Source organism: Moschus berezovskii, chromosome 5, assembly GCF_049115385.1.
Source record: "Moschus berezovskii isolate FMDL1 chromosome 5, NW_MosBer_1.0, whole genome shotgun sequence".
NCBI classification, from domain to species: Eukaryota; Metazoa; Chordata; class Mammalia; order Artiodactyla; family Moschidae; genus Moschus; species Moschus berezovskii.
Window position 1 is genome coordinate 107130427 of NC_142464.1, and position 288358 is coordinate 107418784.

The following is a 288358-nucleotide window of genomic DNA, read 5'->3' on the forward strand; positions in this document are numbered from 1 at the left end:
CAAAGTCATTTGAGGGGATTCACTAACAATGTTTGCTAAATAAATACTTTAGCAGACCGCTGGAAACATTAATCCGGAGTGCAAAAAACATGTACCACAGTTAAACCAAAGTCTATTTCCTTTTATTTGATTTTATTAGGTTTTTCAAGATCTGTCTCAACAGCTTAAAACCCACACATTCCCTATCTCCTGACAGGGAAGGCAAACAGCTGGAAATTAAGGAATCACACAGCCTGACCCCAGTCAGCTCGTAAGTGCACTGTTCAGCTGAGCCTGAGTGAGTGGTGTGGTCCCCAAAAGCCCCAAGCAGAAAAGATGCTACAGAGGTGTGGAGAGCGACCAAACTGCCAGGAAGCTAATCTGATCACTTTTTCTTTGTAATCTAGTTTGGAGCATTTATATATTAGAGGAAACAGTTGAGATTTTCCCTGAAGACAGTGCCTTTTCACTGGATAATTGGAGATGCCACCTGCCTGTGAGACACCTTTGGCATCTAACCCCCTCTAGATGTGTCAGGGTTGATGGTTGGGAAGGCAGGCAGCTGCCCACCACAGCAGTGGAAAGACAACTGAAATATGGATGTGTGTGCATGTAGGTGTGCGTGTATGTGCTGCACCTTTAGGGAAGTTTCAAATGAAGTCTCCACTATGGCTGAGCAGTCAACAGACGGCCTTGCAGCCATTCTTACACGAACCCAGGTCCGGTTCAGGAAATAAGTGTTTATGAGAAAAGCGTGAACCAGTCACCATTCCTCCCTTTCTCTTTCAGGTAGGGGTTACATGGACAGTGTACACCCGCTTGCCAGGAATCCTACTGTGTCTTTCTGTCCTCCCAGTGTACATGGGAATTTTCTGAATCCAAAGGAATATACAGGCTTGTTGGACTCTGAGCGATCAGGTGCAGAGTGGTTGTTCCCAACTTCTTTCCTGCTGCCCCACTATTCAAATGAACAACTGTCTCCATCAGCCGAGGGGCCCAAGGTACACCCACCCAACCCAGCCCCGAAGGTCAGAAGCAGAGTGGAGGAGAGGAGCAGATGCAAGATAAGAAAGCATGTCCCCAGAGATCTGGTGTCTCCCAGCCAGCACCCACCTTCACACCCCTTTCCTTGTTTGCTTCCTTAAAAGGAAAACAAACTGCTCTTTTCCAATCACCACCTGTTATCTTCATACTTCAGAAACTAAACAGTACTTTGGGCTCAAGTCTTACTTGCATCTGTTTATATGAAACTTCTCCAGGCTTATTAGCCATGTGTAAAAATGTCTCCATGGTGGGGGGGAAAAAAAAATCACAATGCTGTATTGAAAAAGGAGCAATAACAGCTGTTCAGATGTTGGTGGCAAATAGTTTTTTATACTCTCACTTGTGAAATCTTTGGCGCTGGTCAGGGCCCCACTACCACCTACTCCAGTTTCTCATCTTTTGGAACATGCTTTTTTTGTAAAGTCCTGCCAACTGTGCCATTGTCAGGTCAAGGTCATTGGCAGCCATAACACAAATCCTAACTGGAAGGGCAAAACACCAAGACAATTACTAGAGGCCAGTTTGCTGTTCGGATGGGGTCGTGGGCTGATACTGCAGTCGAGGGTCAGGTCTAGAAGGTCAACTTGCCAGTTCGGTGAGTCGTGGGGCTGGCTTAGACCACCAAACTCCCAGGAGGCTGAGGCGAGGGAGCCAATATATCACCCTACTCGTGGGGCTCCTTCCCATACATGCTGTCGAGGTCCTCCGTTTTTAGTTACAAAACTACGCTTATTTTTAAGAGGGGTTTTATGTCGTGAGCAGGAAATCCCAGCAAAGGCAATTAAGAGGGTCCTGCAAACTCACTCCCTTAGGCTGCGAAATGCCTGGTAACTGCGCTTAGTCCTGAGACAGCAACTCTCCCTCCACAGCAGTCACACTCTTACCTTCTAATCTTCCAACTCACTTAGTGAACTGCTTAAACAATGAAAACCATTAGTAACCTGAGTCTCAAGAATCTGTGGGGACCCTTATCTTTTGTCTACCACACTGTTCTTAAGATAGCTTACAATAAAATCATTTGACAGAAAAATTGGATGAAAAAAATGTCTGGCTTTGATTCAGGAAGCTGACAGAAGCTGAGGTTTTGAGGACTTCCCTGGCGGTCCAGTGGCTGAGACTCCGCGCTTCCCGTGCAGAGGGCATGGGTTCCATCCCTGGTTGGGGAACTAGACGAAAACATGCCGAATGGCACGGCCAAAAAAAACAAGTAAAAGTTTTCTTTCTGAACTTAAACCTCAGAGATACAGGTAACTTAAAAAAAAAGATGAATAAATTTCTAAATATAAAATGGAGACAATTAAGTCTAAAATCTCAAACAGAATATTAAAAACATTTATTAATAGAAAAAAGTTCAATGCATTCTACAGAATGAAAATGTTCAATCTTTTCCTATAGATACTTAAAGCCAGTGATCCCACTTTTCATTAGTATTTGCTAAAATCTATGTAGCAGCTTCTTCTAGATTTAGTTATTTGTTCAGGACCAAAGTGAAGCCAAAGACACAAAAAATAAAACTTTAAACTGTGAATAGTTGTTTAAAAAAAAAAAAGACTACATACACATAAATTGGATTACACACTTTAATCTGATCGACATGGAGGAAGTTGGGGGGACATGAAAGAAACTGAGTTTCGGCTCTGCGTTCTGCATAACCAGAGGCTCCTTTTCCAAAGAGCAAACTGAGGTTTCAAAAGCCAGATTTTATCAGAATATTTTGGGAAAGCATACTATGTGTAATCCAGGAAATACATTATTTGCAGAATAGGAAAATCATCACGGGCAATAAAAGATTAAAACAAAAGAAAGCACCAGGGTTTTGAGCAGGTCTAGTAGTAACGTGAATATATCTGCAGAAACAACATAAATGGTTTTGACTGGCTGCTATGGAAACATGCTAATGAGGATTGGTCCATATCGTATCATCGTTTAAAACATGTTTCTTTGGAAAAATGGCAATATTGGCTGAAAGGAAAGCCGTCCTTTAGACACCCAGCTTGTTGGCCTGGGTGAGAACAACTTTCAGAACTGGCATGAAAGCGGAGGTCTCGCTGAAGTTGCTAGTACTAACTATGTGGGTGTGAATAGTCAAGCCTTCTGAGTAGTTTCGGGTCTCGATGCTCCGTGCGATGTTGTGTAAACCGTTGATGATTGTTGGTGAAAGCTGAAATCAAGGTGGAATAGAGAGAGAATTAAAGGAGAATCTTCCATGAGCCCCGCCATAAACATGAAACCCTGGCATGTACTAGGAGTTTGAAATATACATTATTTAAAAAAATGAATAAACTGGTGAGCATTTCTAGAAAGTTTCTCAGACCAAACAACACACAAGTTATAAAATGGAACCACGACACAATGATTTATGTAAGGAATTATTTACAAACTACACACATATGATCAGCCAGGTATTTTCTTACAGAAAAGAAGCCAGATTTCCACCCTTAAGTTGGAAAGTTAATGTCTTTCTCCATTTAACAGCTTTAAATCTTCATTACTTTACATATAGCCTCACACCTCTGACGGTGTTTCCTTTGCACATGAAGAAGTCAGAGAGTCTTAATCATGACATCCTATAATAGGGGCCCAATTTACTATAAGACCTTGTTGACAACAGAAACCCTGTACTCCTGGTCCACTTTCATTAGGAGGGCAACAGTCCTCATTACGGACTCAATTTGCTCATTCTTAACTGCTTTTTATAGTCCTGTCATCTCTTAAAATCCTAAGACCTATAGTTGTTTTTCCTCTCCATATTGTTACCTGGCTTCCATACTTTTCAGAGAAGACTATTTTTTTTGGATCAGTCCATGGGCTACACCCCTTTCCACTGCTACAGTAACTTTCTCTGGTTGGGTTCTCCCGCTAAGTGGTTATTTTTATCTGACGGGACTGATATGGGGGATGGGGAAGAGGAATGCTAAAATGCAAAAGTATGAAAAACTCCAATTTTTTTTTCCTCTCTCAAAGTGTTTTCATTAAAAAAAAAACAAAACAATTCTAGAGAGGCATGGAGAGGCAGTGGGACAGAGAACAGAAGACACAACAGTGTCTGCTCCTTACTGCTGACTGTCTTCACAGCTACACACATTGACCTGCTCAACCGGTGACTACACTTGGCTTTGCCTTTGGGTATCAGCTATTGTAAAAGAAAAGGGTCAGAGTCTTAAAGACTACGAGAAAGATGACAGATTTGGTCTCTGGAAAAACAGAGTATTTGCCCAATCTTTGATTTCTTAATTCAAGGCACATATAAATATGAACAGAAGGCCAGTCACCTTAGAGCCAATGCAGGACAGTTTATATTCTGTTATAAAAAGGCTAAAACTCTCTCTCACACACACACACACACACAGCCCTATGCACTTATCCCCGGCGACTGAAATGTAAGATTTAGACAGAGCAAAGCTCAGTCTGTAGCTGTCATGATCATGCTGCCCCCAAACACACTCCATACTGCATACTACACACTACAGACGATACACCATCTGTGACATGCAAGTGCTGATCAGACACGTATGACTAGCAACCAGGAATAAATGTTTATCATAAACCCTTCTTTTCCCCACGAACTTACCGTCTGTTCCCTAAGTTTATCATACAGAAACTCCAAACGTTTGCTGGCATCATCGAGCTTCCTCTTGGTTTGCTGCAGGAGAGAAAAAACCAGAGATGCTATATTTGAACAATAACTTTTATCCCAAGAACTTACCCCATCTCATTTCACTAAACCTTATAATCATGGTGTTACACAGCTTTATTTTTATAAAGAAATGGCAATACCTTACACCAAGGAACTTGAACAGATGGTTAGAACAGAGAACAGTAATCTATCAAGGCAGGGAGGGCCAGAGGTGTGCACAGTGGGACACTGGCTGGATTTCAGGGGCTCGGTGACACACTGGAGGTGTGGGCGTCCAACAACACTGCATCCACAAGCAGCAGCGAGGGCCACCTGGCGGCAGCAATGAGTCACGCACCACAGAAAAGGGGGTCTAACAGTTGCTGCACATTAAACAAGATGAGTACCAAGGGAGCTGGAAGGCGAACTTACTGGTGAACTGTGGGATCTTTCTGTAACCTCAAGAATACACTCAATCACATTTGGTACATTTAATCCTATCTTATTCTGGGCCTTCAAAACACCAAAAAAAGAAAAAGGAGAAAATTATCTTCTGACGTCTTAAGATTATTAAGAGGGAAGTGTTAAAAAAGAGTTCTTAAATTAAAGGAGTCCTCCTACCCTTCTCCAGTACTCTAAGTACAGTGAGGGAAAACCAGTCTTAAAGTTTAAAATCATACTGTGATTAACTTAATGATCTACATTATGCCTAGAAATGATACTATTTTTCAGTATTTATTGAATGCCTACTGTTTGCCATGCTGGGGATGGTTTTGTGTCTCATGGAGCTCATATTCTATTGGGTGGGAAAAAGATAACTAACTAAACAATACATTGCATGTCAGATGGTGATGAGCAGCATGAAGAGAAGTTCACGGGGTAAGGGTGTCAGCGGTGTTGGCAGTACGAGGTGCTGAGAAAGTCCGGATGGCTAACGGGACACCTGAGCTGACACTGGGAACAAGTGAGCAGGAGCCCTGCTGTTCTTTGGGGAAGAGCCCCAGGCAGAAGGGGCAGGTACAAAATCTCCGATGCTGACGCCCTCTTGCTGTGTTTGAGGAAGGAACGTCCGTATGTCAGAAGAGGAGCAAGGAAAAGATGAAGCCATCAAGGATAGCCTTATAAACCAAGCCGTGCTGTAACGTTACTTTGTGTCGTTTGGACTGAACTGAAGTGAAAATAAGAACAAAGCCATACAATAAACATGATTTCGAGTACTGGATTAAAATGGACTTTTGTGGATAGTTCAAAGTCCTGGGCAGTATCAGAACTTCTTCCCCAAATACTAACAGGAACAGTCTGTCTTTTGTCTTCTGCTTGGTCCTGGGTCACCAGAAAGGAGGTGACAGACACTGTGACCTGGAAGAGGTGAAGCTCAACTCAGGCCTGAAGGAAGACTGAAGCTCTCCCATCAGGACTGCTCCATTCTGCATGATGGTGACCTCTCTGTTCAGAGGTGTGCCCGGGAGACAGTACACACCTACCAGTTTATCAGCTTCCCCTGTTCTCTGCTCCTCGCCTGGTCTTTCCATCACTCCCAGAGTGCCAGGTGCTAAGGTTTTTGTTAACTTTCCGCTGCCTTTGCCCTCCTGACACTGTGCATACAGGGAACTGCTTTTCAAAAGACTAGCAGAAGGCAGCACATATTAATACTCAACGTCTGATGAAACAGCAAATCCCAGAGGCTGTGTTTTTAAGCAGACAACTGGCCAGTGACTAAATAAACACATTCGATGCCTGTTGGCAGAAACTGAAATTTCATCTCGAACAAGACTGGCTTTGTGGAATTTTTGTTGTTGCCAATACACAGACATCCTCTAATAAACTAAGTCACATCAGTCGCTTTGACTATGAATATGATTCCAACATCTAAAACACTGAACTGTTAAGGACTTTGCAAAGTTAAAGACTGTCTATTTTTAAAAGCTTTTTTTTAAAACAAGATGTTTTGATGTGGACCTTATTAAAAGTCTTTATTGAATTTGTTATAATACTGCTTCAGTTTCATGTTCTGGTTCATTTGGCCATGAGGCATGTGTGATCTTAGCTCCCTGACCAGGGATTGAACCTGCATCCCTTGCATTGGAAGGCAAAGTCTGAACCACTAGCCTGCCAGGGAAGTCTCTACTTCTAAAACCTTCACACATACATTCTGAAAGAAACCCCAAGTCTGAGTTTCTCGTATTTTAGCATTCTGCCCTATTCTTGTGCCAGACTTGAGGTCTGCTGATGAAACAGTGCAGCTCAGGGGTTGAGAACATGAATTCTGGAGTCAGACTAGGTCTGAATGCTGGCTCTGCCTGGAGTATATTGTAACTATTTTGTACCTTAACTTCCTCATCTGTAAATAAATATGAAAAAACTACCTCCATGAGGTTGGTTTAAGGATTATATAAAGTCATATGTAAAAAGCGACTGAGTATGCTTATATATGTAAAGCAAACCGTACATAAATGCTAGTAGCTTTACTACTTTTGTAAAAACTTTCAAAATACACCTTGTAAGACTTTAAGCAATAAATATAAAAGAGCCCCATAATGGAATCTTTTAATTAAGCAGAATTAAAAAACACATACAGGATCTGTGGCTGAAGAGAGGCAGCGCTGAATAAGATCCTCGAACGTGGTCTTTAGAATGAGGTGTTCATCTGGAATAGGCTTCTTGGTAATTTTTTCTGTTGGCAAAGACTGCACATGCTGGAAGAAATAATATCATTAAAATGAGCAGAAATGACCAGAAACTACCTGTATACAAAGTCCTGAACCTGTCATAAAGAGAAAGCAACTAATTTGTAGATAGGGTATTCAAAATCAAACAAAAAATGAACATGTGGAATAAACTGGGATAAGCAAACAGAAAAATCAGAGATTCAATAGAAGATACAGGTAGTCTTCCTACAGCTGCTATTTTCAACAACAGGGTTGGGTATAAACTATTTGTTTAATCATGGAACATATGTTGATCATGACTGTATATAACTGATGGGCAAGAGGACCATGCCAGCAGGAAACAGAGAACCAGGCATTTATAAAGCTGGCTGGTGGGAGTGACTGCTTGCTTTGCTTGCTGGCTCCTTGTTTATTCCAACAGTCTTGGAGGTTCATTAACTGGTCTTTTATCAAACTGTGACATTAAATCAAAGGTCAGGATAGAAGAGACCATGATCTAATTGAATGCATAAAGATGGATAAACAAAGAAGGAATGTGTAAGTGCTTAAAGTTTTGATTGATTATATTCATTCATAGAAAACATTAGACAACTATGTACTAGGCACTAATGAATCAATACAGAAATAATCTTATCTCTCAGGGAGTTTAAAGGCTAGCGGAAGGGAAAGTTTAAAAATGTTATAAATGTAAGTAAAACAGCAACTGTGGTTTTAAGTTCACATCACTGGAACCAACAGACAATATAATTGGGATTTAACTGAGGGGAAGGCTCTTTAAGGAACTTTTATCAGAAGGTTAAGTAGGTGTTAAACAGGGGAAAAAGTGCATTCCAGACAGAAGAACAAGTACACGGGAAAGATCATGATACAGGGACTGAAAGGAGGTCAGCTTGGCTGGAACAGAGACAGCAAAGAGGAGTAGGAGCTGAGAGCTTCCAGATAATACAAAAAATGTTGGTCCTTATCCTGAGAACAGTGGGATGTGGTAAGCAACAGTGAGCTAAGACCAGAAAGAGATGGGTCATAGCAGATGCCGGCAGACCAGTGAGAGGCTCCTGCACTGCTGAAGACTGGGGACAAAGGGAGCACTGACCAGACTGGAAATACAGAGAAGGGACGGGAGAGAGACTTTACAGAAATACCAACAAGATGTGGGAACAGGTCTGAAAACAGGTTAAAGGAAAGAGTATAAAGATGCCCAGGTTTCTGGCTGGATTAAATGGAAAGGATTATGGTGGCACTAATTGAAATGAGACACACCAAAAGACAACTAGGTTTGGGAGGAATTGGACTTTGGATATACTAAGCGTGAGGTGCCTCAGAAACATCCAAGTGGACAGGGAGCTGGGTATCAAGGCCTGGCTGAACCACACACATCTATGGCACTCTCCCTCTCACGGTAACTGAAGTTCTGGTCCAGACGAGTGTAGCACGAACTCCCAGGTCCCAACACAAATGAACGGCTTCACAAAGGGCACAGACTTGTAATCATGGAAACTAACAACGCATATTAAGTATATCTTCCTGTGAAAAGCAGCAAGTCCTACCACCTCCATCAGAACACTGGAGTTTATAATGCTACTGTTAATATCTAGGAACTCTCTTAACAGCAAAATATACTCTTGTGATAGACACAATCTTTATAAATTTGACTTCAATGAGTCAAAGACAATGACAGAAGAACTAGTTTCATATACTTGGGCAGGAATTTATTTCATCTGCTTATGTTGAACTCCCTGGTGGCTCAGAGGTTAAAGTGTCTGTCTGCAATGCGGGAGACCCGGGTTTGATCCCTGGATCAGGAAGATCCCCTGGAGAAGGCCATGGCAACCCACTCCAGTACTCTTGCCTGGAGAATCCCATGGATGGAGGAGCCTGGTGGGCTACAGTCCATGGGGTCGGAGAGTCAGACACGACTGAGCGGCTTCACTCACTCACTCACTCACGCTGAACTGTGACCCCACCTCTTTATTTTTCATGAGCAGATCAAGATTACCTCTTATGCCTAAGTCAGTTACATGGAAACCTGATAAGATTTTTTCATTATTGACAGCCCTGCCAAATAGCTGCTTGTATGTGAAAAGCAAGTATGGACTGATATCTCTATCCAAAGATATGGCCATATTATTAGCTCTTACACACACAAGAAAAGATTGAAATCATTCTATTTTTATTTTACATTTTAAAGGAAAAAAACCTTTGGAAACAGCTTCTGCTGAGCAGCCTTGAATGCCAATATGGATTCAACTGATCTTAAATTGTGGCTACTGATCAGATGAAATGAAATACTGCAATTGCCAAATTACTGTTAACATATACTAGTAAATACATGAGCCCTTTCTAGGCTTACGGCCATGTCACTGGAAAATACTGTACATATGTGATCTTAAAAAAAAAGTTCTTTTTTACTTAAGTTGTCTAAATTGAAATCAAACTGAGATAATAATAAAGGTATAACCATAAAAGTTAACAAGCTGAAAAAACACACTGAAATAGAGCCATCTCCCACTTCCACAGATTCACTGTTACCTGCATGGTATTTCCAATGGGAGCCCCAGGGGCACCTTCGATATTGGGCTTTGAAAACGACGGAGGCATGCCTGGTTGACTGAGGGGCTGCTGGATGCCACGGAAGGGCTGGCCACCGGCGAGGTGTGGCTGTGGGAATGAAGCTTGGCTGGACAGTGGTACTGGCGCTGAAGGCTGTTGCTGCAGCATCTGTGACTGGGGGTCACCCAAGGGGTTCATGATTGGTGATGTGATGGGAACAGGAGGCGTAAAGTTCTCGGGCATCTTTTAAAAGATGGACACAAAAGGCATGGAGAGTAAGAAAAAAATGATATAACAACATTTCCTCAGCTTTAAATAAGGAAGTTAGCCATCTGCAGCAACATGAATGTAACTAGAGATTATCATACTGAGTGAAGTAGGTCAAAAAGAGAAAGATGAATACCATATGATATGACACAAATGAACTTATTTATGAAACAGAAACAGAATCATGGACATACAGAACAGACTGGTGGTTACCACGGGGCAGGGGGCTGAGCGAGGGATGGAATGGGAAGTTGGGGTGAGCAGATGTATATAGAATGGATAAATAACAGGGGCCTACTGCACAGCACAGAGAAATATATTCTGTATCTTATGATAAACCATAACGGAAAAGAACATATGTATGTGTAACTGAATTAACTTTGCTATATAGCAGTAATTAACACAACACTGTAAGTCAACTATACTTCAGTTCTAAAAAATAAATAAGGGAGTTATTAGATCATTCTGTGGTTAAAAAATTTAGTAACAGTAAAATACTTTTCAAAATGGATTTTTATGCAGAATCCTAGAGAAAAACCTAAAAGTAAAGCTAATCTGGCTATGAGGGTTGGAGACTCAAACGTGGATCTCTCAGTCTGCCCTTTGCCTTTCACTCATCCCATAATGGGCCAGAACCACGGCGCTGTTGAAAGAGGATGGAGAATTATATTTAGCTATACTGGTATAAGATATGCCAAAAATGTGTGGATGCGGGTGTGTGTGTGTCAAGTGATCAGATAGAATACCCTTTTCCGAGACCAGTAAGTGATACCCACTTAGTGATCAGTCACACTAACAGCAGTAGACTAAGTTTCTGATTATCACTGACATAATTTTGGGGGTCCTGTTCACTTAGTATCTCCCAATTTTATGTTCTGGCCTCTCATTACTGTATCTGGGGGACAGAAATCACTAGGAGTAAAGAAAAAAAAAGGAGAAAATGGCATGGGGTAAAAGAAGGCAAGAAGAATCTTAAGCTATGCTCTAAATGATGCTTAGCTAACAAGGCTATTTCTTTTCATATCATATGTGACAGACGAAAATAGTCCAAAATATAATTACGAATTCATGATTACTGCTGGGACCCAAAACCAAAGTAACTCCTAAAAAAGAAATTCATTTGAGTAACCTGAAATTTTGTTTCCTACTCTTTGAAAGAGATGTTGGGAATTTACATCTTGTCTTCTAAAAGGGGTTTAATTCATACCACTGTACTGTTCTGTATTTTCCTTCCCTTCATGGATTAGAAGATGTAAGTTAAAATACGCATATTAAGTATAGCAGTCAGTAAGCTTTGCCTTTAAAGAACAGTGAAGTGTGGTGTGCTTCAGTGGTTACATGATTAAGAGGACATCTGGGGGCAACTGAAAAGACATCTTTTTCTAGTACCTTCTTCTTCTTGGATCCTCTGTTCAAAGCTGGCGGATCATTCCAACCATTCTGAGGACCTGTAACAGATAACAGAGAGCATTTTCCCTTAGAATCCTGGAAAGGGAAAACTAAATTGTATCCATCACATAATATCTTCAAATTCTACCTTCATCCTGAGATAACTGTCACAAAAGTTTTACCAGCTGAGCTGCTCGGATCACTGTGTAGCCCTGGATTCACAAACTCATTATCGAACCCTCTGGTAATCACAGGGCCCTGGCTTAGAAAGCAGGATATCTTGATATTATTTCTTTTAAAGTGAAATAGCTGTGCTAAATTTAAGGATAGTGAAGCTTTTATGTCTATGCTGGTACATGACTTTCAAAGATCAAACAATTCTCTCCCAAAAAAGAAAAAATAAATCACCTGAATCTGCTAAAAAAAAAAAAAAAAAGCTCCTGATGTATTTAACACACACACAAAAGAATAAAAGTTGCAATCTCCTATTTCCTAAGAAAGCAATTAAACATAAGCAATTCAGCAAATGCAAATCATCTGCATGGTAGAAACACTGTTTAAAAAAACACAAAAAAAACCAGCCCAAATACACAACACCAGTATGTTTTACTACCTTTAAGAATTATCTTAACTCGAAGTAGAAAAGTACATTCAAATATCTGTAGAAAGATTTTTTTTTTCACTGCCACACACACACAAAAATTCCAGGCTGGCAGCAAATGTAAAATTAAACTATCATCTTTGGTAAATTTTCTCCCCCTGCCCCAAATCTCCCAAAACCTGTCATCTCAAAGTGAGACATGAACATCAGTAGCAGAACTCATTAAGGTACTGAATACTTAACTGCCTTTATCTTTAAAGAAAAAAGGAACAAAACATGACAGAAGTAGGATAATTACTAAATCACAATATAATCATTTTATGTTTTATTAAGTTTTGTGTATGTGTATAAGCAAAAAATTATTCTTCTTTAAACAAATTAAAATTCCTTCAGCATTTTATTTTTGCTCAATTGATATCCATAATATTAAATTACAACAAACTTGTTTCGCAAACCAAAGAACATAATGTCACAGAAATTTCTTTTAAAAAACAAGATCTTCTCCTAGCCAGCATGAACTCATTTTGATTTTAAAACAGAATTAATTACTTTTCTATAAGTCGACTAGGAGACGGAATGCCAAATGAGCCTCAAAACACTTAGGAGGCAGTCACAAAATATTAAACCACATGTTACTATCCACTTAACAAATTCTTAAACTTCTGGTTATACACAAACTAATCATTCAAGCCTTTCCCATCACATTCTAACCTTTCTTATATCTAAGACAATCTTGGTATAGCCTTGTCTTTATGTCTACATCCAATATACAACTTTTATAATTCAAGATCATTTGTGTCACTATGTTAATTTCATCAGTTCTAAGATTTGATTCAATTAAGAAGCCAAATTTAAAAAATGATAGTCAGATTTAAAATATCATTGCTTTGAAGTTCACATGCATAATTGTGAATGTCCATTCATTAATTATAGTCAATGATTTGAAGATTTCCAAATATACATTCTATAACTAATTCACCTTCCAATATAGATGCCTGGTCTTGCACAGACTGATTTTCTGTAGACAAAATGCAAAAGTCACTTAAACAGTATTATCATCAAAGACATTCTAAACTCTGCTCATTTTCTAATTGTTTCTGCTCCCTCTGTTAACCTCAGAAAAGAACAAACTATTTTAATGAGGCAAAAAAACTTACTTTCAAATCAAATCACATGAAATTGCTTCTATCTAATTAAGAAAGTCATCAGTTTGTGGGCAAAGCTCATTCATTTAAATGTGTCAGAACCAATCAGCTCTTAAACACTTTTCTCTTATTATGCCAGCTGTCTCTTTAAAAGAGAAAATTTTGTTCCTTTCTATTTAAGATAACATTATTTCCCCAACTGTTTGCATGGATTGTTTTTCTACTGTTTGATCAATGAAGCTCAGTAATATGGTGCAGGGAGAGAGGAGAGCACTGCCTAACATGTTGTAACTGTGTCCATTTTAGCATTATCTAAAGCTTGAATCCAAATCAGTTGAGGACCTTGTAAAAATGAAGATTCTAATTCACTAGGTACAGCATAGGGTCTGACAGTCTACTATTTCGGCTAGCTCCCAGGAAATGCCAATGCTGTGGGCCCAAGCCCTTTTTAAGTAGCAGGGTTTTACAAAGAAATGGGAGGGTTTCTGCCCCATTGTGCAGACTTCAGCACTACACTGCTAAACATAATCAGCACGTTAGACAACCTTAACGAGGGGGTACTACTTTGCTGCTGGATCTGGGAGGCCCCAAAGGCCTGCATTCTGGGGGAACTGTAATTTCTGGGGTCACACCATGAATGTGAACATAAACGGGATCAGGCCCAGTGAGTGTGTAACCGTCTCATATTGTCTTTTCTGTAAGAATACAGATTTGCAGACTGTTTAGGCACAAGTCTTCCTTAAAAGAACTGAAGGTTCTGGCAGTGGACAAGAGGAAAGAAGGCTGGAAACTAACACAGCAACTCCAAAACTGTCAGATATTCAGGGTGGGGCTAGGCCCCAGCCTCCAGTCAAAAGCGTGTGGTGCAGGTACATAACAGGCACATACAAGTCACAGGAATTCAACTGTCTTCCCTTGGAGAAACGGCCCTGATGCACTGCTAGTGCAAACGTATAGTGCCGCCACTATGGGAAACAGTACAGTGGTTCCTCAAAAACCTAAACGCTGAATTACTATCTGAGGCAGCAATTCCACTTCTGGGTATTCACCCGAAAGAACTGCAACCAGGAGCTGAGCAAATATTTGCACACTCCTGCTCACAGCAGCATTATTCAGACAGCCAAAACGCCCGTGCGCAGATTAACAGTGGACACACAAAATGTGTATATACACAGAGTGGAGGTAGCGCAAAGGGCCACCACGTTCCGCAAGTAACGCAGCAGCAGCTCTAAAAGCTCTGAAGATGCAAACTGTTTGGTGATTTGGATTATTATTCAGCTTTAAGAAGGAAATTCTGATACATGTTACAAACATGGATGAATCTTAAAGACAGTGAAACCGCCAGTTACAAGAAGACAAAATTGTCTTTTAAAATGTCCTCTAAAAATGACTGCTTACATGAGGCACATGGAATATATATAGACAGAAAGTAGAACACTGGTGACCAGGGGCTGGGTGGGAAAATGAGGAGTTTTAAAGGCTGCATAATTTCAATGTGGGATGATGAAAAACTTCTGCAGTTAGTAGTGATGATTGTATAACAATGGAAATGCACTGAATGTCACTTAAAAATGATTAAAATGGTAAATTTATAGTCTATTCTACATTAAAAACTTTAATACATGCACACATATACATAACATATGCATATACGTGTATGAAGTGAATAAATGCACCTAAATTATCAGTGGTCATATAAGGGTGGCAGAATTATAATTTTATTTTTATGCTATTTGAGCTCTTTCAAAATCCTACAGTAAAAAATTAATAAAAAATTAACTTAAAAAACTGAGTGTGGCATGTCACTGGATACTGCAGACCCTTGTCCACCTTAGTGCAGGGACCTGTCCTCCACAGGGTCTTTGGGGAACAGAGACCCACTCGGTCTCACAGAGAGAAGTGGAGCTGCTGCCACCCATACCTGAATCCTGCTTCCCACTGGGAACCTTCTCAGGTATAACTAGAAGAACATAATGGCAGGATCTATGCACTGGTTAAGGTATTTTTCAGTGGAAAAAATATGAGTGCCAATGGCATGGAGACTTTTGGCTAGAAGATAATTTGAGACAGAGAGAAAAGAGCATCCTCATTAACCATATACCTCCCCCTTCCCCTGTAAGCTAAGCATGTTGCGTTTTTAAAAAGGGGTAACAAAATTCAGAATTAAAATTTACAAAGAGTATATCCTTGTGGTCATTTCTTAATGACATAAGGTAAAACAGAATTAAGAAAAGGAAGGAAGGCTAATCAAGTCTATGTCAAGTCTAAGTCAAGGCTATGGTTTTTCCAGTGGTCATGTATGGATGTAGGAGTTGGACTGTGAAGAAAGCCGACTGCTGAAGAATTGATGCTTTTGAACTGTGGTGCTGGAGAAGACTCTTGAGAGTCCCTTACTGCAAGGAGATCCAACCAGTCCATTCTAAAGAAGATCAGTCCTGGGTCTTCATTGGAAGGACTGATGCTACAGCTGAAACTACAATACTCTGGCCACCTCATGAGACGAGATGACTCACTGGAAAAGACTGATGCTGGGAGGGATTGGGGGCAGGAGGAGAAGGGGACAACAGAGAATGAGATGGCTGGATGGCATCACCGACTCGATGGACATGAGTTTGGGTGAATTCCGGGAGTTGGTGATGGAGAGGGAGGCCTGGTGTGCTGTGATTCATGGCGTCACAAGGAGTCGGGCATGACTGAGCGACTAAACTGAACTGAACTGAATTGAAGGAAGGCTATCATGCTCCTTTCTGTTGTTGAAAAGGTTAAAAAGCAGGTATCTAAAGTTTCTTGTCTTGAAATGTAATGACTTCCAAAATTTGGCCCAAATACAAATTTTATGCTCCAACTTACAACAAAGCTATGTGCAATTCACTAGAAATGCACATTCTTTTCTGCCTCCCTACCTCTGCCTGGAATAATTCTGATCACAGACTGAAAGGGCATTCATTACGAATTTACTGAATGAGTGTCGTGATGATTGCAACATGAGCTTCTCTGAGTAGCAGGCACATCACCCTGTGGTTCACTAACGGAGGGCTTGAAAATCCTAGTGTCTATCAAGAACAATTACCAGTGGAATTTCCAAGTCCTATAGAAAACCATGATATAATAATCTAAGATATATTGGAACAAAGGTAAAACTTTTAGTGACAATTATCTGTATAACCTAAGCAAAGTTTTTAGGAAATCAAAAAATAAGGTAAAGCTCTGTTAATTAAAACATAGAGACTATTAACATGCAAGAGATAACAAAGCAGCCAGCTTAGTACATACTGAGTATTGCTTCTTCTTCCTATTAGTTACTCTGCTTCTCAGCCAGGTTAGAATAGTTACTTTGCACATAAGCAAATGCTTTATTATATGGGCAAACACACTTCAGCTCAAGGAGGGAAAAAATACCCATGCAAATAGGTAATTTAGATGACGAAGTAACAAATACTTAAAACAGTGATGCTAAATGTTCCTGTAATTCCAGCACTGATAGCTATTTCAGTCTTTTCCATCAGGACTAATGTGTGCTCAGTTGCTCAGTTTTATCTGACTCTTTGAGACTTGATGGACTATACCCTGTTCCTCTGTCCATGGGATTCTCCAGGCAAGAGTACTGGAGTGGGTTGCCATTTCCTACTCCACGGAATCTTCCTGACCCAGGGATTGAACCTGCATCTCTTGCACTGACAGGTGGGTTCTTCATCACTGTGCCACTAGACCATCTGGTAGAGAATGAACATAGGCTCTGGAGGCTGAGACACCTGGGTTTGTGCCTCAACTTGAAGATCATGACCGTGCCATCACGAGAATGTTATAACCCTAGGAAACTCAAGCTTCCTGTCAATTTTTTAAAAAATAATTATTCCTATTTCTCATGGCTTATGAGAACTAAATAAGGAAAAAGATGGCAAGCACTGGTACATGTGCAATGCATGTTCAGTAAATGATAGCTTGATTCCCCACTTCTCGGCACTACTTCCTTCCTTGAGGGTTTACTTGAACCTATCTTTCACTCAAATCTATTATTACTCAACCATTCAGAATGGATACTGTTTTCACTCATCCAGGTTTAAAATTTGTTTTGAACTTTACAACTGAACTGACACTCCTCTCTAAATATCAATCTGAATTTTATGTACTGAAAATTATATAAATTTTATTTGTGCAGTAAAGGGTGATACATATTTTATGATTTTTTGGTAGTTTGAATATATACCAAAAAAGAGAGAAAGAGATAATGTGTATAATTCTGGATCCACAAGACTTCAAGAAAAAAAGTACTTCCTTAATGAATCTTATTATATAATAAGTGTTTTCAGTTATTAAAGCTACTGCTTAGCAGATAAAGAGAGAGAAAATTTATCCTGGACTTCCAGGAGCAACTTTGGTATCCAACAGCAAAACTCACTCCTGTTTTGTCCTAGTTCAAAGCCATCAACTATAATTGGCAAGGGAAACTAATTTCAGTTACCAAAAGGCACAGAGCTCTAATCGTGAGTGAGGTTTTGCGTAATCACAGCTAACCAACTCTGTCTATAAACGTCTATAAACTGTCTATAAACGTTTTCAATGTATTAATGCACTCAATCCTTTTCATAAGCTTATGAGTATGTACTACTCTTATTATGAGGAAACTGAGGTTTAACATTAAGTAACTTATTCAAGATCACGTAATTATTAGAAAAGAGTGAAGCTGGGATACAAACACAGGAAGTCTGACTCCAAAGCCTTCATTCTTTAGTATGTTAGTGGTTCTTAATCCCAATTAACTGATCTCTTTTTTTATAATACATACTTTATAGGCCCCTTTTACAATTCTAATATGAAGATCAGATAATGTTACCTACTTCTGAAAAACGAATATAATGATTTAATTGCAATGTGAGAGATAAAAAAGAATTTGTGTATTTCACTGTAAAAATAATTTAAAATTATGATTTTAATTAGAAAATTTCAGGCAGAACTTGACCGCTAACAACAAGTTAAACTGCCTAGAAATTTCTAAAATGTTCGAGGGTAGAACTGTCCTAATGGAGAATCCCTGTACTGATGTATACTGACTTTCTGCTGTCTGAGAGATTCTCTGTCAAGAGTTGCATTCTTTTGCTTTTTTCCTTTCAGTACACATGTTGAACTCCTTCCTCCCCTTTACAAACAAAATTACACAATGTGTACACCTGCATTAAGACTGCATTATGTAGTTTCTATGAACGAATTTAAGGCACAAATAATTTTAAAAATTGAAAGTTCTGGAAAAGCACAAGAGCACAGGTCTACTCTGGTAAAGAAATTAGTGTCAATTAAATTTAGCTCCAACCACCATGTCTCTTGCCAACTAATTTCTTACCGCTTATTTTAAATTCAACGGCAGATTATATAATCTTTACTCTTTTAAGGCACTCAAGCTTTCCTCGCTTAGCAACTAAAGTTTAGTAAGGGAAAATCACATTTTCAGAAACAGTTATAGAATCTGTTGTAAACTTCAGTCAATACCTCACGTGACCCAGTTTACAGTTAGAAATAATCCCCTCCATCCACCCATGAGATCATGCAATAACAAGGGGGGGAGCCAAACCAAACCCCTTTCAAGCGCAGACCTGTTCTTTGGGATGCAGGCAGCTCACTGGCAGCAGGCAGTGTACCTGTTGTTCCAGAAGGCAGTGCATAAGCTGGAGATGCTGGTGGAGCTCCTGGCCCGCCATGCTGGAAGGAAGCTCCAGAGGAAGGGGGAGGAGGGAAGGAGGTGACAGGGCTGGAGGTAGGTGGAGAGGCCTGGTGCTGCGCTGGGTACAGCTGGGACTGCCCAGAGTAGGAAGAAGCAGAAGGGATGTAAGGGGTGTTAGGGTAAGCGTTTGAGGCGGGAGGACCAACAGGCTGCTGAGGTCGATACACTGCTGACCCCCCTGTTCCGAAGGAATACTGCTGGGCGGGTTGATATGCTACACCAAGGAGAAGAAACAGAAATTTTAATTAGTTACAAATTTAATCTAACAGCCACGGAAAATCCAAGTGAACTCACTCTATGGAAATTTTCAATTCTTCTATAAACAGTAAGTTACAACCAAACACTACCCACTTAAAATAATGTCATGCTTTTGATTGTCCAGCTGCCCTAACTATATCAAAAGTCACTGGACCCAATATTTGAACCTTGCCATTTCCAGATTGCTGCTGGCTATGAAAATCAAAGCAGTGACCTGACCCTTTCCTGGGACTTCCTATTCCTGTGAAAAGACTGCAGTGACATCTACTAGCCACCAGATGGAGCCATGCAGGAATGACACATCCTAAGCACACCTCCCTTTATGGTAAAAGTTAAGGGACCTTGGGGGCCACTCAAGATCTCTCCCTGCATAACAACTGCAGGGTGAGCACTACTGTTGTGAACCGGATACCTGTTCCAACATCTAGTAAAATCATAAGCTACTCAAATTCCGGGCCTGAGCACAGTTCCAGATTAACAGGCAACTCTCGATGATCCCTGACAATTATTATGTTTCTTACAGTATACAAAGCTGGTTAGTAAGGAATCAGGCAGTCAACTAATGCTTTAATACAAAGACCGGAACTCAAGATACCATTACCCTTCTGAGTGACCAGGCCCAGAATGTGAACCTCCACAGAGGGAATCCAACAGAACTGTGCTCAGTCTACTCTGAAGACGGCACTTTCACACTGAGTGAAAAGCTGTATCAAATTTGTATTCATGTTAAGTAAGAACATACATCTTATTAGCACAGAACATGCTCATTAAGATAAGTTTTTGCTAGGCAATATCTTTGTGTTTTATAGTAGTTGGTCATATAATTTTCTCCTTTTGAGATTTTCATTTAAAAAAAAAAAATAGTGATGATGTTTTCCCTTCCAAGTACAAATAGTTTCTTGAAAAAAAGAAATGAAAGCCAATGGAGAAACATCATTCTTTCACTTTTGTGAAAATTGATAGAATATACAAGGCCAAAAGGCAAACTACTACAGTAAACTACCCTGGGCACTAATGCTGTGTCAGCGGAGGCTCACTGGCTGTAACAACGCACCACCGCGGTGCAGGATGTCTGCGGTGGGGGAGGTTGTGCACGGAGGCAGGAGGCATACTGAAACTTTCTGTACTTCCACTCAGTTTTGCTGTGAATCTATAACTGCTCTAAAATATGGTCTATCCCTTAAAAAAACAAATAAACGAAAGGTAACCACACGAAACATCCCTTGGAGCCATTTTTCCAAAAGTGGTTTGCATCATCTTGACTAAAGGGAAAGTATATGTCGCCAAATAATTTCCAAAATTCTATTTTGTTATGCCAAAATCATGGAACGACTGACTCTCCAGCAGGCTCAGGAACGGGGGGGAACCCACTGTTCTGAAGGCAGTGACATGGGCGCTGTTTCCTAGCACATTGGTTCAGAACGCCTCTCAGAGAAACCAAGTTTCTCTACATCAAGGCCTCAAGTGCTACACTGAATGGCTCTTTCTTCACTTGTTAAAACTGGTTTGATCATGGCTCTGGAACTCCAAGGTAGACAGTCACTACACTGGAGAAGACATGCTGCTGTGACAGGGCTTCGGGGTCCCACTACTTACGCTGTGGCTGCGGATAAGGTGGTACCTGGGTGTGCATATGACCTGGAGTTGCGGGAAGCTGAGCGGCGGCAACATTTGGACTAACATTTCCATGCATTACGAAGCCTGGAGGCGGAGGATTTTCTCCCTAGGGAATATGGTAAAAAGGAGCATTTCATTACTTCCGGAACCAAGAATCTTACCAGACGGATTTATAATCTCTGAAATGAAATTTTTAAAAAATTTTATGTAAATAAAGTTACAGTCTACGCATACTGATGTTTTCTGAGCAACACATTCTATGTGATTTACAGATTAGACAGGTCCAAAGCAACAACAGCGATGAACAGCAAGAGGTGCTAACAGCCTCATGAAATAGTATTGATGATATTTACAAAAAGTCACTAGGATTTTCCATCTCTACTAAATTCCATCCATATCTAATGCTTGGGAAAGTAAGTATACATGCCACAAGGGAATTTTTTTTCTTCTTTGTAATGCTAAAAACAGGGGGGAAAAAAAAGAAGAAAAGGAAAGGGAAAAAAATCTTCAGTGAAATTAGATTTAAACCATTGATAGAACCCTGGTTGATGTTTTTCTAGTTCAAGTCAATTTAGAACTGCCAAGGAAGAGGAAAGTGATAAGAAAATAAGTTGTGCTAAAAAAAAAAAAATCCTGTTTCTTGTCTCCCCAAAGCACTAAAATGCAATAAGCAGACAAACAGATGGGGGTGGGGAACTCAAGGGAGGTGGGTAGAAGATACATAACTACATACATATTCAGGTGAGCAGAACTCTGCTCAAAGAGGGATAATGAAGGATATACCTGTGTGTCAGAGGGGGAGGCTGCAGGTGCATGGCTGGGAAGGGCGGTAGGAGTTTTGTTACTCCAGGTAGTGACAGTGGGGGCAATTCTAACCTGAATTGAACAAAGAAATACCAATCACAGGACATAAAAAAATGAAAATGTTAAAAGAAGGAAAAAAAAAAAATCCCTGAAGGCACTAACAGCCAGATGCAAAGCAGAAAAGAGCAGCGAGACAGCAGCACACATTAGTCAGGCAGTTGGTGTCAGGGCAGCTGGGATCCCAAAGAAAAAACACATTCCTAAGAGGACAGGCAGAGGGAGACAGCAGAAAAATCCATATGAAAACTAAATCAAAGCACAAAGAACAATGCCATTCGAGTGTCAGGAATAAGTGGGGAGAGGTAGGTTCTGTAAGTAGGGCAAGAAAGAAGACATTCCGGGGGGTTGGCGGGGTGCAGTTATTGAGAAATAGAGTGATTTCTGAAGCAGTAATTGTATTCATGCTACAATTGTATCTGTGAACATATTGCTTTACGCTTCCCTTTTCAGGACTTCATTAGAGGTACAAAAATCATGTTAGTTTTGTGTGAGGCTTAGAGTCATACAATTGGAGAATATTAAAGATCATCCCATCTAATCCCCACCGTTCACCATGGAGAAAAAAACACGGCCCAGGGAAATGAAGGGGCTGGCTGAGGTCCAGACAACTTGGGGTGATAGAGCTAGAACTGATTCCACACCTCCTGACTCCCAGCCAGTGTTTGCTACACTGCACCGTGTTGCTTATACCCTGGAATCCAGAGGCTTTCAAAATCAATTTTTAAAGCCATCAAAATATTTTTTGTCAACTAAATCTTTGTAGAAACTCAATCACATCAACAATTAATAGCCAAGATGTGCTGGTTGCAGTAAGAATTCCTGATCTGGCTTCCCTTTCATCCTTTTACTCCTGCTTGTAAGCTTGCCTTTAAAACCACAAGTCACTGCCCTCATTCAGCACACCATAAGCTTTAATCAAGAAAAACTACTCTTAGTTTATGATTGAATTTGTTTTCCTTTTCTTAAAGTAGGGGACCACTAGGTCAAAGTATAACAAAAGTCTTCTAAGGTTTCCATGTTTTCCCTGAAAGACAGATAAATTCAAGGACTCGGAGTAAACTTGCCTTCTCCCAAAGAAGAGAATGCCTTAATTTAGTGCCCTGAGAGGTCGAACTCAAGGTGCTGAGCTGAGGAGTTCTAATCTTGTTAACTATTACCTAGCTGACAAATTCATGTCTTAAAATCCTGATTAGTGACTGACTTCTCCACCACCTCTCAGCTTCCCAGGCATCACCTGATGTGCCCTCCCTATGTTATAGGCTTTCTAAGACTAGCAATGAGAGTGGGGAATTTACTGTTTTGCCTACCAATACACCCTCAACAGGGAGAATAGAGGTAGGATCTTAGATCTGTATTTGTCAAATGAATGAAAAAAAATCAAAACAGAGTAGGATAGATAGTTTTAATTATATTCAAAGGTAACCAATCTTGATTAAGTACCAAGCAAAAGCATAATTGACAAAAAAGCATGAATCTTTTTCAGTTTTTACGGTTTTATGCTTACTTTTGCTACAACAAAATGTAAAAATGACTCCATCAATTCTACTAGCAATCTGTTCTATTTTAAAATGGGCAGAGCACCTGCTAACTTTTTTATAAATCAAGACTATTTATTACTTATGAAAATAAATTTTATTTAAGAACATGAAGGTTAACTGGCCTGGAAATACCAGTATCTACATGGAATAGCAAAAGACAATAAGAGGCCCCATTTTATACCACTAACCATTTGCTAATTTTTATTTAATAAATAAATGATTTAATTAATAAACTCTTCACACTGCCCATGACCTACAACTTCATAAACCTTTGGTCATTCACTTTTCTCTTTACAAGTTGTTAAAAAAAAAAACAAACTTGCATTCTGCATACTCTATTGTGCTGATACAGAAGACACAGAAAACCCACCCTAGTGACTCAGAAAATATACCTTAAAAAAAGACCATTTTCTAAAAATGTCTAAAAAAAAAAGTAACCAAGTCATCCACAAAATTGTTCCCACTACTTTACTTACAGTTTGTTAGATGAATCAAACTGTAAAAATTTCAAGAACAGACGTACATGTGCAATATGTTTGGGTGATGGAGAAATAAGAAATCTCCCCAGCTTAAATTAATTATATCTAATGTATCAATTATTTGACTAGATTAGAGGGATAATTTTTAAAAACGGATCACAAATGCTACTTTCAAGGATAGAAAAACTATAACCATTAAAACAGTATGTTGTCTATAGTTTCATCACAGGCCTCTTCCCCAACAAACTAAAACCACCTATGTGACATACATAACTGTTCCTACTTAGTCCGGAGCATATCACTCACATGGGGATAATATTGTTGAGCTGGAACTCTTGGCATCTGTGCGTGGCCAGCAACAGGTCCAGGCCTGCTCTTGGGCACTTGATGCCTTTCATAAGGAATTTTGGGTGATTCCTGTTGTCCTGGTATTGGATCTCCTTGTGCTCTACAAAGTCTGTCTCGAAGCTGCACAATATTTGGCTACAAGAAGCAATGGAAGAAAGCCAAGCAAATTATTAAAGAGTTCACGCAACTATATGTGACATATTGACCTTAAAGCAAGCATGATCATTCATACGATTTTTTTCATAGGCAGTGTATTACACCACAGGCTCTGGCACATTAGGGTTTGACATCGTGGTTTCCAATATTCAAGACTGGCACCAAGGGTCCATTATATACAGTGTGACCTGTCATTTAACTGAGGGAGGCATTTGAACCATGCCCGCCACGTGGCAGTACGCAAGATCGATGGCACTCATCATCACCGCTCATTTGCTGTCTTCCTGCAGTGACAGAGGAGTAACACTCACAAACCACAAAAGTTGAAAAAAACCACAAAACCACAAAAGTTGAAAAAAATACAACTTTGCTTCTCTGTAGGGAAAAAAAGGCTCCAAAAGAGAATCAACTGCTAAAGACAGTGATGGAAGAAAATGGTGATCTACAAAAGAGATGAAAACTAATTAAAAGAGAGATGCTTGAAATAAATCAAGCATCAGATGTTAAATTCAGGGCAGCTCACATGGACCTAGATCTACAGTAAGTATGCGTTGACCACATACATGTTAAAATGTTTCAGCAACGCTTCATTTCAGTATCTATAAAAATTATACATTTCTATAAATTCATTAAAGCTTTAAAGATATCACTTAAACTCTGTGGGTATACTCAGGTAAACTAGTCTTTTATGAAGAAGAACTATACCATAATGATATTACAAAGTCTCAGAAAATATTCTCCAGAAAATACTAAGGGTATACTGATAGTAGGAAGTAACATCAAAATTAAAATTTTTACACAAAGAATGTCCTTTAAAAGCCCAAAGAAAAGCATGAAGAATAATGTATAGAAAATGTATCTGACTATAATAAACAGTATTAAAAATGAAGAGTTTAATTCTCATGCTAGAAGATCTAAAGGTCTTAAGAGAAAGTTAGTCTTAAGATTAAGGGTCTTAGACTTCAATATAATAATGAGACTCTATTAAGTAGAAAATCCTATAAAACTCAAACCAAAGTCATTATAAAGACTTTGTTTCTACTCCACTTTATGTTCTCATTAACAATGAAGAAAGATGTGAGCTGGATCCTACATGTGAGTGTACACAAAACCAACTAGTGTCCCACGTCCACAATCCCAGAACACAGGGAGAAGTATGTTTACTCAATGAAGTGTACTGATATTCCCTAGAACAGACAAAACACTGAAAACAACTAAAAAATCTGTCGAAAACTGAATGAAGCTTAGAATAAAAAGAACAGAAATGAGAAAAGGCTCAACATTAAGCTCTAGCAGATATACAATGCAGAGTCACTTGTGAGTTTGGAAACTCCCGCGGGGAAAGGACTTTGGCACCCTCAATCATCACTACATATTCAGTCACTTGCTGAACTGAAACAAACAATATGAAATGAATAACTGAAATGAACAAATAACAAGGCTGAGTTATTTCACACCAAATAAGGACACTAAATTATGTGTGTAATGTAGTGTTCTCTGCCTTGGATACTTTGAAAATATACTTGCCTGCAGACAGCACCAGACTGAAACAGCGTATAGAATGGACGAATATATCATTACCTGGAGCGTCATTTGTGGGGATTTTAAAACCACAACCCCAATTTGGTCAAGTATTAACATTTATAGCTTTTCAACACAGAAGACACCTACAAAGAATCTTGTGCACAGAATCAACGTTTGGCTTAAGAAATAAAAAACTGGTTCTTTTCTTACTCATTTTCTTCAAATACTATGCCCTTCAGTACAAAGGGAAGAACACTCAATCTCTGACATAGCCTGCGTAAACCTAAAATTAACCTTGAAGACTCGTCAATAACATTCACCAATAGTTAAGTGATAGAAACTCAACTGCTCCAACTAGTACATTTATGTTTAATGCTGTGTGCTATCTACTGAGCTCACCTTACTCACACGTGAAAAGAAGAAAAATGGCCAGTTCAATTACCTGGTTGGTGTTTTCAGGAAGAAAAGCCAAGGCTGCAGCAATACTGCCTTGGGCTGCCAACAAATTGGCATACTGACTCATTTTCTCAGCCAGAAGAACTCCTACAGTATTAGCGTCCATGGCTTGGGTGAGTTGTACAGCTTTTCGCAGGATGACAACTTTCTCAATCAGATCCTGAATGAGAAAAAGAAGGGGGAGTGAAGGAGAATCCGACAATGATACCAAGATGTATACTGAGAGGAAGCAGGAAAAGCTAAGGGCTTACGAAGAGCTCCAAAGCATACTGAAAGCACAGTACTCGTTATCACCAGTAAGTAAAAGGTCTAGAAGAGTGGACGATCATTTAGGTAACTAAAAAAGCAAGGAGGAAGAAGGTCTTCTACACATAGTTAAAGTACAGGTTGCTGCTGCTGCTGCTAAGTCACTTCAGTCGTGTCCGACTCTGTGTGACCCCACAGACAGAAGCCCACCAGGCTCCCCCCGTCCCTGGGATTCTCCAGGCAAGAACACGGGTTACCATCTCCTAAACATCCTTCAACTGCCAGATACTTGTCTTGGGAGTTAAAACAGGCAAGTATCCAAAGTGAAAGTGACAGGCACATGTCTGAAGGCAGAAACTCGGTCCCAGGAGGTAGAAGAGAAAATATTATACTATAAAAATAGTAGTACAATGAGTTGACTTCCAAACGGGCTTAGTATTTCAAACCCAAAGTTTCTCATATTGCTCTCCAATACCCATTTCAACAATGGAGAGCTATGCATCAGGTATAAGAATATCCCATCCGCCCTTCATAAGTACACCAATCCAATCTAGAATTGTGAAAAAAAAAAGTGTTTTCTCTCAGAAGCACTTAAACGGAAAAAACCTTGATTCCTACAAGACTTTTGATTTTAGTAGTTATCTTTAAAGCCACAAGCCTACTGAGAAAAACTCTGCTGAGAGAAAACAGACTGAGATTTCTTGAGACTCTGCTGACTAAATGCTTAGGGGGAAAAAAAATCAAAATATACAGTTACTCAGCACCTGACCACAGTCCCCAGATTTTTTACTTTCTCTCTTGCCGTGTATTAGTGCTACACGGGATTCCATTTATCTCTTACACTCATTTCTCCTGAACCATGAAGACTGCCTGTTGGTATGGAGGACTCCTCCCACTCCTGACCCCATACAGTTTCCTGGCCCAAGGCAGACAGGATCACTGGAGGCAGAGGAGGAGCATGAGGAAAAGAGGGAAACTCTCTGACTGTCCTCGTGCTCTGCCACTTACTTTCCTCACTATCATATTCCAGTTTCGTCCTCATAAACAGCTGCATTCCCAGTTTACTAAGCCATCATCTCAAAGCTTGCCTTTCCAGATTTAGCAGTAAATACACATAATTATCCAGCCAAAGAACTAAAGCGTAATTAAGCAGGGTGAAAGCAATGAACGCCTGGAACAAATCAGTCTCGAGAATATAAGCAGGGTGAAAGACAGCACTGGAGAGGAAGCACCTTTTGTTCAGACACTAACCTGGAGGGACAAAGGACTGCCACCATCTTGAGCTTTAGTCCAACATGCAACTAGTTTCTCTACATTCCCTGCACAAATGTAGCAGAGACACGCCTGAGTCTGCAGAAGGCTATCACCTTCACTTTCAAGTCTGGTTCCCAGAAGATCTGTAGAGGAAAACAAATAAGTTTATACACAAGGCACTCTGTACAAGGTCATGAGCTGCCCAGTAATATTTTCAGAGGTATGGATCAAACTTTATAACCATTGAGTAGCAGGCAGAAATAAAATCACTGTCATGTAAATATTCAGTAAATACTTACTGTTAAATGAGTGGTGTGACAAATTATACATAATAAACAATTTCATAAGATTCTATACCTAGTCATAGAGTAAATTTCTCCTCATTGTGTTAGAAAAATTTAAAAGTGGGAACAATATTTGAACAGAAAAATCCTAATGAACATTTAATTGCATTTTATCTTGTCCAGATACTTTTGTAAGCAGTGGACTAAAATATGGCACATTTGGAATAACTATCAATAAGTAGGACTATGCTGAATTATTTATAATAATAAAGTTAATATCTTATAATTTTTATATTCTCATAATACTTTCAAGGTTATTCATTTTTATATCAGCAGCCTAAAGCTTCTGTTCTTGCATATAATAAACATTATGTCTGAACTATCATAGTCATGGCCTTTAACAGTAATTTCTACTTATTTTATCAAGCTAACACTTATTAACAGAGGACTGATTATGTGCCATTTTATGTATGAATAGACTAAGGCTTAGAAATGAATTTTTCCTAGTTCATACAGTTAGTAAGTAGCAAATGCAAGAGTCTCAGATTGGCCTGTGCGAAATTAAAATCATTAAACGATATTTTAAAAAATGACTAGAAGTTATGGAGAAACAACGCAGTCAATACTTCTGAGAAAAGCATTCAAATGAGAACTTCATTTTCTTATCTGTGATTAGTTTACAAAATGGTTTACAAAAATTTCTAAATAAAATCTGTCACTAATTTTACTTACAATGTATCATGCCATATATGTCATAAAATTCATTTTCTTACCACAAAGGGAGGAAAATTCATCTGGTTTAGCATAAGTCAACACTGCAGCTAACGCCTCTCTCCAATTTTTAAGATCACAAGACTCAACAATCTCTTTCCAGTTCTTCATCACTACTGCAGTGATTAGCTTGGGGAAGGAAAACCAAGGGACAGTCAGAAGCCTTCTGTATACTAATAAAAATTAACTCTGGCTAATCAGTCACATCTTTCAAACTACTATTCACAGTATTTCACGCAAAATAAAGGAGCAGCAAAGTCCATCCTTAAGCCAACTGCCATAAAAAAAAGCCATATGATTTTCTCTCTCAAAAAAAAAAAAAAAAAAAAAAGTCACAGTAGCCGATTTTACAAAAGGCTGAGAAGGAAAACTATATGCAGTGTTAAAAAACATTCCTGGCCAAGAAAGTACTAGGGGCAAAGTCCTGGGAGAGAAAGGGACTCAGGCTGTGTGAGAAACTGAAGGGCAGCCAGTGTGGCAGAAAGGGGACAGGGGAGGGACCGACATAACACAAGCCTGGAGACAAACGGCAACCCGGCTGATGGGACTGAACACTGGGGCAACTTTTATGGGAAGAAATCTAATATCATCGAACAGGTGGATTAAAAATCTACAGACCCTCTGAACCAGAAATTCCCTTCCGAGGACCTCAGCCTCATTAAACAATTAGAAACTGGCACAAATATTTAGGGACAATAAGGATGTTTACCCCTGTCTTAACTATATTAGGAAAATATAAGAAACTACTAAACATCTCAAAATAAGGGAAATGATATATCCCTCCTATAGAATATTACAGGGAATTAAAATTTTTTGTAAGAAGCTTCAATGATATGTGAAAATGATTACAATGTAAGTGACAATGTCTATTAAGTAAAACAACACACACATGTACTTCTAGAATCTTGATTCTGTTTTTAAAAGTTCTACAAACACACAGAGAAATATACAAAAGGTTACGTAGCAATTTGAAGAATCAGGAAGTATTGAAATGTTTAACATTTTCTATGTTCTAATTTTTCTACAGTAAAAATATGAAAAGCATTTTAATTTAAAATATATATAAACAACAAAAACCTGGGACAATCATGCCAAGCTGTTAACAATAACTAATTTCTGGGTTAAAGGATTATGGGTGGTTTTTTGTTCTTCACTGTTTTCTCCATTTGAGTGCTTTGCTTTTTACAAACAAATGCTATTATTTATTATTAAAATAACATACCCTGGTAATTTTGCTTTGGGATTTTGCAAAGTATTTCTTCTGGGTTCGAGCTAAGAGTTCTTGTCCACCTGCTATGGCCAATATAATGGCATCAGCCATGCGGTTATCATGTAAACAAAGGTCAACAGCACTCTCGAAGTTACCCGTTAGCAAAGCCTGAGTAATTAAGCCATCAATATCTGCATAAAGAAATAATACACCCAAGTTAACAAAATTTTTTCTTACAAGAAAAAAAGAAAACACTACATCTATCAATTATTAGTACACATTCAGCAGAGAACACAAAGTTGAATTCTGAATATTACTGGTAGATTAATCTCTATCACAAACTGCTGTTATCTACAGAAACATACTGAGATGCATGTAAATAAAATCAGGTAAAATAACATATTTTTCAGATTGCTTAAATGCAATAATAAAGATCCTTTACAGTTTCTATCACAGAGGTATCAGATCATGCCATCATTTTTAAGGTAATGATTACATGTACTAAATGATAACTGAGTACTTCTTTTCAACCTTTACCACATGTGACAAAATGTTTCTAACTTAAACTCAGGGACTATTTACTTTCAAATGGTTAAAAATTTTGATATCAAAACCAACAGATACTTACCCCCACTGATAGAGATGTTAAATGTTCCTCCAGCTGCTGGTAGAAATTCAGATTCTTGTTTTTCCTCTTTAATTCGCTAAAGAGATGGAAAAGAGCAGCAACTTAGCCAGAATAGAACTACAGTAATTTACCAGCAAAACAAGATTTCAATATGGGTACTTACTGACCAGATGACATGCCACGTTATTCCAGAGAAGCTCTCAGATTCAAGTTTACACTATGATCTACGACATTCTTAAAAATTAACTCTCATCAGATAATCATAAATAAAATCCAAAGTCATCAGAAATAAAGTGAAACAAACTTAAATGTACATAGCCACACTGGTAGCTCAGAAGATACTGAAGGTGAAAATTTTTTTTCTTAGATATCTCAACTAAGAGTAGCCTGAGACACACAAAATATGTTTTAAATTACATTACATTTAGATCTTAAAGCAACTTTGCTTCCATACACCTAAAAGCTTCTGTCCAATAGGTGTAGTTCTAAGAGTCTTTTGGTCGTAACTGACTCAGTTGTAGGGAAAAAAGAAATGCTTGGTGTCCTTATATAAATGCAATGTAAATGAGTTATTTATCAATATACTCAAATTCAACTGGAGATTTTGTGTTCACTTCAACTAATCATACCCGGAACTGCAGGCTAGTCCGGTAAAATTGTACACAGTTCTGTTATAAATTTCTGAAACTAGCTGTAAGACTGAGTAAAAATGAATTCAATATCTTCTTTCTTTAGAAGAAAAGAAATGTAATAGAGGCATACTGCTGGCAAATATTTTAAATGCTTTCTCTTCAATGCGTAAAAGTTCAAAAGAAGACAAAAAATAATATGTACCAGATTATAGAGGATCTAAAAGAAAAAAACACGTCTGTCTTACATGAGATAAAATTTTACCTTCTGTGCTCCTGTTACCTATACATTTGAATCTTAGCACCCAGTATTCAAAGACAGGAGCATTTTTGAATTGGATAATTTTAGTGTAGCACACAGAATAGCAACATCTGTGAATGATGTTAAATTTAGTTAAATTAGTTAAAATTGACTATTACAGGAAAATAACCATAATCTTAACTCCTTCCTTAACAAAAGAGAAGCATTTTAGAATTTAAAAACTGAAATAAACTTTTAAAACTTTATTCATATTGTACTGATGGGCTCAGCTGTGTCTAACTTTGTGACCCCCATGGACTGTAGCCTGCAGGCTCCTCTGTCCATAGAATTTTCCAGGCAAGAATATTGGAGTGGATTGCCATTTCCTCCACCAGGGGATCATCCTGATCCAGAGATTGAACTTGTGTCTCTTGCATCTCCTGCACCAGCAGGCAAATTTTTATACCACTGTACCACCTGGGAAGCACTGAGGAATAAATCAGATACTGATCTGATTATATTCACTTACAAATTTACCCCAAAAATCTTTTTTTTTCTCTTAATGATTTTTCAAATTTGCTTTCAAAAAACAACTAATAAACCCTTATATATGGACTTCTAAAATATACAGAAAGCCAAAACACGCACAATTTATTATGTAATGTGTATCTTTAATGTCTAAACTACTATGTTTTATTTTATATAATTATAGCATCATCAGGATTAAGGAGAAGATATGACCACCTTAAACATTTTTTTCAAATATTCTGAAAGCACATATTGATGACTACTGCTTACTTCCATACAGATTTACCTATTAATTCATGAGTGGATCTCTAAACAATTCTCTATTTGTATAGAAATGGTAAGTCCAGCTGTATACGAATCAAAGTATCTTTCTTGAACATATCCTACAATTCTAGGTAATCCCAATATTAGTTCAAATTTTTAGTAAGATTTTATCCATACCCTTTATTCTTGAGTTAAATAAATGCTTTCCTTTTCTAAGGAAAATATTTATAATAATCATCTTGCAATAGTCTAAATTTAAAGAGGAATTATTTTTATAACTTAGTAAAAGGCTCTAAGAAACTATATAGTCAGGATAGCTCCATATCAAAAAGAACAATGAAAAAGTCAAATATGAGATGAGAAACCAGAATCTGTTGATTAATTTTCCAAGATGAAAGAAATATAATTAGAAAGCAAGAAAAGTAAATTATAGAATTATTTATTAGTGGTTTTAAAATAACCCAGAAAATTAAAAAGGAAAACAATTAATGATACAACTCTGTACTCAAGGACTCTTTTTTTACCTAGTTATAAAAATGGTCACTATAACTCAGGATGCATTTTCTAGTGAGTCAGAACAATCAGATTATTAGTGAAATATTCTTTACTTGGGCTTCCCTGGTAGCTTAGATGGTAAAGCATCCATCTACCCACAATACAGGAGATCAGGGTGGATTCTTTACTTGGACTCAAAATTCAAGATTAATTCAGAGGCCTATGCCACTGATCGTGAGCTCTAAATATTAACAAGCCAAGAAAAAACATTAATGTTGCATGCAATGCAATGTGGATTTCCGAACAAAATCTCTTTTCAGTTTGACATCCTGATATACTCATATCAGTTGTTAATTTTAAACCAGATAATCCAGAAGCTAGGTCAGAGAACTGAAGACTTTAGAGATGGTATGTGCTTAGTCATTCAGTCGTGTCCGACTCTTTGTGACCCTGTGGACTGTAGCCCACCAGGTTCCTCTGTCCACAGGATTCTCGAAACAAGAATACTGGAGTGGGTTGCCATGCCTTCCTTCAGGGGATCTTCCCAACCCAGGGACTGAACCCAGGACTCCTGCATTGCAGGTGGATTCTTCCGTCTGAGCCATCAGGGAAGCCCTTAGAGATGGTACTTCTGTCAAATTAGTAAACAGACTCCTATCTTAAGCATCTCTAAGAAAATATATGCCAGCTTTATGCTGGAACATGCAGCCAAGAAATTTTACATGTTTCACTGTGAGACAAACAAACCACATATTTTCCCCATGTTAAAGATGAGAAAAGTAAGTACCTCTCCCAAGAGCTGCTCTTCAGCAGCAGGGCTCTCCTCCCCGTCACCCTGCGCTACTTGGTCAGAGTCTTTAAGAGCCTTTGGTACACAAAACAGTGACAGAGGGGGTTGAAGAACGTAGCATCAAAAGGTTATTAGGGAACAAGGAAGACAGAAGACCCAACCAACAACATTCAGAGCTAGTTTAATCACAAGAAGTTACACTAAGTAAATTTATTTGAAAAACATCATTAAAGGAAAAGCAAAGAGCCATTATTGCTAAGACCCAACCCCTTTTTCTTGCCAAATGAGAATTATTCATGTATTAAGAATATCTACAATTAGTATTTTTAAATTGTAAAGCAGTAAGACAGACAAAAATTTCCTAAATTATATTTTCTTCTTTATGACCTAGACCAAAATTTTAGAAGGTGGCTATTTTTACAGGCCTTCTCTTACCACATCAGGTCCATCCACTTTGTTCAAGGCCAAAGCAATCTGAAATAAAGACAACAACTCAGCTACCAAAGGGAGTTAACTCTATTTCAAGGCACAGAGCAAATGTTCACCTACTATTCCATTCTCATTGGCAAAAATCAAAAAAAAGTTCAAATCAGGGATAGCATGCTCAAGAACAGAGTAATTCTCAATGATGCTGGTTTCAATTACGTAGCTCTATTGCTCACATGTCATCTTACTCTGCTATTCAGTTGTAAAACTAACCTCAAAATAAGCATGTGTTCTTCTTCTACTCTGTCTTAAATAACCATTAAAAAAAAAATTTCTCCAGATACTCACTATGGAAAGAACATTAAGAGTATTCTGACAATCAAATTTTATCTCCTCGTTTTTTGCTGTCAGGTATGCAGTAAAACTTTCACGTTAATCTCTTGCAAATCAAGCTACAGCATGAAGTTCAGACTAACAATAAAGTTAAATATAAAAAAAATCTAAAGCAGTGAGCAAGAGACACATGGCCAGTAAGCAGGGGGGCTCTAATGTGAGCCCAAGTCACTGATCTTCCAAGTGCTCAGCACTGACTGACTGGAGCGCACGGGAGCCAACCTGCTGCACACGCGCAATAACCCTGCGATGCTATGGAAAACCTGAGTCATTTTCAAAGAATGGCAAAGGGCTAATACAGATTACACAAAGAATCCAAAATATTTCCTTCAAGGTTTCCAAGGTCAGAGTGTTTTAACTGCTGTTAGGCCAACACTGTGGAATAATTATTAAGCTCCTCAGAGAAGAAAACTTAAAAACTGGAATATGACCTCCTGTTTTTAAAAAGCAATCTTTTTTTTTTAATATTAAAATATTAAGCAAAAACAAAAAAAGAAAAAAATATTAAGCAAACTACTTGGGCTTTTTGTTTATTCAGGCTCAGTACAGTAAAACACCTTTGTTCCACAATATTTATTAATACTAGTTACTTGTGAGCTGGACCAACTCAATATACAGTTTGGCAGTTGTGAGCTGAGGGCATAAATAGCTGGGGTGGAAAACAGTACCCTAATTTTTATCACTTAAGCTGTAGACAATGCAGGGAAACAAACTTTTCCCTCTCTTTCCTCCAGAGCCACTAACTACTCATCCTCTTAAAAATCTAAGTGCTATTCCCAGCGTTTGAGGCTCACTGTCTTTTTTGTTTCAAGGCCCAACTGACACAACTCTTTAGATCAAGTTTAAAGATGGTTCTGGCAGCTTCTAAATTAGGGTATTACTGATGAAGAGTTTCAACTTTAACAACATGAATCCAAAACTTTGGCGACCAAGCATAAGTTCTTATTGTTTACTGAATGATTTTACTGAAGTAATCTGTATAGAACTTTAAAAAAAAAAACCAAAAACACCTACACTACATAAATATTTCACTTGTGTAAGCACAGCCTTTAAAACTTTGCCAAAAGTTTACCTTCTTTCCTAGGTCTTCTTTTCTATATCCTAGAAGTTCAAGGTATTTTCCACGAGAATCATCCTCAAAGTTTACCTTAAAAAAAGACATATTCTTGAAATAAAGAACTGCATCTAAAGGCCCAATTTTTAACTAATTGCTCAAATTCCAAGTAGAATTATTTAAAATATCTAAAGTCTACTATATCAACTAGAAGCTTCACTGTAAGAGAATCCAAATATTTTTTTTAAAGAAACTATTTTTTAAGAAATAGTAAGTCTACTAGTAATTAATTAGCCAAGTTGAATAAAGCTTATTTTTAAACTAATATTTGTAAAAACAAACTGAGTCATGTCCAAAGGCTACATGAATGCAAAACTCACATTAGTGTGAAATATTCAATGTCACATCCTAAAACTTTCTTGAAACTAATACCTACAAAATATAAAAATGAATTAGATATTACTGCATTCAAGAGCTCTTTTCTTTACAAAACTCAGACTTGGGAAACAGACATTCCAGTAGAGGCAAAATAACCAAAAAGAAAATTCTATCTGCTATTTTACTGTCATAAACGCAACTCAGTAAAAGGATGAGAAATGCCTACAATCTCTCCCCTCTACACCTAGTCCCTCTTCCCCCATTGTCTTTAATTGGACCTACTACGGAAATTAAACACACTATGTTTTTATTAAACTCAGCTCTATGTTCTAATTTTAAAATAGGTCTGCTGAATGTTATGTCTCTTAAAAACAGTTAAGCACATAAAAACATCTAGCATATTATTTAAAAAGCATTTCATATTAGGCTTTTCAAAGCCAAGAAAGTTGAACTCTTGACATAAAGTATTACTTCACATGCTTTTCATAAGGTTTTCTTTAATTTCATCACGAGATCCCCCAAATCACACTGTCCCTGCTGTTTCTTTGACAGGAAGACAGGTCTACAATCTGATGGGAACAGTTCAGTTCGCAGATAATGAAGTAAAGCTACCTATCACCAACTCTACCTTCAAAAAGGACCACACGTTTTTTTCAAACTCAGTCTGAGAAGCATCGATCTTCTTCTGACAATAACTGACGAATCCCTGTGACTGCACGACCTGCTGCAGCTGGTCCGATCGGCTGAGGAACTCCTTCTCTGTCACCACCTGACTGATGAACACGTGGTGCTGCTGCGGCTGCTGCTCAGCCCCTGGCTGAGGCTGCGTTCTGACATTCGCAAAGGTGACCAGTTTGCCTCCGAACTAGAACAGGATGAGGAAACAAAATCAGCTTGAGACACAAGGCCGTGGCCCCCTAATGTGCTTCTTGTAAACCTGCCAAAGGAAAGAACTGTGACCGACACGTCTCCCTCTGCATGCAATTCGCTGATTCTCTTTCCCATACTCCACGATCTGACCCCAGCCTTCAATTTTTATTCCTCTTCACAACACTCACCTTCTAGATGCAATGTCCTAGTAGCTGCACCCCACAAGTTCTTACCTACTTGCTTTTACTCACTTCCACATACTCAATGCAACTCCTCCTCAAGGCATGGGCAAAGGTCACCTCTGCCACCCCAGATGCCCTCAGTATATTATTTATCTCTCCCTCTTTTGATTCAACTATTAGCCTTTGTATTTGCTTCACCTTCTACTCTAGGCTCTAAGTTTTAAAAGCGGGTGAATATGCTGCTACAAAACATGCCATTTGGCATAAGGGTTATTTTGAGCTGACATGAGTTTGAGGAAGCTCTGAGAGTTGGTGATGGACAGGGAAGCCTGGCATGCTGCAGTCCTTGGGGTTGCAAAGAGTCTGACACAACGGAGCAAGTGAACTGAAAGAATACCGAGAAACAGCAGGAGCAAGAAAGACACTCTGACCTTCTCTTTTCTCTCTGAAAGTAGGAGATGAAACTCCCATGTGAGAGCTGCTCTCCTTACACCAGGAGGAAAAAAACACTCATCTGCAGAGACGGGGAGTCCAGGACAGTAGAACTCTGCACAAACAGAACTTGATAAATAGAAATCATCTCCCTCTATGTATTTTAGTTACTGGTCCACAACTGCCATTCCTTGCTCAACCTAGTCTAGAAGCACTTTTTCTGTGCCACGCCTTTGGGTCTTCATTTCTCTAGGGGGCTCCCACGTACAGGTTTGCTATCATTCTCGTTACAAGCAGGCTCAGAACTCTTCCTCTGGCTCTCACAGTCATTCCTCGGGTTCAGGTATTGATTTCTTCTTAAACCTCTTTCATTTCTTCCTTTTACATTGCTATTTTTCTGCCTAATTCTTTTCACACTGAACTGCTGTATGACTGCATGTCTATTGCTTGTCTTTTCCCCCTCCAATCCATGCTACACACTACCAGTTCAATTGTGCAGTCGTGTCCGACTCTTTGCGACTCCATGGACTGCAGCAAACCAGGCCTCCCCGTCCATCACCAACTCCTAGAGTTTATTCAAACTCATGCCCATTGAGTTGGTGATGCCATCCAACCATCTCATCCTCTGTCGTCCCCTTCTCCCTCCTTCAATCATTCCCAGTATCAGGGTCTTTTCAAATGAGTCAGTTCTTCATACCAGTGGCCAAAGTACTGAAGTTTCAGCTTCAGCATCAGTCCTTCCAATGAATATTCAGGACTGATTTCCTTTAGGATTGACTGGTTGGATCTCCTTGCTGCCCAATTGACTCGCAAGAGTCTTCTCCAACACCACAGTCCAAAAGCATCAGTTCTTCAGCGCTCAGTCTTCTTTATGATCCAACTCTCACATCCATACATGACTACTGGAAAAACCATAGTTTTGACTAGACGGACCTTTGTTGGCAAAGTAATGTCTCTGCTTTTTAATAAACTGTCTAGTTTTGTCATAGCTTTCCTTCCAAGGAGCAAGTATCTTTTAATTTCATGGCTGCAGTCACCATCTGCAGTGATTTTGGAGCCCCCCAAAAATAAAGTCTCTCACTGTTTCCCCATCTATTTGCCATGAAGTGATGGGACCAGATGCCATGATCTTTGTTTTCTGAATGTTGAGTTTTAAGCCAACTTTTTCACTCTCCTCTTTCACTTTCATCAAGAGGCTCTTTAGTTCTTCTTCACTTTCTCCCATAAGGGTGGTGTCATCTGCCTATCTGAGGTTATTGATATTTCTCCCAGCAATCTTGATTCTAGCTTGTGCTTCATCCAGTCCAGCATTTCTCATGATGTACTCTGCATATAAGTTAAATAAGCAGGGTGACAATATACAGCCTTGACGTATTCCTTTCCCGAGTTGGAACCAGTCTGTTGTTCCATGTCCAGTTCTAACTATTGCTTCTTGACCTGCATACACATTTCTCAGGAGGCAGGTCAGGTGATCTGGTATTCCCTTCTCTTTAAGAATTTTCCAGTTTGTTGTGATCCACACAAAGGCTTTGGCATAGTCAATAAAGCAGAAGTAGATGTTTTTCTGGAACTCTCTTGCTTTTTTGATGACCCAGCAAATGTTGGCAATTTGATCTCTGGTTCCTCTGCCTTTTCTAAATCCAGCTTGAACATCTGGAAGTTCACAGTTCATGTACTGTTGAAGCTTGGCTTGGAGAATTTTGAGCATTACTTTGCTTGCATGGGAGATGAGTGCAATTGTGTGGTAGTTTGAGCATTCTTTGGCATTGCCTTTCTTTGGAAAATGAAAACTGACCTTTTCCAGTCCTGTGGCCACTGCTGAATTCTCCAAATTTGCTGGCATATTGAGTCTAGCACTTTCATAGCATCATCTTTTAGGATTTGAAATAGCTTAACTGGAATTCTATCACCTCCACTAGCTTTGTTTGTAGTGATGCTTCCTAAGGCCCACTTGACTTTGCACTCCAGGATGTCTGGCTCTAGGTGAATGATCGCACCATCATGATTATCTGAGTTGTGAAGATCTTTTTGTACAGTTCTTCTATGTATTCTTGCCACCTCTTAATATCTTCTGCTTCTGTTAGGTCCATACCATTTCTGACTTTTATTGAGCCCATCTTTGCATGAAATGTTTCCTTGGTATCTCTAATTTTCTTGAAGAGATCTCTAGTCTTTCCCATTCTATTGTTTTCCTCTATTTCTTTGCACTGATCACTGAGGAACGGTTTCTTATCTCTCTTTGCTATTCTTCGGAACTCTGCATTCAGATGGGTGTATCTTCCCGTTTCTCCTTTGCCTTTCGCTTCTCTTCTTTTCACAGCTGTTTGTAAGGCCTCCTCAGACAACCATTTTGCCTTTTTGCTACATACTGATCTTCCTAAATAACAGACGGTTGATTGCATCACTTGTAAATTCACTCTTGATCTAATTAATCTCTCTTCCCTAGTGCTGGTCTTCTCCACTATCTGCTCTCCTGTCTCTGAATTGTCACTTTCGCTTGTGACTTTCCACTTTACTTACTGAATCCTAACCATCCATCTAGTTAGTTCTCTACTTCCCAAAGTAATTAAAACTTATTATTATAAAATTATGTATGGATAAGGTTTAAAAGAAAACTCAAACTGTACAGAAAAGTCTCCCTGCACCTCAGTACACACTATTTGAGACACAGACTCTAACTGGTTTACAGGTGTGTTTCTGGTGCCTAGGATGGTGCCTGACAGAGGATGTTCACTATATATTTATCTTTGGAATAAAAAGTGAATGTCCGTTCACTAGCACTGAAGTATTATGAAGATAATATCTAACACTCTCTTCTTCCCCACGTGAGTTTGGAACCAAGTATGAGACAGAGAATCAAAGTGTCAGCCTCAGTGCTGCTGTAGGTGCTGCAAAGGTGAGAGGCCATAGATTAGATGTGCAGCCACAGGGGCCTCGCAGCAACCAGAATGCAGTACCCTGCCCCTCAAAAAAGAAAAGAAGGAATGAGGGAAGGAGAGAGAGAGGAGGATGACAAGGACAAGAGTGGGGCAGCAGGAACAGTGAGAGGCTGCAAAACAAGGTGAATGTACTCAATACCACGGAACTGCTGTATTTTAAAATGGTCAATTTTATGTTATGTATATTTTATCACAATTTAAAAGAAAAAAGGGAGTAGGTTCCACTTTTTCTGAGAAGTCTTTCTGAATGACGAAAACTCACAAACACATCTGAAACTCAGCCCTCTTCCATCTGAGCGATCTTATAATCATACTGTGTCCTTGATGTTTATGAACCATAGAAACAAATCCACCTACTGAAAAGGAAGCACCAACAGGCCTTCGGATCCATTTGGGTGGCTTCTTCAGAGGCAACACGATACTATGTGGGGTCGTCTGCTGAGGAATTTGTAGTGGGGGAAGGGGCTGTCCTGTGCCGAAGGGGTCAAGATTCCCAAAAGATGATGAAAGCTAAAAAATAAAGGGGGATTTTCATAACTTATACAAGACTATGTTACACGTTTTCAAGTCATAGCGAATAATTTTTTTTTCACAATTTTCCAAGTAATTGCTATTGCTGATCAGTAAAGTCAATTTCAAAATAATTATACAGTAAGATGATACTTTTCGGGTGTTGCAATAAAAAAACTTTAATATTTCCTATTACCTTGTCAACTTGTTTCTGCCTTAAACCATCTGCACTCCCTCCCATGATAGAATAAACGCTGATACGCCCATCAAAGGAAGCAGCTGATAAGACAGCAGGATTTCTGGGACACCACTGAATATCAAAGCACCACTGTGTGTTGGTGGGAAGTTCATATAACACCTAGACCAAAAAAAAAACATACAGGCACTTTACAGCCAAAATACCTGAATTACTGTGATCAACAAGTACAACTTTAATTAAACATTTACTTTTAGAAAGTGTACAGCCATGAAAAACAATTTAAAAAATTTCTTTAAAGTACAAGAAAAGTTCATTATGACAAAAATGAAAGGTGATCAAAATTTTGACCACATTTGGAATAAGAACATTTTAAAAACTGAGATTTCCCTATTTTTATTGAAATTGTAATAGAAGATGTATTTGAAAGATTAGAATACTGTATTAGGATCAACTTGCTGAACTCTAAAAGGGTCCTATCCAACTGACTTTGCTGGCCAAGATCCAAAGAACCACATTTAAATCATCTGAAGATCAAATTTCAAAACAAACCTTGGGGGGAAGGGGGGGATGGGATGAACTGGGAGATTGGGACTGACATATATACATCACTATGTATAAAACAGATTACTAATTGTGAGAATCTACTGTATAGCACAGGGAACTATACTCAATGCTCTGTGGTGACCTAACTGAGAAGAAAATTTTTTAAAAAGGGGGATATACGTACACGTGTAGCTAATTCACTTTGTTGTATAGCAAACTAACACAACGTTGTAAAGCAACTATACTCCAATAAAAATTAAAAAAAAATTCTTGAGAAGGAAGAATTCACTGAGAAGATTGGCTTCTTTCTTGTCAAGTGAGCAAACATGTACACATCATTCTTACTGCTGCAGAATCAAAACAGAATTTGGCATAAACAGTTTTCTTTAGGAGGAACAGAATATAGAAAAACTATTAAAAATGGCTGACATAAATAATGTAATAATTGTTTACTAACTTTACAATGTAATCAGGTAATAATTGTTGCTAACTCAAAGTGAGTGTGATGCTAACTGATGCTCTTAGGAGCCTCAGTTTTATGGGTTTAAGAAATAAGTCAAATTAGCTTAATTTGGACTTCATGTGACATTTTAAATAATGTTTCACTTTATAAGGAAACAGAATTAAGTAAAAAGGCATTTAGCCTGCTCATTTAGCTTATCCATCTAAATTTCCATAAATAGAACACATGACAAATATTTCATGATAAAGGATTATATTCTTGCTGTACAGTTCAGAAGAGAGATTAAAAATCTACATCCATTGATTTCCAAAAATCAAAGAGGACCTTCAGGACCCAAACCTTGAACACTCCTACTCTGAGGACACTGATTTCCAGAAAACATACTAAATAAATCCAACCAACTATTTCTGAGTCTAGATAAATGCCTTTTATTGGAAATGAGGGGTGGGGGTGGGGTGATTACTAGGTTCAAATACACAATTTTCAATGACTGGTATTTCCAGATGAAAACAGCTGGGTTTAGATAAAGTCTCTGCTAGGTTAACATTTCACACACACCTCCATCTACTTTCACATTCTTAATTTTAATCATGAACTAAAGAATTCATATGGAAATTTTCTTATTCAGCTAGAGTTAAATATTACAATCACTCCAAGTCTGAGAAATATTTCCTCCCCATACCTCTCCTGTGTTTGGGTTGGAGCACAGAATCTTAGCATCCTTCCCACAGCTCAGCAACAATTCAGGATCCGCCATGCTCCAAGCAATTGCCAAAATCCCCCTTAAAAACACAAAGATGAAATTTTTAATCTTGAGAAAATCAAATCGGCAAATTATTTCTATCTAGGCTTTGGAGAGACATACTGCTAACAGAAGTACAATTTCATATAATCTTTCTGGAAAGCAATTTAGCAATGGGTATGCTCTGTGATCATTACAAAGATGCTCAATATAGAATACAGTGTATGATGGCAAAAAAATGAAAACAAATGCCCAACAACATGGTCTACACAGGGTTTTCCTGGTGGCTCAGCAGGTAAAGAATCCACTTGCAATGTGGGAGACCTGGATTTGATCCCTGGGTGGGGAAGATCCCCTGGAGAAGGGAACGGCTACCCACTCCAGTATTCTAGCCTGGAGAATTCCATGGACTGTATAGTCCATGGGGTTGCAAAGAGTCGGACACTACTGAGTGACTAACTTTTACTTTCAAACAAAGTAACATTTTCAGTAAATGTTTTGAAAAATTCAGATTAGCATCCCCTGCAAAAATTTAAAAAATCCTGTATCCTACCATCCAGAAATAAGTACTATATAATATGAATAGTTTGTTTCATGCCTCTGCTATTTAGAGATGAAAGAAAAGTTAACATTACCAGACCATGAAGAAAAATACTAGAAACTAGAATTATGTCTGTGTCTTTCTTAAAACAAAAACATACAAATAGTCCTCAACTACTCTGAAAACATTATAGTAATTCCAAGATAATTTTTTTTTCAATTTCCAAAATACAGGTAAACCTCACCATCAAGGTACATATTACTCTTCTTTTCTCCAAAAGTTGTTTTTAATATTATGCTATTTCTTACAATCTAAGCCCTCTCAGAATCAGAAAAATACACTATAGGAAAAGAACTCAAATTATTTAAGAATGCCTTTGCTTCCAACATTTTATATTTTAAGCATTAAAATCTTTGTAAAAATTATAAGGACAGTGTGATGTACAACCTCATATTTCTCACCTAGATTCATCAATTTGGCCACATTTACTTTAGGTCTTTATATTTCACTCTCTATACATGTGTATATATTGCATCTGTCAAATGCAGATTATTACATGACACCTCTACACTTCTCTCTGGGGATAAGAACCTTCTCCAGTATACAATCTCATACTGAAAATGTTATTTTTATGCAATACTCTAAATAGAGTCCATATTCAACTTTCCCCAACTGTAGCAATGCATGTGTGTGTGCTTAAGTCGCTTCAGTCTTGCTCAACTCTTTCCAACCCTATGGGCTGTAGCCCACCAGAGTCCTCTGTTCATGGGATTCTCCAGGCAAGAATACTGGAGTAGGTTGCCTTGCCCTCCTCCAGGGGATCTTCCCGACCCAGGGACTGAACCCACATCTCTTACATCTCCTCTACTGGTAGGCAGGTTCTTTACCACTAGTGCCACCTGGGAAGTCCATTTAGGAATAATGGACTCTTACTGTCTCCTCTCTTTAGAATCCAATCATGCATGTCAAAAATTTCGAAGCACGTCAAGAATGGCTTTAGATATCAGTATCATATTTAATATCACATCTTAAGGAACATTTAAATTTCTTAGCAAGTATTAAAAAAAAAAACAACACTCAACTACAGAATCGGAAGGACCTTAAAGATCATATAATCCAACTCTTGCATTTACTAGAGGGAGAAAACAGAAATAGAGAGGTTGCTTTGCTCCTGGCAACCCAGTATGGTATTCTGTCTTGCTAAACTGTGACCACTCTGAAAATTGGCAGTAGAATGTAATGTTAAGAGCATAGATATAATAACCAGGATGTTTGAGTTGGAAGTCAGTAGCTGACTAGTTTTGATCTAAACCAAGTTTAGCCTTGCCAAGCTTCAATTTCCAATGTATAAAATGGGGTAATAGCATTTACACTACAGATTTACTATGAGTCTTAATCAAGCTAACATTTGGGAATTAGGGACTGACATGTATACACTGCTATATTTAAAACAGACACCCAACAAGGACCTGTTGTATAGCACAGGGAACTCTGTTCATCACTGGGCAGGGATTTTTGTGGTATTACTGAATCCTAATACACTGGTTGGCATGTGTTCAATAAGCAAATGTTTAATAAATAAAACCTTACCAAACATGGGAAAGATATTAAAACTTCTCAGAATCACCCCTTCTTTACTAAAAAGCTGACTGAAGTATAACATCTAAATAGGATTACATTGTGACCAGATTCTTTTCTCCTTTATAAGAAGCTCAAGGAGAGGTCACAAACTTTAAGACTTCTCAAAGTGTATAATTCCACCACACAGGGGGAAAAAGGAATTCAAAGCTTCAGTTTATATATCCCTAAAAAGGAAAGAAGAAAAAAGCCCAAAGCACTAAAAATACTTTAACACTAAAAGAGATTTGTTTCTTGTTTAAAAACACTGAACAAAACAAACATAAACTCCCAGGGTACCTGAATATAAATGATAGGAAATCTGCACAATTACAAACTAAAAGAACAAAATTCTTCTTTGGCCACTCTGTGCACCGTGTGGATCTTAGCTCCCACGCCCCTTACAGTGGAGACACAGAGCCCTAACCACTGCACTGCCAGGGAATTCCCACAAACTAAAGCTACTGCTACTAAAGTCAACACAAGACAAATCTCATGTTTTTTAGAGCATCCACACATTTATTAAATTGAAGGCAGAATGAACCACTTAATATCTCAAAAACGTTTGCTTTTAAGATAAACTCTCAGAAGTAAAACAAACTTTTCAATTGTTGCTTGACATTAATGTGATGGAAGACTCTTCATAAGTATGATGAATCAAATAAAGATCAAACTGTATAATGTCCCAAAGATCCAAGAGTTGTCCCAAACAGCTACGATTCACTAGAATTTTGATCTATTACCTATTATTTGAACTAATTTGTAGAAAATCCATAAACACATTTTCATGTTTTTGTGATATGATTTGGCTACCATTTTTTGGTACAAAAAATCAGATGACTATCGCTTAAAGTAGAAATGAACTATTTATACTAACTTTTATAAGACAGAGACGGAGGAGATTCCCTAATTTTAAAAAATTATCTGATAATTCAAAGAAGTAAATACATTTTTTACAATTCACAAATCAAGCTTTTTGGAAGAGCAGCAAGATACCTGGCATGGTTTTCCAGGACACGGAGCGGAGAAGAGGCAAAGCGAAGGTCCCACATCTGGACCACTGGTAGCCTGTCATCCTCAGAGGCGAGGACCATCTGAGTAGCAACGTCAGGATGCCACGCCAACCCAGAGCAATGCATCTGCACACAGTCAAGGCTCACATCTTATCAATCACACTACTTTATGAAAAGCCAAAGTGAACACGAGCAATATATGTTTGTTGAAGCAAATAGTAGAAAACATCAGCTCAGGCTTATAAAAAAATATTCTTACTTATACAGTCATTATTTTATTTAAAATTTGTTTTTTAAAAACCTGCTAAGCTATTAAATTCTATTAAACACTCTTAAACAGTGGTCTTAAACAAAAGAGTTTAAATGTTTTCAATTCATCCAACCCTTTGATACACCAAATCATTCCAGGCCAGAGTTAATTCTATACCACAAATGAGTTGTCCTGTCAAAACTGTAATAAGGGGAAAAGTTTTATATAAATTTAAAATTTAATACTTTTAGAGAAATGAAGATGAAAAGATTTTTAAAAAATTAATACCTTTCCTCTACTTTATCATAAAAATCAAGATAAAGTGACTAAAGCAACAATTGCTGTTTAAATTTTCATACGGGATAAATTAACATTACTGCTGAGAAATACTTGGAAGTTCAGATCCTGTTAAGTGTTCTAGAAGGTGACTGAAATGTTTATTGTGTACTTTATTCCACTGAAACTTGTTTTAAAATCCATGACTCACTGACAAACAATACCTTGAGGAAATATTCTTATAAATAGTGTTTTCTCATTGCTATTGTTGTTTTTAAATTATACATGTATTCTCTGACTGAGGCAATCTTGCTTTTTAAGTGTCCAACTAAAAACAGCAATTAAAAACAAATTAATAAGGCAAGCCCTAAAGTGTGTCTAAATTACTTTATAACATATGATGACATAATATTAATGAATCTGTAAGATTAAAATGTAATATGTTATACAACAGCGTCTACTGAGCAAGTGGGAGAAGAATACCAGTTCATTTTCAGTTCAGTTCAGTCGCTCAGTCGTGTCCGACTCTCCGCGACCCCATGAATCACAGCACGCCAGGCCTCCCTGTCCATCACCAACTCCCGGAGTTCACTCAAACTCGTGTCCACAGAGTCGGTGATGCCATCTAGCCATCTCATTCTCTGTCGTCCCCTTCTCCTCCCGCCCCCAACCTTTCCCAGCATCAGAGTCTTTTCCAGTGAGTCAACTCGTCGCATGAGGTGGCCAAAGTATTGCAGTTTCAGCTTCAGCATCAGTCCTTCCAATGAACACCCAGGATTGATCTCCTTTAGAATGGAATGGTTGGATCTCCTTGCAGTACAAGGGACTCTCAAGAGTCTTCTCCAGCACCATAGTTCAAAAGCATCCATTCTTCAGCAATCAGCTTTCTTCACAGTCCAACTCTCACATCCATACATGACCACGGGAAAAACCATAGCCTTGACTAGACAGACCTTGGTTGGCAAAGTAGTGTCTCTGCTTTTCAATATACTATCAAGGTTGGTCATAACTTTCCTTCCAAGGAGTAAGTGTCTTTTAATTTCCTGGCTGCAATCAGCATCTGCAGTGATTTTGGAGCCCCAAAAAATAAAGTCTGACACTGTTTCCACTGTTTTTCCATCTATTTCCCATGAAGTGATGGGACCAGATGCCATGATCTTCGTTTTCTGAATGTTGAGCTTCAAGCCAACCTTTTCACTCTCCTCTTTCACTTTCATCAAGAGGTTTTTGAGTTTCTCTTCACTTTCTGCCATAATGGTAGTTATTGATATTTCTGAGGTTACTGATATTTCTCCCAGCAATCTTGATTCCAGCTTGTGTTTCTTCCAGCCCAGCATTCCTCATGATGTACTCTGCATGTAAGTTAAATAAGCAAGGTGACAATATATAGCCTTGACGTACTCCTTTTCCTATTTGGAACCAGTCTGTTGTTCCATGTACAGTTCTGACTGTTGCTTCCTGACCTGCATACAGGTTTCTCAAGAGGCAGGTCAGGTGGTCTGGTATTCCCATCTCTTTCAGAATTTTCCACAGTTTATTGTGATGCACTGCCTAATCAGAAAAGAGGAACCCAAGAGTCTGGAAACTACAGCTTCATAGTCATAAAATTATTGGAAGGGAAAAATTTTACATTCTAGTTGCTACAATGCTTTGGAACAGCTGGCAAAGCAAAAAAACAAGTATATCATGGAATAACTCCTTTGATTAACCAATCTTTCTCTTCATCATTAATAAATCCAGTGTGGTTTAGTAGGAATTTTATTATTTTCCCCAAAGGGAAAAACAACCTCTCATTCCAACATGATTGGTCCACAAGAAAACAGGATTTGACTTTATAGAAATCTGATTTGTTGCCAACTCTGACAAACAATATAAAAATAGCTATATCAGAAACAAAACATGTTTCTCACAAATCAATCACACACTTACCCTGTTACTATGATCACTGACTTTGATGATAGGTTCGTTTTTTCTAAGATCCCACACAGTAGCCCGACCACTGGGACTGGCTGATGCCAAAATATGCTGAACTTGTCTGTTCCATGCAATGCAGCTGATATCTTCTGGGGGCTGTAAAGAATAAACTACTAAGAACCATTTCTCAACTGTAATCAAGTTTAACTACAAAATCTAATTCTTCTTTTTAGAAAATGGATTACTTAAAAATCTGATCTATTCCTTCTGTAAATTTATTTTTATATTCTTAAGTTCTCAACATATGCAGTTTAAAGCTCAGGTATATACCAATTCAAGAACTTTACCTTGTCTATTCACCAGCCACTTATTAAGCTCCTGTTACAAATCAAGCACTGTTTCTTTACTTCACAACTGCTCCATGGAAGATAATGGACCACAAAGTAGATGCTGGTCAATGTGACAGACATGTAGGCAGAGCAAAAGTTACAGCCTAGACCTAGAAAACCATATACTATCATTACACTACCTCTCAGATTGCCAAAATGTTAGGGCCTGTTATAATAGCCACTCAAATCGAATAGCCAATACAGTGTAAAGAAGGTGGAAATGACTGTTCTTTCTCAACTTATTAGAATTATACAGGAAACAGGTTGTGTTTCTTTTTTTGTTTTAAGTAAGTTTCCTCTCTATGATTTTTATTCTGAGGTTGGATATTGCTAAAATACTATATAATATAGAACACTATACTACATACAATATTATACCTAAGAAAACTATTAAAGACTATTTTATTTACTACCACAAATCTAGTACCTCAAACAGTGACTGGGAGATGGCAAGTACTAAATAAGTATTTACTGTTGAAGGACTTGCTGATACTCTTAGGAAATGTATTTATTAACACCTGATCATGCTAATGAAAAATCAATGACATTTAAACACTGATTTTAAACAGATATATTTTGTGTGAAAAAAACAAATTAGTGCAGAAAAACCGATTTTGGTTCTTTTGATTACTTTGAAATCAATGTAATACCTGCGTTTTGGCTCCTGGTGTCATTGGAGTTGCAAAATTATTTAGATCCCAAATGTAGATTTCAGATTCGTTAGCACCAGAGGCCACCAGATTCGTCTGCAATAAGAAAGAAGTAACAAATAAATAGCACTTACAAATAATGAAGAGAATTGAGAATAACCCAATTTGGAGCTGGAAAGATTTGTACGTTTTCACAGACACTGAGAATACAGGGCTGGTGGGGTAGGAGGGAGAGTGGGCTGTATGGCGAGAGTAGCATGGAAACTTACATTACCGTATGTAAAATATATAGCCAACCAGAATTTGTTGTATGACTCAGGGAACTCAAACCGGCTTGTTAACAGCCTAGAGGGGAGGGGTGGGAAGGGAGGTGGGAGGTACGGTTCAAGTGGAAGGGGACATGGGTAAGCCTATGGCTGAACACAAAACTGTAAAGCAATTATCCTTCAATTAAAAATAATTAATTAAAAAAATCTTTCATTTTTAAGGCATATAATTTTTCTGTTTAATTAAAAAAATCAAAATGCATGAACCCCTAAAAACTATATATAACAATCTGAAATTTAATCAGTTTTCTAAAGAAATATATTGTAAAACTCTATTAAACTAAAAAAGATAATACATCTACTGACATTTCAATACAAGACACTAATAAATAATTAAATGGACAAATTCTTATATGGTGATTATTGCCTGTGGTTTGGATCTCTGCAAGGGGATCTGATTGTGGGAGACAAAAACAGGTCACCCTGTTGGCTTCAAATAGCTGAATGCTAAAATAATGGTGTCGATCCCAGGCACTTCAAAGTCAGCCTCTGGAGCTGGATCAAGACAAGACTAGTAAATTCTCTTGTCTCAAATACTCATGTATTATTTATTAAAAAAAAATTTTAAACTGTAGTTGACTTATTTCAATTAAAAAACTATAGTTTCTCCATGGCTGATTCATGTCAATGTATGGCAAAAACCACTACAAAATTGTAAAGTAATTAGCCTTCAATTAAAATAAATAAAAAAACAAAACTATAGTTTCTGGTGCAAAGTGACTCAGTTATACATATATATATATATGTATATGTATTTCCATTATAGTTTATTGACTATATTACTAGTTCCCTGTGCTATACAGTAGGACCTTGTTGTTTATCCGTTTTACATATAGCAGTTTATATCTGCTAATCCCAAATTCTTAATTTATCCCTCTCCAATCCCCTTTCCCCCTTGGGAACTATAAATTTGTTTTCTGTGTCTGTCCTCACGTATTTATATTTCATGTAAGCTCCATCTTGTGCCAGGTGGTGGTATTTCTAGGTAAACTACGCTGTGTACCTTCTGGATCAAAAAGACCCTGAAATTGTGATATGAAGCCCAGGAAGACAATGAGATTCATATACTTTCATCCTTTACTGTTCACTCTCATTAATCTACTATAACAACTGACATACAACTCTGAAAACAGAGGAATTCCATGGCAGCAGCCACCTATGATATAAGACATGAACCAAAAATCAGCACTTGTTAGAAATTAGCCATCTAAAGAGTAGGCACCACAAAGCGTAGAAAATGAAGAAGTTTGGGTTTCTGTATTTCTATATCTAAAATATCTATTTATAATACAGGAAAAATAACTATCAAACTTTTTAAAGATAATATTTATTTTCTGACTATACTCGAATATCCTATTAACTCAAGATCTTTACTAATGTATACATTTCTACAATTAACATTCAGTAATGTTTAAAATGGCAACAGTATAAAGACTCTTAATTGCCCATTAGATTTATACTATATTTATGTATATTGATAATTGATATAGTAGTAATCTATCTTATTGATAGAGTAGTAATCTCTTTAACATAAATACATTTAGCACGAATAAAACAATAGACTAACCCACACACAACAGCACCAGCCTAATGCTGAACTAGCACAAACTTTTTTTAATTTTTAAAAATATTTTATTTACTTAGTTGTTTGGATGCACCAGGTCTTAGCTGCGGCATGGAGCATCTTTAGTTGTAGCATGTGGGATCTAGTGCTCTGACCAGGGATCAAATCTAGGCCCTCCTGCATAGGGAATGCAGAGTCTTAGCCACTGGACCACCAGGGAAGTATCCTAGACAAACTTTTAAAAGACTAGGTTTTCAACCTCTGCGGTGCCTAATATTTGAAAAATGTCCATAAGATGACATGCCATCTCCAGACTTCTAGAACTAGACCCATCACCCTGATCCCTTCCCTGAGGCTAATGTATTACTCACGCTGAAGCCAACTCTGAACCTTTCATTCTTCAAACAAATACACTCACTCATCAGCCTGCAGAGGCACAGTTTTATCTTTCTCCAAGACTGAGGCACAGCAGATTCATATACTTATTTCAAACAGGCAGCGTGTATCTCAAGAAATATGAATAAACATCAAGAGTCTAACCTGGAAAATGTTCACATCCAATGCTCTCACTGGGCCAGTATGCTTGTCATTCTGGGCAATCACAACTTCCTTATCCCCAGCGATAATTTTAGAAGGATCATAAAGAATAATATTTCCGTTTTCACCACCTGCAATCAGAACTCCAGAGATATTTCCTTTGGAATCCATCTTATGAGGTCCCCAAATCAACTTGTGGTACCTTTAAAAGAAAATGAGCAAATATATACTCTTTTTTGAAGTCAGATAAACTTAGAAAAGAATTTGGAAATTATACATTTAAGCCTTTTCATAAATACACCAAAAACACTGCTTCTCCTCTATTCCTGGTAACCGTACATGGTAAATTGGCATTTTAGTTTTTATTTATACTCATGTTTCATTTTGTAACCTTGAAGGATACAAAAACTCTTTTGTACAGCTAATACAACAAAGTAGACTTGATTTGTGTGTCAGAAGATAAGAGCCTAAGAATGGTTTTACCATTTAAAATCTGTGAGACCCTGAGCCAGTTACTTAATCTCCCTAAGCTGCTTTTGATTCATTTATAAAATAGAGCTAATCAACCACTTCCCCTGATTTTATCTGACTACAGAAGTACTCAGTAACATGTCATCTGTTAAACAGTAAAGCAGTTAAGGGAGTCATCTGAAATTTTCTAAGAAAATAACGTATTCTGACAGTAAAAAGGTGATATGAAAATTATGTCTATTATGACATAATTCTCCACCCACTGGTGGAGAATAAAAGATTACAATTTGGTATGGAGGTGGCATGGAGATATATAACAATGGTACTGAGCAGAAAAACTTCCAGATGAAAGGTATCTGGGGTTCCCAGTACAGTGGGAGGGCTTGAATGATTATAAGCCATCCAACGGGAGATGCCAAGATTTGAACTGTATTATTAGCCAAGGTACAATCTCTTCACCAAAATTTGCCAAGGCATTAGGCTATAAAGCACATTTTACTACTGAAATTAAAGTATCCTTATATATAGCTTGCTGCTAAGTCGCTTCAGTCGTGTCCGACTCTGTGCGACCCCATAGACGGAAGCTGACCAGGCTCCGCTGTCCCTGGGATTCTCCAGGCAAGAACACTGGAGTGGGTTGCCATTTCCTTCTCCAATGTGTGAAAGTGAAAAGTGAAAGTGAAGTTGCTCAGTCGTGTCTGACTAGTAGCGACCCCATGGACTGCAGCCTACCAGGCTCCTCTGTCCATGCGATTTTCTAGGCAAAAGCACTGGAGTGGCTTGCCATTGCCTTCTCCGTATATATAGCTTAGGTACTTGGAAATCTACCTATCTAAATACCTATCATATCAGAAACCATGTCAATAAAATTCTCTGTGAAATGTAATTTGAAATATACATTAGTTCAGTTCAGTTCAGTCGCTCAGTCGTGTCCGACTCTCCGCGACTCCATGAATCACAGCATGCCAGGCCTCCCTGTCCATCACCAAATCCCAGAGTTCACTCAAACTCATGTCCATCGAGTAGTTGATGCCATCCAGCCATCTCATTCTCTGTCGTCCCCTTCTCCTCCCGCCCCCAACCTTTCCCAGCATCAGAGTCTTTTCCAGTGAGTCAACTCGTCGCATGAGGTGGCCAAAGTACTGCAGTTTCAGCTTTAGCATCCTTCCAATGAACACCCAGGACTGACCTCCTTTAGAATGGACTGGTTGGATCTCCTTGCAGTACAAGGGACTCTCAAGAGTCTTCTTCAACACCACAGTTCAAAAGCATCAATTCTTCGGGGATCAGCTTTCTTCACAGTCCAACTCTCACATCCATACATGACCACGGGGAAAACCATAGCCTTGACTAGACGGACCTTGGTTGGCAAAGTAATGTCTCTGCTTTTTAATATACTATCAAGGTTGGTCATAACTTTCCCTCCAAGGAGTAAGTGTCTTTTAATTTCATGGCTGCAATCAGCATCTGCAGTGATTTTGGAGCCCAAAAAATAAAGTCTGACACTGTTTCCACTGTTTTTCCATCTATTTCCCATGAAGTGATGGGACTACATGCCATGATCTTCGTTTTCTGAATGTTGAGCTTCAAGCCAATCTTTTCACTCTCCTCTTTCACTTTCATCAAGAGGCTTTTTAGTTCCTCTTCACTTTCTGCCATAAGGGTGGTGTCAATTGCATATCTGAGGTTATTGATATTTCTCCCAGCAATCTTGATTCCAGCTTGTGCTTCTTCCAGCCCAGCGTTCCTCATGATGTACTCTGCTTATAAGTTAAATAAGCAAGGTGACAATATACAGCCTTGACGTACTCCTTTTCCTATTTGGACCAAGATAGTCACGATAACGTGATCACTGACCTAGAACCAGACATCTTGGAATGTGAAGTCAAGTGGGCCTTAGAAAGCATCACTATGAACAAAGCTAGTGGTGGTGATGGAATTCCAGTTGAGCTATTTCAAATCTTGAAAGATGATGCTGTGAAAGTGCTGCATTCAATATGCCAGCAAATTTGGAAATCTCAGCAATGGCCACAGGACTGGAAAAGGTCAGTCTTCATTCCAATCCCAAAGAAAGGCAATGCCAAAGAATGCTCAAACTACCGCACAATTGCACTCATTTCACACGCTAGTAAAGTCATGCTCAAAATTCTCCAAGCCAGGCTTCAGCAATATGTGAACCGTGAACTCCCAGATGTTCAAGCAGGTTTTAGAAAAGGCAGAGGCACCAGAGATCAAATTGCCAACATCCGCTGGATCATGGAGAAAGAAAGAGAGTTCCAGAAAACCATCTATTTCTGCTTTATTGATTATGCCAAAGCCTTTGACTGTGTGGATCACAATAAACTGTGGAAAATTCTGAAAGAGATGGGAACACCAGACCACCTGACCTGCCTCTTGAGAAACCTGTATGCAGGTCAGGAAGCAACAGTCAGAACTGTACATGGAACAACAGACTGGTTCCAAATAGGAAAAGGAATACGTCAAGGCTGTATACTGTCACCTTGCTTATTTAACTTATATGCAGAGTACATTATATGCAGAATACATTAGTAGATAGGGGAAAAAAGCAACCTCCATTCAGAGAAAATCACTATTAACATTTTAATATTCATCTAAGTACTTTTTCTAGTCATGCCTACCTTTTTCTGTAAAGAGGTAAGATAAAATAAGCAAAAGAAAGTAATTCTACTATATCATGAAGAAAAAAATACTAGAAACTAGAGGCTTTCCTTCCTACACACAATAGTCCATAAAAAAAGAAAATTCAACAGAACACATATAGACACTTTTTAAACTTCTGTCTAAACAACTCATATGTTTTTTCACAAAATATGTCACTAATGGTATTCCTTACAATTTCATAATGGAACACTTACAGACACACCAGGCATCAACTACAACATATAATCAAATAATCATGGAAATTTCAGGTTGAATCTCATACCTGTGAGAAGAAGAGAACGTGGCACAAGATTTCATATCCAAGGATGGATCCGAAAGGTCTAATTCAAATATTTCAAGAGAAGCGCTGGTACTAAATGTTGCATCCAGTTGTTGAGCAGATGTTCCTATAGAAAATATATTCATGGTAACAACACATGCAAAAACAAAAAGACTCAGAGAAAACCATACAAAATAGAAATCAAATGCATGTTTTTCAATGATCTCACTCATGAATGCTGCATTAATGACTGAAATCTCAGCATGTACACCACTGAGCAGATGCTTACATTACTACAGCAGTAAGAGCCTGATGCAAGGCTCAGAGATAATGTTTGTAAGAGCTGGTAGTGCAGACAATTTTTTAAGTCTATAGATAAAATCTCTGAAAGAACAGTTCCATGCTTATAGTCACAAATTATATAACTTCAACTCTGTTTATATAAAAATGGAGCATCAAAACTGTTGTTCATTCATTCAAATTGGTATTTATCAACTTTTTTCATTTTATCTATTGTGCTTTATACTGGAGGAATAAAGATAGAGCACAGTTCTGAAGTGAGGAAGACACTATAAATGTAATAGACCATGATTAACACTATGATGTACAAGCATATAGGAAGGCCACTGAACTCAGCTGACAGGAAGGTTGCACATATCTCGTCAGGAAAGGAGAGGCTTCCTAGAGGAGCTGAAGCTTGACCTGAATCTTAAAGGACAAGTATAAATAAGTTAGATGTGGAATAGAAGAAATTAGGTGACTCATACTATCTTCTTTCTGTTGAACTTACCTGTAGCTAGGTAAATGGGATGATTCTGTGCAGGGCTCCATGCCTGCATGGCGGTACGATCTACTTCCTTTAACTTCATCCTGCTAAAGAGAACATTTCACATAGAAATATAATAAACATGTAAGATGGAACATTTTTTAACACAGAAATATGCTGGACAAACCAATACATTAATAGTAATGCCGCAATGCCAATAAATCAAATCGGTCTAGATATCATTTATTGGGAAATGTTGACCATTTGAAAGAAACTTGTTAAATTATTTTGAGACAAGTATAAGGCTATTCTGTTTACAGATCATCATCCGTCAGTTGAAAAATCAGTCTGGAAGGAAACGTGCAAAAACAGGGATAGCGTGTGGTTAATTAGTCTTGGCATACAGAATGCTTCTCAGTCAAGATAAGACGGGTGGCAGTGTACCAGGGGTAAGAGAAGGCACATAATAAACAAGGTGCGCTTTCCTGGAGCAGGACTGCTCAACAATAAGAGCAGTTTGACAAACGAATTTTAAATTAAAACAGACTAAGACAGAGGTGAATATAGCAAACCCAAAGAATTTGAGAGATAAAGCAGAAAAAAAATTTTAAATGGTCACTCCAAGCTACAATCCCATATGCTATTATTTTATACATTCTATGTGAAAGTTACTTTGGTAGAAAAACTCAGGAGACACTGTGCTACAGCATTAAAAATATCTTTGTTGGACTTTCCTGGGTGGTCCCATGGTTAAGACTCCACATTTCCAATGTAGGTGGTGCGGGTTCAATCCCTAGTCAGGGAACTAAAATCCCACATTCTGCCAACCACCACCACCAAAAACAACTTTGTTATTTTACATAAACGCATTCACATGGCACAGTATTCCACTCTCAGATGTACCCTAACTTAATTACAACACCTGAATTGTTTTTGGAAGCGAAAGTTGCTCAGGAGTGTCTGACTCTGTGACCCCATGGACTCTACAGTCTACATCAGGATACTGGAGTGTGTAGCCTTTCCCTTCCCCAAGGGATCTTCCCGACCCTGGAATTGAACTGGGGTCTCCTGCATTGCAGGTGGATTCTTTACCAGCTGAGTCACAAGGGAAGCCCAAGAATACTGGAGTGGGTAGCCTATCCCTTCTCCAGGGGATCTCCCCGACCCAGGAATTGAACTGAGGTCTCCTGCATGGCAGGCAGATTCTTTATCAGCTGAGCTATTATTCTTACAAACAATGCTGAAATAAATGGCCACACATACATGTTACTTCACTTATGGACAAGGAAAGCTATAGCTTTCCAGAGGTAAAACTGATGGGTTAAAGAATAAAAGTAATTTTAATTCTGATGGATATTGCCACTTGAAATGTATCCTGGTATACAGTGTATTGAATATGTTTACAGTATGTATTTTTTCTTATTACTTCAAAATCATTTATTGAATTTTTTTTTCTTACTAACTTTAGATACCACCTTTATCATGTACTAACTTCCTGTATTTACTTCCAGATTTAATATTTAGGTTTATATTCCTGTACAGATCAGGATATAGGTTAAGGTTTACATTTCAATATTCATTCGCATTTATTCTGTGATTACCATTCCTTATGCGCATGTATTTACATGCTAGGCATGTCACTGCTTTAAATACTGAGGCTTTACATGAGTATGATTTCAACAATCCCCACCCATTTTCCTTGCTATTTTTTGTTTTCTAAATACATAAACAATCAGAAAATTTTTTGTCTAACTCCAGATAAAAAAGAGAATGTCAGTATTTTTTATTGACCCTGTACCAAATTAATAATTTATGGAGAACTGAGAGAATGGTGAATCTTCCTATCAAGAACATGTCTTTAGAGTTAAGCCTTCTTTTTTATCTTTCAGTATTGTTTGAAATTTTTTTTTACATACTTGGTTTGCTTACTCCTAAGTAATTCATCTTTTGGTTTGTTTGTAAATGTGGCTTTTTTTCCTTCCTCTATTATGTCTATGATCTCATTGTTAAATGAAGGCTAATGATTTCGCTACATTAATTTTTAATCCTGCTTTCTTACTGAATTCTGTTTTTGTAGTAGTGTTTCAGTAGATTCTGTTGGGTTTTCCACATATACTCATACCATGTGCCAACAGAGCCAATCTCCTCATTTCATATTGTGACTCCTCTGGTATCTTTCTCTTGTGTGAGCTAGCCAGGACTACAGTATCATACTCAACAGCAGTGATAACAGCAGTACGTCTTGTCTTGTCCTGTTCTGCAGTGGGAAAGCCTACTGTATCACCACTCGGCATGGTTTTGGAATTTGAGATATATATGCTTGTACAGATGTATACAAACAATGGCACCCCACTCCAGTACTCCTGCCTGGAAAATCCCATGGATGGAGGAGCCTGGTAGGCTGCAGTCCATGGAGTCGCGAAGAGTCGGACACGACTGAGTGACTTCACTTTCAGTTTTCCCTTTCATGCACTGGAGAAGGAAATGGCAACCCACTCCAGTATTCTTGCCTGGAGAATCCCATGGATGGAGGAGCCTGGTGGGCTTCTGTCTATGGGGTCGCACAGAGTCAGACACGACTGAAGCAACTTAGCAGCAGCATACAAACATGTATGTGGAAATAGCCACTGATTACTCTTACTGAATGCTATTCATAAAGACTGGGTGTTGCATTTTGTTGAATGTTTTTTCATTAGGTAATTGGAGATGACAATATGATTTTTCTCCTACTAACAAAACAAAGCACTAACAAATTTCCTAATACCGAACCATCTTTTCATACCATGAGTAAACTTCTCTTGACCATGATTCTACTACAGAGCTCCGAGATCTTGTTTAAGAAGAGTTTCATTCCTAGAGTCTTACATGAGATTTAATTGATAGTTTTCCTCTTTTGTACATTCTTTGCCAGGTTTTGGTATCAATGTTATACTTGTTCACAACAAATGTGGGAGGTTTTCTTTTCCCATGCTCTGGAACACTTTGGATAACAACATTGAAATTACTATTTCTTTAAGGACTCATCAGAATTCTCCTATGAGAAATCTGGGTCTGGTGTTTTGAAGGGAAGGTAAGTGGTAATTTTCTCTGTTTCTTCTATGGATATTGATCCATTTGAATATTCTTTATCCAAGGTCATTTTTGTAAATTATATTTTCCCATGATATTCCTTTATTGTTCTCTTTTCTACAATCTTTATTTGTTTAGACTCAAACATAGACTCATGCTTCTTCTAATTTGTGTTGTGTGGTGATTAGTCCTTATAATGTACATGCTTTGTCCTACCCTCCTTTGAAAAATTAGCTTAGCTAAGTGACTTACCTGTTTCACTATTTACAAAGAGTCAAATTTTGAATTTACTTATTAGTTTCACTTTTAAAAAGTTTTTCTTTTTAGTTAAATGCTTCACTTATCCATTTTTACTATTTTTACTATTTCTTTAGGCTTTGAATTTTCTCTGGGCACTGATTTGTTGTAGTCTCTGGTCCTATCTTTGTAACTATAATTTTAAATAATTTCCATTTAATACCATTAATCTTTTATTTCTTTACATAGCTAATTACTATGAGCACTAACAGAATTAGCTTATATAATCTTACTGCCTCTCCTGCAGTACAGTTATAATCACTAGTATTATCTTTCTCAGTGTTTACCTTTGTACTGTTAAATACGCTTATACTTCTACTAACTGATTTGTCAGCTTTAAATGATGTCCTTTGACTCCTAGACATTACAGATTAGGCAATCTACAAATTTATTCTACCTCCAATTTTCTTCCTGCTTCCCAGTTCTCTCAATTTTTAAGTTTTATGACCAATTTCTACAACTTCAGATATGTAACATGTACATTTTATCTTTTCTTCCTTATTCCCACTTTCAGCCTCAGGTCCATAGTAGTTAAATATACTCAATGTTCTTCAACAGCACTCTTGCCAGTTTTCTTACTCATCTCTGGAGGATGAAGTTCATCCTCTAACAGTTTTCTTAAGAGTGCCTTAGACTAAAAATATGTCCTGAGTCTTACACAGTCAAATTGTTTACATTTGAAGAACAGATGATAAAAGGAAGGCACAGAAAGATTAAATAATTTGAACACACAGCAAGGGACAGAGCCAAGATCTGAACTCTTAGCTTGAGAGTCCACCTCTTGTTACAACAAGCTCAAGTATTCAATTTTAATCATAAAAAAAAAATTAAAATTTAGGAAAAATAATGAATGGCAAAGAAACTACAATGCATGATGAAATTAAGGGAAGAAGAAATGAATTTTAGAAACTGGGCGAGGTCAGGCAGGCAAACTGGGTGAATCACACTGCAAAGAGTCCTTGGTCCTTCAGCCTGAACATTGACTCTGCTACTTTCGACACCTTTACACATTATTTGATCTCTCTGAGCCCCAATTTCCACACTTGTAAGATGGTGATAAGTGTGACTACCTCAGGGGATGCTGTGAAGTTCAAATGAGAGAATGTATTTTACAGAGGTCCAAACACAATGCCTAGCACAAAAGTCAAAAAGCATTTTAATACACTAACTACTTTAAAGATTATTATTATCATGAGACTAATCAAGAAAATTGCATATCTAGTTTCCTAAGATTATTGTGAAGGAAAAAAGAAAAAAAAACCCACAATTTTCTAAGAGGTAAAAAAGAGGCTTATTTTCTTTATATGAAATGCCTTCTTTCTCCTCTCAGGCAATAGTCTTTAGTAATAAATTCAAGTCCCATCTCCTTCTTGAAACCTGCTCCACTGATCCAATCGACACTGATCTAACCTCTTTGTATTTGCCTGTATCTCACTTTAAGCAACTCATTTATCTTGGTAAAACTTTATAACATTCTCTTAATACATATTGTTTACATATTTTCCCACTGTCTGTTTTATCAACTTGTTTCATCTTGTTTGGTCATCTTGTTTCACCAAATGGACAAATACTGTCTTGTTTTCAATCAAGTCTTACAACTTTTACCCTTTTTGGATCTAAAACTGTTTAGCACAGGGTGAGATATGCATTGCTTGATTGATTCTGAATGTCTATATTTAGAGGAATACAAAAAGACTGATGCACTAGAAAGACCAATTTTAAGTAAAATATTTAATTTTTAAATTCTTAACTGTTTAAAAGATCTTATTTAAGAAGTGGGAAAGATGGAGAAGGAAATGGCAACCCACTCCAGTATTCTTGCCTAGAGAACCCCATGGACAAAACAGCCTGGGGGTCTATGATCCATGGGGTCACAACTTAGCGACAACACCACAACAACCATAACAACAAACACACAATCAGGCAGGTTATGATTCAGGGAAATACCTTGTCATGAAAATGTGGACTAAAATGGAGAATGAAGAGACCTAGCAATGTGGAATGTAGATTTTTGTAAGAAATTAAAATGTGTGTATAGAATAATAGTTGTTAATATTCAAACAATAAAGTCCGTGGCTAAAGGAAAAAAAAAAAAAAAAAAAGAAGTGGGAAAGTACTGCTTGGGGGAAAAAAAGGTTTCCTAAAATGCCTTTAGAATAATTTCTAATATTGAAAACAAAATAGCTACATATATATATATATATTTTAAAACCCAATTGAATATAATTACAGTATCTCCAGGAGGAAAGGTACAAGGGCCACAGGAACTCAGGAGCACTTAGTTAATGTGTAACATTTACTGAAAGAGAGAGACTAATTTACAAGAACATAAAAGAGTTAAGAGGGAATTCAAAGCATTTATAAAATCTGTTTGTTGGCCTTAGTACTCAATGTGTCATCAGAAGCAGTTCCACTTAATAAACTGTACTGAACATAAGCTTTAAATACCATTGTTTAAAAAAAAAAATCAAATACTATACTGCAACAATGGCCTTGAACTACGTTAAGCGGTTTGAATCTAATTAAACAAAAATATCATAAGCAACAGTCATTCTGAGAACTATTAAGAATACTATGAAAATACAGCTTCATCAGATACATGTGTATTTCCATCTCTTACAATTGATCATTTAGTTGTAACTAGTTTCCTTGAAAATATGAAGAACTCTTAGATTAAACCATGTCAATTTCCCAAGTAAGACTTGCTTTAAAAACTTTCTGTAGTTTTTAATGACATATTTTTATTTCAATTTATTTATCTGGCTGTGCTGCGTGCATTGTGGGACTTTAGTTAATTGATCAGGGATCGATCGAACTTGCATCACCCTGCAGGGAAAGCACAGATTCCCAACCACTGGACTGCCAGGGAATTGTCTATGTAATTTTTTTCAATATTGTATGTGATTAGAATTCACACCACGGAGATTTATTTCATTCAGAACTATTTTGCACAGAACACAATCATTGTGAACATATGAAAAGAAAACTGTGAGGACAATGGTTTGTTCACACATGCCCCCTGTAAGACTGTACCAAAAGAAGAGCAGTTAAAATATGGAGACTGGAGCCAACACTGTCAGTTTAAATCCCAGTTCCACGTGTCCTAGCTCTGACTTTTGGTATGTAATTTTATCTATGTGTGTCCTGGCTAACCATTTGGTAAAATAACTATAATAAAAGCATCAACGCCGTAGGTTTGCTGTGAGAATTCACAGAGAACAGCGCCTGGCACCTGGTAAATAAATGCTTGTAAACGGCAGCTAATACAAAAGTCACCATTTAAAATGTTTACCCCAGTGAATCTTCAAAAGAAAATATCTACTGAAGAAATATACGATCCAGACTACAACTTTTATTTATTCATCCAAGTTTCTCTCCACAACAATTGTGTGCAGTGAAATGAAACTTTTCCCCTGCATTTTCTAAAAGCTGATTTTGTGAAGCAACACTAAAACCCAACAGCACTAACCCCTAAAAAGCTCCAATCTCACAATGTTATCATACATGGAGCACCGAACTAAACCTCAGAAAGTAAAAAGTGAAAGAGGTCGCAGAACTGGAAATTCTGACTCCCAAACCAGAAACACAATACCTGGCTGCCACTGTGTCTAATAAAAATTCACCTGTGTGGGCAAGATACCTCATTAGGATGGGCACATTTGTTCCAGAGAATTTATTTAATGTTACTGATGGCCTAGGCTCATCTCACTCAGCCAAAACCAAATCAAAGATGCAACTGTGCGCTGGTCATTGAACTAAACAGTGTCACACTTATCTGCAGTCTTAATAAAACAAAACTTTTTGAGCTGAAATTAACCCTCTTTTGGGTCACATCACATGGCATATGGGATCCGCAGTTCCCCAACCAGGGAGTCCATCCGTGTCCTCCCCTCCACCCCACCATATAAGTGTGGAGTCCCTATCATTGGACCACCAAGAAAGTCCCTGAAATTAATCTACTTAAGAATTATGACATTTCTAGAAAAACAATAATTTAATAATACCATTTTATAAGAATCTTTAATTAGAAATGTATAAACCTCATGATATTATACAGAAAATCCTGTATGTGTGTATGTGCATGTTTCTAGAAAGATGATCCAGTAGTTTCATCAGATCCTTAAAAGAGAGTGCAGTGATATATATGTCAATGCTATTCTTAAGTTGTGCCCAATTCTTTGGGACCCCATGGACTGCAGCCCGCCAGGCTACCCTGTCCATGGAATTTCCCAGGCAAGAATTCTGGAGTGGTTTGCCATTTCCTTCTCCAGGGGATCTTCCCAGCCCAGGGATCAAACCTGCATCTCCTGTATTGGCAAGCAGATTCTCTACCACTGAGCCACCTCAGAAGCCCACAACGTAATACTTATTAGCCATAAAAAGGAATGAAATAATGCCATTTGCAAAGACATGGATATACCTAGAGACTGTCATACAGAGTGAAGTTAAGTCAGAAAAACAAATGAATAATAACGCTTATATGTGGAATCTAGGAAAATGGTATGGATGAATTTATTTGAAAGCACAAATAGAGACAGAGATCTAGAAAACAAGCTTATAGATACCAAGGTTGGGGGGAGGATGGGATGAATTGGGAGACTAGGATTGACATACATGCACTCTTGATACTCTGGATAAAGCAGATAACTAAGGAGAAAGGAGATCCTACTGTACAGCACAGGGAACTCTACTCAATGCTCTGTGGTGACCTAAATGGGAAGGAAATCAAAGAAGGGGATACATGTATACATATAACTGATTCACTTTGCTGCATAACAGACATTAACACAACAATGTAAAGCAACTATACTCCAATAAAAATTTAGAAACAAATACATATCAAAAGAACATCAGAAAATAAAATAAAATCACAAATACTTCTAGAAAAAAGAGAGAGAGGAATCGCAAAAGATTAAGAATCATTGCTCTTTATAGTTTACAAATTTCTTTCTGTTCTTGCTGGTTTCAGAAAATAACTTGCTTATATAAAATTAAGTTATATAATTGGAAATCCATTTCAAATCTGACATTTCCTAAATAACCTCAGATGTGTGTAACATAAATTTACAACAACAAAAACACTTCAACTTATCCAAAAGTTCGTAAGGGTCTACAAACCATTCCCAGGGCTGTAATTAGGGAGAAATGAGAAAAAAGGAGTACAGAAGAACCACTAATAAAAGGTAAGTAAACTTTAGCCAACCCTAGAACAATCGTTTTGTACAGAAAACATAAGATAGTATGATTCAAGGACGAAGCTCTAACTACTGATTAAACAGTTACAGTTGCCGACAAAAACAATTTCAGTCTTCTGTGGTTAGAAAAGACAGTTTCGCGGGAAGGATTTGTCACAGACCATCACTGAAACTTCAAAATGACCTCGGTAAAATTAGTTCCCCGAGTTACGAAGAAGTTTACAATGCCCACAAGCCCAGGCAACATTTTGATTTATTTTACACCTGCCCCCGTAATTTAACCTCTTATTATAGTAAATCAGTAGCAAAGACATACAACACTGAATGATACTTCCTTCGAGATACAGGCAGCGACCGGCGGCGACTGCCCTTAAAACAATCCCAGTTAAGTGACAGTAGCCCGTAGTTAAAACCTATCAACCTTTAAATCTGGCAACAGCTCAAGTAATAACAAAAAATTCCAAACTAAAGTCAACCAAGGCAATGCTGATGAGGTCTGTTTCCTTTCTCGCCCTTGGGGACCGCACCTCTTTGTGCACCAGGGTCCGAAGGTCTCCTAACCTCAGACGCCAGCTCCGCGCCCCGGCCGGACACCCCGGCGAAAGCCTCAGGGGCGCTTCTGCTCAGCGCAGGAAACGGCGGCGGCGGCGGCGGAGGCGGGCCGGCGCGATCCCCGGAGCAGCCGTGACGCCAGGCGCTGTCCCGCCGGGCCCGAAGCGAAGATCCGGGCGCGCCGCCGCCGGAGACCGGGCCGCAGGCCGGCGGGGACCAGCGGAGACCGAGAGCGGGATCCCGGCGTGGGCCTGGGCGCTCCCCGGAGGCCCCGGGACCCGCAGGGAGGACAGGAGGGCACAGGAGGACGCACCTGGCGGGGACCCCCGGCGACCGGTTCCTGCGTGAGCGCGGCGCCAGTCGGACTCGCCCGGCGCTCGCCGCCGCCCCTCCTCCCGGCCGGGGCCGCCTGCACGCCGCGCTCCGACGTGGCAGCCGCAGCCCCGCCCAGCCGGCCGGCCGCCGCTTCCGGGCGCGACGCCCCGGCCCGCCCACCGGGTACGCGGCCCGCCACGGCACTTCCGGGGCCGGCGCCGGGCCGTGCGGGAACCCGGGAGGGCTCGCCTCCGCGCCGCGCGTGCACGTGTGCGCTCGGGGGGCCGGCGTGCGCTGGCCGCTGATGCGAAGGGGAGTAGTCCCGCTGGGCGTAGCTGTCTGGCAGGCGGCCGGCCCCGGCCAGCAGAAGCGCCACGTGGCGCTGGTCCTGTGAGACGTCAGCGGCCTCCGCCACGCTGCCGACGCGGCCGGCCACGAAACATCGCGCTGCAAGGGCCGTGTTACAAGACTGTTACTGGGTTCTTTCACTTATTTACTTGGTTCTGCGGTATCGCTTATTGAGAATATCTTTAGAACCAAACGATCTGGTCACACCCAAAGGCTGTTGTGGACGTGCTTGATTTGTTACTTTAGAGGCGTGAATGTGAAAGTCGCTCGTCCAGGGCCGACTCTCTGCGACCCCATAGACTGTAGCCCGCCGGGCTCCTCTGTCCATGGGCTTTCCCAGGCAAGAATACTGGAGTGGGTTGCCGTTTTCTTCTCCAGATCTTCCCGACCCAGGAATCGAACCGGGGTCTCCTACATCGCAGGCGGATTCTTTATCAGCTGAGTTACCAGGGAAGCCCCTATAGGTACAGTGGAATGAATAAGGTACTATAGTTGGTATCCTGTTAGTGTCCTGCGATGCTATTTGAGATCTGTTAACATTTGTCACGATGTAACTTGACTGGTTTCGCCAGAGCCTGTACACGTGCAGTTCTCTTCCCAATACAGCAGTCAACGGTCTTTTCTAAACGCCTTCACTGGAAGTAAAGTAAAATATAGCAAACTCTCGTATTTAAGAGAGTAGGCACGTTTTTGTACTCACTATACATTTATGTAGCAAAAACATAAATGTGTGAATGGTCTTAGGCGCATACCAGCCAAACAGGACTGCTAGAGTTAAGCAATCTTGTTTATTCTTTATCTGGTAGACTTGTCCTTCACAAAGATAAACAAAACTAATCACTGATTCTGTATGAATTATACTTTGCATCTGGCATTCTTCTCCCCCTACATTCTCTTGTAGCATTTCAAAAAAGGTCACAGGTTGTTTTAACTTGGGAGATACGACCTGATTGTTGACTTGTGCGATGCCAGCTGTGGCTGTTCTTAAGTTTGCAGAAGAAAAAGCAGGACCTTCATTGGGATACAAAGCCTCTCCCTATTCCCTAAAGGAGGCGATTTTTGAGGTGCTAGCCTACTGTATTCCCTCTTTGCTTGGCAAAGAAATAAAGCCACTATTTCTCTTCCATACTATTTCTGTTCAGCATCAGAGACAAGATTTTGGCATCACTTGTAAAACCATTTAGTGGTGGTGTATGCTTCTGGTTCAGTTTAAAAAGCAAATATAGTTCTGTAAGGCTGAAGTAGACCTACTCAAGAGGCTTAGGATAGTTGTTAATTTCAAGTTCTAAAAAGCCTTCCATTTTCACTTACCATTCCAAGGACTAGTTTACCTACAAAGCTGTCAATAAAAATCCGACTTAAAAGTTGGACCATATTTGGGGGCTCCCCTAGTAGCTCAGCCGGTAAAGCAAGAAACCCAGGTTCACTCCCTGGGTCCGAAAGATCCCCTGGAGAAGGAAATGGCAACCCACCCCAGTATTCTTGGCTGGAGAACTGAACGGACAGAAGAGCCTGATGGAGTCAGAGTTGGACACTAGTGAGTGACTTTCTCTTTCATTCTGTCAGACAGGATTTTGCCTGCAAAGTCCAAATGACTTTGTATAATTTTATTTCAAAGCCTTACTGTAGTAGCATACAATGTGAAAAGTGTCAATAATTGGTTATGATAAAGCTTCTAGTTCTAGACTTGATGCACTTATATCTGATTGAATATAAAAACTCACCTCATTTTAAACGCAGGCAGTTCTGCCTTTGACTACACAAGCTGAAATGGTGCAAAGTCTTAATCTATGGGATTAACAGTAATTGTTAGTATTTAACAATTATTCTGTGACTTGGCAAAACATTAAAAAACCTCGATGTTGATTATAAATGTAATTTATACATTTTTGTGTAATTTTTTAATTTATAAAGTAATATTTGTAGTAACACTACAAACATTGGGAATTCCCTGGCAGTCCAGTTGTTAGAGATTTGTAGCTTTCACTGCTGGGGTTAAGATCAATTCCTGGTTGGGGAACTAAGGTCCCACAAGCCACGTGGTTTAGCCACAAAAAAAAAAAATCAAACCCAACAATAATCTCCCCCACCAAACAAAAAACCCCCAAACAAACCACTAGAGACACTGAAAGTTATGTTTTATTTCTTTATTTAAAAAAATGTATCCAGTAGTTTTGAAATGTGCTTGCTTTCTCATTATAAAACTTATAATATGGAGTGAGATGCCAAGGCATCTTATTTATGCCTTGGCAAACTGTCATACTCATTTCCAAGTTTGAATCAGCTTCCAAAATTTTATCTTTTAACAGTCACTGTCATGATACAGTTCTGCAAGTTCCTTCAACGTGAAGTTGTTCAACAGCATCACTTCTTTTGAGACATATTCATTGTTTACAACTGCTTTCCTAAATAAAACTTCACTAAGTTCTGCCTCCTACATACTTAGAACTGTTTCTTGAATGGCAGCAGTGTCAACACTCTCATGGTCATCTTTATCTTCTAACTCCATTAACATCCCATCCAAATCCTACAGTTTTTCCACAGTACAGTCTGTCACTACTGTACAAAGCAAGGACTGCCTGTAATTCTTGGAATCTGAGTGCACATTTCACAGTAACATCCTTATCTGAGTTTGTAGCTTCACTAGGTAGTTTAACATTAATTTGTGTTGACTTTGAGATGAAACCAGCCTTTACTGGCAGTCAATAGATGTCCTTGTAATTACCATTTCCTTCAATGTAGCAACTAACTTCACTGCCAAACTGATTAGTATTTGTTATTGATTACACTGCAAAGGAGAAGTAAATACTCCATTTCAACCATAAGCGGCTTTCTGTTCTTGGAGAAATTTTACACTAAAGATGCTGAGTCAACTCTACCTTGCTTTTATATTCATCAGACTCTTAAAATGTGGATTGTACTGTAGCTTCATGTAGGTCGTGGTATCGTCCTGTATTTGCTTTGCAGTGGCCATTTTCAAAGCTTCTAACACTAATTTTACCTGCAGTGTTAATCACTTTTCATTTCTTTGTAGTTCAGTCATATTTATTGACCAAGTCCCTCTTCTGATTATCCATTTTTGTATGATGTTCCATGGGTTTATCAATGGGAGACAAGGAGGCAACACAGTTACATGCTTTGCTATGTGTAACTAATAGATGTTCAATGTCCAAGACTTTGAAAGAAGTGATGTAACTGTTACCATTCTTGATGCACACCTTTCCTTTGCATAATGATTCTGAAATAAAGAGCCACAGCCAAGTTTATGCAATAATTCACAGTTAAAACTGTGACAACTAAAAGTTCAGCTGTGTTGTTGAAGGTCAGGTGCTGTTTAACCACCATGTGAAAACTGATTCACGCATGCTGAAATGGCACAAAGGACCTGTAACTAAAAAAGAAAAACCTGGGTTGGTAATTCACAAATAGTCAACTTTTAACCCAATTTAGTTAACTACTAGCCAAGCCAAGTTCTAGATCAAATAAAACTGAACTTTTTCTGAAAAGAATGTTAATTCCAAGACTCTGAAATACTCACTGAAAGAATGTTTGGAGATAATGTTATATAAAATTCTTCAAATAAGGATTTGCAGACAGTCCAAAAACACCCTTTAGAGTGTTTAAATTTCTTGAGAATTTACAGCCCCTCCCCTCATTTCAATAGTCTTAAGGACTGCAAAAGATTAAAGTTCTGGGTAACTGTACTGTTGTCCAGATTGTAAAACTTCCCAGTCACAAGGCACAAGACCATATGTATATAAAATTTATTGAACAGCAGCCAGTACTATGTTTACTTCTGGAAAACAGTAGCATCCAGCCCATTAATGTTTATTTCTGTTTTCGAATGTGTTAATTTCATATATCTTACCACTAAGGGCCATAAAGTTTATATCAAACTTTAAGAAATAGAAAATTAACTTAAATTTGAGAAACACCCAAAGATACCATGCCTAATTCATAGCAGGTTAATCTGGTATTAGGTTTGAGATTCTCAGCTCTGACTACCTGCCTATCTACTTCTTGAACAAAACTCAAGTAAAAGGATGGTAATCCACCAGCAAACCAAAGAATTATTTATAGACTATCCAATAATTCAACCAATTTAAACCAAAGAATATATGACCTCTAAGAATTTCAGGGCCTGAAAGAATTATATCATTATTTTTTTTTAAAAGATGACTATCAAGATTAAAAGTCCTGCCACCCCCCCACCCACCCAGCAGCCTCTCCTGAATCAAATGAAAATTACACTATCTTTGAAATAATGTGTTTTATCTTTGAAAGCTGAATGAGGAAAAATTTTAATTAAATATCCACATTATGCTCAATACATAACGAATACAAAATCCAATTTTTTCTAAAATTACTATCTTAAAAAAAAAGTTTCTAAACTTCTTACCTTATACAAATCTTCAAATTCTTGATAAATCTCACACATTGTGTTCTCTAAGAAAAACACCCTTCAATTTTATTCCTAAAACAAAAAACATTCACAGGCAAGTCAATGTACAAAAACCACATCTTAACTATATGCATCATGATTTTCTTTTCATTATGTCCTCATTCACTTACATTAATCACAACAAATCATGATGTGAACAGCAGCGGAAAAGTTTAATCATTGGACATTTGTACTTATTTTCAACTTAAGCTCTAGTTTTAAGTTTTTATTGTTTCAGTTCAGTTCAATCCCTCAGTCGTGTCGGACTCTTTGCGACCCCATGAATCGCAGCATGCCAGGCCTCCCTATCCACCACCAACTCCTGGAGTTCACTCAAACTCATGTCCATCAAGTCGGTGATGCCATCCAGCCATCTCATCCTCTGTCGTCCCCTTCTCCTGCCCCCAATCCCTCCCAGCATCTTTTTCAATGAGTCAACTCTTCGAATGAGGTGGCCAAAGTATTGGAGTTTCAGCTTTAGCATCAGTCCTTCCAATGAACACCCAGGACTGATCTCCTTTAGAATGGACTGGTTGGATCGCCTTGCAGTCCAAGGGACTCTCAAGAGTCTTCTCCAACACCACAGTTCAAAAGCATCCATTCTTTGGTGCTCAGCTTTCTTCACAGTCCAACCCTCACATCCATACATGACCACTGGAAAAACCATAGCCTTGACTAGATGGACCTTGGCTCCCTTATAGATGCACATTTCTATAGTTTTCAGTTTTCTCACGTAGAACAGATAAGACTTCCAATTTTACTATGACTGGAAAAAACTCATAACAAAGATAATTTCAAGCATGTCATTTACTACTTTGTACAGGTTAGCTTATGCTAACTTGGAGGTGTCTTCTCAACATTAACCCTAATATTGGAAAAGTACCCATACCTTAACACATCCCCAAACTGGTCATGCCTTGCTCTGTGTGTAATGTCTTTGTTATTAGACAAGGTTTCCAATGATCATAAACACTAAAACTTCAAAGGAAAATTGGGAGAGTCATCTCTGCTAACAAAGAACATTCAAGCAGTGATGATGGGAAAAGACTCAAAAGATTATAATTCTCCAGAACTAATTAGAATTCTGCCTATTTGGAAAATTTTACTGCTTGACAAGGTCTATGTTTTGCTCATTAAGAGGGACAAAGTCCAGGGCGGCGGAGAGCAGCAGAAAGAAAAGGACATATACTCACCCTTTGGGGAAAAAGGGCAAACTGCTTTAATTCTGCCGCTGCATATTTGTATTTTTAAGCCATCCTATCTCAAATATTTGTGTAACTGCGTACAAGCAATCAGACTCCTTTCCTTGAAATACTCTAAATAGAAATTTCAACTTTTCCAAGTCATTCTGCACCCCAAGCAAAACAACAAGGCAAAAGATACAAAATTTCTATCTACAGTTTAGTGCTACTGAGCTTCTCTAACCACCTCCACCTAGGAGGAATTAGGAGAGGGGAAATGGGTCCAGCAACAATAATACATAATCAAAGTATTTAATTACAGTCTGGGAGTCAGACTCCAAGAGGGTCTCTGATGACCCTTCACCTCTTGGTAGTCACATCTTTGTATCGTGCCCACCTACACCACACGAAGACCAACAGAACAGGGCAGAAGTGATGTTTTGTCACTTTCAAGCGTATTAAAAAGTATTAAAAGACTAGCTTCCATCTTGGCCTTTCTCTCTTAGACCAGTCCCTCTGGGGAAAGCCAGCTATCATGTGCTAAGAACACTCAGGCAGCCCATGGAGAGGTTCACATGGTGAAGAAGAACTGAAGCCTTCAGCCAGCAGCCATCAGGGAATGGAGGCTTGCAAACTGAAAACAGTTTGGAAGCTGATGTCTGTCTTCTACCTCCTTTCCTTACTGTTTGATCAGTGTTTGTTTTAAACTGCCAAATATTGAGCAATCTGTTACACAGCAATAAACACTAACACAGAAGGTCAGAAGTAAAGCGAAGTGACAGTCGCTCAGTCATGTCCGACTCTTTGCAACCGCATGGACTATACAGTCCATGGAATTCTCTAGGGCAGAATACTGGAGTGGGCAGCATTTCTCTTCTCCAGGGGATCTTCCCAACCCAGGGATTGAACCCAGGTCTCCCGCACTGCAGGAGGATTCCTAACCAACCAAGCCACAAGGGAAGTCCCAGAAGGTCATAATCCATATCCAAAAAAAGTAAAATGTACAACTTATGAATTAGCTGAAAAGGTCTAAAATTCATGGGCAAGGATCTGATTCAAAACTGACTTCATACTCAGTCACCAATAATTTCAAAATCCCAAGGCCTTCTGAAGAACAAAAATCCCCAGATGAAAAAACTCAACAGGATGAAAAATTCAGCGAGAATATGTCAGTTACTAGAAATACATTTTATCATATCAGGATGACAAATGTAAAACTAGCTAAAAATCTGACAAAAAGACAGGTATTCAATAAGGAAGATACCAGTCCTAGAAGGCAAAGCCTCTATTTTTTCTTTCATAGTTGAGAAAAATGTGTTAAAAACAAAAAATATTGCGCATACAAAACATTTAGTACAACTCAATAAGCACTCGCTGTTACTAATTTTTCCCCAAGTAAGCAATTAATGAGATTTTATAACATAAAACAGAAAATAAGATTTCACTCAACCCTTTATAAATATATTTTTTACTTGGACAATCCTCCCCTTCCCACTCACTGCTTTTGTACCAGGAATACTTAATATGCTAAAAAGAGAAAGAAATTATACTACCTTCCCTGCAGTTTTAGTCATTCTCTTCCAAGACCCAGGAATCTTTTTCTGACATCTTTGAATACAACTCCTGAAAAGAGATATTGTATTTCAAATTATTTTTTGCACTGGTCAGTGCTTTCTACAAATAATATCTTTAATACAGCTTACATATCCTCATTCACGTATTCAGTAATCACATAAGTTCATTATGTGAACAGCAGTGAAAACGTTTAATCATTGGATATGAAGCTATCGAAGGAAGCAAAGATATAATCAAATGATTAAATTGAGAACTTCAATGTGACCAGGAAAAAAGTGAAAAACAGCAACAAAAAGTATGTAAAGCTTATTAGCAAATGTAAAAATACATAAATAAAATTCAACATCAATGGTTCCGTTTATAAAGGATTGCATGCTTCCCTATCCAGAAGCATACTAAGAATACCGGGAGCAGCGACCCCCTGTGGCTGTAAAGTAAGTTGGTTACTTTTTAAGTCAATTGTTCCCCAGCATTGCAGTTTTCTGAAACCCATCTGCAACTAATAATTAGATGAATACTGTCAAGACTTTGAGAGCCACATTCTCATGAACTAATTCAGCAGGAAAGAAAAAATCCATTCTCTGTATTCTGATGCTGAACTGGCAGCTCTAGCTTAAGAAAATGAAAAATGAGTGCCTGCAACTGGACTCACTTAGGAGCAGCACCCACCTCCATGCCCAGCTCTCAGCAGGTTAGATTATCCCTGAACCCATCTTAACAGCAGCGCATTCACCCAGGGCTCTACTTCCATTGGAAATGTCCAACACTCACAAGCATTGCTCTTTTAGTACTCAATAATGGTAACTTTAAGTCTCCATTTAAAGTTACCTTTAATGGGTTGAAAGAGCGTAAGCGTACTTCCCTGGTACTAACACTTTTTAGAGATTATCAAATTGCATATATTTTGAGTAGTCAATCCTAATCCTATTTTTCCCATAAGTCTTACATCTTCAAACGTACAACTGTGCTGAGCGTGAGTTTTTCTTTTTTCAGGAACATGTGACATTATAGCAGAAACTCATGTTACCTATTTGTAGGTTAAGGACTGAACAGATAAATTCACTGTAGACATTGTTTCCGACTTGGTGACTGAACGACATTGTCTCTAGACTCTAAAAGCATCCTCTAAAAAATTTCTTACATGTTTGTCCTTAAAAATAAGAGCAACCACCACAATGATAGCACTTCACACCCATGAGAATGTGGAGAAACTGGAACCCTTCATCGCTCATGGGAATGTAAAATGGTACAGCCACTTTGGAAAAAGTCTGGCATTTCCTCAAAAGGATAAACAGAAGAGTAGCAGTATGACCCAGTAATTCCACACTTAGGAATATACTCAAGAAGAATGAAAACACATCCCCCCACTCAAACCTGTACACAATTGTTCATGGCAGCATTATTCATAACAGCCCCTCAAAATGGAAACAACCTAGATGTCCACCAACTGATGAATCGATAAATGTTTTATACCCATACAATGGAATATTTGGGGCGGGCGATAAAAATAAATGAAGGACTGATACTATAACACGAAGGAAACTTAAAAATATTCCAAGTGAATGAAGCCAGTCACAAGACCACAGACTAGTTTTTTATTCCATTTACATGAAAATATCCAGAATAGGTAAACCTATGAGATGGCTGGATGGCATCACCGACTCTGTGGACATGAGTTTGAGTGTACTCCGGGAGTTGGTGATGGACAGGGAGGCCTGGTGTGCTGTGATTCATGGGGTCGCGGAGAGTCGGACACGACTGAGCGACTGAACTGAACTGAACTGAACTGAACACTCAGAGGGTAAAGAATCTGCCTGCAAAGTAGGCGACACAGACTCAATCCCTGGGTCAGGAAGATTCCCTGGTGGAGAAAAATGACAACCCACTCCAGTATTCTTGCCTGAAAAATGTTATGGACAGAGGAGCCTGTCGGGCTACAGTACAAAGGGTGGCAAACAGTTGGACATGACTGAGTGACTAAGCACTCAGGACTAGGACTAGGGGAGGGAAAATATAAGGAATGACTGCTAATGCAAATGGAGTCTCTTTTGGGGGTGATGAAAATGTCCTAAAATTGACTGCGGTGATCACTGCACAACTCATAAATATAAGAAAACCCATCCAATCATGCACTTGAAATGGGTTAATTACATGATATGTGCACTGTACTTCTGCAAAACTTCTGCCAAAAAAAATAAGGCAACCAGTTTTTAATTGAAAACTTAATTATTAGCCTCATTCAGGTCTTAATTGGTTGAGTGCTAGAAAAGTTTCTAGTAGTCTGATCAGTGATAGTGCCTTAAATCCAGGTCCCATACTTTCCACATCTTCAGTTCAGTTCAGTCGCTCAGTTGTGTCCGACTCTCGGCGACCCCATGAATCACAGCACGCCGGGCCTCCCTGGCCTTCACCAACTCTCGGAGTTCACTCAACCTCACCTCCATCGAGTCTGTGATGCCATCCAGCCATCTCATGCTCGGTCGTCCCCTTCTCCTCCTGCCCCCAATCCCTCCTAGCATCAGAGTCTTTTCCAGTGAGTCAACTCTTCGCATGAGGTGGCCAAAGTATATCTTACAGCCAAGTAAAAACACATCCCCCATAGACCAATTTCTCAATTCTTGTATTATCCTTAGGCCTTGTGACTTTTCACAAAACTACATAAGCAAAAGCTATGTTAATCTCATTCTAATACGACACAAGCGTATTATAATGGAAAGCAACTGTGAACAATACCTTGAGATGAATCCTTTCAGCCAGAATCTGGATTAAGTAACAAGGGAGAAAGAACCACCTTGCTTGGAAATGTTGGACTCATCTTGCAGCTAGAGACAGAAATAAAAAAGTTACGAACATCTGTTTTCTTTAATGAGCCTCCAGCGTTAAGCAGGAAAGATGTTACATAATATACTAAGGACCTTTTCAAAGATACAAAATAGAAACCACGCCCCAACTTGGCTCCATTTTGTTTCTTCTGTAAAAACTTAAGTCTCATACCGTTAACATAAAAAACTTAAAAAAAAAAAAAAGACATCATTCTAAGATCTTCTCATCCTGAGAACTACCACGATGCCCCACATCCCAAGAAAAACCGTTTCACTGCCCCCTCTCCTGCCCCTCCTACTGACGAGTCCCCACTAGACCGTGCGCTTGCCCCCAAACCCCCAGGACCTTCTTACCTTATCTCCTTAATCTCCATTGCGGCAAAGGATCTTGCAGGAAAGAGCTAGTTGAATTAAAAATCGACTTATCTTGGTAATAAATTCTCATTCAATCCTGAGGCCACATACCTACCATACCAATAACTCCGTCATTATCTCCGCATCAGAGAACTGCAAAATAAAATGCAAGAAAATGACATGCGTCTCATTAAATAATTTATTTGGGTTCTAATTTTGCCTTCAGTATTTCTAGGGCGCCACGTTCATCCTTTCCTAGCCCTCCCATTACTTTCAGAGCTCGCACCTGGAGACCCATCCGCATGCCTCTGGACTCGCCTCAACTTTTGTCCTGCCTCTCACCCTTCGCATTCTCTGGCCGAGCCTCGTAAGAAGCGCGATGGCCCTGGATTTCACCAGGCCGGACGAAAAAGAGCCCATTGCAACGACAGACACTTAGCACCCTCCAACGAGGAGCGAGAGGAGGCCCAGAGGCTGACTTAATACCCCCGGCCTTTCTGATTGGCTGCTGGGACGTGACGTGCTCTGGGATTGGCCACGGCGCCGAGCGCAGCGCCCGCGGAGAGGTAGGGCGGGAGCCAAGGCGCCTTAAGAGCCCGCCTTTCTCAAACAAATAAAGGTGGTAGCTGCCGAGTCAGCGGGCGGAGCTAACTTGACCGCGACTCATGCTGTCGCGGGAACACCGAAGGTGGAGCCCCACGTAGCAAGAAGATGACCCGAAGTTGCTCGGCGGTGGGCTGCAGCACCCGAGACACCGTGCTGAGCCGGGAGCGCGGCCTCTCTTTCCACCAGTGCGTGAGAACAGCCTCCGCGATAAAGCCCAGCAGGGCCAGGCGGGCTGCAGGCCACGGGGTGGGGGGTGGGGGCGGGGCCGGGTGGTGCGTCACGCCGTCGACGTGACGTGCGTAGCGTGGGGCGGGGGAGGGAATTGGGCAACTTGGAGGGTAACGATCTGATTTGTCATCCTGGGCAGTGTTTTTCTGCGGGGTACTTGTTTTCTCCATGCCTACAGGACCCCAGTAGCTTTTAGCAGGAGTTAAAAGGCTGCCTTTCCGTCGTCATATTGAAGAGGAGACAGGAAGGCAGTTTAGAAGAACTGTTGAAGGCGTGCGCTTTCGTTAGTATGTGTCTTGCTTGGGAGCATGAGTACAGTGGCGTTTGTTACGGAATAGAGCTCGCCTCCCTTCTCCCTCCGGTTGCTGCTGCTAAGTCACTTCAGTCGTGTGAGACTCTGTGCGACCCCAATAGACGGAAGCCCACCAGGCTCCCCCGTCCCTGGGATTCTCCAGGCAAGAACACTGGAGTGGGTTGCCATTTCCTTCTCCAATGTGTGAAAGTGAAAAGTGAAAGTGAAGTCGCTCAGTCGTGTCCGACCCTTAGCGACCCCACGGACTGCAGCCCACCAGGCTCCTCCATCCATGGGATTTTCTAGGCAATAGTACTGGAGTGGCTTAGGAAATCCAATTTACTGATGGTGGGTTGTGGTGAAGGAAAGTCCAGCGCTAACTGCAGGGTGCCAAGCGAGGGGAATGGATAGATGGTGTTGGAAAGTTCTGAGCTCCCTGATGGCTTTTAGGTTTTTTCAAAGCGGCATTTGGGATGAGGGCTGCAGGGTGCGTGACGTTATTCTCATTGAGTAGGGGTAACAGGTTGGTGTTTGGAGAAGCTGAATCATCAGCTTTCTGATTGTGGTTAGACATCTGGTTCCAAACCTGAGGTCTAAGGGCTTGTGATCCGCAGATAGTCACCATTCTCCACCTGGGTGGGGTTTAGTTTTTACAGAACTACCTAAAGATAGCCAAAACCTTGTTATGTGTATCCCTTGAGGAGGAATTGGGACTGCTGTTTTATCACTGAACTGTTTATAGTTCAGGCTATCTGGTTTAGGTGCTACTTTTCTTTTCTGCTTTCCCTGACGTCCCTAATTAGTCATTGCTTTGATCTACTCTTTGGAACTCAGAGACCGCCTGGGAGACTGAATTCCACCCCCGCCCCACAACACCCCACTTTTAAAAATAAGAAAAAGGAGACACAGGGCTTTTGTACCCGGGAGGGTCCCGAAGGGCCTTGTTTTCAGATTTTAACTAGTACTGTGTGTCATTAGCAGTTGTTCAATATCATTAAACCATTTCTACAAGCCACATCCAATTCTGGCTGTATTTGGTCATGGCAAAGAAGTTTCATTTGGCACAAGAGTGGGGTGTATTTTCAGACCGATCAAATTTGAACCCACATCTGTGGGACAGTCTGGTAAAGGTCACTGAAATTAATGCGAGGTAGAAAAGTGAGTAGAACAGATCCTCTCAGAGGGAAAGAAATGTACGGTATTTTTTTTAAGTGGTAGCCTAATAAGGCAGTGCGATGAGGTAGAGAGACAAAAGTAGACAAAGGACTTTTATGAAAAGATCAAAAAGAACTGTATGGGACAAGTGGTATTTGAGTTGGACCTTGAGCCCTATCTAGAATGGAGGGTGGGGTGGATAGAGGATAGCATTTAAATAGAAATAGCATGGGAAAGGGCTTCCCTGGTGGCGCTGATGGTAAAGAATCCGCCTGCAATGCGGGAGGCCTGGGTTTGATCTCAGTTGGGAAGATCCCCTGGAGGAAGAAATGGCAACCCACTCCAGTATTCTTGCCTGGAGAATCCCCATGGACAGAGGAGCCTGGCGGGCTACAGTCCATGAGGTTGCAAACAGTTGGACACACTGAAGGAAGAAGCACAGCACAGAGCACAGCATGGGAAAATAAAAGAATGAAAAGTGAAGATGTAGAAGCCTGGGTAAAGTAGTTTGGAAACAAATTATCTAAAAACATGTCAAGTTAAGGAGTTTCCACTGTGTATGGTAGGCCTTTTGTAGTGTTGCTTATTTTTAAGGAAGGCTGCTTCCTCCACCTAAGCTGCTATAATTGTATCCTTTCTTCTCTGAGATGTGTTTCCATCACTTAGTTCTTGTTCTAGTTTTATTTTAAATTGCTCTCTCTGCTGGTTACTTGTCTAAAAACACTGAGCATGCTTGAATTACTTCCACTTTTAAATACACACAAACTCTTGAACCTTTGTGCACCTCTGCACTACCCTACCACTCTCCTTCCATTTATAACCAAGTTCCTCAAAACAGAAGCCTACACCTACTTCCCTAAGTCCTGCTGATTTAGCAACCTACGGAAGCCAGGTATCTGTCCACACCCACTGACTGAGGGTCATTGGTAATCTTGCCACATCTAAATGACCAATTAATAAGTCTTTCTCTTGACCTCTGTTTAACTTTTAATCATATTGGTCACTACTTGAAACCCTCACCTCCTTTGGCTGTCACTGACATTCTCTCCCTAGTTCTCACCCTTTTCTTTGATTTCTTCTCAATGTTTCCGTTCCGTTCCGTCACTCAGTCGTGTCCAACTCTTTGCGACCCCGTGGACTGTAGCCTACCAGGCTTCTCCGTCCATGGGATTCTCCAGGCAAGAATACTGGAGTGGGTTACCGTTTCCTTCTCCAGGGGATCTTCCCGACCCAGGGATCGAACCCGGGTCTCCCGCGTTGGAGGCAGACGCTTTAACCTCTGAGCCACCAGGGAAGCCCTTCTCAATGTTTGCTGCCCTGTTTTTCCTGTGCCTTTTTCCTAGTTTCTTTAAATGAGGAAGCACTCACTTATTGCTTTTATTTGTTTCATATGTTGAGGACCAAAGCAAGACCTGCTTAATTTAGAAAAAAAAAATTTTTTTGATGCAATTATTACTTCAGTGTGCTTTGACTCTTCCAGCCTGATTTCTTCCCCGTTCATTTCATTTTCTAGATTAGTGAAGTGAAAGTCACTCAGTTGTGTCTGACTCTTTGCAAGCCATGCCAGAATCCTGGAGTAGGTAACCTTTCCCTTCTCCAGGGGATCTTCCCAACCCAGGAATCGAACCGGGGTCTCCTGCATTGCAGCCAGATTCTTTACCAACTGAACTATCAGAAGAGCCCTCATTTTCTAGATTACTGGAAATTATGTTTCTAAAAATGCAAATTTTATCTTGCTCGCTCCCTTAGGGAAGTGTTTTAATCCCTCAGGCTCTTTAGTGCCTGAAAGATAAGAGTCCAAGCTCCTCTGTGTAGCCTTTCCTTTATACCTCTCTTCCAACCTAAATACATTCCCTCTGTACTTTTGTTGATGGTACATGTGTGCAGAATTAAATACAGTCTATGTATGAATGAGAAGGAATTGTCCATCTTCCTGTCAGCCGGAAAGTTGTAAGGAAGACAGGAAAGAATAGAGAGAGGAGAAGGAGTTAGGATACCGTGGTGTAAGTCCTAGTTACATGGTAACACTGGTCTGAAGTAAGGGCTCAGCAAAAAGGTAATATGGGAAGGAGAGAGTTAAAGTTGCCATCTTCAAACTATTTGGTCATGGCACTCTTTCCATAACAAAAATTTTGAATACATGCCTCTGATATTGTGAGAATATTGGTGCTCTGTCAAGCGTGTGAATGACTAAATGCAAAGTGGGACTGGCAAGTTAAAAATTGAAATGACCCTTTGATATATTCTCTTTCTATAGGTATAAAGAAATTAAGAAATTTATTTCATAACCAAGGAAATATATGTATGGTAATCTGGAAGAGTTTTGCCTGAACTGTTGTAATGAATTCTATTTTAAACTTTTATTTATATGTAATAAACATCTGTTTCCCATCACTGAGAATAAGCAGATGGGAACATGTTTGCTTTTTTCTCTTTTTTAGAAGAGACTTAAGCTATAGGTGTAGTTAAAGCCTTGCCTCTCAGTCCTTTCTCCCTCCCTGGATATAACCCCTGTAGAAGAGGTTTTGTTAGCCACTTTTCTGGAAAATATTTGATGTGCAGGGAGCCAGAGGTCAATCCTCACTAACAGTATAAAAAAAGGCATAGTCAACAGGAGGAAGAAAATGGATTCTGTGTTACAGTGTAAGCCAGTTCATTGTTCTGTATATGAGATGGTGATTGGTTTAGAATTTTTCTGGTAAAGAACCCGCCTGCAATGCGGAGACCTGGGTTTGATCACTGGGTTGGAAAGATCCCCTGGAGAAGGGAAAGGCTACCCACTCCAGTATTCTGGCCTGGAGAACTTCATGGACTGTTGTATAGTCCATGGGGTTGCAAAGAGTCGGACACGAATGAGTGACCTTTACTTTCAGAGGTGGCTTTAGACTAGGGACATCTGGATTCCAGTTTTATTTGATTAATTAATCTATTTGCTTTTAAATATTATTTATTTATTTATTTTAAATATTATTTATTTGGTCATAGCTGTGACACACAGGATCTCCTGGTCTTAGTTGCAGCATGTGGGATATTTAGTTATGTCTTTGGAACTCTTAGTTGCGGCATGTGGGATCTAGTTTCCCTGGCCAGGGATGGAACCCAGGCCCCCTACATTGGGAACAGAGAGTCTTAGCCACTGGCCCACCAGGGAAGTTCCTGAATTCCAGTTTTAACTGACTGTTTACTCATGGCTAAACTTGGCTGCTCCAGTCTTGGTTTAACCTTCTGTAAAAGGATGAGATGGCTGGATGGCATCACCGACTCTGTGGACATGAGTTTGAGTGAACTCCGGGAGTTGGTGATGAACAGGGAGGCCTGGCGTGCTGTGATTCATGGGGTCGCGGAGAGTCGGATATGACTTAGCGACTGAACTGAACTGAACTGAACTGAAAAGGATGGAAACTTGTCTTACAGAGCTTTTTTTTTTTTTTTTAAGACTAAAAATGTCTTTAAAACATATGAAACACAAGGTAAATGCTTTAAAAGTATTATCAATTGTTAACACCAATTTATTTTTGTCCAGAACTCAATCATGCTGGTTAGATTACAGTATTTACCAGCCTTTTCCATGACATTTTACACATCAGAAACCTACAAACCTAGAAAGCTGTTTGGGACTGGCTTAATGTAACAACTTCTAGAGCTCCAGGTGGCCCAGGCCCACCCCATGGGCTAAAAGGGTTGATAGCTGTGCTCTCCAGGTGTGCCAGTTGGGAAGCTTTGCATCAGAAAATCAGGCTAATAATGTAACTTGGTAGACCAGCCAACTTTTGATGGTCCCTTACTTGTTAAGAGACTACACTCAATCTGGAAATGTTGCCTCACAAACACGTCCCATCGTTAAGAAAACCCAGTGAAAAGACAGAAATGTGCCTTTCTTTATTGGAAAATAATTCCCTGTACATTCTCTCATGATTGTGTAGCATCATTTTCCTGGAACAATAAGATAAAAAGTCCCCAAAGTGCAATTAGTTGTTCCTAACAAATGTATGGATGTGAGAGTTGGACTGTGAAGAAAGCTGATTGCTGAAGAATTGATGCTTTTGAACTGTGGTGCTGGAGAAGACTCTTGAGAGTCCCTTGGACTGCAAGGAGATCCAACCAGTCCATCCTAAAGGAGATCAATCCTGGGTGTTCATTGGAAGGACTGATGCTAAAGCTGAAACTGCAATACTTTGGCCGCCTCATGCGACGAGTTGACTCACTGGAAAAGACTCTGACGCTGGGAAGGATTGGGAGCGGGAGGAGAAGGGGACGACAGATAATGAGATGGCTGGATGGCATCACCGACTCTGTGGACATGAGTTTGAGTGAACTCTGGGAGTTGGTGATGGACAGGGAGGCCTGGCGTACTGCGATTCATGGGGTCGTGGAGAGTCGGACACGACTGAGCAACTGAACTGAACTGAACAAAAAACAAACTTTAGATGGTACCTTTGCATTTACAGAGTGCTTTTGAACACATCTGTGTCATATACCCTGGAGAAGGAAATGGCAACCCACTCCAGTACTCTTGCCTGGAAAATCCCATGGACATAGAAGCCTAGTAGGCTACATACAGTCCATGGGGGCGCAAATGTGTCATATACTCTTACTGCAGCCCTGGAGGAAGCCGATAGATTGAGAGATGTACCTAATACCACATGGCTGATAAAAGGGAATTGAGGCTTAAATGCAGGTTTTGCAGCTCAGTGTTGTTTCTCAAGGTGATTGAGAGAGTGTCTCAGAATTATGTTTTACCATTTTGACATATCGTTTCCCTAACAAAATTAGCTGAGGAATTGAAACTTTTTTTTTACAAGTTTCAGTTCCTTACAACTGTGTGCTTTAAAGCATGAATTACAATATCAAAGAGTGATACCTGTCGATCTGTTTCCAAGATAAAGAAGGTGCAGAAAAAGCAGTTCTGTGATTTTCATTACATTAATCTCATCAGTTTTTTCCCTCACTCATTTCTGAATATAATAATTTGGCTAGGATTGACAAGTAGAAAAATGCAAGGTAGTTTTTATGTTCAAGGCTAGGAAAAAGTTGTCCTTTCAAAACAAAATAGAAAAACTGAGTGTAGGAAATGTACTTGTGTTTTGTTGTTCAGTTGCTAAGTCGTGTCCAACTCTTTGCGACCCCATGGACTGCAGCACGCCAGGATTCCCTGTCCTTCACCGTCTCCTGGAGTTCCTTCAAACTCATGTCAATAGAGTCGATGATACTGTCCAACTATCTCATCCTCTGTTGTCCCCTTTTCCACTTGCCTTCAGTCTTTCCCAGCATCAGGGTCTTTTCCAATGAGTCAGCTCTTCGCATCAGGTGGCCAAAGTATTGGAGCTTCCCCATCAGTCCTTCTGATGAATATTCAGGGTTGATTTCCTTTACGATTGACTGGTTGGATCTCCTTGAAGTCCAAGGGACTCAAGAGTCTTCTCCAGCACCACAGTTCAAAAGCATCAATTCTTCGGCGCTCAGCTTTCTTCACAGACCAACTCTCACATCCATACATGACCACTGGAAAAACCATAGCCTTGACTAGACGGACCTTTGTTGGCAAAGTAATGTCTCTGCTTTTTAATATGCTATCTAGGTTGGTCATAACTTTCCTTCCAAGGAGTAAGTAAGTGTCTTTTAATTTCATGGCTGCAATCACCATCTGGAGTGATTTTGGAGCCCAGAAAAGTAAAGTCAGCCACTCTTTCCACTGTTTCCCCATCTATTTCCCATGAAGTAATGGGACCAGATGCCATGATCTTAGTTTTCTGAATGTTGAGTTTCAAGTCAACTTTTTCACTCTCCTCTTTCACCTTCAACAAGAGGCTCTTTAGTTCCTCTTCACTTTCTCCCATTAGGGTGGTATCATCTGCATATCTGAGGTTATTGATATTTCTTCCGGCAATCTTGATTCCAGCTTCTGGGTTCATCCAGTCCGTCATTTCACATAATGTACTCTGCATGTAAGTTAAATAAGCAGGGTGACAATATACATACTTGATGTGAACCTTTCCCAATTTTGAACCAGTCTGTTGTTTCTTGTCCAGTTCTGTTACTTCTTGACCTGAATACAGATTTCTCAGGAGGCAGGTCAGGTGGTCTGATAGTCCCATCTCATAAGAATTTCCCAGTTTGTTGTGATCTACACAGTCAAAGGCTTTAGCATAGTTATTGAAGCAGAAGTAGATGTTTTTCTGGTATTCGCTTGCTTTTTCTGTGATCCAGCGGATTTTTCTACTTGTTTTCTACTGTTTAGTAATGAGTTTCCTCCAAATTCATTGGAAGCCATCTGTTTTCTCACAAAATTTCTGAGGGTCGGGAATTGTGGAGTAGATTAACTGGGTGTGACTGGGAGTGTCTCATAAGATTGCAATCAAAATGTTAGCCAAGACTCCAGTCACTTGAAGCCTTGGTTGAGGCTGAAGGCTATCCTTTCAGAAAGGCTCTCTCATGTGACCTTTGACCGGAGAGAACTCAAGTTTCTAACCAAGTGGACGTACTCTCCACAGGGCTGCTTATGATACGGCAGGTAACTTCCCCCAAAGAAAAACCATTCAATAGAACAAGGAAGACAAATCCTTAGTGTTTTTTCCTGATCTACTCTTATAGCCCATTATCACCTCTGCTTTTTTAATATTCTTTAGAAGCAAATCACAAACTCCAGCCCACACTCAAGGGGAGGGAAATAGGCTCCACCCCTTGAAAGGAGGCATACCAAAGAATCTGTGGATATAGTTTAAAATTGCCACAGCAAAGGAAAGACACACATGTTAAATTTGACCAGATTCTGTTAAGTGTAGGCTGTGCAGGTAGGATGTGCAGGATATTAAATGTGAGAATTGTCCACATACAAGTTGAAACAGATGAGATCATTTAGATACTGAGTTTTTGGATTTAAAAAGTCAAAGAACTTTGAAAAATGAAATCAGATCAAGTGAGTTAAACTTTAGCTGGACTTAATGTTTACGTAAAGCTGTTAAATAATAAATGGGTTTGTGTAATAAATAATACTGTAGTATTACTATGATGTTTTCATGTTAATGGAACTTTAATATGATTGCTGTAGATTTCCAACTGATACTATACAGCGCTCAAAATGGATCAGGGCTGTTAATCGTATGGACCCCAGAAGCAAAAAGATTTGGATCCCAGGACCAGGTGCTATGCTATGTTCCAAACATTTTCAAGAAAGTGACTTTGAGTCATATGGCATAAGAAGAAAGCTGAAAAAAGGAGCTGTGCCTTCTGTTTCTCTATACAAGGTACTTAAATCTAGGTGTAAACAAAATTCAACTTTATAGAAACTGAAAATCAAGACTGCTCACATTATAGCTAGGATTTACAGAGATGAAAGCAAAACCAAAAGCCTAGGCCTTAAAAAGTAAATCCAATAATACAAAACTTTTGTTTTTAAAAATATATATGTAATATTTTTAAAATACATATGTATTAATATTAATACTTATGCTTTGGAAGGTGTATATATGCAAATCATGTCTAGAAATATATAAATGTTACTGATGTGATTGCAAAAATCAACTAGTGAATGTAAATAGCCTTAGAATTCAGGGTTTTGTTTAAATATGAGACAGTTTTCTTAATATTGAGTTGACCAAAAAGTTCCTTTACTTTTTAAGTGAAAATAAAAGACACATTTTTCATTTTCACCAAGAACTTCTTTGAACAACATATTAACTGTTTTGTTCTATTACCGTCTGCCATTTTCCAGGCAATTTCATAATTCTGTCTTCCCAAAACTTTCTATGTTTTTGAGCAAAGAACTGTTGCAAGTGTCTTTCACAATATTCCAGGGAATTAATTTTTTTCTGTTAAGATAATTTTGTAAAACTGAAATAATTGGAAATCCAAAGGTGCAATGTCTATTGAATACAGCAGGTGAATCAGAACTTCTCAACAAAGCCATAACAGACTTTGCCTGCTCATTAAAGAAACACGCAGTCTTGCATTAGCCTGATGGAAGATTATGTGTTTTTTATTGAGTAATTCTGGACGCTTTTCATTTGAGAGCTGCTTTCAGTTGGTCTCATTGGGGTTAATCACTTGGTTTTCCAGAAGGAACTCATAATAGAGAACCCCTTTCCAATCCCACCATACATACAATATCACCTTCTTTGGATGAAGTCCAGCCTTTGTGGTTGGTGGTGGTTCATTTCATTTGCATCACAATTTCTTCCATTCCGCATTATTGTCTAGTATCCACTTTTCATTGCCCATCCCAGTTTGTCTTAAAATGGCATGTTTTCATTACATTTCAGTAGAGAATTGTCACATGTAGAAATAAGGTCAAGGTTTTTTAACCTAACTTATGTAGAACCCATACATCAAAGTGATGAACATTACCAGGCTGGTGCAAATGATTTCCAGTGCTTGATTTGGAAGTTTTGAGTATGTTTGCTATCTTCCATATGGTGTAACGTTGATCATTTTCAATGTCTCGATTTGATTGCTCTCAGCTTCAACTGGTCTACCTGACCGTGGAGCATCGTTCACTGAAACCTGCAGCATAAACCTTTGCAAACCACTTTTGATGCATTCAATCCGTCACAGCACCTTCTCCATTCACTGCACAAATCTTCTTTTGCATTTCAGTTGCATTTTTGCCTTTCTTGAAGTATCAGTAATTAAGTATAATATGTTGAAACTGTTGCTTTTCCCTCCACCTTCAATATTAAAATGGTTACACAAAAATTCACCGATTTTGATAGGTTTTTTTTTTAAGTGCATGCTGATATGACAGCTGTCACAAAACAGTCTAACAAAATTGTTTCAAATGAGGTTAAAGACAACTTTTTTTAAGATGGCTCTTTTTTGTTAGAGCCATCTTACAAAAAAAGAATGAACTTGTTGGCCAACCCAATACTTTGAAATTATCTACCCTTTTTTTTTGGCTCTCCCCCAAAATATTATTGATTTTGACCAGAAATGTACCTGATCATTAGCATTGATATGGAAGGAAGTATACAGAAAATAGATTTTCTGTGAGTCAATCACTAGTATTGGTGTCATATATTTATGTTTCTTTTGGTTGTTTTTATGTTATCCTTTTACCCCTTAGCCACACACTCACTCATATATGACTCCGTCACTGTCTGCAGTATTCATATAGTCACCCAACTGTTCTGTCCTGGCTCTGCCCTGACCATCCTCTTATTCACTGGAATCTCTTTTCGATGTTGTTTTATCTCATTCCCTCTTTCAGAGGAATATACTTGGTGTCACATCCAAACTCATAAATTCCAAGAGCTTTTTATTAATTGATTTGTGCGTCTCTAACTGCTCTGAATTCTCTTTTGGAACCACAAATACTTACCTGCTGCGTATATGATAAATTGCCTTGCTTTTATGATTTTGTTTAAAATCAGTAGTAGTTACAATTTATTGAGACCCGCAATAGTCCAGGCAGTGCACTAGGCAATTTATGTAAATTAGCTTATTGTAGCCTCAAGTCAACTCTGTATTGTTATGCACACTTTATACATGAAAAGTTAAGGGATTATTGAGGTTAAGTTACAGCTTGAAGGGAGGGAGCCAGGAGTCTTAATTCCAAGGCCCATGCTCTGTGCTGTGCCTTCCCTTCTGCACAAATAACTTCCCAGTCCCCTTCATTAACCATGTTTTTACTCTTTCAAAGAACAGCTCAGAACCTTCCCAAATTATCACCACCTTTCACTAGTTACTTAAATCATTTCAGAAACTCAGCGTTATGCTACTATTTCTGTGTAGATCCCACCCCTAAGAAACTTGTGTACATTGTCCTGGAGACTATACATTTTTAAAAATCGGAGATTACTACCTTTTCTTTCATACCTAATTCTCCGCAGCAACCAGGTGAGTGCTTTGTATTCAGTGATATTTTAATAGATAATCACTGTGTGATAATTTCTAAAATAAACCTCATTTTCCATTTGTGCCCTAGGTTCTCCAAGGTGTACACCTTAAAGGTAAAGCAAGACAGAAAATACTCAAACAGCCACTTCCTGATAATTCTCAAGAGGTTGCTACTGAAGACCATAACTACAGTTTAAAGAGACCTCTGACAATAGGAGCAGAGAAACTAGCTGAGGTGCAGCAGATGCTGCAAGTGTCCAAAAAAAGACTTGCTTCTGCAAAAAACTACAGGATGATCAAGAAGAGAAAGGGCCTACGACTAATTGACGCACTTATAGAAGAGAAGCTACTTACAGAGGAAACAGAATGTCTGCTACGAGCACAATTTTCTGGTATGTTCCCCAGTGACCTGTAATACTTACTGCACAGCTCCTGATTTTTATGAAATATCATTACATTTTTATTTTGTATTGCCTATGAAAATATGCCTTTAGCCGAAGAGTCTCTAGCATAAATAAGAAAAATGAAAAATAATCACCAAAATCTTGTTACAATTGTCCATTTTTAAAAGTTCTATGTTTATTATAGGAGAAGCAAAGAAATGTGTAAATGATAAAAATAACACATGATCCTATAACCCAGAAATGAGATCATATAGTTTATACCACATTATTGTACTTTTCCCTTTTTACGGTCACATTCTTGTCACTGCAGATTCTTTGTAAGCAGTTTTAACTGCTGCATAATTTATCACTAAAGCCTTTTTTGCAGTGAGTTGAAATAGATAATTTGCAAAATCTCTTTGAGTCTGAAAATTGTGTAAGTCTCCAAAGTTTTTTCTAAAATACTCTGTAGAGTACATATATGTCCATTGAAAGACTGCCTAGTCTTCATGAACCAGGATATTTGAAGAGGGGTGACATAAGAATTGCCAACATACTCTTTGATGAAAGGAGTAGGAATTTTTGGATTTGCATTCTGGAAAAAAAGAAGCATGTCAAAAGGAGTAGATACCTCCAATGGAGGAGCATATTTTGTTTTTCCAGGAGGGGAATATAGGTTATAAATAACGGTCCTCACCAGGAACAGAGAATTTTTTTTTCTCAATGGTAGGAAAGATTTGTCTGTTCATTCTGATTAATACCATATACCATATCCCTCAAAATGTTTCTCGTGTCTAATTTTTACTCTCAAATAAATGGTAACCAAGGAACAAACTAAAACAAATGAATGTCCTCATAATCCAGAGACTTAATTTTACTCATTTATTTCATTTTCTTCCCTGTTCCTCCAAAAAGATCCACATAGGCTGCTGCTGCTGCTAAGTCACTTCAGTCGTGTCCGAGTCTGTGTGACCCCATAGACAGCAGCCCACCAGGCTGCCCTGTCCCTGGGATTCTCCAGGCAAGAACACTGGAGTGGGTTGCCTAGGCTGCTAATGAATAGTAAAACATAATAACTCTAGTTGATACATTTTTCATCCCTCTTTTTAGTGAAATGATCCACAGTGAACAAGATAAATTGATAGTCTCTGAGACTGGATAGTAACCTCTGAACCAACTCAGTTAAAATGTGATTATATTTGAATTTTGGTGCATAGCACATTTTTCAGAGAAGGCAATGGCACCCCACTCCAGTACTCTTGCCTGGAAAATCCCATGGACGGAGGAGCCTGGTAGGCTGCAGTCCATGGGGTCTCAAAGAGTCGGACACTGAGTGACTTCCCTTTCACTTTCCACTTTTATGCATTGGAGAAGGAAATGGCAACCCACTACAGTGTTGTTGCCTGGAGAATCCCAGGGACGGGGGAGCCTGGTAGGCTGCCGTCTATGGGGTCGCACAGAGTCGGACACGACTGAAGTGACTTAGCAGCAGCACATTTTTATATCCAATGATCTATGTCTGAAAATGTTACTGTACACATTTTTCACACGAAGAATAAATTTTCTCTTAACAGATTTTAAGTGGGAGTTGTATAACTGGAGAGAAACAGCTGAGTACTCCTCAGAAATGAAGCAGTTCGCATGTACACTCTACTTGTGCAGTAGCAAAGTCTACGATTATGTAAGAAAGATTCTTAAGCTGCCTCATTCTTCTATCCTCAGAACGTAAGTGAATTACCTTTTCGATGTAAAATAAAACGTACTGTTTTCTCTTGCAGTTTATACACTAACGCTGTGTGTATTCATACTCTTTGTTTCGTCTTTCTCTTTTTAAAAACTTCTAGGTAGTATTTGCATAGTATCACAATCTTGATATTTGATCCGCAGAATGAGGGCATGTAGGCCGACAATATTTTTTTTTTTGCATTTTTCATATGGTAGAGACCCTCTGGGTGGTAAAAACTGAATCTTGAAATAGTGGAATATACTTCAGTAGTTTTATATACTTCATATTCTTCTGTAGTATTAATATGTGACTAATCTAGAAAATCTAGTAGAGTTCTAGACTGATACCATTGGTTTGAGGCAAAGATCGCTGATGCCAGTGCAGTTGTCCAGAGAACAGATTTATGAAAAATAATTTTTTAGGATCTGTGGTCAAAATACATAGATATATTTATTTTCTCTTCTTTTTGTTCAGTCGCTAAATCATGTCTGACTCTGCGACCCCATGGACTGCAGCACACCAGGCTTCCCTATTATTCCCTATTATTTTCTCTTAGTGGGAAGCAAAAAAAAACACAGTGACTGTCATGTCATGCCTTATAAATTTAATACTCACTGTTCACTGTTATTTAAAATCACTGGTTTTACAGATCCCTTTATTTTTGTTTTTTTGGTTCAAATGGCAGCAGTGCATTGCCTCACACTTCTGGAAGCTGGAGGTCCAAAACCAAGATGCTGGCAGGGCTAGTTCCTTCTGAGGATTGTGAGGCGAGGGTCTGTTCCAGGCCTGTCTCCTTGGCTGATAGGTGGTGGTCTTCTCCTGTTTCTTCCCATCATCTTCCATTACCCATGTGTGTTTCTGTGTCCACATTTCCTCCTCTTATGTGGACACAGTCGTGTTGAATTAGGGTGTGCCTTGATGACCTCATTTTAACTTGATGAGTAAAGATCCCCATCTCCAAATAAGAGCACACTCTGAGGAACTGGGGATCTGCATGACAACATATCTTTTTCGTGGCACACAATTCAATTCACACCAGTCACATTCCTGCTGCCTGGGCCTCCCATTACCTGGAGACTGTAGGCTAACTCCTTCCTATGGCTCCAGGAGCCTCTGTGATGAAATGTGGCTCTGCTGGGCTCTGCGGCTCATCTCCTGCCTCCCTCCCTGCCCTCTTAGAGCGCATGTTCTTTCTGTAAGGCATTTCTTGCTGATTCTGGCCTTGATGACTTACTCCTCCATCTGCCTGATATGCCCATTCTCCGTTAGTCCTGGAGGTTAGCCCTCGGCCTTCAGACTCAGATCAGATGTCACATCCTTTCTGAAGCCCAGCCTCCTGTTCTTCCAGTTCTGGCTGAGGTGCCCTCTTGCACATAAAACGTGGAACTGAATCTTAGTACTTAAAACACTGTCTACCTCATGAGACTGTGAGCTGCTCAAGTATGAGGTCTGCATCTGGTTCTCTGTTGCACCTCCTGCCCTGACAGGGTGCCTGGAACACAGGGGTCACTTGATAAATATTTATGGAATGAAAGAATGCCTGGATGGGCATTTAGGATTGTGAACAGATGTAAGGGAAAAGATCTGGAAGAATGTTTTTAAAATATTAAGTGATTTTTTTAAAAAAATCATTTATTTATATTGAAGTATGGGGTTGCAAAGAGTCAGACGCGACTGAACTGAACTGAACTGATAGTTGATTTGGGAAGATCCTTCGGAGGAGGGCATGGCAACCCACTCCAGTATTCTTGCCTGGAGAAGCCAATGGACAGAGAAGCCTGGCAGGCTGCAGTCCATAGGGTCGCACAGAGTCGGACACAACTGAAGCAACTCAGCACACATAGTTGATTTACAGTGAACAGTGTCTCTTGTTTTGGGTGTGCAGCAAAGTGACATAGTTATTTGTGTGTATATATATTCTTTTTCAGAGTCTTCCATTATCGTTTATTGCAAGATTTGGAACGTAGTTCCCTGTGCTGTACAGTAGGCCCTTGTATATCTGTTTTATATAGAGTGGTGTGTATATGTTAATCCCAGAATACTAATTTATCCCTTCTGCCCTTTTGCCTTTGGGATCATACTTTTTTCTTCTATGTCTGTGAGTCTGTTAGTTTTATAAAGTTCACCTGTTAACAGTGATTTTTTTTTTTTTTTTACTTTCCATTTTGTACTTTTTTGTATTGTTTCCTTTATTTTAAGAATATGAAAGTGTCGTTTTATACAATCAGAAAAAAGGTTTTTTTTCACTTTGAGTTGGGAAAAGTTGGTGTGAGAGAGTGATTTCTCTGATTTGTTGCTTCCCTACAACTCTAAAAACCTGGTTTGGGTATTTCTACTCTAAAGTTATAAAAACTTAAAGAAAATGAAGAAGTTCACTTGTCTTTCTGCCGGATATGCTTCAGTCTAGAGTTGTGGACGTTAAGATATCATTCAGATTTCCTTTCAAAAAGCAAGCTCACCAGAACATAAGCTTTGTTAACCTGTTTAAGCTAGAACTCTTACTTGGAAGCATTAAAGAGTTTCATTATATACTTACTGTATGTGTAACACAGTTAGCATCTTTAGAGTTCGAGAATCCTAATGCATAGGAATAAATTTTAAACAATTGGTTAAAATTTGGTGACATGCTTGCAAAGGGTTTTTCACCATACCAGTGAATCGTAGCACCCTGGTCGAGAGCCACTGTATGTTTTCTCATTGTCTTATTTTGCCCTATTTTAAAATATAAACAACTTATTAATATTTTTGCCTCCTAAATAGTTACAGTATGTCTTTTGCATCCTATAATTGTTTTTCAAATCTATTAGTGCATCTTGAAATCAATTTAGTGAGTCAGAATTCACATTAATTTTATATATGCATTTATATGCACATATACATATAGTAAGGATATGGCATATAATAAGGGTAAATTCTGTTATAAAAATTCTGGGTTGCAGCAATCCACCTGCAATGCAGGAGACCTGGGTTTGATCCCTGGGTCAGGAAGATCCCCTGGAGAAGGGAATGGCTGCCCACTCCAGTATTCTTGCCTGGAGAAATCCGTGGACAGAGGAGTCTGGCGGGCTACAGTCCATGGGGCCACAAAGAGTCACACACGACTGAGCAACTAACGCTTTCAGATTGCAGTAAAATATTTGGAAAGCCCTGTCCTGAAATACTTATGGAAACATATTTTAAAATTTCCATTAAATAGAGATCAGCTAGTCTAGGAAGTGATCTTGGCAACCTAGAGTATAGCCCCCAAATCAGAAATTCAACCTAAAAAAAGTCATTTGAGAGTTATAAAAGTAAACTTCAGCAAAGACAGACACTTCATCTACCTCAGAATCCATTTAGTCTTATTTTAGACAATTATTAAACTTGACTCCTTCCCTTCCTGATCTGCAGCAAATTAGAGTAAATTAGAACTGATGAGAAGAATTCTGTCAGTTAGTGACAATCACTAACAGTAATAGGAGAGAATTAGCAGCAGCCTGGAAAGGTCAAGGAAACTGTAAAAGACTTCCCTGGTGGTCCAGTGGTTCAGAATCTGCCTGCCAGTGCAGGGGACATGGATCCGATCGCTGGTCCAGGAAGATCCCACGTGCTGCAGGGTGACTAAGCCCGTGTCCCACAGCCACTGAGCACATGAGCACCCAGAGCCTGTGCTCTGCAACGAGAGAAGCCACTGCAAAGAGAAGCCCATATGGTGCCACAAGGAGCAGCCCCCACTCTGCAACTAGAGAAAGTCCTCGGGTGGCAACAAAGACCCAGTGCAACCTAAGATAAATTTAAAAAAGAAAAACCAAACTCCCAAGATAAACATCATAGTATAGGTACCTTTGTTGGGAGCAAGCAGACACTTAATTGTCCCAAAGGGCATAATTCTTTGACTGTAAAGACAGTCAGGAAAGCACTGAACGAGGGTCTCAGGAAAGCTGAGTTTCCTGTTTGTGCATGACCAGCAACACAGCATGGGCCAGGCATCTTACCCTCTCCCTCTGGGTTCAGTCCCTGGGTTGGGTAGATCCACTGGAGGAGGGCATGGCAACCCACTCCAGTATCTTGCCTGGAGAATCCCTATGGACAGAGGTACCTGGCGGGCCACAGTTCATGGGGTTGCAAAGAGTCGGACACGACTGAGCAACTCAGCACAGCACAGCAGCGGGCTCACTGTTTCCTCATTTGTAAAATGGGGTAGATATACTAGATTTCTCAAAGTTTTCTTCTCCCTCTACAATTTCCTCATTTCAGTGAATATACAGGTAAGGCTGGTTTATGATCTAAATTATAAACACATCAATTAGAACAAACTAGGTAATTGATTTGTACACTTCTTTTAAGTGAGTAAGAAGTTTAAAATTATTTTGTGGTATGTTTGCGTCTTAGAAATGCTATTCTGTTTTAAGTTTCTCTACTGGGGCTTCCCAGGTGGCACAGTGTTAAAGAATCTGCCTGCCAATGCAGGGGATGCAACAGATGCTGGTTCGATCCCTGGGTCGGGAAAATCCCCTGGAGGAAGAAATGGCAACCCACTCCATTCTTCTTGCCTGGAAAATGTCATAGACAGAGGTACCTGTCCATTGGGTTGCAGAGAGTTGGACATGACTGACCAACTGACAGCACACACTCAAGTTTCTCTATTATCTTAGTGTTGTATGGTAACAATAGGACTATATGCTTGAAAGCGTCGGTACAATTTGGCTACTTGACTTTATTTCAACAGGGAGCTGAGGCTACTTTAGAACCATTTCCCCTTTTTTAATGTCTTCATTAGTGGTTTTTTTAAAATCTATTTATTTATTTGGCTGCACCAGGTCTTAGCTGCAGCACGTGGGATCAGTTCCCTGACCAGGGATCGAACCCAGGCCCCCTACACTAGGAGTGGGGAGTCTTAGCCACTGGACCACCAGGAAAGTCCCTCTTCTTCTGTGTTTTATATTTTTCATCTTTTACATTTTCTAGATGGCTGTCCAAATGCAAACCTGGTCCAGGTTTCAACAGCAACATTTTTTCTTTTCTTCAGCAAAAAGTAGAGAATGGAGACCAGCGATATCAGTCTTGTTCACTGATGATTAAAGGTCTGTCTCTCACGCAGCAGCTTCAGTGGGACCCCAGCAGTCACCATCTGCAAGGGTTTATGGACTTCGGTCTTGGCACACTTGATGCTGACGAAATGCCACTTGCCTCAGAAACTATTTTGCTCATGGCAGTGGGTATTTCTGGTCACTGGAGTACACCTCTTGGTTATTTTTTTGTAAACAGGGCCTCTGGATATTTGCAAGCTCAGCTGCTTCGCCTGACGATTGGCAAACTAAGTGACATAGGAATCACAGTGCTGGCTGTCACGTCTGATGCCTCAGCTCACAGTGTTCAGATGGCAAAGGCACTGGGGATACATCTCGACGGAGACAACATGAAGTGTACATTTCAGCATCCTTCATCTTCCAGCCAACAGATTGCCTACTTCTTTGATTCTTGCCACTTGCTTAAATTAATAAGAAACGCATTTCAGAATTTCCAGAGCATTCAGTTTATCAGCGGCACAGCACATTGGCAGCACCTTGTGGAGTTAGCAGCACTAGAGGAACAGGAATTGTCACATATGGAGAGAATCCCAAGAAAACTTGCAAATCTGAAGAACCACATACTGAAAACGAATTGTGCCACCCAAGTCTTCAGTGAGAGCGCGGTCAAGGCACTGGAATGTTTGCTGTCATTAGGCCTGCCTTCTTTTAAGAACTGTGTTGGTACCATCCACTTCTTACGCTTAATTCACAATCTGTTTGACATTTTTAATAGTAGGAACTTTTATGGAAAGGGACTTAAAGGACCTCTATTACCTGAAACTTTTAATAAAATCAACCTTGTGTTAACTGAAGCCAAGACTATTTTTGTTACATTATCTGACACTAGCAATAATCAAATCCTTAAAAGTAAGCGAAAACTGGGATTCCTGGGATTTTTGCTTAATGCCGAGAGCTTAAAATGGCTCTACCAAAATTATGTTTGCCCCAAAGTCATGCCTTTCCCCTATCTCCTGATGTACAAATTCAGTCAGGATCATCTGGAATTATTTCTAAAGATGCTCAGACAGGTATCAGTAACCACTTCTAACCCTACCTGCATGGCATTCCAGAAAGCTTACCATAATTTGGAGACCAGATACAGATTACAAGATGAGGTCTTTCTAAGTGAAGTAAGCAGCCTTGACATTTCAATTGCTCGAAGGACAGACTTGGCCCTCGGGACAGTTCAGCGTGAGTATGGTGTCAGCGTTATAGAGAGTCTTTTTTACAAAGAGGATATTTGCCCAGAGTGGTCTGACTGTTTGCTAAGTGAGGCATTACTAGACCTGTCAGTCCGTAGGCGAAATCTCACCTCTTGCGCTGGTTATATTGCCAATAAGTTATCAGCTCTTTTAACATGCGAGGACTGCCTCAGTGCGCTGTATGCATCGGATCTCAAAGCCTCTAAAATTGGATCCCTGTTATGTGTTAAAAAGGAGAATGGTGTGCATTTCCCTTCTGAAAGTTTATGCCGAGTCATAAATACTTGTGAGCGAGTTGTGAGAACCCATTCAAAACTGACAGTTCATGAACCACTGCTTCCCAAACAGAGGGAATGTTACCTTCAACAGAAAATATTAAATGAGCTTTCTGGGCATATTTATCTTTTTGTAGAGTTAGATGAGCATCTCTTTGATGGAGAAGTATGTGCCATCAATCACTTTGTAAAGTTACTAAAGAATATCATAATCTGTTTCTTAAAGATCAGAGCTAAAGATATAACCCAGTACTCCTTAAAACACCACTCAGAAAGAATTGAGTTGAAAACTTTGTCAAAGAAACACTGGTCATCTTCACAGAATTACAGATGTTCAAGTTTTGCCAATACCAATAAATTCAGGCATTTGCTAAGGAACAACAGATATGAAGGACCTAAAATATATTAACATTTTTATTAAAAATAATTGGTCAACATTTATTTTAAAATTCAACTAACAATATTTTACAAATTCTGCACAGTGGACAAGTTTATGTCTTAGGAATTTCTGTTATGCACGTTATCAGATCTGCATGGAATTTGGTAGGGCTTCTAAAATGTAGAAAGCGGAAGACAGTAAGAACAGACTAGCCAACAGGTGCTGTGTTTGAATTTACCACTATCCAACTGAGTAATTCAACTGGACATACTTTAAAAACAAGTGAGAATGGCAGAAACGAGCACAATATTGTAAAACAATTATCCTCCAATAAAATTTTAAAAATTGAGAATAATGACAAAGGAGTCACTAAAACATTGATTCCTTTTATAAAGACTACATTCCCAGAAAGAGATCTGGTCTACAACTCTTTAAGAATAACACTTGAAAAAAAAAAAAAAAAGACTGTTAACAGAATACCTATCAAACTATGAATATAGTTTACTTACACATTGAAAATTAGGCCAAGTTAAATACCAAACACTACAAAAACCCTTTTGCTGGGGTACCTTTAAAGAGAAATAATTAAACTCTATTAGGCAGAAGGTAAACACACGAGCCATGAAATGGACGATTCCTGGTGCAACAACCAAGCTCAGAACTGTTGTCTGGGGAGTATGCAGGTGATGTGATTCCACAGCCCGTTTGTCCGGACTTCATACTACCACTTTGAATAATAGAGTGGATACTCAACTCCTGTTGGAGGAGCACAGTGCTCATCAGAATGAAAAGAAGCCTTTGTTTCAACTTCTGAAGAGGATAATAAACATTTTCAGTTTGGAATAATGTTGTTTCATATCGTGATAAATCAATGGGGGAAAAAAGGGTCAGTTGGGAGAGTATGAAAAAGTTTGTCTTAATCACATAATGAGGTTTTTCAGAAATGTGGGAGAAGCTTAAATAATCTGAAGATGGAAACATATTAAGAACAATTTTCTCCGTTCTCTCATATCCAGATCTGAAAAGATAAAATAGAAAAACATATAGTTATATGTACTTTCAGAAATGGGGGTATTTTAATGGAAAAAAAATAAAATGAACAAATAACATTATTCACCTGTGTATGTTAAAATATCTCTTATTGTCATTAAGTTAATGTTCATAGACTACAGTTAATATGAAGACAAAGTTGTAAAAGATTAAGGACAGGTAAAACTTCAGTTTTATTCATTGAAATTCCCCATAAATAGTATATTTTGATATATTTCTGCTGGGTCTACCTCAAAGGCTTCGGTTTTGAACTGTAACCCGAATTGTCCTGTATTGCATTTTATAAGGAGATATTACTAAGAAGTCTGAATACTGTGGGTTTTGTTTCATTTACAGTAGAATGAGTTTAGATGCACCAGGATAAATCTTATTTAAAGGAAGCCTGTTTATGTCACCACCTTTAACTTATTGCTTATATAAATTCAAGTTTTGTACTTATTTTTACTTAAAACTAGGTTCATATCTGTAGTGTCATGTTTTTTGCTGTTACATCTGACCCATGTCTTGTCTAATTTATTAAAACAGTGTTTTGCATTTATTTAAGTGCTGGGTATTAACTGGACAAACCCTGAAGACAAGAATCTTTCCATCACTGCCATTAGCACAGTTAACTGTTCTTGCCTTCGTGCAGTGTTCCAAGTCTGATGTCAGATTTACTTGATAGGATATGCTTCACAGGGAACTTTTTGTTCATACTTGATCAGGGTAATTAATAGTTTATAGTTTCTACTCGGCAACCTTGTTCTTTCTCTTCTTCAGAGAAAACAAATATTCAGAAATGTATCCTTCCTACTTTCAACAAACAGTGCTGGAATAACTGAATATACACATGCAAAATGTTAACTCTAAATGCAGCAAAGACACAAAGAGGTAAAACAAGTCTTAGAATAAAATAGTGGAGACCTGGATTCGGCAATAGCTTCTTAGATAGGACACCAAAAGTACAAGCAAAAACTTCATCAAAACTGAAAACTTTGTGCTTTAAAGGACACCCATCAAGAAAGTAAAAGACAAGCCATAGAAACATTTTCCAAATCATGTGTCTGGTAAAGGACTTGTATCTGAGTATACAAAGAACTCAATAATAAAGGATAAAACAACCCAATTTTTTAAATGGGTAAAGAATACAAAGTTATTCTTCAAAGGAGATATACATGAATATGTGCTCAACATCATTAGCCTTCTAGGAAATGCAAATCAAAACCACAATGAGATATCACTTCACACCCACTAGGATGGCTGTAATAACAAAGACAGATAACAGGCGTTGGCAAGAATGTGGAGAAACTGGAACCCTCATATATTGTTGGTAGGAATGCACATACTTTGGAAAACAGTCTAGCAGTTCTTCAGAAAGTTAAACATAGAATTGCCAAATGACCCAGCAGTTCTAGCAACGGGCATATACCCAAGAGAAATGTACAAATTTCATAGCAGCGTTAAAATAGCTAAAAAGTGAAAAAGTCCAAATGTCCAACTGAAGGATACATAAAAAACGTGTTGTATTCATACAGTGGGTCACATGGTATATGTTTTACATTGTAACAAACTATCTTTTGCTGTGATGTATCATGCAGTACATTAACCAGAAATATATGAAAAGTTCTAGTTCCTCTACTTCCTCCCCAACACTTGGTGTTATCAGGGTTCTGTTTTGACTTAGCTGTTCTGATGGGTGTGCCATGATATTTCATTGTGGCTTTCATTTCTTTTTCTAATGACTAATGATGATGAACATCTTTTCATAGGCTTATTTGCCAGTCACTGTTATCTTAGGTGAAATGTCTGTTCAAGTCTTTTGCCTCTATTTTAAGGAAGGTTGATTGTTTTCTTACTGAAAACAGTTAAGAAATAAAAACTAACAGTAAGTTAGTTAAATATTCTGGATAAAAGTACATTATTAGATATATCTTGCAAATACCTTCTCCAAGTCTATGGCTTTTAAAATTTTATTGAGGTAAAGTTGATGTACAGTGTAAGTTGCAAGTGTACAACATAGTGGTTCACAAGTTTTAAAGGTTACAGTGTGGCTTTTACTTTTTTAGTATGTTTTGAAGAACAGACATTAATTTTGCTAAGTCTAATTTATTGATTTTTGTAGGGATCATACTTCTTAGTTTCTTATCTAAGAAATCTTTGTCTAAACCAGTCACAGATTTTTCTATGTTTTCTTGTAGATATTTTCCAGTTTTAGGTTTTGCATTTAGGTTATGATCCATTTTCAGTTGACTTTTGTGTGTGGTAGACGTTCATATTTTTACATACTGATGGTATCCCAGCACCATTTGTTAGAAGGACTGTTCTTTTCCAATAAATTACCTTTGATCCCTTGTCAAAAATTGACCACATAAATATGAATCTATTTCTGGGCTCTGTATTCTGTTGCTTGTTCCATGGGTCTTTCATCAATACCACATTACCTTGATTAGCCTTATATAATTCTTGAAGTCAGGCAGGAGTCTTCCAGTTTTGTTCTTTTATAAAAAATGTTTGGCTATTCTAGTTGTACCTTTCCATGTAAATTTTATAATCAGCTTGTTTTTACAAAAATTCCTTATGGGATTCTGACTGGAGTTATGTTGAATCTATAGGCTGAGGAGAAATGATATCTTAATATTTACTTCCAAACCATGAAAATTATGTATGTATAAAAGATCTTCAATTTTTTAAATCAATGTTTCACATACAGATCTTGTACATATTTTTGTTACATTTCATGTTTTGTGGTGCTGCTATAAATGGTAATTTTAGAATTTCAGTTTATAATGTTCATTGCTACTATGTAGAAATATACTTTCGCATACTAATATTGCTAAATGCAATTGTTAATCCTAGTACCTTTGTATTAAGATCCTTTGACTTTCCTTATATTATGGCCATTTTGTTAAAAAAAAAAGAAAATTTTATTATACATTGACCTCAAACACAACACTGAACAGGAGTGTTTTGTTTCCAGTCTTAGGAGGAAATAGTCTTCACCATTCATGTGATGTTAATTGTAGGCTTTTTGGTTGAGGATCCTTTCTATTCCTAAATTGCTGAAGATTTTTTTTTTTAAACCATAAATGGGTGTTGGAATTTTCTCAGATGATTTTTCTGCATGTTTCTGGGGGAAAATTTTTGAGATCTAATTTACATACCATAGTATTCACCCTTTTAAAGCATGTAATCTAGTAGTAGTTGGTATAGTCAAAAGGTTGTTTTCTGCAGTTTTTGAGATGATTGTTTTTCTTTTGTATGCTGACACACTGAACTACATTGATTTCTTTGAATGTTGGGTCAACCTTTTATTTCTGGGGTAAACCCAACCTGTTCACAATGTACTCTTTTTATTCACTGTCAGATTTTTTTGTTGTTGTTCAGTCGCTAAGTCGTGTCCAACCCATGGACTGCAGCACACCAGGCTTCCTGTCCTTCACCATCTCCCGGAGCTTGTTCAAACTCATGTCCATTGAGTCGGTGATGCCATCGAACCATCTTGTCCTGTCATTCCCTTCTCCTGCCTTGGATCTTTTCCAGCAACAAGGTCTTCTCTAATGAGTCGACTCTTTGCACCAGGGGGCCAAAGTACTGGAGCTTCAACTTCCAATGAGTATTCAGGGTTGATTTCCTTTGGGATTGACTGGTTTGATCTCCTTGCTGTCCAAAGGACTCTCAAGAGTTTTCTCCAGCACCGCAGTTCAAAAGTATCAATTTTTCGGCACTCAGCCTTCTTTATGGTCCAGCTCTCACATCTGTACATGACTACTGGAAAAACCATAGTTTTGACTATACAGAACTTTCTTGGCAAAGTAAGGTCTCTGCTTTTGAATGCACTGTCTAGGTTTGTCATAGCTTTTCTTCCAAGGAGCAAGCGTCTTTTAAATTCATGGCTGCAGTCACCGTCCACAATGATCTTGAAGCCCAAGAAAATAAAATCTGTCACTGTTTCACTGAATTACAGTTACACTAAAGTCTGTGGCCTTATAATAAACATTACCCTGAATATACTTTTTGTTTTTGAATTAAACTAAAAATGCCTTAAATGCTTTTATATAACAATTTTAAAATAAAGAATTAAAGCCTTTAAAACTTAGTATTTTATAAAATTACTTGAATTTCACATTTGGTTTATAGATAAGGGAAAAAATGTGCAGTAAAGAAGCCCTAACAAGAAGAAAAAAATCCTAAGTATTAACATAATGAAAAGTAACTACAGTAATAAAGGCTTCTTAGCTATTGACTTTCCCTCTCCTTTGAGATGCTGATCCAGAATTCCCATATAAAATATTAATACTTAAGGATGCAGTATGATCACAGAGCTGGAGGTCCTGGTTTGAAGTTGCATTTACATAACAAGTATTCATCATCTTAGTTTATTTGTGTTATAAAACAATAAAAATAGAAAACTTTTCTAAAGGTATTTTTATTCAAATTTTACATAAGACTGAGAAAATATCAGTTGTCCATATCAGAAAACGGGGAGGCTAAAGCAGTTGTCTATCCCCCAATGTCAATGCTCTGCTTGTTTTATTACCTGCAACATTAAGTTTCTGTTTTCCCATACAGTCCAGAGGTAAGACCTACAGTTCTTGAGAAAACGAAATTAAGAATTAAGGTGCTCCCCATAAGAACAGCAAACATGAAGAGGAAAGAGAGTGGATTGAGTTTCTACTTAAAAGAACAGTGGAAATAAGATATTCTCATTTCACAGCAATTTATGTTCATGATAACTGGGCAAAAAGATTTATTTTTCAGTTGTGTGCCTTCAGAAGTAATGTCAAGTTTATTTAATATCAGATAATTTTAAAGGTTTCTTGCATGTTCAATAGTTAAAAGTGGTATTATTAAAGAAAAAAATGCAAAACCTTTTTTTTTTACAGAATAGTATAAATGTTTATTTTCTGTATGATTTACTTTGCTGTTCACTGTTTTTACAATATAGAAAAGTGTATTCTTTGAATAGCTCTAGTAAATATAAATTTTATCTTTCTACTTTGGGATGTAAATAGAGCTAAAAAATTATATACCCAACCCTCCCCAAATAGTCTTTTAAAATTGTTGAATTAATGTGGATATTAATCTTGTTCAGCAATTTGATGCAAATGCCTAAATACAAAAATTGTTTAGTAAGTACTACACAGGAAGGAAAAGGCTTAATACTTTAGATAGCTTCTTGAAAATCAGAAAAACTAGTAGCATTTGATTGCACCTTCAAATTTTTACAAGCAAAACATTCTCAAGCAATGCCATCATACATAATCTACAATTGTAATCCAAATTTCACAGACATATTATGCACACTGTATATAAATACACATCACAAAGGTGCAATTAGAATTAAACACAGAATATGTACAAAATGAACACAGTTTAGGTGTAGACCAAAAAGGTATTGTAATCTTTTGAAAAATAACTTGATTAGATATTACTTTATCCTCTTACACTAATTTACATTTATACAAATTTTAATTAAACATACTAGAGTGAGGTGCTAAGAATGTCGGCACTATCTACATTTAAAGTTACTGCACTCTGACTTTATAAACCCAAATTTCAAAAGGAAGCTACTTAATAACGGAATCTTCTTTTGGATCACTTAACTTCTATTGCCTATATCTTGCATGTTCATATGAACATATATACACACTTAATACATACAACTATAGATTCCTTATAGGAAATGTAATAATCATATACTACTAATTACTGAGAATTAAGGTACCTAACAAAATGCCTGAATTCCAACATGTTTTTTTCTCATCATAAAATCCAGAGTCCTATTATAACAGGCTCTTAAATTCATAAAGCTTTTTAATTCTGAATTATTGAAAATGATTTATGTTACTTTAGTAATTATATGAAAACACTCATACTGTAGGCTTACCAAATCACTGGCTAAAAATAATGCCATAATTAAGCTTCCCTTTTAAAAAGAAACCCCACTATAATTCTGAAAGCTTTTGTTAGGAGGCCCCTTTCAGTAAATCAAGTAAGAGCCATACATTGGTTTGAAACCTCTTAGTTCAAAAGTCTATAAAGAGAACTGTATGTATAGATGAAAAATTCTCCTCTAAATTCATCTCTTAGAGCTTCAATACCCTTTATTTCTCCATCCAAGCCAAATTTCATACCTGATAATTATGTAAAGTTCTACTTTATCACTACATAATAATAATATATTTACTTCTATTCATATGCACCGTTCATTTTAATAGTACCCCTTAATCACTGACAATTTATTATTTCAAATACATACCACCTCTCTGAAAGAAAATGGAAACATCTCAGAACCTTTCTTAGTCACTCCTTATTGTAGAAACAAACTGTCCATCTTTTGAGAATTATTTTCTGTCCCTTAACACTTTTATGTTTTTTAAAAAAGCAAAATAACATTTTTAATTTTAAAGTGTGCCTACAAATTATTTCCCCTTCTGACAATTCCCAAAGTTGACAACAGGATATTATTCCAGGATTCACCCTAAAAAGTTGATTTTTCTTAAAAAGATAGTGCTTTTCTAAACACAAAATGTCATTTGAATATGTTTCGTAAGAATTTGTTTATATAGACATTCTATCTGCTAGTACCAAAGAATGACTGGGTAATACCAGTATTTCTTTGGCTTTTTGTACTGGAATAAAGTCATACAATGCCATACATTATAAATTATATAATAGTAATTTATAAATGTTCTTTGTCAATAGAATCAGAAGGATAGAACATCTAGTTCTTAAGAAACCCAAGCAAATTAAAAAGCTATATAATACAATGAAGAAAAATTCAACTTAGAAGGGGCATAAGGAGATTTTAACTAAATGTTTAAATGTACTAATTTCCTCATTTAAAATTTCTTCTCCATCAATATAATTTCAGGTCTCAAGGACTGAATTAACAATACAATAATTGTCAAGCTATTTCCAGAAAAATCAAGTGTCCCTGCACCTTCAATTTTCTGTACAGTTCCATTTAGCAGTTTTTTGTGCAAGAGTTAGCAATTCATGGCACAAGGGTCACTTTTTGCTTTTCCTGCAGAGTTGATGACGCTCATTAAGCATCGCCCAAATTCCTCAAGTATCATCCGTTCAGCAGCTGCCTTTGATTTTCCCTTCTTGTCTGCCTGTTCCGCCTGGGCAAGAAGGCAATTACACGTGGCTTCAGCTACTTCCTTAGTGACAAAAGTAAATGGCAACCTGCAATGATTTTTGAGAAAAAGAGAGATGATGGTGGTGTTGAATATCGGCAGAAGTGGCTAACATTCACCTGGACAACTCTGTCTACATTTTCATGATTCAGCTGGCACAGTGAACATCACAGTTTGTGCCACGAACACAAGCACATCCTAAAGAACATCACACTTTAAAAATATAACATTGATATAAAATACGCTGACCTAGAAAAGATTACCTGGTTAACTGAATGATGTGATTCTACATGCTGGCGGGCTACTGCTACCACAAAAGTCCTCCTGATTCAGGAACGTAAGCTCGAGTGCAGTTTTTGTTTTACTGTTGTTTCTGCACTTCTGAGAGCAGTGCCTGACACGCAAAGACACTCCACGAGTATCTGCTCAATGAATGACATGTGTAATGTTGGAAACTGAAACTGTCATCTCCTGGACAACACAAAAAATAAAGCACTTTCCTACAGTCCCTTATAATGTTTTTGTAAAAAAAAAACCACACCAAAATTTTCCATTATTCCATAACACAAAACAATGGGGACACAGATGCTGTTCTGTACGGGAACTTTCAGTCATAAAGACTTAAAACTATTGAGTATTAACTCAGAGGAATCCATCCTGAGGCTAGCTATATGGAGTCAAGTCTTAAAACCTAAGAGACAAAAATCAGGTAACCTGCTGTAACCATTAAACAACCTGTAAGCGAGCAGTCACTGATCAAAGGGAACCACCAAGTGAATGAAGTCAGAAATGAAGGCCCACTATGACAAGTCAGGCTAACAGGATTTCGGCTGCTATACACCTGCATGGAAATTTTTTTAATATAAAAAATTAGAATTAAAATATTAAAACTTCTAATTTTAAATTAGAAAATATAATCTTAAAACACTAAAGTTAATATTATAATAGTATTGTATAATTAAGTAATCATGTATAATAGCATTCATTATATAGTATTTGGAAACTACAGGAGAGTAAATGGAAAGAAAAAAATTCAAATTTTTGCCACTCAAAAGACGAAAGCCTATTAACATGCTAGTAGGGCTTTTTTAAAATAGTTTTTCTTAGTGTTTTTCTTTTGGCTGTGCTGCGTGGCTTGTGGGATCTCCATTCCCTGACCAGGGTTTGGAAGCATGAAGTCATAACCACTGGACTACTGGGGAAGTCTCTATACTTAAGTTTTGATTATTGTGTATAATTTTGTGTGTTCACACTTCATAATAACAAACATTTTTCAGAGTTGAAAAATTACTTGTAAGTGTTTCAGCATAGCAATATCTTTAATCTCCACATAGATTGGGCTTCGCTGGTGGCTCAGTGGTAAAGAATCTGCCTGCAATGCAGGAGAGTGGGTTCAATCCTGGGTTGGGAAGATCCCCTGGAGAAGGGAAAGGCTGCCCACTCTAGTATTCTTGCCTGGAGAATCCCATGGACAGAGGAGCCTGGTGGCCTACTGCCCACGGAGTAAGCAGAGTTGGACACGACTGAATGACCAATAGGAAGAGATCAGATTTAATCATCTAAAGGTATACTGGAAGCAGGTGGCCAGAAAGGACCCCTTGCGGTACCTCTCCTGAAGATGTCTGCCCATTCCTACTTCAGTCAGTCCAAGAATCTCTTGCTGATTATATGCCAGTTTTAAGAGTTCTTTAGAATTAATATCCAAAATATTTTGTACGAAAGCCTTACTTTTATAAGTTTTATAAATTGGATCTTATTTCAACTTAGGCATTTTAAATAAAATATAAAATGGAGAAAAGACAGTCTCTTTAACAAGTGGTGCTGGGAAAACTGGTCAGCCACTTGTAAAAGAATGAAACTAGAACACTTCCTAACACCATACACCAAAATAAACTCAAAATGGATTAAAGATCTAAATGTAAGACCAGAAACTATAAAACTCCTAGAGGAGAACGTAGGCAAAACACTCTCCGACATAAATCACAGCAGGATCCTCCAAGACCCACCTCCCAGAATATTGGAAATACAAGCAAAAATAAACAAATGGGACCTAATTAAAATCAAAAGCTTCTGCACAGCAAAGGAAACTCTAAGCAAGGTGAGAAGACAGCCTTCAGAATGGGAGAAAATAATAGCAAATGAAGCAACTGATAAAGGATTAATCTCCAAATTATACAAGCAGCTCCTGCAGCTTAATTCCAGAAAACTAAGTGACCCAATCAAAAAATGGGCCAAAGAACTAAACAGACATTTCTCCAAAGAAGACATAAAGATGGCTAACAAACACATGAAAAAATGCTCAACATCCCTCATCATCAGAGAAATGCAAATCAAAACCACAATGAGATACCATTTCACACCAGTCAGAATGGCTGCTATCCAAAAGTCTACATGCAATAAGTGCTGGAGAGGGTGTGGAGAGAAGGGAACCCTCTTACACTGTTGGTGGGAATGCAAACTAGTACAGCCACTATGGAGAACAGTGTGGAGATTCCTCAGAAAACTGGAAATAGAACTGCCATATGATCCAGCGATCGCACTCCTGGGCATACACACCGAGGAAACCAGAATTGAAAGAGACACATGTACTCCAATGTTCATTGCAGCACTGTTTATAATAGCCAGGACATGGAAGCAACCTAGATGTCCATCTGCAGATGAATGGATAAGAAAGCTTTGGTACATATACACAATGGAGTATTTCTCAGCCATCAAAAAGAATGCATTTGAATCAGTTTTAATGAGGTGGATGAAATTGGAGCCAATTATACAGAGTGAAGTAAGCCAGAAAGAAGAACATCAATACCGTATATTAACGCATATATATGGAATTTAGAAAAATGGTAACCTGAACCCTGTATAAGAGACTGCAAAAGAGACATAGACATTTAGAACAGTCTTTGGGACTCTGTGGGAGAGGGTGAAGGTGGAATGATTGGGGAGAATGGAATTGTAGCATGTATATTATCATAAGTGACCAGTCCAGGTTCGACGCATAAATTTTCCTCTGTTCATTTCTTTGCATTTGTGCTTTTTTAATAAAATTCTTTTTTAGAAATAAAAAATAAATAAATAAATAAAATACCATTTGCAAGGCTCATTCCATTTAATAATTCCTCAAATTAACCTCTAACAGACTCAAATACAAATTCAAGTCAGCAGACTCTGTTGCATTGGGCCCTGCCAAACTTTCCTTGACTCCTCACGACCACGTGAAAAGGGTGATGGTAAAGATAAGAAAACTGAGGTGAGGCTCAGAGAGATGAAGTGCCTATCAAAGTCACAAACCACCAGCACACCGGTAACTATAAAACTCAGGTCGGCCTGACTGTAAGGCTCCAGCTTTCCCGCTCCAGAGCTCGGCAGTCTAAGAAAAGGAGCTTCAATAATACAGTATGTGAGGGGCTCCAATGACGTGGGGAAAGTGCCAGGGGGGCACGGGAAAGGCAAGAGAAGGAAAGAATGGGAAGAAAGATAAATAACACAACCAGTAAGAGATGCACAAGTTTTTTTTTCAGGGTTTGTCAAATTACCTAATTACCTCATCTTAGTAGGAAGAAATCCAATTAATAAGCCCAGTGACCTAAAACTTTACTGTGCATTTTACAACTATATATGACAGTGATTTTTCTGTTACTTTTATATTCCTTCACAAGTAAGTAATGGTAGAAAAGAGAAAAGTCAGGTTTGCAACAACCAAAAATATGAGCCCAATTCTGCCCCCCAAGAGAAACTTTATCAGAAATGAATATATCATACTATAAAAAGACATGACAGTATCAACTTACTTTCCTCCTCCGCTATTCAGAGCTGGTGCTGGCCTGGTTAGCAAGTCCGAAATTTGAGAGGATAACTTGGTCTTCGCTGCCGTTTGCTGCTGCACCCTTACTTCAGCTGCATCTGCCAAGTGCATCAGCGTCTTTCTTTCTGGGCTTTCTTCAAAATTCTTACAGCCAATACACTTGCATATTGAGGAACACATTATTTTTGCCTAAAAGATTTACAAAAGAAAAGCTTCCAAATCAAAACCAAAAGATAATGAGAACCAACTGTCCAGCACAGGGAACCTGACTCAGTGCTCTGTGGTGACAAAGGCAGGGGTACATGTATACATATTATAGCTCATTCCACTTTGCTGTACTGCAGAAACTAACGCGACGTTGTAAAGCAACTGAACGCCAATAAAAACAGAAACAAAAACCACAGGACCTCTCTACAGTAGATTCCATGATCAAGTCAACAGATAATAGAGTTAGCTGGTCAGAAGATAAAATGGACAGAAGATAAAATGGAAACATCTCTTGCTAGCAACACCCAACAGGCCAGCTCTGCATGTAGACAGGTCCAGTATTGGCCATTCTGAGAGTGGCTATACTATGCTTGGTTGAGGCCTTCCATACCAATTTTCCCCTCACTATAGATTCTCCTCCTGGTATGAATTACACATTCTTTCTAAAAAAAAATGAGTGATATATTACAATATTAAAAAATAAAGGTCATCCATAATCCAGCCACCCCAATCAAATCACCATGAACACGTTGGTGACCTCCCACTTATGCAAACACACACACACACAGTATCACATTAAAGGGATTTCACAGATGCTATTTTTATTATGAATACCTCTCCCAACCCTACATTCCTCTCTGGATACCCCAAACCCTTCAGTAGTTCAGTAACCTTATCCAGCAACTACATATTCCTCCTTACCTACTTTTATGCTCACAAGGCAAACCTCCTAACAGAATTTTGTTTTCTACAGAGTTCTTCAACAGGGCATTAGTGGCATTTGGGGCAGGATAAGACTACACTCCCAGGACTGCACCCTGGAATGCAGGTTATTTTGTTATCCACATATTTTTCCAAAAAATGTCTGGGGGAGAAACTGTGTAGTAATACCCCTCAGTGAAGAACCACTACTACAGAGTTTTCAATCCACTTTGATGTTATTTTTATTGAAAATCCATAAACTGGTACTATGGTTTGCATACTTCCAGGTACAAGAAGTTATGAGCTGATAAAGCTGCCAATGAGACCCCAAAATGTAATGACAAAATGAAGGTATTGTTTCTCCGAAGTCCTGCTTGGGAAGCCAGAAGGCAGGTCTTCCTCACATTAAGGCTGACTTTTCCAACTGCAGTATCTTCAAATTGCAAAAGCAAAGTAATTCCCCAATTTACAAATAAACTTTTTTTTGGCTGTGCTGTGAGGCATGCGGGATCCTAGTTCCCTGACCAGGGACCAAACCTGCGTCCCCTGCAGTGGAAGCATGGAGTCTTAAACACTAGATCGCCAGGTTAAGTCCCACAGTAAATTTTTTTGTATGCCCTTTCTAAAGTTATTTTCAAAAGCTGGTTAGATCATTTTTCCCAACCCATCTCACCTCATAGCATTCACAGTAGTTCTTAAGACATCCTGATCGTTTGCAATTACATCCTTTGCTGTGACGTCGATCAGATTCTCCCTCCTTCCCTTTACCTATCTTGGGCTTAAAAGCTTCTGGATTTCTGTCAAGGCATGCCTATCAAAACAGATCAAATATCAAGCCATGTTAAATCACAGTAGATTAAACTTCAACTCTGCAAAGGGAATTAACTTTCTTTGTAAAATACTTAAAGCTCAACAAAAAACAAGTGAAATGGGAAACTTGTCAGATAAAAGAAATAAAAATACTCACCTTTATTGCTTTTTGCCTTTCATTTTCATGTTCCAAGTTATTATAACAATTAGTACAATTGCAGTTGTTGCAAAATTCACCATTTGCAAAGCAATCACAATATCTGGAATATAAAAATCAGTGTGAGTCACATAAAAAAGTCATTGTTTAAAGAAACATAAAGCTAGAAATTATCTTACTTAGTAGCATTATACATGCAGTAAAGCATTTTAGAAATGTACTTGGAGCCACTTACTTACAGAGTTGACAACATACACTGACTATCAACTATAAGACAGAGCTCAAAGGTAAAGCCCCCAACCCCTAGAATTTTGGTTTATAAACTTAGTTCTAATAGTAACAGCTGTCAACACAAGCGCTATGTGACTTTATGCACTCAAAAGTAAGTGAGTTCAAAATCACAAAAAGGAAAAAACATGGGCTATATTCTATTAGTGGAACCTGCTCACTTGAACTATTGTCATGTTTCTTTGGATTCTAAACCCACATAAGACCATTGCTTTTTTATTTAACTGTTTCATGTCAGATCTCTTAGTTCAGTACTAACAAGCAAATTAATCAGCAATTTAAAAGACTACTCGGGTACCATCTCATTTAGGAGACCAAACACAAAGGTCCTAAGTAAGTTCACACTTACTAGTAAGGACAGAGACCACGTCTGTCTCCTGCCGCTGTGCGGCCGCCGCCCCCCCCCTCCGTGGCAGAGACCCCAACACTGCTTCTCTCTTCCCAGCAGACAGTGGCCATGCACTGTGACTCGTGCTCCAGCAGGCACCTGTCTGTTTGCTTAGGACTTACGAAATCGGTCTGTGAAGCATTTTTAGTTAGCTCCGTTTCTTTTTTAAAGCATTTTCAGTTCTATCAAACGAGGAAACAGTAGCAAAAAGACTTACAATTTCAAACACAGCGATTTTGTGCAATTACAGGGCTTTCTGGGCCGACTGGCAGACTCTGATGGGATTATGCTATAGAGACACACACAAAAATACACATTTTAATCAATCGAAGGTAACTATGTAAAATCAGAAGAGTGTCTAACTTGTAAATTCCTCCTAAAATAAAGTTTTAACAAATATATCCACCTCTAATAAAAGTTTGCTATGTTGTTCCATATACATTAAATTCAAAAAGCAAGTTGTAATGTGAAAAGAAAGGTAAAACCAAGATATGGACTAAAACAGAGAAAAGGAAGCTATCAACAGTTTCTAAAAAAAAGTACTCTCTCTTCTAAGAGAACTAAAGTTGAAATCTCCTAAACTCTTTTGAGATTCAATTATAAAATGTAGTAAGTAGAAAAGGGTGTGTGAGGTTGGAATTCAGGAGGGGAGAGAAGGGGAAGATTGGTTCCATGTAACTAAAGCTTCTCAACCAATATTATAAAGACAACAATTAATGGATTAAAAAAACATAAATGAAAAAAAAAACAAGGCTCTAAACAATAATTTAAAAACTAGGTAATATTTTTAAGACATGTTCAGGAGGAGATAAGAGAAAGGGAGAAAATAGAAAAAAACAAAACACCTGCAGCTGAACTGGTAAATGTGAGTAAAAGATAATTTGGGAGTTCTGACTATTCCTGCAACTTTTCTGTTTGAAGTATTACAAAATAAGAAGTACTGCAGGGGCACGCTCACATGGCTTTGAGGGGAGAAAAATCAAATACATGTATTTTGAAATATGTATGGATATTTGATGCTGCATTTAATCTGATGCAACACCTTAAAACATATTCAAATAACTCACTCACCCATTGAACGGAAGCCTTGCCTGGGTCTGGATACCAGGTGTTCCGGTAAAGTTAGAGTTGCTTGCTATAGACACATAGGAAGACTGCTGTAGCTACATATAAAGAAAGGTAATTTCAGACCCTGTTTACAAAAATGGACAATATTCCTAAATATAATGATGGGGAAGAAACACAAAATCACCTCTTAAAACAGGAATAACAGAATGGAAAATGTCATACAAAAATACTACCTCATGGAGCTCTATTAAAGACTCAAAACTAATACCAGAGGCAAAAAACAATGTGAACCTTTTAAAGTACTACATGGCACAAATGGAAGAAATTCTTTCATAGAGGAATAATTGTATCAAAATTAAGAGAATTCTCGATGAATGTCCTGGAAATACTATAGTAACTTGTATCGGCAAGAAAAATACAATGTGTCTACTTGCAAATAAACTGGGATCATTTATCACAAGTTGTGATTCATGGGGTCGCGGAGAGTCGGACACGACTGAGCGACTGAACTGAACTGATAGAGAATGAGAAGTTACATGCATAATAATTAAGTTTCTATTTCATACTGATTCTAAATATAAGAGATGCTAATGATAAAAATACTGAACACTAATTTTTTCAACCAGTAGCCAGATATTATACTCCAAAGTACATTTCTTTAAAGTACACAGAAAAATTTGCCTCTCTCTCTTATAATCTGAATACATCAAAACTGAACAACAGCTTAGAAAAGTCAAAGTGTTAATTGCTCTGTTATGTCTGACTCTCTGTGACCCTATGGATTGTAGCCAACCAGGTTCCTCCATCCATGGAATTCTCCAGGCAAGAATACTGGACTGGGTTGCCACTCATTTCTCCAGAGGATCTTCCTGACCCAGGGATAGAACCTGAGTCTCCTCAACTGCAGGCAGATTCTTTACCATCTGAGACACCAGGGATTGATTCTTACATGAAAACAACTTCTATCTGCTTCCTAGAAAGCAGCACTCCTAATAAAAGCCAGCCAACTAGACAATGTGGCTCTGATGCCAAAGATAACCAGATGTCATCCACAGCTGTCATCTAAAGATGACCAGGTCTGGACAGACCACTACCAGATACGTCACCTGGAAACACATCTCACAGTCTACTTTCCAAGAACAAGTCAGTGGCATCGTAATCATTACAGTCTCAGCCCTTTCTAAACCCACTGGGATGGCTAATCTTGACTCAATCTACTTTCTCTTCTAGCTACATGATCTCGCCCTCTCACCAAACTCTTCTCAGCTCCAAACTGCCTGACTTGTTTACCTGACTTGCATTGTACATATCTAAATGCTAACGATATATAAAAATAAACTTGGAAGTTTTTATTAACATGTCAAGGTTTTGGGAAGAGTCTTCAACACTGAGTTACAAGTTTTTGAGTAGTTTTAGAATGTGACAATGCTAGACATCTTAGACCTGATTAACCTTTCCAAGGAGACTTCCCAGGTGGCGCAGGGGTAAAGAACCTGCCTGCTAATGCAGGAGATGTGGGTTCAATCCCTGGGTGGAGAAGATCCCCTGGAGTAGGAAATGACAACCCACTCCAATATTCTCACCTGGAGAATCCCATGGACAGGGAAGCCTGGAGGGCTACAGCCCATGGGTCACAAATAGTCAACTGAGCATGCACGCACACACGTACACATAAGCTTTTTGAAATGCAGTGACTGGATTTTCTGCCCATACCTGAGTCACATACTGAGCAGGAAGCACTGCATAGCCCACATTCCCTGTTCCCGGAGCTGGGGCCAGCACAGTGCCTGGTGGCAGGTTCGTGAGGTTTGGCTGGATTTGTGGCAGTGGGGTGGCAGGCATGATGAGTCGCTGCTGTGGCTGGCTGGTGGTGACTATCTGAGAAGTTGGATTGATCGGTTTTGGAACAACCTACAAAGAAAGGCAGTGTATCAGGAACCACAAAAATAAATTTCATAGCTTCTCAATTCAGTTGAAATCTCTTACACTTAGGGGATTAAAAGGTCCAAACCATTATACAGAAATAAGCTACAATACAGGGAATATACCCAACATTTTATAGTAACTAGAAATGGAGTATACCGTTACAAACTGTGAATCGCTATACTGTACACCTGTAACATATAATATTGTATATCAACTCTGCTTTAATAAAAATACATAAATAAAGCTTTTCTTAACTTTCAACTCTAGAGGTAAACTTCTGTTTGGGAGAGACTGAGAGAAGTGGCGTGACACTCACTTGTTTGACTGTCTGCGCTGAGACAAGCGGGACGGACATCCGCACTGGGGTGGTGTTAACAACAACTGGTTTTGCTTTGTAAAAAAGGAGGGAGGAAAAGGACAGTTTATTTACAGAAAATAGTTGTTTAAAACATTTAAAATAGTTCCTTCAGAATATCCTCATGAGAAAGCTTAAATAATTCCACTGGTTTCCTATTTGGAAGAATCTTTAACCAAGAATTATTTTCAAAATTCTTTAACCCAGGTACCAGGGAACTTATATCTAAGGTAGCTCTAGTCTGCCCGCTTTATAAGGGATTGTCTGTCGTTTAAGATATTCTCCTGAAAATATTTCAACCTGTATTCAGAGGCTATGTAGATTCACTACTAAATCCAGTCAGATGAAATGATGCATAAATTAAAAACTGCCATTCAGGAGCATGGGTTACCATGCTGTTCTATTTCTACCCCTGTGTTTACATTCAAGCCAGAGAAAATATCATTCTTGTACAATTCATTATTTACAGAGTACTACTAAAAGGCAGCACAGCAGGAAGGTTAATAATATCGTCCCCTTAATTCAACTACATTTCAATTAAAAAAAAAAAAAAAAAAAGAATATAGTCTCCTAAGTCATAAGTCAAGATTGGGGGGTTCAAACCCCAATCCTGCTGCCTTCTCATTACTTCTCTTTCCTGTATCCTCACCTGCAGTGTAGGGACAGTATCTCCCTTACAGGGTAAAAGGATTAAATATGTTAATTCATGAACATTTATTAGAACAGTGCTCAACAAACAGCAAGTGCTCAATACATGTTAGTAGCCATTATTGTTACTGATGTTGTTACAACCCTTACTGCTGCTACACAAATGCCATTGTGGACAGTGTTCCAGGGAAACTACAGTACAAGACACTTGCTCAAAGAGATTATCACATTCAAGCAGAGCACATCAGACAAGCACTCAAATAAAAGAAAAATTAATTAAAAAAAAAAAAAGAGATAGCACCATGGGAGTCCAGAGGAGATGGAACATACATCTGCCCGGCAGGGGATGGGAACAGGAGGAGCTGCATCCTGTGGAGGACAGAGCCTGACATGGGTCCTGACCGATGGCCAGGCTATAGAGCGGGCACGCAGACTGGAGGACGGAGCCTGAGATGGGTCCAGGCTGCAGAGCGGGCAGGCAGACTGGAGGAGGGAGGTCGCCGCAGAGGCAGAGCCTGACACGTGTGGGGGCCTGACACTGGAAAGCTTTGCATTTGAAGCTTCTCTTCACAAAATGCTTGGAAACAGACAAGTCTGGCTGGGACTAGGGGTTAAAACTAGGCTAGTGCTAGCAAAAGAAAAAAAAAAAAGGCTGACTCTGGCTGTTTTGTTGAAGGTTTTGAATGTCAGGGTACAGATCTATATACTTCATCTGTATTTTTAATTCAGTAGGCAATCAGAAGTTTCTGAGCATTGTGACGTAAAGAACATTACTGGAAGAGCACAAAGGGAAGCTGTTCATGGCAGCAGCATGTAAAACCCAACAGAGCTGTGAGGAACAAGGGAAGTTAGTAGAGTACAGAACCTGAGAGCCTGACCTGGGGTGATGGCACTGGGAACGGAAAGGAGGGAAGAGCTAAAGAGTCAGGGTGGCAGGGAAAGGACGGAGATGTAAGCACAAGGGAAGAAGAGTCAGCCACCCTGGAATCCTCAAGTGAAAGGGAAACGGCGGCCATTAGCGCGAAGCATTCAAGGATGCGCTGATCGGAAGGAAAGATGAAACCCGACATGGAGAAATGGCACGAGACCATGAAATTCAGGAGACAGGCGGGCACTAGGCCTGTATGTTTGGATCAAAAGGCGTACAAGTTCCAGTCAAGCCTACTGCCACTTCCACAATCTACAGGAGGGATCTGAGAAGACAGAAAGGACATCCTGCAGGTCTTATTTACACCAAAGGCCTAGAGCCTGCGATGAAAGAGAGGCTGAGATAACAAACTGCTGTGGACATTGAGACAAACTGTCCTGAACAGTAAAGAACAGACTTCCTTGAACAATGTTAGAGGGTTTGTTTTTGTTTTTTTTTTTACTTTTGGTCGGGATGGGAGGGTTGATGGCTCAAGACAAAGAGTTGAGAGTCCCAGAAGAACATGAGACAGAGAGAGTACTCTGATCTGAAAGGTCGCAGGCCTCTGCAGCAAGGTAACAAACTAGGGAGGAGTGGGGAGGTGGCAAAGGGAGAGAGACCTCCAGAAAAAGAGTGCGTGGTCAGTGCGGGGGACTGCGCTGTCTCTGAATATACTAAACATCACTAAACTGTCCCATGTTTAACATAAGGGTCAATACTATGGTAGATCTGAACTGTATCTTGATAAAGTTGCTATACGAAAAAAGTGTATGACTATGAATTACAGGAGCAGTGACACCTGACAACCGAGTTGAAACTGTTTCCTATTCTGATTTGATTTTAATACAGGTTAGACTGGTCTCAGCGATACTATGAAGAATTAAAAGATGAATTAAAAAGAAATTAAAAGCCTGAATTCATGCCTGGGACATTGAAGAGGGGGTTCTCTACACCACCTGTTCCTTGAAAAGGCAACGCTGGTCACTGCTCCTTGAGTGTGCCAGCAGTGATTTGGAGGTAAGTGCACAGAAATGCAGGAACTTTCCTGGTGAGCTGTGAGATGACGGGGAAGGAGTGTGCATCTTGCCCTTATTCACCTCCCACGGGAGACTTGAGTGGCTCTCATTTGGGTGAGGACAGCGGAAGTGTCCCCACATGTGCGCACACGCATGCACCCACTAGCACGCACACATGTACACACACAGAGCTAGAAAACTTGGGAACTCTAGGTTTACATTAGCTTGGCATCTGCATGCTGGGTTTTAACTGAAATCTGGAGAATGGAGAAAACAGAAAACATAGTGGCCAGAAAAAAAGAACATGATACAATATACAAGGGAGGGTGGTCATATTGATGTTACATGTCTTAGTAAACAGTCTAGATTTCTCCTCCTCAACTTTTGCGCATGGTCCCACATTATCCCTACTGCAGCTTTCACAGAAGTTGGCATAATCTTTAATGTTTTGGTCTTCAATAGGAATTCTGAACAATCCTTTTAGAATAATCTTCTTCAAAACTTCAGAAACCATACCTGCTTTGAGGGCTTTTAGTTTCTTAAGTTGATTTCCTCCCTCACCAAGACTGTAGATTATATTCTAAAGAGGTTAATTAACCAAGCAGTCTTCTGGGTCCTTCTATTGTGCTATCTGCCATCCAGCCAGCAGTTAACATGGCAGAACCTTTGACTTCTGGTGTCTGTAAGGCTTTGATGGGAAAATGGACAAGATGAGCCCAGTTCCCTTTGGCTTTTAAGTAAATCCCTCACAGGGAATCGAGCCTTTAGAAAGATTTTAGCATGTTTCATGAACTAGAGTGACTATTTAGTATGTCTCTAACAAAAATAGAGATATTAATTCATTATTCCTATGAAATAATATCTCTTACATACACCCAGATCTTCCATGGGATAGGAGAGAAAGACAAAAAGAGGAAAACTGGGTGAACGGAAGGGAAACAGCATGGGTGGTATATGTATGCAAGGAGCGGGAAGAGGGAACAGACAGATGTGAAGGAGATGGGGGAGCGGACAGAGAGAGACTGAAGGAAAGCCAAGAAGGAAGCTCTGGGGAAGCAGGAGGGGGTGAGGGACTGCAAGGAGGCCAAGAGAACAGAGAAGCAGAGGGAAGCAGAAAGAGAGGTGTGGCGGGGAGAGAAGGAGCCAGTAAACACACCAGAAGCATGGAACACCCAACCCATTCCTCTACTCTTCCGAGATCTTCAGCTTCCTCTTCTGCTCACACCAAAGACTTATTCTCGATGATGAACCAATCACCGTTAAGTCACACTGGAAGTGGATGCTCAGCATATTTGCGTACATACAAACACACAAACATAACCAACTGTATCTAGTGACTGCTTTATATCATTATGATATCTAAGAAAACTGTAGCACTGAGCAGCATTTCCTAAGTAATGAGAGAATATAAACTTGACTCCCTTAGTCACCAGTACAGGCAAATGTTATTTTCCTCTCATTAAGAACACTATAATAATAAAAGACTTTCTTTCATAATCAGTTTAAAGAGAGAACAGAACACATAATTACTTGAGGTGTCTAATTTTAATAGAATACACACCGAAATACTATTTCGCTAACGCATCTTCCATTTTCTCCCATCAGTAATTTATAAAACAAGTTTTTTTCTTCCACTTTCCCTTAGACTTAGATGAATGAGCTATTAACAAAGGACAGCTCCAACCCTCTGATCCCTTAATAAAAAATGAAGGAGCAAACAAATGGTCTTTAATCCGTCTAGCTACATCCAATAAACAACAGATCATTCATCTGCCATTTGACACTGATGGAATATGCAGTGATCTTCCAAGGAAAAAAATTAGACCCTAAATATAAGCTGTCCTGATCCTTTCAGTTTCAATTTTTTAACAAGTAGATAAATATGGATAAAGGTTATATGTGTGAATCCGTGTATGTACATCAGGCAGCTGGAAGGATTAAGTACAAACAGAAGTAGGACTACTAACAGGAATACTTGCTAGAAAAAATACAATTGAGCAAAATGACATTTTAACTGATTTTCATTATCAATTATACATTCAAAGTACATAAAGGATGAAGTACATACTAATCATTTATACCTTGCCTACCAGTCATTTCAACTGACCCCAAACCCTGTGTAGTTTAGACAGCTTTGCAGTTTAGAAAAAAAGATTATAAATAATTTGGTTCCCTTTAAATCAATCCCACTGGCATAATGGTAGGTTTTAAAATCAGCAATCAAATGGCTACCCACAAACTGATAAATAATCATCTGGTATTATAGCACACTATGTATCAGATTCTAACAGAACAAAATACTATAGTTACATACAACTGGGATATATTCTGTTTCACTGCCTTCTGCAACAGCTGCTGATTCAAATTCTCAGCTGAAATGCCTGCTTAATCAGGATTTCAGCAAGAAAAGGATCACTTCCTATGAGAAGGTTTAAAACATTCATTACTGTTTTTTAAAAAAAACGGTTACCAACCTTGCTGGAGAGGCTGAGTGTTTGTACTGGGATTCTGACTAACTGGCTGGGTTGAGCTACTGGCTGTTGTGGCAGTAACAAGTCGGACATAATGAAACTTGCTTCCAGGCACTTGAATCTGCTGGACATTGGGAGCAGTTGCCAGAGGAATAATTGTCTTAAACTGTGATGTGCTCACGCCTCCAACAGTGATGGTCTGCACAGTTGATTTCACTGCCTATTAAACAATACAACATGGCTATCATTAATCTGGGATTTCACTTTCCTACTCCTTGGCACTTATGACAATTGCTCAATAAAAGAGTATGTTCCTGAATTTCATCAACAGCTGCTGAAAGGAATGACCTGTTCAAAGAGAAATGAATGAATAGTAATGAAAACACCAGTGTAACCAAAATCAGCGAGTTCTACCTTCCATCTCTAGTAGTTAACTTCCTTGACAGTCCAGGTCAGATGACTTGCTATGAAGAAACTACTGCGTAAATTACAAGCACTCACAGTTTTGTTAATATCAGGTAAAATTTGTAAGAAAAAGATTACTTCAAAACTTACAGAATTAAGCCTCATTTCAACACAGAGAAAAAAGGACACAGATATTTGGTTTTATTGCTACCCACCAAATTAACTATGGCAAATTTCATACTCACATGTCCTAAAGGAGAAAGAAATCAAAAGAAAAGGCTTCATTAAATCTAGCCAATTCTGGAAGGCACATATATATATAATATCCCACAGATACAACTGTACCCACTAGCCTATGGGCAGAAGGCCAAACTCAGTCCAAAATTACAACTATATTTTGGTTAGTCTAGGGAAACTAATTTTAGATGATTCAGATCTAAGTCAATATAATCATTTAAAATCCTTTCCTTCAGTCCAACAAAAAAGCAATGTGACTCTCCAAAAAGCTAAATGAAACATCAAAGGCAGAAAAGAACAAAAGTCTTTTAAGATGTCTCCAATTAATGTTTAACCAATGTACAACAGGCTGTCATACAAAGAAAAGGTCCAGACAAAATTCTCTTAACTAGTTCTTTGGTACTATTTGATAAAGAATTATACCCCCACCTATTCTTCAAACAGCCCTCATGCTAAAAGACAGGTGACATGAGGGAGGTAGTCCAAATTCATTCTATGGATAACAAGTCATGAGAGAATAATTCTGAAGAATTTGACCATTTTCATAAAAGTACAGGGGAAAAAGGAAGAGTGTCATTTAGTTTGGCAACTCTACAAGTAACAGTCCAAGTACATTACTTCAGCATAAAATAATTCACATATTATTAGGCAGAGGTACCACAAAGCAGATTTAAAATAAAGATAAAACAGGTTGATGGTCAGTGAGTTAAAAGAAAATATAAAGCTTTAAAAAATGTATACATATGGAAGCTACTTAAAAGTCAAGCAACCTATGAGTCAGGTGTATAATGATGCAAGAGATATTTGGGACATCAACTCTAAATGGAAAAAGAATATTATTTTAAGAAACAAGGTAGGGGAAAGGGTGGAGGATAGATGAACTGGGGATTTGGGATTAACAAATACATATTACTCTATATAAAATAAACAACAAAGACCTACTGTATAGCACAGGGGATTATATTCAATATCTGACAATAACTTATCAGGGAAAATGATCTGAAAAAGAATAGATACATACATGTATAACTGACTCACTTTGTTGTACCCTCAAAACTAACACAGCACTGTAAGTGAACTATATTTCAATTAAAATTTGTCTTTAATAAAAAAAAATTTTGGTAAAGAAACAAGGTGCTTCAGATATAATAATTAAATTTACTGGATACTTAATACAGAGGACAGTGCTTCTGAAAACTCTAAGATTATCTAATTTGAATCTAACAATCACATTATGAGCTAGGTACAGGATGCCACAAGTATGGGGGCTGGTTTAGTTAAGTTTGCACAGTATACTGTTTTTCCAACTCTACTTTCAATATTTTTCTTTTTCTTTTGGCTCACCACACAGCTTTCAAGATCTTAGTTCCCTGACCAGGGATCGAACTTGGGAGATGGCAGTGAAAACGCTGAATGCTAACCACTGCACTGCCAGAGAATTCTCTCAACTTCTCTAAACTTCAAACTACAACTCTTACATGCTGTATATAACTGGGTCTCTGAGGACAAAATCAGATCTGACTATATTTTTTATCAGAATACATCTATTTACATCTAACAGTTAAATAACTGTGTGGACTTAAATCTACGATTGAACTATTCCCTATCTGAACAACCTGTCTCCTTCCATTCCTTTTTCTCTTTTTTTGCCTGCTTTAGGGTTAAATGTTTTATTATTTATTTCCCCCATGGTAGTTTGTTATTTACCTATATTATGTTACTATTTTTATATAGTATTACCCTAGAGATTACAATGTTCAATGTTGGAATTAAATCAGTACTTTAAATATCACCCAGACGAAAGAACCACAGAACACTAACATCATTTATTCCTGACCCATCTTTGTGTTACAAAAATATGTAAATATTTTTAAATTCTCCATTTAATTGAAACTCTAAGATATTCATTTAAATATACCCACAAATTTACCCTTTCCATCCTTTCTATACTCTTTCTGTGCTTCCATTTGGGATTGTTTTCCTTCTGCCTAAAGAACTCACTTTAGGATTTCCTTAAGTGCAGGTGCCAGGAGAAATATCAATAACCTCAGATATGCAGATGACACCACCCTTATGGCAGAAAGTGAAGAGGAACTCAAAGGCCTCTTGATGAAAGTGAAAGAGGAGAGTGAAAGAGGAATGTGAGCTTGAAGCTCAACATTCAGAAAACGAAGATCATGGCATCTGGTCCCATCACTTCATGGGAAACAGATGGGGAAACAGTGGAAACAGTGTCAGACTTTATTTTTTTGGGCTCCAAAATCACTGCAGATGCTGATTGCAGCCAGGAAATTAAAAGACGCTTACTCCTTGGAAGGAAAGTTATGACCAACCTAGACAGCATATTAAAAAGCAGAGACATTACTTTGCCAACCAAGGTCCGTCTAGTTAAGGCTATGGTTTTTCCCGTGGTCATGTATGGATGTGAGAGTTGGACTGTGAAGAAAGCTGAGCGCCAAAGAATTGATGCTTTTGAACTGTGGTGCTGGAGAAGACTCTTGAGAGTCCCTTGGACTGCAAGGAGATCCAACCAGTCCATCCTAAAGGAGATCAATCCTGGGTGTTCACTGGAAGGACTGATGCTAAAGCTGAAACTCCAATACTTTGGCCACCTCATGCGACGAGTTGACTCACTGGAAGAGTCTGATGCTGGGAGGGATTGGGGGTGGGAGGAGACGGGGACGACAGAGAATGAGATGGCTGGATGGCATCACCGACTCGATGGACATGAGCTTGAGTGAACTCCGGGGAGTTGGTGATGGACAGGGAGGCCTGGCGTGCTGTGATTCATGGGGTCGCGAAGAGTGGGACACGACTGAGCGACTAAACTGAAGTGCAGGTCTGCTGAGAAATTCTCTACCCTTTGTTTCTCAAAAAATATCTAATCCTTTTTGTTTAATCTGTATCTCTTTTGCTGACAAACTCATCTACTGAATTCTTAATCTCAGTTTTAAGCTTTCAGTTTGAAAATACTCATCTGATCCTTTTTATAGCTTTTAATTCCCTGCTGGAGTTCTTTGTCTTGTTAAATTGTTGTTCAGTCACTAAGTCGTGTCTGACTCTTTGCAAGCCCATGGACTGCAGCACACCAGGCTTCCCTGTCCTTCACTGTCTCCTGGAGTTTGTTCAAACCATTGAGTCGGTGATGCCATCTAACCACCTCATCCCCTGTCGCCCCCCTTCTCCTCCTGCCTTCAATCTTTCCCAGCATCAGGGTCTTCTCCAGTGAGTCGGATCTTTGTATCAGGTGGCCAAAGTACTGGAGCTTCAGCTTCAGCGTGTCCTTTCAATGATTGTTCAGGGTTGATTTCCTTTAAGACTGACTGGTTTGATCTCCCTGCTTGTCCAAGGGACTCTCAAGACTTTTCTCTAGCATCCCAATTTGAGAGCATCAGTTCTTCGGAACTCAGCCTTTTCTGTGGTCCAACTCTCACACCCACACATGACTACTGGAAAAACCACAGCTTCTGACTAAACAGACCTTTGTTGGCAATGTGATATCTCTGGTTTTTAATATGCTGTCTAGGTTTGTCATAGCTTTTAAATTCCTGAATATATTAATCTTATTTAAAAAGCCAATCTGATAATTATACTACCTAAACTTGTTCTGAATACTCTGGTTTGGTTGCCTGATATGCTTAATGATTTTTGACTGAGTACCAGGCATTGTTTATGAAAAATTAAGTAAATAATTTGAGGCTCAGAATGTTATTTTCCTCCAGAAAGCATTCACATCAGCTTCTGGCAGGCAGTTAAGAGTAGGGGCAGGTTCACTCCTCCCCCAACTAGGACTCCAGGGTTTACCTAGCTTCCTTCTCCTTTTTGGGGCCTGAACCCAAAGTTTTGTCCTTGAGATCTGTAAGACTGAAGGTCTGTTCAGCTCCTCAACTCTCTGGGACCACTTTCTGCTTTTCTTCTCAGTCTCTCAGCCATACCTCACAAATGCCCTAAGGGAAAGGGTCACACTGAACACCAGGAGACTTCTCTAGGCTTCCCCTGACTTCAAGATGGTGACCTATAAGGTCCTGGGTCCCTTGGTGGGTCTCCAATGCCTTCAAACAAATTTTACAAATACGTTTTCTTTTTCTTTTTAGTTGTTCTTGGTGGGCTGATTGGTCTTCACAAGCTAGTCTCGAATAGTCAAAAACAGAAAATCCAGACTGAGTTTTAATCTTGGTTCCAACATTTCCTAGGTAAGTGACGTTATGCAAGTAACTTAGCTTCTCTGAGCTAAGTTTCCTTATTTGAAAATCTTAAAATGGCACCTTTCACACAGGATTGTTATAAGAATTAACTTAGCTAAATTATAGAAGATGTAAACAATAATCACATATTATTGATATAACACTAAAAAAATGTGAACTGCTATTTGTATTATCATTATGCCCGTTATAGATGGGAGGAACTGAAGCTCAGATAGATTTAGTTAACTTCCCCAAGTTCACATAGCTAAGAGCAGCTGAGTTAGGGTTTGGACCAGAGCCAACTCTGAAGCCCATTTTCTTAAGTAAGACGTTGTAATGCCTCCTAGTGTAGACATTTGGACTTCCCTGATGGCTCAGATGGTGAAGAATCCACCTACAATGCAGGAGACCAGGGTTCGATCCCTGGGTTGGGAAGATCCTCTGGAGAAGGAAATGGCAATTGACTCCAGTATTCTTGCCTGGAGAATCCCATGCACAGGGGAGCCTGGCAGGCTACAGTCCATGCAGACTGTAAGTCGGACATGACTAAGCAACTAAACCACCACCACAGAATATGGAATAGAAGTATAAATAGCATTTTAAAAAACTTTTTAATTTTGAAATAATTTTAGATTTCACAAGAGATTGCAAAACTACTACAAAGTTCCCATATGCACTTTTCCCTCCCCCCCAAAAAAAACATCTCATACAACCATAGCACATTATCAAAACCAGGAAACTGACATTTGGTATAATACTATCAACTAAACCACAGACCACACCTTATTCATATTTCACCAGTTTTTATGCACTTTTTTGTATGTACACTAAAGACTATAAATTCATGTAACCTACATCACCATCAAGATACAAAATCTTTCCATCACCACAAAGAGACTCTATTGCACTTCCCTCTATAGTCACAACCCTAATTCTTGGCAACCACTGATTAAATTGCATTTTTAACACCTAAGGCAATGGCAAGCCACTCCAGTACTATTGCCTAGAAAATCCCATTGATGGAGGAGCCTGGTAGGCTGTAGTCCATGGGGTCGCTAAGGGTCGGACACGACTGAGCGACTTCACTTTCACTTTTTACTTTCACACATTGGAGGAGGAAATGGCAACTCACTCCAGTGTTCTTGCCTGGAGAATCCCAGGGACGGGGGAGCCTGATGGGCTGCCGTCTATGGGGTCACACAGAGTCGGACACGACTGAAGTGACTTAGCAGCAGCAACAGCAGCAGCAGCAAAATAAACTAAGTAACATATCAAAGCTACTAATTTTGTAAAAGACAAAAGCATTTGAATACTACACTTAACTGCTTTAAGAATTCACAAGTTGGTACCTTCCTTGGAGAAGCCTGAGAAACTTCATGTGAAGGCATGTCCCTCTGAACATACCACATCAGCAGAAAAATAGTTCACATATATTCAGTAAAAATCTTCAGTTACTGCTATTCCTGATTAACACCACTGACAGTTGGGTTAAAAAGCAAATATCTTAATTTATATTCAACCTAGCTACATTTAACATGTATCAGTGGTTTTCCTGAAAAACATGGACTTGATGTTTTTTTATCTGTACTATTTTTAAGCCATTTTTATTTAAATATTAATGTAATAATTATATAGGGATAGATTTCTTTATTGTTTTCTAATTAGCAAGTACCAGAAGTCCTTGCTTAATTGAAGATTTACCTTAAAGGGGGGAAAAAGGGAATAATAAAATACTCTTCTTGTTCTATAAATGAAGATTCTTATTTAGTGAAGTTGGAGATAGACAGAGGGCTCAATCAATATCCAAACCCTGAATTTGTGGGATTCATATAAATATGTTAGGTTTTTTTTGAGGGGGAGAAGTACACTTTGAAATTTGATTCTGTTTGTAAACACAGCTTAGAAACAAATGTTTGGACCTATGAGTTTTGGTTCCAGTTTGTCTCAATCTTGGGCATACTCTGTCAAGCAACCTAATGCTTCTTTATACCTTTGTCTCTGTCTGTGCAGGGGAGAACGTTACCACTGAATGAAATTCTTATACTGCTTTGGGACACCGGCACAAATCTCGCCATTTTGAACAGATATTAAGATGCTATTTGTTTAATCTACTGCAAAATCAGAATACTACTTTCCTCCATGCTGGTTGGGTACCACTTACTAAAGTTTGTTCTTTATACTTGTTGTTCTTTAAAGCTTATATTTTAAACATAAGCTCTTCAAGATCAGGTAGTACATGAAACAATCTACTTTTATCACATTAATTATGAAGCCCTGAGGTAAACAAAGTTAGACAAAGGCCTTTGCTTATGGGAATTCTTAGAGTCTTTAATATGCCAATGAGCATGAAAGATCTCCTAGATGGGTATGCTGTATATTTCCCAAACTTATTTAAAAACTGCCAAGACCAATGTCAAGGAGCGTACCACCTTCTGTTTTCTTCTAGGAGTTTTATACTTTCAGGTCTTACATACAAGTCTTTAATCCACTTTGAGTCAAATTTTGTGTGTGGTACAAGAGAGTGGTTCAGTTTCATTCTTTTGCATGTGGCTGTCCAGGTTTCCCAATACCCACCGTATATTCTTGGCTCCTTTCTTACAAATTAATTGATCACATACACATGAGTTTATCTCTGGGCTCTCTATTGTGCTCCACCGATCAATTTTTCTGTGTTTATACCAATACCACACTGTTTTGACTATTACAGTTTTATAATATAGTTTGAAATCAGGAATTTATAGGGTTCCATCATAATACGTTTTTTAGAAATTTGTGACAGAATGTTTATAGACCTTATCATCATGGAAAAACTATATTTATATTATCCTAATTTCCAAACTTTAGGTTACTAAAATAAACCTACCAGTTTGAAAGGTTTAAAATGCTTTCAAGCTATAAGAGACAAATGAGAAAATGAGAAAAGATAGATATTATAAATATTACATGACTAAAGACAGAGTCAAACCTTGGGATGGATACTAGAACTTTTGGCACTGATGTACTGACTGGTGAAATATTATGAAAAAGGTGTTCATTTGCCCGTCTTTCATGGATATTAACCTAATTTACGCTTTATTTACAGTTACAGTGACAAAGATAAGTAATTTAAATGTGATGTGTTAGAATCTATGGGAGCATTCAAGGAAAGGGTCAAATGACCATATCAGGCAAGTTCAGACAATGTGATTTAGGGGGCAGCAGTCTTATAAAAACCAGAAAGCAGGGAATTCCCTCGTGGTTCAGTGTTTAGGACTCTGTGCTTCCACCCTAGGTGTTACAGCTATTTTTAAATTTTATGCCTCAAAAGACACTGTCAACAGAGTAAAATGGTAACTCACAGAACAGCAGAAATTTGCAAATCATATGTATAATGGGGGGCCGAGATCCAGAAAATATAGGGAACTTCTAAAACACAAACAAATCAATTAAAAAATGGGCCAAGAATTTGAATATACATTTCTCCAAAGTATCATCACCTGGTAGCTCAGATGGTAAAGACTTTGCCTGCAGTGCAGGAAACCTGGGTTCAATCCCTGGATCAGGAAGATCCCCTAGAGAAGGAAATAGCAAACCACTCCAGTATTTCTGCCTTGAAAATCCCATGGACAGAGAAGCCTGGTAGGCTACAGTCCATGGGATCACAAGAGTTGGACACAACTTAGCAACTAAACCATCAAGGCATCATCAGTTCAATGGACATGAGTTTCAGCAAACTCCAGGAGATAGTGAAACAGGGAAGACTGGAGTGCTGCAGTCCATGAAGTTGCAAAGAGCTGGACACGACTGAGTGACTGAACAACAAAGATACACAATGACCAATAAAGACATGAAAAAATACTTGAACATCATTAATCATTAGTGAAAGATGAAAGCTACAATGATACACCACCTCACATACACTGGGATGGCTACTATCAGAAAAACAGTGTTGGCATGAACACAGACATGAGAACCCTTGTGCACTGCTGGTGGGAATGTAAAATAGTGCAGTTACTGTGGAAAACAGTTGGTGGTTCCTTAAAAAAGTAAACACAGCATTACCACATGATCCAGGAATTCAGCTTCTGGGTATACACTCAAAAGAACCAAAAGCAGTACATCAACATGAATTAGCCATAGGTATACACATGTCCCCTTCTTCTTGAACCTCCCTCCCAGCTCCCACCCCATCCTACCCCTCTGGGTTATTACAGAGCCGCTGTTTGAGTTCCCTGAGCCATACAGCAAATTTCCATTGGCTAGCTATTTTACACGTGGTAGTGTATATGCTTCCATGCTGCTTTCTCCATTTGTCTCACCCTCTCCTTCTCCCCCATGTCCATAGTTCTGTTCTCTATGTCTGCATCTCCACTGAAAGTGGAAGTCTCTCAGTCGTGTCTGACTCTTTGCAACCCCATGGACTATACAGTCCATGGAATTCTCCAGGCCAGAATACTAGAGTGGGTAGCCTTTCCCTTCTCCAGGGGATCTTCTCAACCCAGGGATCAAACCCAGGTCTCTTGCATTGCAGGCGAATTCTTTACCAGCTGAGCCACAAGAGAAGCCCAAGAATACTGGAGTGGGTAGCCTATCCCTTCTCCAGTGTATCTTCCTGACCCAGGAATCGAACCAGGGTCTCCTGCATTGCAGGTGGATTCTTTACCAACTGAGCTACCAGGGAATTATAACATATATAATTATAGTTATGCTGCCCTGCAAATAGATTCATCAGTACCATCTTTCTAGATTCCATATATACATGTTAATATATGATACTTTTCTCTTTTTTACTTCACTCTGTATAATAGGCTCTAGGTTCATACACCTCATTAGAAATGACTCAATTATCTTTCAATTAAAAATAACTTAAAAAAAATTCAATAAAAAAGGACCACGTTATCAGAGAGATTTTAACGAAATGAATTCAAAGCAGGGTCTCTAAAAGATATTTGTACACCTATGTTCATAGTAACATTAGTCATAAGAGCTAAAATATGGAAACAGTCCAAGTGTTCCTCCACAAATGAATATACATACAATGGTGCATTCATTATCCAGCCTTTAAAAGGCAGGAAATTCTGAATGGTGAACCTTGAGGACACTATGCTAAGCGAAATAAGCCAATAACGAATAACAAATAATCTATAATCTGTTTTATGAAATAGAGTAGCCAAAATCCCAGTGACAGAAAATAGATTTGTGGCTGTCAAGGGCTAGGGAGAGGGAAGAATGGGTACAGAGCCTGAGTTTTCTAAGACAGAAAGTGCTCTGGAGATGGATGGTGGAGAAGACTGCACAACAATATGAATGCACTTAATACCACTGAACTGAACACTGAAAAATGTATACAAAGACGGCACATTTTATGCTGTGTGTATTTTACCACAATATAAAAATCAGATGCCCATCCTGCAAGATGTGTTATATAAACCAGTCAGGGTCAAACTGGTAGACAAGTGAATACGAATTTAACCATTCCATCATGCTTAAAAACCAAGAATAAATCTATTTGTTCTTGTGCTTAATTTGTAATAAAATATTATATGTAAAATAGTTACATAAAACTAGATAACAATTTTTTAATGGGTAAATAAAACACTGGGAGTAAGAAAGCCTGACCTAAGCATAGATCGAAACTCAAAACTCACAACTGAAGACACTACTTTGACAAATTTAATGTGCAAAATGTCTGGCAAGGATAAAAAGATGAAACCAACTGAGAAAAAGGTTTGTAACCACAGATAACAAAGGAGTACTTTACATAACATGCTATGAGCTTGTTTTAGTTCACAAACAAAAAAGACAAACCACCCAAAGAGCATCAGAGTTCAGAGGAAGAGTCCAGAAGACACACAAATATGAAGAATTTTTAAAAATACAAGTCTATTTGAGATCTTTAAATCAGTTATGTTGACGAACTAGAAATGACTGATAAACAAGAGAGCACAGAAGGAGATCCATACAAATACAGCCAACTGGCCTCTGACTACAGAGGTCGAAGGTCCGTCTAGTCAAGGCTATGGTTTTTCCAGTGTTCATGTATGGACGTGAGAGTTGGACTGTGAAGAAGGCTGATCGCCGAAGAATTGATGCTTTTGAACTGTGGTGCTGGAGAAGACTCTTGAGAGTCCCTTGGACTGCAAGGAGATCCAACCAGTCCATTCTAAAGGAGATCAGTCCTGGGTGTTCATTGGAAGGACTGATGCTAAAGCGGAAACTCCAATACTTTGGACACCTCATGCGATGAGTTCACTCACTGGAAAAGACTCTGATGCTGGGAAAGGTTGGGGGCGGGAGGAGAAGGGGACAACAGAGAATGAGATGGCTGGATGGCATCACCGACTCGATGGACATGAGCTTGAGTGAACTCCGGGAGTTGGTGATGGACAGGGAGGCCTGGCGTGCTGTGATTCATGGGGTCACAGAGAGTCGGACACGACTGAGCGACTGAACTGAACTGAACTGACCTCTGACTAAGCAACAAAGGCAATTCAATGGAGAAAGGCTATTTTCAACAAATGATGCTGGGACACAGGACATCCAAACACAAAAAGTGAATGTCAACACAGATCTGATATTTTTCACATATGGATCACAGACCTAAAACTATAAAACTAAACTACAAAGCTCCTAGAAGAAAACAGGAGAAAAGTTAGGTTACCCTGGGTTTGGTAATGACTTTTTAGCTACAATACCAAAAGTACAATCCATGAAAGAAAAAACTGATGAGTCAAACTTCATTAAAACTGAAAATTTCTGCTCTGTAAAAGACACCGTTGAAAAAAATAAAAAGACACTCCAAAGACTGGAAGAAAATACCTGTAAAACACATACAGGAGTCATCTGAGTTGTATTCCAGAAATTCTCAAAACAAAATGGCACCATAGCGATGCAACCAGCAAACTCCAGGCTATGAAAAATATAGGATGTAAACAACTTGATTTTTTTTTTAAAGGACAAGAGGAAAAAAGGAAGATGAGGAAAGTAAGAGAAATAGCAATCATTCACAAACTTTTCTGAATCCCAAGTTTAAGCACAGTGTAAAAATTTAGGTGCCTGGGGAAATGTGAATTAACTAGATATTTAACGGCATTAATGGAATGTGAGTAAGTTAAAAGAAAAAGTATCCCTTTTTATGGTATATACATAACAAAATACCTACAGATAAAATGACATGATTTACTTTTTAAAAAAGTGGGAAGTGTTACAGATGATAACACAATAGTGAATAATTCCAAAGTTGGATGAAGGGTACACAGGGGTTAATTATACTATTCTAACTTTTTAGCAAATTATAAATTTCTATAGTAAAAAAGTTTCTAATAATATTGCAACAGGACCCCACAGGCATTCAAACATCATTAATTATAATTATAAAGCATAAAAACAAAACCAACACAGTAACATAGAAAAGAAATTCTCTGCTACTGGGTGCTGATATGAGAAACATATTTATCTACAAAGTAACTTAGGCAACTGAATTAATGGGACTGAACCTACAGTCACCCTAACTCTCTTAATCAATCTTGAAACAACCTATGTCAAAGTTTATCAGGAAAACAGATCCCCTTCACTTCAAACTGTACTCACAGGACCATCCCCATTTAAGAGACTCACAGCAAAAGCAAAAGCTATCAACTTCTAAAACCTCTGTCCCAAAAGTGTTTTCTCAACTTCCCAATAACGTCATTGCTCGTATCACTTCTTACCTGGATATTAAAACACATTCAAAATCAGCTCATGATTCATCTCTACCTGCTTTGAATCCACCACACAAACACTGCCTAAGTAATTAGACATTTTATAAGTCTCCATTTAATGACAAAATTAAGTCTAAATTTGCTTGGTTTTGAAAATTATCCAAAATCTAAGCCTATCTTTATATGTTCTCCACTCCCTGCAAAAGATTACTAATTCCAATCAGAGCAGCTATCTTACTACTCCGTATGCATGTACTCTCACAGGTATACATATGTGTACATTATAAATATTTTTACCTCCAATCCTTCACTCTTGTGGCTGACATCCACTCCAGTTCTACCCATTAAAAAAGTCTTAGCTCAGGGATCCCTTCTCTGATCGTCCCAACTACAGCTGAATCCTCTTATATAGGAGCTCATGTCATCACTTCAGCTTTTGTAATTTTATATTTTTGTATATCATTTAAAGTCATTTCTGTCACATTCCCTGCCACACCTTCACAGACTTTAGGTCCCACATGTCTATTTTTACTCTATTTCCCCAAAGAGTACAGCCCCTAACACACGGCAGGTACTGCTGAGCGGAGAATGAAGGAATGCCAGGACTTCTTTTTCTTTTCTCTGTAGTTTCACCTCACCTTGCCTATACACACAACTTAGCACCTATTTCATTGTTTATTATTATTTTACATGCATTCAATTCTGTCTGACCAACCACCATAAGCTCCTCCATAGTTTCCACAGCCTCAGCACACAGCACACACTGACCTACTATAGCCATTCACAAACAGAGAAGGAAAGAGTGACTCTGTTTACTGGCTGCACCATGCAGCACATGGGATCTTAGTTCCCTGACCAGGAATCCAATTTGTACAAACCCTCTGCCCTGGAAGTGTGGAGACCTGACCACTGGACTGTCAGGGAAGTCTCCAAGAGTGACTGTTAATAACAGGAAATCTTCATTATTGTTCAGGCTTCCAGTTTATTGCCTAATTAATGTCAATTACTTGTGTTAATATAGCACCGCTGCTGCTGCTGCTGAGTCACTTCAGTCGTGTCTGACTCTGTGTGACCCCATAGACAGAAGCCCACCAGGCTCCCCCGTCCCTGGGATTCTCCAGGCAAGAACACTGGAGTGGGTTGCCATTTCCTTCTCCAAATATAGCACTACTTACTCTATATATGGACAATTACACTACAGACTGCTTACTGCTAACCAAAATCCATATTCTCTTCTGCTTCCTAGGCATACAACCAGGTTACATTTCCTAGGCTCTCTTGCAGTCAAGGTAAGGCCACAAGACCTTTAGCTAGTGAAGTGAAAAATACACCACGCATCTGGTCTGGTCCATAAATGTACCGACATGTACCTTTTCCCTGACTTTTCCCTGTTCCAGTTGGTTGGAATGGAGATAACCTTCAGGGAGACTGAGCACATCATTCAGTTTACTGTAATTTCTAGCCCATTATAAACATTAGCATTTAAGAAAATAAAACTGTCACATTACCTTTTTAAATGTATTCAATGGAATCAAATCAACATAGTGATTTGATACTCACCAGTATCTATTACATTTTTTAAAATATAAATAAAGAACTCTTTAGCAGTCAGAAATTTACATTATTCCTTTTCCTCTATGAACTTGTGTTTGAATTTCATATCCTCTAAAAATTTTATTCTAGTGTAACATTTTTATCTTTGAAATTCTTTTATCATAATTCTCTGTAACAAAAAAGTGTGTATAAACTGAAAATTTAAAAACATTTTGTGTCACCCTGATGTTGGAGAGGGGAATGGTAATCCAATCCAGTATTCTTGCCTGGAGAATCCCATGAAAAGAGGAGTCTGGCGGGATACAGTCCATGGGATTGCAAAGAGTCAGACATGACTGAGCACACACATTACCCTTTATGTAAAGCTCTATGTGTTAAATAATTTTATCTTGACTGAGTTCATAATACAGTTATAGTATACATTGAAAACAACAAATACATTACAAATTGTGATTATTACAATATAAAAATTTTATTGAAATGCATCGCTCCATAAGATGATGGGGCTCATTTTAAAAGATTACTTTCTGTATCCATAAATGTATATTATATATCACCAGAGTGAGAGTTCAGCATCAATTCTATTCCTATTTGTAAATAAACACTGAAAAACATTATTTTCATAAATCTATATATAGGAACAAAGATATTTATTATAATAATATACATTAATACTTAGAATTCCTTCTGAGTTTTATACCCAAAATCACATTGTATTCTACCATCAAAAATTATTTCTAATGATCTATAAACCTACTTATGTCCTCCTTCAATTTAGTAGGAAAAAAAACTGGAAACTATCTGAACTACTAGCAAACTAATTTTTAATAATCTGCAGTCATTTGTTTTATCAGTTTCTAGGAAATATGACCAAAACCTACCAAATGACAGGTGCACTGTTTACATTCAGAAATAGGAAAAAACATTTTTTTAATTACTAACTTCTTATGGTGGTGATAATGTTCTTTATTTTCACGGAGAATTTTTTTGTCGCATAGATGTATACATTTAAGCTGAAAACATCTGAATGTTTAAGATTTGCATATTTGTACCTTTAAGATTTGCATTTTTCAGTATATGTGAATTTTTCCTCAAAACGAAAAAGAAAACCCTCTAAACAAACAGAGAATTCTAGTTAATGGTATGCTTCGAATATGGGGGGAAAAGTATACTGAATATGTGCAACTTACTTTGAAAGGCATTTTAAAAATAAGATGATTAATGGAGAGAAGGATGGGTAAATGAATGATAAAGCAACTATAGTAAAATGCTGAATCTAGAGTTTAATTACAGAAGAAGCTTTACAGAATTCTACCCATGCCAGAAGACCCAGAAGGAGGAAGAGTTCAAGAAGTTGTCCTGGTCATAGATTTCAGAGGAGTAAGAAACTTTTCATTTGTACACAGCTTATGCTCTGAAATTCCTGCCCTGGGACTGAAGTACATTCTGCATCCTAAATGGCTATGTGATGATTCAATTACCAACAGATCTTCCCTGTTTGCCAAATAAGGCCAAAAAAGAGGAGCACTCCCCTGGGTAGGAGAGAAAAACCGACAAGAGTGTGAATAAGGTAGTTTCAAGGATGTCCAGGATAACTTCCATAGACTTTTAAAGGTAAAGACCAGGATATTTTGAAAATGTATTTGTATTCATTATAAAGATAGTCAGGGGGGGAAAAAAAAAGAACCCATCCATCAACATCAGGTAAAGGGTGACCAGGCCTTACATTTTAAGAATATTTACTTACTCTAAGACCAAATTAGTGAGAAAGAAAGAGTTTTGAGGTTTCTAACCCTTGTTTCTTTGATCCAACTTTCCAGGACCCAAACTCTACAAATCTTTACATCTTCTGAACTTCAGGTATCCAAAAATTTAACTGAAGTCTTTCTAATCAGGTTTGTTAAGAATCAACAACCCAGCTTTAGTGCTTGTGCTAAGTTATTCACCTTTAATAGAATAGTTTCCCCATTCTAGATGTACAAGCTTTTTTTAGAAAAAAAAAAAAAAGGCCCAGACAGCATTCTAAAATGAAAGCCAGACTTAAAGATAACCTGAATGCTGCAACCATCAGATAAGGACTTTAAAATAACTATGATCAAAATGTTAACAGGCCTAGCGGAAAAGGAAAACAACACGCAATGGACAGAGGGGAGTGTCAGTAAAGAGACGGATACTATAAAAAAGAGCCAAATGGAAATGATAGAAATACAGTAAACACAATTATCAGGGATGAAGAAGTCCTTCAGTGGGCCCTTAAGTAGATTCCACACAACTGAGGAAAGAATCCATTAATTTGAAGACAGGTCAATAGAAATGACCCAAGTGAAACAAAGAAAAAGTGGGGAGGGAGCAGAACAGAGCATCCAAGAGCTTCGGAACGATCTCAGTCTAGCCCTTTTGAAACCAGAGTCCTAGAATGAAGAGAAACAAAGAATGAGGCAGAGGAAAGAGTTGAAGAGATATAGTCCAAAGTTTTCCAAAAATAAAAGACAATAAATCAGAGGTCCAAGAAGCTTTAAAATTGAGATACATACACACTTTTGGCGTAGTGGTAGTGGTAAAGAACCCACCTGCCAATGCAAGAGAAGTAAGCGACGCGTGTTTGAACCCTGGGTCAGGAAGATCCCCTGAAGAAGGGAATGGCAACCCATTCCAGTATTCTTGCCTGGAGAATCCCAGGATTCATGGACAGAGGAGCCTCGCAGCATACAGCCCATGGGATCGCAAAGAGTTGGACATGACTGAAGTGACTTAGCATGCATGCATGCACTTTAAAAAGAAAAGAACAGGAACAAAACACACATCTGGACACATAATAGGTCCCCCCTTCCAGGCTCGATGGCATAAAGGGTGGAAGCACGGTCCACACTCCAGAGATCTGCAGGGGAAACAGTGCCATCAGGAAGAGTCAGGTATCCATTAGAGAAAAAGATAAAGCAATCTTTGGTGAAGAGGTTGAGGGTTTAGGGGATTATTTTGCTTATGAACCCCAGATAGGGTATGGTGGGAGTGTTTCAAGAGTTGGGGGTGGGTAGTAGGTAAGGAGACAGAAGATATGAGAAAGGAAAGGTAATCGAGGAGTCTGGCTCTTTTGATGATACCCAGTATCATATAAACAGGAATAAATAATGAGAGAAGTCCTGGCAGATTCAAGGAAGACGATGGTCAGACTGTGAGTGCTGGCAGGGAAGGAAGGAGGGGTGTTTGAGGTTTCTTTTGACCACTTTCGATTAATGGGAGCAAGGACATCTCCAGCAAATCCTAATTTTTTGGTCTTTTTCTTAATTGACTGATTCTTCTTAACACTTGAAATTTGAGACCATCTTCCCTTCCCACTTTTTTAAGTTTCTCATACTACCTCTCTTATTCCTTCTCTTCCACTGGCTTCTTTTCTTCTACCCATTCTTAATATCAGTCCTGCCTTTCTTTTCACTCCCCACACAACCTCATGCTCCCTGGCTGACTTCATCCACATGCACAGTTTTAGCCATTACCTATTCAGCTTCCTAAAGGACATCCTTCTTTAGACAGGCAGTGGGCACTTCAATGTCAAACAGCTCCAAGAGCTAAACAATATATTTTTGCCCAAACCAGCTATTCCTTCTGTATTTCCTCTCTAGGATAAAGGGATAATGGGAGTTCTTTCCTGTCTTAAAATGTGGCTCTAGTGAAACTTTCAAAGCTGAGAACGACAAATGATAAACTCCCCTATTCTCTAAAAAGAACAAACTATCCATGCCAGAGTGAGTTGCTAAAGGACAGTACCCCTATTATCCACCTGCTGCCTATCGAAAATGAAACAAAACAGAGTAGAAACAGAAGCGAATTCATAAGCATAGATAACGCTAGGGCTTTACACCTTAGTGAGAACAAGGGCAGGGGTTCCCCCAGAAAATCTCTGGGACAGCCTGGGAAACTTGACATCTCAATCTTTGGCTGGTGATATAGATAAAGGAACTCTTAAGCCCATTTGGGTTTAGCCACCAGAAGGACCTGACATACATCCCCAGGAATTTAGGCCTTATGTGAACATGGGTCCCAGCCAGTAAAAAGCAAGAGGTTAGATGGAGGGACTTCCCTGGTGGTGCAGTAGATAAGAATCTGCCTGCCAATGCAGGGGATATGGGTTCGATCCCTGGTCCGGGAAGATCCCTCATGCTTAGGCCCAACTAAGCCCAAAAGCCACAACTACTGAGCCCACGAGCTACGACTACTGAAGCCTGTGTGCCCAGAGTCTGTGCTCTGCAAAAGAGAAGCCACAGCAATGAGAAGGCCACTCACTGCGGTGAAGAATAGTCTCCACTCACCAGAGCTACAGAAAGCTCGCGAGCACAGCCAAAGGTAAAACCAATCAATAAATAAGTAATTTTTTAAGAAGAGGCTGGAAGGAGCTTCAGAAGAGCAGAGCAAGGACACAGAGGACCACAGTCAGAGGAGCTACGCTTCTTACCACCGGACTCTATAGGTCTCGCATTAGCCAAAGAGATGCTGTGGAAGGGATAGAGCATTTGCTAGGCCAAAGACACGTGCCATCTTGAGGAAGGATACTCAGCAGTAACAGGCTGCAGGTGGACTACTGGAGGCGAGAAGACTGCCAAAGGCAGCTGGCGTGTGTTCCAGGCAGGAAACTGGGCAACGTGGGCACACCACGGGGTGCAGAACCCATCCTAAACGCACTTGGACACCTGCCACACAGAGGGTACCGGCGGCTGGACTACAACAGTCCCAGTCACGTAAAACTTTGTCCTTTCTCTTCTAATCTTCCTGCCAATCAGAAGCCAAATGCAGAAAGAGGGAGGAAGTAGAAGAGTGAAGTAACCACACACAGCACCCCTCCACTGCATGGACCCTGAGTCATGATTAGGTGCAAGTCACCTCCATTCAACTGGATGTAAGATTTGGAGTAGACTTTTCATACCTTTGAATTTAATCATCGCAATAAGGCTCATTCTTGTAGTAAAAATGATGTCTTGTCAAAGAGGCAGGGAAGGAAGATTCAACAGGGCTGAAGTCAAGGATAAAAGGAAAATAAAGCCAGTTCTTACTTGTCTGCCATCAGATAGAGTCCATATACCAGTCCACAGTGCCACCACCGACTCTTGTTACTCAAGTCAGGAATCTAGGAGTCATCCCCCAGAGTCTCCCTCTTCCAAACACCCTGGCATCCGGTCATTATGTCTTAAACACATCTGTTCTCCCTGGCCCTTGAGCTACTAAGCTAGCTCGAATCTGAAGTACTAACATAATCTAATTTAATGATTCTCTACCCTGGCCTACACTTTATTATTATTATTTTTTAATTTGAGTATAATTGCTTTACAATGTTGTGTGACCTACACCTTAACATTTTTAAATATTATTTTTAATACCTAGGCCCCAGTCTAGAGACTGATTTTAATGGGATCAGACAGATGCCAGCCACGAGGTTTTTCCAAGAGGTCCCCAGGCACTTTGCAAGTGCAGCCAAGACTGAGAATAACTAACCTAACTGGTCTCTTCTAGAATCCAGGCTTCTCTTTCTCCAAACTATCTTTCATTATGCTATAAGAGTCATCTTTTTAAAAATGCAAATTTCATATTATCCCACAGTAGTTTGTTTTCAATCTAGGCTACCCCTTTAGAATCACATAGTGTAAAAATTCCTGATACCAGGCCTAACTCCAGACCAATTAAAACAGAGGCCCTGGGGATAAGAACCAGGCCGTGGTATTTATCAGAGCTCCCCAGATGACTCTAATGTGCAGACAAGGTTGAGAACCATTGTCCTAGAAGCAATGGGAAGTCAGAGCAAGTCTTTAAGAACAGTAAAATCCAAACTCCCCTGAGGGGAGCAAAACCTTGCTTCTCACCTTAGCACCCTCAGCTTTCACACTACCAAGGCAATCTAGCTCCCTACACTACATTTATACATGGGCCATGCTTTTATGCTTTCATGTAAAGTATGACCTCAATTCACCCACAGCCAAGGCCCAAACCACCTTTAAGGTTAAGACCTTTCAGGAACAGCAGCCTTTGTACAAAAACCCCTGACACATACAGCGGGCTCATCGATCCACTTGTAACTGTGACAATCCTGTAGAGTAATTTTTAACTTTTAAGTCTAACTTGCCTACTGAACTACCTGAAACTTAAAGCTTATCTATGCTTTTATGCCTAGCGTATCACTATGAAGAACACACAGTGAGCACTCAAAATTTCCATTAAATTCATTCCATTTAAGTAAATAATTATCTGTATTATTATGCAGGTAGGAGATCATTTTAATAAACTGTAATAGACACCATATTTATACCTTATAGTCAAGTCTTACTGAAACAGAAGCCAACGGTTAGACTTTTTAAACATGTAAGGCAAACATTTAATGTTCATTCTATTCATGAATAGAGTAACAAGTTAAGGGAAAAGGCAGGTAAAAATGGTAGTGTGTTTCCAGAATCCCAAGGGTGACTCCTTACAGAACAGATTCCTGGCTTTTCCCCTGAACATATCCATTCAAATATACTTTTTTCAAAATGCTATGCTGTATAATGACATCTGTACATTTTAGAAACATGAGCTAAGACTACCTACTTCACCTAAAATGATAGGTACTTCACACTGTTAAAATGAAAACAAATTATGACAAGTTTTCAAATGCTCTGAATGAACTGTGTTGACCCAGTAATATGGTAATCGGCATTTGATGGCAATTTCTAGGACTCTGCGTGCTGTTACCCAGCAAAATCTTAGCTCTCCATAAAGTCAAGGACAGCTTAAGCAGAAGACATCATATCCTATTTTCAAAAAGCCTGCATTTAGCATTTTATAGTCACTATGCATGTGACTGACCCAAAGAAAATAACTGTGCACAAATATAAACTGACGAGGAATCACATACTTACATAAAATACTTCATTCAAAAGATCTATGTTGTACCCACATTCACATGGGCCATGGAAATCATCCTAGCATGCAAAATGACTACTGTGTTACCACGCGTTTAGAGTTAAGTTTTTTATCTGTCATACATTCTTGATTACTAAATCTGGTATTCACCAAATACCTATTAATTGTTTGGGAATATAAATAAAGTCATTAACTACAATACTTGGCATTTGTGGCTAAGTCTCTTTTTTTACCTTATTTGGCGATTTCAAAGGTGAGATGGCTATTTTATTTGGTGTCTGTGTTGTAGAATTTAAAGTTGATCCAATAACACCACTTTCAGATATTGTTATGGTCTTTGATGGAGTCCCCGGAGTAGACTGTGAAAGAACCCTACCTGCAAATGAGAGGCAGCACATCAGTTTGACTTTTCAATAATCGTATAAAAACGAACCTGGTGATGATTTACACCCACTGCAGTACATATGCTCAATACTTCACATGTAGCCACATATGAACTGAAACATGTAAGGAGGTCTAATGAACCATGGTGAACCTAATGAACTATGATGAACCTAGACAGAAAGAAACAAAACAATGCTTCTTAGTAACACTTAGCATCTTAATACCACCTTATGAAAGTCCACAAAACACCTCTGCTCACATTCTCATCAAAACTGTTTTGTGGGGGTTTTTTGGCACGCTCTGGGGATCTCAGTTCTCCAACCAGGGACTGAAGCTACACCCTTGCAGTGAAAGCACTGAGCCCCAACCACTGGACCACCAGAGAAGGGCCTCATCAATACTGTTAAGTGATACCATCAGAAAATGGGCTCAGAACAAGTATGCAGTATGTCCCGTGAAAGGGGCTCCCAAAGTCAGGATGTGAATCCAAGCCTTAAAGCTTCAGTCTCTGTTCTCTACCTCAGCTTCTTGCTATTTGAACTTAAACCTCAGCATAGAATCTAAGTCCACATCTATAAAACAGGCAGTTACTGGGCTAACCTGAACAGTCTGGAAATATACTTCCAGAATAACAGAGAAAAACTGCACTGTGTCTGGATGGCTAACGGAACTGGAAATCAGAAGATGAAGAGTTGAAATATTAAGGACTTTTATCCTAGGTAGGAGAGGATTACAAAGACATGACAACTCCTCCAAATTCCTGAAAGACTGGGCGATGGTGCCATTCACCCTTCTGGTGCCCCCACCATTCTGGGCACACAGTAGGACTGCCGTTCCTACCCCCACCTCTTCCCTGTGGTGAGATTAGGGCCATATAACTAGTTCTGACCAACAGATTGTGAGCAGAAGTGATGTGTATCATCTACTGCCTATGCAAGACCTTCCCGGGCTCTCTTCTTCTACAGCTGAAAAGGTGGTTGCTCTGTCAGTCTGGGTCCTTGAGTGACCATGATGACAAGAGACCCACTCCTTTTTAACCCACAACAGACATGCAGATAACCCTGAAGTAAAAATCTAAAATAAAACTTCTTTAACTTCTGAGATTTAGACTGTTTTATTATGGCAGAAAAAAACAAGGCTATCCTGACTGATCCAGGCTGTTAGGTTGAAGGATCAGAACCATCTGTTATCTATCTGCTGCATAGCACTAATATATAGGAACAGAAAATTTTCAGTCTATCAGTAAGGAAGAACTTCCAACAAAAATTCCCAGTTGAAATGACTGTTTTAATATGAGTGAGTTCATACTCGCTGAAGGTCTATGAAACAGATGCTGGATAATCAAATCCACTGGCTAAAGAGGACACTCAAGCACTCAAGAAAGAGACAGGGTAGACGATTAAATTATCTCTAAGATCCCTTTAGATGCTATGATTTTGGACAGCAAGGAGATCAAACCAGTCAATTCTAAAGGAAATCAACTCCTTCCAGTGAGTATTCACTGGAAGGAATAATGCTGAAGCTCCAATACTCCGGCCACCTGATGTTAAGAGTCGATTCATTAGAAAAGACCCTGATGTTGGAAAAGATTTGAGGGCAGGAGGAGAAGGTGGCAATAGAGAGTGAGTTGATTCAATGGCATCACTGACTCAATGGACATGAGTTTGAGCAAACTCCAGGAGACTGTGAAGGACAGACAAAGCAGCCTGGTACGCTGCAGTCCGTGGAGTTGAAAAGAGTCACACGTGACTTAGAGCAGTGCTAAACAACAAAACAACAACTATTAGTTAGAGATGAAAGAGAAGGAGAGAGGGAAAAAAAAGGGGGAAGAGGAAAAAAAAGAAGGGACTTAACAGAGAACTAGCATGTAGTTTCAGGGCTATTACTAACAGCAATGTCATAGTACACGTATCTTTTTAAAAAATGAGTTAAGTTTTACTGGGCATTTATGAATTTTAAAATTATTTTAAATAAATTTTTAAAATTTTCTTTTACTTCATGATTACATTTTATATTACAGACATATTCCTTAGTGAATTTCAGCTGAGAGTTTTGCTAGGGTTTTTCTAGCCTGACTTACATCATAACTAGGCTGAAAAAAAAACAAAAAACAAATCCTAGCAAACCCTACCAAAACCCCTTTGACTGTGTGGATCACAACAAACTGTGGAAAATTCTGAAAGAGATGGGAATACCAGACCACCTTACCTGCCTTCTGAGAAATCTGTATGCAGGTCAAGAAGCAACAGTTAGAACCAGACATGGAACAACAGACTGGTTCCAAATTGAGAAAGGAGTATGTCAGGGCTGTATACTGTCACCCTGCTTATTTAAGTTATATGCAGAGTACATCATGAGAAACGCTGGGCTGGATGAAGCACAAGCTGGAACCAAGAATGCAAGGAGAAATATCAATAACCTCAGATATGCAGATGACACCACCCTTATCGCAGAAAGTGAAGAGGAATCAAAGAGTCTCTTGATGAAAGTGAAAGAGAATGAAAAAGTTGGCCTAAAACTCAACATTCAGAAAACTAAGATTAAGGCATCTGGTCCCATCACTTTCTGGCAAACAATGAAAACAGTGTTTTCATTGTTCTTTTCTTTTTCATTGTTCTTTATTGTTCTTTTCTTGGGCTCCAAAATCACTGCAGATGGTAATTGCAGCCGTGAAATTAAAAAGATGCTTGTTCCTTGGAAGAAAAGTTATGATCAACCTGGATAGCTTATTAAAAAGCAGAGATATTACTTTGCCAACAAAGGTCCGTCTAGTCAAAACTATGGTTTTTTGGGTAGTTATGTATGCATGTGAGAGTTGGACTATAAAGAAAGCTGACTGCCGAAGAACTGATGCTTTTGAACTGTGGTGAGAAGACTCTTGAGAGTCTCTTGGATTAAACCAACCAATCCTAAAGGGAATCAGTCTGAATATTCATTGAAGGACTGATGCTGAAGCTGAAGCTCCAATACTTTGGCCACCTGATGCAAAGAACTGACTCACTGGGAAAGACCCTGATGCTGGGAAAGACTGAAGGCAGGAGGAGAAGGGGATGACAGAGGATGAGGTGGTTGGATGGCATCACAGACTCACTGGACACGAGTTTGAGCAAGCTCTGGGAGACGGTGAAGGACAGTGAAGCCTGGCATGCTGCAGTCCGTGGGGTCACAGAGAGTGAGACACGACTTAGCAACTGAACTGACTGACATCATAACTAAATAAGCCAATTCTATAGAAACTAAATGAATCTGTATCAAATATTTTTAGAAGGCCACCCTCAAGTGTGGAGCCTGCCTCAAGTAACATGTTTATGTGTTCTGATTTCCAAAACTAACACCTGCAGGATAAGCCTAAAGCCCTATCAATCATTATTTTAAGAAAAGAAGCTACCAATAAAGACACATTTTTATAAAATGCTCATTTTTATGGCTACTACTACAATTTCTTATTTGTTAAGAATTACATACATTTCAGAAAACATATGTATATAAAATCTCCAATTCCTGAGGATAACTGGTACCAAAAAAAGGCCACTTATTCTGTGATAACCTAGAGGGGTGGGAATGCACAGGAGGTGGAAGGGAGATTCAAGACAGAGGGGACATGTGTACAGCTACGGTTAATTCATGCTGACGTATGACAGAAGTCAAACCAATATCATAAAGCAGTCATCAATCAATGAAAAATAAATAAGTATTAAAAAATAAAAACAATGTGACCTTAAGAATTCTATCATCTGTGAAAGTAATAATAGTAAGTCAGAAGGTTGTTATAAGTAATAAAATGTGATTATGGTTTAAAGTATTTTGTAGAATTTTAAAAATTAAAATGAAAAATAAAATTGGGTAAGTACAGCAAAAGAAAAGGCCACTTAAAGTGAATTACATTTAAAACAAGAACCAAAATGTCACTGTAATTAACAACAAAAACCTCTAAATTTTCCCAAGAACCCTCTATATCCTTTAAAATTCAAATTATTCTCTTCTGAAGGGCTACTTTTTTTTCCACCCAGATAGCATTTCTCCTGATTAATGTCCAAATCCCCATTTATCCTGGGCTCTTCATACAGAAGCACAAAAGTATGCAAGTAACAGTCTCACTCTGAAATCAACTTGTAAGGCATTTCACACTCTGCTGTCAGGTACTCTCCAAGACATAAGAAACATAATCCAAGAGCTACAGACAGGACAGGCTAGGGGCAGGAGCTAGCTTACCTGAGCCAGGACTAATTCTAAAGAGATTAATTCATTATCAAACATTTTAACGTTGATGAAGTTCTCTCTAATATAGCAGCTTGTTACCTTGGGAGCTCTGACAATGAGGACCTCTGTACCTCATTTAACCATCTCAAAAGTCATGTGAAGTGATTGGTTATAATATTCTGTATTATTCTATTGTATAGTTCTATAAAATGATGTTTTATAGAAAGAAATAAGAGGAACAAAAAATATATTCACCCAAAATCAGGGAGAAAATTAATAGAAGAACCATGACCAAAACCCAAGTCTCCAAATAGCTCCTCCAACATACCACACCACAATGCCTCCATGATATACAAATTCACTCAACAATACACATTCACTGAACACGTCTATGTATCAGAAACTGCAGGTACCAGAGACTCATAAAAAGCTAGTCATAAAAGGACAAATACTGTCTGATTCCACCTATACAAGATACACAGAAAAGTACAATTGATAGAGACAGAAAGTCTCTGCTAGGGGCTGGGGGAAGGAAGAAATTGAGAAGTTGTAGTTTAATGGATACAGAGATTTAGTTTTGCAACATGAAAAGTCCTAGAGACAGACAGTGGTGATGGTTGCATAACAGCATGAATATACTTAAAGCCACCAATGGTTAAAATGGTCAATTTCATATTATGCATATTTATCACAATTCTTTAAAATAATTAATTTTTAAAAACCAGATGGCAAACAAAATCCAAAATTACTATTGAGAGAAATCTTAAGTATAGTAGGGGAGACAGACAGGTAAGAAAACCAAGTATTACAATACATCAAGACTAATGCAAACGTTAAAAGTCACTGTGAAATTTAACAGAAGTCTAAAGTTAAGTGTTTGGTAGGTATAACCAAGTTTTATGGAAATACATAGGAGATGGTCAGTGAAAGAGTACCTTGCTAACCTAGGGATCAAAAAATTACCAGACAGTGGAGATAATCCAAAGACAAAATGGATGACTTAGCCATGAGGGAAGCAAAACCAAAAATCATTTCTGGTAAACCCAACATTGCCAAGAGTCTAAGTTCTAAGAGAACATGGTCAATTTGGTGATCTCTTAGAAATAAGTTACATCAGTAGGCCCAGAGCTGACAGAAGGTGAAAACGAAAAAGGTATGTATTAGATAATAAATGACTTTAATGCTAAGCAAGCTCTGGCATTTGAACCTATTCCTGATGATTTAAGGCAAGGAAATGTAAAAGAAACAGATATGACCAAGGAAATTTTAAGCAAGGGGGTGACAAGATTTGCATTTTAGAAAAGTCAACTTTATAAACACTAAGTTCATCTGGATTGAAAGAAAAATGATATTCATCTTCCATGAGAAGCCCAAGTCATTAAAAAGCAGTCTAAACGTAGTTATAAAGATCATTAGCTACAACTTAAAGACAATGGAATCACCTCGATAAGACAATTCAACAGGAGAGTTATTCTGGTGGTTTAAATTTGGCTTACATGAATTTTAAAAGCTATGAACTACTAGTTACCAGTTGAAATTATCCCTCCAAATTTAACGCCCCAAACCCTAGCGAAATTTAATAGAAGTCTGTCCCTATGCATTTGGGGAGGGCTATAATTCAAAGGTGAAGCTATGATTAGTGTGGAACACACTGTAAATGACCCAAAGACCCAGCAATGACATCCGTTACAGTCAAACGTGAGAGGTCCAAATATTCACTCAGATACACTTCTGAAAAACCACAATTATTTAGCATACAACTCCCCCTGCCCCACTTGTAATCAAAAGTTTTAAGGGATGCTCTCAAACTCAAAAATGGTAAAGAACTTTACACTGAGACAGTCCTCCTAGTTAACCACTTCAACCCACCCTATCTTCCAAGCGTCTGGTGGTCCCTTTATCATCAGTATATCCAAGCCTTACTCACTTTCAGCCAACTGAAGCCCAGTTCCTGAGGCAGCTCTAAACCTAAACCCTTTCCAATTTTTCCTCTGGGACTATACCTAGCTCCCATGACAGCCCTCAAGACACAAGCATCCTGTATAACCCCAAATCTCTACTGAAGACCAAAAGAAAGAGAACAAAAAGAGAATTTACCCAACACTGCCCTCAAACAACCACCTCCCCATGCCTTCTCTCACTTGCTAAAAAAGAGAAGCCTCCCTGCATATAATTCAAAGCCTTGGGAAAATGATTAAGTCTTTGCCACTGACTTCTGAGTTGCCTACTGTTATGAAAATGCTTAGTTGCTCAGTCGTGTCCTACTCCTTGCGACCCCATGGACTGTAACCTGCCAGGCTCCTCTGTCCATGGGATTCTCCAGGCAAGAATACTTGAGTGGACTGCCAGTTCCTTCTCCAGAGGATCTTCCCGACCAAACCCAGGTTTTCTGCACTCTTTACCATCTGAGTCAACAAGGAAAGACAGTACTAGGTGGCTTTAATACATATCCCAGGGATGGTTTGTTAACATTGGAAGTGACTTCATAAAGAATACACATTGTGGAAATGGGTAATTAGCATTTGAAAGTCTCTAGTCAAAGTCTACCACTCAGAGGTGCTTCCATAAGCTCTTAGCACAAGGGAAAGTAGAAATGAGTTCCTAAATGGTGAAAGGAGTAATGTTAGCGTAGCTCTGAATTAAAGACCAGTCACCGTGGCCTGGAGTAGGAAACTGCAACCAGTTCCAGTATTCTTGCCTGAGAGATTCATGGGCAGAGGAGCCCTCTGGGCCACAGTCCTTGGGGTCGCCAAGACTCAGACATGACTGAGTGATTAAGCATGAGTACCGGGCTGTGTGATATTCTCTAGAAGTACTGAGGTAGCCGCCAGTCAAGAAGAAATACGAGAGCTGGGCCAGTATGGAAAGAGAGTGAAAAGAAAATCAGTGGTGTTTTCAGGGAGCAATAATGATGGGTTATGAACTCTGTGCTGAATAGAGATGAATTTAAGGACAGCAAAGAACTCATTATTAATGAGGGGAAGAATGAATAGACCAGAGATTTCAAAGTGAAAGAACTGCCAGATTGGAGATACAAAGGCAGATGAACTAGAACAATAAAGAGAATGATATACTCAAAATCAAGCTTTTGGAGGTTTCACTGGTGATGACAAATTTTAATGTATATAATAAAAGAACTGGGCCACACTAAATAATTTGCTGGTAAAAGTAATACAACTAAAATGCTGTTCTCACTGTAGTAATTATTAGCATCACGACAATTTTTTGTTTCACAGAGAACTGCATACAGAAAATATTAAAACACTGAAACCAAAAATTCAAGCAGAAACCATGAAATACTACACAATCACATATACTACTTTAAACTTACTAGACTGAGCATGTCCTCTGGAGACAAACTGCCTAGATTCAAATCCCAACTTGGCCATTTACTAGTTGAGTGCCTGTTTCCATACCAGCAAAATGGGGATGTTACTAGAACCTACCCCATAGGATTGCCAGAGAATTAAATATATCACTCTTTGTGAAGACCTAAGAACAGCATGGGGTCCACAGCAAACATTATGCAAATGTTAGCTGGTATGATCAGAGTTTGGTATATCTTCTCCTAAAGATATACCAAAAACTCAGGACACTAAGCAATGGACTGATTTTGAGATACGGCATTTTGCTTGAAGCACACGTTTAACAAGTGTAATATATCTCATTAACCAGTTTGATTTATAGTAATAAACACTGAAACATTTCAAGGTGGTAGAACAGCCTTTTTTAAAACTAAAAGGAAAGGAAGTATTTAGCTTAACAAACTATAAAGAAGTATAACCTGCAATGACTGGTGGTGATACTTGAGTTGTCTGTCCTGTAACTGCTTTACTATTAATTGGTTTTGCAAAGATCAGCTTCGTGATTACCGGACCAGAGGTTGGTGTTCGAGGCTTCTTAGCAATCTGAAATATATAAATAACTATGAAAACCATTTTTCTATAAAACACCTACTTAATCAAGATTAGATAAGACTGATATACAGAAGTACATGTGAAACCAGCTCATTTAATAAAAACATATCTTAGTATTAATATTAAAAACATTTAAAACGCAGCCATTCACCCAAATACTAATATCACATCCGTAAGCCATTATGTAGTAATACCTTTGAATTTTATTTCAAATACTTATCTTAGTCTCTGAGACATACGCATATCATGAAAACCAAATTAATTTTTTAAAATAATGTTTAAAATAAATGTTAAATAATAATGAAACCAAAAAATGACATAGCAGTATTCTTTTCCAAATAACAAATTATTCAATAATAAAAGATGGAGTAGAATACATTAAGAAAGCATAGTGCAAATGATAAAGACATCTGTAAATATAATTTCATTGGCCCCTGGAAGCAAAATATAAACACACATTAAAGATAGGCTTATGACTTTATCTTCAACTTTAGATCTATGTATCAGGGGCAGATAAACAAAGAACTGCACAAGTTAACGCCTTAGGATACAAAGAGACATGTTTGACAAAACAAAGACTATTCTGAAGGTGAAACCTCTGAAATATTATTGACTAAAATATGATTTACTATAGTTTCAGTTCAGTTCAGTTCAGTCGCTCAGTCGTGTCCGACTCTTTGCGACCCCATGAATCACAGCACGCCAGGCCTCCCTGTCCATCACCAACTCCCAGAGTTACTATAGTTTACTAGACTATAAATTCTTTGAAGGGAGAGTCTATGTTTTATTCACCTCTGATTTTACATGATACATGGTACATTGTTGCCCTGAACTAAAATTCTTCACAAGTCAAGGAATGTAGAGTTACCAATGTTTTACATTAAAATTATCAATGTATGCAAAGAAAAGCTTTTTCTAAAAGCCAGAAGCAGAAATTTAGGAATGACAAAAATCACAAATTTTCACAGCAGGAAGGATATTAAATATTAACTTTACCTTTGGCAGATATGAAAATTGAGGCCTACTATTATTGGAAATAATAACTCAAAATGAACAAACATGACCAACTTAAATTACAAAATATACTAGAAGCTGCAACTGACCACAGAACCAGGTAAATATCAGCTTTGTGCTCTAACTATAAATTAAACTTAAAAACATATTTTCTTACATCTAGAATAAATTACTTCCTTACACTCAGAACACATTACTGACAAAATGCAGAGGAAATACAAATCATCTTTTAAAAAAACAAACCAGAGAGATCTACAACTATATATTAAAAAATATCCAGACTGCAAAACTCAGACATACCCAAATAAATCCATAATTGTACTTTACAAAACTGATGCAATTTGAGAGACAAAAAGGGAAAATATTTCCCAAGTATATTTACAGGCCTGGAACTCTAAAATAAGTTAGAATAGGTTTTCTATTGACTTAGTATTAAGAATCTCAAGAGGCAGAGGTACTGATATTTTTGAAAATCTGTATCTTGCAAAAAATAATCTTAGCTATAGTTTGGGAACTTAAACTATTTCCCCATTTTTAACTGATTTTCACAATCACAACTATACAAATACTTACCAACCAGGAAAAAAATGTAAACAATAGTACCAAAAGCTCATTAATTACTCAAATGAACAATCTCAACTTGCCTGTGTGGTTTTGTTTCTTTAATGGAGCATAGCTGAAAATAAGGATTTCCACTTCTGTTAAGGAACCTTGCTTTTTGTATCATGAATTAAACTACCCTAGGAGAAACTTACTTTTATTAAATAAAACAGAGCATAAAGGGTCATTTTTAAACAAATGTATCTAATTAACAGATTAACACAAAAATGAATCAGAAAAGGAAATTTACAAATAAGACTCCCAAATATGTGATCGAATAATAGATGCAGGTAATTTGGGGCACTGTGTTGTACAGATTTAGGAACTAATAAGGAGTTATGTTGTTCAAGACTGCTAATTATTTATTATCCTTACATACTATGCAGAAGGATCACAGGAAAGGGTTTATGTGTCTGTAATTAAGCGTAACTATCTCTGTTACTGCTTCTGGTTTCAACTGTCACCTCTTTCCTTCATTTTTCAAGATGGGTCTCCTTCTTCCACCCTTTCCTGTCGTCCACACCCTAACAGTTTCAATCGGATTAAATTTAAGACAATGCTGAGGACCATCTGGGGAAAAAAATGAGGATCACACACACTATGTAATACTAAACCAAATACTCTGGTACCTAAAATGGATAGAAAGGCATGTAGCTTTGTGTTTGTTTTTTTCTGAGCCTCATAGCTTTAGAGGCTACTCACTGGAAAAGGAAATGGCAACCCACTCCAGTATTTTTGCCTGGAGAATCCCAGGGACGGAGGAGCCTGGTGGGCTGCCGTCTATGGGGTCGCACAGAGTCAGACACGACCGAGGCGACTTGGCAGCAGCAGCATGAGTTGAAAAGATTTGAGTTGCCTAAAAATAACTGGCCAAGAAGAACAATATTCTAAATGGGGTTTCTTTTGTTTTTAAATAGAAGTTCTTTTTAAATAAACAGAATCAAATGTTATAAAAGTAACGACAATAAGAGAAGTTATAAAAATTAGACCCCAGCTTTCGTTTTTATTGTTGGTACTTGGGGGATTATAGAAAAAAACTAGTGGATACAAGTAAACTGGTCTTACAAACAGTATGTATACATTGCTCTATTAAATGGAAAAAAAAAAGACATTCTGATTTACATTATCAGTATTTTATAAACATGGCTATGATCCACATCCCCAAAGCCAGATAAAACTCTGGTAAACCAGTAAAAACACGTTTCACAACTGATTTTTAAAAAGACAAGTTGAGGATAAGGTGCCTCGTGGTGACAGGGTATCTCATTCAAGAGATCCTCATCAAAAGAAGTAAAAGGAAATCAGAGATAAATGAGAGACAATTGTGAATGAGAAAGCAAAGAACATTAAATGTTTTAACAGTGGCAAAAGGGACATGGGCAAATTATATATAAAGTCTGAGAAATCGTATGAAGTTCTTAAATAAAAAGCCCACGAAAAATAAGATTCTATTTTGCCAACATAATAAAAAACATTTTTTCTAGTATCAGCTCAGAGTGGATAATTGCCCAAACCTTCCTCCCTTCTTTTTATGCATTCTTTAGTTCTCTTGCCTTCTCCTTTTTTCTAAAAGCCAACTCTTTAAAACAGGAAATGCATTTGTGTTCCCTGGTCTTAAGTGGATCAGTGCTGACCTAAAAAGCCTATCTGGACACAAAAAATGGGGAACCACTTAACAGGTTCTGATAACCTTCTAGCTTGGGTTTCTATTCGTACTAACAATGGGTACCATTTTGAAGGATTTTCAGTGTTTTGAGAACCATATCAAGTACTGATCTGACGTGTTTCATCATGATCAAACAGCCATCTTACAGCTAAAGTCAAAAACTCAGAGAAAATAAGTAGCCTATCCAAAGTTCCACAGCACAGTCGGTCCTGCAGAAAAGTGACTGAAGTCCAGTTGGTCCAATTCTAAACCTTGCATCACACGGCACTGTCTTTCTACACTGCAAATATGAGTGATGCAGGGGACAGTAAATTCCAAAGAGGCACATACTGGCTGGTTTGAATGGCACATACTACTTGCTGGCTCGAACGGTTTCTCAGAGCAGCAACTTCTCCTAGACTCTGGCCATCTGTTAGCTGAAAATATCATGTCTGAATGATTTTTTGACAGCCCAGCACCAACTCTGCCATCTTTACACCAGCAGAACATCCTTGGACTCAAACTACGACTGAGAATAAAATGTGTTTCAAAATGAGTAAAAAGCTATAAATATACCACACATTGGAATTTAACCACAATTAAGTTCTAAGTTCTCTGGCAGAAATTTTCAAAAGCATTAGACATATCAAAGACGTTATTAAAAAAAAAAAACCACACAATTACTAAAAGCAACATTCAAAAGGATTCAGTAACAACTATGCATTTAATCACCCTACACATACAACTATGAATCAATTTAATATTTAACATGCATTTTCATTAAGAAGCCCCCTTTTTTTTTTTTACCTGTACTGTTTTTAACTGTTGGGTCTGTAACACAGAGGGCTGAGTTGTAGTATTAAGCAGTTGACTTCCTGGGGTCAATGCTGAGACACCAATGACAGGTTTCACCTCTGGCCTCCCTCCAATGGTAACTACTTTAATTTGCTGCGGTGGTAACTTAGCATCTCCTGACTGGGCCTGAGTTGTAACTTTCTGAGCCTGGGGTTGGCTATGGGGTAGTGCTAAAACAATTGGTGAACCAGACTTGCCCAAAGTTGTTAAAATTAACTTCTGTCCATCTGGTTTAAGGGTCTGATTGCCAAGTTTAAGATCAGATGTCTGTGATACTTTGTTTAAAATAATCTGATTGGCTGATATAGTCACAGGAGTCTGAGCACCAAGTTTTTGAAGGCCACTTGGAAAAGCTGGTTTCACTGTGGTATTAGAATCTGCTTTAGTGATTGTGGTGTTCACTGCAACTTGGTTAGTGTGGTTACTGTACACTGTGATTGGTTCCGTGGAAATGGGCGTGGCTGTAGAGTCACCAGTAGAATTTATGTTGACAATTTCTTCCAGTTCTGTCTCCATGGGAATTGGGGATGAAACAATAACAGCCTCAATACTATCATCATCCACTAAAGTTATACCAGTGTCCATTATCTCCTCTGGAAGCAAACTATTCACCTCAGCTGGCACCACCTCCATGATCGTTCTCCTTCGAGAAAGTTGATCAGGTGCTGCAATAAAAGTTGAAAAATGAATAAATTACTATGTTTCAAAACAGATATGAGAAAAAAATTAGCCAAGAAAAAAAGCAAATGACAAAACAAAAATTTCTACTGATGTGAGGGATATTCCTGATGCATATTTGTGTTAAACCATTTCAACAAATCCTCAATCTTCAAGAATCTGAAATATAAGTCCTATGGGACACAAAACTAGAAGCAAACATTCTCATTTACCATGTCTCAATCCAAAAGTATACTGCATTAAGGCAATACATAATTACAGGAAACTCCTTTCCAATTCCTACTCATAAATAAAACCTTTTAATCTTTGACATGTCTGATCATCTTATTTCTTCCTAGTTCTGGGTTTTTCTTCCCTACTAACAAGACTTGAAAACTTCTGATTTGCACAAGGAAATAAAGTTTTAAATAAAAACAGATATTAGAAAATATAGTCGACCCTCCAGTGAAAGAGGTCCTAAAATGAGGTTACTATATAATTTATAAAAATCCATTAAGTACTCAAATTGACGTTAAAGAAGTTTCTAGAGTAAGCCACCTCAGCAACTGCAGGTCAAATGGGTTATAGGTCCCCAGTTTGATCCATCAGCTTCATATTAAAGAAATTTTTATTTGGAAAGAAGATTCTCAACTCTTCCTCAGCTATTTAGAATGTCAAAAAGGGAACCATTTAAGAGGTATACAACCAGTTCCCATCAAGGAAAAAAAAAGATGGTAATGATAATAATAAAGCAGATCACAAACAAATCAGAATTGCAATGCTTTCAGCCAAAGGTCATGAAAAACTTCCAATAAAAGAGTCAGTACCAGTATCTTCACATATTAAAGACTATCTCATATTTATGACTGACTACATATCTTATTTAGACTTCCCTGCTGGCTCAGCAGTAAAGAATCCTTCTGTAATGCAGAAGACATGGGTTTGATCTCGGCATTGGGAACATTCCCTGGAGAAGGAAATGTCTACCTATTCCAGTATTCTTGCCTGGGAAATCCCATGGACAGAGGAGCATGGCAGGCTACAGTCCGCAGGGTCACAAAAGAGTCGTACACAACTTAGTGACTAAACCACCACCGTCAAACAAATTAATTGCCCAGACTACATCAAAGATTCATAGCAACCTAACCAGTAATTCCTTCTTTTCCCTTTTTCTTTTAAATACAAAAATGCAATACCCACTCCAAGGTTAAAAGTTAACAGACACGAGTGGCAAATTATAATTGAGCAGCACTAACAAAAACTAATACTGCCAAAATTAATCATCATTACTGAGCATTTACTACCTACCAGTGATGGCATAATTTAACCTATCCTGATAACAACTCCAAGATGCATCATTTTACAGATGAGGAAACTTAGAAATGCCCAAGGTCACAGAGCTTGTAAATGACAGAGCTAGAACTCAAACTCAGGATATGTTTTATGATACCAAAGTTCATAATTTTAATCACCCAATTTACTTCCTTAAAAAATAAGTCTACTCCTTTACAGTCAACCCTCTACCCCAAAATTCCTACTCTACACAACCACCGGTCTATTCTACAACTTCACTAGATCAGTGCTGCCTTTTTGCCCATTTTAGAACTTCACAAAGATGGAATCATATATTATGTAAACCCATGGCATAAAGGATGAGCCTCTCCCCTTAGCATGCTTTTTCAAATTTATCTTTATTCTTACACTTATTAGTAGCTCAGTACTTTTTTACTGCTGAGTAATATTCCATTGGATGAATCTACCACAATTTGTTTATCCATTCTTCTGTGGATGGACACTGATTGTTTCTTGTTTGGGACTATCATGAATAATATTGCTAAAAATCATTCAAGGTTTTTGTGGATAGATATTTTCATTTCTTTTGAATAATTACCTAGATGTGGACTTGATGGATCATAAGGTAAATTTACTTTTAACTTTGGGCTTCCCTTATGGCTCAGTGGTAAGGAACCCACCTGTCAATGCAGAAGCGGGTTCGATCCTGGGGTCAGAAAGATCCCCTGGAGAAGGAAATGGCAACCCACTTCAGTGTTCTTGCCTGGGAACCGAGGAGCTTGGTGGGCTACAGTCCATGGGATTGCAAAAGTCGGACACAACTTAGTGAGTAAACAACAACAATTTTAAACTTTGAATGAAATATGCCAGACTATTTCCCAACTTAGCTGTACCATTTTGTACACCTGCCAGCAAAGCATGGGATTTCCAGCTGCTCCACTTCCTCACCAACAACTGGTTTTGTCAGTCTTTTTAACTTCAGCCATTCTAGTGGGTGTGAAGTGATAGCTCATCGTGGTTTTAATTTGCCATTTCCAGATGACTAAATATGTGGAGCACCTTTTCATATGAATATTACCTATTTGTCTATCTTCTTTTTAAAAGTACCTGTGTGTTAAGTCTTTTGCCAATTAAAAAAAAAGGATTGGGGTTTTTAATCTTATTGAGTTGGGTGAGTTCCTTATGCATATTGCAACATCATCAGTCACAGTAACTTATAGCTCAGAGGAAATCACTAGGGTTTGGGGGATCCCAAAGTATGAGCACTTCTCTAGATTCGGCTCTTCCCGGTCAGTAGAGTCCCCCTCCCGCACTTACAGAACAAGGCATTTATGGAACAGGCTTGTGGAAACATCAATACCAACTACACCCTACACACACAGTGGCACATCAGCTTCCCATTCCTACTGCAAACCTTGTCCAAGCCCTTTCACCTGATTCTCAACGTGCCACCCCACAAAGAACGAGGAGGAGGATGACTTGGGTGTCACTATCCGATGCAGCCGTTAAGTTTGACTCTCTTCTCCCTGAAGTTCCCCCAGCAGGTTTAGACCTGAAGTCAAGGTATCAGAGGAGGAGAGGTCACGCCACAGAAGGAGATGGTGGCCTGACAGTGCATTTACTTTCAGTTTCATGCACTCACACTTGCAGCTCAACTGAACAAACTTCTAATGTTTTCAGGCCACCCAAATCCTCACTTCTGAGATCCTTCTCTTGGCTTGGGGGACTCCCTGACTCAGCAGCTACAGCCCCACTGCCTTTCGGCTAGGGCCGTGGAGTGGTGCATACAGCAAACAAAGCATCATCCAGGCCACCTCTCAGCTCAGCCCCTAACGATTCCAGGAGGTAGAACATGGAAGGGCTACTCCTCCTCCTGCCCCACCACCCCTGCCCGCCACGTGGGTGAGAGCACTCTCTACCAGATGCCAGTCTTTCCATATCCCCTAGCCCAGCCCTTAGGGTGCTCACCCTTCCTCTTTCAAGAAGCCACGTTTCTGTCACTCAATTCTTATGGCTTAAAACTGTCAAGAACCGGGAGGCGGCTGAGATTCTAGACTCTCCTTGCAAGCTAACAAAGTTGCCTGTCACTGTTTCGTGGAGACTGGCAGACGACACAGTAGTCCTAGGACAGAGACCAGGGACTTATCACACCCAGCACAGCAAGGAATGGAAGCACCGTGTGTGTCTTGGTTCCCTTGTTGCCCCCACGTCCCACAGGGCAGACGTGGAGAGGCGCCCAGGTGTATGCTGTGCAGGCAGTGGGTTTACAGTGAAGAACCTTGAGCCTAAGGAACCTGAATCATTTATAATGGGCTGAAGCACATCTGCCCTTTGTCCAAAGGGAGATATTATCTTTATGACACTGGACGTATAAGCAAATCTGCCCTCTGCTACGACAGGAGTCACTAACTCAATCACCCAAGGCTTTATGCTATACAAACATCCTGGAGAAAGCTGTTTAAAAGGGCTGTCACTGCCTCTCTTGTACAAAACTACAAAGACCCATGGGGAGCTGTCTCCCAACAGTATACCTCTCTACTTATTTTAGCAACGTGTTTTGTACTTCGAGTGTTTAGGCCTTGTATATATTTTGGTAAATTTAATCCCTAAGTGTTTTGTGTTTTTTGATATATTGTAAATGGCCTTATTTTCCAACTGGTTGGTTGCTGCTAGTATATAGGAATTCAACTATTTTACATTGTCCATCGCTAAACTCACTAAATCTTGGGTAGAGTCCACAGGATTTTTCAGAAAGATAATTCATATTATTTGAGAATAATAATTCTCTGTATCATTATTTATAATAATAATAACCTGTAGTTCTTCCTTTCCAATCTGCATGTCTTTTGTTTCTTTTCTTGCCTTACCATACAGGCTAGGACCTCCAGTAAAATGCTGAATATAAGTGGTAAGCGCAAACATCTTTACCTTGTTTCCAATCTTAATCTTAGCTGTAGGTTTTTCATAAATTCCCTCTGTTGGCTTGAGGAAGGCAACTTATAGTGCCAGAGTGTAGTTGTTTCTTTTTTCAAATGGATACCTAATCATATGTTTTTTTCTGCAACTAGTGAGATAAACATATGGCTTTTTCTCCTTTGTGAAAGTCCCTCAAGTTGTGTCCGACTCTTTGCGACCCCATGGACTATATAGTCCATGAAATTCTCCAGGCCAGAATACTGGAGTGGGTAGCCTTACCCTTCTCCAGGGGATCTTCCCAACCCAGGGATCGAACCCAGGTCTCCCCCATTGCAGGCAGATTCTTTACCAGCTGAGCCACAAGGGAAGCCCAAGAATACTGGAGAGGGTAGCCTATCCCTTCTCCAGCATATCTTCCTGACCCAGGAATCGAACCGGGGTCTCCTGCACTGCAAGAGGATTCTTTACCAACTGAGCCATCAGGGAAGCCCATTTTCTCTTTTGAGTTATATTGATTTTTTTTTCTTAAGCCAATTTTGCACTGCTGAAATAAACCCCACTCAGTAAAATTATATACAATTATATTCTGTATATATTGCCAAATTCTGTTGGTTAATACTTTATTAAGTAATTTTGTCTATACTTATAAGGACTCTTGGTCTGTAGTTTTTTTGTCGTGGCTCTCTGGGGACAATGCCAGTCTAACAAAATAAGCTGGGACATTGTCCCTTTTCAATTTTCAAGAAGCATCTACATGGAACTGTTACTATTTCCTCCCAAAACGTTTGTTAGAATTCACCAGTAAAGCCATCTGCTGCTGCTGCTGCTAAGTCACTTCAGTCGTGTCCAACTCTGTGTGACCCCATAGACAGAAGCCCACCAGGCTCCCCCGTCCCTGGGATTCTCCAGGCAAGAACACTGGAGTGGGTATGTAACTATAAATTCAATTTCTTAAAAAGATGTAGGGTTATTCTGGTTATCTCTTTCTTTCAAATGACCTTTGATATTTGATAGTTTGTATCTTTTAAGGAATATGTCTCTCTAAGTTGCCATAATTTAATAGCATAAAGTTACACATATTATTATTTCAATGTCTGCAGAATTGGCAACTCTTCATTTCTTATTTTCATAGTTTCTGTCTTTTCTCCTTTTTTTTCTGATCAGTCTGATTGGAGATTTTTCAGTTTTATTGATCTTTTCAAGAATAATTTTGGCTTCATTGATTTTTCCCAACCGTTTGTCCATTTCTAACTTAATTGACTATTATCTTTATCTCCTTCCTTCTGCTTACTTTAGATTTAATTTGTTTCTTCTAGAAGCTTAAAATGGAAGCACAGATCGGGATTTAACAAACCATAGACTACAGATCAAATTAAGACCACAGTCCATTTATGTATTGCTCTCCAACTAAGAATGATTTTTACATTTGTAAATAGTTGGGGGAGGGGCCTACAAAACCTAAAATAGTTGCCATCTGGCCCTTTATAGAAAGTTTGCCAACACTTGGTTTAGATCATTGATTTTAAACCTTTCTTCTTTCCTAAAATTAACATTTAGTGTTAAAAATTCCCCCAACACTGCTTTAACTGCATTCTGCTAATCTCAATGTTTTTATTATCATTCACTTCAAATCTTTTCTAATATTCCTTGTGATTGCATCTTTGACACATGGAAAATAAAGAAGTGTGCTATTTAATCCCCAAATATTTGGGGATTTTTCTACCTTTTATTATTGATTTCTAGTTTACTCCTATCATTGTCAGAGAATATAATACTCCACCATTTCCATTGTGTGAGATGACATTTGGAGGCTTGTTTGAGGCTCAGCGTATGGTCCAGCCTGGTGAACAGCACACGTGCACCTGAAGAGAACATGTGTTCTGTGGCTGCTGAGAGCAGTGCCCCATAAATGTCCAATAGGTCAAAACGGCTGGGAGTGCTGTTCAGATCTTCCAGTCTTTCTTTTTCCTCTTCTATCCATTACTGAGAAAGACTGCTAAAATTCTCAAACATGATTGTGGATTAGTCTGTTTCTCCTGTGCATTTTTACTTCTTCATGTATTTTAAAGCTCTGTTATTAGGAAGAACATGTCCTCTTCTGACTGATCCTATTAAAAGAGACCAGGGGCTATAGGACTAGAAGTCTCCCTTGGAAGTAGGAGTAAAGTTCAAACTTCCAACCAGAAAAGGTCTGATTGGTCTGGTCGGTCTCTAAGTAGCATGGGCTGTGCAGAGTTCTGGAGCCAGCACACCTCACAGGCCACTGAGCAGACTGTAATAACTGCTTTATGATTAGACATCCCTAGCTGTTTCCATCAGGGTCACATGCAGGGCAGGGTGGCCTCCGCTAAGAAAACTCTCAGAAGGAGCTTGTGGGCATGGCAGGAAAGGGTTTGGCCATCTAGTGACATGAATCATCACTCTAATTTTATCCCTTAGGAATGGAAGATATGCCCTAGCACATGCAACCTCATCACCCCTGTGTTGAGGACCACTCCAAAAAGAGAGAGAAAGAGAGGATCTTCACCAGCAGGCAGGATAGAGGAGCTGTAGTTTACCTCATGTGTCTGAAGGGTTACCTCTCAAGGTATGGAAAGAAAAGAATACCAAATATACAACACATTTCCTATGCTTCCAATATTTGCTGCTCATAAAACAAAGCTTTTAAAGCTTTAGTTTTAAACAATTTTTTTATTTTTATCAGTATTTACTTAACAAATATGTATTACTTCCCAACTTTGTGGAGGGAAATTAACCAAAGCCCTTGCCCAGACAGACCGTAGAAGTCAACAGAAGAGTGGCATAATCACAGCTATAGTTTGGGAGGATTAACTTCATCTTGGAGTTTTACTAGACTGAAAGCAGGGAAGCCAGTTACAAGGCTATTACAGTAATTAGTTCAAGTCAGAGATAAACGGAGGGTCTGATTTAGGACATTAAAATAAATAAATACAACATAAAACAATGTAAGATAGAAATGACAAATGCTCTATGCTTTCACACTTTTAATTTTTTTTTTTTGAGACTATTACCAGAGCTGAAGCACTGTTCTTTTTCTTAGTTACAGGTGGAGGACAAGCTGGTAAACAACTGTTTTCATTCTTGCACATAATAATACAAAGTGAACTATCACCATAGTATAGACGGTAACTTGTCAGATGTTGGGACAGAAATATCTGGATGTTTGAGAACGACACTTTTGTACTAGAGCTTACCACCAGCACTGATTGGCTAAGTATACTACTTGGATTTTAGCTTTCATTTCTAAAGTCTAGCATCAACAACTCAAAAACTAAGTATAGAATTACATTTCTCAAACTAAACTGGGAGCAGTGGACTGTAAGACATGAGTCTTGAATAAATGCTGGAAAGTTTGTATTTTCATTTCAGTAATGTATTTTTTTAAAAAAGTATATTCTGGATTACCACCATCAGTGGTACCAGAATTAGAGTGGGCTAAAGAAAAAGGTATATAAGGATCTTACAAGGTAAATGATATATTTAAGTCACGTGGAAATCAAACCACCTAACTGGTGATTTAAGGAGGAAGGTTCTGTGACACCCAAACTTAGAAAAATAGTGTACGAGTTGAGTTATCGTATGATACACAGCATGGGGCTTCCCAGGTGGCTCAGTGCTAAAGAATCTGCCTTCCAATGCAGGAGATGCGGTTCGATCGGCGGTCAGGAAGATCCCCTGGACTAAAACCTGGCAACCCCCTCTGTATTCTTGCCTGGAGAATTCCATGGACAGAGGAGCCTGGCAGACTACAGTCCATGGGGTCCCAAAGAGTCTGACACGACTGAGTGACTGAGCACACACATCCACAAACAGCATATAGAAAGCGCCACGTCTAGTCAAAGCAGACAATGGCATATTGACTATGCAAGCAAAGTTTCCATTTCATCAAAACATCATTCATCACCCTAAATTTTACCGCCTCTATAGTTTTGTTTATATTTCATTTATACTTCCGTAAAAGCAATAAGCATAAGGAATTCATATACATCTAAAAATTAAGTATTTTAATACAGTGAAACTATTTAGGCCAATCCTGACAATTCACAATACTTTTTCCCTTTAAAGGGGGACTGTATATTATTCATGCTGTAAGACTAACATGGAGGAAAAAACATGGAGATTCAAATCAGAAAGATGTGTTTCCAAATCTTGACACTCCTCATTGCTTATTGTGTAGCCCTAAGCACTAATCTCTCTAAGCCCCAGTTTACTAGCAGAGTTACTGTGAAGATAGTTCTGTGCACAAATGAAAATTCTTCTCTTCTTTCTCTATCCAAATTAGCTTCTCCTGATTTCTGTCTTATTTAATTTTTATAATTTGGCGGGGAGCGGCTGTGCCACATGGCATGTGGGATCTCAGTTCACTGACCAGAGATTGAACCAGGGCCCTGGGCAGTGACAGCTTGGAGTCCCAACCACTGGACCACCAGGGAATCCCCTCCCCATAAAATTTTTAATCCGTCATATATCATGCAGATTACACCTTCACAGTATCTCCTTCCCACTGCAACCAAGAGTTTTAAAATCTCTGAAGCTCAGAGCCAACTACTGTATTTTTTACCTTTATCTTCTCTTACCTGCAACACATCCCAAAGAAAAAGCTACAGGACTTAATTCACCCGAGTGCACCTCTGAAGCGGTCACTCTCCTACTCACACACTTTCTGTAACCCTGAAGGCCTTCTGCATTACGGCTATACCCAACCTACCCTTCCAGTGTTACCTCCACCAATTCCCAAAGTGAAAGTTTCCTGGAGGAGGGGAATGGCAGACTACCCTAGTATTCTTGCCTTGAGAACTCCATGAACAGTCTGCAAAGGCAAAGATACCAAGCCCTAGCACAGTACATGACACACAGTAGATACCCAATAGTAACATTCGGAAAAAAAAAGTAGAGGGAATCTGCAATGCTCCTCTTCACCAAAAAAGATACCCGACTAACTCAACTGACATAACTCTTCATTGCTTTCTAACACACTTCTATTAATTGGCAACTCTTTCAACAACAATCTAAAAACTGGTCTTTAAAGACAATCACAAGGAATCACAAAAAGACAATGGCAATCGGTGATTTAAACAACAAAAACAAAAAAAGCCAATGAATAAGCATGCTTCTTTATTTTATTTATTGGGCTTCCCCAGTGGCTTAGCTGGTAAAGATTCCGCCTGCAATACGGGAGATGTGGATTTGATCCCTGGGTTGGGAAGATCCCCTGGAGAAGGAAACAGCTACCCACTCCAGTATTCCGGCCTGGAGAATTCCAGGGACTGTATAGTCCATGGGGCTGCAGAGTCGGGGACACGACTGAGCGACTTTCACTTATTTTTAAAATTCTTAGTACTGACTTAGCAGCTGAGTTGGCAGAGACCAAACAACTGCAATGTAAGAGCTATAAGAAAAAACAGTAACAACAATCAAATTCCTACTGGATAAAACATCAGGAAAAAACGATTTTAAAAACTCATTAACTAAAACCTCTGAGTACCTCTCAGTTATTTCCCCTGAAAAAATACTTTTGGTCTCTCAGTCCTCTAGTGAACAAATTTGGACACACAATGTGCAAGCTATACACACACACACACACAAAATATTTCCTCTCTGAATAGAACACATAAAGAATAAAACTGTATGACATGCTATGACATCATCTCTTTGTAGGAAACTTGGATATGGAAAACCACTGCTAATCATAAACATCACCAGGGGACATTTCTTAAACATTCATCTCTCTGTTCACTCATATACTCAACCTTCAACTGACCCAACCACTACAAAAGCTGGAGGAAAAAAAAAAATCAGAGGGCCCCAAATTAATGTATAAAAATGTGATTTCACATGTAACTTTTCAGTAACACTAGTGTTGAGGATCTGCAGCACAATCTAAAGCAGACATGGATCTTTAGGCAACCTGACAAAACCAGACTGTGGCTGTCAAAAGCTCAATCAGCCCAATTCTCCAGCTCTTGAAACAAAGGGCTACAAGTCCAGCAGGTTAAATAAAACAGAGGTCTCAATTTGTCTTTAACCAACTTAAAATTTGACTCATATCAAGTGTGAGCATCAAGTCATCACAACTTCCTTCTTAACAATGAAGGCAAAACTTGTGAACCAAAATAGGGCTCCCAAAACTGTATTTCACTTGGATCATAAAATCTACTGTAAAATCTTCCATAACTTTACTCTCTGAATTCATGAAATGGATGAGAGGCAGGGAAACACATGGATATCAGATATGACTGACAGTATCTCAATTGTCATCTGCCGAATGGCAGGGGCCAAGGAGTCATCTATAGATGACTGAGCCATCAAAGAAAGAGACATTTTCAGTGATTACAGAACTGGTCCACAGGCTCACAAAACGTGAACATCCACACCCCAACAAGTTACAGACTATGATCTAAGACCCAGAGCTTAAATGCCGAATAAAATGCCAACGTTCGGCCTCCCTAAAGAAACGTACAACCCCATAAACTGCTGGACATCATCAAACCAACACCCGCCGGAGTGGATATTTTAAACATTCAATCAGGAAACCAGGATAACTGCTAGCGGTTCCTCTAGGCCTCAGCAGCAGCCTTGGGTATAAGAGCAAACTCGAGTCCTCTTAATACTCAAAAGAATAATGTTGATGTCATGACGAGGCTGCTGATCCTTTGCACTCTGAACTAGCCCTTCCTTGATCCGCGGGGCGATCCTTCGCCCACCCGCCCCCTCCCCACAAATAAAGCGACCTCGCAACGGAGCAGCCCTCGGGTAGCCCCCGGCTCGTCTACCTCCGGCGGCGGCCGCTTTCTCCTCCCTCCGGCTCCGAGGTGGGGGCTCCAGAAGGTCCCGGGCAATCCCGAGCCCGGGCGGTGCTGCTTTTGCGTGTGCACGGTGGCTCCGGCCAGCCGCTTCCTCCCCTCGTCTGCCGGACCTGGAACGCTTCTGGGGAACCCGGGGGCCGCGGACGGAGTCCCGGGTGGCGACGCCGCCGCGGCCGCCGCCTCTGGTATGTCAGGGGCCGGGATTGTATTTCGAAAGATCCGCCATTTTCACCTCGTCATCACCATCACAGCTCAGCAGCTTCCCCGACAGCCCGAGCCCGGGCCGCCGCCGCCGCCGCCAGTAACCTCCCCCTTCCTCCTCCTCCCCGCCCCGGCCCTCCCCTCCCGAGAGGCGCACACCCACATATCCGGGGAAGCCTCCCGCCGGCCCCGCCAACCTTCAAATGCTCGGGGAGACACCGCTGCACACACAGCCCACGCCGAGACCTTTCACCCCGCCACGGAGGGGAAATCGCGCTACCTGCAGGGTCCCCAGTCCGGCAGACTTTTGTTTGGAAGAGGAAAAGAAAAAAAAAAAAGTGGAAGGGGGCAGAGGGACCACCAACAGCTTCCACTCTTGGCCACTTTCAGGACAGCAACTTGAGTGAGATGATGGAATGCCTTTGATGCGCTGTGTCCATCGCAGACACGAAACAACAACAACAGGATCAAGACCTGGAATGTCATTCACCAGCTCTGACATTTTCCTCCACCGCCAGCACCGCTTTTGACAGAATGGGCTGTTTCCCACCGCACTTCCGATCTCTCTGATACATTTGTAAATTTACAGGCATTGATTCTTAGGCAGATACTGTGGTCACAACGTCTAAGTTTTCAAAATAAAAGTTCCAAACTGTTTCCTCTTAACTTCCTCTGATCATTTCTGTCCATAAACACTGTGACATCGTTTGTCATTGGTTTAAGACGTCAAAGAGCAACTATGTTTAAAATGTACGGATCCTACTCATGAGTGAACAATCTCTAAAATACAGAAAATATACCTCGGAGTTAAATTTTTTTTTTTGCCAAACATTTTTAGAATCTAAGTCATCAAATTAACAAAAAAATCTGCAGCTGAAATTTTTGATACAGTGAAAATAAGCAGCGTGCTTTAGAAAAGACCCTAGAATTACCTACCCAGCTCCACCAGCATCTCTCATCATGTAGTTTAATAAATAACTAAAAGAGAAGATAGGCATGTTTTAATCATCAAAGAAATAAGAAAACATTAAGCTTCATGGCTTCTGAGTAATAAAATTTTTCTAAAAAACTAAATTGTCTACCTTTACTAATTTCAGATTTGATAACCATCCATTTTTTAAAAGGTGAATTCTGTGCCCACCATTCAACTACAGCATAAGCTCTAAAAGACCTATCTGAAATGAGCAAACTGAATTTCCAGGTTTCGAGCAGAGCCACTCTACTGTCTTTTTTTAGAAGTTAGTTTGAGAAAAGAAGGGTAGAAGGTGAACAAGGCATTTCCTTACCTGGCTTGAATGACAACTCCATAGAAAAGTCGGTAACTTCAGGCTTAAACAACTGCTATCATCACCCAGCCCAGACGCCGTTTTCTATATGCAGCCGGCTAGACGCTGACAGTATCCAGCCTTGCCAATTTTTTCATCTGTAAACTTTACTTCCCACCGCCAGCCCCGGCCACACGCACTCCGCTTGGTGCTTACCGTTGCTTGGCCAAGCTAAGTGCTGGCCCGCTCCCTACCCCGTGCACCCCGGGAACATTATGACATTTGGCCGGTGGGCTTCGCGAGGAAAACGGACAGACACGAAGAAGACACCACCACAAAGGGGCACAGGAAGGACGGGGCGGCGGGCGGCAGGGAAAAGGAGGGGCTGGTACAAAATGACACAGCAGCCAAACTGGTTCCCAGAAACCCGGGGCCGACACGGCGGCTCCTCCGGCCGCGCAGCGTGCGTGTCAACAGCCGCGGGAGCCCTTCCTCCCGATCGCCGGGCAGGGCGGGCTGCCGGCCGAGCGCCGGCCCAGCCGGGTGACAGCCGCCCCTCCCGAGAGCCGGCGGGAAGGGGCCGAGCCGGGAGGATCCTCCCGCCTCCTGCGGCCCGGGGGATGGGGCGCGGCGGCCCCCCAGGCTGCAGGTTCCCGCTCTCCGCCATGACCCCACCAGCCCGGGCTCCCGGAGGGGGCGGTCCGGCGCCCCCGCCCGCGGGCCCCCTTTCCCGCCCGCCCGCCCAGGGGCCCCCCACCCCGGGGGGCTGACACTCACCGAAGCCGGCGGCGCCGCCGCCTCCTGCTCAGGCCGCGCTCCCTGGGCTCCCAGCAGCCGCGGCGGCGGCGGCGCCTCCGAGACACAGACCCGGGTTTGTTCAAAATCACGCGCCCAGCGCCATTCCGCCGCCGCATCCCATAATACGCCGGGCCCTCCCCGCCCGCGCGCCCCTCTCGGCCCGCCCCTCCGCTCGGCCCGCCCCGCCTCCCGGCCGGCTTCCTTCCCGCCCCTTCCGCGGCTCCGGGCCCCGCCCCTTGGCAACGCGGCCCGGCGTCATCCCGCACGGCGCCGCCAGCGCGCTCCGGCTCCACGTGACGCCGAGCGGGCGCTCTGTCAAAGCTTTCGCACGGAATGTTCCATCCGACTGAACCCGGGAGGGGGTGGGGGTGGAAGCGCGGGATCGCGCCTGCGGTTGGAGGGACTGCCTTATCGTCCAGCTTTCCTTGTTAGGAAGTCTGTGCAGTAGGTGCGATTTCCAGCGTCTTGCCGCTGTTTGATGTTCTTGCGTGGGAAAGTGATCGGTCGTCACATCTCTTAGTTTCTGAAGCGCTGTTTTTGCAAGGGTCGCTAAAAAGCCCCTGGAACAGCACGCAGAGTTAAACTTATTTTGAAAGGGACTTTTTTTTTTTTTTTACAGTGTACTGCCAAGACTAACACAATCCAAATTCTTGGTATTTGGTCACCTTTTCCTTGTATTTTTCCCGCTATTCTTTTTATAAAGTAAGAAAAGATACCCAAATTTGGAGTCGGATCAGCACACGCACAGAGATTCCCCTGTGTGAGACAAAAACTGCAGAGGAAACAACGGAAAATATAGAGAGTATACGTAATATAAATGGTGTGGTACAGTCTGTAATTGCTAATGGAGCACGGAGGACAGACAGGTCAACGAGGGAGGCTGTAGCTTGGAAACACAACGGAGGAGGTGAGGCATGCTGTAGTGGAAGCAGCAGTCACTTTGGAGTCAAGCAGTCCTGGTTTCAAATTCTGGCACCTTCACTAATTGGTATATAACGTTATTAAGTTTCTTTTCCCATCTACAAAAGAAAAATAATAAAGCTTCCCAGGATCCTGACGATCATGTAAAGTGAGGGGTGTCAAGCAGCTACACACACTGTCTGCCTCAAATGTTAGTTCTATTTTGCCAGAATCAACAGCACACCCATCCCCTCTACCTCAAATTCTATGGTTAGGATTTAGCAAGGCAAGTGGCATGAAATTAGCAGAGCCCGGGTCTGTGCAAGGAAATGCTGAGAAAGCTGAATGATGCCCAGGCGTTATTAAGGATCAGTAGGTGAGTTCCATTTATGAAGAGCTTTGAGGGCTAGTGTAAGAAGACAGGAGTCGGACACTACTGAAGCAACTAAGCATCAGCAGCAGAAAGAAAACATCCTCGTGGTTACCATGGGGCACCTCTAGAAGGAAGAAGAGAGTGAGATGGGTACCCAAACCGGCCTGGAACCTAGGGAAACGCCGCAAAAGGAAAAAATTCTCAGGTTATTCCACAAGGCTAGCATAATCGGGTTACTAAAAAACCCCCAAGGCAAAGAGCACGAAAAGTAAAGGAGAATTCTTCTTCTATTCTCACTATGACTTTGTTACAAAGACAAAATTGAGTATTAAGACATAAAATTCAGTAACAGAGTAATAAAAAATTCACACTGTAACAAAGAACACTTCATTCCAAGAATGATGATTTAACATTAAGAAATCTACTTAGGATGTTTGTTAAATTAAAGAAGAGCCAAATGATATTTCTTAGAGATGTTTCATAAAACATTCAACAGCCATTTCTCTTTTTTTAAAGTGTGTAATTCAGTTGTTTTTAGTTTATTCGCAAAGTTATGCTGCCATCACCAGTCAATATTAGGGCTTTTTTTTTGGGGGGGGGGGCCTTGCTGTGTGGCCTGCAGGATCCTAATTTCCCAATTAGGAATAGAACCCAGGCATCCTGCAGTGGAAGGAAAGAGTCACAATCACTGAAGCACCAAGGAATCCCCTCAACAGCCATTTATGAATTTTAAAAATGCTCAGCAAACTAGAAATAGAAGCACAGTTCCTTAACTGGATCAAGATTATCATCAGAAAACAACAGTAATATCATACATTAGAGTAGAAAGGCAGAAGCACATTAAAATCAGGGACCCACAAGGATGCAGGGTTATAACAGTTATTTAATATTTTTCAGGGCATCCTAGCTAAACGCAATAAATAAGAACATTAAATAGAGAGGTTTAAATAGTGGTAAAAAGAGACAAAACAGTCCTTATTAAAAAAATAATCACAAAGAGCTCAGTGTTGTGGTTAATTGCATGGCCTCTGGAGCCAGACAGCCTGGGTACAAATTCTGGCCCTGCCACTTAGTAGCTGTGTGAACCTAAGCAAGTTACTTTCCTCTTGCCCTTCGGCTTCCTCATGTGTAAACTGGAAATAAAGTATCATCACAAGGTTGTCATGAAGATTAATAAGGTATTATGTGTAAAGCACATGGAACAGTACCTGGCATGTGGTGAGCACTCATGATTGAAAACTAGTAATAACCAAAGCTACAATACAGCCTAAAATAAATCTAACTTTTTACTTTTTCAAGGAGAACATTCTTAGCCCCTAAGAACTACTGTTCAAATAAAAGGGAAATTTTGTTTATGTTTGCTTCAGGGCTTTTCCAGATGGACTAAAAGCGTTTATTTAGCAAGTATTTGTTGCTGCTGCTGCTGCTAAGTCACTTCAGTCGTGTCCGACTCTGTGTGACCCCATAGACGGAAGCCCACTAGGCTCCTCCGTCCCTGGGATTCTCCAGACAAGAACAAAGGAGTGGGTTGCCATTTCCTTCTCCAATGTGTAAAAGTGAAGTCGCTCAGTCGTGTCCGACCCCCAGCGACCCCACAGACTATCATCTACCAAATCCTAAACACTCAGCAAGGCAGTGAGAATGAAGTGGTGAAAACAACAGAGGACAGAGCACTCTATCCTATGGAACTTTCTGCCACAGTGGAACTGTTCTGTATCCACACCATCTGATAGAGTAGCCACTTGTCACCTGTGGCTGTCAAGCAAAGGAAACAAGGCTAGTGTGAATTTTCATTTCATTTCATTGTCATTAATTTAATAAATAGCCACAAGTGGCTGATGACTAGCACTAGACAGCACAGTTTTACAGGAAGTGACAGGAAAAAACTAAGATTTTAAATAAAAAGAGTTTCTCAGGAAGATATTAAAACAAAAAAAATTAAAGGATGGTGTAGAGGTATGAGTTGCTTAGATGAAAAAACAAAATGCATTACAGGACACTTATTATGTGCCAGATATACTGCTAGATACAAAGTACACACAAGTTAAGAAAATTTTCTTAAAATATATTCGTTTCCAAAAGATTATTTAGAAGTTCCTTTGCTCTTGGGTCCATTGCCATAAATCCAGGATGTCTCTATAAAGCAACCATCATGTGTAAATCTGTACAGGTGTAATTATCACTTTTATTTCTTTTAGATTACAAAAAAGATACACAAACCCCTTATCAACAATTTTAAAATCCAAAATGTCTTGAAAACTGAAAAATTTCTGGAAGTTTATGGCAAATTCATTTAGTAGGAAGAGCAATATGGCAATAAGGGATGTTCTCTAGAACATCTCATTCAGTATCCTATTATTTTGTCTTTTGATACTGTTCATGAAGACCTACAAGACCTTTTAGAACTAACACCCAAAAAAGATATCCTTTTCATTAGAGGGGACTGGAATGCAAAAGTAGGAAGTCAAGAAACACCTGGACTAACAGGCAAATTTGGCCTTGGAGCATGGAATGAAGCAGGGCAAAGGCTAATAGAGTTTTTGCCAAGAGAACGCACTTGTCATAGCAAACACCCTCTTCCAACAACACAAGAGAAGACTCTACACATGGACATCACCAGATGGTCAACATCGAAATCAGATTGATTATATTCTTTGCAGCCAAAGATGGAGAAGCTGTATACAGTTAGCAAAAACAAGACCAGGAGCTGACTATGGCTCAGATCATGAAATCCTTATTGCCAAATTCAGACTTAAATTGAAGAAAGTAGGGAAAACCACTAGACCATTCAGGTATGACCTAAATCAAATCCCTTATGATTATACAGTGGAAGTGAGAAATAGATTTAAGGGACTAGATCTGATAGATAGAGTGCCTGATGAACTCTGGACGGAGGTTCGTGACATTGCACAGGAGACAGGGACCAAGACCATCCCCATGGAAAAGAAATGCAAAAAAGCAAAATGGCTGTCTGAGGAGGCCTTACAAATAGCTGTGAAAAGAAGAGAAGTGAAAAGCAAAGGAGAAAAGGAAAGATATAAGCATCTGAATGCAGAGTTCCAAAGAATAGCAAGGAGAGATAAGAAAGCCTTCCTCAGCGATCAATGCAAAGAAATAGAGGAAAACAACAGAATAGGAAAAACAAGAGATCTCTTCAAGAAAATTAGAGATTCCAAGGGAAATTTTCATGCAAAGATGGGCTCGATAAAGGATAGACATGGTATGGACCTAACAGAAGCAGAAGATATTAAGAAGAGGTGGCAAGAATACACAGAACTGTACAAAAAAGATCTTCAAGACCAAGATAATCATGATAACGTGATCACTGACCTAGAGCCAGACATCTTGGAATGTGAAGTCAAGTGGGCCTTAAAAAGCATCACCACGAACAAAGCTAGTGGAGGTGATAGAATTCAGGTTGAGCTATTTCAAATCCTGAAAGATGATGCTGTGAAAGTGCTGCACTCAATATGCCAGCAAATTTGGAAAACTCAGCAGTGGCCACAGGACTGGAAAAGGTCAGTCTTCATTCCAATCCCAAAGAAAGGGAATGCCAAAGAATGCTCAAACTACCGCACAATTGCACTCATCTCACACGCTAGTAAAGTCATGCTCAAAATTCTCCAAGCCAGGCTTCAGCAATATGTGAACCGTGAACTCCCAGATGTTCAAGCAGGTTTTAGAAAAGGCAGTGGCACCAGAGATCAAATTGCCAACATCCGCTGGATTATCGAGAAAGCAAGAGAGTTCCAGAAGAGCATCTATTTCTGCTTCATTGACTATGCCAAAGCCTTTGACTGTGTGGATCACAATAAACTGTGGAAAATTCTGAAAGAGATGGGAATACCAGACCACCTGACCTGCCTCTTGAGAAACCTGTATGCAGGTCAGGAAGCAACAGTCAGAACTCTACATGGAACAACAGACTGGTTCCAAATAGGAAAAGGAGTACGTCAAGGTTGTATATTGTCACCCTGCTTATTTAACGTATATGCAGAGTACATCATGAGGAACGCTGGGCTGGAAGAAGCACAAGCTGGAATCAAGATTGCTGGGAGAAATATCAATAACCTCAGATATGCAGATGACACCACCCTTATGGCAGAAAGTGAAGAGGAACTCAAAAGCCTCTTGATGAAAATGAAAGAGGAGAGTGAAAAGTTTGGCTTGAAGCTCAACATTCAGAAAACGAAGATCATGGCATCTGGTCCCATCACTTCATGGGAAATAGATGGGGAAACAGTGGAAACAGTGTCAGACTTTATTTTTTTGGGCTCCAAAATCACTGCGGATGCTGATTGCAGCCATGAAATGAAAAGACGCTTACTCCTTGGAAGGAAAGTTATGACCAACCTAGATAGCATATTAAAAAGCAGAGACATTACTTTGCCAACAAAGGTCCGTCTAGTCAAGACTATGGTTTTTCCAGTGGTCATGTATGGATGTGAGAGTTGGACTGTGAAGAAAGCTGATCGCCGAAGAATTGATGCATTTGAACTGTGGTGCTGGAGAAGATTCTTGAGAGTCCCTTGGACTGCAAGGAGATCCAACCAGTCCATCCTAAAGGAGATCAATCCTGGGTGTTCATTGGAAGGACTGATGCTAAAGCTGAAACTCCAATACTTTGGCCACCTCATGCGACGAGCTGACTCACTGGAAAAGAGTCTGATGCTGGGAAGGATTGGGGGCGGGAGGAGAAGGGGACGACAGAGAATGAGATGACTGGATGGCATCACCGACTCGATGGACATGAGTTTGAGTGAACTCAGGGAGTTGGTGATGGACAGGGAGTCCTGGCGTGCTGTGATTCATGGAGTCGCAAAGAGTCGGACACGAACTGAACGACTGAACTGAGCGACTGAACTGAACTGAACTGGAGAACATCTCATGTGAATATACATATGTGTCAGTGCAGAAATATGAATGTGTTTGATTATGGAATTTGATAAAGACTAAAGAGTTAGGAAGGAACTTTCTGAGGTGGTGGAAATGTATTTGACCTTAATTGTGGTCTTGGTTGTATAAGTGCATATACCATGGCCTAAACTCATTGAGTATACTTACAATGGATGTGTTTTATTATAACACATGTGTAAATTATCCATTAAAGTTGGTGTTAAAAGGAAAAAAATAAAGACAGTTCTTAAAATTTGTGCACTTGGTTTCTAAAATTCAAAATGTCTTCAATTCCAAAACACATCGCTACCCAAGGTTTTGGAATAAGGGAATGTAGATCAGTATCGTAGTAGGCAATGGCACCCCACTTCAGTACTCTTGTCTGGAAAATCTCATGGATGGAGGAGCCTGGTGGGCTACTGTCCATGGAAGTCGCTAAGAGTCGGACACGACTGAAGTGAGTTAGCAGCAGCAGCAGCAGATCAGTATCAGGGATTCCCTGGTAGTTCAGCAGTAAAGAATCTGCCTGCAATGCAGGAGTCACAGGAGCTGTAGGTTCGATCCCTGGGTCAAAAAGATTCCCTGGAGGAGCGCATGACAACCCACTCCAGTATTCTTACTTGGAGAATCCCATGGACAGAGAAGCCTGGTGAGCTACAGTCCATAGGGTTTGCAAACAGCTGGACACGACTGAAGCGACTCAGACTCACGTATGCAGATCAGTATCACTTTGAACACATGCCAGATTTTTTCACTCATGGTGCAGGATGTGATTAATAATGTCAAACCACGTAAAAAAACCAACCACTAAAATCATCTGTTGATATCAAGTAAAGCTCATTTACTTTTCCTCTGGCTTTATGATTCCTTTGCCTCTATATTAGTCATTTTTGTTTTTCTACTACAAAGGATAGAAGTAGGGGCTCCTCTGTTATGTTCTGAGGTTGTTGTCCTGTTCGGGTTATAACCATCCCTGTAGTTAGGAATGGGGTTTTCCCTTGGAGGAAGTAGATATTGCCAATATCAGTCATCCTGGAAGGCACATCTTGAGACTTGATATGGGAACTTGAAAGAAGGGCTCACACAGAGTGAGGGAAGTGCTTCTTCTTTCTCAGCCTTGGTTATTCGGACTTGGACACAGAGTTCCAGGCTTCCCTGGTGGCTCAAGCGATAAAGAATCTGCCTGCAACACAGCAGACCCCGGGTCAGGAAGATCCCCTGGAGAAGGGAATGGCAGCCCACTCCAGTATTCTTGCCTGGGAAACCCCAAGGACAAAGGAGAGTGGCAGGCTACAGTCCATGGGGTTGCACAGAGTCTGACTCTGACGTGACTGAGCAATTAACATCCATTCACAAAGAGTTTAATGAGTTTGAAGGAATACGTTCCCCTTTCCATCTAGTTGGGAAAGGAAAATGTCTGCCTCCAGAAAGACTAAAAACTGGGAAGAGTCTTTTTTAGTTGACGTCTTTAAGTATTCACTTTGTTTATTTATTTTATTTTTGGCTACACTGGGTCTTTGTCGCCGAGCATGAGCTTTTCTCTAGTTGTGGCGAGTGGGGGCTTCTCTTTCGTTGAGATGCGTGGCTTCTCGTTGCAGTGACCTCTCTAGTTGTGGAGCACGGGCTCTAGCGCTGGGGTTCAGTAGCTGTGGCGCACCGGCTTAGTTGCCCCTCAGCATGTGGAATCTTCTCGGACCAGGGATCAAACTGATGTCCCCTACATTGACAGAGGAATTCTTAACCACTAGAATTGTGGCTCAGCTGGTAAAGAACCTGTCTGCAATGAGGGAGACCTGGGTTTGATTCCTGCGTTGGGAAGATCCCCTGGAGAAGGGAAAGGCTACCCACTCCAGTATTCTGGCCTGGAGAATTCCATGGACTGTCTAGTCCATGGGGTTGCAAAGAGACAGACATGACTGAGTGACTTTCACTTTCAGAACAACAGAGGGAAGTCATTGCTTTTCATTGTAATTATAAAATATCTTAAAATTGTTCACGGCTTATAATCACAAGCATTTATTTGTCTCCTGGTTTAGCCTAGATTGCTGGGCTCAGGTAGGTCAGGTGGGAACCTAGGCTTTTGGTTGGGCTTCCATCTGTTCCATATATTTTAATTCTGGGCCCAAGCTAATAGGGCATTAGCTACCTAGGGCACACTCTTCTCCTAGTGTATCACAGGTACACAACAAAATGGAGTGGAAACATGGTATCCTTTTTAAGGGTACCCCTCTGCTTTAACTTGGTGCCTCAGATGGTAAAGAATCTGCCTGCAATTCAGGAGATCCTTGGGTTGGGACGATCCCCTGGACAAGGGAATAGTTACCCACTCCAGTATTCTTGCCTGGAGAATTCCATGGATAGAGGAGCCTGGCGGGGTCTACAATTCATGGGGTCACAAAGAGCCAGACACAACTTGAGCAACTTACACTCCCCTTTAATCAACGGGCACACTGTCACTTCTGCTTATGTTCCATTGGCCAAAACAAGTCTTACAACCAAGCCCAACATCAATGAGAAGGAGGGTATATATTTCTTTGTACTCTAGTGAGAGGTACTGCAAAGGGTATGGAGGTATTACAAATTCTAGTACAAAGAGGAAATGAAGAATTGGGAGCACTGATTCCAACCAGCAGAGGAGGTAAATGTGAAGATGCGGCGTACATCGGCCTAAACAGGTGTAGCATGGGAGGAGGTCAGCGCACTTTCATACTTTAAAATCTTCATGAAAACACCCCCTTTCTTTGACAAAGACAAATGACCCTTCCATCTTTTGTAAACTGCAGTGCTTACACAGAATTAACCTCCTTATTCCAATGAAACTGTTACTCTTTGTTCTTCCTCTGTAAAAATTCTAGATCTGGCCCTTGCCTGGAGCCTGTGAACTCACAAAGCTACCCACAAAGCTATCTGCTACATAGTTGTAACTTACTGACTATAGTAATTAATCTGCTTTCAGTTGCAAGTCACAGAAATCCCAAGGAAAAGTAGCTTATATATTTCATTCATTTTTAACTTTTAATTTTGTATTGGAGTATAGCCAATTAACAACCTTGCAATAGTTTCAGATAGACAGCAAAGGGACTCAGCCCTATATATACATGTATCCATTCTCCCTCAAACTCCCCTTGAGTCCAAGATGCCACATAACATTGAGCAGAGTTCCCAGTGCTATAGGTAGGTCCTTATGGGTTATCCCAATGTATTATTTATTTATTTGGCTGTACTGTGTCATAGTTACTAGGGGTCTTTAGTTGCGGCATGTAACTCCTAGTTGCGGCATGTGGGACCCAGCTTCCAGACCAGGGATCAAACCCAGGCCCCTGCACTGGGAGTGTGGAATCCCAACCACTGCACCACCATGAACTGTCTGCACAGCTCATAAAATAAATAGTATAGAAATAGACTTCTCTAGGATAATTCAGAAGAGAAAAGATATCCAGACACTTCCTGGCTCATTCCTCCTCGCCATTCCACAGTTCTCAAGGTTTTAATTCACAGACTTGCCTTCCAGTGGCTGTCACCTAGTACCATACACAGACATAACACACACAACACACAAATATTAACCACAGGGGAGAGAGATTTCTTCCCCTGCACCATTTTTTATTTGCAAGGTTAAACTTGTCCCCCGGAAGACTTCCCATCACGATGCACTGGCCAGACCTGGACTGCGTATGTTGACTTAAACCATTCACTAGCAAAAGGAAATGGAGTTACAATAAATGGCCTAGAGCAGGGCTGGCAAATTAAATCGTCTCACAGGGAACATTTGGCCTGTTTTTGATGGCCCACAAGCTGAGAATGTTTCTGTATTTTTATACTTGTAAATGGAAGAAGAAGAAAGGGAAAGGGGGATAGGAAGATGAAGACGAAGAAGCAGCAGAAACAGCAAAGACGACAGTGTGACTCACAATATCTAAAATACAATTTGACCCTTAACAGAAAACGTTTGCAGGCTCCTGCCTAATCGACCATGATCTACCTTAGGGGATGAGGAAAGGCCTACCTTCCCTGAGCACAATACCAGTGTTAGGTCTGCCACATCACACACGTGTGATTTCCTTCTGCTCTCCCCAAGCCCTGAGTTAAATCTTAGAAACCATTACTGAATGTTTCCATCATCCACCACTGCTGGGGTAAATCAAAGGAAAAGTCAGTGTGTAGATGGGTGTGAGAATGTTATGGGGGAGCAGTGGGTTTTCATTTCTGTTTTGTTAGAATGATAGTGTTTACTGAACTATCCCAAAGAAAAGGAACAGATGAAGGGAAAATCATTAAAATGTAAGGTACAGACACTTTCCCTTTTATCACTCCAACATATCACTCCATTGTCTTCTGAATCGCATAATTTGTGACCCTTCTGTGATGTGCATAGTTATGTCCAACTGTCTGTGGTCCCCTGGACTGTAGCCCGCCAGGCTCCTCTCTCCACAGAATTTTCCAGGCAAGAATATTGGAGTGCATTTTCATTTCCTACTCCAGGGGATGTTCCCCAACCCAGCGATCAAACCCACATCTCCTTCACTGGCAGGCAGATTCTTTACCATTGAGCCACCAGGGTGAACTGGAGAGATGGAGGTAAATATTATATATTCCTGGAAATGGGCATGCATCTTTTTCTGCTAAGCTGTTAGTGTAAGAGGTTGAGTTATTCTAGTCAGGAGTTGAGCTGAGCTTGGGTTTTAGTGTTGCTATAGTTACCTTCAGTGCATCATCATTTTCAAATTCCTCTAAAGTTATTTTCTGCTTCGAGTTGGGACTGATTTTCCAAAGGTTTTTTTTTTTTTTTTTTTCCCTCAATGTTACTGTTACACTTTCAGCCTTTAGGCTTTCTGTGCTTTTACCACTCAGAGGAGTCCCTCTAAGCTCATGCCCTTCTCCCAGCAGTAACCTGCTTGTTACTTGGTACTTACCAGACTGCTTGTGGTGATGGGGAAGGAAGACAGTTTCTCTGTGGTCCTGTTCCAGGGTCATTCTCAGGCAGGCTCTGCGTCTCTGGGTCTTGGGGAGCCTGACCCTCTCTGAGCATTATGACCTCTAATAGTAGACAGTTTCCAGGCCACACTTCAGGATTAGAAGTTTTGCTTTGGGGATTTTTTGTTAGTTTGTTTCATTTTTCCCATTTTTCCAGCTGCGGTAGGGCTTTACCTGTCCCTTGGAGAACAACTGGGTTTGCTGCCTTCTCCCATCAGTTTAAGTCTTTTGTTCCTTGCGGGAGGAGTGTCTGTCTGGGTTTCTTCCTGCTTTTCCTGCAATGACGGCCACTTCTCTCCACTAGGCTTGAAGGACAGAGAAGTCTTTCCCTGAGCTTCCACTCTGCCCCCAGTCTTTATCCTGGCTGCTCAGTGGTGGTCACTGGAGAAGAGCCTGTGAGTGGATATGAACTCTTTATATGATTGTGGTTCCCATGGGGTTCTACAAGCATGCCAGCCTGCACTTGTGTCTGCGTGCTAAGTTTGTCAGTCATGTCCCAACTCTTTGCAACCCCATGGACTGTAGCCCTCCAAGCTCCTCTGTCAATGAGATTTTCCAGGCAAGAATACTGGAGTGGGTTGCCATTTCCTACTCCAGGAGATCTTCCTGACCCAGGGATCGAACCCACACTTCTTATGTTTCCTGCATTGCCAGGCAGATTCTCTACCATTAATGCCACCTGGGAAGCCCTAGTCTGCACTTAGTCATTAGCAATGTATTTAAAAATTCAGCAGAATCCTACCTTCCTCTTTGTATGGCTGCCCCATCTTCTTGCCCACACTCTCCCACAGGTGACATGGTGCCTGCATCCCCTCTGCGTTTAGAAGCACCTGTCTTTCCCGAGATTTCAGGTCATGGGTTGTCCTGTGTCCTCAGCTCTTTGAGTGGCTTAATAAAATCTGTGATTCTTTAGGTTACCTAGATTACTGTTGTATGGAGGGAGCAACGCTTTTTCCAGCTCTCTCCAGCAAAACAGAAGCTGGAAGTCCTCCAGGTGTTATTTTATTAAGGGGGTCTGAGGGTCTCTATTGTTGGACCACAAGGCTTACACAGTTTTTCCCAGAACAATCCTTCTGCTTACTCTCTCAACCCGTCCCTTCCTATTTGTCTTAGTAGCCCACAGACCTCTTGCTTTACAACACATGTTGAATATCTGCTTCCGGTTGCTGCCACAGTTGGTGGCAGATTCGGATCATCCTCTTCACCTTCCCAAAGTGAGTTCCTACTCAGCTTTGGATTTGCCTATTCCTTGATTGTAATGCCCCCAGAGAAGGGAGATTTTGATGGAAACACTAGCACATTCTATGATGCTGGTATTCTGAGTCTCCTATTTATCCAATTATGTTCTTTTTGAAAAGATTTTTTGACGTGGACCATTTTTAAAGTCTTTATTGAATTTGCTATAATATTGCTCCTGTTTTATGTTTTGGTTTTTCAGCCACCAGGCATGTGGGATCTTACCTCCCCGATCAGGGATCAAACCCACACCCTTTGCATTGGAAGACAAAGTCTTAACCACTGGACCACCAGGGAAGTCCATATCCAATTATGTTCTTTACTCAACAAGTACTTTTTGAGTGATTATGTAATACAAAGCACACAGTTCTGGGTACTGGGTGGCTTACAAAAAACAATGAGGCTAGCACGTCTCTTTCACCCACTTTCCACCATATGATTCCGCTTGAAACATGAACACAGGGGAACCAGCAGACAGACATGGTGGGCATTAGGTGGCACAAATGAAGCCTCAGGTTACAGTGAGTCTAGAAATAGAAAGTGAAGAAGATTGGAACAACTGGATAGTAAAGAGAGTGTAGCCTGTGAACATCTATGGACCTCCTGGTGGAACGATAAGACCTACCCTGGCACTACTGTTTAGAGGATCTGTTGGTCATCTTGATATCAGGGGACCTTTGGGGAAGCCACACAGTTGTGTTGGAATGTCTCTTCCACAGTAGCCTTTGAAACCACAAGGGAAGGCGGAAGACAACTTAAACCACAAACATAAAAACACATAGATAAAAGCACCCAAAGAAGACTAAATTCAATACATACACACAAGATTATGAAACAAAAAGCATGACTTTGTTCCCTTTTAAAATTAAGGTTTTACAGTTAGTGAAATGCACAGATCTTAAGTGTACAGTCTGATAAAACTTGATAAATCCATACAACTCATGTAACCCATACACATACCAACATATAGAACATTTCCATCACTCACACCTTTTGTTATCTCCCAGTAAATTCCTACCCTTCTCCACTTTCTTCTTTTTAAGCACTTTCTGATTCTCTATTATTAGTTTTTCCTAATTCAGAACTTCATATAGATGGAACCATATTACATGCATTCTTTTTAATGTCTGGCTTCTTTCATGCAGCATATTGATTCTGGGATTCATTTACGTTGTTGCATATATCTGTAGTTTTTCCTTTTCAGTGCTGAGTAGCATTTTATTGAATGAATATACCACACTTTGTTCACTCACATTCTTGATGATGTGTTTTTTGTTTTCACCTTGTTGTCATTGTTCAGACCCTCAGTCGTGTCTGATTCTTTTTGACCCCATGGACTGCAGCACGCCAGGCTTCCCTGTCCATCACCAACTCCCAGAGTTTGCTCAAACTAGTGTCCACTGAGTCGGTGATGCCATCCAACCATCTCATCCTCTGTCGTCCCCTTCAATCTTTCCCAGCATCAGGGTCTTTTCTAATGAATCAGCTCTTCGCATCAGGTGGTGAAAGTATTGCAGCTTCAGCTTCAGCATCAGTCCCTCCAATGAATATTCAGGATTGACTGGTTGGATCTCCTTGCGGTCCAAGAGACTCTCAAGCGGCTTCTCTAACACCACAGTTCAAAAGCATCAATTCTTTGATGCTCAGCTTTCTTTATAGTCCAACTCTCACATCCATACATGACTACTGGGAAAACCATAGCTTTGACTAGACAGACCTTTGTTGGCAAAGTAAAGTCTCCGCTTTTTAATATGCTGTCTATGTTGGTCATAACTTTTCTTCCAAGGAGCAACTGTGTTTTAATTTCATGGCTACAGTCACCATCTGCAGTGATTTTGGAGCCCCCCCAAAATAAAAACTGTCACTGTTTCCATTGTTTCCCCATCTATTTGCCATGAAGTGATGGGACTGGATGCCATGATCTTTGTTTTTTGAATGCTGAGTTTTAAGCCAGTTTTTTTCACTCTCCTCTTTCACTTTCATCAAGAGACTCTTGAGTTCGTCTTCACTTTCTGCCATAATGGTGGTGTCATCTGCATATCTGAAGTTATTGATATTTCTCCTGGCAATCTTGATTCCAGCTTGTGCTTCATCCAGCCTGGCATTTCGCATGATGTACTCTGCATATAAGTTAAATAAGCAGGGTGACAATATAGAGCCTTGATGTACTCCTTTCCCAATTTGGAACCAGTCTGTTGTTCCATGTCCAGTTCTAATTGTTGCTTCTTGACCTGTATACAGGTTTCATAGGAGGTAGGTAAGGCAGGTAAGAAATTCCCATCTCTTTAAGAATTTTCCACAGTTTGTTGTGATCCACATAGTCAAAGGCTTAGAGTAGTCAATGAAGCAGAAGTAGATGTTTTTCTGGAATTTTTTTGCTTTTTCTATGATCCAACGGATGTTGGCCATTTCATCTCTGGTTCCTCTGCCTTTTTTAAATCCAGCTTGAATATCTGGAATTTCTTGGTTCACATACTGTTGAAGCCTGGCTTGGAGAATTTTCAGCATTACTTTACTAGCGTGGGTGATGAGTGTAATTGTGCGGTAGTTTGAACATTCTTTGGCATTGCCTTTCTTTGGGATTGAAATGAAAACTGACCTTTTCCAGTCCTGTGGCCACTACTGAGTTTTCCAAATTTGCTGGCATATTGAGTGCAACACTTTCACAGCATCATCTTTTAGGATCTGAAATAACTCAGCTGGAATTCCATCACCTTCACTAGCTTTGTTCGTAGTGATGCTTCCTAAGGCCCACTGGACTTCACATTCCAGGATGTCTGGCTCTAGGTGAGTGATCACACCATTGTGGTTATCTGGGTAATGAAGATCTTTTTTGTATAGTTCTTCTATGTATTCTTGCCACCTCTTCTTAATATCCTCTGCTTCTGTTAGGTCCATACCATTTCTGTCCTTGACACTATTATAAATAAAGCAGCTATAACATTTTTTACACAACTATACACATGAAAATCATGATTTTTAAAATATAACATTGAAGATATATTGAAGGAAAACTGAATCTTGCTATGCAGCCTAAAAGGTGGAAGAAAGATCTCAAATCAAAGCAAAAATATAAGGAGAGAAATTACGATGAAAAAGGCAAATCATTTTGAAGAGATACCCAAGAGATCTGTCATATATGACTAGTTGCAGTTTCAGAAGGAAAGAAAGGAAACGATTAAAAAAAAAGAGAGAGAGGTAATATTAAACAGATGATACTAGAAAATTTCCCTCACCTAAAGACAGATTTGCATCTACAAGGGGTCACTGAATTTCAACTAAGATCAGTGGGAAAAGACACATCCAAGCACATTTGAGGGAAATTCCTGTTAAGAAAAGATTTTAAAAGCTTCCAAGTGGAAAGAACAAGTTTCCTACAAAAAGATGAAAAAAGAAAGAAGAACAATGAGGAGGATAAGGGGTGGGGGAGAGGGAGACAAGGTGCTGGGAAGAAAATGGAGGAAGAAAGTGTGGAACCAGACAGGGAGCAACCAAATGACAGTAAGCAAACGCTATTTATTCAGAGCTTTCTACAGCAAGGGAGGTGGTCACCGTTACTTGTGTCTGAGTCAAAGGCAGGCAGCTTTACAGTGGAAAAAAGGGAATTCAGGTGTGCCCTGACAAGAGGCTGTGATGTGAGGAGGCTGCCAGCAGCCTGACTTGAAGGGAGGTATCATGTGAATCATTCAGTCAGTTCAGTCGCTCAGTCGTGTCCGACTCTCCGCGACCCCATGAATCACAGCACGCCAGGCCTCCCTGTCCATCACCAACTCCTGGAGCTCACTCAAACTCATGTCCATCGAGTCAGTGATGCCACCCAGCCATCTCATTCTCTGTGGGGGGGGCATATTTCGCTTTCCTTGGTTGGTCCTAAGTTATAGCTGAGGTTCCAATACTTTGGCCACCTTTTGCAAAGAACGGACTCATTGGAAAAGACCCTAATCCAGGAAAGACTGAAGGCGGGAGGAGAAGGGGATGACAGAGGATGAGTTGGTTGGATGGCATCACTGACTCCATGGACATGGGTTTGGGTGAACTCCGGGAGTTGGTGATGGACAGGGAGACCTGGCGTGCTGGGGTTCATGGGGTCGCAAAGAGTCTGGCACAACTGAGTGAATGAATTGAACTGAAGTTACAACTGGGAGCAAACACTGGGGAATCTGTTAGTTATTGATCAAACGGTGACTATTTGGGACTGAAGCCTATAGGAGCTGCTGTTGGACCCTGTAATGGTTGATGCAGATGGTGAATTGATTTCTTGGTCCAGATGCTGTAGACTGTGGGTCAAGAGTTTTATTTTAATATATGGTCTTGCCACTGCCTGTATGCCTATTTAGTCTCTCAAAGAGAATAAAGAAAGAGAAGAAAACAGGAGGTAGAGAATAGAGGAGGGAGGGGGTAAAGGAAGGAGAAAGAAAAAGAGAGGGAGCAGGAAAGAAAGAGAGTGAAATCACTGCATTGGTGCATACATGCATGCTCAGTTGTGTCCGACTCTTTGCAACCCTATGGACTGTAGCCCACCAGATTCCTCTGTCCATGAGATTCTCCAGGCAAGAATACTGGAGTGCACTGCTGTGCCCTCCTCCAGGGGATCTTCCCGACCCAGGGATCGAATCCACATCTCTTACATCTCCTGCATTGGCAGGCAGGTTCTTTTCCACTAGCGCCACTGCACTGATCTTACCTGAAATCCTGGAAGCTGGAAGACTGCATGGAATACCATTTACAGGTCACTGAGGGAAAAGGACAGCAACTCAGCCCAAATTCCGTTTAAATGTCAGGATGATAGATATTTATGAATATGCACAGATTCACAAGTTTGTTACCCAGGCACAATATCTGAGGGACCACTTCAGAGTAAACACTACCAAACAACAAAACAATCAGAACACAGACCTCATAACAAGACAAGGAAGATGAAGAGAAAGGAAATTTGGTGAGTAATTCACTTCAAATCTATATAGTAGTAAAAGTGAATAATGACAGTGTAACTGGGAATTATAACACAAGTGGTAAATTAAGGATTCCTTGAATAGAAGAGACAGAGCAAAGGAAAACAAAATATTTGGTGGAATAGAACACAAGTACCAACTTTTCTCAGTGAAACCTAGGAATGCAATGGAAGTGGAAGGGGCAGAAATAAATACTGTATGTTCTGAAGGTTTCTACTAGGACTGAAGAGTGTAGAAACAAAACTATTTTAAGAGTCCCATTTATTGAGGGGTAATAAAGAGGCCGGGAGGGACTGGGGGCAGGAGGAGAAGGGGACGACAGAGAATGAGACGGCTGGATGGCATCACCGACTCGATGGACATGAGTTTGAGTGAACTCCGGGAGTTGGTGATGGACAGGGAGGCCTGACGTGCTGTGATTCATGGGGTCACAAAGAGTCGGACACGACTGAGTAACTGAACTGAACTGAATAAAGAGGCAATGAGGGCTTCTCTGGTGGCTCAGCCAGTTAAGAATCTGCCTGCAATGCATGAGACTTGAGTTTGATCTCTAGGTCAGGAAGCTCCCTTGGAGCAGGCCATAGCAGCCCACTTCAGTGTTTTTGCTTGGAGAAACCCATGGACAGAGGAGCCTGGCGGGCTACAGTTCACGGGGTCATAAGAGTCGGATATGACTGACCACCACCACCACAGAGAGGCAATGGGGCACCAAAGTGTCTAAAAGGACGGAAATAGGAAACACGTTCTCAGATATCACGGAAGAAACAGTGTGTGATCGTCAATGTCAGAAGAGGGACGGTATTTCAGTTCAGTCGCTTAGTCGTGTGCAACTCTTTGCGACCCCATGGGCTTCAGCACACCAGACTTCCCTGTCCTTTACCAACTCCCAGAGCTTGCTCAAACTCATGCTGGAGAAGGTAATCAGTTCAGTTCAGTTCAGTCGCTCAGTCGTGTCCGACTCTTTGCAACCCCATGAATCACAGCACAGCCAGGCCTCCCTGTCCATCACCAACTCCCGGAGTTGACTCAACCTCATGTCTATCGAGTCAGTGATGCCATCCAGCCATCTCATCCTCTGTCGTCCCCTTCTCCTCCTGCCCCCAATCCCTCCCAGCATCAGAGTCTTTTCCAGTGAGTCAACTCTTCCCATGAGGTGGCCAAAGTATTGGAGTTTCAGCTTTAGCATCAGTCCTTCCAATGAACATCCAGGACTGATCTCCTTTAGAATGGACTGGTTGGATCTCCTTGCAGTCCAAGGGACTCTCAAGAGTCTTCTCCAGCACCACAGTTCAAAAGCATCAGTTCTTTGGCGATCAGCTTTCTTCACAGTCCAACTCTCACATCTCTACATGACTACTGGAAAAACCATAGCCTTGACTAGATGGACCTTGGTTGGCAAAGTAATCAGTAGTCATACTGAAAAGAAGATGGTACTTTTTTTTAAGCCTTCATACACTTTTCTCATGAGTGAAATTGAAAAGAAAACCGTAGAGGACATGATGGGATAGCATCATAAAATTAGAAACACCCAGAATGAGTGGGGGAACTCGGGAAAGAATTAGAAATAAAAATATAAGTTTTGAAATGAAGACTAGACCAGGAGGAAACCAGGAGTAAATTAAAATAACAAATAATGCCTTAAGAGACAGAGTGAAAAGGAGGAAATTTTTAAAAATAAGAAGAATAAAAAGATTTTGAGGAAAGGTGATTAGTATTAAAGAGAGGTAGATCTTCAGATTTAACATATAGAAATAGTAGTTTCTGAAGAAGGAAACCAAAGGAATACAGCAAGTACAAGAAATTATAATGAAAGACAATGATGTTGAAAAACAATTGAAACGAAGTATTAAAAGAGCCCACTGTGTACCTGAGAATGACCCAGAATACAACACATAGTCTAGGAAAATTACTCAATGTGAGAGGAAAATAAATTGGGGGACATCCAGGTAAAAAAAATGTAGGTCATTTACAGGAAAAGAAAATTAGACTCTCATGAGGTATTTTTCAGCAATGCTTTATTCCCCAGGAAAATAGAGTATCACACTTAACAGTCTAAAGAAAAGTGAGCCAAGGTTGATTATATCTAAGAAAACTGACTTTCAAACATAAAAGGCTGTTCACCTGAAACTATCACAACATTGTTAGTCGGCCATACCCCACTACAAAATGTTTTTGGTGTTAAAAAAATAAAAATAAAAATTTTTTTAAAAAAATATTTATTTATTTATTTTCTTGGCTGCATTGGGTCTTAACTGCAGCACACAGGCTCTCTAGTTGTGTCAACGGGCATGGATTCAGTTACCCTGCAGCATGTGGGATCCCGGTTCCCCGACCAGGGCTCAAACCCGCATCTCCTGCATTATAAGGCGGACTCCCAACCACCAGACCACCAGGGAAGTCCTAAAAATAAAAATTTTAAAAGATTAAAAAAGAAAGGAACAAGGCCTTCTTGGAGAAATGGGTGATTCAGGGACTAGTTTGGGAAACACAAGATGACTCTAGAACAATATTGATAATAGCACCAAGAACATATGGAACAGATTCAGAGTAGGAACTAGTGCTCAGAAAATAGCAGAACATATACACTCACCTATTCTTTTTTTTTTGTTAATTATTATTATTACTTCTACAGCAAGGCATATTTGAGCTGAGCACACAAGACTCAGAGTGGAAGATGTGCCAGGAAAAGGACCCTAGGAAAGCTTTCTTTGCATATCTGTAGGGGAATTGTAAGGAGGAAGAGACCATCCATTAAGAGCTGATTATGTGAAAACAGGAGATGTCTGACCAGGGAAACGGCCTTATTAAATAAGGGTTTAATGAGAAGAGCCCTACTAGTGGTGACATCTGCTAAAGCAGTGCTGCTGCTGCGAAGTCACTTCAGTCGTGTCCGACTCTGTGCGACCCCATACACGGCAGCCCATCAGGCTCCCCCGTCCCTGGGATTCTCCAGGCAGGAGTACTGGAGTGCTACTCAAATTTAATGTGCAACAATTACTAGAGGAATTGTGTCAACATGACAATTTTGACTCAGTTAAGTTGGGACTGGGACCCAAGGTTTGACCTAGTTAAAAGAACTAGGATTTGTGTACATCCTATAACTCAGAGGTGCCCAGCTAGTCTCTTGTTAAGCAACTGAAACGAGGGAGGGAAAAATTCTCAGTGTCATCCAGGTTTGTTTTTCTCACTGCTATAACCAAACCTAAAACTATGTAGTATTCTCTTAAGAAGTTGAGCATGCGTAATAGTCTGGAAATGGGAGGCTTTGTCACATCAAAAAGTTTTAGTAAAACTGATGCCTACAATAACTAGAAAGGCAGAGAACCTCCCTCCCTAGCTTGTAGGTCTAGTGGAGGTATCTTGCAAAGAGCCACTTTATGTATGTGGCTGCCGCTTTTATTTTTCAGCAAGGTTTTACAAGAGTTTCCCAGGTGGCGCTAGTGGGAAAGAATCTACCTGCCAGTGCAGGAGACACAAGAGATTCAAGTTCAATCACTGGGTTAGGAAGATTCCCTAGAGTAGTAAATGGCACCCCACTCCAGTATTTCTTGCCTGAAAAATTCCATGGGCAGAGAAGCCTGGAGTGCTACAGCCCATGGGGCTGCAGAGTCAGGGGTAACTGAGCACACACACATAAGGTACTACATGTAAAGTTTGACGTCAGGGTAGATAGAGAACCGAATGTCTGAAAATTCTGGAGCTTCACTAAGTTGAAAAAGTTGACAGCTTGTATAACCCTAAATTACAGGAGAGAAAACTTGGCTTAGAGATTTCTCAGAGCCCAGTGTGATTTTTTGGCAAACACACATAAATAAAAAACAACAGAAAGGAAAGATACACTGAAGCAAAACTCAAACTAATACAGTTCTCTTCTCACTTAAGCTTATTTTTTCAGATGATTTCAAATATGCCATCATTAAGATGTTAAGAATAGGTTGCATATGGAAGTCAGGATATAGGGCAGACTTAATGACTACTTCTAAAAAAAACTTTAGGAGCTTCCCTGGTGGCTCAGACATTGAATAATTTACCTACAATGCAAGAGACCTGGGTTCAATCCCTGAGTCGGGAAGATCCCCTGGAGGAGGAAATGGCAACCCACTCCAGTATTCTTGCCTAGCGAATACCATGGACAGAGGAGCCTGGTGGGCTACAGTCCATGGGATCGCAAAGAGCTGGACATGACTGAGCAATTAACACTTCACTTCAAAAACAACTTTGAGTATGTTTATTGGTACCTGAAACTGTCTGTAAAGGAAGCAGAGGTTACTGAATACTCAATGAAATGATGTTAAAAAAAAAATCTCACTGAAAAACCTGGTCTTCAAATGCCCTCAACTGTTCAAGTCCTAAAGCGTTCCCCTAGAGAGGGAATACCCTCCAACATCCAGTTAACTTGTATTTAGAAGGCAAAGCTGGGGTCCACCAAATACAATGAACAATGCAATTATCCTCTCAAAATGCAGTACTAACCATGGTGTCTGACCACCATGCAGGTATAACAACGGTAGTGCGTGTTCAAAATTCCTGGGCAGGATTCTACCATTGCTGTGGACAAGTAACTACTGTGTTTCCCACTCTTACTTTTTTGGAACTGTAGTTACCCTATTCCTTCTGTCCTTGCTCCTCTATTGTTTTGTATTACATGTTTGGGCCTGAGGCAGATAATTTGTTCTATAGTGTATATATGTCTGGACCATGAACAATTACATCCAAACTTTTGGAGAGGGTTGTACATTATCAGACATCCTGGATTTTAAGCTGATACAGAAACTGAATGGGAACTTGAAGTCTCTTCTTTAGGGCTGAGTGTCCTACTGTAAGAAAGATACAGATACTGTATTATGATCAGAGGGACAAATGGTAGTGGAGACTGCTGAACCAGTCTCCTTTCCCAGGCAAAAGGAAACTGAATATCCAGACTCACAGTTGCCAGGCACGGAGATCTCACTAAGTTTTTAACTATGGAGGAAAATCTGAAGTGATAGTGAAGGACAGGAAAGCCTGGCTTGCTGCAGTCCATGGGGTCGCAAAGATTTGGACACGACTGAGCGACGGAACGACAACAAATCGCCACATTACTTTCTCAAAGGATTTCCTCGTTCTGGACTTTCTTTCTTTCCCCTTCCCCAAATAGGGGACACGTTCTTTTTCACATATAAAGTGACAGAAATTCAAAAGTTTAACATCCTTTGTAGGCAAGGCTGTAGAAATTTGCACTCCTATATAAATACAGAAATACAATTACGTATCAAGGTAAGGCGATCATATAATTTGTCATCCAAATGGAACAGTTTCCAGAGTGAAAGGGCATGTTAATAACAATTACTCCAGGACGACAGATGGAAAATGGCATTGTTCTGGACAAACTGAGATGTATGATCAATCTACATACAGACACAGATTAAGTAGGAAGGGAATGGGGACATTTTTTATTGTACTTTACAAAAGTACCGGTTTGTGGTGAATTGTAAACGAAAAAAACTCGTTCTTTACCACGGGTCGTTTAAGTGCAGCCTTAAAGAACAAGGGATGGTAAACTACAGATATGACATACGGAACTTGACGAAAACCCCGAAGATTTGCGAATCGGGCACTTTCTGGGGTTGCACAAGCGACACAGTCCCTTGGAGTTCATCCGCCAATCCGAAGTGGGAGCGCGTGAGCCCGAGCCTATAAGAGAAGCCCGGGCGGGCCTAGGATTTGAGGAGTCGAGCTTCGCGTCAATCAGCCTTGGGGGCGGGCCTAAAGCAGGCGCCGATACTCGGCGGTCTGGCCTACACAGGCGCTACTCTGTGGCATCTCGGGTTCCCTCTAGCCGCACTCTGGAGGACTACACTCGGTTTCTTTCGGCCGCGAGAGGCCCCGCAGCCTCCGCGGAGCTGGGAGAAAGATGGCGGCAGCCGTGCGACAGGATTTGGCCCAGCTCATGAATTCGAGCGGCTCTCATAAAGATCTGGCGGGCAAGTGAGTATTTCCTGGAGGCCTGGGAGGTGGAGAGGCAAGCCAGAGACTTGTTCTCCTTGGATTGACGGCGGCTTTCGGATGTGAAGCTAGGAGCGGGCCTGAAGATCAAGGGGGCGGGCCTGAGGTGGGTCGTGGAGGCAGATGTTGGGAGCAGCAGAAAACTGGAGGGGACCTTGTGCAGGGACCGCTCAGGACCATAGATCTGGAGTGGTTGTCAACTTTTTCAGCCCTTGATGGCATCCTTTCCGTTCTCTTAAGATTCTAGAAGCGCGGTCTGTGGGACGACTGCTCCCATGGCCTTCTAAACCTTCCTTGGTGCCCCTTCCCATCGCTGGCCGGCCTCTCACACCGAATTTTGGCCTCTGTTTGCCTCTGCTCCGCCCTTTTTTTCTCTTTGACTGAGGGCCATATGTATTCTGGAACCTTGGTGCAGAGTTTTCCGGGGAGATGGCTTCTTGAAGGTTGACGGGGGCTGAGCAGGTATGGCCGCTATCATGTCGTCCAGAACTACTTGAACCATCTTTTGTGGGTTGTATTTTGGGTAGTCTCTCTCCCCGCCACCAACTCTGAAGAAGGGCATGGAGGAATGTCACCACAACGTGGGTCAGGATGTCTAGAGTAGTGATGTTTGCAGAATTTTAAACAAATGATTAGAAATTTTGTCGGAATTTATGTAGAAGGGTTAGGTCCACTCCAACTTTGATTTGTGCCTGCCCTGCAGCCAGTTATTCAACAGTGTTAATTACATCTAGATAGATAGATAGGGAGATAGTCTGTTTTCTCTTTGTAGATTTCACAGCACTATTTTTGTAATTAACATGCATTCTGTTTCAAGTGTGCTTCTCAAGTTGATTCTATTTACATTTGACAGCTAAGATCAAGTTGATCCATTTTAACAGGCTACACCTGTTTTAACCTGGCCATTGAAACATTGACTTTGTTTTATGTAGGCCGACTCACTGGAAAAGACTCTGATGTTGGGAAAGGTTGGGGGCGGGAGAAGAAGGGGACGACAGAGAATGAGATGGCTGGATGGCATCACCGACTCTGTGGACATGAGTTTGAGTGAACTCCGGGAGTTGGTGATGGGCAGGGAGGCCTGGCGTGCTGTGATTCATGGGGTCGCGGCGAGTCGGACAGGACTGAGCGACTGAACTGAACTGAATGCATTTTATCTGCTTGTAAGTGTAATCCAGTATATCAGTGGGAAATTTAGCAGTGCTCTTGGGCTTAACTACATTGTGGGGCAATTTCCCTCTCAGGAAGATGGGATAATTATAAGATAATTACTCTGTCTGAAGACAAAATAAATAGAGTGTGTACATGCACCTGGAACAGTACCTGACACTTAGAAAGAGCCACAGGATTGTCCTCCTTACTATTATTATTATTAAGAAGCTGGTAAGTACATACTGACTTAATCCCTGGGTTGGGAATAAATTGAATATGTCTCACTGCTCAATTCTTTTTCCTTGTAGTTTTGACAGATTTGAATGAAAGTAAAACCTATATTTTTTTTCCATGTTTGCTTTCCTTTTTGTTTTGTTAAAAAAAAAGTGTGTTAGTTATCAGAAGAGAGATAGTTTTCATGTATTTGCAGAATTCTGAAACTTAAGCTGAGCATTTACTTCCTCAGCTCTCAATTGCAGATAAACAATAGTATCTGCCTTATTGGGTGTGTCAGTTATTTACTGCTCTGGAACAAATAAAAAACTTAGTGGTGTAAAAGAAGTATAATTTCTCAGTATGCTTTAGATCAAGTAGCTCGTTTTGCTGGTCTTGTCTGGGCCCACTCATGCAAGTGCAGTCATCTGGCGGCTCAGCTGGGGTTGGTAGGACTAAAATGGACTTGCATACAGATGTCGCTGTTGGCTGGTTCTCTCTTTCTGCATACTGTCTCTCATACAGGGCCTTAGGAAGGTTCCAAGAGGGTGAAAGAAGCTGGCAAGGCCTCTTAAGGCTACCCTTGGAAGTCTCACAACATCAGGTCTCAAGCACTAGTCAGAGTAAGTCCCAAGACCAGACTGGATTCAAGGCTAGAGGAAATGCAATCTACCTCTATGGGAAGAGTGGCCAGGTTACATTGCAGAGGGGCGTAGTTACGGGGAGGCAGTAATTGGATGCCATTATTGTAAGAGTCTAGTACACAGATTATTGTGAAGATTAAATGGAATAAAGTACTTGATAAATGATAGCCAGTGCTTCTTAAGGAAAGTCTTGGCCTTGCCTGTAGGTACATATCTGGTCCTGTCTGGGCAAGAACTTGTCATATTTATTTTCACAAGAAAACAGTTCTGCCAGCTACATGCTCTATGGGAGAAATACTCTTATACCAGTGGTTTTAGGGTTTGTATTAGGAGCTGAGTAACAAAGGTGGAAGGAGATGGCAACCTACTCCGGTATTCTTGCCTGGGAAATCCCATGGACAGAGGGGCCTGGTGGGCTATGGTCCCTGGGGTTCCAAAGAGTTAGATGTGACTTAGTGATTAAATCGGAGAAGGAAATGGCAACCCACTCCAGTATTCTTGACTGGAGAATTCCGTGGGCAGAGGAACCTGGTGGGCTGCTGTCCCTGGAGTCACACAGAGTTGATAACGACTGAAGCGACTTAGCATGCATGCAACAAAGGAATTCATATTAAGAAATAATGGAATAAATTCCTTTTTGAAATATTGCTGTGTTACCAGCAATTTACAGAATATCCATGAGTAGTTACTCAATAAATATTGCTTGACTCAGTGAATAGCTGGAAAGGTGTAGAGTTTATATTTGAAACCAGGTTTCTGTACTCTAAAAAGCTAATTTTTAACCTGCCAGACTACACTGCCTTTCTTGTCAAAACTTCAATTAGAAATACTTTCCCATAACTATGAAATAATATAGCGGTTTAAAATTGATATAAAAAATTGGCCATATGAGAAGCAATTTTGCAAATATATATACTGCTTTTGTACATATGCATTGTGTTGATTATCTCATATAAGTTTCATAAGAAGAGAAAATCCTTGAGAGAGGGCATTTGTTGTGCTAGCTTATTCACTTGGCTAAAACCTATGTGGTTCTTCAGAATTCAGTTCAGATGTTATTTCTTCCATAAAGCCTTCTCGGAACAATCATCATCACATCGAGGACTTGGTTATTTGCTCTTCCTCTGCCCAGTGGCATCCTGTGTTTACCTTTAGGATAGCACTTCATTGTTTTGTCTTTTTACTTCTCTGCTTTTCCAGCTAGATTGTCACTTCTTTGAGGGCAGGTTTGAGGTCATAGATTAAAGGTCTTTGCTGAGTCAATGCTATACAGATATGACCCTGCCCACCCCACCGCCAGTTCTGTGGGAAGGAGGGTACCCAGAGGAAGATATTAGGCCTTTGAAATCTAAACATTTCATTTTACAAAAAAAACTGTTAACCTGGAGAAAGAAGAGAATGGGGGATTTTTTTAGTTGCCCGTAACTATAAAAAAGGTTGTTTTGCAGAAAAGAAAAGACTTTTCTTCCTCACAGAGGGAGATTTTGGATCAGAGCTTTCTGATAATACAGTAGAATAGATTATCAAAAACTACACTCAGTCATGTCCAACTCTCTGCGACCCTGTGCACTGTAGCCCGCCAGAGTCCTCTGTCATGACTTGCCTGTCCATTCTCCAGGCAAGAATACTGGAGTGGGTTGCCATTTCCTTCTCCAGGGGATCTTCCTGACCCAGGGGTCGAACCCAGGTTTCCTGCATCGCAGGCAGATTCTGTACTGTCTGAGCCACCAGGGAAGCCCAGAGGACTCACACACACCCACCCACAACACAGCCCCGAGGTCAGATTACACACACACACATTACATACACTATACACACACATGCCCCAGAGGCAGGTTCAGTTCAGTTCAGTCGCTCAGTCGTGTCCGACTCTTTGTGACCCCGTGAATTGCAGCACGCCAGGCCTCCCTGTCCATCACCAACTCCCGGAGTTCACTCAAACTTACGTCCATCGAGTCGGTGATGCCATCCAGCCATCTCATTCTTTGTCGTCCCCTTCTCCTCCCACCCCCAATCCCTCCCAGCATCAGAGTCTTTTCCAGTGAGTCAACTCTTCGCATGAGTTGGCCAAAGTATTGGAGTTTCAGCGTTAGCATCAGTCCCTCCAATGAACACCCAGGCCTGATCTCCTTTAGGATGGACTGGTTGGATTACATAGCCTCAAAGACCCCTTCTAATGCAGATTCTCTGCTGCTGCTGCTGCTGCTAAGTCGCTTCAGTCGTGTCCGACTCTGTGCGACCCCATAGACGGCAGCCCACCAGGCTCCCCCGTCCTGGGATTCTCCAGGCAAGAACACTGGAGTGGGTTGCCATTTCCTTCTCCAATGTGTGAAAGTAAAAAGTGAAAGTGAAGTCGCTCAGTCGTGTCCGACTCATAGGGACCCCATGGACTGCAGCCCACCAGGCTCCTCCGTCCACGCGATTTTCTAGGCAAGAGCACGGTAGGGGCTTGCCATTGCCTTCTCCGTGGCTCTCTGTTATTCCCACATGCAAGTTTCAGTGGCTCACATCTGAAGAGAGGCGTTCTGTAAAATCTAGTGTTTGCCATATGCCAAGCATAACTTTAATTACATTTTAATCTTAAACAGTGAATGATATTATTTACGTTGGTGATGGTGGTGGTAGTTGCTCAGTAGTGTCTGACTCTTTGTGGCCCATGGACTGTAGCCCGCCAAACTCCTCTGTCCTTGAAATTCTCCAGGCAAGAATACTAGAGTGGGTAGTCATCCCCTTCTCTGGAGGGTCTTCCTGACCAAGGAATTGAACCCAGGTCACCTGCATTGCAGGCAGATTCTGTACCATCTGAGTTACCAGGGAAGCCCCAGATATTATTTACATGTGAGAAACAGGTGAAATCCTTTGCTCCGAGGTGACATAGCTAGTGACAAAGCCAGAATACAGTCTGTCTGCTTGGCTCCATGCCCTTAACTCGAAACACACCTACCTTTTGGTTTTATATTTTCAGCAAACTGGATGGCATTTCAGATATTGATTTTTCTTTTTTTTTTTTTTGCCCATGCTTTCCCACTTACCACTAAGTTCAGATATTTAAAATGCTTACAGATCAACCTCATTGGAAAATTATTTCTTCTAAATTATATTAGCGCTTAGCTGTAAGATTTTGTCTTTAATTTTCTGCAGCTTCATTATGATGAGTGTGTGGATTTGATTTTATTCATCTGTGTCAATTAAGTTTTGCTGTGAAATAAACCACCCCAGAACTTTGTGGCTTAAAACAAGAGTCATTTGTTTAGCTCACAGTTGTGTTGATTGGCAGTTTGAGCTGGCCCAGCTGGTTGATTCTTCCCTACTCCATGTGGTCCTGGTTCCACAGGGGCTCCGCGTGCATCAGATCAGGTAGGCAGCTCTGCTTCTCTGTGTTGGCTGGGGCAGTGGCGCTATCTAGGCTTAATATCCAAAAGGTTGTGCAAGTGCAAGTGCAAGTTGCTCAGTTGGGTCCAACTCTATGTAAACCCATGGGCTGCAGCCCACCAGGCTCCTCTGTCCATGGAATTCTCCAGGCAAGAATACTGCAGTGGGTAGCCATTCTCTTCTCCAGGGGATCTTCCCAACCCAAGGATCAAAGCCGTGTCTCTTGCATTGCAGGCAGATTCTTTACCATCTGAGCCACCAGGGAAGCCCCATCCAGTAAGTTGGCCTGGACTAATTCATGTGGCAAAGTCAGGTTCCAGGAGATAAAGATAAACACAAATTCTCTTGAAGTCTGTGCTTGAAACAGGCATGTTACTTCCACTCTCTTCTGTTGGTCAAAACAAGCCCAGATTGGAGGGTGGGGAGATAAACTCTACCTCTCGATGCAAAGACCTAAGAAAGTCACATTGCACAGGCGCATAAATACAGAGAGTAAAAGAATTGGGGCCAGTTTTTGTAAATGCTGTATGGCATTATCCTGGTTAAGCTTCCTTGTGTTTCTTGAATCAATGGATTGGATTATTCCATTGTCTTAGAGGTTTTTCAGCTCGCTGTCTGTAAATGTTGGCTCTATCCCATTCTGTTTCCTCCTCTAGGACCCCAGGGCAACCCTTGTCAGGACTTCTTACTGTGACCCCTCTGCCCTTTACTCTGTCTTCTGTACTTTGCTTTTCAGTGCTTTATTTTGGAGAAGTTCTTCTGACCTGCTTGCTAGTTTACCACTTCTTCAGGAGTGTCTAGTCCACTGGGAAGAACTCAGCTGAGTCTTAAGTTTTGCTGACATTACTTCTTTTTTTTTTTTTTATTACTTCTTAGTTATGTAGTTTTGATGATTCTTTTTTTCAAGTGAACTTTTTATAATTCCTAGTTTCTTGTTGAAACTTTAAAAGCTTGTCTTTTTCTCTCTAAACTTGATAAGCACAAGTGTATTTCAGTCTTTCTGATAACACCAGTATCTGGAGTCCCTGTTTGTTGCTGTTGTCTGTTGTTTTTGTTGATTCCAGGTAATATTGTCATAGTGGTTTCCCTGATGGCTTATTTGGTAACAAATCCACCTGCAGTGCAGGAGACCCAGGTTTGATCCCTGGGTTGGGAAGATCTGCTGGAGAAGGAAATGGCAACCTACTCGAGTGTCTTTGCCTGGAAAATCTCATGGACTGGGGAGTCTGGTGGGCTGCATGCAGTCTGTGGGGTCACAAAGAGTCGGACATGCCTGAGCATCTGAACATATTATTAATATTGTCATATGCCTTGTAATGTTTGTTGTTGGGCAAATTATTTTTAAGTGTATGTTTAGAAACAAGTGGAGGCCTATGATATTACCTTTCAGGGAGGAATTTCATTTCTTTCTGCCAGATACCTGACAGTGCTAGGAGTCTAGGACCAAGGCTTCCAGATTTACTGCTCTTCCTACTAGATGATCCTTGGAATAGAATTTGTAACCTTGCTTCCAAAGTGCTAGTGTTTCCTCCTCTGGCAGGTTAAAACCCCTCAGATCCCTGTTCTAGTTTTATTAGTTGGCCGGAAATTGCAGCTTGATGTGTCTTCAGCAGATGGCGGAACACCCCAGAGCCAGCGCACTCCCTTCTCCGCCGAGGGGCGCCTCTCTGCCTCTCAGCCAGCCTTCCACAATCAGCAGACGCTTTCAGGCAGAAGCTGTGAACCTCCTTGTGCTCTCAGTCGTCTCTGTTTACCCTTTCTTGTTAGGATTTTATGCTGTTAAATTTTTGTTTTCATTTCTTTCTGTGTTCTTTTGGAGGTAAGTTTGGTCCAGTCTCTAGTTCACCAATATTATAAACAAAAACATCTGTGAATACATACCTGTCACACTCGTTTTGAGCATATATAGTGACTGTGGTATATTTTCACGTGTATGTGTTTTATTGCACTCCAAATCCCTTCAGGTGCCAAGAAATCAGAAATTGATATACTGAACTTTAATTCACATATATAATAGATGCTTGAGAAACATTTGTTGATGATAAATGAATGGGACAGACACAAGGTTGCCTTAATTAAATTTCTTTTCCTCCATAGTATTTTTATTAATGGAAGAATATTTGGTACTTGTCATGTACCACTCCACATCAGTCATTTTTCCATCTTTTCCATTGTTTTAGATTAAAAAAAATTTTTTTGCTGTTCACAATTGATTGATAAGTTGTGAAAGTGTATATTAAAACTTAAGTTATTAGCAAATTTTTATAAGTGAGACATTGTCATCTTTGAAGATAATATTATTAGTACAAGATAACTGGGATTTAAGAAAAATAGGGTTTAGCCATAGTCTTGATTTAATTTATATGAAAAATAAGCTAATCTAAAAAATCATAAACCAATGAATGCATTAATTGAAATCATGCCCAGGGCAATAAAGTGTATGAATAGATAGGGAAAAAAGTCTATGTGCATGTGAGTGTGTGTATATGTATATATACAGAGAGAGAGAATGCGATTTTTTGTGTGTGGGGGTCTCAGTTCCTTGACCAGGGATTGAACCCGGACCATGGCAGTGAGAGCCTGGAATCCTAACTAGTAGGCCACCAGGGAACTCCTGAAAATGAGATGCCATCTGAATAAATTATTAGATGACTGTATTTTATCCCTCAAATGTAGCAATTTTTAAAATAGCAATTTTTATTTTAAAGCTTGATAATATTTCCTTGCTTTCTTAGACGAGTTTGACTCTTCTTTTGGAGTTGGCTGTCTTTTCTGTCAGTATACTTGCTTTCTTACAAAGCCAGTTTGATTCATTGCAGTTTTGAGAAATCATACAATCAAGCTTGTGAGAATATCAGATGAGAATCAGTGAGTGCTGAACTGTAGCTTGATGTGCCCTACAAATACAAGTCATAAATTTGAAAGAATTTGGGCCCTATTTGTATGTTTTTGTTTCTTGACTATATTCTGGATAATGTTTTGAATAATTGCAATTAGGTTTCTAAAATGCATTAATGAATGCTTTTAATAAATATTATGATTGAGACAAATAAAGGGGATAAAGAATAGTGTAATACCTATGTATCATCCACTCAATTTAAGAAACAAAATGTTCCTAATACCGTTGTATCTTTGAGTGCTTCAGTTCAGTTCAGTCGCTCAGTCGTGTCTGACTCTTTGTGACCCCATGAATCACAGCACGCCAGGCCTCCCTGTCCATCACCAAATCCTGGAGTTCACTCAAACTCATGTCCATAGAGTCGGTGATGCCATCCAGCCATCTCATTCTCTGTCGTCCCCTTCTCCTCCCGCCCCCAACCTTTCCCAGCATCAGAGTCTTTTCCAGTGAGTCAACTTGTCGCGTGAGGTGGCCAAAGTATTGGCAGTTTCAGCTTCAGCATCAGTCCTTCCAGTGAACACCCAGGATTGATCTCCTTTAGAATGGACTGGTTGGATCTCCTTGCAGTCCAAGGGACTCTCAAGAGTCTTCTCCAGCACCACAGTTCAAAAACATCAATTTTTCGGTGATCAGCTTTCTTTTCAGTCCAACTATCACATCCATACATGACCACTGGAAAAACCATAGCCTTGACTAGACGGACCTTGGTTGGCAAAGTAATGTCTCTGCTTTTTAATATACTATCTAGGTTGGTCATAACTTTCCTTCCAAGGAGTAGGCATCTTTTAATTTCATGGCTGCAGTCAGCATCCTCAGTGATTTTGGAGCCCAAAAAAATAAAGTCTGACACTGTTTCCACTGTTTCCCCATCTATTTGCCATGAAGTGATGGGACCAGATGCCATGATCTTTGTTTTCTGAATGTTGAGCTTCAAGCCAACCTTTTCACTCTCCTCTTTCACTTTCATCAAGAGGCTTTTTAGTTCCTCTTCACTTTGAGTGCTTATAATGTGCCAAATACTGTTCTAGGCATTATATGTGCTATACTTAGTCGCTCAGTCATGTTTGACTCTCTGTGACCCCATGAACTATAGTCCGCCAGGCTCCTCTGTCCATGGGATTCTCCAGGCAAGAATACTGGAGTGGGTTGCCATGCCCTCCTCCACATAGGAGTAAATGAAACAAAAAATCCTTGTCCTGATGGAGTTGACAGGTTAGGAAGCAATTTGCTATTGCTTAATCATTCTTATCATTCTTGTTTTTAGTGTTACCCCCTTATTTTTAGGATGCTGCTTTGGATGTTTGTGATCATGAATATTAGAATAGTTATTAGAAGCGAACGCAAGTGAAGCACTGACAGGCACTGGCTGACAGCATGAAGGACACTCAGCAGTACATTTGGCTTGGTGGGGTGTGCTTTGTACACACTAAGACACTTGATCTCTAGTATTTGGCTTCATTGCCTAGTCAACATTACCCTGTTGTTGGTAATCCTATATTCATTAGGGCCGTAAGGAAAAGGTTCTGCGTCACCTCGAATAATGTCCTTGTGTGTACATTAGTGAAGGATATATAGCTTACCTTTTGAGGCACTTGAAAGAAAATTGATGTTTTAAATTCAGAACTGAAACTTTAAAGAAAAAGTGGCATCTTCGATCCAGTAACTTAGATTTAGTCTTTTTGTGATGGACATGAAAACTTTAAAAATTGTGGTATACTGTAAAGAAAACTAGAAGTGGCTATAAATCTTTGAATTATAGATTTAATGTTTCTGATGATGGACTGAAAACTTAAACTCTGTAGTGTACTACACTGCTAGTGAAAGAAACCAGGGTGAACAGAAATACACATCAGAGTTAGTATCCGATTTCTGCTCATGCTCAGGTGCTTAGTTTGCGACCCCATGGACTGCAGCACTCCAGGCTCCTCTATCCATGGAATTATTTAGGCAAAAATGTTGGAGTGGATTGCCATTCCCTCCTCCAGGGGATCTTCCTGAGCCAGGAATCAAACTCGTGTGTCCTGCTTCTCTTGCATTGGCAGACAGATTCTTTACTAGCGAGCCACCCGGAAAGTCCATAGTCTATATAGGTGACTTCTAAACACACTTTTTTTTTTCTGTATTATTTTAGGTATCGTCAGATCCTGGAAAAAGCCATTCAGTTATCTGGGGCAGAACAACTAGAAGCTTTAAAAGCTTTTGTGGAATCAAGTAAGTGGAATAAAAATTCCATGTTTGCCTTGTATTACCAAGTTAAGACGTAAAAGCTTGCTCAAGCCTTGTTCTAGATTAAATTGTCAATATAATTTACGTTGCGAGTAAATTAAATATGCATTGAGCTTGATTGATTTTAGAATTTAAACTACATGCCACTTGATATTTGTTTTTCAATGAACTGTGAAGACGTTGTTACATTTACATTTATGGTTTTGCATAGTTATTAATATAATAACTGATGAGAGGCAGTATAGCAAATGACAGAATAGTCTGGATTCAAATCCTGCTCTGCTGTTTTATTAGCTGTGTGTTCTTGGGTAGATTATATAACCTCTCTATGCCTCCTTTTCTTTATCTATAAAATGGGGATATGATAACTACCCTGTAGAATTGTTGGAAAATTAAATGAGTTAATATCCATAATAAAGTGCTTACAACAGTACCCGGCATATGATAAGTGCTAGATAAGAATTAGCTGTTGTTAAGAACATTTCTTTTGAATGAGAACTAGAAATTTCCATTCTTTTAAGATATTCTTCCCTACTCCCTCACTTCAAACATACCCAGTTATTTTGAAAATTACTCAGAATTCAGGCTGGAATTTATTCTGAGTTCACAATATTAATCATACTTGACAGTGCTTTACAGTTTACAGTGTGCTTTCACACACTCGCATCACACAGGCTCTGTTTTGTGATTAACAATATAGGTGTAAGTAGCCCTATATAATATATTATAAAATGAGTCTCAGGATTAAGTGATTTTTTTCCCCATGGACATTTCATTAGTCGGTGGCAGAGCCTAGACTTCTAACAGTTATAGGTGCCTCCGGGAGTTGGTGATAGACAGGGAGGCCTGGCGTGCTGTGATTCACGGAGTCACAAAGAGTTGGACACGACTGAGCAACTGAACTGAACTAAACTGAATGGCATTTGTAATGAAACTGTTCTCCGTCACATCCAGTATCATTCAATTCCAATTAATACACTGTAAACTGATTAGTTCGGAGAAGGCAATGGCAAGCCACTCCAGTACTCTTGCCTAGAAAATCCCATGGATGGAGCAGCCTGGTAGGCTGCAGTCCGTGGGGTCGCTAAGGGTCAGACACGACTGAGCGACTTTACTTTCACTTTTCACTTTCACACATTGGAGAAGGAAATGGCAACCCACTCCAGTGTTCTTGCCTGGAGAATCCCAGGGACGGGGGAGCCTGGTGGGCTTCCGTCTATGGGGTCACACAGAGTCGGACACGACTGAAGTGACTTAGCAGCAGCAGCAGCAGCAGCAAACTGATTAGTTACACAGCCTGTCAGTTACTGCCTCAAATAACTCAGGCCTGCAATGTGAAACAAACTGGCAGTGGTTTCAGAAAAACTCATAGCTTTTTAAAGACCATTGCAGTTAGTAATAAAAGAGCAGTGCTTTTTATAAACTTTGAATCCAGTGAACCACCAAAAAAAAAAGCAGTCTACTGTTAAAATCATTTGCATCAGCTGAATAGTTTTTTGAGCCATCATTTATTTCCCTAGTAATTACTGATTTAAACTTAATGCATCTTTTAAAAATGTAATAAAAGTGATAATAATAACTGACATTTGTTGAGTGGTAAGTGCCCGGTATTGCCTAAAGCGCTTTAGGTAAATTGCATTGAAGTTTCACAGCAACCTTCTTCACAGGTTTCTTCTCCTGTGAACCTAACTTCACAAAAGAGGAAGGAGAAGCACGGGCAAATAAGTCTTGCCTGAGGGCATATAATCAGGAGGGTTTGTAAGCAGTGTGGCTCCAGAGTTTTCATCCTTAATCATATATAGTAATACAGCATAAATGTTTACAAGCAATGGCATAAAATATGTTTATGCCTCTTGTTGTTTCGTCACTAAGTCCTGTCCAACTCTTTGCAACCCATGGACTGTAACCCTCCAGGCTCCTCTGTCCAGGGAATTCTCCAGGCAAGAATACTGGATTGGGTTGCCATTTCCTTCTCCAGGGGATTTTCCCGACCCAAGGCTCAAACCTGTGTCTCCTGCATTGGCAGGCAGATTCTTTACCTCTGAGCCACCAGGGAAACCCATCCATACATCTGGTGCTGACTTAAGTTCTTTTTTTTTTTATAGTAGAAAATGACTTTATTTTTTATTTATATTTTTAAGCCTCTATTTATTAAAATTTTTTTGTTCTTTTCTTTTTTGGCCTCACCATGCAGCATACAGGATCTTAGTTCAGCATTTGGATCTTAGTTCACTGACAGGGATCAAACCCATGCCCACTCCTGTGAAATCATGGTTTCCTGACCACTGGACAACCAGGAAATTTCCTAGTACTGACCTAAGTTCTTTTTTGTTGTTTTTGTTGGTAAAGTACAAGTGGCAGTAACTATCTCTACTCACTTTATTTAAACTGAATGAAAATTGTTTCACTGTTTCTTCTTTAACTTTTTTTTTCTGTAGCTAGGTTGGATATAATATAAATAAAAATATAGGTATTTCTGTGCCTTCACTTTGTAGAAATATAAAGAAGAGAAAGGAATAACGTAAAATTCTCAACCGTTAACTTTTTCTCAGCCAGTTCTGATTCTTAGAAAAGCTGTGGTATTTAAGGTGCTTCGCAGGTGGCACTAGGTATTTTTAATATTTTGGTGCAGTTGTTAAGTAATCAAATAATTCAGAATAAGAACAACTGGTTCTGTAATATAAGGTCATGGGAGTATGGAGATTGGTAAATAATGCTTTGAAAGGTACACTAATATATTTTAGTATTAATTTTAGATGAAAGTTGATTGGCTAATGAAAATACACAGATTACTCATGTTTTTCTTATCCTTTGCTTTTTTTTAACAAGTGGTAAATGAGAATGTCAGCCTCGTGATCTCTCGCCAGTTGCTGACTGATTTCTGCACCCATCTCCCTAACCTGCCTGATAGCACAGCCAAAGAAATCTATCATTTCACCTTGGAAAAGATCCAGCCTAGAGTCATTTCATTTGAGGAGCAGGTAAATACCCAGAGCAGTGATTTTTGTTTTATTTTTAGGAATCTGTTTATTATGTTTTCTTTTTTTAATGAAAGTATTGTTGATTGTTAAATTATACGTTTCAAGTGTATGGTATAGTGATTCACAAGTTTTACAGATTATATCCCATTTATAGTAAATATTATAAAATATTGGCTATTAAGAGTGGTGATTTTTTTTTTAAACCTGAGATAGCAGCATTTATTTTGAGAGATACCATTAAATTTTTAAAGGCGATAATCATTCAATTTTATTTCTACAAAACAGTGTGCCAAACAGCATTTTACAATATAAAATCAAATAAGTATTATGATACTTTAAGTCCAGCTGACATTTACTTATATACTATAGTTTGCTTTTATGAACCAAATACTACTTTTTAAATTATTTTATTTTTGAAAATTATTTATTTAGGACTGTGCTGGGTCTTCATTGCTGTGCAGGCTCTTCTGTAGTTGTGGTGACCAGGGGCTGCTCTCTAGTTGCAGTGTGAGGACTTCTCATTGCAGTGGCTTCTCTTGTTGCAGAGTGCAGGCTCTAGGCACACAGGCTTAGTTGCTCCTCAGGAAGTGGAATTCTTCCTGTTCCAGGGATCAGACCTGTGTCCCCTGCATTGACAGGCAGGTTCTTTACCACCAGACCTCCAGGGAAGCCCTAGATTATTTTTAAAAATCAATAAAATTGTTAATTAGGCTGAGAACGTAGGGGAACTCCAGCATTATATGTGTAGTGACACAAAAGCAAAACTTAATATTTAAATTATTGCCATAATCCACATTACAGAAATGTGTTAGTTCACTGTTCTGATATTTTATGACTGCAAAGTTCATAAAAGAAATTTGGGTAGTCTAGGTAAACTTTTACTATTTACTTGCCTGCACAGTGTGTTGAATAAGAGCATTGTCATGATAGATTATCATTCTATTTAATTAGTTACTAATATCAGTGGAAATAACTTCACCCATATACTTCCTATTTCAGGTTGCTTCCATAAGACAGCATCTTGCATCCATATATGAAAAAGAAGAAGATTGGAGAAATGCAGCCCAAGTGTTGGTGGGAATTCCTTTGGAAACAGGACAAAAGTATAGTAAATAGTGGATATTGGCTGGATATGTATAACTGTTCACTTACTTTTTCGTTCCATTTTAGTACAGGAAACATAATGAACAATTTAATGAATAAATAGATAAATTTTGTGCTGTGTTAGAAGGTGATAAGGGCTATGGAGAAAGGGGATAAAGTGGGGGCGGGATGTGTTACTAAACAGGGTGATTAGAGTGGTAGGGTGGTCCTGATAGCACCTTTCTAAACACTTGAAGCGGGTATCAGAGTGGCTGTGCGCTCCCTGAGAGAAGAGTATCTGTAGATCCTCTTGGAGAGGATGGCTAGTGCAGAGGCCGCAAGATGGGAGCTTGTTCAGAGTGTTTTAAGAGGACCAGGGAGACCACTGTGAGTGGAGTGAGCAAAGGGGAAAGTGACAGGGGGTGAGATCAGAGAGGACTGGGGACCAGAGTACGTGGAGCCTTGTCAGTCATTGTAAGGCCTTTGGCATTTTTCTAAGTGAAACGATGAAAAGCCTTTGAGGGATTTTGTACAGAGGACTGACATGATCTGAGTTATATTTCATTTTTTAAAAAAACATTTGTTAATTTCGCTGTGTCAGGTCTCAGTTGTGGCACTCAGGCTCTTGGTCGTGGTGTCTGGGCTTCTCTAGTTGTGATACGTGGGCTCAGTAGTTAGGTCACACGGACGTAGTTGCCCCACAGCATGTGGGATTCTTAGTTCCCTGACCAGGGATCAAACCCACGTCCCCTGCATTGGAGGGTGGATTCTTAATCACTGGACCAAGAGGGAAGTCCCTGGCATATTTTAAAGAGTCATTCTAACTAGCGTTGAGAATAAACTAACTGTAGGCATGCAGCGATAGAAGGAGGGACCTCAGCGGAGAGGCTATGCACTACTGCAGGTGAGATGAGACTGTGAGAAATGTTGGACTTTGGATATGCTTTTAAGGTGAAGCTAAGGATTTCTTGACAGCTCGGATATAAGAAAAAGGGCCAAGAGAAGTCCTGAGTTTTGGTTTGAACAACTGGAAAAACAGAGTTGGATAACCAAGTAGAAATACCCAGTAGAGAGTTGAATTTGTTAGTCTGGAGTTTAGAAGAGAGGTCTGGACTAGAGATGTATTGACACCCGTGGGAACCGTTGATGTATAAATGGAATTTAAAGCCATTAAACTGGATGAGATCTCTGAGGCAGGGCGTATAGGTAGAGAAGGGGACTGAGTACTGGGTATTCTGACATTAAGAAGTCAGGGCTGGAGGGAGGTGCAGCGGGTGAGGATTGTCCATTGAGGTAAGAGGAAAACCAGGAGAATGTGGCATGTGATATCTGCGGAGCCAAACGAGGAAAGTGTATCAGGAAGGAGCAAGTGATCAGTGTGGTGTTGATGGTCACGTGAGATGAGGAGTTGAAGGTTAACCATGAGAGTGAGTAATGTGGAGATCACTGGTGGCCTTGACGGAAGCGGGTTTGGTGAAATGGTGAGAGCGAAAGCCCGACTGGAGTTGTTGACAAGAGAATGCGAAGAGAAGAACTGGAGACGGTGAGCATGGGCAAGTCCTCGGGGAAGTGTTCACAAAAGGGAGCGGAGAGGTAGGGTAGAAGGTGACAGTAGACGTTAGGTAGAGATTGTTTTTTTCCTTAATGATTCAGTGGAAGGCAAAACTCTGATCTTGGGGAGTAATGGAGGGGATTCTTGCAGGAGTAGACGAGAGGGGAAGGAATCCATAGGCTTCAGATAGGCCAGCAGATGGTTCGTGCTTGGCAGGGTTTCTCAACCTTGGCGCTGTTGGCACTTTAGAGTGGACAGTTCCTTGTGGTGGAGGCTGTGCTGGGTATTGCAGATACAGTGTAGCAGCACCAGGGCCCTCTGTTCACCGAATGCCAGTGGCGCCGCTACTCCTAGTTGTGACTATCAAAAATGTAGACATTGCCGAATAGTCCCTGGTGGGCAGACTAGTCCCCCGTGATCTACCCTAACAGCCAGGAACAGAGAGTATATGGTGCACATGTTAGTAATATGGTGGTGGAGTGTGTGAGTACTCTTTGATTATGAAGTTGGAATCAGAGTCATCAGCTGATAGGGGTGGGAGTAGTGAGGTTGCAGAGATACAAGAATATCAGAAAAATTACCCAGGAGAGTGGGATAGTAAATAGACTAAAGATGTACAGTATACTTGGCAGCGTTAAGGCTCGTTTAACAGTCGTTGTCTGTAAAATGAGATCTGTCAGATTGGTCGGGTGTTTTTCTCCATCAGAGTTCAGCTACATGGTTGGAAGAAAGGAGTGGATGAACTGTCCGATTTAACCAGCATTTTGATTTTGCCCAACAAGTACAACAGCATGAGAGGAACAAGGCAGACGAGTGCATGTGCAATTCAGTGATTGTAATGATTGCCCATAGGGGTCGAGTGAGGTCGGGAGGAAAGTGAGGCTTTTAAGGAGAAAAATACAGTAACAATGTAATAGGATCAGTGGTTTGGGGTCACAGTGAGTTCAGTGGATTTTTGGGCTTGAGATACTAGAGAACATGAGATGGAAGAACAATTAGAAAAATTAAGATTATAGTTTGTAGCTCTTATTCACCCAATCTTGCCTTTGATATGATTCTAAAAAAATATTTATAGTTCTTCATATTGCACAAGAAAGATGAAAGTTGTGAAACTCTTGGTTATATTATTGAACACACTTCCTTTTTCATTTGGCAACTATAAAAATACAAACTAAATGACAAAAAATATTTTCAGTTACTTCTCTACTCTTACCAGGTGAATAAGGGATTCTTATTTTGTCTTCCTTAATATTTGTGACCATAAGGCAAACACTACTTCAGGTATCTTGCCTTTTGTGTGAAATGATGCCCCTTGAAAAAGCAGTCAGTATATGAAAAAGCCTTTATATATAGATGTTGAATTTTGTTTTCTAAGGCTTCTTGTTAATTCAGTTTTTTCCTTTGATAGTTTGAAAAGGCTGAAAAAGTTAAAGTGTTAGTTTCTCAGTCGTGTCTGACTCTTTGCGACCCTATAGACTGTAGCCCGCCAGGCTCCTCTATCCATGGAATTCTCCAGGCAAGAATACTGGAGTGGGTTGCCACTCCCTTCTCCAGGGGGTCTTCCTGACCCATGGATCGAACTTAGGTCTCCTGCATTGTAGGCAGATTCTTTACCATCTGAACCTCCATGGAAGCCTCTGAAAAGGCTGAGGGCTTTCTTAATTGCTGTGGTCTTATTCTGTCTGGAGCAATGTCTTGTTCAGTTCAGTTCAGTATAGTTGCTCAGTCGTGTCTGACTCTTTGCAACCCCATGAATCACAGCACGCCAGGCCTCCCTGTCCATCACCAACTCCCGGAGTTCACTCAAACTCATGTCCATCGAGTCGGTGATGCCATCCAGCCATCTCATTCTCTGTCGTCCCCTTCTCCAAGCAAATGATTTATTTTCATTGGTAGTTGACATAGTTCTTTGCAGGGATGGTTATTAACGTTTTGAGAGTACTGTAACATTATCTGTGAGAATACCAAAAACTGAAAATTCTTAGTCGTTTTCTAAACAAGTTAAAGTGATTTGAATAAATTATTGAGAGCTTGTTTCCCTAAAAAAGGATTCATTCTGATTATGAAAGTAATAGATATAACAGATATACTTGGCATAAAAAATGAAAATGCAGAAAAATACGGTGCTGTTTATAGCAATATATGTAAATATGAGTTGTCAATGGAAATAATAGAAAATATTAATAATATATGACTATGGAAATTTTTGAATTGATATAAAATTTTCTGAAGAATTAGTTTCAAAGTTAGGGCCAAGTAAACTCTGTTCTTGCCACATGGTAACACCACTTTTGCTGATAAGTAGAGTTAACTTTTCTGTGAGGGTAAATCTTGAATTATGTGAGTTTTGAATTATATAAGGTCTTCAGTTATGCATTGCATATAAATGTGACCTTTGGGATAAGAAGAAAAATGAAAACTACCTGTATTATCACTCCAAGAGATAATTGCAATTCCTCTCTTGATGTATGTATATAGAAATAACATTTTGATAGTGTTTTTACGTATTTTTATCCTTTTTTTCCATTTAGTGAAAACTTATGACTATTATCAGAAATAATTATTATAATAATGACACTGTATATAATTATTTTATATATATGTAACTGTGTAGTATCTGTCATCTTTATATACCGCAACTTAATTACCATAAATACCATTATGGGTGATTTCCATTTTTTCCTATTACGGATATTTATGAATAACTTTACAAATGAATATTGTCTACATGTATATGTGTGTACATGCATGATTTTTGGGGGGGATTTATTTTTTAGAGGTAAAATACAGTAGGTAAAGAGTATATGCATTTTAAAGGATTCAAAGAATGGTTGGAGAGCATACTGCCAAATTGTTGTCCAGGATGGATGTATATGTCCATAGTTCTTTTGGTGGTGGTACATGATATGTCCTTGAACTGGGCTTTTTTTATTTTATTTTTTTAAAGACCTTTGATTTGTGAGATTATCTGAGGGTTAGAAGAAGCTAAAATAGATATGAATAATGACAAAAATAATGAAAATTCGGTAAAATTTATTTTGGAGATGTTTTTTAGCTTCTCTGTGTTTTTCCAATGCAGTAAAAAGTTTGAGTCCCTTATAGTAACAGAATATATGTGTACATATCAGGACAAAATAACTTATTTTCTATCACCCCTAAAAATTTTCTTGGTGAAATAGTCATTCTGTGTCTTTCTGTTATCGCCTAGACAGTACAATGTTGATTATAAACTGGAGACCTATCTGAAGATTGCTCGGTTATATCTGGAGGACGATGATCCAGTCCAGGCAGAGGCTTACATAAATCGGGCATCGTTGCTTCAGAATGAATCAACCAATGAACAGTTACAGATACATTACAAGGTAACTGCTGAACTGGTTTGGAATTAATTTTGTATTGGAGAATTCCACAATATTAAAGGTGCTCCAGAATATCAGTTAAATGCTGTTGTTATACATTAAAAATTTCTTTTGCTTTTTAATTTTTCCCCCTAATTGAAACATTTTCCCTCTTATAGGTATGCTATGCACGTGTTCTTGATTATAGAAGAAAATTCATTGAAGCTGCACAAAGGTACAATGAACTCTCTTACAAGACAATAGTACATGAAAGTGAAAGACTAGAGGCCTTAAAACATGCTCTGCACTGTACCATCTTAGCATCAGCAGGTAAACAAATCATTTATGCTTTAATGAATAGAAAGCTATCTTTGCTTAATAATTTTAGGTTCGTTGCTATCCACTGGAGAAGGGATAGGCTACCCACTCTAATATTCTTGGGCTTCCCTGGTGTCTCAGCTGGTAAAGAATCCGCCTGCAATGCGGGAGACCTGGGTTTGATCCCTGGGTTGGGAAGATCCCCGGAGAAGGGAAAGGCTACCCACTCCAGTATTCTGGCCTGGAGAATTCCATGGACTGTATAGTCCATGGGGTTGCAAAGAGTCAGACACGATGGAGTGACTTTCACTGCTATTTGAGGATTTGGTGAGAAACTGTTCAAGAGGATGTCTTATTAATACAGTTATGATTAATTAAAACATTTAAGCAGTAAGAGTAGGTTGCTAACCTAAGACGTTTTAAAAATATGTTTACCAGCCTCTTACCCACAAATATTAGGAATTGTTAAGAGATAATCTGAAGGTTAGTTCTGCTAAAATATCACTGAAGAAAATGGATATTGAGAATTACACAAAGGGAAATGAAAATTAAGATCTAGAAATGGGTGATATAATTAATGTATTGCTTTGGGGATTTTTAAAATTTTTTTATCTTCACGCCTCAGTTTTAGACCTGGCACTTATCTTTTTCTCCAATAAATATAAGTAGTAAACTATTCTTTGTCCTTTTTACTAAACTATAGCATGTAAATCATTCAACTTATAAAGCAGGAAAGGGCATTGAGGGGAAATGCTGATAATTCTAAGCCATGGTGTTTCTAAATCATTTTATGTTTGTTTTTGAACTGTGTTTAGTTGAGAGCCTAATGACGTATTCAGACTACACATTTCATTCTGTATGAAGCAGTGATCTTATTTATTCTTGTTACTGAAAAGACAGTACATAAAATGGTACCACTTTCTACTCTGAAGAACTATTACTGATTTCTTCTATCTCTTTCAGTATATAAGTGTGTATCCTCCTTTTTATACACAGATTATAACATGATATACACACTTTTGCAAGGTGCCTTTTTAATGTGGCTATCCATCACAGTGGTCTTTATACAGCTCATAAAACTCATTCTTTTTTATTTTCTACCCTTCGTCTTTATCATAATTAGTCAGTTACGATGCTGTAGTGATTATACGTGTATGTGTAGGTTAAATTCTTGAATCTAAGGGTGCATACATTTAAAATTTTGATAGAAATTAAGGTTGCCTTTTGACGTTACCCTCTAAACAATAATGTCTGTGTGTACCTAATTGTTGTTGCGTTGTTCAGTTGCTTAGTTGCGTCTGACTCTTTGTGACCCCATGGACTGCAGCAAGCCGTGCTTCCCTGTCCTTCACTGTCTCTTGGAGTTTACTCAAGTTCATGTCCATTGGATTAGTGATACTGTCCAACCATCTCATCCTCTGCCACCCTCTTCTCCTTTTGCCTTCAGTCTTTCCCAGCATCAGGGTCTTTTCCAATGAGTCAGCTCTTTGCATCAGGTGGCCAAAGTATTGGAGTTTCAGCTTCAACATCAGTCCTTCCAATGAACACCCAGAACTGATCTCCTTTAGGATGGACTGGTTGGATCTCCTTGCAGTCCAAGGGATACTCTCAAGAGTCTTCTCCAACACCACAGTTCAAAAGCATCAATTCTTTGGCGCTCAGTCTTCTTTATGGTCCAGCTCTCATCTCCATACCTGACCAGTGGAAAAACTATAGCTTTGACTAGATGGACCTTTGTGGACAAAGTAATGTCTCTGCTTTTTAATATGCTGTCTAGGTTGGTCATAACTTTGCTTCCAAGGAGTAAGCGTCTTTTAATTTCATGGCTGCAGTCACCATCTGCAGTGATTTAAACTCTGAAAAATTGAGAAACCTAGAGAGCTTTTGTTTATGTAGAGTGTATCTGTTGTTTAGTGTATTAGAAATTGAACTGAGTAATTTAAAAATTTTATTCATTTTAAAGTAACAATAGTAGATCTGTTACATATGAACATAAGTTACTTTTTTGGACATACCACATGGCTTCTTAGTTCCTGACAAGGAGTTGAACCCACGTCCTCTTTAGTGGAAGTGTGGAGTCCTAACACTGGGACCATCAAAGAAGTCCATGCTTGTTTTTCTAAATGGCTAGTTATTTGACTTGGTATTCTTTATTGAATTATGCATCCCTTTTCTCCCTGTTGATTTGAAGCATGTTATAATAGATTTCTGGACATAGTATTCTATTCCATTAATTAGCCTGTGTATTTATGAATATACTAATCCTATGCTCTTCAAATTATTATAGCTTTATCTTTACACTGTCTTATTATTAGCAGATCTTCCTACTCTTTATTATTCTTTTCTAAATTTTCCTGGCGTTTTGTTATATTTGCTTTCTCTCACTGTTTCTCTTTCACACCCATGCGCGTGCATGCACACACAGGTTTTTATGTATCATTTTAAAGTAATTTTGAAGGCCGTCATGACACTCCTTCATGTATCATGATGTATCTCCAAAGAATAGAAACATATTTTTCTGTGTAACAGCAATACCATTATCATCCGTAAAATAGTTAACAGTGAGTGATTTCACTGTAGAATTTGGCAGCTGGTCCATATTATCACTGCCTCAGTTAGCTCAAGGATATCTTTTATCCCTGCCTTTTTCATCTTAAATAAGGAGCACTTTTATGTGTGGTATTTGGTGATTATGACTCTTTAGATTCTTTATTGTGGTATAGTTCACATACAACATTGTATATAGTTTCCTCACTTAAAAAAAAAAAAAAAAACTTTTGCAGCCAATTAAGCCGACTGTGCTCTATTCCCTGTGGGGGCCCAGTGTGCAGTGGCTGCAGACAGCAGCCTCCTCGGTAGTGTATGCAGCCTGTTGCCTGTACAGGTTGCCCTAAGGGACCTTGGATACAGCTCTTTCCAGTGGACTTTCATGACTGGCATGCTGTCCCCAATCTAGGCTGCAGACAGGTATACATGGTGCTTTTGGAAAGCCCTGGGGCACACTGGCCAGGGTCCACATTGGCCAAGTCATAATGTCCATCCGCACTGAGTTGCAGAACAAGGAGCCTGTGATTGAGGCCCTCTGTGGGGCCAAGTTCAAGTTCCTTGGCCGCCAGAAGATCTACATCTCTAAGAACTGGGCATTTACTGTGTTTAGTGCAGATGAACTTGAAAACATGGTGGCAGAAAAATGGCTCATCCCGGATGGCGAGGGGTCACATATTATATATACAACCCTAATGGTGGCACTCTGGAAAAATGAGGGGCCCTGCCCTTATGAGAGCCTTGGCGCCGTCCCCTCCTTCCTCTTGCCCACCAAAGAATCTTAAGTTCCTGTCCAAAAAAAATACTGACTTTGAAGTTATTATGTAGAATGTCCTTCATCCTAGATTTTTTGATCTACATGTTATGTACTATGCTTAGTCGCACAGTCATGTCTGACTCTTTGTGACCCCATGGACTGTAGCCCACCGGGTTCCTCTGTCCATGGAATTTTCTAGGCAAGAATATTGGAGGAAATTGCCATTTCCTCCTCTTGGGGATCTTTCCCACCTAGGGATTGAACCTGTGTCTCTTGCGTCTCCTGCATTGGTGGATTCTTTACACTGTGCCACTTGGGAAGCCCTCTTTGAGAGATATATATATCATATATAGTTAATTTATTCCTTAATCCCATAGATTCCTTATAAAACAGAAATTATAGCCAGAGGTTATATTAGATTCAGGTTAAATTTTTTTCTAGCAAGAATACCTTAGAATGATACTATATACTTGCTGTTGAATCACGTCAGAGAGCACGTACTGCTACATTGTCCCACTGTTAGTGATGCTGAGTTTGTTCATTTAATTAAGGTAGAAACTCCACTGTAAAGGTACATTGTCCTCTTTGTATTTTGTAAGTAGTTCATGGGGTGCTGCTTTGACACCACAAAAATTCTGTTTTCCAAATTCCTTCCCATAATCTAATATCTTAATAATCCTTGCTGGATCACTCATTGCATATAATATAAAATAAAAAATGGTGAATTATTCATTCTTTGCTCCTTTTTTTCCCAAATATCACTGTGAACTTTTTCTCTGCTTATTCGTCTGCATGTAGAAGCGCACAAAACTGTACATACAGAAACATGTTATGTACAGAAAACATGTACACACAGAAAACTGTACATATCAAAAGTATACACTTCAGTGAATTGTCACAAATGAAAGCCATCATATAGTCAGTGTCCAGAAAAAGAAACAAAATATTACCAGCACTGTGAAAGCCTCTGTCCTGCTTTCTCGTAATCTCTATCCCTAACCCCCAACCCCTAAGAGCAGTCACTAGTATATATTAGTTTTGCCTGCTTCTTATATTTATATAAATGAAGTCATGTAGTACATATACTCTTGTCTTTCTTCTTTTGCTCAACTTTATGAAATTTATCCACATTGTTACAGGTATTTTCTTCATTTTTGTTGTTGTGTGGTATCCCATTCTGTGAATATACCACATTCTTTACCCTATTGCCTTGTCATTGGCTAATAGTAATAGTACTGCTATGAATATTCTTGTATATTTGACTCAGTTTTTAAAATTTATTTGTGTATTACAATAAATTATAGTTGTGATTCTTTTTGATGCTCAAGTTGTCCCAAATATGACCAAATTATGTCTTTTTTGATATGGCCCCCCTGTTAGTCTTTGTGTACTTGCCTGATATGTAGTATAAAATGATGCCTTAGGCTCCTTTTGTATTTTCCTTGCCCCACACGTGAAATCAACTATTTATTAAGGATTTCTAGTTCCTCTTAATGAGGTTAGCAAGATCAGGATACTGGGTATGCTCACTGATGCTGGATGTCATTGTCATTAGGCTCTTTCTGTAATTAGAGCTAAAAATAAATTTAAAAAGAAAAAGTCTGTTCATAGTTCTATTTCCATTAGTTCACTTTTTAATGTCATCAGTTATCATGTGATTTTTCACCACTTAAGGGTACTCAAAGGTGTAAATTGAGACTATGAAAATCAAGTTTTCCATCTGAGAAATGTTTGTTCATCTTTCATCAATTTTTTATTATTACCAGAAGGATGCATGTTTGTTACAGAAATATAAGTAAGCAAGAAGAAGAAAATAGCAATTAGCTATAATTTGAACCATTTGTAACATTTTGGCATATGATTGGTTCTCCATATCCATGGGTTCTGCATCTGCAAATTCAACCAACCATGGATTAAAAATATTTGGGGAAAACATTTTTAGGAAGTTCCAAAAGCAAAACTTGAATTTGCTGGTGCCTGCCAGAACTATTTACATAGCATTTACACTGTATTAGGTATTATACATAATCTGGAGATGATCTAAAATATGAGGGAGGATATATGAAGGTGGTGCAAATAGAACATCATTTTACTTAAGTGACTTTTGCATTGGCAGGTTTTGGTATTTATGAGGGAGTCTTGGAACCGGTCCCTGTTGGCTACTGAGAGAGAATGATTGTATATCATAGTCTTCACAGATGAATATACAGTTGATCCTTATTATTCACAGATTCCATGTAGGTGAATCTTCCTACTTGCTAAAATTTGTCACCCCCTCCCAAATCAATGCTTGAGGTGCTTTTACAGTCATTTGCAGACATGTGCAGAGTGGCAAAAAAGAGCGGCAAAAAATTTGAGCCCCTCTACTTATATCGTTTCCAGCTGGTGTCAAACAAGGTGATGCTCTACATTGTTTCAGCTCTCCTACTACAAACAAATGTCCTTTTTTGTGGTCTATTTGATACTCTTCACATTTTCATGCCTTTGTTGATGGTTTTGCTGTTTTTAAATGGTCCTTAAGCGTAGTGTCATAGTATTATCTTGTGCACTCAAGTGTGGGAAGTCTGTGATGTGTCTTATGGAGAATATACGTGTGTTAAGTTAGATAAGTTCTTTCACATGAGTTATAGTGTAAGCCATAAATTAAGGTTCCTTTAAACAAACACACAAGACAAGATTACATGTTGACCAGCTGACAAAATTGGTGTGACCAGGGGCTCATAGGAACCTAATCCTGTGTCAACCCTAGGAGCAGCGGTTGAGTATTCACTAATTCAGTGTTGGCAGCGACTTTATAGGACATAGCTATTACAAATAATGAGGCTCAACTGTATATTTTAGTAGGCAAAAATGGGGTCCTAAGAAAGATTGTTTTTCATTGAAAAAAGAGTGAGAATATTTGATGCTCGTTTGTTTCCCTTAGGACAGCAGCGTTCTCGGATGCTAGCCACTCTTTTTAAGGATGAAAGGTGCCAGCAGCTTGCTGCTTATGGAATCCTAGAGAAAATGTACCTAGATAGGATCATCAGAGGAAATCAACTTCAAGAATTTGCTGCCATGCTGATGCCTCACCAGAAAGCAACTACAGCTGATGGTAATGACTGCTTCTTATAAGTATGTGGTAGTGAATATTCAGATCACACTAGTGGAATATATGTTAAATTTGAAGAGTCTTGATATCTTTCTGTAATATTTTAATCTAACGCATGGTAAAAAATGAATATTGACTGAACATGAACATCATACATGGATATGAGTTTGAAATATAAGGGTAGACCTATTGGAAAGCATTTTTTGGAAACTGAAAAGGCAGAAGAATTATAGGCTAGGCTTATAGCACTTGATTTTTTAAAAACTCAAACCATTTGGTAAGTACCTTAAGGAATTTTAAACATCAGTTTACAACAGAGCATAATTACCCAGTCCTATTTTAGATAGAGCAAAATTTGGCAGAGTAGCTTGTGCAAGCTTCTTAAGGGGTAAGTGTTTCCAATAAGAATAGAACTTGGTGTTGTGTTTCCTACTGTTTGCTTAAGTCAGACTGTCTTTGCTAGGAAAGAATTTTTAATAGATACTTGTTCATAACATCAATAATTTTATGTATGTTTATCTATAGAGATTTTAAGGTATTTTATAACAATAACATACATGACTGAAAATATAGATGTAGACCACTAGAAATATGGAAAAGGTCAAGACAGACATGCAGATCTGTCAAACTCATTGCCTTGGATTCACTGTCATCCCATATTGAAGAGAATTTAGCTGTATAGAATTATTTATGTAAGATTTGCAAAAAGATATATATACCTCACCAGTCACTGCCCTAGTTCCCATATTTACTGAAGCCATTATATTGACCTATTGAATTTCTTCTATTTAATTGTACATTAAGAAACAGATTATTATCTTTCTGTCTAAAGGAGATAATTTATTCTATAGGATATTCTTTATGACGATAGAAAAATTCCATTTCACTCTTAGAGGGTTAGTTGTGATTCTCCCAAGCACTTGATTTAATTTAAGTAATGTGAGTTGATAAACTGATTGATTTTCTTAATTTGATAGGCTGCTGCTGCTGCTAGAAAGTTTAAAAAATTAAATTTGTAGCCCACCTGAAATGGGTGTGTTTTGACCATTGCTAGTCTTCTTTTTCTTTTTTAAGTTTTCTTGTCTCCTGTGTATTCTGAGCAACTTTAATAAATTCTTTTGCAGGAAGTTATCTGATAAAAGCTAAATAAATAAGAAAAAGTTTCCAGAACTGATATAGTTAAACTTCAGATTTGACTTTGTGCTTTCTGGCCAAAGAAAGAAAAAATAAAATTCGATTACTCTTCTAAAATGAGGGATTCTAACTGGGATCTCTGAGAATGCAAATGATTTTCAAATTTCTCACAGGAGACTGTGTATATAGGACAGGTATTTTGTCATCTTCTTTCATTTTAGCCTTTATTACTTTATTTTTCTTGGCCATCTTTGTTTATTGTCATTACAACCCCTAGGCTAGCAATCTTGAGACATAATGTTGCTGTTATATTACAATTCAGTGGTTTTAATATATTCCCAGCATTTTACAGTATTACTGCTAAGCTATTTTCTGCTCTGTAGATTTGCCTATTCTGATCTTTTCATATAAATGGAATCATACAATATGTGATCTATTGTGACTGGCTTCTTTGACGTAGCTTAATGTTTTCAAGGTTCATCTGTCGTAGTGTATATCAGTACTTCATTCACTTTTATTGCCAAATAACATTGTGTTACCTCATTTTATTTCATCAGTTGATGGATATTTAGGTTCTGTTGTGAACATTCATGTAAAAGTTTTTGTGCGGACATAGGTTTTTAATTTTTAAAATTTTTAATTCTCTTGGATGTATATCTAGGAGTGGAATTTACTGGGTCATGTGGTAGCTACTGTCTGTACAAAAAACTTTTACATGAATGTTCACTACAGCATTATTAATAGCAAAAACAACCTAAATGTCCATCCACTGATAAAGAGGTGTGCTGCTAGAAAATACCATGGATGGAGGAGCCTGGTAGGCTGCATTCCGTGGGGTCACTAAGGGTCGGACACGACTGAGCGACTTCACTTTCACTTTTCACTTTCCTGCATTGGAGAAGGAAATGGCAACCCACTCCAGTGTTCTTGCCTGGAGAATCCCAGGGATGGGGGAGCCTGATGGGCTTCCGTCAGTGGGGTCACACAGAGTCGGACATGACTGAAGTGACTTAGCAGCAGCAGCCGCAGCAGTCCGTGGGGTCATAAAGAGTTGGACATGACTGGGCAACTGAATAGCAACAGCAGCATGGTAACTATGTTTAGTCTTTTGAGGAGCTGCCAGACTGTTTTCCAAAATGACTGCCCCAGTTTACATTCCTGTGTGCGGGTTCCATTTTCTCCATGTTTTCTCCCACAGTTGTTACTATCTTTTTGGTCCAACTTTACTTTGCCTGTGAATATTCAGTTGTCCCAGCACTATTTGCTGGACTCTTATTTCCCCACTGAATTACCTTGGCATCTTTGACTGTAAATGTGAGTTTATTTCTGGACTCTAAATTCTATTCTGTTATTCTGTATGTCTGTCCTCACACCAGAATTCCTCAGTCTTGATGGCTGTGTCGCATTAGTAAGTTTTGAAATCAGAAAATTTGAGCCTTCCAGCTTTGTTCTTTCTCAAAATTGCTTTGGCTCCTCTGGGTCCTTTGAATTTCCATGTGAATTTTAAGATGAGTTTGTCAATTTCTGTGAAGAAGCCAGCTGGGATTTTGTTAGGGACTGCACCGAGCCTGTATATCAATTTGGGGAGTTAACAATATTAAATCTTCCATATTTTCCTATTTATTTAGGTCTTTATATTGGAAAGTGGCTAAGAGAGTAGATCTTAAAAGTTCTCATCACAGGAAAAAAATTATAACCGTGAGGTGATGACTCTAGTTAACTAAACTGGTGATGATCATTTCACAGTATATATATATATCAACATATATCATACATATATAAGGTATGTTATGTACTGCAAGGAGATCCAACCAGTCCATTCTAAAGGAGATCAATCCTGGGTGTTCATTGGAAGGACTGATGCTAAAGCTGAAACTGCAATACTTTGGCCACCTCATGCGACAGGTTGACTCACTGGAAAAGACTCTGATGCTGGGAAAGGTTGGGGGTGGGAGGAGAAGGGGACGACCGAGAATGAGATGGCTGGATGGCATCACCGACTCTGTGGACATGAGTTTGAGTGAACTCCGGGAGTTGGTGATGGTCAGGGAGGCCTGGCGTGCTGTGATTCATGGGGTCGCGGAGAGTCGGACACGACTGAGCGACTGAACTGAACTGAATACACCTTAAACAAATACAGTGTTACATGTTAATTATATCTCAATAAAAGGGAAAAAAAGAATTGGGTGACCCCAACAGTCTAACACTTTCAGGATGGGGCCTTAGGTCCAGAACTCTGTCAGGCCCTGTTTTATCTTTCTTAGGGGAAGATTCTATGCCTGATATCTCATGAAGCGTTCTTGCCTTCCAAACATTTCTCACATTTGCCTCAGTACAGTGCTTGTGCAGTGCTCAGAGGAATAGAGACATTCCCATTGCTCTGTATGTTTTGACTTATCAAGCTTACAGAACAGGTTGCATGATTGTTTTGCTGCTGCTTGCTGATGAAATTTGTGCTTGTAGCAAGAGAAGAGAAGGCAGTGAAGCTGCTAACTAGTCCAAGGAAGCAAAATGCTAAATCCAGAGGACTAAATCTGTTCAACTAATAAGTAACTACTTGCCAATCATCTTCTAAATGTTATTTTTATTTAATTGTATGATTCCAAATGTACCACTTAGGGCATTTTGGTTGCTTTTAAAATTTTGATAAGAATAAAGACAATGATTATGAATTATTCAGTTCAGTCGCTCAGTCGTGTCCGACTCTCCGCGACCCCATGAATCACAGCACGCCAGGCCTCCCTGACCATCACCAACTCCCGGAGTTCACTCAAACTCATGTCCACAGAGTCGGTGATGCCATCCAGCCATCTCATTCTCGGTCGTCCCCTTCTCCTCCCGCCCCCAACCTTTCCCAGCATCAGAGTCTTTTCCAGTGAGTCAACTCGTCGCATGAGGTGGCCAAAGTATTGGAGTTTCAGCTTTAGCATCAGTCCTTCCAATGAACACCCAGGATTGATCTCCCTTAGAATGGACTGGTTGGATCTCCTTGCAGTACAAGGACTCTCAAGAGTCTTCTCAAGAGTCTTCTCCAACACCACAGTTCAAAAGCATCAGTTCTTCAGCTTTCTTCACAGTCCAACTCTCACATCCATACATGACCACGGGAAAAATCATAGCCTTGACTAGACGGACCTTGGTTGGCAAAGTCATGTCTCTGCTTTTTAATATACTATCAAGGTTGGTTATAACTTTCCTTCCAAGGAGTAAGTGTCTTCTAATTTCATGGCTGCAATCAGCATCTGGAGTGCTTTTGGAGCCCAAAAATATAAAGTCTGACACTGTTTCCACTGTTTTTCCATCTATGAATTATTACAGGTCTGGAAAAAAATTTTTTTTAAAAAGATGCATCTTTTAAGAGTGTAAACCTAGTTTCAAAATTATAACTTTCTTATTTATATTTAAGGTTCTAGCATCTTGGACAGAGCTGTTATTGAACACAATTTATTGTCTGCAAGCAAATTATATAATAATATTACCTTTGAAGAACTTGGAGCCCTTTTAGAGATTCCTGCAGCTAAGGTATTTTCTTATTTCCAATACATAAAAAGGAAGTTAAGAGACTAAATCATTGATATAAAGAGAAAATAAAACACATACAGTTGGACCTCAATAACTGTGAATGAAAAATGTGTGGATATGGAGGGGGCCAGCTGTATTCATTGGACTACTCCATTTTATGTAAGGGTCTGGAGCCTCCGTGGATTTTGGTAGCCAGGGCCCTCATGGAACCAACCCCCCAGGGCTGATATTGAGGGATGACTATAATTGGTAAATATTGTATGCATTGTATGTATGCAACAAAAACATACATAAAAAGCCTCAGATAAATGGAAGTAAATTATTTGAGTTAAAATAGTACTATAATGGAATTAATTGTCTTTGGTTTTGGATTTTTTTTAAGTTGTAATTCATGGTAAAGTGACCTAGAATGGAAATCTTAAAGGGGTTCCAGGTTATGATTCCCATTATGTAAGAATATCTTTGTTTCATATCTGTTCAAATCCACCTCAAAATGGTTTCTGATTTTTAACTGACATTTGCCTCAATTCTTTTTCCTGCCCTTTAATGACTATGGTAATACTATAGGCTATTCTATTGTAACTTCTGTGGTTGATTTAACTTAAGAAGTTGGCTACGTTATTAGGGAGTTGATTTCATTCTTAGTCATGATAAGGTTTGGTTGGCTATGTATAAATTCCAGACAAGTGTCAGTATTATTTAGAGGGTATTTCAAGTGTCATCTACAAAACATTCTCTTAATTTTAAATAACAAAAGCAAGCAATCAACCTTACTTTTACTAACTTGTGGACCTTAAAGTCATGCAGTTATGGTCACATCCCCTTTTATCTGTTAGAAAATACTAAATTAAAATTTCACTAACACAATTCCTTTACATGTATGCATTTAATGCACAGTAAAGGCAGTGGAACAATTTTGGAACCAAGGCTTTAGTTACCATTAATAGATGCTTTCTTCTTAGGCTTTGAGGTATGATTCCTTGCTGAGACTAAGGGAAGTGAATATATTTTTAGCAGTAAATGCTAGTCATAGTCTGTTCAGGAGTGAATTAGGGTTGATTATGAACATGATCAGAATTACTATAATGACTGTCACAACCCAGTTTCCTTAACAGACAGTAAACATGAAGTATGTCTTTAGGAATTAGAGGATCTTCTGCTTCCCTTTAATTGTCTTTTAAATCCTTGCATTTTCCTATTGAATTTGAACAATTTTCCCTTCAAAAAAACTACTGTCTTAAATAGTTTTGCGGGTGATAAGCAATGTGAAAACTGATATGAAATAGAATAAGAAAAACTAGGGATTTTTTTGAGGTGTGGATCCCAGAGAGAAGAAAAATTGTGAGTTTGATTTTGAGGAGAGAGAAAAATTGCTAAGAGGGCTAGATGCTTATTCAAAATCTTACAAGAGAAACAGATCCCAGTTAGTGTAAAATGATGGATTGTACCCAGAAAGAATTGGGAGATTAAATAGGCAGATTTATAGGATTTGCTCTTGTAACGAATGGCAGATGAACACATACATAAGGCTTAGTGATGGTCAGCTAACCCAAAAGCTTTCAGTTCTGTTGATGAGCATGTGTGAATAACTCGATATGATAATTGAAATGTCTAAGAGTTTGTTTTTTTTTTAAACAGGCAGAAAAGATCGCATCACAAATGATCACAGAAGGACGTATGAATGGATTTATTGATCAGATTGATGGAATAGTTCATTTTGAAAGTAAGTTTTGCTTGGTTATAGCATGATAAAATGACAGTGTTGTGTATTTGTGATTAAAACATGGTGAGCAACTGCCGAGCATTTGCCTTTGACCCAGCATCTTACTGCTGGAATGAATTTATTTCCCAGAGAAACTGTTGTTGTTGTTCGGTCACTCAGTCGGGTCCAACTCTTTGTGACCCCATGGACTGCAGCACGCCAGGCTTCCCATCCTTCACCATCAGCAGGAGCTTGCTCAAACTCATGTCCATTGAGTTGGTGCTGCCATCCAACCATCTCATCCTCTGTCGTCCCCTTCTTCTGCCTTCAATCTTTCCCAGCATCAGGGTCTTTTCCAGTGAGTCAGTTCTTCTCATCGGGTGGCCAAAGTATTGGAGCTTTGCTTTAGGATTGACTAGTTCAATCTCCTTGCAGTCCAGATGCAAGGAGGAAAAATTGAAACTGGGATTGTTATATTCATTCACTCACCAAACATTTATTGACTGCATACCATGTAGAGGGCGTGTAGAAAGGACAGTTGCATTTCCTATTCAACAGCTCACTAAACTGATGGAGGCAGACAGATAAGTAGATCTCGTGACTTGCTCGTTTGTCTTAATACCTCCTCATCCCCTCTTCCCACCTCATTTGTGCCCTGGACCTTATTGTTCCAGAACCATTCTGCTTGGACAGTTGTAACTTGAAATATCCCACTCTGGCCATGGCCTTTCCCCAAGCCTTCCTAGTGGTCTTTGTCAGGCATGTCTGCTTTACCTCTTCCTTGACCGCACTGGAGCTTTTGATCTGTGACTTTCACTTTCTTCACGTCATCCTAGCCCTTTAAAATTCTTTGAATTTATTTTATTATTTAAAAATGTTATTTATATTTGGCTGTGCCAGGTCTCACTGCAGTATGTGGAATCTGGGATCTTCAATCTTCATTGTGGCATGCAAGATCTTTTTTTTTTTAAGTTGCAGCATATGAACTCTTTAGTTGTGGCATGTGGAATCTAGTTCCCTGACCAGGGATTGAACCCGGGTCCCCTGCATTGGGAGTACAGAGTCTTACCCACGGGACCTCCAGGGAAGTCTCCCTTTTTAAAGTTTTGCTGTTCTTCCTGTACAGCTCAGAGTTCACGGTTCATCATTTCAGTTACTCTTTGGCAGAAACCCCAGACCACTTGCCTGCTAACTTTGTTCCTGCTGTCCAGCAGGTCTTCACCTTGAATGACCCCATCCTTCAGCTTTTCCAGGCCTGTCCTTGAGTAGCTAAACTAGGGTTGCTGGAGAAGAGTCAGAGTCCCAGATTGATTGATACCGCTGCAAATTCAGGGTCCTGGGTTCTCGACACTGCCTGGGATTCTTCATACATTTCTCTAGTCCACTCTTTTTCCCTACTCTGCAATGACTGTTTCAGATTTCAGTTTCCTAAATCTCTGACTTTTATCCTCCTTCACTCAGGAGAAAACTGCATTTCCTATTCATAGGGAGAAGAAAAAAAAGCTATTCATATGAAATTATCTTAACTTCTTTATCAGATTTATAAACTCCTGAATGTTAAACATAGATTGAATTCCTTTTCTTCTTTTGTGTTATACTGGAGATGGTTTCCATCTCTCTTTCTAGTTCTTCCACTTGGGGTCCCTTCTCTGAACTCTGCCACTTCCTACTCCCAAGAGAAATCTTTCTAAAGAACTTGAGCTTAGCCATTATCTTGTCCATTTTCATCTCCCCCGCCCCCTTTGTTGGCTTCTTTCTATCAATATTTAAACATACTCGGTCTCCTCTGTTTTAGTAAAAATCCTTTTATCTTTCAGGCTTCATCTTGGCTTTCCATCATATCGAATAGGGTTGACCACTTACTCCTTTTTGATTGCGCCCCACCCCCTTGACTTCTGTCTGTCTCCTTCACCATGTTCTCCTACTTCTGCTCCTTTTTCTCCAGATATTCTTCCCAGCCATCTCTGTAGACTCTGTAGTGCTTTGCATTTAAATATTGCGGCTGCTTAGGACTTACTCCTTGGCCTTTTTCTCCTCGCTCTGCTGAGTTACCCTAGTAACCTAGTACCCTCTCATCTACTCCTATTGATCCATCTCTATGCAGACAATACTTAGATTTCTAGAATAAATCTCTCTTCTGAGTCCCAGACTCTGCGGCTCTAATTGACAAGTAGGTGTTTCCCACCTTACTGCTTCGTGGGCATCTCAAAAAGAACATATCCAAAACCACATTCACCATTTCCCCTCCCTGCCTGCCTCTCAGAACAACCAACCAGCTATCCAGAACTAGAGTGTTCGCTTTCTCCAGCACCCTTATCCTTGACCCCTTCTTTTCCATGCTGCCCAGAATCCTTTCAACTTTCTGTCTTATGTGTATCTAGAATCCACATACTTTTCTTCATTTGTTACTGTCACCACTCTATTCTAAGCTCCTATACCCTCTTTTGGGCTTAAGAAATAGCCTCTTAACTTTTTTCTCATGTCTGCAATTGCTCTTTTCTAGTCCCATTGCCCTGCTACAGCCAGAGTGATCATGATCTTTGAAAAATGCAAACAGGCAGAAAAAAGAAATAAAAACCAAATGAATCAATGTTACTCTATTCTGTTACATGCTGATTGAATGGTTTCCCCATTGCTTGTAGAGTAAGATTCTGCAAAGTCTCCAAAAGTTCGTGCATGACCCTTTATGAATTTCTCTTTCCAGTCCAGCACACAGGTCTTTTTGTTTTCTCTATCACTGTAAGTTCCTTCCCACATCAGACATTACAAAATAGCCATCCCTCCACAGCCAGCCTCTCCAGTCATCTTCTATTTGTCCCCGTGTCTTAGTTTCAACAGCGTTAATCAATAATGATTTTCCTGATTCCTCAGTTTAGGAGTAGCTCTAAGTTATATGTTCTTGTCACCCTGAATTTCTTGCTAGCATTAATCATAATTATTTCCATTTCTGTGCTCTTTGTCTAAATGCCTGTTTCTGTTACCAAGCTCAGCTTCTTAGTGATCAGTATTGTTTCTTGTTCCCCATGGTATGTCCAACATCTTTTCCAGTGCCTTGCCTATTGTAAGTGGGAAATAAATAATTACTGAATTAACAAATACAGTATATGATGAGTAGTATAGCAGAGGGGTCACCAAGTAAAAGAACAATTTGAATTAATGTCTGCCAACTTGATAGAATATGGAATATTTTCCTTTCTAATTTTCTTAGATTAAAAATATTACAATGGTAAATCTGCTCTTATTAAGAAGTAAATATTACACCAATGACTAAAGGAAGAGTCTGTAATATCTTTTCACTTTCTCTTGCATTCCTCTAACCCCACCTGTCTGGCACAACTAGTATCAGTCTGAGATCTTGTCTGTCTTTCTGCATGCATATATAGATAAGTAAAAATGTAGGGACTTTAAAAAATGGCGTCATACCTTAAAGTACATAGTATTCTATAACGTGTTGTTTTTTTTTAAGTTAAGATACCGTGAACATATTTTCAAGTCACTAGATAAAAAATCTAATTTATTTGTTTTAATTAGTTGTGTAGTTATTTCATGGAGTTCAACTATTCACCTGTTGATAGACATTCAGGTGGTTTCCTTGTGCAAATCTTTAAATCCTGGGACACTTAGTTCTCTAGAATGAAGTCTCAGAAGTTGCATACTTTGATGCTTCAGAGGATATATGTATTTTGATTAATAGTACTACCAGTTTGTTTTCCAGAAAGCTGTAGCCATTTACACTTCCACCAACATGAGAGAATGAATCTTTAACAATTGGATATTCTTTTTCTTTTTTTCTTTTGCCAGTTGTTGGGGGGAAATGCTGCATTATTGTCTTACTGTACATTTCATTGGCACTGGTGAAGTTTAAATCTTTCCATGTATTGGTTATTAGCATTTTCTCATCTGTGAATTGACGTTATTTTTTCTTACACATTTCCTTCCTTCTTCTCCATACCTTTCCTATATCAATGTTATAGATACTTTTATCTTGTTCAGGAAGCAGAACAGAGAAAGGGGGGATTGTCTTGGAAATTTCTTTAAATTTATGTATTAATAGAAAAGGACTGATATTTTTAAGATATTACATCTTTCCAGCTGGAAATGTTATTTGTATCTACTCAAGTTATTTTATGTCCTTTATTCAGATTTTATAGTTTCTTTCCCCTTCATTAATTCTGTGTGCAAATTTGTAAATGATGATGCTGTTTTGGATGGAACTTGCCCCCTAGTTTTTCATTTCTAACTGCAGATTTCTGGTGTAGAGAAAAGCCTGCTAGATCATGAGGTTTTTGTTTGGAGTTTAAATCTTAAAATATTCTTGAGAGTCCAGCAGAAACAGCTTGGAGTAGATAAATAGACTTACTTTCCCCAGTAGGTGGCAGTGTCTTATGAAGCTATAAAGTCAAAGAAAGTGAGTCGCTCAGTCCTGTCGGACTCTTTGTGACCCCACAGATTATACAGTCCGTGGAATTCTCCAGGCCAGAATACTGGAGTGGGTAGCCTTTCCCTTCTCCAGGGGATCAAACCCATGTCTCCTGAGTTGCAGGCAGATTTTTTACCACCTGAGCCACAAGGGAAGCCCAAGAATACTGGAGTGGGTAGCCTATCCCTTCTCCAGTGGATCTTAAGGTATAAACTGAGTGATAAAAGTACTTCAGTGCTTTTACTTCAGTGAAGTCATCTTATTGTTGTGGCTGAGGTGGTTCGGTTGGTTTTATTTTGTGTATTTTTGTTTTGTTTTATACTCTGTGCCAGTGATTGGAGTACTTTTCTTTACTGTTGCTTAATTAGCTTAATTTTGTCAGCCAAGAGGTTTGAAGTAAACTTTTAAAAATCAGTGTTTCTGTATTTTGCCTCCTAACTCACATTCACTATGGTTGCAGAGGAGTAACTTCAGCTTTGTACATTATTCCTTTTTTCTTTAGCACGAGAAGCCCTACCAACATGGGACAAACAGATCCAGTCACTCTGTTTCCAAGTGAATAACCTTTTGGAGAAAATTAGTCAGACAGCACCTGAATGGACAGCACAAGCCATGGAAGCCCAGATGGCTCAGTGACTCCTTGCAGACCGTCTGTGCACACTACATCTTTTTCCATGTTGTACGGATTCATTTCACTCTCTCTCAAAAACATTTGCATCATGACCTTACATATTTCAATCCCTTTTATGCTGGATTCTATTTAAAGAAGACATTATTAGAGCAGGAAGTACAAGCATTTAAAAATATGTAGTTCCCATTTATTCAGGGTCTCTGTGTATCAAGCTAACTCAGATGTTTTGAAAGCTTTTTCTTTAAACAGAGTAAGTGAAATATCTGTGGCCAAGAAGTTTGGGATTTGTGATAACTTTGTAGTTATGTAAAACTTAAGTGCTTTGTGCCTCTCCACATGTGATTATTCAAATAAATGGAGAAGTGAGCCAAATAAAAGTAGTACTTTTGTTTTTAATTAGTGCATAGTGTTTTGTTCCTTTTCCCTTTCACTTAAGCAGACAATTATTTGTCCCGTATGCAAGAAATGAAAAGAGAAGCCAAAAAGCCTCTTCCCTAAGTATTCACAGTCACAGAGCCAAGAGTCAGCACGTGAAATACTTGTACCAAGTCTGAGAGCACACAGTGGGGAAGTTTTTATTTAGCAGAGAAGGATCAGCGAAGATTCCTCAGAATCATTCCAGCCCCGCTTCATAGAGAACACGGGGAAGGACTTTAAAAAAGAGTCTGTAGGCAACTACTAGTTTCAACTCAAACATGTAAGGAGCTCAACTCCATCCTCACAGCAAGAAAAGGCTTAACAGGTGGAAAAAAAAATCAATTCCTTTTCTTAGATCCACCAGAGAATTGGGGTCACAGGGCACACAACCACTCCCAAAACTGGAGAAATAAACAGAGTTACAGTAGAGGTCAGCTTACCAGGAGCAAAGCAGCTTGGGCCAGTAACTGGTGAATAGTGAAATAGTAACTTTGACAAATTACTGGAGGCTAACTATGGACTAGGGCTTCTGTGGTGGCTCAGTGGTAAAGAATCTGCCTGCAATACAGGAGGTGTGGGTTCGATCTCTGCTTTGGGAAGATCCCCTGGAGAGGGAAATGGCAACCCACTCCAATATTCTTGCCTGGGAAATCCCATGGACAGAGGAGTCTGGTAGGCTGCAGCCCATGGGGTTGCAAAAGAGTTGGACATGACTTAGCAGCTAAACAATAGCAAAAAGTTTGGATTGGCAGGACAGTTAAAACCCCCTGGCACTCCAGGAAGTTCTCATGATTGAGATGAGGGATCCCCTTGTGTTTCAAGGGAGGAGAAAGCAACTATTTTGAAATACTTCCAGATCATTTTCCATGACAAAGGCCTGTCCTCTGTAGGAAATTAATCTACCAAGGCCTTATCTGACCTGGGGAACAGGCAGCTGGTAATTTCAGTCCCTGTTAGCCTAATTGTGACATGACTTAGCAACTAAACAACAATTTTTTTTTTTTAGACTTGTATCATGGGAGAAGAGAAACAGTCTAAGAAATATTTCTAAAGGTCACAGCCCGGGGACCTAGGCTAAAGAAAGGACAGAGATACAAGATTATTGAATGCTTTCCACACCCTTCCACCATGACGACACAATTCCAGTGTAGTATGTGTGAATTACGACTGAGTTCCAAGACAGGCTCTTTAAGAGAATTCTTAGGGGGAAACACACCACAGGGAAAAAGACAAGAAAAATAGAGGAATCAAGCCTCTGCCTTGATTAAACGTACAGCTATAGAAAATGTAAAGTGCTGCCTTGCTCCTATCCAGATTAACATAAAACCTTATACTAGAAGCCTGATTGCTTCGGTACATGTTTCCTGATACGATTTGTCTGGCCTCCAAACAAAAAATTACAAAGGATGATAAAAAGAAAAAACACAATTAGAAGACACAAATCAAGTATAACCAGACTCAGACATGGCAGGGACAGTGAAATTCTCAGAAGTTTAAAGCAGTGATGTTTTAAACTTAGACAACATGGGAAAAGTAGACAACATGTCAAGGACAGATGGGTTGTGTAATCAGAGAGATTGAAATTTCAGAACTATAAAATTTTAGAGATACATATAATTGATACACTAAGAAAGGATGGAGAAAATGGAATCAATATTTTAAATTAAAACCAGAGCATCAGCAACAAAAAATATGAGGCAAAAACTGATAGAACTGCAAGGAGAAATAGATGCATCCAGTGTACTTGAAAACTTCAGCACCATTCTGTCAGCAGTGGACAGACTGAGCAGGCAGAAAGTTACTAAGTACGTCAACTCAACAGCACCGTCAATCAACTGGATCTAATCTGATATTTCTAAACCACATCCAACAACAGTACACTCAAGCTCACATAGAACATTCACCAGAGTAGACCATGGGGTCATAAAACACACCTTAACAAGTTAAAAAGAATAGAAATCATAAAATGTATGCTCTCTGACCACAATGAAATGAAACTGAAAATAACAGAAACATAGCTGGAAATTTCCCCAAAACTTGGAGATTAAACAACATACTTCTAAATAACGTGCAGATTAAAGAAGAAATCTCAAGAAGAATTTGAAAATATTTTGAACTAAATGAAAATACAACTTATCAAAATTTGTGGGATGCAGTGCATGTATTAGGAAAGAAGAAAGATCTAAAATCAATAATTTAAGCTTCCACAAAATAGAAAAAAAGAAAATTCAAAGTAAGCAGAAGGGATGAAATAAAAATCAGAGTAGAGTGTAAATCAGTGAAACTTGAAAACAGGAAGTTAATAAGAGAAAATCAATGAAATCAAAGCCTGTTTCTTTGAAAAAATGAATAAAATTGTTGGCTCTAGCCAGACTAAGATGAAAAGAGAAGACACAAATTACTAATATCAGAAATAAAGGGGGTCATCACTGCAGATCCTATGAAGATTAGAGGAATAATTAAGGACTATTATAAATAGCTCTATGCTGACAAATTTGATTACTTAGATGATATGGACCAATTCTATGAGTGATATCTACCAATTCTCACAAGAAATAATCTGAATAGGCCTGTAACTATTAATTTTTTAAATCAATAATTAATAATGTTCCATAACAGAAAACACTGGGCCCAGATGAGTTCACTAGTGAATTTTATCAAACATTTAAGGAAGAAATCATAACAATTCTCTCCAATCTCAGAAAATAGAAGCATAGAGAACACTTCTTCATTCATTTTTTTTTAAGGCAAGCATCATCCTTCCACCAAAGCCAGATAAAGATGTTACAAGAAAGGAAAACTGCAGTTCTGTATCTATCATGAACACAGATGCAAAAATTCTTAAAATATTAGTGAGTCAAATCCAGCAATACATAAAAAGAATTATATGGCATGACCAAGTGGGATTTATTCCAGGTGTATAAATTGGTTCAACATTAAAAAATCAATTAATGTACTTCATCACATCTATAAGCTATAGAAGAAAAGTTCTTTGATCATGTCAATAAGTACAGAAAAAGCGTTTTTATAAAACCCAACACCTATTCATGATAAAAAATTTTCAACAAGCTAAGAATACAGAGGAATTTCCTTAACTTAATAAAGAATATGTACAAAAACCCTATGCTGCTGCTGCTGCTAAGTCACTTCAATCATGTCCGACTCTGTGTGACCCCATAGACGGAAGCCCACCAGGCTCCCCCGTCCCTGGGATTCTCCAGGCAAGAACACTAGAGTGGGTTGCCATTTCCTTCTCCAATGTGTGAAAGTGAAAAGTGAAAGTGAAGGCGCTCAGTCGTGTCCGACCCTTAGCGATCCCACGGACTGCAGCCTACCAGGCTCCTCCATCCATGGGATTTTCCAGGCAAGAGTACTGGAGTGGCTTGCCATTGCCTTCTCCGCAAAAACCGTATAGCTAGCATCATAAGAGAAACTAGATTGCTAGATTCTTTCTGCTAAGATCAGGAATAAGGCAAAGCTGTCCACTCTCACCACTCCTATTTTTTTGGCCATGCCTGGGGGCTTGTGGAATCCCTCACCAGTAATTGAACCTGCACCCTTGTCACTGGAAGCACAGTCCTAACTACTGGACTGCCGGGGAATTCCCTCACCACTCTCACTGAACGTTGTATTACAAGTCCTGGGTGATGCCCTAAGACCAGAAAAGAAAGTCTACCTTTAAATACAGATTGGCTGCAGATGGTGACTGCAGCCATGAAATTAAAGGCGTTTGCTCCTTGCAAGAAAAGCTATGACCAACCCAGACAGCACATTAAAAAACGGAGACATTACTTTGCTGACGAATGTCTGTATATTCAAAGCTATGGTTTTTCCAGTAGTTATGTATGGATGTGAGATTTGGACCATAAAGAAAGTGCCAAAGAATTGATGCTTTTGAACTGTGGTGTTGGAGAAAACTCTTGAGAGTCCCTTGGACTGCATGGACATCTATCAGTCAATCCTAAAGGAAGTCAGTCCTGAATATTCTTTGGAAGGACTGATGCTGAAGCTGAAACTCCAATACTTTGACCACCTGTTGCATAAAAGTGACTCCTTGGAAAAGACCCTGATGCTGGGAAAGAGTGAAGGCAGAAGGAGAAGGGGACGACAGAGGATGAGATGGTTGGATGGCATCACCGACTTGATGGACGTGAGTTTGAGCAAGCTCTGGGAGTTGGTGATGGACAAGGAAGCTTGGCGTGCTGCAGTCCATGGGGTCGCAAAGAGTCGGACATGACTGAGCAACTGAACGGAACTGAACTGGGAAGGAAGAAATAAAACTATCTCTGTTCACAGTTAACATGATTATCTATGTAGAAAATCTCAAGGAACCGGAAGAAAAAATTCTTGCAGCTAATAAGCAGTTATAGCAAAGTTGCAGGATACGAGGTTAATATACAAAAGTCAGTTGCTTTCAGGACTTCCCTGGTGGTCCAGTGGTTACGAATCTGCCTTCAAATGCAGGGTTGCAGGTATGGTTCCTGGTCCAGGAGCTAAGACCCCGTGTGTCGTGGGGCAACTAAGCCTACATGCTGAAACTACTGAGCCTGGTGCCACAACTAGAAAAGCCCACACAGTGCAATGATAGACCCTGTATGCCGCAGTGAAGATCCCGAGTGCTGCAACTGAGACCCAGCACAACCAGATAGATATATTTTTAAAAGTCAATTGCTTATATATATGTAAACAACGAACAGTTGGAATTGGAAATTTGAAATAAGTATGTGTGTTCGAAGTAGGGAAAACAGGAAATTTGGAGAGTGACAACATGGTGGAAGAATAGGCTAAAGAGGTAGATTGAGGTTACATCGTGAAGGATCAGGGAAATTTTTTAGGATGTTTACAATTTTTTCATGGCAAGCAGTGTACAGGATGGACTGGGGAGAAAGCAATGGGAGCTGGAGTTTCTAGAGGCTGAGAAACTAATTCAGGAGCTGTAAACATGATTCCCAAAAGACGTAATGCAGGCTTGGTCTGTGTTCTTGGCAGTGGAGATAGAAAGGAGAGGACAGATTAATTCATTGAATAAACGACCTCTTCAGTTCAGTCGCTCAGTCATGTCCGACTCTGTGACCCCATGGACTGCAGCACACCAGGCCTCCCTGTCCATCACCAACTCCCGGAGGCTGCTCAAACCCATGTCCATTGAGTCGGTGATGCCATCCAACCATCTCACCCTCTGCTGTCCCTTCTCCTTCTGCCCTCAATCTTTCCCAGCATCAGGGGCTTTTCCAGTGAGTCAGCTCTTGGTATCAGGTGGCCAAAGCGATTTGCGTATGTATCTACTAGGTGTCAGTGTCAGGCATATTTCTAGGCACTGCAGATACAGGAACAAACAAGATCATCCACTAGGGTTATCAAGTGGAGTTTAAGTGACAGAAGTTGGTGTCTGAGTAGATGTGAGGAGAAGGGAGAAGGGTGTGATGAGACAACTTAGTTTTCACCGATATCTAGATTTCTTACCTTGAAAACCTGGGTAGTGAAATCGTTTGACCTGTTGGGTAGAGAATGGGTAGGGGACACCAAGACGCACTTGTTTTGTAGGCAGTGGGAGAGACATTCTGAAGATCAATAGTCAGAGAAGAACTAGAAATACAGTCCTCCTTGGAGGCATTTGAAGCTATGAGAGTAGATGATTCTAAGAGGACTATGAGGTCTGAAAGGAATGGACCCGGACAGAACCTTGCAGAATACCTACATCTATAAGGCAAGTGAAAAAAGTGGGCAAAGGACTCAAGTTTGAGTGCCTATTAAGTTCCAGGTGGTTTTACATTTTTTCTCACTGAAATTTCATTCACCATATACTTAGAGTGAAATATCTACTTACAGTAGATGTTTCTACTAGTAGATATTTCTACTTATAGTAGATGTTTCTACTAGTCTGAAGGTTGCCTTCCCCCACCTTCCATCCCAACAAATGAAATGGACTCAGAAGTGTAGGGGGAGAAAGAAGGGAAATTAGGAAGTGAGATTCTCAGCAGGGCAAAATGTTGCAGAGGATCAACAGGATGAGAAATGTGAAAAAAAGAAATGACGACTTCACACATTTATCTATCAATTTTTAACCAAAATTGAACCATATTAAATTTGACAATTGAATTTTTATTACTTGCTTTGATACCTCATATGCAAAAGAGAAAATTAATAACACAACAATGAAATCATCAAGTATGCAGTTGGGAAGTAGAGCCTAGAGATTGTTGCTTTGTCAGCACTAATAATGCTTGTAGATAACATGAAAAGAAGGGAAAGCGTTGGTTAAATGTACTGTAAGTGTCTTAGAACAGGGGTCCCCAACCTCTGGAATGTAATGCCTGATGATCTGAGGTGGAGCTGATGTAATAATAATAGAAATAAAGCGCACAATGAATGTAATGTGCTTGAATCATCCTTCCCTCTCTCTCCTCCACCCGCCCCACCCCACCCCACCCCTACCCCCAGCCCTCTTTCATGGCAAAATTGTCTTCCATGGAACCGGTCCCTGGTTCAAAAAGGTTGGGCACCACTTTCTTAGAAGAGTTGTCTGTAGTCTTTTTCTCTCTCTCTTAAACTTCTTAGATGAAAGAGAGCTGACTTGCTGTGGACCAAAGTCTCCTGTTAGGAAAACAAACTACAAGAACAAAATTATGATACTGACCCTTGAATCGACTAACGACATGAAGACATTTTATTGAAAGCAAAGAACCGTAAAGAATCATGCTAGTAAAATCTTTTATTTGATTATATTTTAAAATGTAATACAGAATTTATAAGCTGGAAAACTTAATAGCAAGGAGAAACTACATTGGACCATTTAACAAAACTAAGGGATAACACTCCTTTGAAATAAAAGTTCAGTTTTTTTTAAACCCCACTGATTGTGATTAAAAATATCAATTATATTTCAATTGCAGAAAGTGGAAAAGCTGAAGAGGTGCTGATTTTAATTGCTTCCGTAAGAGCTCTTCACGGGGTCAGGAGAGAGACCACAGAAGAAAGGGGAAAAAAGGAGCTCTTCACCTATGAGGGACACACAAAAACTATGGTTACATTTTCTCAATCTACTTTTTAATTTTTAATAAAGATTTAATTTTAGAATCATTTTAGATTTATAGAAAAGTTGCAAAGAGAGTTCCTATATACCTGTACCAGTTTCCCTACTGGCTAGCATCTTACTGTGGTAGGTGTATCGCAACTAAAGAACCAGTGTTGACAGATTATTAATCAAAGCCTGTTCTTTATTCAGATTGCACAGTTTTTACATAATGTCCCTTTGCTATTCCAAGGTTCCATTCAGAGAGCATATCTGCTTTACTCACTATGCTTCCTTCACTTCAGTTCAGTTCAGTTCAGCCACTCAGTCGTGACCGACTCCTTGCGACCCCACGAATCACAGCACGCCAGGCCTCCCTGTCCAGCACCAACTTGTTTCCTTAGGCTCCTCTAAACCATGACTGGATATTTCTTGTTTTTGATGACCTTGACAGTTTTGAGGAGAATCTGCCTTCATTTTTGTATTTTGCAGAATGGGCCTCAGTTTTTTTGTCTACTGTTTTTCTGATGGTTAGACTGGAGTTGTGGGGTGTTGAGAGGAAGACCACAGAGGTAAAGCGCCAGTGTCATCACGTCATCCAGGGGCACGTGCTATCAGCAGGACACCACCAGTGATGATAACTGGCTGAAGTAATGTTGTCAGGTTTTTCCACCTGGTTAGTCTTCCAAGATTATTCCCGCCCCCCCTCCCCCTTTTATACTGTACACTTTGAAAGTTGCTATGCAAACCACACTTAAGAGGTGGGAAATAAAGCTTTCTTTCCTTATGGGGAGGCATACCCTCGCTAACTATTTACAATTCTGTACTTCTGGGAAATTTGTCTGTTCTCCCTTTTCAGTTGGTTTTTGTACCTCTTTGCCTCAGTCTGTTTTTAACATAAATCACGTTATTCATTGATCTTTATCTTTTGATTCTCCCATTACAGATATTTGGATATCTAAAGTTTTATTGTCAGTGAATAACGTAGGGTCCAAGCTGATGAGCAAGAGTCAGGACCACCAAGATATTTTACATCAAACCAGCTTAAAAATTCAGAGAGAGAATTTCCTTGAAGTAAAAAAAAAAAAAAAAAAAAAAGGCTCAGATGCCAGGATTTATGTATGTGTGGGTAGCTCTTAATATTTTATCATGTGTTTATTTAAACAGTGTTGAAATGCCACCTCTTTGCTTCTGACCTTACCCTGTCCAGTCTGTGTACATAGCATTACCAGGTTAATTTTTCTAAACCATAACTCTACCTATGTTACTCCTTTACTTACAACCTAAAATAATTCCCCTGCCTGCATGCTAAGTTGCTTTAGTCGTGTCCAACTCTTTACAACCCTATGGACTGTAGCCCACCAGACTCCTCTGTCCATGGGATTCCCCAGGCAAGAATACTGGAGTGGGTTGCTGTGCCCTCCTCCAGGGGATCGTCCCGACTCAGGGATTGGACCTGTGTCTCTTATGTCTCCTGTGTTGGTGGCAAGATTCTTCATCACTAGGGTCACCTGGGAAGCCCCCAAATAACTCCCCAGTGCTTACCAAATAAAAGCCCAGCTCACTAGTCTAGTATTCATGACACTGCAGTAAAATATTTCATTTCTCATTATTTTCCCCCTTTTATGTTCCTGCCAAGAGGAACCTAAACTCATAAATATGGTTTTTCCTCTTTTTGCCTCTGTCGATTCATTGGGCTTCCCTGGTGGCTCAACCAGAAAGCATCCATCTGCACTGCAGTAGCTGTAGGAGATGTGGGTTCAGTCCCTGGGTTGGGAAGATCCCCTGGAGGAGAGCATGGCAACCCACTTAAGTATTCTTGCTGGGGGAATCCCATGGACAGAGGAGCCTGGTGGGCTACAAAGAATCAGACATGACTGAAGTGCCTTATCACAGCACAGCACTCAAGTTTCACTCATGTTGCCGTTGAGAGGCAACACCCATTTCTATTCATTAAAATCCCATCTTGAGTCAGAAATCTTCTGTTGGTCCCATCTGATCTATTTCTACCTTTGTCCACCCTGCCCTGTACCCTAGGAGACTGACCTGTGTACCCCAGCAATACCATCCTTGTCTCTGCCTTCCTGGTGGGCTCAGCCAATGGGAAGCCCAGAAGAACCTCAGAATGTGAGGTCAGGGCACCTTCCCCAGTGACTCCTTCCTGTAGGGTTGCCCCAGCTGCTCAGGTCCTCTCAGGGCAGCCATCATACAGCTTTCTCCTTTGGGATTCTAGTCACTGCTCCCTCCCCTCCTCCAGAGGCCCAGGGGTAGCTGTGGTTCCCATCTCCTGTCTCCTCCCACCTACCCCTCAAGTCCCTGCGCCTCCCGCCCACCCTGCAGGTGTTTCATGAAATCCTTCTATTCCCACAGCTTGAGTGCCACCTATTTCCTCTCAAGACCCTGATGTTCACTTCCTCTTCAGAATCAAAAACCACTTTTTTCAAGAAACTTTCACTTGGACATCTCACAGAATACATTTTTCCTCCTCTGAGCATAAAATAGCACTTTGTCTAAAGGCACTGGTCAAAGTTTGCATTTTATCAATGCCGTTTTTTGGAGTATAAAGTCTCAAAGGACAAGAGGACCAACTTATCTCCTTTCGTTCCCCCAAGTCCCCTAACAGTGTCCTGCACGGTACTAGGTACTTGAGACATTGTTTGCTAAATACATGAATATTTAAAAATGTACCTTCCAAGAGTTATATTTGTTAACCTATACAGAGTTCTCATTCACTTGAGAAAGGAAGTGGAATTTTTGCAAAAAATGGGAAAATTAACGTTTTCTTCCCATGCTCAAGATATTTTCTATAGAAGATTGTCAAAATCATGTTGATTTCTATTTTACTACGTCCTCAATAGCTAATTCTGAGAATCTTGGAAGAGTGAGTTGAAAAATGACTGAATTTCAGATGATGACATTCTATACAACGTTTCCAAATATTCTATACAGTATTTCACGTCTTTCAAAGCCCACCGTCTTCAACAGGACTTTTCTGTTTGCCCTCACCTCAAGTATTGATATCTTTTATGCCACAATCAATCCAAATATTACATAACATAATTTTCACTTGCTGCGCTGCTTTGTAATTATTTGCCAGTTTCTTTTGTCGATTTGTCTGTATTAGGAGGGAGCATGTTTTCCACTACTTTTGTACCTCATCATGCTCTTGTATAATATATAATATGCTTTTGCAAGTGGTGTTTCATTAGTAGACCACCGAATTCTGAGAAGTCTAGAAAAGTCACCCCTTTATTTATAAAAATACAGTTTCAAAATACAGACTTATGAACTGAATGTCTGTGTCCCACTCCCCAAACTGGGATGTTAAAACCCCAACCCCCAATGTGATGGTATTAGGAGATGGAGCCTTTGGGAGGTAATAAGGTTTAGATGAGATCATGAAGTCCCCAAGGTTTAGATGAGGTCCCTGTGATGGGATTACTGTCCTAATAAGAAGAGAGACCAAAACATATTCTCTCTCTAGAACTGTGAGACATAAGTTCCTGATGTTTAACCTGTTCAGTCTATTTTGTTATGGTAGCTTGAACAAGCCAATACAGCTATCTTTTTCCTAAGAAGAAATAAAAATCTATCTTTATATTAAGATAATATTTGAAAGACTTAAAGAATTGCTACTATTGAATTATCGTTCAAAATAATACTTTGTTTACAAAGCCCTTAATTATATTTCTAAACATTCACAGATTATGGGACTTACCACTGGTTCTTTTTTTAGAAAGTGTGGCTGGCTCTCCTTCTGTTGATGTCTCTCTTAATTTGGCAAAGAGAGCACAGAGGACAGCAAAGGGTCACCATGTAGTCATCACAAATGGAGCCCTGTTGGAAAACAGAAAAGAAACAGAATGTAAAAATCCACCTATGTGGAAATAAAGACTTGTGGGTTTTCAAGACATTTTGAAGAGAAGCAGAAGGCACTGATCCTTTGAATTTGAAGTTTGGATGGATACATTCAGGAAAATGATAGCTGATTTCTCCATATAACTCCTGTCCCTTTTAATCACATCAAATGTTTTCCTGTACTTTGTAATACTGAAAATGGAAGAAATCCAACCAGGAGCTTCCCTGATGGCTCAGTGGTAAAGAATCCACCTGCCAATGCAGAAGACCCAGGTTGGATCTCTGGTCTGGGAAGATCCCACATGCTATGGAGCAACCAAGCCCCTGCACCACAACTATCGAGCCCACACTCTGGACCCCCAGAGCCGCAGTGACTGAGTCCATGTGCCTCAAATGCTTAAGTCCATGCTCTCTAGAGCCCGTGTTCTGCAACAAGAGAAGCTACTGCAATGAGAAGCCCACACACTGCATAGCCCCCGCGTGCTGCAACTAGAGAAAAGCCTTCGCAAGAACAAAGGCCCAACACAGCCCCAAAAGAGTAAACACATAAAATTTAAAAAGGCAAAAGAATCCATGAGGCCCAACTGAAAGAGGTAAAATATTAAAAAAAAAAAATCCAACCAACTATCAAAGGAAGGTAAAATAGTTTCAGGATGTAAAATCTTCAAATTCTTTTCTCCTAAGGAAATGGCAACCCACTCCAGTGTTCTTGCCTGGAGAATCCCAGGGACAGGGGAGCCTGGTGGGCATCCGTCTATGGGGTCACACAGAGTCGGACACGACTGAAGTGACTTAGCAGCAGCAGCATACCCTTTGCCTGTATCAGGAAGCTCCTAACGGGTGCCCCCACCAGAATGAAGGAGCAAATGGAGAAAGAAGAGGATGTGGGATATTAGAAACCAGAGCCTAACATGCGTGACTGGTTAAAGGAATCCCCAGGTCACAACGATGGAGATGGCAGGGCGAAAGCAGAGCACGAGGAGTGGAAAACTGGTTCAAAGGGTAGCAGGTCATGGAGTGATTTCATCAAGAGGAGATGAAGACATAGAATGTCTGATGTTTAGGGAAGAGATTTAGAAAACTGGAAAGAGTTTGGGATTGGATTACTCCTAAGTAAATGGAAAACTCCTAATGAAAAAGTCAAGAGTTATTAATCGTAGGAAAAACTGTTTAGTAGAAAAGGCAATCATTGTTCATCACAATTCAACTCATCTCTGAAAAGCAAATATAGGTGTCAGAATGTAAATGCTAAATATGGACTTAGCCAAAATTATATATAATCATATTGGAGAGAGGCTTCCCTTGTGGCTCAGCTGATAAAGAATCTGCCTGCAATGTGGGAGACCTGGGTTCGATCCCTGGATTGGCAAGATCCCCTGGAGAAAGGAAAGGCTACCCACTCCAGTATTCTGGCCTGGAGAATTCCATGGACTGTATAATCCATGGGGTCTCAGAGAGTTGGACAAGACTAAGCGACTTTCACTTCACATATTGGAGGGAGTGGGGTAGGGGTAGGGTACATGTCCGTGGTGCAGAAGGGGGAGAAAACAGAACTAAATTCTCATCTTCCACAATGAGAGGTCCATAGACAACGCCCCCAACTGAACAGTCAAAAGGTAGCAATACAAGTCTACAGTTTGGAGATACCGAGGTAAAGAGCTCTGGGGAAGAGGAATTAGGGAATAGAAGTTTGGGGACTATTATTTTTCTCAACAAACCTTGTAAATTAGATAATTTTAACAACTATGTGCTTGCAGAGCTTTGTTAAATAACATTCAAGCTGCACTGGAAAATAGGGCTGGGGGTACTTAGTGAGCCAGAAATCTTCAGAAATTTTTGAAAAAAAAAAAAAGCAGATGTGATTATGTTGATGGAGAAAGTAAAACAGAACTCAGGAACATGAAACCTAACATAGTCAGGGGCACAGCGTTAGATAAACCCCAAACCAAAACCTGTGAGATCAGAAAGGAGGAAGGAACAGGCTGGGGAATTAACAGGATGGGAGGTTAACTGAAGCCAGCTTGAGTGGCTGGGCCAGCCCAGAACTGCCAGCTGTGGCCTTGCCTGGGACACAGGGCAGACAGTTTAACAGACAACTCTCATGTGGGCCTTGGGGCCCCGGGAAAGAAGAGGGGTGAGATAAGTGGGGAGCTATTCACCCATCGCCTCCGAGGGCAGGCTCCCAAGGACTCACCACGAAAGCGCTAAGAGAAATAATAAGAGGTAAAGATATTACCGATGAGATAGGCAAATTGTTTTATGTTTCCTATTCATCAAATGTTAATTTTTCCTACTTTTTTTTTTTTGGCTGAATAGACCTTTCCTGCTTCCTTTTGTTCCCTTTGCTGTGCTGTGCTTAGTCTCTCAGTAGCGTCCGACTCTGTGACCCCATGGACTGTAGCCCGCCAGGCTACTCTGTCCATGGGGATTCTCCAGGCAAGAATACTGGAGTGGGTTGCCATGCCCTTCTCCAGGGGATCTTCCCAGCCGAGGGATTGAACCCAGGTCTCCCTCATTGGAGGCAGTTTCTTTACCGTCTGAGCCACTAGGGAAGCCCTTTGTTCCCTTTAGTAGTTTTTTTTTCTTATTTTTTGTTTTTTGATGGGGACCGTTTTTAAAGCCTTTATTGAATTTGTTACATTATTGCTTCTGTTTCATGCTTTGTTTCTTTGGCCTTGACACATGGGGGATCTTGGCTCCTTGAGCAGGGATCAAATGCCCCACCCTACGTTGGAAAGTGAAGTCTTAACCAGTGGGTCATTAGGGAAGTCCCCCTTTAGTATTTTCAGATGTTCCACAACTAATTTTTATCCTTTTAGTGATGATCCTGACATTTTTACCCACAACTTAATATTATATTTATCTTGAGATTCATCCAAATTGTATCAATGGTTCATTCCTTTTTATTGGTGAGTAGTATACTATTACATGGATAGACCACAATTTGTTTATTCATTCACCTGCTGGGGGACATTTGGGTTGTTTTTTTTAGTTTTTGGCAATTGCAAGCAAAACTACTCTAAACATTTGTGTACAAGTCTTGATATGGGTATATATTTTTGCAGGGTAGATATCTAGGAGCAGAATGGTTGGACCAAAAAGTAGGTGTCTGTTTAAATTTTTAAGAAACTATATTTTACACTCCAACCATCAGTGCGTGAGGGTTTCAGTTCCTCCATATAAGCTAACACTTGGTGTGAGTTAGTCTGTTTATTTTAGCTGTCCCAATAGATGTATGGCGGTACCTCACTATGGTTTTCATTTGCATTTCTCTAGTGACTGATGATGTTGAACATCTTCTTATGTACTTATTTGCCATTCAAATATTTTCTTTTTTTTCTAATGTTTTTGGGGTTAAAAATACTTAACATAAGATCTGCCTTCTTAACACATTTTAGGTGTACACAACAACTTGATGAGTCCTCAAAAAATCATACTGAGTGAAAGAAGCTGCATAAAATAGTACACACTGTATGGTGAAAAGTGAAAGTCGTTCAGTCCTGTCCAACTCTTTACAACCCCATGGACTATACAGTCCATGGAGTTCTCCAGGCCAGGATATTGGAGTGGGTAGCTGTTTCCTTCTCCAGGGGATCTTCCCAACCCAGGGATTGAATCCAAGTCTTCTGCATTGCAGGCAGATTCTTTACCAGCTGAGCCACCAGAAAAGCCCAAGAATACTAGAGTGGGTAGCTTATCCCTTCTTCAGCTGATCTTCCTGACCCAGGAATTGAACTGGGATCTCCTGCGCTCTAGGTGGATTCTTTACCCGCTGAGATACCAGGGAAGCCCACACACTATGTAGCTCTGTTATATAAAATGGTAGAAAATGAAAACTAATCTACAGTGACAGAAAGCATATTGGTGGTTACTTTGGGAAGAAGCGGGGGAAAAGAAGGAAAGATTACAAATGTATGTGAGTAGATAGTACCTTTCCGATTTTGAACGTGCATATCCTGTGATCTATCAATCAAATCTATTAACAGTACACTATCCTACAAAAATACCAGTGTGTGTACAAAATCATACTTGTACAACTGCAGCATTATTTAAGCTTTCATCAATAAGAAAGTGATTAAGTAAATAATCTATATGATGGAATACTATGCAGACATGAAAAAGAATCTATATTACAGACATAAAGGGGGTCTACCATATATTAAGTGGAAAAAAAACAGGTTACAATATAGTATGATCTCATTTAAAACACAGAAGCAAAATAAAAGAGCCCTGCAAATTCCAAATCACGTATGTCTAGCTCTACAGCTATAGCTGTAGCTGCATCTAATCTATCTGTCTATCTATTTATATGCCTTAGAGGAGAACAAAAGGCCAAAGACTGAGTGCTCAGTCGTGTCTGACTCTTTGTGACCCCATGGACTATATAGCCCATCAGGCTTGCCCGTGGAATTTCCCAGGCAAGGTTACCAGAGTGGGTTTCTATTTCCTGCTGCTGCTGCTGCTAAGTCACTTCAGTCTTGTCCGACTCTGTGTGACCCCATAGACGGAAGCCCACCAGGCTCCCCCGTCCCTGGGATTCTCCAGGCAAGAACACTGGAGTGGGTCCTACTCCCAGGGATATTCCCAGTCTAGGGATCAAACTCATGTCTCTTGTGTCTCCTGCACTGGCAGGCAGATTCTTTACCACTAAGAGGTAAAGCCTTATAGGAGGATGCACACCAAATTATTGATATTAATAAAATTTATCACTGAATAGTGGAATTGGGCATAGAGCAGTTAGATTTTCACTTTTTATTTTATATATCTCTGTGTTTGAATTTGTCATAACATTACCTATACGTGTAATATTTTTATGATTAAAAAACTAACAAATATTTTAAGCAAAAAAATAATTTCAGTGGAGTAAAATTAGTTCCTTAAATATTCTATTTATTTTTTCTGTGATGGTTAATTTTATGTGTCAGCTTGGCTAGGCCATAATACCCACATATTCAGTCAAATACTATTCTGGATGTTTCTATGAGGGTAATATTTCAGATGAAATTAACGCTTAAATCAGTAGACTTGGAGTAACCATCCAGAATGTGGGTGGGCCTCACCTAATTGTTGAAGGCCTCAATAGAGAAAGAGCTATCTCCCCTGAACAAGAAGGAATTCTGCCAGCAGGCTGCCTTTGGACTCTGCAACTCTTCCCAGCCTGTCAACCTATCTTGCTTTTTGGACTTACCAGTCCCCACAATGTTATGAGGCAATTCCTTAAAATTTCTTACTCTCTTTAGTACTTTTGCCTGGAAAGTCCCATGGGCGGAGGAGCCTGGTAGGCTGCAGTCCATGGGGTCACTAAGAGTCGGACACGGACACGACTGAGCGACTTCACTTTCACGTTTCACTTTCATGCATTGGAGAAAGAAATGGCAACCCACTCCAATGTTCTTGCCTGGAGAATCCCAGGGACGGGGGAACCTGGTAGGCTGTCGTCTATGGGGTCGCACAGAGTCGGACACGACTGAAGCGACTTGGCAGGAGGCAGCATTCATCTCATCTCTATCTCCTTTTGGTTCTGTTTCTGGAGAGCACTAAAACCTTCTGTTACATAAGTGAAGCTTATGATGTAATGAAGGGGCATCCCAGGTGGCGCTAGTGCTAAAGAACCTCTCTGCCAATGCAGGAAACATAAGAGACGCTGGTTCGATCCTTGGGTCAGGAAGATCCCCTGGAGGAGGGCATGGCACCCACTCCAGTATTCTTGCCTGGAGAATCCCAAGGACAGAATCCCATGGACAGAACCCTTGGTGGGCTACAGTGCACAGGGCCACAGCGAGTCAGACGTGACTGAAGTGACTTAGCATGGTGTAATGGAATGTGCAGGTATGAAAAGTTAGAGGTGAGTAATGGCTCCTTTACAGCTAGTGCATATCTTTGCCTGAGCTATTCTACCTTTTAAAACTTTTCTCATCTGTAAAGTGTGGTAGACCTACTTAATTTACAGAGATGGTGTGAGGTTTTCGGGATGTAACATGTCATGTACTTGGGGCATAGTACAGGCATGGCCCTGAACAATCCTCTTCTATTGTATGACATACATTGCAAATATGAGAGTTGTTTGTTTTCTACAGTTTTCACAGAAATGTAGAAGGAGGTCACATAACCAGAGGATCTATTGCTACAATAATAGAATGCACATGCCAGGAATCTCCTACCAACCAAATTTAGTTGATGGCTGCAGGCCTGCTAAGTTGCTTCAGCTGTGTCCTACTCTTCGTGACCCTGTGGGCTGTAGCCCACCATGTCCTATGTCCATGGGCTTCCCCGGGTAAGAGTACTGGAGTGGGTTGCCGTGCCCTCCTCCAGGGGATCCTTCCCGCCCAGGGATCAAACCCACGTCTCCTACATCTGCTGCATCTGCCCCTTTCTTTACCACTAGCGCCCCCTGGGAAGCCCCAGTTCAGTGGACAGATCCCTTCAAATGGCCTCCATGTTTATCACAATTATTTTGCTTGTGGGTGCGTATTCGAACGATACAATATTGTGAAAGACTCACCGGAATGCCGTAGCGAGTCCTGTAGAGGGTCCTCATTGCGACGGTTGTTCCACACAGACAGCATTCATTCATATCAGATGCAACTTGACACCCAAGGCACATGAAGCAAAATGTGCCGCAGAGACCTGGATGCGTGAAATCAGAGGGACGAATTACTCCATTCTTCCCTCCACCGTGGTTGAGAGTTAGGGGGTGCTACGGATGGCAGTTCCGAACCCTGGGGCCTTTGTCACGTGGTCTACTGCCAAGGCCATCCTCACTGCTTCTGTTCAACTTCACATCAGCTTACCCCATGCCCCCTAGTACTGCCTTCTTCCATGTACCGAGTGACACTGAAATCTTGCCCTGTTCCAGAGGTTATCCTCACTACCCACAATACCTCTGTCTGAAATCTAATCAGTTCAGTTCAGTTCTGTCGCTCAGTCGTGTCTGACTCTTTGCGACCCCGTGGACTGCAGCCTACCAGGCTTCTCCGTCCATGGGATTCTCCAGGCAAGAATACTGGAGTGGGTTACCGTTTCCTTCGCCAGGGGATCTTCCCGACCCAGGGATTGAACCCGGGTCTCCCACATTGGAGGCAGATGCCTTAACCTCTGAGCCACCAGGGAAGCCCCTAGGGAAGTCAAATAATATGAAAAGTTGTCCAACAGGAGCCTACTCAAGATACCAAGGTGTCACTCACAGAAATGGGGCCTCCAGGGCTCTGGGAAGATGCTGCTGCTTGATCTGAATATGGAATGATGATTAGGAATTTTATAGATTGAGGAAAGGGGAAAGAGCCTCTTTAGATAACTTGGTTTGTCTTGGCAATGGCTGGTTTGTTTGTTTCTTGCTTGGTGTTGAGAACTAAGCATTTGGCCTCTCTGACTTAAGACCTCATAAAATGAAACAGAACAGAAAACGAAGCAGAGTTAGAGATATTTTACTCACTGAGCAGTTCATTGCCTTTGGAATTCTTTATTCTTGCCTGTATAACAATCCTAAATGTATAAATTAAAATAATGCTTATGGGAATCCCAGACCACCTGACCTGCCTCTTGAGAAACCTGTATGCAGGTCAGGAAGCAACAGTTAGAACCGGTCATGGAACAACAGACTGGTTCCAAATAGGAAAAGGAGTGCGTCAAGGTTGTATATTGTCACCTTGCTTATTTAACTTATATGCAGAGTACATCATGAGGAACGCTGGGCTGGAAGAAGCACAAGCTGGAATCAAGATTGCTGGGAGAAATATCAATAACCTCAGATATGCAGATGACACTACCCTTATGGCAGAAAGTGAAGAGGAACTCAAAAGCCTCTTGATGAAAGTGAAAGAGGAGAGTGAAAAGGTTGGCTTGAAGCTCAACATTCAGAAAACAAAGATCATGGCATCTGGTCCCATCACTTCATGGGAAATAGATGGAAAAACAGTGGAAACAGTGTCAGACTTTGTTTTTTTGGGCTCCAAAATCACTGCAGATGCTGACTGCAGCCATGAAATTAAAAGACGCTTGCTCCTTGGAAGGAAAGTTATGACCAACCTTGATAGTATATTAAAAAGCAGAGACATTACTTTGCCGACCAAGGTCCGTCTAGTCAAGGCAATGGTTTTTCCCGTGGTCATGTATGGATGTGAGAGTTGGACTGTGAAGAAAGCTGATCGCCGAAGAATCGATGCTTTTGAACTGTGGTGTTGGAGAAGACTCTTGAGAGTCCCTTGGACTGCAAGGAGATCCAACCAGACCATTCTAGAGGAGATCAATCCTGGATGTTCATTGGAGGGACTGATGCTAAAGCTGAAGCTGCAATACTTTGGCCACCTCATGCGACGAGTTGACTCACTGGAAAAGACTCTGATGCTGGGAAAGGTTGGGGGCGGGAGGAGAGGGGGACGACAGAGAATGAGATGGCTGGATGGCATCACCGACTCTGTGGACATGAGTTTGAGTGTACTCCGGGAGTTGGTGATGGACAGGGAGGCCTGGCGTGCTGTGATTCATGGGGTCGCGGAGAGTCGGACACGACTGAGCGACTGAACTGAACTGAACTGATGTGAGCTCATGCTGAAACCATGGATGAAAATGAACCCTTGTGTATGGGGCACAGTGTAACTGTAATGAGTTTAATTGATGTGTAACAAAAGCAGTCTTTTTAATCAAGTTAAACTTTAAACATCTCTTCTAATATAATGTATGGTCTATTTATAATAATTAGGACAAGCCTGTTCATTATTCAAATCATTGGCTTTTTTTTTTTACAGTTATCTTAACTCCAGAACATTTTTAGGAGTAAGACTATCCTTTGAAGGGTAAAGAAGAATGAACCTACAATCGGTACAGGATTTTTCTGTTAGCAAAGCATTGCCTGACATGCAGGGTACCTTGGCATGAGAGGAGAACTTTTATGACACCATAAGGGAGAAATGAAGGAAAGACACGAGTAAACCCTGGGAAATTGTGGAGGACAGAGGACCCTGGCATGCTACAGTCCATGGGATCACAAAGAGTTACATACAACTTAGCGACCGGACAACAACAATGTTAGAATTCACTTCTGAGTCAGTTACAGGTTTCCCCAGCACTTACAGACACCGCAGTCGCTGAAACAATCACACATGCCCGTCTGCCAGTTGGAGTTTTGAGGTGCTAGACCGCCTCCTACTCCAGGCTGAGTTACAATGACCACTGGAGAAGGTGAAGCTTGCATTTTCAATGCAGGGTCTTAAGCGGCTGTGGTCTGAAAGGAAAAATTTGGTATCAGTAGTCGAAGTCGGAGAATGCAATGGCAACCCACTCCAGTACTCTTGCCTGGAAAATCCCATGGACAGAGGAGCCTGGTAGGCTGAGGTCCATGGGGTCGCTAAGAGTGGGACACGACTGAGTGACTTCACTTTCACTTTTCACTGTCATGCATTGGAGAAGGAAATGGCAACCCACTCCAGTGTTCTTGCCTGGAGAATCCCAGGGACGGCGGAGCCTGGTGGGCTGCCGTCTGTGGGGTCGCACAGAGTCGGACACAACTGAAGTGACTTAGCAGCAGCAGCAGTCTGGAAGTAGATCTTGGAAGCCTGTTTTCAGGGACTCTGCTTCACAGGCAAGTGAAGCAGTTTAGATCAAGTTGCTGGCTGATCTTTGAAGAACCTATTTCGACAGAGGCTCCTGGAGGAAGGAATTCACTGAATCGGTTAAAGGGACAGATGCTTCTCTTGGAGTTAGGGAATGAGACGGGCTTGTAAGTACTGTTTTAAACAGTTATCTGGTCTCCGCACAAGATAGGTAAACAGATGAGGAAACCTGTGTAAATGGCATGTGTGTGTGTGCTTAGTCGTGTCTGACTCTTTGTGACCACATAAACTGGAGCCCACCAGGCTCCTCTGTCCATGGGATTTCCCAGACAAGAATACTGGAGTGGTCTGCCATTTCCTCCTCCAGGGGATCGTCTCGATGCAGGGATCAAACCCTTGTTTCCTGCGTCTCCTGCATTGGCAGGTAGATTCTTTATCACTGTGCCACATGCAAAGCCATGCCAACTAAAAATTGTCACTCGTTATCTGGTGCCACAAGAATTAAGTTATTAACCACTCAGTTGCTGATTTTCAACGTGCCCTGCAAGGAGTTCAAGGTGGAAATTAGGAATGAAGGTCTCTGTGCTCTAGGGAACACTGGCAGAACAGGCCTTCAGAGAGTTAGATATTTTTGAGACAAGATTTTATGAGCCCAGTTTCTCACATGGTCTCATATCCAGAAAAGAACGAAAATCATTAACAGAGACAACTGCTCCGTGTGACTTGCAGCAACCTTCTGCCAAAATGCATGCTTGTTGGCACGTGTCCCCTTCACTAAAATCACATACATACCGACCTCCGCTCTGACCTTCTTAGAGCAGTTCCTTTGAGCTAATTGAGAAGCTCTCAGGCTATAGACCTCATTTGCCCCAAATAAAACCTAACTCACAACTGCCTGTTAACGAGTCCAAGCTCACTTTGCTTGCGGTACAACAGGCCAATAAATCCAAGAGATGAGATGTTGAGGCAAGGAATGCAATTTTATTTGGAAAGCTGACTGACCGAGAGGATAGTTGACTAATGTCTCAAAATAACCATCTTGTCAGGTTCTGGATGCCAGTTTCTTTTATAGAACAGAAGGGGAGGATTTGCAGAACTAAAGTAAAAAGGCAAATACCTGACTCATGGAGTCAGCTTTTAGAAATTTATCCATGAGGGGTTATAAACCCTTCTTCCCTTCCAGCTTTATCGTATAGGCAGTTTCTCACCTAAGGCTCATTCTTACAGGTTGGGCCTTTACTGCCCTTGCAGGGGTTCCTTTGTCTCATTAAGAGTCTACTGCTTGTAGGATATGGCTAGGAATAGGACCTTGTGGCTGGTCTGTCTTAGAGTCAAGATAAAAGCCTGCTTGGGGCCTCCTAACCTGAGTATGGCCCGGGGGGAGCTCAGAAGGTCTCTCCCAAGGACGTGGGTAGGACACTAAACTAGAAAGGGATGCAAAATCAACCATTGTTTAAATTGGCAAGTGAAATGCCCAGGAAAATAATGAGCGTGAGGCTTTCCGTTGACACCAGTCACAGTACAGCTTTTGGAGGAGAAAGGTCCAGTGTGAGAAATTAAGACAAAGTGTCTCCTGTATCAATTAAGAAATCAATTTTCTTGTCTGTCATGGGAGTCAAGGATTACCCAGGGATCCTTGATGGACATTAACATCTCGTTGAGGGGAGCTGCCAGAATCTCCAGGGCCACCCCAATTGTCCAGCATGGCCATCTCAGGAGCCAAAGTCCCCCTTCCCCTTTGGGACTGGAGGCAGTCCCTCTTCCAATGACCTGTTTTTTTTGCTGTCTGGGCATGGCCCGTGGTGGGGAGTTTCTTTGTGTCAGTCTTGGGCACAGTGGCCAGTTGACTTGCATTTGTAGCATTTCCTCTTGTTGGTCTAATTTCCAGGTGAATAGCTGAACTGTCTTGGCCCCCCTGAGGTCACAAAGCATGACTGACAGCAACAGCTATCAGTTTTGCACGATCCCTGGCCTGTCTTTTCTCATGTTGGGTTCTCTCTTCCTCCTGAGCTTGGTCTTGACCAAGGCCTGACAACCCAAAGGCCACATCTAGGAGCTGGGGCATGGGCGTTTGTGGGCCAAGTTGTAATTTTTGGAGTTTCTGTCTAATATGAGGGGTGGACTGGCTAAGTGAGAATACTGTCAGGAGGAGGACGTGCTAGGTTTCCACCCTGAGAGATCAGAGAGCTTAGAAGGGGATCATCTAAAGTGCTGGGAGAGTCTTTTGGTTCTCCAGGTTTTAAATTACAAGAGCCACATAGGGTAGGATTTTGGTAAAGGACTGTGAAAGCCTGAATATAGGGAATCTCACTTCACTTTCTCATCTGGCGGCAATAAAGATCCAATTGCAGAAAGTTGTTATAATTTAGAGACCATTTTCAGGCCATTTTTCTCCATTCCCCAACTTAAACAAAGGCAGGGCACTGCTACAGTAGAATTTAAGTTTCTCATTCTTTAACCCTTCAGTTTTAAAGAATTTCCAGTTCTTAAGGATATACTCCAGAGATGTTTTTTCTGACTTGGAGGGGGATCCTCCCATGTTGAGTAACCTGCAACTGAGAACAAGACAGTGCTCCTAGAATGGAATCCATCATCCAGGAAACTTTTACCCAGAGATTTTAACCTGAAGGGGTGCAGGGCATCCCCTAAATTCCCTTCGGACCTAATTTGGGATTTCAAGCATCCTCTTTTCTCCCATTGATTTCTGACCAGATATCTCTGGCCCCTGTGAGACCATGTGCAGGGCACCCCACCCAGCAATTAGAGAAGGGCTTTCAAGCTAAGTGTAAACTGGTTGCCAGGACTTTCCTTAGGAGGGATCCCTTGTCTGTAGAGCTTACGTCCTACGATAAGTCTTTCCGTGCTGGGGTGTATTCCTCGTGACTGAGCATCTACAAAGCTTATGATTCGGGCTTCTGGGTAGCAGCCAGTCTAATAGGCTGTCCCTAGCACTATGTGTAGGCTTCCAAGGCCTGGAGTGAAGGGGTCCAATAGATGCAAAGGAGAAACTTGGGGAAACTGGAGTGGAGTACTCTGGAAGACAGCACGGGGCTCAAGGTTTGAGGCCCAGCAGGCAGAGAAATTCTCAGAGTAGATTTCTGGGCATTGAGTGAGGTGAGAGACTAGACAACAGAAGGCCCAAAATTACTTGCTCTGTCTTCCTGGAAGCTGAGATAGAATTAAGAATCGTCTGATGATTTTGTCTGACACAGACAGCACAGTGTGACAGTGGCTGGGATGCAGCTTAGGAATGATATCCAAGAAATCCTTCCCTAGAAGAAGGATATTATAAGAAGGAGATAAGGAGCGAGAGCGAGAACTTGTTGTGGGAGTCAAGTGGAAGAGAAAACTGTGGTGGAGGGTTTCACACAGGGCAGTGAGAGCAAGAGAGAGACAGAGAACTTTCAGGCTCCTGCAGGTGGGAAACTGCGTTTCCACCTTGTCCCGGAGGACAGCACCAACTGTCACCCAAGCATTATCTGAATATTGAAAAGAAAGTGAGGGAGAGATGAGAGAAAGAAGGCAGGAGTAAATGTCAGGGGCCCGTAAGTGACAGCTGGGCGAAGCTTGCGATTTACCTTGACTTTCCAAATTCTTGGGTTGCCATACCAGATCTGATCTCTGGGGGCCTCAGTCTGCAGCAGCGTGAAGTGGGGTTTGGGCTCACCAGCCAGAGATTGAGTCTGGGTCACAGCGATGAGAGCACCAGATCCTAACCACTAAACCTGTGGCCAGTGACAAGACCCTGGCTTCCTGGCTTTGCAAAAAAGAATTTCCGCAAAGACAGAAAGTAGTGAAATAAATAAACTGTTTATTAGAAGGAATAGAGCACGGTACGTGTAGATAGACTCATGGTGGGGGGACTCAGAGAGTCACTGAGTTTTGCCCTCGTGGCAGTCTGAACAGTTTTATGTGGCATTTCTTCTGGGTGTCCTTGGCCAATCATTTTGGTTTGCTTGGTTCACAGTCTATATTTTGTATATCACAGGATCCTCCCATGTGTGTGCATGCATCTCTAAGGCAAGATGGATTCTATCAAAAAGGCAAAAGGGTAGAGCATCCCTTGGCATCATGAGCCTTTGACCTCCAGGGGACCTTCCTGTGCATGTGTGGTTGGGGAAGTCTCCTGATTTTGATAACAAGAAATATATGGTCTGGGCAGGGCCCAGAGTCCTCCCTTAATTGTCCTGCTATTGTTATCTCAGAGTTTCAGTCTACAGGAGGTCTTCTGACTTCAAGAATGAGAAATATGTGGTCTGGGCAGGGCCTAGCCTCCTCCCTTCACTCTTGTCATGGGGTTTCTGTCCACAGAGAATGAATTTTACCCTGAGATATACCCTGGGGCTGGGGGGTTCCATTTACCTCCTGCCTCAGTTTCATGGATAGAGGGATTTCACATTTAAAAAAATTTATTTATTACTTTTAGTTGCACTGGATCTTCTTTGCTGCATGGGCTTTCTCTTGTACAGGTTCTAGGAGAGGCAGCAGAGGATGAGATGGTTAGATAGCATCACCGACTCAGTGGACACGAATTTGAGCAAACTAGGGGAGACAGATAGCTTCCCAAGTGGCGCTAGTGGTAAAGAATCTGCCTGCCAGTGCAGCAGATGCCAGAGACCTGCGCTCGACCCCTGGGTTGGGAAGATCCCCTGGAGAAGGAAATGGCAACCCCCTCCAGTATTCTTGCTGAAAAAATTCCATGGACAGAGGAGCCTGGCATGCTGCAGCCCATGGGGTCACTGAGTTGGACATGACTTAGCAACTCAGCAACAGGTTCCAGGGCGCATGGGCTTCAGTAGTTGTGGCTCGTGGGCTCTAGAGAGCTCCAGAGTACAGGCCTAGAAGTTGTGGGGCGTGGTCCCAGTTGCTCCACCACATGTGGAATCTTCCCGGACCAGGGATCGAACCCGTGTTCCCTACATTGGCAGGAGGATTCTTCTCTAATATGTCACCAGGGAAGACCGTCTGAAGCAAGGTCCTGGAGCAACAGCCCACCAGTCTTCACTCCTGGGGGGAGGGGGAGGTTACCAGTTATAGGTGGGATTGAGATCAGGGTGGCTCACTGGTTGTCAGGGAAAGCAGCAGAAGAGCACAGCCATTCATTGCCCCTTTGATAAGCTCTCAGGGTAGAGATGTTCTGATCTAACCTAGAACAGTTACTAGCTGGGGTTGGTGGCAAGGACACAGCCATCTACTGCTTGGGGAAGGTCAGTCATCTGAGCAGAATGTAGGTGACACAGGGACTGGTCAAGCAGAGGATGAACAGAGAGAGCAAGAGTACAGTCATCTTGGGAAGCCTGCCCATTCAGGGCAATTCAGCTCAGCTCTGACACTGTCACCTGTAAACAGTGTCAGATTCCTTGTATTAAAGGCTCAGTAGCACAGGAAACAGTGTCAGACTATTTTTTTGGGCTCCAAAATCACTGCAGATGCTGATTGCAGCCATGAAATTAAAAGACGCTTACTCCTTGGAAGGAAAGTTATGACCAACCTTGATAGTATATTAAAAAGCAGAGACATTACTTTGCCAACAAAGGTCCGTCTAGTCAAGGCTGTGGTTTCTCTCGTGGTCATGTATGGATGTGAGAGTTGGACTGTGAAGAAAGCTGATCGCCGAAGAATGGATGCTTTTGAACTGTGATGTTGGAGAAGACTCTTGAGAGTCCCTTGGACCGCAAGGAGATCCAACCGGTCCATTCTAAGGGAGATCGATCCCGGGTGTTCATTGGAAGGACTGATGCCAAAGCTGAAACTGCAATACTTTGGCCACCTCATGTGACGAGTTGACTCACTGGAAAAGACTCTGATGCTAGGAAAGGTTGGGGGCGGGAGGAGAAGGGGACGACCGAGAATGAGATAGCTGGATGGCATCACCGACTCTGTGGACATGAGTTTGAGTGAACTCCGGGAGTTGGTGATGGACAGGGAGGCCTGGCGTGCTGTGATTCATGGGGTCGCGGAGAGTCGGACATGACTAAGCGACTGAACTGAACTGAACTGAGCACAGGACGCTCTTGCCTGGAAAATCCCACTGACGGAGGAGCCTGGTGGGCTGTAGTCCATGGGGTCGCTACGAGTCAGACATGACTGAGCGACTTCACTTTCACTTTTCACTTTCCACTTTCACACATTGGAGAAGGAAATGGCAACCCACTCCAGTGTTCTTGCCTGGAGAATCCCAGGGATGGGGGAGCCTGGTGGGCTTCCGTCTATGGGGTCACACAGAGTCGGACACGACTGAAGTGACTTAGCAGCAGCAGCAGCACAGGACGCCCCCCCCCCCAACTCCTACTTCAGACATCCATTGTACATCCATTGTTACCCGTGCTTCTTTTTAAAACATTTCTTTCATTTATTCATTTTTAAATTTTTTGGCTGTCCAGGGTCTTCATCACTGCACACGGGCTTTCTCAGGTTGCAACAAGTGGAAACTACTCTTCATTGGGCTGCACCGGCTTCTCATTGCGACGGCTTCCCTTGTTGAGGAGCACAGGCTCTAGGCACACAGGCTTCAGTAGTTTTGCAGCACATGGGCTCAGTAGTTGCTGCTCAAGGGCTATAGCGCCTGGGCTCAGTAGTTGTAGTGCACATCCCACAGCATGTGGAATCTTCCAAGACCAGGGATCAATCACATGTGCCTCTGCACTGGCAGGCAGACTTCCAATCCAGTGAACCACCAGGGAAGTCCTCACCTGTGCTTCTGATCAGGTAGATCAGAGGTTCCCATGATCCCCTCTTCAATTCCGTTAATTGGCTGAAGTGGCTCACAGAACTCAGTGAAACAGTTTTTTATCAGATTATTGATGTATTACAAAGGGTATTAAAGGATACAGATGGACAATCGGATGAAAAGATACCTAAGGGGAGCTTCAGAGCCTGTGGAGTTTGGGGTGCATCACTCTCCCAGCACGCAAACCCCAACCCTCTCTGAACTCTGTCCTTTTGGGGTTTTATGGAGGCTTCATGCATAGGCGTAATTGATGAAATCATTGGCCATTGGTGATTGAACTTAGTCTCCAAACCCTTCTCCCTTCCCTGCCTCGAAGTCTGGAAGGTAGGGCTGAACGTTCCACCCCTAGTAAATCCTAAAGGAAATCAACCCTGAATATTCATTAGAACTGATGCTGAAGCTGAAACTCCAATACTTTGGCCACCTGATGCGAAGAGCCGACTCATTGGAAAAGACCTTGATGCTGGGTAAGACTGAAGGCAGGAGGAGAAGGGGGTGGCAGAGGATGATATGGTTGGATGGCATCGCCAACTCAGTGGACACGAGTTTGAGCAAACTTCAGGAGACAGTGAATGATGGGGAAGCCTGGCACGCTGCAGTCCACGGGGATGTAAAGAGTAGACACGACTGAGCGACTGAACAACAGCAACAGCAGTCACAGGTTGGTTCCCCTGGCAACCAGCCCCCATCCTCAAGGGTTTTCCAAAAGTCGCTTCATTAGCATAAACTCTGTAGTTGAGAGGAGCTTGTTATGAATAACAAGACACCTTTGTCACTTTTATTACTCAATAAATTCCAAAGATTTTAGGAGCTCTGTACCCTGAACAGGAATGAAAGTCAAATATGTATAAACCACAGTATCACAGTCAAAAGTCAAAGTGTTAGTCCCTCAGTAGTGTCCAACTTTTTGCGACCCTGTGGACAGTAGCACACTAGGCTCCTCTGTCCATGGGATTCTATAGGCAAGAACACTGGAGTGGGTTCCCTATCCCTTCTCCAGGGGATCTTCCCAACCCCGGGCTCAAACCCAGGTCTCCCACATTGCAGGCAGATTCTTTACCATCTGAGCCACCAGGGAAATCCAAGAATGCTGGAGTCAGTAGCCTGTCCCTTCTCCAGGGATATGACAGTTATCCTCTCCAATCTTCCTGCATCCAAGTTGATCCTTCACTTGAAATTTACCTGAAGCCTTGTTAGGGGGCAAGCAAAGATAGCGTGCCCAAGCAAAACTTATTATGAAGTACATTTTGTTAGGTTTGTCCTAATTTCTTTCCATCCTGAGAGGCAGTGTGGTGTAATTAAACATTGATTTGATTAAAAAACCCATTTTTTAAATGTGAACCATTTTTAAAAGTCTTTATTGAATTTGTTAAAGTATTGTTTCTGTTTTATGTTTGGGGTTTTGGTCACAAGGCATATGGGATCTTAGCTCCCTCCCCAACCAGTGATCTCTCTTACACCCCCTGCATTGAAAGGCAAAGTCCTAACCATTGGACTGCCAGAAAGTCCCTGATTTGATTTGGAGTGAGGATGTGCTGTGCTTAGTCACTCAGTCATGTCTGGCTCTTTTCGATCCCATAGACTGTAGCCCACTAGGCTCTTCTGTCCATGGAATTCTCCAGGCCAGAATACTGGAGAGGGTAGCCTTTCCCTTCTCCAGGGGATCTTCCCAACCCAGGAATCGAACCGGGGTCTCCTGCACTGCAGGAAAATTATTTACCAGCTGAGCTACCAGGGAATACCCAGGAGTGAGAATATCTTTGCTCAAATTCCATTTTTCTAAACTGTGTGATCTTGGACTAGTCATTGATCTGCCTAGTCATTTAAATTTCCTCCTACTCATCTGTGAAATGGAAGTGGTTTCTGACCTATCCACCTCATGTGCTCATTGAGACTATTAAATAAGATAAAGTCCAAGGATGAATTTAATGAACAATTAAAAAAAAATCAGACTTGTATAACGAGGAGTGGCTAAAATGTACAAAAATGCAGCAAGGAAATTTCTTTTGATCATTTCCACAAATAATTCTTGGCAAAAGTGTCAGTTAATATTTGCTGAGATGCCACCCTATATCGGGCACTGTACTAGACTCACACTGTCCCCTTAGTGTACAATAGCCCCTGTTAAGTATGAACTATATTACCTTTACTGAGTTGATGAGGAAATGGAGGCTCTGAGACTTTAAGTAAATTGTGAAATTCAAACCCTTCTCCGGCTCACTCCACAGGCCCTGTTCCTCCCTTTGCCCTCAGCTAAAGAGTCTGCTCCTTCAGAGCACTGGCTGCATTGTGGCATTGTCACTGGTTTGTTGTGATCTCCTTGAGAACTGGGACCCTCTCTTCCCATTTATTCCTTTATCATCACATTCAGAGTTAGGCTCATCGAAGGTACTTTTCATTGTCTTCTTGAATTAAGTACTTATTATATGCTTAATTCACTCACAGTGTGTTAGACACTGAGATGTAATACATTTCCATTTCAGAATCAGGACAAAAGAAAAACACTAAAATTGAAAATATAGTGCTTCCAGATACTCAGGCAATATGATTATACTATTTGCTTTCTTGTATTGTTTTCCTCATAGGGCAGTTTCAAAAACAAGCAAATTACCTCAGTTGTTCTATATTACTTTATACTTTTTCTATTTCTTGAGTTAACTGGTTTCTTTTCTAGATTTCATTGCCCAGTCATGTCTGGCTGAGTTGGATAGTTGGGTAGTGCCTAAAAACAAAAAAAGGAGAGCAGTATATGACACAGGGCAACATCTTGGATATTTATCCACACAAGGGAAGGCATATCAACAATGATACGCCCAGGCTTCATCATCAATTCAGTTCTGTTGTTCAGTCGTGTCCGACTCCTTGTGACCCCATAGACTACAGCACGCCAAGCTTCTCTGGCCATCACCAACTCCTGGAGCTTGCTCAAACTCATGTCCATCGAGTTGGTGATGCCATCTAACCATCTCATCCTCTGTCATCCCCTTCTCCTCCTGCCTTCACTCTTTTCCCAGCATCAGGGTCTTTTCCAATGAGTCAGCTCTTCGCATCAGGTGGCCAAAGGATTGGAGTTTCAGCTTCAGCATCAGTCTTTCCAATGAATATTCAGGACTGATTTTCTTTAGGATTGACTGGTTGGATCTCCTTGCAGTCCAAGGGACTCTCAAGAGTCTTCTCCAACACCACAATTCAGAAGCATCAATTCTTCGGCGCTCAGCTTTCCTTATGGTCCAACACTCACACCCATACATTACTACTGGAGAAGCCACAGCTTTGACTAGATGGACCTTTGTCTGCAAAGTAATGTCTCTGCTTTTTAATATGCTGTCTAGGTTGGTCCTAGCTTTTCTTCCAAGAAGCAAGCATCTTTTAATTTCATGGCTGCAGTCACCATTTGCAGTGATTTTGGAGCCCAAGAAAAAGTCTGTCTCTGTTTGTATTGTTTCCCCATCTATTTGCCATGAGGTGATTGGACCAGATGCCATGATCTTAGTTTTTTGAATGTTGAGTTTTAAGCCGGCTTTTTCACTCTCCTCTTTCACTTTCATCAAGAGGTTCTTTAGTTCTTCTTTGCTTTCTGCCACAAAGGTGGTGTCATCTGCATATCTGAGGTTATTGATATTTCTCCCAGCAATCTTGATTCCAGCTTGTGCTTCATCCAGCCCGGCATTTCGCATAATGTACTCTGCATATAAGTTAAATAAGCAGAGTGACAGTATACAGCCCTGACATATTCCTTTCCAAGTTTGGAACCAGTCCATTGCTCCATGTCCGGTTCTAACTCTTGCTTCTTGACCTGTATACAGACTTTTCAGGAGGCAGGTAAGGTGGTCTGGCATTCCCATCTCTTTAATATTGTTGTGATCCACATAGTCAAAGGCTTTGGCGTAATCAATAAAGCAAAAGTAGATGTTTTTCTGGAACTTTCTTACTTTTTCTATGATCCAGTGGAGCTAATTGTAAATTAGCCAGATATATCACTATAAATTGTCCCCTGAGTCCTAGCAACAGTCTCATGTGAAGAATACTCTATTTTTGGATGAGGATAAAACGAGTTTATTTTATTTTTTAGATAGAAGAAGCTTTAAAATGTTCTTCTAAATGTTCATACCTGTTAGACATTTCTTCCATCAGAAATAGGTCTAGGTATTTCCCTTTCCATTGGTGAGTGTGGTATACAAACATATAATTTTCTAAACTTTAATTAAATGATTATAGTTACACAAAAAGAGGGCTTCCCAGGTGACTCAGTGATAAAGAACATGCCTGCCAGCGCAGGAGACATAAGAGACGTCGGTCGGTTCAGTCCCTGGGTCGGGAAGAGCCCCTGGAGGAGGGCATGGAAACCCACTCCAGTATTCTTGCCTGGAGAATCCCAAGGACAGAAGAGCCTTGTGGGCTACCATCCATGGAGTCACAAAGAGTCAGATACAACTGAGCAACTAAGCACAGCAACAGTAATAATTGTTATAGGCAAGGCTCATGGATAGATGCTAATTCTAGACTTCGAAAGTATGATGAGAAACAACACATTTACATGGTCTCAAAGTATCACCCCACAGACTTCTGACTAATTACAAAGGGAAAAATAGCAACTCTCCAGTGGATAAGCTGCTGCTGCTGCTGCTAAGTCACTTCAGTCGTGTCCGACTCTGTGTGACCCCATAGACGGAAGCCCACCAGGCTCCCCCGTCCCTGGGATTCTCCAGGCAAGAACACTGGAGTGGGTTGCCATTTCCTTCTCCAATGTGTGAAAGTGGAAAGTGAAAAGTGAAAGTGAAGTCGCTCAGTCGTCTCCGACCCTTAGCGACACCATGGACTGCAGCCCACCAGGCTCCTCCATCCATGGGATTTTCTAGGCAATAGTACTGGAGTGGCTTGCCATTGCCTTCTCCGAGTGGATAAGCTAGCAGACACTATCTTAGTCAAGTGACCAAAGTTAGTAATTATCAGTAATGGGACATACTGATGTGTTCCAGAAAGTGGAGACAATGCTATGACTGAATATATTAATAAATCTTATCTATGGAGTAGGGGTGACTAGAGCATGTCTAACCATGCAATAGGTAAAGAAACAGCAATCACTCATATTATTTAAGAAAGGGAAGTGTTTGATATTTTATGGCTCGGATAATGTTTAAAGTTCATCTGTGTTCAAATTTGATTATGGAGTGCTAGTATATTTATTTGATCCCTCATGGTCTTAGCTGATGTTGATGCTCTGTGAAATTGTTCCTGTGCTAGAGGAGAACATCAGGACCCAGTGTGAAGGACAATATGGATGAACCTTAAAGGCATTAAGTGAAAGTTACTCAGTCGTGTCCAACTCTTTGCGACCCCATGGTATACAATCCATGGAACTCTCCAGGCCAGAATACTGGAGTGGGTAGCCTTTCACTTCTCCAGGGGATCTTCCCAACACAGGGATCAAACCCAGGTCTCCTGCCTTGCAGGCGGATTTTTTACCAACTGAGCTATCATTACACTAAGTGAAATAAGTCAGACAGAGCAAGATACACACAGTATGATCTCGCTTATACCTGGAATCTAAGATAAGCAAACCAAACTATGTATATGGAGAGCAGCTTGGGGGTTGTCAGAGGTAAGGGGTGGGATGTGGGTGAAACGGGTGAAGTAATAACAAACTATACTATCTAGCAGTATAAATTTGCAGTTGTAAAATAAATAAGTCTTGGGAGGTGATATGCAACATGGTGACTATCATTACTAACATGTATTGCATATTTCAAAGTTTCTAAGAGAATAAATCTTAAAAGTTCTCATCTCAAGAAAAACACTTGTAACTGTGTGGTGATGGATGTTGATGATTTACCGTGATCATCATTTCACAGCATATACACGTCAAATCATTATGTTGTGCATGTGAAACTAATATAATGTTATATGTCAATTATATCTGTAACCCGCCCCCCGACCCCCAGAAACCCAAAACCCTGGTGTGAGTGCCAGGCCAGCTCACAGCTGACCAAAGTCCAGCCCAAGCACTCAAGTTCCAAGGTGGCAGGAGCTGCTTTCTCTTTCTCAGGATATGAATCGGACAACTGATAACACTTGGATAAGATAGATCTGTACATTAATTACTTGATAGCAGTTTGCCAACATCAATTTCCTGGTTTCGATATTTATACTATAGTTTGTAAAATATTAACCGGGAAAGCCAGGTGAGGGCTGTATGGGGACTCTGTGTGTTATTTTAAAAATATTTTATTGAGATATATTTTACACTCATTTTACATACAATCCAGTGGTATTTTTTTTTTTTTGGCCCCTGTGGAGCATGCGGGATCCTAGTTCCCCGACCAAGGATTGAACTTGCACACCCTGTCCCCTGTCATCCCCACCACAGTGGAAATGCAGAGTCTTCTTAACCACTGGACTGATTATTTTACATACTATAGAATTCACTCTTTCAAAATGGATATAGCTCAGCGATTTTAGCCTATTTATAGTTGCATAACCACCTCCGTAATCTAATTGTGAACTATGTTAGCGCACGTCCTCTGAAGAAAACCCGCTTCCATTATCAGTTGCTCTTCCTTTCCTCTTGCCTCCTCCAGCTCCAAACAACATCTAATGTGCTTTTTGTCTCTATTGCTTTGCTTATTCTAGTCATTTCATATAAATGGAATCAGAGAATATATGATCTTTTGTGACTGATGTCCTTTAGTTAGCATAATGTTTTCAAGGTTCAGTCTTGTCACAACATGTATTAGTACTTTTTTTAAACTGCTGAATAATATTCCATTATGTGGATAGACCATTTTGTGTTTATCCATTCATCAGTGAATGGATATTGAGGTTGTTTCTACTTTTTTTGTTACTATGAATAATGCTCCTATTACTATCTGCCTACCCCACAGGTTTTTGTGGAGACATGTATTTTCATTTCTCTTGGGCTTACCCAGTAGAATTGCTGGGTCAAAATGCTAACTTATGTTTAGCATTTTGGAAAGCAGCTATGCTCACCACTATACCATCAAAGCCATGCTTAGCATTTCCAACTACTTCAAACTATTTTCCAAAATGGTTGGGTTTTGTTTGCAATTTCTGTCATCGTGGCCAACATTTGTTATTGCTTGTCTTTCTATGTGTTACTTTGCAATACTTTTCATAAGTCTAGAATTATTTCCAAAAAATAAAAAACAGAGCATGAAAGAGAAGATGGAAAAAGGAAAGCTCCCATAGGACTTAGAGCAAAAAATACAAAAGCAATCTATCACAAAAGCTGTAAAAATATATATACCAAACCCTAGTATATGGTGTAAATATAGCTGTGATATTTCTGATCTCTGGTTGCTGTTCCCCCTTCTAATTCTTAGGAACCATCCTAAAGAATTTCTTTTTTTCATATGAAGCTCTATAAAATGCATTCAGAATAGGCGAAGCTTATTAAAATTTATTAGGTTTGTATTTTTTATATACATTAAGGTGGCTTTTTATTTTGGTTTTTTATTTTTTTTCAATGTGCCATAATGACTTTTTGCTGCTCTTTTACAATAAGAGACGCTAACCACTGTGGATCTCTCAGGAAGCAATGAGAAAGAAGGTTCTAGCAAATGAACAAAAAGCAGGGAGGGGTGGTGATGGTGGTGGGCGTGTGTTATTTGTGGGTCTCTTTGTGTAAGGAGGAGGCGTCTGTCTTCAAGGGCAGGCTCATCAGGCCAGGGAACAAGTGAACTTGCCTCTCTGCCTGGGCTCTGGCTCCTTTGCAGGGAGGAGGGTCGCGGGGGCCGTGACAAGGGCAGGACAGAGTGTGTCCGCGTTAGGCGGAACCATGTAATCAAACCATCACTGCGCATCGGCAGCCTCGGGATTGCCCTTTAGGGCTGAGAACTCGCTCGCCTGCATTTCCAGTGCCCGCGGGAGGTGTGGTCTCCGCGGGCAGGGAGGGCGGCGTGGGGCTCTCCCCTGGGTGACTGCTCGCCTCTCAGGATGGAGAGAGACCGCGGCGTGCCGTGTTCACAAGGCACCCACATTCGGCCTTCCAGGATGTGGGTTGTGCACCCGCCTTTCTCCTCTGCTGAGGCCCGACCTTGACCTTTTTGCCCCTGTGGCAGCCAACGGGGAGCCGGCGGGCAGGGTCAGAGGCGATCAGGACCAGGCTGGCTCCAGGCGGCTGCACCTTCGGGGCCGCGGGGAGGGTCGCGAGGCCAGGACCCGGGCTGGTCCCCGTCCCTGAGACAGAGGTTGGGGCCCCACTCCCTCCTGGTCCCCTGTTGCTCTGTCCGCAGGAGCCACCCAGCGTTACCAGGCATTTATTATACATTTTAAAAAGTTTTCATCAGATGAGTGGACTGATCAGCTCACTTCTGATCAGGAAATAAGACAGAAATACCATCACCAGCACCCTACTCCTGGCCTTGCTGGCTTTAGCACCCCTTAAGCGGGCTTCCCAGGTGGCAAGACTTTGGATAAGAACCTGCCTGCCAACACAGGAGACCCAGATTTGATCCCTAGGTAAGGAAGATTCCCCTGGAGGAGGGCATGGCAACCCACTCCAGCATTCTTGCCTGGAGAATCCCATGGATAGAGGAGCCAGGCAGGCTATGGCCCATGGGGTGGCAAAGAGTCATACAGGACTGAAGCAACTTCGCACAGCACACACAGAGGCTGACCTCAGATTCTGTTTCCTGCGCACATGTCATTTTTTTTTTTAATGACAAGAAGCAACCACAGCTTTCAAAACAAACTCCTTCTGTGGATTCATGACAAAGAAAGTAAACAAACTGCAGTCATGCCATTTCTGTTGCGCACTTTTTTTTTTTTTTTTAACAATAATTGTCTTGATTTTAGGGAAAGGAAGCTCCCAATCCTGCATGTAAGCTCTACCAGGGCAGGGAATATTTGTGGGCTTTGTTCGCTGAGGTATCTCCAAAGCTCAGTGGAGGGCCTGGCACACAGTAGGTGCTCATTAGCATACCTGGTACTAGTCTCAATGTGTAGTCCTGGCTACAACTGGAGTGCATCAGACACAGCCTAGTGCTCATCCCTGGAAACCGCTTAAGCAGTGGCAGTTCTTTCCCGAACTCCTTAGACTGCCAGGCAGCCCACATTCCAAACCTCAGTATTCACATGACAGAAACTGTCCTTTTGAGTGATGACTTCCCGTTTCTGGGGCCTGGGAAGAAGAGGCATTGCAGGAAATGCTTTTTTAAAAAAAAGTACGTTTGAACTTTCTTTTACCTTTCCTTTTCATCCTCAAATATCAGAACAAAACAACCAGGAAAGGCTATACAAAATGTTGTACATTTTCTCTCTTCAGCACAGAGAACCAAGCAGAGAGTGGGGTTGTCACTAGGCTACTGGTTGATAGATATTTTTAACTACCTTTGTAATTTTGTACATTGTCTGAAAAAAAGCTTTATTTTACAGTTAGCAGTCATTCCTTTTATAATCAAAGCAAGAAATACCCATTTTGGAAACAAAAAGAAAATTCAGTGACCAAAAAATAATGTATAGGTTTGCACCAATTATCCTATAGCTGTCTGAATGTTTTTCTCCTGAGACCCTAGCCAGTGCCTGGAAACAGTTGGCATTCATGAATTTCATGAAATTCAGGAAGGAATGAATGAATTGATATGCTTCCCATGATCTCTCTCAGGAAAAACACGTTTGTTTGACTGTCTCATGCTCAGTTGCTTCTGACTCTTTGTGACCTTGTGGACTGTAAGCCCACCAGGCTCCTCTGTCTATGGAATTTTCCAGGCAAGAATACTGGAGTGGGTTGCCATTTTCTCCTCCAAGGGACCTTCCCAACCCAGGGATTGAACCTGTGTCTCCTGTGTCTCCTGCTTTGCAGGTGGATTCTTTACCACTGAGCCATGGGGAAAACTTATGTTGTGATTTTTAATATAAGTATATGAATATTTCATTAAGCAGAGACTGGAGCATCCGCTGAGAGCATTTGAAGTCCACCAATGGTAATCTGAATATTTTGTCGCCAGCAGCTGTGTGCTGACTGCCAGTTAGTTTGTTGGAAAGTTTACCTCCTCAGTGTAGGGGCCTAAACAGTTTTTAGTTCCAAAGTCTAAGCTCTGCTTGGTTTCTGTTTCTTTCACTTCTTTTGACTTCCTCTTTCGAATATGAAAAATGGTGGGGCCCCAGGTGCACCTGTGGACTTATGTACAGTGAACCAAGTAGAGAGTGGGGGCCCCAGGAGGTTTCAAATTTCATTTCTCAGGAAGGTTTCCTATAGCAGTGGGGAAGCTTGCTCCATCCAGCCTGGCCCAGAGCAAACAGCAGTAAGAACCAGCATCCCAGATTTCTTTTTTGACCAATGTATCTTATTCTGAAAAAGATCTTGCATCTTCTCACATGAGAGTTCTTACTCAAGAACTTACTCAAGTTCTTACTCGACTCTCTGATAGTCATCAACTGGGAGAGGAAAAAAAAACACACTTACTTCTCTGAGGCTTAAATAGCATTTCACAACTCTAGGGATCCTTTAGGTTGCAATGAAATATAAAAGAAAAACAAACACAAAACATCCAAACAACTGCAAATCTCGTTGCTTCAGCCATTAAGTCCCTGACGGTGTTTGACTGCAACCCCTCAAGGTTAAAGATCAACAGCAACAGTTGAGGGCAAGATAACAAAAGACAACTTCCCCGAAATCACTTTAGTGCCTGGCAATGTTTCTAAGAATTTCTGGGACCTTGTCTATAAGCCTGTCTCCTCCGTTCAGTGGTCTTCAAAGCTTCAGTGCGTAAAAGCTGCTTGGAGAAGTTGTTTACGATGTAGATTCCTGGGCACTGTCTCCGGAGATTGTGATTTAGGTGGGCTGGGCTGGGGTCCAGGAATCTGACTGAGAACCCCCAGGCCTGCTGCCCCATCTGCCGTAGGGTGCTGTCATGTAGAGTAATGTAGCCCTTCTGCGTAGACCCACCTTGGTGAGAATTCGGAAAAAAAAAAACCTTCCTCTTCTCCAGGCAGATGCGGTCATGCCAGGGCCTCCAGCTGGTCAAGGAGCACAGGCTGAACTAGCCCCGCTCACCCCTGGGCTGCCAGCCGTGCATCTCAGGAGAATGGTCCGTCTGTGACTTTACCGGGGGTACTTTGTAACCCACATCTCTGGGCGTTTTTATTTCTCTTCTGTTAAGAATAACTGTAGGACTTCCCTGGTGGTCCAGTGGTTAAGAATCCACCTGTCAAAGTAAGGGACCCAGGTTTGATCCCTGGTCCAGGAAGAGCCCACATGCCAAGGGACAGCTAAGCCCATGTGGCAGCTATGGAAGCCTGCACACCCTAAGGCTCCTCAAGAGAAGCCACTGGAATGAGAAGCTCGTGTACCATGACTAGAGGTAGCCCCTGCTTGCCACAACTAGAGAAAACCTGTGCAGCAACAAAGACCCAGCCCAGCCACAAATAAATAAAAATTTAAAAAATAAAAAGAATAACCGCCGATATAGGGCTTCCCTGGTGGTCTGATGGTTAGGAATCCGCCTTCCAGTGCAAGTAACCTGTGTTTGATCCCTGATCAAGGAACTAAGATCCCACACGCCGCGGGGCAGAATGAGTGTGTGGGCCACAACTAAAGAAGCACATGCTCTGCAGCTACAGAGCCCATGCACTCCACACACAAGTCCATGCTCCACAACACAAGGAAGAGCCCGTGTGCTGCAGTGAAGACCCAGCAGAACCAAAAACAAAAACCAAGAATAACTGCAGACCAAACCCACTTTAGCAAACACCACTGGGTGCCCAATGTGTGAAGTGTCTGTGTTTGATTTAACAGGAGTTCAAGAGAGTCTATAGTTCCCTCTCCATGGTCAGCAGCTCTGCCTATCACTGAGTGACCACACGGTTGTTGCATTTCTTGCCAACTTTGATCCCACAGAGCAGAGTGAGTGATGAAAGAGTTGATGGGGGCCATTCAGAAAAAAAGGTAGAATGGAGGCAGGAGGAATTGAAATGAGGATCTTGGTGGAGAGGCTTGGAAGAGAGACTGGGACTCCTTTCTGCAGAAGACTCCTTTCATGGGATGACCTCAATGGCCAGAAACCTTGCAGGATTTGGTTCACCATTTAAACATCCTCATTTCACCCATTAATAGTCACAGTTAATCTTACACCTGTCTTTCCAGTCTTGGAACACGTCATCTTTCTAAGAACAGCCCCTTATCTTGAAAAGGATAGCCCCTTATCTTTCTAATAGTATTAATATACTACACTAATTGCATTAATATTAAACAATATATCGCTTCAATTTTCCTCTTCTTTCTGGTGTTTATCCATGTTAAATTTTTTTTTAAATTTTGATGGATGCATTTTCATCTCATAACTTCTCATTTTGAAAGCTCACAAATGTATAGTGAGAAATGGTCTCTTTACACATATAAATAAAGCACTCGAATTGAAGTTTGAAGCATTCTAGTCTGTTTTCCTTACTTTCTTACCAAAGATTCACATTCAAGGATTCTCAAACTTTATTCTCATTCGTTCATTGTTCTCATGATTTAGCTAAATCTACAAAATTCCATCTTCTGTTTTCAAGCAGAATAGTTTCAAAACCCAAGTTTCAAAAACCAAGCAAAATAATTACAAAATACAAAGACATTAGACCAGTACAAGTAAACATACCTATGTATGAAATAAACAGTGAAATTCATGACCCAGTTATAGACACAATGCCTAATATATGTTTCCTGCTGAAAGCAGTAGTTCATGATTCAAGACTGCCTTATGAAAAGTGTGGCATCTCACACATGCTTGGCACATGTTGAATACGACTTAATTTACTACAGTTAAAACAATTAGACAAGAAAACATTGGTCCTTCTGTTGAACCTCAAATAAAAATATTTCTCTATATTTGAGAAATAGAAACAAGGAAATCAAATACTTTTAAAGAGAACTTTCTTTTTTAAGTGCTGAGATAAGTTTTAAAGAAATGCTTCATTTCAAAGTACTTACAGTTAAGAAATAGGTTCTGGGCAGCTGTGTCTTGTGGCTTAGAGAATCTCACTAGAAGTGAAAGACGCAGGAAAGAAGTGTATTCAATTGCAGTTTGTTTTAGTCAAAGTACATATTCAGCGGTTTTTTATTGGCCAATGAAATCCAGGCAGAAGAATTTTCAAAGTATGTTTCTTTTTCCTTGAAACCGAAACTATTAAAAAAAAAAAAAGTGTTCCTTCTCCTATCTTTTATTAAGTACACTCATATATCTTTTTAAGGTAAAAACAGATTTGATTCATTATATAATTTGATTGATTTTACCTGCCTGGCAGAACTTAGCAATTTTTAAATTTTACCCTTTAACTCAATAAGATTTAGTGTGTATTTATTGCCATTTTTAAACTGGGGAGCTTAGGTAGTGTTAAGAGGAAACAAGCTATCGGGAATTCTGTGTCTAATCAGACACTGCTTTTTTTCTTCTGACTCTTTGGACTCATTTGTTTTCCCTTGTTGTTGTTGTTGTATGGATATGAGAGTTGGACTGTGAAGAAAGCTGATCCCCGAAGAATTGATGCTTTTGAACTGTGGTGTTGGAGAAGACTCTTGAGAGTCCCTTGTACCGCAAGGAGATCCAACCAGTCCATTCTAAGGGAGATCGATCCTGGGTGTTCATTGGAAGGACTGATGCTAAAGCTGAAACTGCAATACTTTGGCCACCTCATGCGATGAGTTGACTCACTGGAAAAGACTCTGATGCTGGGAAAGGTTGGGGGCGGGAGAAGAAGGGGACGACTGAGAATGAGATGGCTGGATGGCATCACCGACTCTGTGGACATGAGTTTGAGTGAACTCCGGGAGTTGGTGATGGACAGGGAGGCCTGGCGTGCTGTGATTCATGGGGTCGTGGAGAGTCGGACACGACTGAGCGACTGAACTGAACTGAACTGTTGTTATTATTTAGTTGCTAAGTCATGTCTGACTCTTTGCAACCCCATGAACTGTAGCCCATCAGGCTCCTCTGTCCATGGGATTTCCCCAGCACGAATATCGGAGTGGGTTGCCGTTTCCTCTCCCAGGGGATCTTCCCCACCCAGGGATCCAAACTGTGTCTTCTGAATTTGCAGGTGGATTCTTTACCACTGAGCCATGTGGGAATACTTCGGGCACTGTACTAAATGCTTTTTTTTTTTTAAAGTATTTATTTATTTTGGATTTGGCTGCATTGGGTCTTTGCTGTCACATGTGGGATCTTTAGTTGTGGTATGTATCAGCTTAAAAAGATGCACAACATGAGAGTTGCTAGTTAAGTTTTCTTTGGGGCAAAATGAAGACTGCAGCCTAGGAGACAGCACCTCAGATAGTGCTGAGAAGCTGTTCCACAGTGATGAGGGACAGTCGGGATACATGTGGTTTTGGTGAAGGGGGAGTTCGCGCAATCAGGCACTTATATTTGCAAAAGTTTTCTGCTAGTCACAAGGAGCTGATGTCCCCATGAAGGGATTTAGTGCTTTTCTAGAGACGAGGAGATGCAAGGATTGGGCTCAGAGAATCAGTTCCTGAAAATATTTAACTCTCTGAAGACCTGTTCTGCCAGTTTTCCCAGAACACAGAGTGCCCATTCCTGAATTCCCTTCACGGCATGCTGAAGGTCAAGAGCTGCAGCCGCATAGAAATCAGTTCCTGCAGAAGTGAAGTGAAGTGAAGTGAAAGTTGCTCAGTCGTGTCCGACTCTTTACAACCCCATGGACCCATGGAATTCTCCAGGCCAGAATACTGGAGTGGGTAGCCTTTCCCTTCTCCAGGGCATCTTCCCAACCCAGGGATCGAACCCAGGTCTCCCGCATTGCAGGAGGATTCTTTACCAGCTGAGCCACAAGGAATTCCTGCAGAGGCAGATGGCAAATGACAGCTTGCAGTTGACACATGTGAACTTTTAGTTGCAGCATGTGGGTCTAGTTCCCTGATTAGGGATCAAACCTGGGCCCCCAGCATTGAGAGCACAGAGTCTTGGCCACTGGACCACCAGGGAGGTCCTCTAAATGCTTTTCATGTGTTGATTTATTAAATTTTCCTCATAATTCTGTATGTAAAATTGTATGGCGGCTCAGTGGTGAAGAATCCACCTGCAATGCAGGAGATGCAGGTTCGATCCCTGGCTTGGGAAGAACCCCCGGAGGAGGAAATGGCAACCCACTCTGGTATTCTTGCCTGGAGAATCCCATAAACAGAGGAGTCTGGTGGGCTACCATCTATGGGGTCCCAAAGAGTTGGACATGGTTGAGCGGCTGAACACACACACACAATTCTGTGGGGTAGGTATGATTGTCACCTCCATTTAATTGGCAAGGAAACTGAGTCACAGCAACGTTAAGTGGCTAGAAGGTGGCAGTTAGGAATTGGCTGACACAGGACTGCAGTCTTTGTCTGCTGAGGTCTACACCACATCCCTCCCCACGTTTTCACCTTACAGTCTGCTCTAGCGAGAAAGATCTGCCATTCCATACAACCTCAGAGGGAGTGAAAAGACTGGCCACTCTCATTTCCGAAAGGCTTAAATTATGAATCAGAAATCAAAATGTTATGAAGTTATTTCAAAAAGAAGAAGCTCAAGTGTAAAAAAAATGTTATATAGAAATTGGATGTGATGTAGTAAAAGGAGCCATCGTTTGTAGCTGAGCTGATGCAGAATAAAATCCTGCTTGTGCACCTTGATAGCTATGAGGCCTCTGGAAGTCAACTCAAAATGTAAACTTTGGTTTCCTTACCTCTAAAATTAGAAGACTAGCCTTTTTGACCAACATCTTAGGTGTTTGACCAACTGCAAGGTGGCAGAGGTAGCATCTGTTCTTTCAGCTTCACTGTGCCACTCAAGGATGACAAGAAGAGGAAAGATGCTGGAAAGTCAGCCAAGAAAGACAAAGAGACCCAGTGAACAAATCCAGGGGCCAGGCCAAAATACAGTGGTCTGAAGGCAGAGTTCGTGGCAAGCTCAATAACCTAGTCTTGTTTGACAAAGCAACATACGACAAACACTGCAGAGAACGTCTCAACTATTGGGTTGGCTAACTGGAGAAGTGCCCCAGGTTTCCCTTGTTTTCATGACTCTGACTTGTTTGAAGAGTATCTATGTGAAATTAACCTCTTCTTCAAGGAGCCCTAGGTTCTTTCACTGGAGAATGGTATTTAGAAAAGATCTGTTCTAGACAAGCTCATGGCTGTTGGATTCTCATTGCTTTTAGGGTCCTTTAGTAAAGAGAAGACTCATGTTCATTTACTTATACACATGAATGAATATGTATGCATGTACATCCATCCATCATTATTGATCAAAATCATGACTTCATACTGATACTTCTAATTCTAATCCAATTCCATGAGGTTTACTTCTAGCTTTCCTCCTTGTAGCTTTCCTCCTTGTCTTTTTTTAAGTTCTTTTTCAGACAACGAAAAAGTGAGCTCTCGTTTTCTACAATATCTTTACTTATGTGTTCACTCCTGGTATGTACACAAGATGCTTTCAGAACTGCTAACCCATACTTCTGTGAGCAACCAATGTAGCAACTAGACTACAGTTGCGTACAGTTCTTTGTTTTTAGCTTTGCAGGATCAGGTCAAAGTACTGTTTTCCAAAGTTACTTAGGTTATTTCTTTTCTTTCCTGTCCACTTTGATGTGGGTACTCAGAAAAGGGTTAATCCCACTTCATCTCTGCTGTCCTATTCCCATCCCCCTCCCACCTTCTTTTCCTACCCATCCCCTGAAGATAACCAGTCTCTTTAGTTTCTGGTTTATCTTTGTTTATTTATGTTGTACTCACGTGAAGAGGTACTCTTGCCTGGAAAATCCCATGGACGGAGGAGCCTGGTGGGCTGCAGTCCATGGGGTCGCGACTGAGTGACTTCACTTTCACTTTTCATTTTCATGCATTGGAGAAGTAAATGGCAACCCACTCCAGTGTTCTTGCCTAGAGAATCCCAGGGACAGGGGAGCCTGGTGGGCTGCCGTCTATGGGGTCGCACAGAGTCGGACACGACTGAAGCGACTTAGCAGCAGCAGCAGCATGTGGAGAGGAACTGACATGTAGCACATAGCTACAACTTTGAACAATTTTGTGAATATACCAAAAATCACTGAACTGTACTCCAAAAGGGTGAATTTTATATGTGGATCATCTGTCAAATTTTAAAAAGCTGTGAGTTAGAAATCGTTTTCGTTCTTAAAAAGAAAACGGTTGGAGCTATGTTCTGTACTGAATGCCATTTTCTAATCAGCATCTGGGATAATTGGAGCTATCATTCAAAGCAAGCAGAGGGCCAGTTTCTTTTGAAACAGTAATTCATATTCTTCTAGCCAGAAAACTGGCTACTATATAAAAATTTTCGTAGAAAAATTGAGCAGTTTCAGATGTGAATGAGGGCAAAACATTTCTCTTTTCAGGGTTTTCTCAGGGCATGTGTAAATGAATCTTGGTTTCCTTTGTTTTACTCTGGGCTCATTGTTATAAACATTGTTCGAAATCATGGCAGCTCTCCAGGAGCAGTCATATCTTGTCCTAAAAAGACAGCTGCCAAAGATTCTTTTGGTTTACGAGTTCTTGTTTTTCAGTTATAGCGTACAAATGATTAAGCTTTCCGTGGAGAGAAGACTAAGAGGCTGTGACCTCTGACTGAGGAGGAACTGCTGGCACAGCTAGTGCAGCACAGAGAGGGTCCAGCTCACATAATTCTTTCTTTCCTGGGGAAGGAAAATGAACAAACAAAGACCGGATGATTTACAACACACTTGTTAAAGGGAAAGAATATATTTTTAAAAATCAAAATAGATTTTTATTATTAAAATTTTTTTAACGCCACAAACAATTTTGTGTTGGGATATAACCAATTAACAATGTTGTGGTAGTTTCAAGTGAACAGCAAAGGGGCTCAGCCATACATATACATGATCCGTTCTCCCCCAAACCTCCCTCCCATCCAGGCTGGCACATAACATTGAGCAGAGTTTCACGTGCTATACAATAGGTATTGTTGGTTATCCATTTCAAATATAGCGGTGTGTACATGACTTTCCCAAAGTCCCTAACCTATCCTGTCCCTCTAGCAACCATAAGTTCGCTTTCTAAGTCTGTGAGATTCTTTCTGTTTTGTAGTAAGTTCATTTGTATCATTTCTTTTTAGATTTCTCATTTAAGGGATGTCATATGATATTTCACCTTCTCTGTCTGACTTACTTTAGACGGTGTCAATACGACCCTCTCTAGGTTCATCCATGTTGCTGCTAATGGCATTAATGAAAGTTACTCAGTTGTGACATACTCTTTGGGACGCCATGGACTATAGAGTTCATGCAATTCTCCAGGCCTGAATACTGGAGTAGGTAGCCTTTCCCTTCTCCAGAGGATCTTATCAACCCAGGGATTGAACCCAGGTCTCCTGCATTGCAGGTGGACTCTTTATCAGCTGAGCCACAAGAGCAGCCCAAGAATACTAGAGTGGGTAACCTATCCCTTCTTCAGCGGATCTTCCTGACCCAGGAATTTAACCAGGGTCTCCTGCATTGCTGGCAGATTCTTTACCAGTTGAGCTTCCAGGGAAGCTCTAAAGGCATTATTTCATTCTTTTTAATGACTGAGTACTATTCCATTGTACATGTGTACCAATGAGGAGAATATCAACATTACAAAACCAGTTTCTGTGGAAATATATTTCTGTGCTTAGATGCACATTCACCCCAGCTCATGCCAGCAATCCGTCGGTTTACATCTGGTGGACATACATTTCCAGAAGGGTGCAATTGAAAACACGGTTTTATGATAAATAAGGAGGTGCTATAGAAGAGGTTGTGACCTTTGTTTCCCTGTATCTTATTGAGGGCTCCTAACTGCAGGTTAAATGCCTGTTCTTCTCTAGCTAGTAGACGACTATCCCTTTCTTGGGGGAATCCGGTCTCCATACTCAATGGCTGCAGACTTGTAGACAGCCCCAACTTTCTTCATGAAATGTAGCAACTCTCCTTAGGGAGAGGCTGTGTATAGGCTGCGGGTAACAGAACCCACTTACTTACCCTCCTTTCCCCAAGCAGAACATAAAAAAATAAGAAACAAGAGCCTGAGACAGAGATTTTAACAGCCCTTCCAAGTGTCTAGAACCAGGGACTTGGATAAGGTTGTGATATCTTTTCATCTCATCTTTGTTCTTTTTTTAACTGTGTACTGGCCTTGTCTGAAATAGGAAGTGGGTGTGTGGCTCAGGGTAGACAAAAATCATATCAAATGATGGGACTCCTCCAGACACGCTGAAGTGGAAGCTGCAAAGATTCGACCTGTGGTAGGACAGTGTCAATGAAAATAATCAGTGAACAATCCCTGCTGCTGCTGCTGCTGCTAAGTCACTTCAGTTGTGTCTGACTCTGTGTGACCCCATAGACGGAAGCCCACCAGGCTCCCCCGTCCCTGGGATTCTCCAGGCAAGAACACTAGAGTGGGTTGCCATTTCCTTCTCCAATGTGTGAAAGTGAAAAGTGAAAGTGAAGTCGCTCAGTCGTGTCCGACCCTTAGCGACCCCATGGACTGCAGCCTAACAGGCTCCTCCATCCATGGGATTTTCTAGGCAATAGTACTGGAGTGGCTTGCCATTGCCTTCTCTGGAACAATCCCTATAGAGTTTTATTTGAGCCCAACTACAGACTAGCCCAGAAGTCAGTTTCCCAGAGAACTCGAAGACGCTGCTCCAGAAAAGCATGGCTTCCAGCACAGTTTTGTATCTTGTCAGAACAAAGAACATTAAATGGGACTTCCCTGGTGGTCCAGTGGTTAAGAATCCGCCTGCTAATGCAGGGGACATGGGTTTAATCCCTGGATCAAGAAGATCCCACATGCATCAGGGCAAGTAAGTCTGTGAGCCAAACTACGGAGCCCATGTGCCCTAAAGCCCATACTCTGAAACAAGAAAAGCCACCACAGTGAGAAGCCCAACCACTGCAACTAGAGAGTGGCCCCCCACCCCACTCTCCACAACTAAAGAAAGCCCTTGTGCAGCAAAGAAGATTCAGCTCAGACAAGCAAAACAAAAACAAAGAAAACAAACAAACAAAAACAAACCAACTTAGGGATACGTAGCTGTGCTGTACTTCGGCACTCAGTCTGACTCTTTGTGACCCTGTGGACCATAGCCCACAGGCTCCTCTGTCCATGGGGATTCTCCAGGCGAGAATACTGGAGTGGGTTGCCATGCCCTCCTCCAGGGGATCTTTCCAACCCAGGGATAGAACCCAGGTCGTCCATATTGCAGGCAGATTCTTTACCACCTGAGCCACCAGGGAAACCCATACATATCTTCAAAATTTCAAAAAAAATCGCCCTACATCAATCAGTACATAGACAGCCAGTCGGTGTGGCCTTTCCACCTGGGAAGGAAATCTTATCCCCAAAGCAGGACCAGCACTGGCATTCCAGGAAGAGAGGCGTTTTAATCTGTATTTTTCACACAGACATTCTTTTCTTCTGATCAGTGTGCCCTTTTCTGTACTAATTAAAAGAGATGTACGGTGTATCCTTGATAGGTCACAAACAGGATATCTTAGTTAGCATAAAATTCAAGTTAACTCATGCAAAAGCCAGAATGACTTCCCTCTATCTCAATAGGTGAAAATGTCTTTTATCACAGGCTTGCCTGGCACTTGGGAGAAGCACACTGAAGAGGAGGCACAACTGCCCTGGTGTGTCCTTGGTCCCCACGTGATGGCTCAGTAGGAACCCGGGAACTGAGCCATGTGTTTGGCTTCACTGGCGTCCGTTTGCGTTCAGATGTGCAAATACCCATCTTTGTTACTGAGTCCGAGGACCCTTGAGAGATCTTGAACCTCCTTCCCAGTATCAAGGAAACCTTGATTTTTTGATTCTTCTTAACTTCCTCTCCATCTCAACCGAGAAAGAAAACTGACGTGTACAAGAGAAATGACAGCTGTGGTGGAAGCTTCTAGAGGCTTTAGAAAGCTTTAATTTTTGTGCAAATCTGCCAGCTCTTGAACAAGAGACCAAAGGAATAATTAATTAAAATGAAGAGACTGCAGCTTGAGGACTCTGGGAAAGCTAGTAATTTGTACCCCTTCAAACTTATCAATATTTGTTCAACATCAAAACCTTCCAGGATCAGAGAGAAGTTTAATCTTCAAGGAGTCATAAAAATAACCAACCAAAAAAAAAAAAAGCTCCAAAAAACTGAAACTGTATTGAAAACAAAGAAAGAAAGACTATCTTCTGGGTTATAACCCTCAGGTTTAAAATTCTTTATCTTTTTTTCTTTTGATCTTTTTATTTTGTATTGGGATATAGGTGATGGACAGGGAGGCCTGGCGAGCTGTGATTCATGGGGTTGCAAAGAGTCGGACATGACTGAGAGACTGAACTGAACTGAACTGAAGCCAATTAACAATGTGACATTGTCACGTGAACAGCAAAAGGACTCAGCCATACATATACATGTATCCAAATTCCCTATTTCTTTCCAAAGGAAAAAAAGAAGGAATTTGAGGACAATTTCAGATGCTAATGACAGCAAATTATATTAACCACTTAAGAATCTGACAACTGCAAAATTGTCGCAAGAAAAATTGTAAATGTATATTTTCAAAAACATTTTCATTTTTCTTCAAAGTGAACATTTTTTGTTCAGTGGCTAAGTTGTGTCTAAATCTCTCATGACTCCATGGACTGTAGCATGCCAGCTTCCTCTGTCCATGGAATTTTCCATGCAGGAATACTGGAGTGGGGTGCCATTTCCTTCTCCAGGGCATCTTCCTCACCCAGGAATTGAACCTGCATCTCCTGCATTGGCAGGTGGATTCTTTACCCCTGAGTCACTGTGAAGATCACACAAATAGCTGAACTTTTTCCAATAATACAGAAGGTTTTTATAACCAGAGAAGTAGCGGCTTTCTGTTCCACCCTTCAGTTGATGTAATCTTGTTCCATAGAGCAAAATCATGTTAACGCAATCATTTTTGTTTCTGTTTTTAGTTTTCTGGGTTTTATCTTCATTTCTCATAAATATACTACTCTTTTTTAGTTAATAACTTTAGACATTATTTCTGGCTTGCTGTATGATAGAGGATTACACATTCCCAGTTTCCCTCTTCTCTCCACTCTTGATATAGCACCAGGACTATTTTAAATTTCTGCATTAATTCCTTCATAACTTTATTTTAAAATTATTTATTAATGGCTGTGGTTGAACTGTAGTGTTGGAGAAGACTCTTGAAAGTCTTTTGGACTGCAAGGATATCCAACCAGTCCAGCCTAAAGGAAATCGGTCCTGAATATTCACTGGAAGGACTGATGCCGAAGCTGAAACTCCAATCCTTTGGCCACCTGATGCGAAGAGATGACTCATTGGAAAAGACCCTGATGCTGGGAAAGATTGAAGGCAGAAGGAGAAGGGGGTGACAGAGGATGAGATGGTTGGATGGCATCACCGAGTCAATGGACATGAGTTTGAGTGAACTGTGAGAGTTGGCGATGGACAGTGAGGCCAGGCGTGCTGCAGTGCATGGGTTGCAAAGAGTCGGACACGACTGAGCGACTGGACTGATGATGATGATGATGCGGTGGGTCTTCTTTGCTGCATGTGGGTTTTTTCTAGTTGCAGCAAGTGGGGGCTGTTCTCTTGTGGTGCACGGGCATTGTGGTGGCTTCTCTTGTGGAGCACTGGCTCTAGGGCGCATGGACCTCAGCAGTTGCGGCACACAGGCTTCGCTGCCCCTCGCCATGTGAAATCCTCCTGGACCAGGGATTGAACCTGTGACCCCTGCACCAGCAGGCAGAGTCTCGGCCTCTGGACCACCAGGGAAGCCCTTCCTTGGCGACTTTAAATGCTGTGTGTAGACCTTTGTTTTCGGTTTTCTCTACTTGTGACTGTAATTCCCAATTTTGCCTTTTGTGAGATGAGCCGTGTCGTGACCATGCCCTCCTGCCTTCCTTCCCATTTCTGCTTCCCAGCTTCTGTCCTTTCTGTTTTTACTTTTCCATTTTTGAAACTGATACAGCTTATATCCTGTTTTGGGCCCATCATTAAGAAATGTATATATTGCCCAATTGTTGCATCGAAATAGTTTTTTAAGCAATATTAATCTTATTATGACTATATGACTTTTTTAAGGGCGGAGCCAAACTTCATTTATCTTTATGCTTTTAATGCACCTTATTAATTGCTGGGCTCTTTTGTAGTTGCTGTGCAATTACTAACTTAGTTCTCATGACAGTTATAATTAACCTCCTGTTATGAGTTTTGAAACTGCCAGGCAGAGAAGTTAAGCAACTAGCAAAAAGTCACAGAGTTAGTTAACTGAAGAGTCAGGATTTTTTTCCTCTGAAGTTTCTATTCCTGTATTTCTTATGCACTTTAATCACCTTCTCAATGCCAGTTTCAAATCTTGGGAATTCTGCTGTACCTGGAGGGCTCCTTCCTAAAACCCTCCACCTTCTCGTTCCAGTTTGGACCAGTTGTTTTTTTTTTTGTTCTTGTTCAATTGCTAAGTCATGCTGATTCTTTGAGACCCCATGGACAACAGCTTGCCAGGCTTCCCTATCCTTCACCATCTCCCAGAGTTTGTTCAAACTCATGTCCATCGAGTCAGTGATGCCATCTTTCCATCTCATCCTCTGTCGCCCCCTTCTCCTCCTGCCTTCAATCTTTCCCAGCATCAGGGTCTTTTCTAGAGAGTCGGCTGTTTGAATCAAGTGGCCAAAGTACTGGAGCTTCAGCATCAGTCCTTTCAATGAATAGTCCGGGTTGATTTCCTTTAGAATTGATTGGTTCAATCTTCTTGCAGTCTAAGGGACTCTCAAGAGTCTTTTCCAGCACCACAGTTTGAAAGAATCAGTTCTTCGGTGCTCAACCAGCCCAGTTGTTTTCTAGACCTGCTGTGTTTCTATTCACTCAAATCTTTCTCTTGTTTCTTCTCAGGAGGTTTCAGAGTCTAAGTAATCCTTTCTCATGGTTCACACTCTCATTTAGCTCGATCACACTGAATGGGACTTCTTAAGATAAGAAGTATGGGAAGTTCATTTTTTGAGTCTTTCTACATCTGAAAAAAATTTTTTTTTCTTCCTTCATACCTTATAGTTCAATTAGACTTCAGTTCAGTTCAGTTCAGTTGCTCAGTCGTGTCTGACTCTTCGTGACCCCATGAATCACAGCATGCCAGGCCTCCCTGTCCAACACCAACTCCCGGAGTTCACTCACACTCATGTCCACAGAGTCGGTGATGCCATCCAGCCATCTCATTCTCGGTCGTCCCCTTCTCCTCCCACCCCCAACCTTTCCCAGCATCAGAGTATTTTCCAGTGAGTCAACTCGTCGCATGAGGTGGCCAAAGTATTGCAGTTTCAGCTTTAGCATCAGTTCTTCCAATGAACACCCAGGATTGATCTCCTTTAGAATGGACTGGTTGAATCTCCCTGCGGTACAAGGGACTCTCAAGAGTCTTCTCCAACACCACAGTTCAAAAGCATGATAACTACATTTAAAATAAATTCCCCTTAGAAATCGAAGCTGCAGGAACTCTGAGGATAAAAGATGAAGAAAAGTCGCCTTGAAGGTGCAGGCCAGTGAGTAGGTGAGCCAGGAGAGGACCCCCTGATATAACCTCACCCCACTAACACACAGCTCCATCTCTTCCCCACCCCGCCCCCAGCACAAGGAGACGACAGCATCTGCTCCAGCGCTTCATTAGTTTGTCTTCTGGACTGTTTTCCATTTGCTCTATGCGTCTTTGTCTTCTCTTCCCAAACTAAATAATAAGCCCCTCGAGGGTAGGGACCAGATCCTCTATTTCTTTATATCTCTCTCCTTGCTTAAAACAATATGGATACATCTGAGCTATATGTGCCTTATCTTGGTGAGTTCAAGAAGAAGCCAGGGATGGAGCAAAAGAGAAAATACCTCCTCTAACGGGAACAAGCCACAAATGAAAAATAGAAACTGCAGCTTTTCCCTGTATGGTACGAGCTGCCCCAGACGGAGCTATTAAATACACGGAGAATGTAATTGAGCTATTTATGGGAAAAAGTGAAGTGAAAGTGAAAGTCAGTCAGCCACATCCAACTCTTTTCAACCCCATGGGCTATACAGTCCATGGAATTCTCTAGGCCAGAATACTGGAAAAGACATGTAACAAATTATCACATTATAAATTAAAAGAAAATTCCTATATGGGAAGGAAGAATGAGATGCAAGGAGAGACAGAAGCCAAAAGAAGACAAGAAAGAAGGAAAAGAAAGAGAGAAATAGAAAGCAGAAAATAAGATGTCAGATTCCCCCCTCCCTCACTTTAAATACCTCAATTAAAACACAAAAAGATCAGATCAGACGTTTAAAATAAACAGATAAATCTAGCCACACATTCTCATCAAGATTTGCAGGCACATAATACACAGAGACTTTAAAAGTCAAAGGATGGATAACAATCTACCAGGCAACTAGCCAAAAGCAAGATAGTATCATTTTAGTACTTTGAGAGGAATAATATCATAATGCAGTGAAAGTAGGTAAACCTCAGAGGTCAACACCCACATGGGTGAGCTCAGAAACACATGGAAAAAGTGCGTCAGAAGGATACGCATGGTAGGAAGACATTTATAGAAGTTTCACATAATGAATGTATGTTTTATATTTCCAAACCAAAATTTATATCGGTCAGCAAAATACACATTAATTCAATTCAGTCGCTCAGTTACGTCTGACTCTTTCTGATCCCACGGACTGCAGCAAGCCAGGCTTCCCTGTCCATCACCAACTCCCGGAGTTTTCTCAAACTCATGTCCATTGAGTTGGTGATGCCATCCAACCATCTCATCCTCTGTCACCCCCCTTCTCCTCCCACTTTCAATATTTCCCAGCAACTGGGTCTTTCCCAATGAGCCAGTTCTTCGCATCAGGGGGTGCATCTTCGCATCAGCTCCAAAGTATTGGAGCTTCAGTTTCAACATCAGTCCTTCCATGCTTCCAAGGACTGATTTCCAAAGGGCTCTCAAGAGTCTTTTCCAACACCACAGTTCAAAAGCATCAATTCTTTGGCGCTCAGTTTTCTTTATGGTCCAACTCACGTATGTGGTGAAATTATAATAGAAATCAAGAAAATGATTAGTGCAAAACTCAGATTACCTCTGGTGGGGAAAGAAAGAGCAGAGCCATGGTGGGGCTGTCAGGTGTGTCACGGGGACTGGTTTATAGTGTCTTCAGTGAAGTGGAAGATTCATGCATGTTCATTTATTATTATTTTAAAGCCAAGTTTGTATGTTATATGCACTCTTATCTACAAATATCCTTTGGAATTTTGAAGGCATTGCTCCATGGTCTTCTACTATTTGATGTGACTGAGATGTCAATCTAGTACTTATTCCTTGGAAGCAATGTGTCTTTGGAAGCTTTTAGAATTTTCTTTTTCATGCTTATGTTTCTGAAGTTTTGTAACTTCAGGTGTCTAGCCGTAGCTAGTCCCCCTTTCATTGGGCTGGGTCCTGCGTGGGTCCTTTCACTCTAAAATCTCATTCCTTCAGCATTAGGAAAATCTCACGTTATTTCATTCAGCTATTGCTTCTGATGACAGTGCATGTCTTAACTCCATCTCCCATTGTTTTCAGTCTTTCTGAAACAGTCTTCAGGATTTTATAGAAAAGAGCATCTCCCACCACTCTTTAGCTTCTTAGAAGACAAGCATTCTAGAATATAGCTTCCTCTGGTTTTTCTTCAACTACCATTTTCTCATCTACTTTACATCTAGAAATTCACTGAACTCTCTTCTTTTTTATGATGACTCTCTTCCCAGTTTCTTGATTTTAACTGTAAGCCTCCAGGAATTTTTTTTAATTGATTAATTTATTTTAATTGGAAGCTAATTACTTTACAATATTGTCGTGGTTTTTGCCATACATTGACATGAATCAGCCATGGGTGTACATGTGTTCCCCATCCTGAACACCCCTCCCTCCTCCCTCCCCATCCCATCCCTCAGGGTCATCCCAGTGCACCAGCCCTGAGCACCCTGTCTCATGCATCAAACCTCCAGGAGTACTTTTTAAATGCTTTGTTGACTCTTCAACACAAAAGTCTGTCAGTTTTTTTGAGATGCAGAGAGAAAACCGAACCAATGGGAGAGGATTGACTAGAGCTAAGGGAATTGGAGTCTAAGCCTGGATGAAATCATACCTTCACACCTGAATGAGTGCCCCCAAATACCTTTTACTCTCTAACTGCATAATCTAGGACAGAGAAGTTCATTCTCTTATCTGTGCTTTAGTTTCAAATAGAGGTAATAATACTAGATATGTTGTTGCTGTTGTTCAGTCACTAAGTTGTCTCTAACTCTTTGCAACCCCATGGGCTGCAGCATGCCAGGCTTCCCTGTCTCTCAATATCTCCCAGAGTTTGCCCAAGTTCATGTCCATTGAATCGGTGATGCTATCAAACCGTCTCATCCTCTGCTGCCCTCTTCTCCTTCTCTCTCCTATGCTAGATATACCAGTGAACACACAGAGAAAATCACAGGCTTCACGCAATGCGGAAGATCCAGATTCAGTCCCTGGGTCAGGAAGATCCCCTGGAGAAGGAAATGGCAACCCATTCCAGTATTCTTGCCTGGAGAATCCCATGGATTGAGGAGCCTGGCAGGCTACAGTCCACGGGGTCACAAAGAGTCGGACGTCCCTGAGTGACTACCACTCACGCAATTTATATCAAATGTCCTCCCCTGAGCCATAATTGGCACCAGCTCCCCACCACAATTTAGCTCTATGGAGGAGGGTTTCTCCTGGGCAGAGGGAGGAGTGAGCATTCTGATTGCTAAATCTGAATGCCCTGGTGGCAGCGGGCGTGTGGGCTCTGAGTGTGAGCTGAGTCTGTGCTCTCCGCACACATTGCCTTTGCACTGTCTGCACTGCCCTTCCTGCCCCTCTTGACTCAGTTCAGTTCAGTTCAGTCGCTCAGTCGTGTCCGACTCTCCGCGACCCCATGAATCACAGCACGCCAGGCTGGTTGATTCTTAATCATCTTGTAGATTTCAGTTCAATTGTCCGTTTCCTTGAGAAGCTTTTCCGGACCTTGATCACGTCAGTCCTGCTACCTTCAGCTCTCCGTACTGTGTATTTCTTTCTGTTAATACAACATACCCCTGCCACCCCCGCCCCGCAACCCCGGGACTGGACCATCTCCCTTATATGGTTTCACTCTAGGACTTCTGCACAGTTTCCTCCTAAATCCTCCCCCACCCAGGCCTTCTGTCTTGCCTCTCATCTCAAGAATGTCAAATTGTCCAGTATTTCCTCTGTGTCTTGTTGACCCAGGCACTATTTTCTTGCTGACAAGCCTTGTTTGGTTGGTTGTACTGATTAAGTGAATTCTGTTTCTCTTCAGTTATTATTTACTGTCCCTTTCTGTTATTTTTCTTTCTAAATCCTGTGTCGTTTACTTGGAAAGATAATACACAAAATTCAAAAGCTATAGAAGAGTGCATTGTGACAAGTAAGTCTCCTTCCCTCTCTGATGCCCCAGTTATACTGTCTCCCTGTATAAAGACACAATGGCTTAGACATAACGGCTGTATGCTCCTCCTGGCTTTGTTTTTTGTTTGCATTTTTGTCAATCTATCTTGAAGAATTTTGTTTCTGACAAAATCTAAGGTACAAAATAAATCCCAGTATGTACAACCTCTACTTTTTAAAAAAAGTATTTTATGTGCCTTGGTTTATAAATTTATACACATGTTTTAATCATTTCTTTTTTTCTACCTGTCCTTTGAATTCAATAATTCCTTGTAGTAGCTGCCAGTGTTTTAGAAAAGCATAATACACCCATAAGGCCTTGTGTGTGTTATGATAGGAGGGATTAAAGGGATGGAGTAGTGATGAGAATGCCATCCCCTCCACAGCATCTCACCTGTAGGGATGGACAGGTGGGGAGGTAACCACACCATAGTGAAGAAAAGAAGCTGCAGATGGAATCTTGCAAGCTCTTGAGCACTGAAAAGATCATGGTTTCTCTGTCTTACCAAATCTAGTTCAAAATAAGTGTTAACTTTTTGAAATGACCCATCATTTATATGTGAGAAATTCAAATGCATTTTTTTTATTTTTATTTTTTTGGTAATTAATTTATTTTTTATTGTAGGCAAATTATTTTACAATATTATATTGGTTGGTTTGCCATACATTGACATGAATTCGCCCCGGGTTTACATAAGTTCCCCCTCCTGAACCCCCCTCCCACCTCCCTCCTCCCTTTATCCTCCCTCTGGGTCATCCCCGCATGCCAGCCCCGAGCATCCTATAACATGCATTGACCCTGAACTAGTGATTCGTTTCACATATGACAACATACGTGTTTCAATGCCATTCTCCCAAATCATCCCACCCTCACCCTCTCCCATAGAGTCCCAAAGACTGTTCTATACATCTGTGTCTCTTTTGCTGTCTCGTATACAGGGTTATCATTTGCATCTTTCTAAATTCCATATATATGCATTAGTATACTGTATTGGTGTTTTTCTTTCTGGCTTACTTCACTCTGTATAATAGGCTCCAGTTTCATCCACCTCATTAGAACTGATTCAAATGTATTCTTTTTAATGGCTGAATAATATTCCATTGTGTATATGTACCAAAGTTTTCTTATCCATTCATCTGCAGATGGACGTCTAGGTTGCTTCCATGTCCTGGCTATTATAAACAGTGCTGCAATGAACATTGGAGTACATGTGTCTCTTTCAATTCTGGTTTCCTCGGTGTGTATGCCCAGGACTGCGATTGCTGGATTCAAATGCATTTTTAATTTGCCATCTTAGACAAATGATGAGAAATACCTTGTTCCCTTTCTTTTCTCTGTTTGTGTCCCTGCTATACTTGGTCCCTGGGTATGTGCTTGGGCTGGTTGGTGACTCAGAGAATAAAGAATCTGCCTGCAATTCGGGAGACTTGAGTTTGATCCCTGAGTCTGGAAGATCCCTCAAAGGGAATGGCTTCCCACTCCAGTATTCTTGCCTGGAGAATTCCTGGACAGAGGAGCCTGGTGGGCTACTGTTCATGGGGTAAGAAAGAATCGGACACAACTGAGCAACTAACACTTTCACTTTTTTTCACTTGGGACTTGCTTGGTCAGCTTTTTGGGTCAGCCAGCACTGGTAGGATGATCAACACCAGGCATGTAGCTGGCGTCACAGAGCTCTGAGAATGCAGAAGTGAGCAAGACAGAATTCCTGAATCTAGGTCATTTTCTCATGGAAGACAGAGAGAAGGGCAATTTTAGTTCCACGTGGTGAGTGCAAATAGGATGCTCTAGTATCACACTGGAAGAGTTTTGACCTCTGTAGGGTCTAACCTCAGGAGAAGGGGATGACAGAGGATGAGATGGCTGGATGGCATCACCAATTCAATGGACATGAGTTTGAGCAAGCTCCGGGAGATGGTGAAGGACAGGGAAGCCTGGTGTGCTGCAGTCCATGGGGTCGCAAAGAGTCAGACATGACTGAGGAACTGAATAGCAACAAACCTCATTAATTTTGTGTCAGTTCTCAAGGATAAATTTATTGATATAAGCTGAAAGTATCTTATCACAAGTTCCAATTACCAAGTATGTGCACATAACAGATCGCATTTTCCAAAGATAAAAATCTACATGCTTGTCCCACCCAACATAATCTTCTTACGACTGTGTGACTGATAAATCATCTCACACACAGGGGTCTATGTTCCCTCTCTTTGAATCTGGATGAAGGTTTGTGACTGCTCAACCAATGGAGCAGCAATGGAAGTGATGCCATATGACTTCCAAGCTTAGTCATATAAAGGATCTTCTCACCTTCCGTGCTTGTCCTTGGAAAAGTGAAAGTGTTGGCTGCTCAGTCATATCTGACTCTTTGCAATCCCATGGCCTGTAGCCTGCCAGGCTCCTCTGTCCATGGGATTCTCCCAGCAAGAATACTGGAGTGGATAGCCATTTCCTTCACCAGGGAATCTTCTCAACCAAGGGATTGAATCCAGGTCTCCTGCATTGAAGGAGGATTCTTTATCATCTGAGCCATCAGGAAAGCCCCACCATATTTTGATGAAGACCAAAAGAGGCCACATGTGGGTGCTCTGGCCAAAGGCCCTCAGTCAACAAGCCAGCATCAACCACCATACATGTGAATGAATGAACTTCAAATGGTCCCAAATCTTGGCCTTAGAGTCTTTCAACTAGAGATCAGATATGACGGAGCAAAGATAAGCTGTTCACGTTGCTTCTGCCTGAATTCCTGACTCATAGAAACCACGAGGTAGAATACATGATGATTGTTGTTTTAAACCAGTAAGTACAGGAAAATTTTGTTGTGCATGAATGGGTAACTAATACAATGCACAAAGCTGTTTATGAGGATTTTTTCCTTTTTGTAGAAAGATGTGAGAAGTTGGAATGATGGTGAATATAGTCATACTTATGATATGCAAAAAAATGAAATCTCAATACTTTTTTTTTTGGATGTTGATGAATGAAGTGACATTTTAAAATTATCATCTAGTAAGGTGCATTGAAAAACCAAAAGCAGAGTAGCTGTCATAAACATAACTAACACTCATGGACAGCAAAGAGATCCAACCAGTCCACCCTAAAGGAAATTGGTCCTAAATATTCATTGGAAGGACTGATGCTGAAGCTGAAACTCCAGTATTTTGGCCACCTGATGCGAAGAACTGACTCATTGGAAAAGACCCTGATGCTGGGAAAGATTGAGGGAGGGAGAAGAAGAGGGTGACAGAGGATGAGATGGTTGGATGGCATTACTGACTCAATGGACATGAGTTTGAGTAAGCTCTAGGAGTTGGTGGTGGACAGGGAAGCCTGGCGTGCTGCAGTCCATGGGGTTGCAAAGAGTTGGACATGACAGAGTGACTGAACTGAACTGAACACTCATGTAATATACCCAAGACTTGAGAGCACAGACATTGGAGTAAACTGGGATGTTAAAGCCTACAGAATGGCTTCACAGGTGACACTAGTGGTAAAGAATTTGCCTGCCAATGCAGGAGATGTAAAAGACGTGGGTTCGATCCCTGGGTTGTGACGATCCCCTGAGGGGACATGGCACCCACTCCAATATTCTTGCCTGGAGAATCTCATGAACAGAGAAGCCTGGGGAGCTATGTTCCATGGGTTCACAAAGAGTCAGACATGACTAAAGGGACTTAGCATGCAAAGCCTACAGATAATATGAGACTAACCACAGAACAGGGTCAAGCTTCCATTAACCCAGTAAGCAGCAATAGTCACACTTTGGCGTGTCTCCGGGTCAGCAGTAAGTGTGCTGGAAGTT

At 40.3% G+C, this 288358-nt stretch overlaps 5 protein-coding genes, 2 long non-coding RNA genes and 1 other non-coding gene across 39 annotated transcripts; 4 read left to right on the forward strand and 4 right to left on the reverse strand.

Annotated features, from left to right (window-relative positions):
• Positions 1-2589: 2589 nt before the first annotated feature.
• SEC31A (SEC31 homolog A, COPII component) lies at positions 2590-65501 on the reverse strand. 17 transcript variants are annotated; one of them, XM_088836425.1, is made up of 28 exons: positions 65369-65501; positions 55967-56049; positions 55180-55303; positions 51768-51966; positions 49338-49433; positions 48314-48454; positions 45842-45984; positions 42628-42727; positions 40937-41098; positions 40588-40740; positions 36436-36672; positions 35448-35522; positions 33992-34030; positions 33554-33631; positions 30610-30685; positions 29994-30172; positions 28774-28900; positions 27714-27859; positions 26203-26376; positions 24039-24215; positions 20831-20957; positions 18894-19190; positions 13095-13133; positions 11515-11573; positions 9838-10101; positions 7216-7335; positions 4595-4666; positions 2590-3184 (listed from the first exon to the last, which is right to left on the reverse strand). In XM_088836425.1, the coding sequence occupies exons 2-28, from the start codon at positions 56043-56045 to the stop codon at positions 3005-3007; spliced, it is 3663 nt and encodes a 1220-aa protein (XP_088692551.1). In that variant the 5' UTR covers positions 56046-56049; positions 65369-65501; the 3' UTR covers positions 2590-3004. The 17 variants fall into 17 exon arrangements, with proteins under 17 accessions (XP_088692551.1, XP_055290021.2, XP_088692548.1 ...); XM_055434046.2 differs by having other exon boundaries at positions 18849-19190; XM_088836422.1 differs by having other exon boundaries at positions 18849-19190; positions 55967-56046; positions 65369-65500.
• Positions 65502-67903: 2402 nt separating this feature from the next.
• Positions 67904-76674, reverse strand: LOC129562142 (uncharacterized). The gene is made up of 6 exons (XR_008687121.2): positions 76378-76674; positions 76092-76244; positions 75649-75737; positions 72894-72963; positions 70118-70192; positions 67904-69109 (listed from the first exon to the last, which is right to left on the reverse strand). It is a non-coding gene; the product is annotated as an uncharacterized LOC129562142 (long non-coding RNA).
• On the forward strand, positions 76668-97698 carry THAP9 (THAP domain containing 9). Of its 5 annotated transcripts, none has more exons than XM_055435148.2 (5): positions 76668-76882; positions 85421-85616; positions 88292-88595; positions 90161-90311; positions 95260-97698. In XM_055435148.2, the coding sequence occupies exons 1-5, from the start codon at positions 76803-76805 to the stop codon at positions 97247-97249; spliced, it is 2721 nt and encodes a 906-aa protein (XP_055291123.2). In that variant the 5' UTR covers positions 76668-76802; the 3' UTR covers positions 97250-97698. The 5 variants fall into 5 exon arrangements, with proteins under 5 accessions (XP_055291123.2, XP_055291127.2, XP_055291128.2 ...); XM_055435152.2 differs by having other exon boundaries at positions 95560-97698; XM_055435149.2 differs by lacking the exon at positions 76668-76882 and adding an exon at positions 77011-77212.
• A 5616-nt stretch (positions 97699-103314) lies between these two features.
• Positions 103315-167783, reverse strand: LIN54 (lin-54 DREAM MuvB core complex component). 9 transcript variants are annotated; one of them, XM_055435157.2, is made up of 16 exons: positions 167631-167783; positions 166525-166566; positions 165786-165892; positions 165355-165569; positions 153647-154359; positions 149448-149571; positions 141313-141455; positions 120139-120355; positions 115055-115128; positions 114526-114723; positions 112816-112907; positions 111962-112033; positions 111069-111171; positions 110775-110912; positions 109179-109381; positions 103315-105439 (listed from the first exon to the last, which is right to left on the reverse strand). In XM_055435157.2, the coding sequence occupies exons 5-16, from the start codon at positions 154325-154327 to the stop codon at positions 105238-105240; spliced, it is 2247 nt and encodes a 748-aa protein (XP_055291132.1). In that variant the 5' UTR covers positions 154328-154359; positions 165355-165569; positions 165786-165892; positions 166525-166566; positions 167631-167783; the 3' UTR covers positions 103315-105237. The 9 variants fall into 9 exon arrangements, with proteins under 9 accessions (XP_055291132.1, XP_055291134.1, XP_055291130.1 ...); XM_055435159.2 differs by lacking the exons at positions 165355-165569; positions 165786-165892 and having other exon boundaries at positions 154307-154359; XM_055435155.2 differs by lacking the exons at positions 165355-165569; positions 165786-165892.
• On the forward strand, positions 123595-127250 carry LOC148777894 (uncharacterized). Its single transcript, XR_016037469.1, has 3 exons — positions 123595-123616; positions 124872-124970; positions 126972-127250. It is a non-coding gene; the product is annotated as an uncharacterized LOC148777894 (long non-coding RNA).
• A 22973-nt stretch (positions 167784-190756) lies between the features above and the next one.
• COPS4 (COP9 signalosome subunit 4) lies at positions 190757-228923 on the forward strand. 2 transcript variants are annotated; one of them, XM_088836428.1, is made up of 10 exons: positions 190762-190949; positions 201379-201458; positions 204303-204454; positions 205454-205557; positions 210298-210451; positions 210607-210757; positions 216970-217140; positions 221678-221793; positions 223432-223516; positions 228418-228923. In XM_088836428.1, the coding sequence occupies exons 1-10, from the start codon at positions 190876-190878 to the stop codon at positions 228549-228551; spliced, it is 1221 nt and encodes a 406-aa protein (XP_088692554.1). In that variant the 5' UTR covers positions 190762-190875; the 3' UTR covers positions 228552-228923. The 2 variants fall into 2 exon arrangements, with proteins under 2 accessions (XP_088692555.1, XP_088692554.1); XM_088836429.1 differs by lacking the exon at positions 223432-223516 and having other exon boundaries at positions 190757-190949.
• Positions 213523-213657, forward strand: LOC148777896 (small nucleolar RNA SNORA70). The gene has a single exon (XR_016037490.1). It is a non-coding gene; the product is annotated as a small nucleolar RNA SNORA70 (small nucleolar RNA).
• A 6737-nt stretch (positions 228924-235660) lies between the features above and the next one.
• On the reverse strand, positions 235661-269195 carry LOC129561627 (placenta-specific gene 8 protein). Of its 3 annotated transcripts, none has more exons than XM_088836430.1 (5): positions 269043-269195; positions 248903-249053; positions 246336-246460; positions 239694-239812; positions 235661-235962 (listed from the first exon to the last, which is right to left on the reverse strand). In XM_088836430.1, the coding sequence occupies exons 2-4, from the start codon at positions 249021-249023 to the stop codon at positions 239708-239710; spliced, it is 351 nt and encodes a 116-aa protein (XP_088692556.1). In that variant the 5' UTR covers positions 249024-249053; positions 269043-269195; the 3' UTR covers positions 235661-235962; positions 239694-239707. The 3 variants fall into 3 exon arrangements, with proteins under 3 accessions (XP_088692556.1, XP_088692557.1, XP_088692558.1); XM_088836431.1 differs by lacking the exon at positions 269043-269195 and adding an exon at positions 265053-265209; XM_088836432.1 differs by lacking the exon at positions 269043-269195 and adding an exon at positions 253744-253761.
• Positions 269196-288358: the final 19163 nt, after the last annotated feature.

Coding starts and splice junctions, on each gene's coding strand:
- LOC129561627 (XM_088836430.1), bottom strand. CDS start 249,023: ATGCAAGCTTCACCTTCTCCAGTGGTCATTGTAACTCAGCCTGGAGTA. Junction 246,461..248,902: donor TTTCAGCGACTGCGGTGTCT/GTAAGTGCTGGG, acceptor TCACGCATCCAG/GTCTCTGCGGCACATTTTGC. Junction 239,813..246,335: donor GGACTCGCTACGGCATTCCG/GTGAGTCTTTCA, acceptor GTTTTCCAACAG/GGCTCCATTTGTGATGACTA.
- THAP9 (XM_055435148.2), top strand. CDS start 76,803: ATGACCCGAAGTTGCTCGGCGGTGGGCTGCAGCACCCGAGACACCGTG. Junction 76,883..85,420: donor CGCGGCCTCTCTTTCCACCA/GTGCGTGAGAAC, acceptor TGATTGCTGTAG/ATTTCCAACTGATACTATAC. Junction 88,596..90,160: donor GCTACGAGCACAATTTTCTG/GTATGTTCCCCA, acceptor TTCTCTTAACAG/ATTTTAAGTGGGAGTTGTAT.
- SEC31A (XM_055434046.2), bottom strand. CDS start 56,045: ATGAAGTTAAAGGAAGTAGATCGTACCGCCATGCAGGCATGGAGCCCT. Junction 36,673..40,587: donor CTGTTGGTGCTTCCTTTTCA/GTAGGTGGATTT, acceptor ATCCTGTTCTAG/TTCGGAGGCAAACTGGTCAC. Junction 28,901..29,993: donor CCCAAAGCAAAATTACCAGG/GTATGTTATTTT, acceptor TCCTTCCCCAAG/CTAATCACTGCAGTAGTGAT.
- COPS4 (XM_088836428.1), top strand. CDS start 190,876: ATGGCGGCAGCCGTGCGACAGGATTTGGCCCAGCTCATGAATTCGAGC. Junction 210,758..216,969: donor TACCATCTTAGCATCAGCAG/GTAAACAAATCA, acceptor TGTTTCCCTTAG/GACAGCAGCGTTCTCGGATG. Junction 217,141..221,677: donor GAAAGCAACTACAGCTGATG/GTAATGACTGCT, acceptor TTTATATTTAAG/GTTCTAGCATCTTGGACAGA.
- LIN54 (XM_055435154.2), bottom strand. CDS start 166,896: ATGGAGTTGTCATTCAAGCCAG. Junction 114,724..115,054: donor CAGCGCAGACAGTCAAACAA/GTGAGTGTCACG, acceptor CTTTCTTTGTAG/GTTGTTCCAAAACCGATCAA. Junction 112,908..114,525: donor CTGCTCAGTATGTGACTCAG/GTATGGGCAGAA, acceptor CTTTATATGTAG/CTACAGCAGTCTTCCTATGT.